Below are 245,904 nucleotides of genomic sequence, written 5' to 3'. Positions count from 1 at the left end.
GCGGGTCTCTAGTGTCTGGGGCCGTGTCAGGTTCTGGGGCAGGATCAGGTCTGGGGTAGGAACTCTACTCTCTGGGGCCATGTCAGTTCTGGGGCAGGATCAGGCTCTGGAGTAGGCTCTCTAGTCTCTGGGGCTGGTGTCCGGGTAGTATCCAAGCCAATCTCAACTTATCCTTGAGTGCTAAATAGAGTAGGCCTATCAGCACAGATGGTTAGTATTCAGAGGGAATTTAAACCCTTCGAAAATTGATGGGGTGGGCCCAAAGAACTGGTTGAGGGGTTGGGGAAAACTTCCCCTGGTGTCATTTCCTCACAGAAGGTACCATTGTTAACATAACCCCAAAAAATGTGCTCAGTGTGTGATAGCCGTTTATCCATGTGCCCACATTCCGGAGGAAGTTAAAAACCCATGAATTCCTCACCTTCTCGACCCATAACGCAAGCTGGATAACAGCAATGGTAGCCTTAGTCAGAGGACCCATATTCAAGTAAGGAGCTGCAAAGGGGAAGAATATAGCCACGGCCACATGCCACCCGAACCAGGGTAAACTAGACCACATAGTGCTGCCTAACAAGGTTCCAATATCCAGCACACAAAATAAAGTTACCCAGGAACTGTTATTCCTTTTTCACCTCTCTCTCTTAATGCCCTCAGGCCCCACGTTGGGCACCAAGATCTGTCTCGGTTTTGAAAGACAGGTGTCTGCTAAGGAAGGCAGAAGCCCCCCTTGATGTGGCAGATATAACCCCTTTTCCCTCTTTGTTATTATATTTTGAAATCAAGGGCCTTTAGGCAAAGATGTGGGAAATAGGAATAACAGTTCTTTACTATATATATATATATATGTATATAACCAGTCAAACAAAACAACAACAACTATGGCAGTAACAGCAATCACAAACCCAGTCCCAGCCTTCTCGGCTGTCAGGCCCTTTCCCCTCGGGTGCAGTTCCGCTCGCAGCCGGCAGGGGCGCTGGCGGCTCCCGGTGAGCAGGGCAGGTGCGATGGTTCCCCCGCGGCTGCAGGGGGCGCTCCGGAGCGAGCTCGGGAAGCACACGGCACCAGTGCCCTGGGATCCCGGTAAGGGATGGAACAAAGGCTTCACAAACCCCTGGGCAGCCGATCCCGGACTCTCGGGAACAGCAGGCTGGAACGGCAGGCTGGAGCGGCAGGCTGGAGCGGCAGGCTGGAGCGGCAGGCACAAACACAAATCCCGGGTGGCAGACGAGATGTATCCAAAAGGGGAATCCCCCGGAGGTCCACCCAGGCAGGGAGAGCACGGCTACAGCGTAGCGAAAGCTCGAAGCAGCAGCGGGGCAGGGCAGCCACAGCCCAGCCTCCAGCAGGGCAGGGAAAGTGGCTTTTGGGGTCCTGGCGTTGTTTCCAGCAGAAAGAAAGAACGGCCGAAAGAAAGAAGCAGCAGCTCCTTTCTCTGCAGCTTCTCTCGCCGGACAACTGACCCCACACCCAGGTGTAGACAAAGGAGTAGCCAGGCCCGCCCCACCCCCCTTTTTGTCTTTCTTAAGTACAGCTATTTGTCCCCTAGCAACATGCATATGGGAGAAAATTCCTTTAACAGGAAAAAAAACTAAAACTAAACTAAAACCCCAACACAGTGTAAGATGGGAACAATTCACATGCAAATGCTCACCATGTGGAAACTGATTTTACCCTGACCACTCACTTCACACTATGCCACCAGAAGGGACCCCTTCCCCCCACCCTCTGCATATGACCTGAAGTGGTGCAGAATAACCTCTGGGTCCTGGCCATGCCCCTCCTGGCTAATGCAAAAATTAACCCTGTCCTGGTAAGAACCAGGGCAGCAGGCTTGGAGGAGGCTTGGAGGCAGCTCTCCTCAGCTTTGCTGATAGGAAAGCTATCAGGATCATTCAGGACTTGTCTATCTGGTCTCATCCCACACAGCAGGCACCGCCATTTTAGGTTGTGCATGACAAGGACTCTTGAGACTGCAAATCGCAAATACTTTTGGGTGCTGCTAAGAGGGATTTCAAGGTACTTGCCCAAGTAGATCAAGACACCCTGGGGCCTGAAGATCAGAAAGACTTTCTGGGCAGAGAAGATTGCCATGGCTTTTGGGTAAGGCAGCAACAGGGCAAGAGGCTGTGTGTTCCCCACAACCCTGTGAGGTGGCTGAAAGGCAGCACCCCAAAGCCCAGCCGGTCTCTGTGCTGGGCTGCAGAAGCACTTCAGAATAAAAAGGAAAAAAAGAAAAAAGAAGAAAAAAAAAAAATAAATAAAAGAAATGTTGATCCTGTTGCCATAAAACCAAACCCCAGATCCAATGCTGGTGACATGGAATTTCACGCCTCCACTTAAGGAACAATGTGGAAACATTTATTCTAATTATAGCAGGTCTTTGATGTCTATGCAACAAACTAATTCATGTGGTTTATTCCTTCCTGAATCAGGTTGTCTCAGTTCAAAACACAAGCTGAATGGGAAAAAAAAAGGAAGTTTATCAGAGTTTTAAATTCTTTGAAACCTAGGAAGAAACTCTTACTGAAACATCTTGAAGTGAGACACTGGCATGGGAAAGACATGGGTAAAACTGTACAACATTATTGCATTTGCTGCAATGACTACAATAGCTCAGTGCTGGCACATTTCAGAAGAATACAGGGAGAAAGGGAAAGAGGTCATAGACATTCTATACTTTAATTTATAGCTCTTTATACAGTGCCATTCTGTTGTCAGACTCAAATTTTCATCTATCCCATTTCCAAAGAAAAGGCAATTCTGGCAGTCTTATTTTATTATTGTATTATGTCATGAAACACAAGGGTTGCTTGAAAGCACCCCATTAAATGAACTGGTGTAGATGAACATGTAGGAAACATGACCAGAACACAAGTTTCCTCTTGCCTTCAGTGGAGCTCAAAAAAACAGCACAGAATTTACCATTGATCACTTGTGACTATAATAGCATACACCCTGTATACCATTATCTCATGAAAAAAAGCACAAACAAAGTACACCAAATTCACCATACTGACATGCTGTAGAAGACAGGATCTTGCAGACAGCATCACTACTTTCATTTGTGTGCATGACAAGTAATTTTCTTTTCTCACTTGTTTTTAATAGTAAGAGATATCTTGCCATTAATCATGAATTATAACCAAAATCTGTCATCTCTTTTGTATGACAGACATTTACAATTTTTTCTTCTATCCTCTGCTGGTGTTTGACAGGACATGGATGATATGGAAGAAAGCGGAAGAAGAAGATTTAAGGTACACACAGATGTAATTTTAAACCAACCTTGATTTTAAAAGCAACCAACCTGTCCAGTATTCTTAATGCGAAAGAGACATTTATCTGGTGCAGATTTCTTTTGCAAGCAAGTAAGAGAGAATATGAGAAAGCTGTCTAAGAAAATTTATTTTCTAGAGAGACAGATTGAATTAATTTTCCCAGTTCCTGTAAAAGTAAGCTGCTCTTAACAGTTCTTGGTACTTTTACATTTGCTATTTTAAAAGTTATGTAAGCCTGCTTTAGTTTATCCTAAGGAACAACTTAAATATTAAAATTCATATTAGAGCATATGTATGCACTCCAGACAGCCAACACAGCCACACACCTCCAAGAATTCTAAACTTATATGAAAAATAAGTTTCTTTTTTTGCTCCTTGACTATGACCACATTAAAAAGAGCCTGACAATGTATTTTTAAAAATTGCATCATAATAGAGGCTCTTCAGCCTTATACAAATATCACTGCTAATAATTTAGCTTGAACTCTATTTAATCAATTAATTCCCAAAACCACCCCCCCTCCAACCAAACACACAAAACTAGGAGAAGTATGACTCTCACCTAAAAACTGACCACATTTCAACAGGCAAGCAGCATTCAAGTAGAGCGTTATTTACTGTTGTCAGGAGTTTCCACAGAGATCAACAATACTCACGTAATTAGCTGCCAGAGGTGTCCTGAGAAGTATGATGAAAGGAAGGGCCAACAAAAATAACTTATCTGAGTGTACCAACAGAGGAACTATTCTACAAAGAAGAGAGAGTTTATTTTGTTTGTTGTTTGATTTTAGTAAAGAGGACAACATAAAAGTTTGGTACTCTTTCACTTGCACATGGGAAAGCACAAAGGACGTAAGTGAAAAACAAAACTTAGATAAGCAAAAGTTGTTTCAAATGTATGCAGTAAGCAATGACTTAGATTTTGAAGCAAGGTTTGCACATGCTTCAAATTAACATAGACAGTAAAGCATAAAATGACACAGAGAAATACCAGATTACTGACAGTTAGGAAGTCTTTAAATTTTTTAGTCTGCACATCAATTGTTTTCACAAACACTTCTCTGAACACATTGAAATAGTTCACTAGTTTCCAGCCAGGGCAGATTGACAAATACAGGTTATAAAATACACAATGTAGAAACAATTATATGAAGCTTTCCAGCAAAACTCCAATCTTCACTGCACACAGCAACTTCTTTCAGGGCAGCCAGTTCCCAGAATTAAACCAGAACACCTCTGAAGAGACAAATAATAAACCCTATCAGAAACCTCCTTCAAGCCTACACAACTCCCCCCACAAACCTAACAGAACATTCCTTTCCTTTGGACGCCTGACCCATCCATGTCCTTCCCTTGCCCTTCCTACCATTCCAGCTCCTTGCATTGCCTTGCTCACCCATCCTCCACCTTGACTCCCCTACTGCTATTATCCTGGTCTTGTCGTGCATGGAATGTTTTTCACCCATTGCCTTGTCTACCCCACCCTCACTTTTCTTTGCCTTGCCTTTCCTACAGCCTTTCATTTCCTTGCCTTTCCCGACAATTCCTTTACTTTGTCTTGCTTCTCCACACCTTGCATTGCCTTGCTGTAGCCTCTGTAGCGTTCCCTGGGCCATCATTCCCTCCACTGCCTTGCACTGACTTGCTCACCCATCCCCACCTTGATGTCTCTCCCCATTTGTCAGGTCCAGCCTTGCCTTTCCTTCTCTTTCAAGGACTCTTACTGGCTTGCTTAACTCTGCCTTTTCTTGCCTTGCAAAACCTCCACTTTTCTTGCCTTTCCCTTGAAGTCATTCCTTGCCTTGCTCACCCCTTCCCCACCTGGAATTCAAGACCCCTCTTTTTGTGGAATTTCTTCAACTTGCCTTGCCCTGCCTGCTCCTCCTAGGATTTTCAAGGCCTTCATGTACCTCCAGTGTTTCAGGAGCATGTGAGAGCAAGTTTAGGGAGGTCATGTGCAAGCACACCCATCTGTTGTGGCAGCTTTTTCTGGCACAGATCCTTGCATGTCTTGAATTTTGGACAGACAATCTACATTTTGCCCTTGGGCTTCAGGGCTAGAATGACAGTTCTTGTACATATGAAGGAAAGCAGGTAGCCCAGGTGTTGGGGAAGATGAAACGGGAAAGCCTTATAAATATGATTGCCTGACAAAAGATTTTGGGAATATGAAAACTACAGGCAACATCGAAATGAAAGCCACTTTCGAAATACCAAGTCTTAGTTACTGAACAACTGGAAAACAATGGTATGGCTGACCGAAGGTAATCCCCTCTTGATGGAACAATACCCTCTGCTTGCAAGCGGGTCCAAGGGTCAGAGCAGACCCTACTAGCTCAGCAGAAGGGGTCCAAAGAGTAGTTTTTAGAAGTTAAGATGTAACACTCTATGGTAATATAAGAACTCTTATAGGCTGTATGTAAATGCTATAGGATTTGTATCTTGTATTAGATTGGTTAGTGACAATTAGAATATTCAGTACAGAAGATGATTTATTGTATTGTAACCAGGACTTCAGACACTTCCATTCCATTCCTTTCCTCACTTCTACTTCCACTTCTACTCTTGCTCTTACACTCTCTCTCTCTCTCTCACCCGTTTATTCTCTTGCTCTCTTGGGCCTGCTCAGAGCTGAGTCTGGCAGCTCTGAGCAGTGCCCCTATACCCACGCCTTTTACAATAAACCGACTGTGTCCCAAGACCTGCCTATAGAGATCTCTCCGTCACCGTCTCCGTCCCAACCGAACCCGCCCGTAACCTACACCACTACCTCTCGGCTGGGGCAGAGGTGGTCCGGAATTATAAAAGATGCTATCCTGGAGGGAGACTGGCAAGCGGCAGGGCAAATTGCATGCCCCATAATATTCCAGAATGGTGAACGACGATATGAGCAGCATTGCTGGAAAATTTTACAGCAGGCCAAGAAGTCTGTAACAGATCATGGAATAAAATCAGAGGCCGCCCACATGGCCTTGGATTGGATTTTTACAGCAGACACTAACTGTCCTACAGACAGCACTATCTGGCAAGGCTTCTGTTGACACCCTCCCAGTTCCTTCACTGGGAACAAGAATGGAAAAGATTAGCCCAGATGGAGGCCAATCGTCCGCGACAGCAGAATGAACCTCTATACGGTATTAAGCCAGACATGTTGACCGGGTCCAGAGTATATGGACATTTACAAGTGCAGCTTCAGTACCCACTTCCCGTACATCATCTGTCAGAACAGCTTGCCTGCCAAGCTTTCAACACGGTACCGGATTCCTGGCCCCAACCCAGCTTCTCCACCATTCGGCAGGGCCATTCCGAAGGATACTTACATTTCATTGACAGGCTTTGGCAAGCTCTGGCCAAACCAATCAGACATGACAGAAGACGTGAAGCAGAGTATGTTTAAGTTGTTGGTGTTTGAAGGAGCCAATCCAAACACAAAACGTGTTCTTGCCACCCTTCCAAGGGGCGCGGAAGTAAGTGATATGCTCAAGCTAGACAATCGAGCAGTACAACAACAACAAGGACAAGTTATGGCCAGTATGGTAGCAGAGGCTGTAAAACCTGCTACGAAGCTTCTGGCTGCCGCAGTTACAAAGATGGGTGCTAAATCACAAGGAGACAAGCCAGGAACTTGCTTTCACTGTGGCCAAAAATAACATTTTCATCGCATTTGCAAAGTGGCTGTATGGTGTGCCAAAATGCCAAAACGATACCCCTTCTACAACTGTATGCAAGAGGTCAAAAAAAGAGAAATCCAGCATGAGGCCTTACCGCGCCAGGACACAAGTAGTCGCCAGGCATCAGCGTTCCCCTCCCCTCCACCAGGGGAAGCCTGGGAGTCGATTTGGCAGCAGCAGTGAATGCCACCTTGAAAGACAGCACTGTCCACAAAATTCCCACGGGTGTTTTCGGCCCCGTGGTAGAAGTGGACAGTTCATTTGGTGCATTGCTATTAGGGAGATCATCAACAGGACTTGCTGGACTGATAGTCTTACCAGGGGTCATTGATGCTGATTACACCAGAGAAATTACGATTTGTGCTTATACTTTGTTTCCCCCTCTTACCATTAAAGCGGGACAATGGATTGCTCAGCTCATGTTTATAGACAAGCCCACAGGAGAGGAAATTCATACCTGTCCTTATCGAAAAGACTGTGGCTTTGGGTCCACCGGGGAAACAGTGGTCAATCTTGCACAGCAAATGAAAGTTCGGCCCATAGTCACTATGACCATGTTAAATGACACTGAGGCGCATCAAATTACTGCAATGATGGATACAGGCGCTGATGTTACGATCATCAGCAGAGACAATTGGCCTCAACGGTGGCCTCTGTGCCCTGCAATTGATGTGGTACAGGGCGTAGGGGGAGGAACCACCCCCACACGCAGTTTGCAAGCAATAAAGATGCCAGAAGGGCAAGAAGTTACTCTTTGCCCATATGTCATGACTCTTCCAGGAGGCTTAGGAGGTCTCATTGGACGAGACATCCTCAGCCAGATTGGGGACACATTAAATGTGCCAACACCTTGTTAGGTGCGGCCACTGCAGATCAGCCGCCTACCCTGAGAATTCCATGGAAAGCTGATGAGCCTGTGTGGGTAGAGCAGTGGCCTCTAAATGAGGAGTGGCTCAAAATTGTTAAGCACCTGATACATGAGCAATTGCCAGCAGGCCACATAAAGCTCTCTATTAGTCCATGGAATACACCCATCTTTGTAATTCCTAAAAAATCTGGAAAGTGGCGCCTTTTGCATGATCTACGTGCAGTAAATGAACAAATGTGGCCTATGGGCGCCCTCCAGCCTGGCATGCCATCTCCTACTATGTTGCTTCGAGACTGGGAAATTTTGGTTATTGGTCTTAAGGACTGTTTTTTCACTATTCCCTTGTAATCCGAAGATACTGTGCGCTTTGCTTTCACAGTGCCCTCTGTCAAGAAAAGCGCCCCAACAGAAAGATATGAGTGGATCGTCCTGCCTCAAGGCATGAAAAACTCTCTCACTATGTGCCAGTTATACCTGCATTGGGCATTGGAACCAGTTCGAGAGCACTTTTCTGCCACCATCATCTACCATTACATGGACAATATTCTGTTTTGTCGGCAGCAACCCTTTACTGATGAAGATGTTTCTTACATCACTCAATTGCTACACAACAGAGACCTTGTGGTGGCACCAGAAAAAGTGCAACGATCAAGCTCCTGGAAGTATTTGGGATGGGTGCTTACCTCTAGCTCCGTACACCCTCAAAAGGTGCCTCTTGCCACTGATGTCACCAGCCTACACGATGATCAGACTTTAATAGGTGACTTACAATGGGTACGCAACATAACGGGGCTCCGGAATGATGAAATAGCTCCATTAATGCCACTATTACACGGTACCTTTCCTCAATGCCCTGTCCAGCTTAGCGACGATCAGCATCGCTTTTTGCAGCATCTGGGAACAAGATAACAGATGCCTTTGCAGATTGCTGCTTCCCAGATGAACCCATGGGGTGCTTGTATTTAACTAAGAAATTTCCCCTTTTGCAATGCTCTGTCAATGGCCAGCCTGGCAAAAAGAAAAAGGGGGAAATGACCCTGTTGATAACACAATCTAGTGCCAGGCTGCAGCGACAACAAGAAGAAGCATGGGCATTTGACAAAGCGACAACAAAGCGACCGAAAATTCCAGATGACAAATTTGCCCTATTGGAATGGGTGTTTACATCACACACACCTCCGATGAGCATTTGGGCCCACTTGATTCACAAAGCCAGGACTAGGACTCTTGAAATTGGTGCTATGGAACCTGCATTCATAGCTTTACCTCTGAAAGCAGAGTCGAAAGAATGGATGTTGCAACACTCTGAACCACTGGCATTAATGGCCTACCCCGGAGATAACCCAAAGGATGCGTGACTCCAAATGTTAGGAAAAAAACTGTGGCTTGAGACTGCAAAGGTGTCCAAGCGTCCTGTAGAGGGATGTACGGTATTTACTAATGCAAGCAAACGAAGTAGAAAAGCTGCCTGCACGTGGCTAGAGGGGACCACATGGAAGCATCACCTGCTGTATGGAACTGATCAGGACTCATTACAGACACTCGAATTAGCCGCAGTAGTGTGGGAACTAATACAGTGGAGAACCATTGAATGTGGTATCCGATTCACTATACGTGGTGGGTGTAGTGATGAGAATCGAGGACGCTTTGATTAAACCACCCAGCAACCCACGTCTTGGACAGTTGTTCTTTAAAGTGTGGCAAGTGATCCATGATTGGACTGAGCCATGCAGCATACTACACATCAGAAGCCACCTCTCCGACCGAGGATTAGGCGAAGGCAATGCCTGAGCTGATGCCTTGGTTAGCCCACTATTGAAGGCACCTCAGGACTCTTTTGCAGCAGCCCGTAACAGTCATGCTATGTTCCACCAATCCACAAAGGCCTTTCAAAGACAGTTCTGCATTACTAACACTGATGTACATGGGATTGTGAGGGCCTGCCCACAGTGTAGCCAGCACGGCTCAAGTTTAGGCCTCGAAGTAAACCCAAGAGGGCTGCAGGCATGCGAACTGTGGCAAATGGATGTCACATGTGCCTGCATTTGGGCGTTTAAAATATGTGCATGTCACTGTAGACACCTTTTCTAAAATGATATGGGCTACTGCACAGTCAGGAGAGAAGGCAATCCATGTGATTCGCCACCTGACTGCGTGTTTTGCTATTATGGGTATACCAGACTCCTTAAAGACTGATAATGGGCCAGCTTATGTGGGGAGTCGAGTGCAGAAGTTCTTACAACTGTGGGGTGTTAAACATAGTACTGGCACTCCTCATGTGCCTACAGGACAGGCTATCATAGAACGGGCCCATCCGACAATCAAAGAGTATTTAGCTAAACAGAAGGGTACTGAGCAAACAGATCCTGTGGTTAGGCTGCAACAGGTACCGTTCACTCTAAATTTTTTGAGTTTGGCTGGAGATGCTGAACAGCTCCCTTTAATCACACATAGCAGCCGTATTAAGTTACAAGCCATCCCAGGGGTACAAATTTGTACAATGGGAGGGGCCAGCTCCATTGTTATTTAATGGTCGAGGTTATAGTTGTGTTTCTACAGATACCGGACCGATATGGGTTCCTAGCAGATGGACCAAGCCTGCTCCCAGTCCTGCTGTCGTCACGAAAGGCTTCAGCGAGTGCATTACTGACTGAGCCAGGACGTGGCACCTACACCAGATGTTCCCAACCTTTGGGAAGCGAACTTTCATTTGGTGGCTGATGACCTCACATTTGGACAACCACTCAGAGTCTGGGAACAGTCACCAAGTGTTCATGCTAATCACCGCAGAAATTGTTTACGCTGTTATAATAGCTTGTGCTTGCGCTTGTGCTGTGGGGGCTGTGGGGAAGAGCTTATTAGGGTGTTGAGAGTCTTTCTGAAGAATGGCTAAAAAGCAAAGGTCATGATGACATAGCGGGCTTAGTAAAGATGCAGACTTGGCAAGGACACTAAATCTTTAAGCAAGGAGTTGTACAAATGACAGGATGTGAGTCCAGATAAGTAAGCTGAAAGAAACCATATGGAAGAGAAAAGATAAGACCACAGTGATCTCATGGAATAGCTCCCACCAATAAGGAGCTCAGCTTTTGCAATATGTATGAGCTAATTAGTAGTACTATAAGTATGTGTAGATTATTACAATAAACGAGACTTGCTGACCACAATGCCGTGAGGCTTGTCTCCCGCGACTCCACCCGACATTAGGGGAAGTTGGAATGTAGACGAGCGAGGTAGTTTATGCCAAGAATGTTATCAAGTGCCTAAGATAAGAAGTTTTAGGCAGTGTGCGTCTACCGTGCTTGGAATTCCACCACAACAGATTAGAGTTAGTTCATTTAGGGATCCACACGAATTTTTACTAAGCTTGGAAGTGTGGGCAGGGAAAGAAGCCATCAGATATCTGCAAGTAAGTAAAAAGACCACTGTAACCCAGGCATGGTGCCCTACATGTGGCTCCTCCTCTCAGGTACTTTCACCATGAATAAGGCTGTGAGAACTTCAGTGTCAGAAAGAGAAAACGTGTGGGTAACATGGGCTCACCAGGCGAACCAGACAGATTTCTGTCTGGCCATGGGGTCGGCAGCAGATCCATTTCGCACATGTCTAATTGGCGTGCCATGGATCTCACTCAAGGATACGTTTCAAAAATGGGTGATAGATATAAAGAAAATCAATGAGGAGGTGGAGCAACATATGCAAAACAAAAGAAACCGGGGCGAGTGCTTAGGTTGTTGGTTTAGTTATCGGCACTCCTTACAGCAAACCCGTATTATTGCTAATTTAACAAGAATTGCAACCTTGCCTCTTCAAGAGCTACAGCTTTATGGGTCCCTTTTTCCCAGTACGCTTGTTAACATAACCCAATGGACCAACTGTTCCAATGTGGTGCCTCCAATGCAATATGCCAACGGGTCTGGGGTTTTCTTTTTTGGAGATCCTTGGGAGGACTATCAGGCACAACAGGGCATGGCCTCCTTTCCATGGAAACAGAACGTATCAGGACACTCCATCGGAGGTTGGAACATGTTGGCCATGCTTGGAGGAGCCGAGTCTATTGACACAACCGGAGAAAAGATTTTACCTCCTGGAGTGTTTTTGGTATGTGGAGATAGAGCATGGAAAGGGATTCCACATAATCCGATTGGGGGTCCTTGCTACCTGGGAAAGCTAACTATGTTTGCCCCTTCTATACGAGCATGGAAAAACATTACAGCATCAAAAGGTTGGGAAAATAGGATGCGAAATAGATACCAGCATAGTGTTTCCACATTTGATAAAGACTGTAAAGATCAAGTAAATATTATGAGTTTGAGTGCATTTATACCACCTATTTTTAGCCCAGGGGGTGCTGCAGCTCATAACTATAATAACCTGAAAAAATTGGCTTGTTGGTCGGAAAAGGAATTTAATAAGACTTCCCATATATTAGAGGAGCTTTTAACCCATGTAGATAGCATTAGGCATGCTGTATTACAAAATCGCGCCGTGATTGATTTTTTACTGCTAGCTCACGTGCATGGTTGCGAAGAGTTTGAAGGTATGTGTTGTATGAACCTATCAGACCATTCCCAGAGTATCCATCAACAGCTCTCAGAGCTGCAAGATGCTTTCCAGAAGATATGGATCCATACAGACAGCTTTTCTGAGTGGCTGGCTTCACTCGGTCTGACAGGGTGGTTGGGAAATCTAGTACAAGAAGGATTACGCCTGCTAGCTATACTAGTAATTGTGGCAATAATATTTTGTTGTGGTTTTGGGTGCATACTGAAAGCTTTAGAGAACGTTGTTCATCGAGCTTGGCTTGCACAAGAAGAAAAAGGGGTAATTGTAGAGAAATGGCTGGGTGAACAGGGACATGTATACATGCACAATCCAAGCTATATTAGTGAACTGTCCTTGACTAAGGAAAAAGGAGAAGAGCAATGCTGATGTGGCAAGTCAACAGGATGTTGGGGAGGAGGATGCTGACCACAGAAAGAGGAAGACTTATGTTAGTCGCGTGCATATTAATCTGTAACCAATCGCTTGTTATTAAGGGCCGTGTGAACAGCAGCTGTGATCCAATAGTATGGAGCTTGCTTATGCGTGCTTGGGGAATTAGGGTATAACTATGGGACTGACAATAGAATAAACGGAGTTCCATCATATCTCTGTGAGAAGCGTGGTTCAACCCGGCAGATCTCTGGCTATTCCATTCCAAGTTTTGCTGACGAGTTTTACTGCGGTCAAGGTTGCTGGCAAGGGACCGTGGATTCATTACTCCAGGGCGAAGAAAGCTTCTGCTCCTGAAATCACCAAGAAGACAGAGACTGATACAAATCAAAAAGATGCAATTTAAACTGTTTTTCATATGTTTGCTCTTTGCCTAACTGGTAACCATAGTTCAGGGTTCAGCCCATGATTTGCATAAGACTGTGATCTAAAATGTGTCCAAGGTTCTTATGTGGACCAAAGTGGGAGAATTAAGAAAGATTTGGATGAAATTTGGAAGGGAACTCAAATTCTACATGAAGTAGCTTCTAGAAATAACATCTAAAATTTTGATCATATTTTTGATACCCTCACCTCATGGTTACCAAACTGGGCCTCGGTAAAAGAAATATTCATAATAGTGGTAATTGTAGTTATAACCTGTGTAATTGCCTGTGGAGCAGCCGGTTGTGTAAACCAGTTCTGCGGGTAAATAATAGAGTGGAGACTAGACAAGATAGAGTTTTGTTAGTCTCTAAAAGGGGGGAAATGATGCCATGAAGATTTTTTGCCTTTTCTTTTATACCCCTGTTATACCTTTTTAACAACTTCTGTAGTCTTAGTGCTTTTTGCCTACATTATTGGACTTGTTTGCCAAGCTGAGAGACTAAACATTTTAGAAGCTTCGTAGTTAGGGATCAGTGTGCCCCAGACCCCAAGGTCCTCTCCAGAACACATTCTATAAACTAAGATAGAACCATCCAGGGGAAGGTTCCTTGGGGAGGGGGGCTCACTTGAGCCTCTCATTGGGGAATCTTTGAGAGATATGCTAATTTGTAAGACCTATAATGTTATACCAAATCTTTTGGGGGGGGGGGGAGCATTTGGTGGTCTGCATTTTGATGCATATGACCTGGACGTGTATACCTAAGGATCCTTAAAATAAATACCAAGGTAAAATCCCTTTTCCCCTTCTAACCGTGTTTGACTCTTGATTTTAAGACCATAAAAAGGCATCATGGGAGGAGGAAAGCACGACGTGTTACAAAAGGCGAAGAAGGAAGCCGCAGAACACCGGGCATGTGTGTGCAGCATACGGAATTGCAAAAGTCCAGCAAAAGCTCGTTCACAACCAGAGGCAGCTGAGAATGTTGTTGCTGCTTCCAAAACTACCGTGCAGCAGTTGGACTCCTTCACAGTACATGGAGAAAAGCCCTTTCCTACACCTTCAGTGTGGCAGAGTCCAAGGAGGTAGAGCTCACACAAAAGCACTCGTCCAAAGAGAAGGGGTTCTTAGAGTACCCTCTTCTCTTCGCAGCCTTGAAGCTGAGCACAACAGACTGCAGCAGTGTACCTTCTTTCTCAGGCAGACGTGTTATCACGCCTTTCAGTCCCGCAGCTCCGTCGCCAATGTCCAGCAGCTGCTCTCATCGAAACATAGTCTAGAAGTAAAAGCTAGTGTTGGACTGCACCTTCCCTTATGTTGCTGTACATAAGACGCATGGAACTCACCTGTGCATTCTGTCCTTCCTTCCTCCGCTGCATCTAGCATCCTGTTTTCTGAGGCTCAGGTCCTAATGATAAAGACAATTGTTTTCCACAGAGGGCTGGAAGAGGAATAGGTGGCAGCACAAGAAGCTGCCGTTGAAAATTCCTCTTGCAGCTTCAACCGTGAATTCGGCAGGCAAGCCAGTGGCAAGCACGCTCTTCTTGCCACCTGTATGCTGCACGCACACGAGCCCGGTGCTCTGCAGCTTCTTTCTTCACCTTGTGTAACACGTTGTGCCTTCCTCCTCCTGGAGGGGAATTGTCATCTACTTCTTGCACTGAACGCTGTGACCACAGATGGGAGCCCCAGCACACTGCTTCTGCCAAAACACACCTGGAGCCATGCACTTCTACGCTGCGCTACCTACCACCACATTTTGCCTTTCTTGCATTCTGAATCAAAACGGAAACCTTCTCGGCTACATCTCGCACAGAGAACTGTACCAGGACTACCAACTGGCCTGGAGCTTGCCTCCGAAACTTGTTGGATGTTGTGGAAATTTGTATTTGCACCACAGTCATGGGACAGTCCTCGTTCCTTTACAACCTGCAAAGTGCCGTCACATAGCGCTGCTCTCTGCATGGTCCGGCTCAGCTGGAAGTAGCACCTCGCATATTACAGCCTTGCAAAGACTAAAGGTGACTTTAGAGGTCTATCACAGAAAAATGTGCCAGGACAAAGACGTGTTCCTCATGACTCCTTCTCGTCACTCAGATTGTGATGCTGTGCTGAAAGTCTTGGATACAGAAAAACTTCCCCAGCAAGCGCTTCTCTCCTGACACATTTGGCTGAGCGAGAGCTAGATGGACAGTTTGGACTCTGTGAAACGGAAAGAGTGTCATTGTACCCCGAGCTGAGGAAGAAGCGTGCACGGCACACAGCGGCAAATTTTAACGCCATCACTGGGCTTCAGTTCTCTCCAGATCACATAAGGGGAAGAACGAAGCTTGCAGGGCACCGGGCTTGTGTGCGCAGCGTACCGAATTGCAAAAGTCCAGCAAAAGCTCATTCACAATAAGAGTCAGCTGAGAATGCTCTTACAGCTTGAAACAGTACCGCGCAGCTGTTGGACTTCATTCACAAAACATGGAGATAAGCACTTTCTTACAACTTCAGCGTTGCATGAATGTTTCTTGCACCAAGCAGCTATAGATCACCCAGAAGCACGCGTCAGAACAGAAGGCGTTCTTGAAGTACCACTTCTCCAGGCAGCCTTGAGATTGTGCACAACACACTGCGGCTCTGTACCTTCCTTTTCTCAGGTAGACATGCCATCACATTTTTCACTCTCGCAACTCCCTTGCAAACGTCCAGCAGCTGCCCCCGTAGCAAAAGGCTCTAGGAGACAAAGCCACTGCTAGGCTGCACCTTCCTCTTGCTGCTCGTAAGCCACATTCAACTCACCAGTGCACTCTGTCCTTCCCTCCTCCGCTGCATTCTACCATTGTGTTCTCTACATCTCAGAGCCTAAAGGTTAGCGCAATCGTTTCCTCGGTTTCCCCTAGGTTCCGTGGTGTCACAGTGGTCCCCAGGGTTCCGTCAGATTCTGTAGCGTCACCACCATCTCCAGGGTTCCCTGAGGTTGTGTCACAGAGGAGTCTGGGTTCCGTCCGCTTCCATAGCGTCCCCATGGTCTCCAGGGTTCCCTCTGCTTCTGCGGTGTCACGGTGGATCCGGTGGATCCATTAAGATCCACAGCGTCACAAGAGGTCTCCTGGGTGCCACGGGGGCACAGCCCACTGTGGGTTCCGTGCTGCCCTGCTGTCTCACAAAGGCCTTTGACTTCCATGAGCCCCCGCAGTGTGCTGGTGGGCCCCTGGCTGCAGCAGCAGGTAGCTGGGAGCTCCTGCCCACCCCCACCGGTGGCTGGAGGAGAAGCAGCAGGGACAGCATGCAGACAGTGCCGTGGGCACTTCCGTGGGCACGCATACCTCTGTCTCTGCCAGCACTGTTGGCACCTAACACCCTATCTGAGTCCTTAGGTATGCAGGTGACAGTCACGGCCTGGAGCACGGCTGCTCCCGGAGGGACGCCCTCGGGCAGGAGGACAGAAGGGATTCGTTCCCCACATGCTGCAGCTCCCTGTGCTAGGAAAGACTGAGCCCCTTTGCGAAGCCAGCCCTCTCTGGGAAACAGCCAGGGCTGTGCCACCCCTCAGCTCCCTGAGGGGCCTGCCTTTGGCAGCTTCCAGGCCCAAAGCCCAGTGCCAGTCAGTTTGCCCCTCACATTTTTGTCTAGAGCTGAGCCAGAAATGTCCCACTGGGAAGTGTCCCTTTCCTACACTCACTGCCACCTCAAAAGCAGACCCTGAGTAGGTGGGGAAGAAAGTAGTGGGAAGCAAGCTCTGCAGAAAATCCCTGCCCCCAGAAAAGACAGCAGAATCTGAAAGTCTCTTTTCAAGGCTATCTCTGCTCTTACACTGTTTAAAATCCCAATAGCCCAATGGTGCGCTTCATCTCAGCCGGGAACCCGAGCCCTGGCAAACGCGTGCCATAAAGCCCAGCCCCACTCTATCACCTGACAGCGACCCCTGCGCCGTCCTCGTGCCCTACCTGACGCCTTCGCGCGCTGCGTCCGCTGACCTTCCCGCAATCCCCTGTACTGAGCAGTTCCAGCAGGTTGCTTGTCTCAACAGTTGAAAGGGACTTTGCATGGCCACTCCCCACTTTGCCTCCCAACCCTACCCTGTTCTGGCACCTTGGTATGGGATCAGTCCCTCGATGTTTTGTATTTTGGAGGAGGGGACGCCATTTCTTAGGAGACAGACTTATAGTTCCTCTCTTTGGCAAAGAAAGCAAGTTTGGATGTGCACATTGGGTGCTCTCAGGGAATTTAAAGGCTTTTCCAAATGGGTAGTTCTCGGAATTGGAGTTGTTGAACTGTCAGTGGGAATGCAAATGCCAAGCTGTTGAGCTTTTTGTCCTGCTACCTTTAGTGTGTCAGCAGTCCCTGGGGCCGTTCCCTTTGGATCCTGACTATGTGAGGCTGAAGGCTTAGCATGGTACATAGAGCTGAGAAGGAAAGTGCTGATAGCAAGGCGTGTGCTGGTAGTTTAATGGGTGCAGTTGAAGTTGTAGGCAGCAAGAGCTTGCTCAGCTGGCACTTTTGTGAGCTCTGTTTCTGCCGGATATTTCTAAGTTTGTGGCCAGCCTCTGCGAGAGTGAAAAGATTTGTTAGGGCAAAGGAGAGTTTGCACTTGGAAGATCAGCGAAATCTTTTTGTCCTGATGCAGTAGATTAGAGAGCAGGGACGTTTCCAAATTTGTTCTGCCCTCGGGGTGGTTTGGAACCGGGCGAGGTGGGTTTCCCTCTTCTGCAGGTCCACAGCGCCATCATGTGGTTGTTTTGATGAGCGCTGTCAGTGCCCAGGAAAAAAGGCAAGTGCTTTTCTGGCCCGGCCCCATTCATGCGGGAGAAGTCAGTGGAAGAGCTCTGCTGTGCATCCTGACTCTTGGAGACTTGAAAGACGGTAGTGCTGCATGTAGCGGGGAAGGAAGAGGAATCGTTTCGTTGTTGGCTGTGCAGTTTATAGGCTGCAAAAGAAAAGGCAATTCCAGCTCCACCTCCTTCTTTGAGAACCTTTTCTGTGCAATCGGCTGTGCAACATGTAACTCGCAGCCTCTGAAATGCATCAAACTCTCTGGAGAGATGCCTTTTCTCTCCAACTCTATGTACCACCTTACCCTCTCAATTTCGCAGCTCCCAAACCCCCTCCAAACCATCCAGCAACTGCTCCCAATGAAAAAGTTCTAGAACAAAAAGCTGGTGCTGGCTCTCACAGCCCCCTTGCCGTCTCTAAGGTAGAGAAACACAGTAGTGATTTGCACTTTCCTTCTCAACTATATATATAGCATCATCATATTCCACTGCTACAGTGCAGTGTTACAGCTATAAGTCCAGACTGAGAGATGTGCCAGGACCGGAATCATTTGCTGACCTTTCCTCTGCCCTGTGAAACCTGATATTCACAGCGCAATCACTTTCACACACCTTCCGTGTTGCTGAGTCTAGGCAGCTATATCCCACAGGAAGGACAAAAGATGTTTCTGAAGAACATCCTTCTCCTAGCAGAGTTTAAATTGCCCACAGCATACTGGGACTAAACACCTTCCTTGTCACATACATGGGCCTTACCATTTTTCACTCTTGCAGCTCCCTTGCAAACGTCCAACAGCTGCTCCCCTAAAAAGGCTCTAGAAGTAAAAGCCAGTGCTGAGCTGCACCTTCCTCTTGCTGCTCGTAAGCCACATCCCACTCACAAGTGCACTCTGTCCTTCCCTCCTCCGCTGCATCTACCATTGTGTTCTCTACATCTCGGTGTTGAAACCTAAGTGCAATTGTTTCCACATAGGGCTGGAAGAGGAATAGGTAGCAGCACAAGTAGCTGTTTTTGAACTTCCTCATTATGACTGCTAACTTGAATTCAGCAGGCAAGCGAGTGGCAGCCATGCTCCTCTTTCAGCCTGTATGCTGCGCACACAAGCCTGGCGTACTAGTTTGAAAACAAACTAGTGGGAGACACAAAGTCAGAATAACAATAGGGAAATAAAAGGAGGGGGAAAGAAAAAACAATAAAAGCGGATAACACTGGGTTAAACTGACAGAGTCAAGATACAACTTGGCACCCTGTTAGTCAGGGTGGTGGTAGCAGTCTGGTAGAATGGTGGCTGCAGTCCTCCTGAAGTGGCGATCCTGTAGAAAAAGGGTCTGCTCCTCCTCAGAAGGTCCAGTGGTGGCTATGTAGCTCCTGTCCCCTGGAAATCCAGTGGGAAGGATTGTCTCTGGTGTTCAGTCTCAGATTATATCCACGATGGGATGCTTGGTTCCTCCCTCTGGGTGGAGCATCTCACAATGGGGTAATGAGTCATGAGGCCAAGTGTTGATTAGGCTCATTAACAGAAGATAGTTCGGAGGGAGTTATCTGTGAGTCATGCAGCAGGACAATGATGGGCCATTAACAGCAAGATAGTCTGGGGAGAGGAGGCAAGGAAACACTGCCCCACCTGATTTCAACAGCTCATGAGGATGGTAATAGAATACACTGCAAACCAGGACACCTGGTGCTCTGTGGCTTCCTTCTTCGCCTTTTGTAATATGTCACATATTTATCCTCCTGGAGGCAAATAGTTTTCTGCTTCTTGCAGAGAACACTGTGCCGGCAGTGAAGCACTCTAGTGAACTGTTCTGCTGACACATGCCTGGGCCATGCACTTTCCTTCTCAGTGCTACACTTCGAATCCCCACATTCTGCCTCTCTTTTATTCTGAATCTAAACAGAAAGATTTTCCGCTATGTCTCGCACAGAGAACTGTACCAGGACAACAAGCTTGGCTGGAGCTTGCCTCCAAAACTAGTGGAAACTTGTATTTGCACCACATTCAAGGGGCAGTCCTCTTTACAACCTGCAAAGCTGTGCTGTCTGTACATTCCTTCTCAGCGAACTGTGCATACTAAGACATCACAAGGACCAAAGATCCAGATAGACCTCTCACACAGTATAGTGTGCCAGGACAAAACCACGTTTTTCATTACTCCTTCTCATCTCCCAGATGGTGGTGCAGTGTTGAAACACTTGGAGATAGAAAGACTAATGCAGCAAGTGCTTCTCTCCTGGCACATTTGGCTGAGCAAGAGCTAGATGGACAGTTTGGACTCTGCAAAACTGAAAAAATATGATTGTACCTATAGATTAGGAAAAACCATGCACAGCATACTGTGGATACTTGCAGTAAACAGGCTAAAAAGCGGCAAAGGTGAATGCAATCAGTGGGCTTCAATTCTGTCCAGTGCACATAAGGTGAAGAAGGTAGCCACAGAGCACTTGTGTGCTTGTGTGCTCACCATATAAGCTGCAAGAGGAGTGTGGCCGAATTCATGCTAGCAGTCGCAACAGGGAAGTTCAATGACAGCTACTTGTGCCGCTACCTAGTCCTCTTCCAGCTGTATGTGTAAACAATCACGCTTATCTTTCCACTCCGAGATGCAGAGAACACCATGGTAGGATGCAATGGAGAAGGGAAGGACAGAGTGCACTGATGAGTTCGATGTGGCTTTCGTGCCGCAAGAGGAAAGTGCAGCCCAGCACTGGCTTTTACTTATAGAGCCTTTTTCTATTGGAGCAGGTGCTGGATGTCCACAACTGAGGAGCAAGAGTGAAAAATCTGATGGCACATCTATCTGAGAAGGAAGGTGCAGAGCCACAGTGTGTTGTGCACAGTTTCAAGGCTGCTTAGAGAGGAGAGTACTTTAAGAACCCCTTCTGTACTGACACTTCCTTCTGTGTGAGCTCTAGGTGCTTGTCCTGGCGTAATAATATGATACTGTATTCCCTATCGTCTGCCCTATACCAGACATGAATCCTGTGCCTTTCTGTGCCTTTAAGCTGGGTCCAACAGTAAGGGAGAAAATAAAGCTGAGCAGTTTGTATCTCAAGGACATATAGACTTCCCTGCATTCTCTCACTGCTGTGGCAGGGAGAAGAACTTTTCCTGCTTTTCCAAGCTCTCGGTGCCTTTTCTCAGGAGAGAGAAAGAGAGTTAAACTCCTTAGCTTTTTAGCTAGTCTGCTAGCTGAGGCAAGAAAGTTTTTTCCCTGGGACTTTGGTTTCTTCTTCTTCTCTTTTGGACTGTTCAGCAACACCAGAACATCACCGGGAGGCCCTATACCGTGGCCAGGAGGGGCCCACACCGAACCTCAGCTCCGGAGAGAGAGAGAGCAGAGCCATGCCTACAAAGGACTTTGAATTTTACTAGGTTCTCTCCACATCGAGAGGTTTTATTATTTAGCATTATTCTTTTTCCATGCCTGTGTGCACTCTGCTTGTTAAATAAATAACTTCGTTTTCACTTTCCTCCGAGGAATTTCTTCCCGAACCTGTGGGGGAGGGGCAGCTGAAACCTGTCTTCTTTGGAGGAGATGTTCCTTCCAGAGCATTTCCCTTAATTTGTCTCAAACTGGGACAAAGCCACAGCACAGAAGATGTAGGAAAGTGCTTATCTACTCATAGTGTGATGGAGTGTAATGGTTGAGTGTTACTTTTTCAAGCTTCCAGAGCATTCTAAGCTGACTCGAATTGTGAACAAGCCTTTAGCTAGACTTTAGCAATTTAGTACACAAGCTCCGTACTCTGTGGCTTCATTCTTCACCTGATGTGCACTGTACAGAACTGAAGCCCACTGATGGCATTCAGTTTTGCCCCTTTTCAGCATGTTATACTGCACCCATCCACAGTGTGCTGTGCAAGCTTTTCCTCAGCCATAGGTATAATCATGCTCTTCCTGCTTCACCAAGTCTAACTTGCTCAGCCAAATGTGCGAGGAGAGAAGCACTTGCTGCATTAGTCTTTCTATCTCCAAGACTTTCAGCACAGCACCACAATCTGGGTGACAAGAAGGGGTAATGAAGAGCATGGCTTTGTCCTGGCATATTTTTCTGTCCGAGACGTCTATCCAGATCTTTGGTCCTTGCAAGGCTGTAATGGGCATGGTGATACTTGGAGCTGAGAAGGAAGGTGCAGAGAGCAGCACAGGTGCATTGCAGCTTGTAAAAGCATGAGGCCTGCCCCTTGATTGTGATGCAAATACAAGTTTCCACAAGCAAGCTCCAGTCGAGCTTGTTTTCCTGGCATAGTTCTCTGTGCGAGACATAGCCGAGAAGTTTTCCCTTTAGATTCAGAATACAAGAGAGGCAGAATGTCAGGGTATGAAGCGTAGCACTTAGAAGGAAAGTACATGGCCCTACGCATGTTTTGGCAGAAGCAGTACGCTGGGGTGTTTGGCTGCTGTGGGGAGAGATAAGATAGAGTTGAGCTGCGGGCTGTGGGATGCGCCTCCAGGAGCACTTGGCAGCACAAAGAAGCACACGGCAGCACAAAGGAGCACATGGCGGCACAGAGAGGCTTGTCTCCACTGGACCCTGGAAGGAGGAGGTGTCACACGGCAGACTCCTATGGAGAGGAGCCTGCCGGCAGCTGACAGATGGGTGAACACCATGTGATCACCCCATAGAAGGACATTTAGAAAGTGTGTTGCTGACGTGGCAACATGGGATAGGTCACATAGCGAGAATTACCATGTAAGGAAATACTGCGCCTTAAAAAAGTGTATAAAACCAGATCATTTCTTTTGAATAAACTATTTATATTTCCTGCCAGTCTAGGTCTGTGTCTCAGTCACTCACAGGCTGCCGGCACAGTGTTCTGTGTGAGAAGTAGACAACGATTTGCCTCAGGGAGAAGGAAAGCACAACGTTACAAAAGGCAAAGAATGAAGCCGCAGATCACCAGGCTTGTGCGCGCAGCGTACGGGCGGCACGAAGAGGACCATGGCTGCCACTCGCTTGCCTGCCAAAGTCACAGTAGAAGCCACAAGAGAAAAGTTCAACACTAGTTACTTGTGCTGCTACCTATTCCTCTTCGAGCCCTCTGTGGAAAACAATTGTCCTTAACATTAGGACCTGAGACTCAGACAAGAGGATGCTAGGTGCAGTGGAGGAGGGTAGGACAGAATGCACAGGTGAATTCCATGCGTCTGATGTACAGCAACATAAGGGAAGGTGCAGCCCAGCACTAGCTTTTACTTCTAGAGTATGTTTCAATGAGAGCAGCTGCTGGACATTGGCGATGGAGTTGCGAGACTGAAAAAAGTGACATGACGTCTGTCTGACAAAGAAGGTGCTCTGCTGCAGTCTGTTGTGCTCAGCTTCAAGGCTGCTAGGAGAAGAGGGTACTCTAAGAACCCCTTCTCTTTGGACATGTGCTTTTGTGTGAGCTTTACCTCCTTGGAATCTGTAACACTGAAGGTGTAGGAAAGGGCTTTTCTCCATGTAGTCTGAAGGAGTCCAGCCTCTGCACATTACTTTTTGAAGCAGCAACAGCATTCTCAGCTTCCTCTGATCGTGAATGAGCTTTTGCCAGCCTTCTGCAATTCGGTACACTGCGCACAGAAGCCCGGTGCTCTGCGGCTTCCTTCTTCGCCTTTTGTAACACGTCGCGCTTTCCTTCTCCCGGAGGCAAATTGTTGTCTACTTCTTGCACAGAACACTGTGCCGGCAGCGAGTCACCCCAGTGCATTGCTTCTGCCGAAACACGCCGGTGTCATGCACTTTCATTCTTAGCACTACGTACCACCACGTTCTGCTTCTCTTGTATTCTGAATCTAAACGGAAAGCTATTAGGCTACGTCTCGCACAGAGAACTGTAAAAGGACAAAAAGCATTCCAGGAGCTTGCTTGTGGAAACTTGTGGAAACTAGTATTTGCACGACATTCAAGCGGCAATCCTCGTTCCATTACAACCTGCAAAGCACCGTCAGATTGTGCTGCTCTCTGCACCTTCCTTCTCGGGTCCAAGTACCACTGCACCCATTACAGCCTTGCAAGGATGAAACATCTGGATAGATGTCTTGCACAGAAAAATATGCCAGGACAAAGCCATGTTCTTCATTACCCCCTCTCGTCAACCAGATTGTGGTGCTTTTTTGAAAGTCTGGGACTGTGAAAGACTAATGAGTCTAGACAAAGAGGAGGAGGAAGGAATACCTGGGAAATGCAGATTGTATGTGGAAAGATTAGGATTTTCTTTTGAGGATTTTTTTTTGTCACTGCAGAAACAAATGATTTTGAGCTGTGGGAGAATGAGTACCCACAGGCAGTAGCAGGGGTGGGAGCTAGAGGAAGGGCTGAATAAGCCCCTGGATGAATTGGTTAGAAATATACAGCAAGTGTACGTAAGAAGAGATGAGGAAAAGGTGAAGGCAAAGGTGATGGCAGAGTTCTTACAGCCCCGGAGGGATAAAGCCATAGGGCCCAAGAGGTCCCCCGTGACAGAAGGGACAGGATTGGCCTCAAGGACGTGGCAGAGGCATTCCGTCCTCGGCAGGGCAGAGCTGACCCAAACAGCTTTGGGAATGAATCAGTGTTTTACCTGCAGGGCAGAGGGACACTGGAATCTGGAATGTTGGCAGAAATGGCTGGATCCTCAAGAGAAGGAAGCCCAGCAATTAATGGAGATGGATTGCTAGGGGTGTCAGGGGTTCCCATTATACCAGAGACCCAGCACACTGGACCCCTTGATAACATTTAGGTTGGGTCCAGACCAAGAGGAGGTGTGTTTCCTGATAGACACAGGGGCCTCTCAATCCACTTTGAATTTTCTCCCTAAAGGGAAGAATTGTCAAGAAGTTCTTTAATTATTTAGGGGATAAGTGGAAAAGAGGAATGAATGTGTTTTATTTAGCCATGATTAGTAGATGTGGGGGAGGGGGTTGAAATGCCTGAATTCCTGTTTGTTCCTAATTGTAATTACAATTTATGGGGAAGGGATTTGCTCACTACATTGGATACAGAAGCTAACACTATTGTAACTTTGTGTCAAATGTCTGAGAAAGCCCAGCAGTGTGGGCAGTCCCAGGACAGTATGAAAAATTAGCTATGGAGCCTCTCCAAACTACTTTGAAGCAATCAGGAAAAGTGGTGTCTAAAAAGCAATACCCTGTTTTCAAGGGAGGGGAAGAAGGAGATACAGGCTGTTACTGAGTCCCTGCTAAAGGCAGGTCTTTTGGAGCCATGGATGTCTCCCTGTATTACTCCTGTCCTCACAGTTAAGAAACTGGATGAATGGACACCAGAAGGAAAACAGAATTTTGAAGTGTTCGAAAAAAAACGCAGATTAACTGAGGGTCCTGTCCTAGCCCTTCCAGACAGGGAAAAAAATTTGAATTATATGTGGATGTTAAACAGGACCCTACGAAAGGAATTTCAGTATGGGAACATGGGAGAACACGGCAGCCACTGCTTATTTTTCTAAGATATTAGACCCAGTGGCCAGAGGCTGGCATCTTTGCCTACAGAATTGTGTAACCATAGCTTTAATGGTAACTGAAGCCCGAAAACTGGTGACAGGAGAATTTCTTATCATTAAAGTCTATCTTGGTTTGAAAGACAGGTGTCTGCCAAGGAAGGCAGGAGCCTCCCTTGAAATGGAAAATGTAACCCCCTTCCCTCTGAATTATTAATTTGAAATTAAGGGGCTTTCAGGCAAAGATATGAGGAATAGCAATAACAGTTCTTTACTTATATATATATATGTATAACAAGTCAAACAAACAACAATAACTATGGCAGTAACAGCAAACAATCACAAACCCAGTCCCAGCCTTCTCGGCTGTTGGGCCCTTTCCCCTTGGGTGCAGTTCCGCTCGCAGCCGGCAGGGGCGCTGGCGGCTCCAAGTGGGCAGGGCAGGTGCGATGGTTCCCCCGCGGCTGCAGGGGGCACTCTGGAGCGAGCTTGGGGACCACGCAGCAATGGCGGCCTGGGATCCCGGGGAGGGATGGAACAAAGGCTTCACAAACTCCCTGGGCAGCTGATCCTGGTGCCCCAGCTGGACCCTCGGGAACAGCAGGCTGGAACAGCAGAGATGAGCACAAATCCCAGGTGGCAGATGAGATGTATCAGACTGCAGTGGGCACCCTGGGACTTCCTGGCAGGAAGGAAATGAGGAGCTACAGTGTAGCACAGGCTCGAAGCAACAGCAAAGGAACAGCGGGTGCAGGGCAGCCACAGCCCGGCTCCCAGCAAGGCAGGGAAAGGCAGGCTTGGGATCCCAGGGTTTTCCCTGAGGCACCTGAGCAGATGGTGGAAAGGTCCCTCTTTTAGTGAGGTAGGGTGTTAGGGTCCCAGTGTAACAGCTGATCCAGCGAGCAAGCTTCACTCACAGTAGAAGGAAGGCAGCAGAAAGCAGAAACCTGCAGCGGTAATGAATTGTCTCCACAACGACGGCTGCCTTTTTCCCCTCAGAATGCTGGAAGAACAAGAGCCCTAGGGGCTGTACCCAATCCCTTTTTCCCAGTTCAAATCTCATGGCATCCCTGCCCTACCCGAGAAAACCTCAGGTGAAAGAGAGTAGCCAGTTGGACCCCCTCCTCCTGTGCCAGGTCTTTTTGTTTCTCTTAAGTACTCAGTAATTTGTCTCCTGGCAACAGTATGGGAAAAGTCTTTAAGAGAAAAAGAAAAACAAAAGGAGAATTCCTAAAACCCCAACAAAGTCTCACATCAAATTAAAGTTTTATTAAGTGAAAAAGCCTCTAAGTGGATGTCTAGTGCTTGGTTATTACAGTCTAAAACTTATTTAATGGAAGGGAAAGATTTAGGATTGAGAAGTGGGGAAGGGTCTAACCCAGTCTCCTGTTTGCACAGTCCTGGAGAGGGGGGCCAGGAAGAAACCCATGACTGCATTCAAGTGATAGATCTTCAGACCCAGGCTAGGGAAAATTCATGAGACACTGATGTGCTGAGGCCTGAGAAGGAGGCCTCAGCCAGAGTTGTCTTACAGGATGAATCCTGGGCACTATGTGACTAACATCAGCAGTATTATTTAGCTAAAAATAGATGACAAAGATGCTTATGCTAGCTCTGTATAATCTTGTGCAGTTATCTGCAAGAAATGTATCATTTTAAGAAACTTTCTCAACTGATGTGAATAGAGACTTGTTTGTATGGTATTTTAGGAGAAAACCCTCCCAGCTGAGACCTGGGCTCTGGCCAAGCCCTGTCTCTGGCTGGTTGGGGCGTGTGCCATCACATCCAGGAGTTTCTCTGCTAAAAATATAATCAAGTCACTTCAACTTGCTGATTTGGGCCTATAAAAGCTGGACCCACTTTTGGGGTGAATTTGGAGACGTCACCTCTGGGTGGCCGTACAGCATAGGAATTTCCCAATTGCCGGGAAGGGTTCTCCAGGTCCTCGCTGTGAAACGCAGCTCCCCAGTGCCTGCGGACTCTGGATGATGGTAAAGTATTTAGGCAATTGGTGACGTATCTTTCTCAATCACTATCCTTTGTCTTGATTAATGAGTAATGATTGGTGCATTACCTTGCTTACTTTTGCTTGTTACTAAAGCCAAGCACATCGTTTTATCGGATGGATCATTTTGCTTTTGTGTTGTCTTTATATTCATAGTAAAATAAGACCATTCTTTCCATTGTGTCAGTGTTCTTTAAATTGCCCCCAACTGTCAATTGGCAGAAGAGACACTCCCTGCCCTGAGGAAGAAAATTTATTTATTAATGAGCCTTCAAGGGTAGTAGAAGGGAAGCGAGCTACAGGAGATGCTACTATTGAGGGAAAGGAATTAGAGGAAGTGGGGAGGTTGCCACCCACACTGTCAGCTCAAACAGCGGAGCTGTATGTGCTTGTAAGAGCCTGTGAATTAACATTCTTACTGATTCTAAGTATGCATGTGTTTAGAAAACTGTGGGAGGAAAGGGGTTTATTAACCTGCAGAGAAAAAACAGCTCATGAGAGCTTAATTACTCGTTTTTTGGAGGTGATGAATTTACCAAAACAGCTGGCAATAATGTACATTAGGACACGTCAGGCAGGGTACTTGGGAGGCAACAGGTAATTGATTGGTGGATGAAGAAACTCAGAAAACAACACTTTTGCCAGAACTCTAAGATCTTCCCTTTGCTCCCAGTGACTCAATTGATGCCTTAGGCATCAAATCAGTGCCAGAGAAACTGCTCGGGTTCGGGTGCAAGTGCGGGTGCGAGTGCGGATAAGGTTGGGTTAGGGTCAGGGTCAGGGTTAGGGTCATGGTTGTGGTCACAGTTGGGGTGAGGGTCAGGGTTGGGGTCAGGGACAGGGTTATGGTCATGGTTGGGGTCAGGGTCGGGGTTAGGGTGAGGGTCAGAGTTAGGGTCTAGGGTTAGGGTTAGGGTCTAGAGTAAGGGTTATGGTTAAGGTTAGGGAGTGGGGTGCTGCCTCCTAAAACTGGGAATGGCACAGAATTTCACCCAGACCAAAGATGCCAGCAACTAGGACTCTGGCTGCCCTTGGAGTGCCAGATGCCACCTCCGAACTGACATCCAGAAACTGGGGGACTGCGTTTTGTTTCCCATGGAAAAGGGCCAGCGTTCGCCTCCATGTGCCTGTGGCCGGTCCAGGCACCTGTGTGCAGGAGTGTTGTGCTGCTTCCTAAAATTGCCAGTGGTGCAGGATTTCTCCTAGACCAAAGCTGTCAGCAACTAGGACTCTGGCTGCCCTATGAGTGACGGACGCCACCTCTGATCAAGAAGCTGGGGGGCTGAGTGTTGTTTCCCATGGAAAAGAACCAGTGTTTGCCTCCAGCCACCTGAGGACTAGGGTCAGGGTCAGGGTTAGGGAGTGGGGTGCTGCCTCCTAAAATTGCGAATGGTGCAGGATTTCTCCCAGGCCAAAGTTGTCAGCAACTAGGACTCTGTCTGCTCTTGGAGTGCCAGATGCCACCTCCGAACTGACATCAAGAAACTGGGGGGGGGCTGAATTTTTTTTCCCATGGGAAAAGGCCAGTGTTTACCTCCATGAGCCTGTGGCTGGGAGTGGAGTGCTGCCTCCTAAAATCGAGAATGGCTCAGGATTTCTCCCAGACCAAAGATTCCAGCAACTAGGGCTCTGGCTGCCCTAAGGAGTGATGGATGCCACCTCTGAACTGACATCAAGAAACTGGGGGCTGAGTTTTTTTCCCATGGAGAAGAGCCAGCATTCGCCTCCAGGTACCTGAGGACTAGGGTCAGGGTTAGGGTTAGTGTTAGGGTCAGGGTTAGGGAGTGGGGTGCTGCCTCCTAAAGTTGCAAACGGTGCAGGATTTCTCCCAGACCAAAGATTCCAGCAACTAGGACTCTGGCTGCCCTTGGAATGCTGGATGCCACCTCTGAACTGAAATCAAGAAAGCTGGGGGCTGAGTTTTGTTTCCCATGGTGAGGGTCCAGCATTCACCTTCAGGTGCCTGTGTGCAGGAGTGGGGTGCCTCCTCCTAAAATTGCGAACAGCACAGGATTTCCCAATCCCCAGCAACAGGCGCCTGGAAACAAATCCTGGCACTTTTCCGTGGGAAATAAAACTCAGGCCCCCAGTTTCTTGATGTCAGTTCAGAGGTGGTGTCCGGCACTCCTAAGGCAGCCAGAGTCCTAGTTGCTGGAATCTTTGGTCTGGGAGAAATCCTGCACCATTCACAATTTTAGGAGGCAGCACTCCACTTCTGCACACAGGCGCTTGGTCTGTTCACAGGTGCCTGGAGGTGAACGCTGGCTCTCTTCCATGGGAAAAAAACCTCACCTCACCAGTTTCTTGATGTCAGTCCTGAAGTGGCATCCAGCACTCCAAGGACAGCCAGAGTTGTTGGCAGCTTTGGTTTGGGAGAAATCCTGTGCATTCGCAATTTTAGGCAGTGGCACCCCATTCCTGCACACAGGCTCCTGAACACAAACGCTGGCCTTTTCCCATGGGAAACAAAACTCAGTCCTCTAGTTTCTTGATTTCAGTTCAGAGGTGGCATCTGGCACTCCAAGGGCACACAGAGTCCTAGTTGCTGAGAGCAGCTAGTTGCTGGCATCTTTGGTCTGGAAGAATCCTGCACTGTTCACACTTTTAGGAGGTGGCACCCCGCTCCCAGACAGAGGATCATGGAGGTGAACACTGGCCCTTTTCCATGGGAAACAAAAATCAGTCCCCCACCTCATGTCAGAGAAGGGCTCCCCATGGGCACCCCAAAAACTGGGGATGGGCATCTCCCAGGGTGGCAATTTGAGTAGCAGCACCCCTGTGTTGTCCCTGCGGGAGGGCTGGTGACATCAGTGTCTTGGTTTGAAAGACAGGTGACTGCTAAGGAAGGCAGAAGCCTCCCTTGGAATGGCAGATGCAACCCTCTTCCCTCTGAGTTATTATAATTTTGAAATCAAGGGCTTTTAGGCAAAGATTTGGGAAATAGGAATAATAGTTCTTTACTATTATATATATAACCAGTCAAACAAACAACAATAACTATGGCAGTAACAGCAAACAATCACAAACCCAGTCCCAGCCTTCTCGGCTGTTGGGCCCTTTCCCCTTGGGTGCAGTTCCGCTCGCAGCCGGCAGGGGCGCTGGCGGCTCCCGGTGAGCAGGGCAGGTGCGATGGTTCCCCCGCAGCTGCAGGGGGCGCTCCGGAGCGAGCTCGGGAAGCACACGGCACCAGTGCCCCGGGATCCCGGGGAGGGATGGAACAAAGGCTTCACAAACCCCGGATAGCTGGCCCCAGTGTCCGGCTGGAACTTTGGGAACAGCAGGCTGGAATGGCAGGCTGGAGCAGCAGGCTGGAGCAGCAGGGATGAGCACAAATCCCAGGTGGCAGAAGCGTTGTATCCAAGCAGGGACCACCACCCCCCCCCCCCGCCCCCCCCGGAGGTCTAGGAAGGCAGGGCGAGCATGGCTACAATGCAGTGAAGGCTTGAATCAGCGGTGGGGCAGGGCGGCCACAGCCCGGCCTCCAGAGGGGCAGGGAAGGTGGGCCGGAGGTCCTGGGATCTTCCTCCGCAGAAAGAAAAACGGCCGAAAAAGAACCAGCAGCTTCTCTCCCCGAAAAGAACCAGCAGCTTCTCTCTCCGAGAACGCCGAGAGCGAACTGACCCCACACCCAGGTGAAACAAATGAGTAGCCAGGCCCACCCCACCCCCAATGGGTAGCATTAAGTACAGAGCGATTTGTTGTCTTAGTAACAGTATGGGGGAAAATTCCTCTAACAGAAAAAAACCTAGAATTCTTAAAACCCCAACAATCAGTGTTTCCCTTCCAGCAACTGGTGCTCCTACACGGTGACACAGAGGGTGTCATGCCACGTCCAGAACGGGACCTTCCTCCAGAGGGTCTCCCAGAGCTGCTGCTTGCCCCTGGCCTGCAGTGGATGCAGGTGAGCGGGGCCACTGGAATCCCCTGGCAGCAGGTGTGGCAGGGCATATCACCCCTCTCCCCACCACAGGTGGCCTGTGCAGACAGGAGAAATAACCCAGGTGGGCAAGACCCAGCAGGTATCATCTCCTGGCACCAAAAGGTCTGCCAGCTTAACCAAGAATCAACACCTTGGTATGGAAAACAGATGTGAGAAGAGATAAAAGAAAAAACATAGGTGACCAAAAGGCCTGCTTTACACTATAAAAGTACTACAGATTATCACAGAGGCAGAAGCCGTCTACACACACACCCTGAAAGAGTGCAAGACTTCTTCCTGGAGTCTGGACACAGATTCCGTGGTTACTTTCCTGGGAATTGAGGGAAAGGATTTTGATGTGTGCTCCATCAGGAATTGGATGGTAAGAAACATTGGATCGTAAGTTATATTATTCCTTCACTAGCTGTAAAATTAATGGTACCTTTAACCATGCATGTATAATACTAGTTGTTCTCTTTTTGTCTTACTCCTGTGTAGTAATAGTATGTTTTAAGTCTTATGTCTGTTAGTTTTGTGTCTATTAAATTAATAGTTCATTCTATAATGGACTGAATCAGCCATTATTAAACAACTTACAAATGAGGGTGGGTCTTGGGGTGCTGGCCACCTCAGTAAAGCTACTGCCTGCTGCCAGAGGCCTGGGCAAAAGGCAGGGACTTATTTAAACCCACATCATCCATTCATAACAGCAAGGAGACCCAGGATGCCCCCAGGATGGGTCTGAGCGCTGCCCCTCTGTGCCGCAGCTACCATCCGTGATCCAGCTCCTCTACAGGGTGGCCTACAGGACACTGACGGTGCTGGAATGGTGGTGCTGCCCTGGACACGCCAGAGTCAACTGCAAGGAGGTCAGAGCCGGAGTGGATGGGGGTCCTCTGCACAGCCAGGGTGGGGTGGTGGCACTCAGGAGCTGTCAGACATGGTCATCAGTGTCACTGGTGGGGGTGGTGTAAGAGACGGTCCGAAGATCCCTCATCTGCCTCACGATCATCGCCGAGGACAGAGACTGAACACAGGAGTCCTGGCCTGGCTGAGGTGGGATGTCTGCCAAGTGTTGCCTACACGTGTGCCCACTGGGAACTGGTACGCATTCCTGAGGAAAATTAGTGCAGGTCGCAATGGACTGCGCCGTTCTTGCTGCCCAGGCGGGAAGGACTGCGCTGAAGCGGAAAGGAATGACCTGTCCTGTACACCTCTCCTGTACACCTGTCTTGTACGTCTGTCCTGTACCTGTTTCCCAAAGCAATGGACACCATAACAATGGCTGTAGATTTCCCAACCTCTTGGCCAGTTGCCCCTCGCTTCTGAAAAGGACTATAAAGGGACCTTCTGAAATAACCGAGTCTGAGATCTCCCCACGGAAAGAAGACGAACCTATTGGCGGAAGGCCATGAGGACTTCGTCTCATCTGTTGGTAGCTATTGCCCCTCTTTTTCCCCCTCTCTACTTTGTTTTTCTCTCTCTCTCTCTCTCTCTCTTACTCTCTTCTATTGCATTACTGTGTTGTGGGCACTTAATAAAGATGCACTGTTTTGATTAAAACCGAAATCTCTTGTGTCCTTTTACACTCTGAGATAGATAAACGAACCATCACGACCCCCACTTGCATTAGCGAATCGTGACAGGTGGTGAGGAGAAGGACCTATGGGTGGGATGGATGGATGGATGGATGGATGGATGGATGGAAGGAGGGATGGATGGAAGGAGGGATGGATGGATGGATGGATGGATGGATGGATGGATGGATGGATGGATGGATGGATGGATGGATGGATGGATGGAAGGAGGGATGGAAGGAGGGATGGATTGATGGATAGATGGATGGATGGACGGATGGATGGATGGAAGGAGGGATGGAAGGAGGGATGGATGATGGATGGATGGATGGATGGATGGATGGATGGATGGAGGGATGGAAGGAGGGATGGAAGGAGGGATGGATGGATGGATGGATGGATGGATGGATGGAAGGATGGATGGAAGGAGGGATGGAAGGAGGGATGGATTGATGGATAGATGGATGGATGGATGGATGGATGGATGGATGGATAGAGGGATGGATGGATGGATGGATGGATGGATGGATGGATGGATGGATGGATGGAAGGAAGGAGGGATGGCTGGATAGATGGATGGATGGATGGCTGGATGGCTGGATGGATGAATGGAAGGCGGGATGGATGGATGGATGGATGGATGGATGGATGGATGGATGGAAGGAGGGATGGAAGGAGGGATGGATGGATGGATGGACGGATGGAAGGAGGGATGGAAGGAGGGATGGATGGATGGATGGATGGATGGATGGATGGAAGGCGGAATGGATGGATGGATGGATGGATGGATGGATGGATGGATGGAAGGAGGGATGGAAGGAGGGATGGATGGATGGATGGATGGATGGATGGATGGATGGATGGAAGGAGGGATGGAAGGAGGGATGGATTGATGGATAGATGGATGGATGGATGGATGGATGGATGGACATTCCTGTGGGTGGATGGATGGATGGACGGATGGATGTGTGGTGGCCGGTGAACATACATTACAAGGGACAGAGAGTTCTCAGTAAGATGGGTACCTAGTACCACAGGAGCCACTTTGTGTTGGGGTGGCCAAGGGGCCTTCTCCCGAGATGCTTGTTCTGTAGGTACAAAAATGCTGTTAGCGAGGATCTTCTTGCTATTTTCTAAGTCCGTGAGAGACTTTTCTCTCTCACAGAAGAGGTAGCAGGGAATGTAAACAACCAAGCCACCTGCAACCTTGAAAAGTCTTGTTTATGGTATAATAGAAAAATATTTTGACAATGGATGTTTTAGGATTTTAGCCAATCACCCCCAAGGGGTGGCTGATCCTTTGTCCAATTAGACTATGAAGAAAAAAGTCTATAAAAGAGTTTGTAAAATAATTAAATAAATCAATCTTGCTGCACAATTCCTGCCTGCTGGATCTTCTCTCCTCCTCCTCCCTATGGCTGCGGGACACGGTGATATACCGTAGGAACCAGGCCCGCAGTAATACTTGTTCTGTTAAATTAATCTATCCCGGTTTGAATTCCCTGGTTGGCTGTTAGCCTCTACCCCTCGTCACTCCCCCAGAGTTTCTCCATTGGTCCCTGTTCCCTAGTCCTGCCTTTTTCCCTGCCCCTGGACAAAACTATGAACCTCAGGATCATGTTCGTATTTGCCTCTGCTACCTTCGACAGTGTAGAAGCCATAAATGCTCCTGCCGGAACGCACACAAATGCCCTTCTTGACTCTTTGCTACCAACTATAATACTGAGGCCACCCGTGCTTCTGTGGGTGCATGCGGGACCCCATGGAGTCGGGCAGGGACAGTATTATGGATGTTCCCTTGTGGATGGATGGATGGATGGATGGATGGATGGATGGATGGATGGATGGATGGATGTACCTGTGGATGGATGGATGGATGGATGGATGGATGGATGGATGGATGGATGGATGGACGGATGGACGGACGTTCCTGTGGATGGATAGATGGAGGGATGGATGGATGGATGGATGGATGGATGGATGGATGGATGGATGGATGGATGGATGGATGCTCCCCTTGGTGGGCGAGTGTGTGAATGTTCCTATGTATAAATGGCTGGCTCTGCCCATGGATGGATGGATGAGTGGACAGGTGGCTGGATAGATCTTCCTGGGTGGGTGTCCCTGTGCGTGGATGGACAGATCCTGGCAGGCAGGGAGTGGATGGACATTTGGGTGGACAGGGGTGGGTGGGCAACGGGATGTGCTCAGGGTGGGGAAATGAAACAGCTGATGGAGGGGGTGTGGGTGGATAGACAGATGGACATTCCTCAGTGTGGCAGTGCCCAAAAGGGGGGTGTGGGCCCCCCACCAAGAGTGGCTGGGTCTGGGTGGGCAGTGGCTGAATGGGTGCGAGGCTGTGCCATGATGGGGGAATGGGCACTGCAGCTCCTGACAGGGGGGTCTTTGTCCCAGTTGTCACCACATCCTCCTCCTCCTCCCTGTCCTCCTCCTCCTCCCTCTCCCCCAGGACCCTGCTGTGGGTCCCAGCCCGGCCCCAGCTCCCTGGGATCCAGGGCTGTGAAGGCAGCGAGTGGCAGCCAGGGATGAGGACACCTTGGGGTGGCACTGCGGGCCTGCAGGACAGACGGTGACATGGGGGGGTCTGGAAGCAGGTGGATGGGAGCAGCACTGGGGGAGGGGGGGATTTCTTCCTCCTCCTCTTTCTCCCCTTTTTTCTCCTCCTCCTCCTCCCTCTCCCTGTGTTCTTGGCCACCTGCCCCAGATCTGGCCCCACTTAGGGCTGTCCCCTGCAGCACGGTGGTGGCCGTGCCTGGGAGGACTGACAGCGTGGGGGGGGCCCAGGGGCCACCTCTGCTCCAGACACCCCTTCCCTGCGGTGCTGGGGGGCCCAAGCTGCTGTCCCCAGGGTCCCTCTGTGGGGACAGGGTACTGGGACCCCACCATGGCATGTGGATGCAGGCAGTGTCCCCAGGATTGTGCCCTCCACTCCAAAGCCACCTCTGGAATGGGTTGGGGGGCCATGAGGGTGTTTGGGTGGATGGGGTTCAGGACTGTGGGTGGGGAGAAATTAGGGGGCCTGGGACTGGGTTTGGGGGGATGATCATGGGGAGATTTGGGGGTTGTGGACCATGGGTGGGTTTGGAGGGTTGTGTGTTGGGGGGATCTGGTGTGTGGTCATGGAGGATTTTGGGGGTCTGGTTTGAGAAAAATGAATTCACAAGCTGAATTTTCAGCAGCATAATATTGAACATTTATTAGTAGAACAAAGGCATATCATAGCGCTGGGGCGCTTAGCAATATTGCCAGAGGCGCGCCTCCATTCATTTTACTGTGAACTTAAGTACTCTCGTAAACAGTTACATATTCATTAAGCCCAGAAAGTAATTTGCACTTCACTCAACTTTCCCCCCTCTCCGGTCCCTGCCCCCTTCCACTAGCATGATGCTGACTTCATCCTCTGGATTGGTACAGAGTTGAGGCATCCCCCCTCCAGTGCCTCCTCACTCTCCAACCTAATTTATAGCTGACAGTTTCCTTGGGAGGTGTGAGTTTTGATGAGATAACAGTCTTCCTGGGATGCATGAGGTTTATCTTCTTTGTTTCTTTAAGATGTCCTGGTTTCTGGCTCTGTAGTTTCTCAACTTAAAAGACATTTTTTTCCATGTGTTTATTACTACGTTTCCCAACATATTACAACTATTTCAAAGTTACAATTTACCTTAATCTTGTTCCTACTTAACTATATTTTATTTTAACACTATTTCTACATAGTACTTCATTACTTATAAATGTTAAAATCATATATGCGAAAGACAACATTTATCATTCACTCATTTATCACAGGTTCAAGACCATGGATGGGTTTGTGGGATCGTACCTCAGGGTTATGGGCAGGACTGGGGGTCTGAGGCTCACCCAGAGTGATGATGGGGCCCTGCATCCCTCACTGTTTTGGAGGGAGGTACGACAGCAAGGTCTCCCACAGGAGGCGATACCCCACAGTGGGGTATCCTCAGGCTGACCCCCCTTTCCTCGGCAGAGGCTCACACCTTCCTCATCCTGTGGGACACCAGGCACCTCAGCTCAGCCCTGTGCCGGCCCCTCCTGCACGCCACGGCCTTCTCAGGTGGGTCTCTCTCCAAACCTGCTGAGGTGGGCACAGAGGTCTGGGTGCCCCCCACCCCACGGCCTGTGCCCCCCAATTTTCCCCGCAGGGTGCCTGAACTGCAGCCGTGTCAGAGAGCTGACAGTCCGGCTCGCCACCCTCAAGGTGCAGGCAAGTTCCAATCTGGGGTTTGGCCACCTCCCCCTGCACCCCCTGAGGGGCACCAGAGCCCTGGGGGAGGGTCACCCTGTGCCCCCTGCTGTCACCCCACCCTCCCGTGTCTTTGCCAGGTGGCCCGGCTGGCGGTGGCTGAGCCCCTCACCCCAGCAGCACCCAAAGGCAGCACCCTGGGCAGGAGGCCTGAGGGGCAGCTCTGGGGGTCCCCGGCCACCCCAGGGATGACAGTAAGGCAGGGTTACAGTGGCCACCCAGGACCACCTGCCCGGGATGGAGGCAGGGGGCTCCCCAGAGAGAAGGGGTTACCCGGGTCCCCCGGCCCCCCGGGCCCCCCTGCCCCTGTGGGTCCAGTGATTCCCCGACTGGCTGAGCCTCGTAAGGGGGGCTGTGGTGGGGGATCCCCACCCAGTGTGACCCCAAGAACGGGGCTGGGTTGGGGGCTGGACTGGGGCAGAGCCAGGTTGGGGGGCCTGAGCATCACCTGGGCTGGGGGTGGTGTGGAGACCTCCTGGTTGTCATTGGGGTCCCAAGGATGAAGTGTGGGGTGCTGGTTAGCACTGGGGACCTGCCTGCCATCACTTGGGTCCCAGGGTTGAGGTGTGGGGTGCTAGGCAGCACTGGGGACCCCCCTGCCATATTGGGGTTCAGGGATGAAGTGTGGGGCACTGGGCACAGCCGGGCGCCCCTGACACCACCAGGAGTTCAGGGATGAGGTGGGGGGCACTGGGCACTGCAGGGGGCCCCCTGCCAACATTGGGGTCCCAGCAATGTGGGGTGCTGGGAAGAGCTGGGGACCTCCTGCCATCACTGGGGACAAGACACGGGGGAGAGCAGAAGATGGGAATGGGGTCCCCCTGTGTCCCCAGGTGATGCTGGGAGCTGCAGGGGGCCTGGCCCCAAACGCCTCCCTCCATTCTCCCCCCAGGGGACCCCCTCCTCTCCAATATCTTCACCGAAGCCACCAGGAGCATTGTGGGTCCCATGGGACTTCCCGGACCCGTGGGGCTGATGGGTGAGAGTGTCCCCCCTTCCTTTGTCACCCCCCAACACTTTGGGGGTGCCCCAATGCAGGGCTGAGCTGTGTCCTCCTTGCAGAGAGGGGACCTCAGCCTCCTGTCAGTTTGGAGGGGGGATTGCTGTATCCATGAGCTATTCAGGTTTTATCATTTGTCACTGATCCAGATACCTTTGTTTTGCTTCAGCAACACTGAAAAAAACCAACAGCTGCTTCTCAATATCTTAAGTTGGGCTGAACTCTTGTAGTTCTGGAAGATATTGGCACGTGAGGAAGGACATAAGGAAGGGAAGAGAGCACGTTTGCAGCGTTTACCTCTGTGCAGGTACCTCTGACCAAAATGGCAATGATGCCACCTCATTGTTGGTGTTCTCATCACAGTTGTTCCTCTGACTGTGGGATGAAAAGGAATCTCTCACAGGCTGCAGCTTATTCTGCATTTTACATATATCTAGTGTTATCATGCCTTACAAAGGCAAAGGTTTAGTACCCAGCATGTCCAGATCAGCCTCTCTGTATTGTCTTGATGTTTTATAACATTCCTCTAACAATACCTACAGTATAAGAAGCATCTACTCAGTACAGATATGCTGATTTCCGTACCTATAGAGCATTGTTTTGATCTTCTCTTCATTTTAGATCTCCTTTATAATAAATAGCCCAAACACAGGGTAGTTGTAAGATTTAAGCCTTTTTTTTTTCTTTTTTTTTAATTAATTATTTTAGTTTTGGGAATTCAGATGGGGGTTTTCTTGGCATTGAGTTTATTCTGTAGTTATTTCCTGATTATGGATCAATTATTGCCTTATTAATGTCAGTATTGAAAAGTCAAACATCATTAGATGCATTTCCCAGGTTTCCAGCTGAAGGTAAATTTTGTATTTTTCCCTGATTACCTCAGCATATGCTTGCCATCACTTTGCAGGGAAAGACAGTAGAATGACACCCCTGAACTTGTAGACAGTGATAAATATGTGATATTTGTGAACCTGTCTGGGCTCAAATGTGTATTTCCTGGTGGGTCACAATTGCTGGATGATGGAATTGGTGACCCAGTGACTTTCTTAGCTGATGATTTTAATGAGCTGCTTCCTTGCCTGTCAAAGCTTCCAGAGGGCCCACTGGGGACAAATGCTATTGATCCTTCAGCCACAATAAGGGGAAATAAGGCCAGGTGAGCACAGAGACCACTGATGTATAATATGTTACTGATTAATGGCCTTATTTTGTCCCCCCTCATTATCAAGAGGTAATTGTTTCTCAGGGAAAAGAACCAAGAACACAGATTCTTTGACTTACAGACATTAAAGAAAAGTAAGTTCTTAAAGTTCTGTTGTGCTTCTGCTTTTCTCATTCTATATGTGGCAGCGATAAATTAGCCTATGTACAGGTAAAGAATCATATTTTCCCCTGTCCATGCTTTTCTTTTCCTCCGTCTCAAAATCCAGTCAAAGAACCTCCCTCCACAAAGTCTGTAGGCCTGATCAGGTGCTCAGAGAAATCAGTTGCAGTGCTTCTGCAATGATTGATGCCAGATGAACATGATCGGGTCTCCTTCTGATCTTTTAACTTCCTTGCAGCCCTCAATGGGTTTTGAGGACCCCAGTTCTGCTGTTCTTCTGGGATCATTTCACCATGATCTGGGTCAAGTTTCATTGTCAGGGCTGTTGTGTTACCCTGTGGCCAACAAAAAGAAATCTTAATTTAGCAGCTTGGGAGCTCCTGGGTTAACTGTGGTTACAGAGGGTGGAACCTTCATCTTGGTCCTTCCTCACTGTATGGAACTGCAGGGAGAGTTTGTGAAATTTCATTACATATAAAAAATTGAAACAAAGGGGCTTGTCCTCAGCTGGAGGGCATGAGCCATGCTGCCAAAATCCAAACTTTATGCTAGCTAAGGAGGAGACCTAATGTGTCTGCCTGCATGTAAGATGAGATGATTGTGCCAAATGTAATTAGCTAATGTCTGAGCAGCTCTCTGAGCTCCCAGAGCAGGATGCCAATGTGAATGTTAGGAGTCTCTAATGGTTTTATGTCTTATCTGTGCTTTTATCTGATGATGGCTCTTCTTTCTCCTATTGCCACCAGCTAATAAGGGGTTTCTCCTCTAAAAAGAAAACAGATTGTATTTTTTCTTCTCCAGCATCAGCATAATGAAAAATTTCTGCTTCTTTTACTTTGAGGTTGCAAAGAGCTCCTCTGAAGCAAAATAGCAGCTTTCCTTTTCCTGCTTCCTGAAAAACTTCGTTTCTTCAGGCAAGATCCTCAGCTCTACTCAAGTCTTTATCTGCCAATTTAAAGGACTGAAAAAAACCACTAAGAGGTCCAATACACAGATAAAAGAGGATTTGGGCTTTTCAAACTTCTGAGGGTTTTCTCCTGCAGGTATCTTGGATTCTCCCAAATACTTCCATGAACAATCTCACAATCTTAGACTCTCCATTTCAGTAGACCCTTGCAAGGGAGGTTCAAAGTAACCCATTAATACCTGGAGATGCACCAAGAGTCCAAGCAGCTCACTAAAGGTCTCCAGAGCATGCGATGGAGCTGCTCAGATCAGTGCTCTCTCCACTCCTCCTTTGTCCCATTCTGTTCTGACCCTCTACAATTTCAGCTAATGGACCAGTTATTAACAAATTCCATTAGCCAAAACAAGCCATGAAAACTTGGGTTGGTCACTTGCTTGATGCTCTGGAGGGCATTCAGACAATGAACTGTTTCCTGTTGTCCATTCCCAGTGTTACCCAAACCCCTCCCTCCTCAGGTTTCACCTGTGACACTGAAATAAGAACATTTGTCTGGGTATCACTGGGCAGAAAGTTATGGTTGCATGAGAATTTCCTGGATATTGGGCTGGCAAGTGCTACAGGAAAACTCATCAATTAAAAGGGTAAGTAATGCCTCTTTCAGCACTCACCCTTCCCTTCTGCTTTGCAACAGTTCTGAAATTGTCATCTCTATTATCTTTTCCTAGGAAAGATTTCACCATTGTGGAAAAAAGCCAACCATCCTATTATATCAACAATAGTCCTTCTGTGTTTTATACTGAACATAAAAAGCAGTATCTTATAATTAGGAATTATAAAATAAACATCTCCATCTTTCTTGGAGATAGGCTGTTTTCTTGGAAAGAAAAGTCATTGTAGGGGTATTCAGAAACTGGGGTGCATCTTCCTAATCAGAATTTCAGATTTATCACCACTCTGTTCTGCTGCCTTTTAAATTAATGGTACCACACCAGCACGTTAAAGAGATGAAATTATATTTAGCCTGGCACACTAATAACAACGATTCTTTCTGTTAAGTTTCAATAAATATCACTGTTGTAGCATTGCAGGAGATAAAAACTCAGGCTAACAAACTCCAGGATATTTGGGATCAGCTCCAGCTCCTGTTAAGGTCAGTGGAAAGATTCTTATTGACCCTGATGAGTATTGATGACTGCAAAATCAGAATACATTATTATTACAAGTGCCGTGACTGATCTTGTAACCAGCAGTTTGATCTGGTAACTGAGTGTGTGTAGCCACAAACCTACACACAGAATACATTTCCCAATAGGAAAACTGACCCACCATAACAAGAAAGTGATCACAGACAGAAAGATGGGACCAAATGCAGCTGGGAAGAATTCTCAGGTGCCCCAACCTGAATTTTGTTGATTTTAAAACATGAACAGCTGATCACAAGGAGCTGGGAGCAGGTACCAGGGCTTGAAACACTTTGAAATTACCCTGTTTCTTGTACTCTTCTTAATCATCTGTCACTGAACACCAAAAAGGGGATGTTAATGCATTTTGACCTACCTGATAGAGCAGAAGTCAGATCCTTGATTATTCTGCAGTTGAGAAGGGAAATAAAGGGTGTGTTCCACCGGAAGGGAAAAATTCGCTCTTCCACAAAGCACAGCAACCTTGAAACTCTTTCCCCTTAGGACGTGCCTCCCCAAGGAGCTGGAATGCTCCAGCTACACAAACCTCCTGCAGGCTTTGGGCTGATGGCTGCATCAGCCCCAGACAATAGCATTATTTTTAGTGGCATCAGTCCTGATTAACAATGTCTGTTTTCAAGATTCTGATTTTCCATTGTTGATCCAGACTCCTGCAGTGCACTTCACAGGGGCAAGGTTAGACCCTGAAGTAGGTGAAGGCTGAAAAGAAATCCTTTTCTCTTTGTTGACATCTTTCTTTTTTTCCCTGGCAAATGGTTGTTTCTTTCCCATGTGATTTATATGGTTTGTTATTAGGGTGGCTGTATTTTAGTACATTACATTGTAAATTACACCCAACTATTACATGACAGATTTGGTCATTGTGCCATAAATTGTAGTGGATTTTTAAAAGAACATGGTTGACAGCTCCAGCATCTAATTTATTTCTAGGACCAGGTTACTGTAACAGTCATCAAAACATTGTCTTGCACAGAGAGTTAGTTCATTAGAACATTTCTCAGAATATTCCAGCAAATCCTTGCCTTTCAAAGGCTGCTGTTCCTTACCTATGGCTCTTCAAACCATGCTTACAGAGAGGGCAGGTTGAAGCTAAGGGAAATACACATATTCTGTAATGAAAACTTTGCATTAAAAGTGTGGCGGGAAGATCACAATGTCCAGCTGTTCCCATTTCTTGTAGGAAAAGAGGAGGAACTGTGACACACATAATCTAAGTGGCTGAGAGAAAAATGACAGAAAACCAAGCTTTTGCTCCTGTAAAAAAACACACTTGATTACTGCAGGCTTCTAAAAAGAATCCAGGGCATGAGCAAAGGCTGAAAGTTGTTGAACCTTTTTGGAAGCCCTCTACAAATTCCATGAGAGTTACCAGATTTTCTCACACATGAAGTGTAAAAGGAAAATACTGAAATTTTTAAACAAGACAACCATTTAGAAGGGAAGCACTGTGGGGTTGAGCAGTGGGCAATCAGACTCCTCAGTCATGGGCAAGGAGCTGTTAATCTTTCTCTACAATTGCAGCTTCTATAGCTAAAGGGGACCAAAAGCCCCTCATCCTCACGGAAATCCACAAGTTCCTACACCCTCTATAGCCCTCCAAGGAGCTTTTGCCCTGTGACAACAGTGCACCTGGATTTTTGACAGCCATGGAGCATAGCATAGCAATTCTGTCCCAAACCAGAATATTTTGGGATATTATTTACCAATCTGTACTGCAGCTTGTCTTGGTATCACAGGACAAAAGTGAACTTTGAATTCGTGCATTTAAACTTTTTTTTTTTTTTTTAAATTGTGATAAATGTAATGTATAAATTAGGAAAAAGAACAAGGTCCTGTTATGGTTACAAGCAGGTTATTTCCTGGTGGGTTCCTATCCCAGAAAGTTTCTCACTTGCTTTTTCCTCATTCAATGGTCTCTGATATAATAATTACCTGAACCCTGGGCCATGTTCACCAGTGCACCTGAGGCCACTGCAATTACATTGAAATAAAGCTGGAATGGTGTTGATCAGTCAGATGCAAATTTGATGACTGTTCTAATTACTGTATTTGGGAACCCTTAATGAAAGAAGAGTACGGGTGTGTATGTGTGAGAGAAGGAAAGATGGTTCCTTTGGGATGCTACACAAGGGAAAGTGCCAGGTATATTAAATATTTATAGAACAATTAGTATTCAGCTCATCCCACAAGTTCAGATCTGAGTCCAGATGCAAACTTTCCCTAATGGGTGTACTTAACCTTTCAAGACTTATCCTGCTTGTAACATAACTGGCCTCGTCCAGCCACAGAACCACGTGCACAGCCCTGCCTGTGTCTGCCTGTTGCTTGTGTTGTGTGAAGCTGGAGCTGATCAAGAGAAGTCCATGAAAAGATTCCAGGCTGATGGTGGAGTGGGAACTAATGAAATTCATTGTCTGTGTCAAATACCGTTATTAATGGAATATGAAATAATATTAAATAACCCCAAAATATTTCCATAAACACTTGAATTTATGAAAAACCTTCAAATGAGGAATCTTCCAATATTTGCCACTACAAATCAGTTTGTAAGTTCCTTGATAATAAAAATCCCACTCAGGTTGGCAAAATTGTTCAAATTCTTAAACTAACGTTTGTTATAAATGTTTTCATGAACTCATAGACAATAAATGTTCAGTAATGTTTCCAAAAGGCTGAATTCACAGCACTGCATTGAACAGCCACATCTGAAATGAATCCTCATAGCAGGAAATCTGAAAAATTAGGTGTCCAGTTTAAAAGAAGCATAAAAATGAGACGGTATCTGCTATTAAACTCCCTTGTAGTTTAATCCACGTGGATTCTGAAGGAAATTTGACTGAGCTGGGATTTGATGCTCTGTTTTCAGAGCATTAAAGTGAGGTAAGACAAAATCCTGCCCTTTCAGTGCTACAACAGACTGTCTTGCCATTCACAAGGAGAAAAACTTCCAAGAACATGAACTGGTTTGCAGGAAAATGGAGCACTGAGATGAAACCAGGGCTCCTCCCAGCACAGCACAGGTCACCCACAGCACTGAGCAGATGCCCAGCGCTGTCTGAGTTGCTGGAACAGATCCTCTAATGTTGATATCTGACTTAATCAGATAGGTCAGAAGCCAGGAGACAGAATGGAAAAGGACAGATCATGGAAAACACCCAAAGACATCTTTACATGTGTTTGAGCTCTTGCAGGCTTGCACAGTCAACTTCTTTATTGACTTCAAATGGTGATAGCACTTCAGAAGGTTATCAGTGAATGAAAAAGCAATCTCAGACTGTGAAGGAAACTTCCATTTTTATCTGAACATTTCACTGGTCACATATTTATTTACCATGAATAATTTACCAAAGTTAACAGCTCATCACAAATCTTTGGTGTTTCCAAAGCCTCAGCCCTCAGCTGTGGCCCACAACGAAAAATGGGAATCTGCAGCTGCAAGGGTAAAATTGCGAAGTTTGGTTTAAACTAAGAAAGGCATCTCTCTCACAGTACCTGTGACAGCATCAGTGTACAGAGTAAAGCCCCACAGCCATTGCTGACTCAGTAACACTTACAGAAATAGAACAGCAAAACCTGTCCTGATCCATAATTTTTAAGGAAGGGAATGTGCATCCTTGGAGTCATTACACTTTCCACTGTTTAATATGCCACATATAAAACTCAGTCCACTTCAAAAGCAGAATAATTAGCTGTTTCCTTTGCATAGTGTTGACAAATAATTTGATTCATATATTTATTTGGAATTACCAAATGAGAAGTAGTTTAAGCAGCCTCCCAAATCTCTCCTCTTCCTTTTCTTTTCTTCTCATGCTTCTCACTAAGTTTAGTAATCTCAACGTCTGTACAAAATGCTTCTATCTACAAGCTTCACTTTACAAACAATACAATCACCTGAAGAGCAGGTGATACCAAAACATCTAAGACCAAAAGAATAATGGCTATTTTCCAAAGCCTGCCAGTAAACAAAACTTAAAAAAACCAAGTTGTGGAGGTATATGTGTTTAATACCTCAGGAAAAAAAAAGGGGGGAGGGGGGTGGAATAGAATGTTTTCTGCAGCTGAAGTTCAGGCAGAAGTTAAAAAGACAGTTCACCTCAGTTCACTATAAATAGAGGCATCTAAGCAAAAACCTATCAGTGCAAAGCAAATTTGGACACCAAAATGTACAAAATGTACCAAGGAAAGGACTGATTTAGCAGTAGACGTGAAAAGAGGAAAAGCTGGAGACACTGGTTCACTTGGTGGCACTGATTTGGAACAGACAGGGAGCCATTTTTTCTCCAGTGGCTGCTGAAGTGACACAGATTTCCTTATAACTTCATAGGACCAAGAACTAATAATGCAGCTCTGGGTTTGTTCCTTCATAGCCACAGTCCCTGAGTTTGGGAAGTGTTGCTAAGTGGCCTGGCAATCCTGAGGATGGACAGCCAGCAGAGAAGGGAGGCTCCCACAAGCTTGGCAAGACCAGAATTACCAGATACAGAATTGGCTTTGAAAAGAGAAGGGTAGATCAGTTTTCCCCTGTTCCCCTGCAGAATATTTCTGTACAAGGACTTATTAAACCAAGCCAAAATATTATTTTTTGGAATATGGGAGGCCTCCATCCAACCTCTTGTGTCCCAGGTGATCCCCCTTTTGGGTAAAGGGAAGTGTTACACTGAGCTATGTGACAGAAGCAGCAGCCCTGCTGCGTATGCATAATTCGAACCCCATAGTCTTTCCTCTAAAACAGGGATGGATTTTCCTATCATGAAATATTGTGCTGAAGTACATAAGAACTTCAAATTACTGTGCAATGGATGCAGTATGAGAATTTTAGGCACTGAGTTACCTAATTTCCAATTTATATTTTTTTCTTCCCTCAGAACATAGGGAGAGGTTTGCTGTTCTCTCAGGAAGGACAAAAGCATGGCTAAACATTGGAAGATGGTGAGAGTACTTTTTTTTCAGATAAGTAGAACTCAGCTTGGACCCTGATGTGCCCTTTGTTACTGTTTCATGTCTGGACATACGTGTTAGTCCCAAAGAACCTCTGGGCATTAAACTACCATTTTTGGTCTTTATGTGGACTTGTGTACAGACACTGGAACGTCTTTCCAGGACCCCTGTGAGCTGTGAACATGCCTTTGAGGAGAGTCCTACCAGCCAGAAATACAGAAAAATATGGTGGAGAGACCTTATTCTGCCTTACAAGGAATCCTGGTGGCAAGCCATAGCATCTGAAATCATCTGAAAAGCATTTTGAAAAAGTCATGTCTCTGGCCCATCTGCTTTGCCCATCATGATAAGCAATTTTTCCATGATCTTACTCATATCCTCATATTCCTGCTCTGTGCAGAGTGATCAGTTCCTCTTTCAAATTTCAGCATGAAGTGCAAGGCTGTAAGCAGCAATATTGGGTACTCTGGCTCATTACCTTGGAGGGCTATTTTTATGGTTGTTCATGGAACTATATCTTAAAACTCTCAGTTCACATTCATAAATCACTTTCACAGCTTTCTGCTGAGCTGTCTCAGCGCAATGGTTCTTCCCTCTGAGGTTACAACCTCTCCGAGGCTCTTGGGACTGTAACTACCCTCCCTCACTGCAGCTTATGAAACCAAACTATTGGCTGAGGACATCCTTCCTTTTCCTCACCTCAGTAAGCGCTGCAAGTCAGCGCTGTTTAAAATTTAATCAGGTTTGTCCCAACAGGATATAGTTCATGGATTTTAACCCATTTTCTACACAAACCACTAAATTTAGCCACACTAACTGCCTCTGGACAGAACCTTTATCTCAAGAACCTCTTAATGAGCTCTCATTAGCACAAATTGGCCCTGAATATCTCACCACTTCCTATCTCCTGCTTTCTCTGCAATCCATTAGTATCTGTTAGCAGCCTCATTTGAACAATTAAACTTTATAGTTTCTAGAAACACACAATAAACACCAGGTTCTACTCTTAACGTCTGTGTCTTTGAGAGACCTGGGAAGGGATTCACATGGTCCAGCTTAACAGAGCCTAAATTCTACCTGTACTTCATTGTCCTCAGAGAAAGATTTAGGTTGTTTATGTGACTGGTAACTGCCAGTCTCCAAATCGCTCTCTATTTGAGGTCCCCTAGAAAGGCACTAAACCTCAATGTCTGATGTTAAACAATAAGAATCTACATCCTTTCCTCACAGCCCAGGGTCACGTTTCCCCGGCTGATCTCCGCACACAACTTTGCCTTCTCCGCAGAGTTTATTTGCACAGCTTTTTGTTGTCCTTGTTTATGTCCACCTTGGATGGCTCAAACTGCCTTAAGCAGCTGGATTTTCTCAGCCATGACCCTGGTAACAGGTTCTTATTTAACTGTGTTTTAACCACCAGCAGGCAAACCCAAACTCTAAGCCATTACAATGGTTCCTGAATGTGGACTTGTGGATTAAAGGCTTGAGTGGCCCTGGAAGGTGCTGATCCCTTGATATGCAGAGGATATGGACTCCATCCCTACTGAAATCAACTCCAACGGTAATTGTGTGCTGTGATGTGAACTGTTTTTTCTGCGCTTGTCTGGTGACTGTATTTAAAGTCCCCTGAGAACAAACAGATCAGAGATTTTACAGCTGCACAGAGCTTGTGCCTGAAAGTTAATGGCTACGTTGGCAAGGATAAGGAACCTGGTCTTTCTTACTCTTTCCTAAAGATGTACAACCTTTTCTTTTGACATTTTGATAGATCAGCAGATTCCCACTCCATGTTATATTCCAGAAGTGCAGCTGAGAGATTATTAATGTCTGTGAAAGTGAAAATACTGCACATTTACTCCTTATAAAAGTATTTACTGCGTTACATCTTGTAGGATAACATCCAGAACACGGAAACTTTGGCTCCATTCAAGTCCATTGCAAAACTCCCAGGGATAAAAATGTCTCATTCATAAAGTTGTAAGCACACCCTACTATTTTTTGTAACTTTAATTAATGAAATGCTCTCAGGAAGAGCCAGAGAGAGCAAAATCTCAACTTCAGCCTTCATCTGACCAGAAGTCTTCATTTTGCTGATACAGGTGTGAAGGTTTTTCTAATACCAAATAGCAGAATCAGCCTGTTCCTTTCTGAGTGTAGGTTGCCGTATTTTTCCTCACCACCTTGAAAATCATGATGGAAGCAGCTCTTTATTTACTTGTTTTGTGGTTGTTTGGGCGGTTTTGCCCATATGTTAGGTTTTAGACATAATATTCCATTCCTTGCTCCCTTTCGTGCATCCTCCAAAGTAGATTTCACCTTGCAGATGTCATGTTCAGTAAGGACTGAATCATTTGCTAAAAAATTGACCATAATGCTTTAAGTTCGTTACTTTCTGCTGCTCTTCAATGCTTTCGCTAAGTTTAGCAAGAGGCTGGGGTTAGGAGATGGCAAATTCAGTCCAGATGAGAGGAAATGTCTTTGCGGGCTTTACCCCCCTTGCTGAAGCAGCTCAGACACTTGGAAATGCGAGTTTAAGAACGCAGCGCAGTTCTCCCGGGGGTTACGCAAACTCGGCTTAAGTCCTTTAACTGGAAGCGCTGAAAAAGTTCCGAAAAGGCCGGACCAGTCCCAGTTTTTGTGAAAATACTGCCGCGGCGCTCCCAGGGCCGGGCAGGGGCAGCGCGGGGACTCCACGCTGGAAACATTGGCGGGCGTCGTCGGGCTTGGTGTTCTTCCCATCGCTTCCCGTGAAGCCAGCCCCGCGCTGAAACCCCGCGGCAGCCTCCCCCGCCCCGCCCGGCCCCGTCCCGGGGCGGCTCCCTTGGCTCGGCACCGCTCGGTCCCGCCTGCCCGGAGCGCTGGGCTTTCCGCGCCGCCCGCCCGCCGCACCGCAGCCCCATGTCCGCGCTCCCCGCCGACGCCGACATCAAGCGGGCTCTGGAGAACAGCCCCGAGACCAACATTGAGGATGAGCTGCCCGACGGGCCACCGCAGCCGCGGCCCAAGAACTACCTGCTCCTCAGCATCCTCTCCTGCTTCTGTCCCGCCTATCCCATCAACATCGTCGCCTTCGTGTTCGCCGTCATGGTGAGTAGCACCTCCAGCTTGGGCTCCGAGGGGCGACCGCCGGCCCCCCGCGCCCCCAGCCCCGGCAGGGAAAGGGGCATCCAGCTGCCTCTGGGCCGCTTGTCCCGGGAGCCTGCGGACACTGGGTGAGGCATCGAGCCCGGGAACACCAGCAGGCGCGGGCAGGGGGTCCACCGAGCTATCCCAGAAGCAATGGAAAACGTGGAGTGGAAGGCAGTTTCCAACAAGTTTTCACTATCTGGCTATCAGGTGGCAGGTTTATTCCATTTAATGGGGTTTGTTATATCAACTAAGTCTCACACTGAACTGGACACAGACAGTATCTGTGGGAAAGTGTCAGCTGGAGAACAGAAATCAGATTTGGTGTCTGCTTTAGCTAATCAAATATAATAGGAGTGCTTTTTTTCCAGTAAACAGGTTCTTTGATACTATTTACTAGAATAATACAGGCAATTATAATGATTGTGGGTTGTTGGCAATTGCCCATGTAAATTGAGTATCAAAACACTAAGAGAACAGCCTTACTCCTACAATTTGTAATTGATACACATTGTCCTTAATAACCCAGAAATCCCGGTAACTTCCAAAGGATTGTTGGAACAGAAACTCCTTCTCTGAGTTAAAAGTTGCAGAGTCAGATCCAGAGTTTTCCAGTCATATACATGATCAGTGTTATCAGTAATACTGCAATGTATTTCTGTTGTTTAGGAGCTGAAAAAGGTTTAAAACATGTTCTGTATTTTCATCCTTTTCTCTGACAGCCAAGCTGAGAAGGTAAGTAAAAATGTAGTTATTTCTTTTTGCAATTAAGTATAAGAATAGCTAACTATGTCTAAAATATCCCCAAACACACTCTTGTAAAACTAGTAAACTAGTAAGATTGCTGAAGTTTGAAAACTACAACTCCAAAACCATTGTTCAAGTCTTTTTCTTGCAGTTAAGTATTAGCTGTATTTTTTTTTTTTTCCTTCTGTGTTTATTTTCTTTGTTGTTACCTTAACTATACAATCTTTTTTCATTATTTTGGGAAGATTTGGCTCTGCTAGTACTCAGCATGCTTTCTGTCCATGGACACTGAGGGTGCTATATAAAGTACTGAGAGCTGATGATCTGGGGCTGCGAGCGTCTGTTCGCTCTGACAGTGCTTTCATCAAGGTACTGGGGCTGTACAGAAGTTAACTGTCAAGGACAGAATTTGGCCTCTAAAGATTTTTGCACCCCATATGGAGAAATCTCCACCCACAGCCTCATTGAAGTTCATGAAGGCTTTTGGACTCAGGCATCAGTAACTGTTACCAGGGGATATGTAGGAACCAGGGTGGGAAGAGCACTTCCTGAATGCTGAACAGCCTGTGCAGGTCTCAGCTGCCCTCTCCCTTACAGGGGGAAACAAAAACCAGACCAATAACTTCCCCTGTGAACAGCTTCTGTTTCAACAGCATCCTACCTAAAACGTCTCCTTTTCCATAAAAATAACACATCCAACTTCTTTTCCACAGCTTGACCCCCCTGCCTTTCCAAGCTGCAACCTGTAACCGCTGCATTATCCTCAGCTGCAAGTTCTGCATTTTAGCCTGTGCTGGTTTTATTTCCACTTCCGCTGGGATCGGCATCCTCCCTCCCTTTCTCAGCTGGAGCTGCTAAGGGTTAACACTGAGATACAAGAGTGGGTTATTTGCTTTTCTTACAGAAGATACCTTTACAGTCTGCAGAGCTTGCTGGAGATCTTGGGTCAGATTTAAAGACCCCTACAAGTGGATTCTCTACAAATTTCCACTTCTTAAAATGGGCCTAAAAGTCCTATTGGCTTCTAGAGGGGGCATGGTTCAGCACCCTGTGTACCTGTGTCATGTCCTCCTTAACTGTTCTAAATTCAGACAATGTTTTCACTCTAAAAGTAGAGTCTGGGCTCTAACACACCCGCAAAATAAATGACAGATTTGTCTTCAGTCTCTTCTGTCTCTTCTGCTGCCCCATTTACAACTCCAGCACTGGTTTCCTCACTTCTTTCTCACCTTTGAAGGCTCAAACCTCACCATTACAGATCTTAGCTCCTTTATTTTTAGAATAAACCTTTTGCAAGTTCTCCTTATTGCAATAATAACCTTTCCTTGTTCCTTACCTGTCTGTTTCTCATGGCAGGGGTCAGAGGAAAGCTGGTAGAATGGACATTAATGGCATCAGTGTGTTGCTATATTGGCATTACAGGAGCCCTCCTCCAATGAGCCATTTGGCCACTTGCAGGGGTGACCATTGCTCGGCATTTTTGGCAAATGGAGTTCTGTTTTCCCCAGGACTCCTGGCTGTAGGATCACTGTTCCCAACACCCTTCTGCAGTCCCAGCCAGATGCCATCAGTTCTGCTCCTTGTTACTTCCAGCAGCTGGATCATTGCTGAGCAGCTGTGTCATGTTGCTGAGCCATCAGTTGGCTCACTCAGCCCCAGGGATGCCTTGCTCAGATTTACCCTATTCTTTCTCATACAGGTGTAACCACAGGCATCAGGGTGTGGAGGCAGGTACCAAGTCAGGAGACTTAATGTGGCACAGGAGATTTCTCTGGTGTGAGGCTGGGGGTAGGCACTGTGCCATTGAGCTCTTTGGCTCCTTATCTGCAGTGGTGAACCCAAAGAGCTCCCAGTGAGCTTCCAGTTGTGTCTGAGACCTGGCTTGGGTGGACTGGCTATGTCTGGCTCATGGGATCAGAGCCAGAGGGAGGCTGTGGAATAACTCTGGGAAATGAATTGGATATTTTCAATGCCAGCACTGAGGTTTGACAGTTGAACACATTTTGTTGGCCTTTCTCAATACCCCCCCTTCAGCTGTCTTTATTTCAAAGATCTCTATGTCAGACTAGTCCTGTAATTCCATAGGGCCTTACATTTGTAGTGACCTCCAAACAGTCTCTCCAAAGCTATTTCTCCCTGATTTTTGCTCCAAACTCCCTCTTTCTGTTGACACATTTCTGTTTAATCATTTCCATGCTTCAAACAACATATGTGGTCAAGCTGTGACAATGTTGGCTCATCTGCCTCTGATAGTAACAAGTTCTTTCTCTGCATTTGTTGCTGTTGGATTCAGTCTGTATATGGGTTTCCCTAAGCAGAGACAACAAAATAGAGGGTGGTGGAAGTTGTGGGGACAGGAAAGGATGGACCTTGCTTTCTAAGGGAGTCACCTCTTCTAACTGGTATTCTAACGAGCCATGGGCATCGTGTTGGCTGCGACCAGGTCAGTGACCAGCAGAGTAACCAGTGTTTCTGTAGTTAGAAAGTTTACTTGCAGAGTTTATTATTTATACATCCCTCATTAGGTAACTTGTAGGTACCTGGATATCTAACACCATATGGGTCAGCCTGTGCCCACTTTAGGAATATTAAACAACAGGGCTCAGCAGCTGCTGTTAAGGCATTTTTGCATTTTGCCCTTGCCTTTGCAAACTGCTAAGTTTTTGTTTTTCCTCTACAACACTCTGTAGAACAAACTCCCCTTTCATGTGTCCTGCTCAGCACTTGCCTGTTCTGAATTTCTCCCCAAGTTCCCCCTCTTCTTTGTGTTTCCCTGTGCACTGCTCCTACAAGTGAGGAGTCACCCTGAATCAGCAGGTCTCATTCTTCCTTAGGTCTGAACTAGAGAGTGTCTCCTTTCCAGGCACAGCCAAATAAGGTTCACCCAGCCTGGCTTATAGAGCCTAGAAAAGGCTGATCAGAGAACCTCAGTCTGGTCTGCCCAGATCTGTAAGAGATGTAGAGGAAGATTTCTGAAGTAACTCAGTGTTCTTTCTGTTTTCACCATGATCAGTGCTCTGAGAGGGTGGAACAGAAAATACACATTAAAAGGGATAGATATTTTATAGCTAACTCAGCACACTTCTGTTCACATGAGGTCAAGTCACTTTATTGTTGAAATGAGAATGTTTTATAAATAGATGTATGTGAACCTGGTGAAGTCACTGAGATTACTCAATTAAATAAACAGCTGCAGAACTGTGGCTTTAATTTATGTTATGTTATGACTTCATAGCAAGCAAGGTAGCAGAAACCTGAGCAATCATATGGTGTTAGGTTGGAAAGGGCTGAAATTTGTTTTAAAAGTCAGACAGACCAAATGTCTCATACAGATGCTGTGTTCTCAATATATTGCCCAGCTCTTGGAAATAAATAGACATAACATTTAAGGCTTTAACAGTTGATGTTATGTCTGTCTAATGTTGAAAACTGGAAGCTTGACCAGGCGCCCTTTGAAGCAGATAGAAGTAATGGATTTCAAAAAGCTTTGCATCAGACCCCAACCACTCCCTCAAACCTCTTACTTTTTATTGAATCCTATTTAAGTTATTTTGTTTAATTTAAACCTTTTCATACAGAAACTTTGGTCTCCTTCCTGTATCTCCCAAATCCTATTCTTTATCATTAATGCTGTTTTCGTCCTCTTCATCGTGGATTTGTATTAAAATGACATTATTTATTAAAGTCTGCATGGTGAATTATTTATGCAGTACCTGCAGAAATCACATGGACATTTTCCAAACATCCTAAATACGTCAGTAAAATGGCCCAGACCTGCAAGCTGGTGCTGTGAGGTCTTGCTTACAACTCTGTCTCAGTTTTGAGACCACAGGCCTGGAGAATTGAGTTGATCTGTAGATGCCATGCAAGGGGAGTCCTTTGATAAGAGGGGAGCACAAAGTCCAGGGCTGAGGTGTCTGTCGTGCTTCTCTGTGTGGTTGTTGGCAGAGACAGAAGGAGGTCAGTCTGCTCAAGGCCAAGCCAAGCCATGTCTGTTCTCATAATCCTTTTAATGACTTCCCAAACATACTTTGAAAAAACTCTTCTGCAGCCAGGACTGCTGGGGACAGTGGAGTAGCTTAGGTGAGAGGACTGTGCCAGCCCCCCCTTTGTATCAGGATCAGGGGTGACACTGTCCTGTTTGACCATGTGCTCGTGTCCATCTCTCATTTCCATCTCTTCCCTCTTTCCCCATTATGTGCTCTCCACCACCAGCCAACCTCAAAGAAATCTGACAGCAGAGCAGAGGTATTAGTGATATTCTTTGGGGACATAAACTAGGGAAATGTTTAGGCATGTGGGCTTCCAGGAACGGAAGAAATGTATCAGTGCTCTCTTTAAGGACATGAGTGCATCAGCATCTCAGCCTTTTGTAGACACCAGAGAATAAGTACCTGCACTTATCCTTGAGATGCAATTCTAGGAATACAGGCTGTGTTGCTTTGGGACTGTCTGGACTGATGCTCCTGCAGTGCTGACACCACGAGTGCACCCAGCCCATTAGCTATGTGTGCTCGCTAATCAACACAACACAGGCATCATGTCCCTCATTGCTTTTCTGCTTGGGAGAAATGGCTCTACAGCAATGCTTGGTATGCTCTGAACTTCATCCCTTTCCTGCTCCCCACAGTTCCAGCTCTTCACTCTGTTGTTCTGTGTTTGCTGCAAAAAGTGATTTATACCTGAAGAACTTCCATAATAGCACTTGGTGATGCCTCATGCAGTCGTTTTCTAGAGACAGTCTGAATTCTTTAGTCCAGAGAACAGTTCATTTGATCAGGTCCCCATATTTCTCCCCCTACTCTTCCCATTTCTCTGATACTTCCTGAAATATATACAAGATACTAAAAACCATGTTATGACTAATCTGATTCCCTGAGGACGTATACTAAGTTCAATAGTGCAATCTGATCAAGAAATCTGGACTCAGTGTTATGGTTTATGAACTCAAACCCTCATGATTTTACAAAACAATTCTTAGGAATAATGCCCATTAAAAAATGCTTTGATAGCATCTCATTCTTGGGAAAAAAATTACTACAAACTGTGTTTAGACTTGTGCACTACAGTACTTCAGTGTCATTCACTGAACCTTTTTCTTTAAAAATGGTTTGGTTAAACCGAAAATTAATTCAGAAAATCCTACAGTCTGTCTCACAAAAGCCTAGAAGGTTAGAGTGGTCCTATCACAAACTGCAATCTGAGCATGTAATGAATGTAAAGGATCTGCTAAGTCACGGGTGGGTATAGAGAAACTCGAGTCTCTGAGGTAATATGAGTATATCTGATGCACACCTCGGGATGGATATAATAATAAGTGTCTTCCAGAAATTAAAAGGAACACAATTTCTAGCCTATAAGGATGGCACTCCGATGTTTTGTTCAGATGACCTGTATTTCTTCAGTTTGTATTTTTCCCACCACTAGCAAACTTACCTATTAATTCTTCAAACTTTGTTTGGAAAAGTAGAAGATTGGAAAAATAGGAAATTAGTATGCTTTTTTAAGTTTTGCTGAGACTTTCTCTAAAAATACAGCCTATTTATGCTCTTTTTTATGTTTATAGTCCTATAAAGCATAAGAATTTATCTCACTACTGGTGAAGTGGCCAACTAACAATTCATATATACTACAAAACTATTTCCAAAGATTAAAGCCACTGGTTTATGCAAGTGGCTGGAGGTTGGTTTGACAGGTTTTATGCTGGTATGCATCATATGAACAAAGCCTCACCACTGGAAAAAAAAAAAAGAGGTGTCGCTTCAAGGAAAGGTACTGAAAATGAGCGGAACAGAACACTCGACTCCCTGCTTACCTTGGCAGCAGACATTGATTTGTTCTGTTAGTTCAGAGCTGTCATGCTGCTTTGCCAACAGGTTTCTGTTTTAAAGGAAGAACTGTGAATTCCCTGTTTCCCCTCTGCAGGCTCTGAACAGTTACAACCAAGGGGACGTAGAAGGCTCCAAGAGGCTGGGTCGCAATGCGCTCTGGGTGGCGGTGGCCTCCATCATCATCGGCCTCGTCATCATTGGCATCTACTGCGTGGTTCAATTCACAACGGTGAGCAAATGCTCTCACAGCCCTATGTGCAGGGACTCCAGAACAAGACACTATGGGATTGACACAACTACCTCTTTTTATCTGTTTAGGGATGCGTGTATGCTTTCCAAAAGGATTTTTTCATATTTTATGGTTTTGAAAAATCTGTTGTCTGTGGTTAAACACAAGCGACCCTCTCAGCAGCAGGGGGTTTTCTAGAAACTCTTGCAGCTCCAATACGTTTTTCCAATTTTGGCCAGTTGCTTTTTTGGTTTTTCTCCTCCTCAGCTTTACCATCTTTCAGACCAAGTGACCTGAGATCTTTAAATTTCAGGTAACAGAGTCCCCAGGTGCTAATTTTCGGTCTCACAATCTGGCCAACCGATCCTTTAACTCTGCAAGGAGGAGACAACAGTCAATTACTCTTCTACGGTTTGACAGTAAAACAGGTGACCAGAACTATATCAAAAGTGACCACAAATGTCATTCTGACTTGGGTCTCTGTGGGGTAAGGACCTTCACTCTCTGTGCTGTGTTATTGTTCTGCCTTCATACACCTGCAATAATAGAAATTAAACTCAACAAATGAATCTCCGTAACACAGGGGTTACCCAGATGGATTACTGGAAAAGAGGATGAAAGTAATTGAGGGTATTGATAATCTTTCTTAAGGTTGTGGAACATTATGTTCTTTTCTGCACAGTATTGTGTGCTTCCCATTACAATATCCAATTTATATGAATCAATTATTGGCTGGTTCGGTTGGAGGGCATTTCAGTGCACTGTACCAACTTTTGCATAAACTATAAACAGAGAACACCTCATTTACCACTGAAATGAAGACATCTCCAGGGAGTGGAATGGAGTAGCTGGTTAAACGTGTACAGCATTCTCATACAAAATTTGAAGTGCAACATACTGAGCTGCAGGGAAGTTACTGGACATGGGGTCCCACTCTGCGGGATAATATTGGATGGTGCCACAGACTCTGAGGCTTCCTGTGTATTCATTAGTTTTCTCTGCATTTTGCAAGCATGAGTCTCTCTCTGGTTTAGCTTGTGTTCAGCTCATTCAGCCCTCACAGATTTAAACCCAAGTCCCTTCAGGCTAGGGGTGCCAAGTTTTGTAATTGACAGCAGCAGTAAATTCCTCTGTTTGCCTCCACCACCTTACTCGTAATTTCTCGGGCAAGGAGACCAAAGTCAGTAATTTTTTCAAAGTAAGGGAGAGAAGGGCAGTGTAAGGAGTGGCAGACAGCACTGGCCTGAAGCATTCACAGTGACCAAGCAGTAGTAAATCAGTATAATACAACTTTATTTTTGTTTTGAGGATTTTTTAAATTGGTTTTGGTTCTGGGGGTTGTTTTTGAAGAGAAAATTCTCTGTTGGGTGGAAGCAGCCAGGTGCCTGAGAACCCTCAGCTGGGGTATTAATTTCTGTAAATAGGTTCCACAGACCTTTCTTGGCCAAATGGTACCATGAGTTTTGTGAGGATTCAGGGTTTACTGGATTCACTCTGTTCTCTGCTTTTTCAGCCTCTTTACTGCTCCTCTTCTCCCTCTCACTTGTCACCCTCTAAAAAGTCTTAGCTTCTAAGAAAGGATTTGATGGCAACAACAATCTTTTGATATGAAAATGAGTCAACAGAAGCACCCAACTGGTCTTTCCACTCTCCATGCTTACCTGAGGCCCCTTTGTTGCCTTACTCCTGGACATTTTTACTTTATACTAAATTGTCTTGGTCTGACGTGCCACTGGTGTGAATAGCTTTGCACACTCTATTCAGTTATCTCACACCCATTTGGGCCTTGCTCATGATTATTTACTAACAGCCACTTTGTGTCTGCTGAAGTGAGGTGATTGTAAATTAATTTTATGCTAACTTTAATATATGTTTCAGTATTAGTAAGGTAGCACAAAATAGTCTTAATACAATAATATGGCAGATTTATTTGATTACCATTTAGCACAGATTTAATGTTTCCATGACCTACACATGCATTTTTCCTGGCAGTTAGACTTCAGCAATATGTATAAAAAGCTTGACCATTCCAAGATTGATTCCTGTGTGCTTTAACCACTTGTAATTAATCAGATGCCACAGTACCCAGTTCTTCCTGCTGACATTCCTTGTGGCTTCTGTCGGTCTTCAAAGGGTAACAAGTCTCACTGCAAATTACCACTGGGAGATACTGCTGCCAGTGTCAAAGATGTACTGAGAACTTGAGTTCTCTTCCACAACATCCAGCCTCTGGAAAGGAACAAAAGTGAGACATCCAAGTCAGGCTGGCAGGAGGGAATCTCTATCAATTGTTACACAACTTCTCTTCTTGGTACAGGAACTTGAGTCGGGCTCAGCTGGCTCTGAAGCCTCCTTCAAAACAACTCCACATGCCTCAGCCAGGAGAAAAATATCGAGTCAGGTGTGCTGAGGGTAGAAATGGTAGAAGTTGCATAGAGAGGAAGAGCAGGAAATTCATGCTTTGAGCAAACAATGATTTTATACCACCAATAACAATCTCAAATGTACCCCCAATAACAGTGGCAGACTTGGGAAGAGGAAAACCCTTTCACTTCTCAGAAAACCCCTATTTCCAAGTGTCCTCATGTGCCTTCCTTGGTTTGTTCAGTCACAGAACAACAGTAGCACAGGAGTAACAGCAGCCAACACCTAAGTCGGCAGGGAAGAAACAGCCTTGACTTCTCATTTTGAAGATTTACTCAGAGCTAAGTCAGCTCAGGGCTTCTCCTGCTGCCTTGGAGAGCCTCATTTGTCTTGAACACTGGCATGTTATCTTTAGCAAACAAAATATAAAGTGATACATATATATATATCCTGGAACAGGGCCCACCAACACTTGGGAACCATCTACGTTCTGCAGTCATGCCCCTAAATGTAGGCAAGGGGAAGCCATCACTTGCATCGCTGGAGTTGACAGCCCAACAATAAAACTTGTATGTCTTGATCAGTGTAAAGTGGTGTGTTTCTCATTGTGCTGAGGACTCTGAGTGCAGAGCTATGGTGTGTGTGTAAAATCAGGGCTGTGCCTCATTCCACACTGGACCAAATTTATTCTAACTCTTTCCCATTCATTTTTATCCTCTCCTGTCAGCTTCCCCTGCGCCTCTGGCTTGCCAGTCCTGAGCTGAGTTACATTTCCAGGGTTTGCTCACGTGTAACTTTAGCTGGTATTTGTGTCACCACAGTCCGGTCCTGCATATATGCCTCAGGCATGTTGTCCATCAAGAACTGCAGTGAGAAATGGGACATATTTGCCTTCCCTGGGGAGACACCCCTGTGAACTGGAGCAGTGCAGGGCTGTGTGCCACAGCCTGTGTGTGCCATACCCTGTTTTCTCCCACCCAGTGCCACTGTTCTCATGCTCCTTCATGGAGCCTCTTAGCAACCTTTCCACACACTTGCACAGACCTGGAGTCAGCCTTCCCACCTATAAGCATTTTGTTCAGCAAAAGATTGTAATTTTGTCAGTCTGTGAGGGCTCTCAAGTAATTTCCAATCTGTGTTTTCAGAGCAGCCTCAACATTTTTGAAGCAGATCCCAAATTCTGTTTTGTTTTGGGTTTTGCTGACATGAGACACCCTCGGATTACATTTGAGTTCTGCTGGCAGGGTTTAGGGAAACATAAGCCTGGGCTGGATCCTCCTTACTGAAGTGAAGGAGATCCTAAGTATCCCAAACCCTTTTCTGAACTGGATCTAAACATGTCATCTTCTACTTCATGCTGCCATGTGAGTAGTTCAGAACAATATTCAGCTCCTCACAGCACATACTTTCAGACCATCTCTAGTGTCTGAGTGACACTTTACAATGCTGTTCAGGGCTAAGCTAGAGCTCACATGAGTTTTGCCACCCAGCTGAGCCACAAGGCATTTTACATACAGCCCACGTCTTCTGTGTTCCTCTCTTGTGGATCTCTGCAGTCTGGACAAGTAGGAGTGAGCCAAGTAGAAATGTGGAGGATGAGTGAGGTGTTAGAGAGAAGTAAAAATTTCAGAGGACTGAGACAGCAACAGTTTTGGTCTGAGGAAGGGTAGCCAAAATGCTGTGGTTTTGGAATTTTATGCAAATCATTATGATATTTTAATGCCTTCGTAGAGGAGCCTGAACTTCTGACCCCTTCTTTATTCTCACTTGATTTAGAGCTTTGCTCCAGGGAAGCCACAGAAATGCTACATGTCAGCATGACTTCCAAGGAACACAAAGCCAGCCAGGCTGTGTGGAAAGCACCAGCTTGCACTGCTCAGAACCAGAAGGGTCTTAAATCAAGCACAGGTGTGGTAATGCAGCATTGATAATTCTGGGTAGAAGGAAAAGGAGTAAGTGTTTAGAGACTGTGCACCAGGGACAAATGTACACATATAGTTTCCTCACCGACTTAGAAATAATTCTTCAGGAGGAAAAGGCATGCAAGATTATTTTTAATATCTCTTCTGTCCTGAGGTTCTCAGAAGCCTTTGCAGGCATTTCACTTAGTGACTGCCTCTCTTTCAGAGACAGAATAAGCTGAAGACCAGCACGAGGACAGGGATTACTCAGCCAGCCTCCAGATCTTTACGTTGGCCATCCTGTCCTCTGCACCTTACCATAAAAATGAACAAGTCAGGGTCTTGTGCTGCAGGGATTGACCTGCCAGTAAGGGATGGAGCTCCAAGCCTGAAGTCAGGGCATTCCTGGTTTTTTACCCACATTAATTGTTGGTGTCCACCCAGCCAGGGAGCTCAAACTGCTGCTTTTCTATTGGTAAGGGCACATACTGATTATTTCCTTGATCCTTACCTCGTTTTACTGGACTTGTGAAAACATAGGAGCCTGAAGTCCTCTACCTGTCTCTCAAAGAGTTCCCTCAGCTGGGAGGCTGAGCAGTGGCACACGTGCAGGTGCACAGACAATGTGGCTACATCTGCCTCACTTCCTTAGCAAATCACATGAAAAATCCTGGTCCAGCTGTTTCATCTGTGCACAGAGGAGATGTTCCTACAATGGATTCTGCCCAGTCCAAGAGACAATCAGAAAAGGCATTAATGCTGTCTGCAGGATATATTTACTGTGTAGTGCCTCAGGTCCTACGCCCCTCCTTGAGGAGCTGCTAGAACATAGCTGCTTGATGGAGGAGATACCTCAGACTCCAGCAGAACCCAGAATTCAAGGATAGGTCAGGGCATCCATAGGTGTTGTCTGAGACCTTTCCCCTACACAAGAATTTGAGGGAACTTCTCGGATCCTTCCTCTCCTAATGCAGATGCACAAGACAGGTTTTCCAGTCCTTTTAAAGTATGTTGTGAATTACTGTTGAATTTACCAAGTTCTCTACTGCTGGAGTGTTGTTCTTCTCTGACTGCTTTATGTACCACTCCAAGAAAGTAGAGATGCTGTTGACCTCATGAAGCTTTGTCAAATAAGAGCCCATTTCCTGGCAATGAAAGGCCCTAGCTTGCATTGATTCAGGTAACCCAGTTTAAAAATTAAGTTCAGATTGACAGATGACCAATGCCATTAGAAACTCAGCTCTTTGATTCGAAACTGTATTGAGCTGCTAATCTAGAGGGATGTTTGTTAAGAGAACAAGTGCCACTAATGTGGCATAACATATCCATTAGATCTGTAGAATTAATAATTTAACTCACAGGGCAAACTCTCTGTCTTCTCCTCCTTTAAATGCACATATTTCTGTGTCCTTGCAGAATGCTATCTGAAGACCAGGACTGAACTTGGAGGATATCAACATGTAAACCTCTGGAGGAGGAAAAAGAAGAGATGGAAACCATTCCAGACTGTTAGCTCTGACCCTACAAGTCTGCAGAGGCATGTTGGTGGCAAATGAACTGATAGCCCAGTTAGTTAATCAGCATGGCGTGACCAGGTTTCCAAAATTATTTATTTATAAGACATCTCAGTACAAAGCCGCGTTTTCTCTTTCACCCTAATGTATAATGAGATCTTGCCCTTAAAAAAATCCCTTTTCTTTCTCATTTCCATGGAATGTATGCTGGATCCATGATGTTCCCTGGCTGACCCCAGCCAAACAAAGCCAATGTATCCAGACTGTTTATAGTGCACAGTGTAAGATCTGATGCACAGCCCACTGAAGCTAGTAGGAGAACACCTGTTACTTCTGGTAGATTTTGGATCAGGCCATTAAGGATTTTTTCATTACTTTAAAATAGTCTGAACATGACACAACTGTAACCATGGGTTTGTGATTTTATCCTGCTCTGTGATTTTATAATGCTGTGGGTGCACTCTGACTCAGCAGCTGCTTTCTTTTGTCATCCTCAGCTTTTCGAACTTTACCTTGGATTTTTAACCACCTGGGACCGATTTCAGTCACTTTATTATTAAGAGAGACTCTTCTTCCATAGCATCCATGTTTTTCTTAATGCTTTCTTTTTGCTTTGTTGTCTTTCATTGTTGCACTCCCTTGACTTAGCTCCAGTCCTGCTTTAAATTTGTACTGATCATATTCTCCTCTTTAAACTTCACATATGTAAAAAGTTCCTATTTTTTTTATCTGACAAAATATCTTTTTAAACAGATGTCCTTCATCCCTTTGTTGTGCTTCTAGCAAGGCACATAGTTTCACTGTGTTCTGCATTGCTCATATGGGTTTTGTTTAGTTCATCCTCTCATCTCTATGACTGGTCTGTGTATCCCTGCAGTTAGCGATGGGCAGACTTTTGCACCTTTTCCTAGTTACAGACACACTTCCTGATCCTAAGACACTACTCAGTGAGCAGCCTCAGGTTCCAGAATTGATGGCCTCTAAACTACTTCAGTTTCTTGATACCTTATGAAAATTTAGCACGGGACAGCTGTTTTTATTAGCTGGAAACTGTTTCATAGAATACAATTGTTTTGTCACACAAATATTTCATGTTAAAAGGAGTAAGCTCTGGTGAGCATTAAGATGTGGCTGCATCCTCAGCAGTTGTTGCTCTGATTGCTTTATTACCACACCTTCAAGAGAGCTGTGCCAACTTCCACTCCCTCTCCCTGCACTAACATCAACCTGGAGCAACTGCCCAGAAATCCAGGGAATTCTGCAGGTGCAGGTGAGAGAAGAATCATCTGCCAGGAGTTCAACTACCTATTAAAAAAAAAATTCTCCCAGAAACCTTTACCTGTTAAAGCATATGCCTGGAAGTAGCATGTATTTTCTGTGCCTTGATATTATATTTTCAATGTGCTTTTTCGCTTTCCTTCCTGCCAAATTTTGTTTTTCATTGAAGTCAGTGAAGCATCGCTTCTCCTTAATTACTGCAGTATTAAACTTCACAAACACTAGTGAAGTCAGTTGATTTATTAAACATTTACACTGATCAGATTTGTTCACATGGGAATCTTGCCACTGATTTTGATGATCCCAAGAACTGGCTGTTTTGTGAACTCCTCTTTGGTTTTTGAATACTATTTTAATGGTCTGATATGTCTTGTGGGACTTTAGTAGCTTGCCTTATTATCAGATATGTTAGAAATGTCACTGACAAGTGGAATAAAATTACTTTTAATTCATGTCCATTCTGGTATGTGGGAAGTGTCTTTCCTTAGTTTTGTTGGCTCTTCTACTTGAAAGAGTAATATCCCTTTTTCTAATCCCTTGGACAGTTTCAGAATAAAGTGAATCACAGCAAAAGGAGGTTTCCAGAGTTATGTGAACACCAGAGGACAGGGATAGGCAACTCAAAGTATTTTTTTAAACTGCCCAACAAGGGCTGACATCAATAGGAGTTAGACACCTGACTTGTTCAGAGGCTTTTGAAAACCATAGTGGAAATCTAACTAGCATTTTGTTCCTCATAAATATCTTTTAAGTCTCGCTCTTAATATAATTGAGAATTGAGCCATTGTACCTTCAGTGCTTCTGAAGATAAATGTTGCTACCTTACAGTGCTATTGATTGGTATAAAAATAAAGGCTTTATATTAAACCACTTAATGTGACAGAGAGGGGAGAATGCAGTGATTCCTCTAATGTCCTTACTGCTTCTGTGTCATAGGTAACCTTATTTTTGCTTTACTAATGTATTGGTATTGGTTCTCTTCATTTATTTATGTTTACATAAATTTTCAATCATGTTTGGGAAGTGCAGCTTGTGCTGGAAAGGGGTATGGTCCTTGTACAACCACATCATTTTGCTGTAGGTGTGACAGACACATCCAAAGCAGGCAGCAAACACAGGGAGCCTAAATGACATTTTAGTGCCCAAATCAGCAAGGCCCTGGTGACAGCAGTGGGTATGGAAGGCAGAATGCAGGTGTCTGACTGAGGAATTTGTACCTGCTCCATATTTTGAGGGGCATGTATAAAAATTTTATTATCTTTGAAAGGCTCTGGAAATTACCTGTTCTTCATTGTCATGCATCTAAATTTGGATTTGGTCCATTATTCTGCAGTGGACCTACCTTTTTTTGGTAGGAAAAAACCCCTGTTATAGATACATGTACTGAATGATGTTATTTGATGAAACAGAGGGAGGTGGGAAGCGGTAAAATGTGTTTCAACTCAGCATCTGTGTCCTGGGTGCATGAACAGAGTCTTCCCTCTGCAAAGCTGCTTCAGGCTTCCATTTTTTAGACTCAGTGTCCCTGCATGCTGAAGGCACCAACTAATGCCTCAAGTCCAGTTCTCTTTTCTTTCCGGCACATATTATAGGCAGAGACAGATGGCAACTTGAAATTGCTGGCCTCAGCTCCTGGATCATGCTGGCACCTTTGACTTCTTACAAGGCAGCCGCATTCTGCAAAACAGCCCAGTGCGTGTATCTTGATATGTAACCCTAGAAGAGGCTTCTAAATATAAGTGGGAGTTCTTTGCTGCTGTGTGAAGGGGGTCAGCCAGACACTCAACACATGGTGGAAGTTTCATCAGATTGCACAGCAAAAAAAAAAGAATCTAGAGGACAATATGAAATTAAATTCTTGGTGTGCCTCCCTGCAGGGGCACCCAGGGGTTTACAGCTTTCACCTGAAGACCAGCACTGGCTCTTCAATTTATGTGGTTGCAACCACGATCCATGAGTGGTGAGGCTCCACACGCTGTTGCTTTTGTACCTCTATCTTTGGAAATGTGCTCACAGTGTATTCTGCCTCTCAGCCTGGAAATAGGTTGTATCTGGTTGCTACCACAATGTCCATCACTTTCAGCATCTGTTCAAGTGTTTCTGCTGAAACAGTGTGCAAACATTTCTCTCTAGGCTCATTTCCTCCCCTGGGCCCTAACTTGATCTGCCAGTTATTTAACATGGATTTGTCGGTGATTGAATCACAGACCCAGACTGGCAGGGGATCTGAATTGTTTATTTAAAGGCGTGAGTCGGTTTTATACATTTTTCTAAGGCACAGTATTTCCTTATATGGCGTGACCTACCCCGTGTTGCCACATCAGCAACACACTTTCTCAATGTCCTTTTATGGGGTGGTCACTTACTGTTCACCCGTCCGTCAGCTCCCGGCAGGCTCCTCTCCATAGGGGTCTGCTGTGTGACACCACCTCCCCCCAGGGTCCAGTGGAGACAAGCCTCTCTGTGCCGCCATGTGCTCCTTCGTTCTGCCATGTGCCTCTGCAGGCAGGTTTTACAGCTCACAACTCAATTCTACCTTACAATTCCCCATAGGATTTTATTACTGATTTACCTCAGAAGGGGGAAGATGGAGTTATCTCCCCCATTGTTTTTACTTTGTGTGATTGTGTGTGCACACACACAAGAGGATTTGAAGGATTGAATTCCCAAATATAAAGGAAGTCACTGGATTGATGGGGGCCAAGCTGGTTAGAAGCATCCTGGTTACCTGACAGCTGTTCAGGAGCCTTTGTGGATGGGGTTGTTTCCTGGAAGGAAGAGTCCATATCACCAAACCTTGAATCCTACCGTGGCTTTGTAGGAGACACCTCCAGGCAAGGCTGGAGCCCTCAGGGCTGTGCAGGGCTGCTGCCTGACCCCCAGCTTTCTGAGACTGAGCCCTCAGTCTCCACAGGCAGCACCTTCAGGCTCAAAAACTATCTAAATGTTGGTTTCCTCTTACTGTCCTCCTACCTCCAACCTCATTTTTAATTAGCAGGTCTTGGTAGGTGTGCAGTGTTAGAGCAGAGAAGGGATGCAGTGGTGTTTGAAGGATTTCTTATGTGCACTCCCAGCTTTCCATTTCCCAAGCACAACGGTATTACTGAGCTCCTACCGGCTCTGTGGCTCACATGCATGAATGTAGAGACACAGGGATGCCTTCAGTAATAATAAGCTGATGGCAATGAGTTAAGAAGGGTCCTTGCGTAGAGTTCCACAGAAAGCAGTTTATTGCTACAACTTGTGAAGGTTTCTAGAGGCAAATGACTCCAAGCACGTGACAGCTCAGGCTTAAGTATAGGGGTGTGGCTAACACCAGGAGCCAACTGGGGAAGCAGAACTGGGTTACATTACCATAACCGAACATGGCATTCTGGGGAGAGGCTTCTTTCCCTCACCATAACCGCTAAGTCTTGGGCACCACAGACTGTCTTATAGGAGAAAGGTTCACAAAAGATGTCTGGACTTCAGGCGGCTCTCTTGAAAGCTGTTTATTGCATAGGCAAAGTTACAGCATTTCTGGGAGTGGGTATCCAGAGCCAGCCCTACTTGTAGGGCCCAGCTTGTAGGCATACCTGAAGCCACCTTCTGTTCAAGTTACAAAGCATTATCTACTTTTCTTTGCTGAGTATCTTAATACATAACAACCAATAAGCACCATACACAATACCTTTACATTTGCCTATAGTCTATCATAGCTACTACCATTACCATATTATAGTCATTATTATCCAATCACAAGAGTAAGTAAGTTACAATTTAAGCTTACAATGGAAAATTCTCAGACCTCTCTTCCTCTTGCTACATCAACATTTCTTGTTTGCCTGTGATAGCTCTCTTTTTGGTAAAAACATGTTTTCTATTTACTTATGCTCTTCTTGAGACTTGTTTACTTGGTGAAAAACATCTTTGGTTTTAGTCACATACCTTTGTCCTAAACATAAAAATCTCCTTCCAACTCATCTCCAACCTTTGCCTTCTCAGTTATTCAGTGCTCAGTGTTTCAGCAAAACATCTTTTACTCTATACCAAAACTTGCTTTCATTTCTTTCTCATCCTCAGTTTCTACATTCATATCTGAATGAATATATCTGTGATAATACATATCTGTGAAACTTTCTTGCCAAACTTTCATCCTTTCCAACACTGTCTTACCAAGAGCTCTCTCTGTGCCCTGTGCCACAGGCTAATCAGCTACCACACAATGGCATGTTCTGCACGCGCAGCAGGACAAGTGTCCCTGAAATGGAAGTGAGCCTCTGAGGAGGCTGCCTGACTTCCTCTGCAGCACTCCCTGGCAGCGTGGCAAAGTGGCCTAAATTCAGAAGTGACCTAAAAGGAGGAGGGGGCCTGGAAATAGATCACCCAGCCAGCGTAAAGATGGAAAAACAAATTTGGGACCCTCTCCTAGTTTTTTCTGTTAAAGGAATTTCCCCCCATACTGTTGCTAGGGGAACAAATGGCCAGATATTTAAGAAGAACAAAAGACCTGGCTGCTCTTTTTTGTTTCACCTGGGTGTGTGGTCAGTCGGTGTCGACATCCAGAGAGAGAGGAAGCTGCTTTTCCTTCGGCCGCTTTTCTTTCTGCTGGAGAAACACCGGGATCCCAAGCCACCTTCACTGCCCCTCTCAGAGCTGGGCCGTGGCCGCCCTGCCCCGCCGCTGCTTCGAGCTTTCATTATGTTGTAGCCCTGCTCGCCCTGCCTGCCTAGACCTCCGGGGGGTTCTCCATTTGGATACACCTTGTCTGCCATCTGGGATTTGTGCTTGTCCCTGCCGTTCCAGCCTGCCGTTTCAGTTTGCTGTTCTTGAGGGTCCAGCCGGGGCACCGGAATCGGCTGCCCAGGGGTTTGTGAAGCCTTTGTTCCATCCCTCCCCGGGATCCCGGGGCACCAGTGCCGCGTTTGTCCCGAGCTCGCTCCGGAGCGCCCCCTGCAGCCGCGGGGAAACCATCGCACCTCCCCTGCCGGGAGCCGCCAGCGCCCCTGCCGGCTGCGAGCGGAACTGCACCCGAGGGGAAAGGGCCTGACAGCCGAGAAGGCTGGGACTGGGTTTGTGATTGTTTGCTGTTACTGCCATAGTTATTGTTGTTTGTTTGACTGGTTATACACATATAGATATATAATAGTAAAGAACTGTTATTCCTATTTTTCCACATCTGTCCTGGGTTGCAGTGTATTCTATTACCATCCCCATCAGCCGTTGAAATCAGGTGGGGCAGTGTTTCCTTGCCTCCTCCCCCCAGACTATCTTTCTGTTAATTGCCCATCATTGTCCTGCCGCCTGACTCAGAGATAACTCCCTCCGGACTATCTTCTGTTAATGAGCCTAATCAACACTTTGCCTCATGACTCATTACCCCATTGTGAGATGCTCCACCCAGAGGGAGGAACCAAGCATCCCATCGTGGATATAATCTGAGGCTGAACACCAGAGACACCGGCTTCCCACTGGATTTCCAGAGGACAGGAGCTACACAGCCACCATTGGACTTCCTGAGGAAGAGCAGACTGTTTTACTACAGGATCACTGCTTCAGAGGACTGCAGCCACCATTCTACCAGACTGCTACCACCACCCTGCCTAACAGGGTGTCAGGTTGTACCTTGACTCTGTCAGTTTGACAGTGTTTTCTTTTACCTTTTTTTTTCCCCTTTTCTTTAATTTCCATTAAATTGTTATTCTGACTTAGTGCCTCCCACTGGTTTGTTTTCAAACTAGTACATAATTTGGCGCCCAACGTGGGGCTTGCTCTGAGAAAAAGTCAGAATTACAATTTTGTATAAACAGAAATCTATTCACCATGGTGCTCAGCTGGTCTGCATGGGTACTGTATCTTGCTCTCTATGTTTTTCCTCACATGGGGAACTACCTGCCTGTTGTATTACTCCTGTTAAAACCAGGGAATGGTATGAGAATTGCTTTATTGGTTTATTATGTCTATAGCATAATAACCTGCGAGGCGATGAATACCATTCGGAATATATACTCAATTTTGTTTGGCTGTCCTAGTCTGGGCTCCTATGTCTGGGACCTCTTCAACAATCACAGCCAGCCCCTGGTGGGAGGAGTAGAGAGTGGTTTCTTCCAGCCTTTCAGGCCAGGCACAGCAGTTTTTGAAAAAATTGAGTTCCCTCTGGATGTTAAGGATGGTATAATCTTCTTGTCAGTTCTCTTCTCTTTTTTCTCTATGGCCTGCATTGTGTACACCATGCTTAGAAACAAAACACTACTTAGTGTGGTGCAACGTCTGCTTGAGGAGGAGGTAAAAAGGAGCAAAGCAGCAAATACCATGTCTACACAGACTGTCACACAGAAAGGAGCCAAAAGCAAAGCAACCGCATCCATTTCTACGCAGACCGTCACAGAGGAGAAAGGAGCCAAAAGCAAAGCAACCGCATCCATTTCTACGCAGACCGTCACAGAGGAGAAAGGAACCAAGAGCAAAGCAACCGCATCCATTTCTACGCAGACCGTCACAGAGGAGAAAGGAACCAAGAGCAAAGCAACCGCATCCATCTCTACGCAGACCGTCACAGAGGAGAAAGGAACCAAGAGCAAAAAGCAACAGTGTCCATCTCTACGCAGACTGTCACAGAGGAGAAAGGAACCAAAAGCACTGTCAGCGTCCCCATGCAAACCATCACTGAACCAGAACAGCCTAAACCGATTGCAGTTGCCCCCGTGCAGAAGAAGAAATCAAAAAGCAAATCAGTCCGCATAGTGACTGACGAGGATGCAGCAGGACCTTCGCACCCAGCAGAAGAGGCAGAGCCAGAGATCATCACTCGGTCGCTATCCCTGGGTGAGCTGCGAGACCTGCGGAGGGAATTCACCCGCCAGACGAACGAGTCTATCCTGACCTGGCTGCTCCGCATCTGGGACGCTGCAGCCAATGACACCATTCTGGACGGAAGTGAGGCCAGGCAACTGGGATCTCTGTCCCGGGATGTGGTCATTGACCAGGGGATCGGGAGAACCCAAGAAACCCTCAGCCTCTGGCGGCGACTGCTTACAAGTGTAAGGGACAGGTACCTTTGTAAAGAAGACCTCCAGGTGCACCAAGGAAAATGGAGCACAATGGAACAAGGTATCCGGTGCCTGAGGGAATTGGCTGTGCTGGAGATCATTTTCTCAGAAGATGAGAGATTTCCTAAGAGCCCAGATGGTGTCCAGTGCACGTCACAGATGTGGTTGAGGTTCGCACGCCTTGGACCAGAGATATACTCCCGTTACCTGGCAACGCTGCAATGGAGGGAAGGCGAGGACAGGGTGGGCGTCTTGGTGAACAAACTGAGGATTTACGAGGACACCGTCACAGCCCCGTTTCGCACCCATGTCTCATCCGTGGAAACAAGTCTTTTGGCTGAGCAAGTCCGGAGCTTGATTGAAGAAGGCCATCAGAAATTGAAAAAGGAACTTAAGGAAGAGATTTACCAGATCTCACCAGAACCAACAAGAGTCTCTGCCATTAGGAGCCGGCGACCCCCAACCAGGGAGAGAGGATACACCCCACGAGGTAACCTCTGGTTTTTCCTTCAGGAACATGGAGAAGACATGAGTAAGTGGGATGGAAAACCCACCTCCTCCTTAGCAGCTCGGGTACGTGAACTAAAAAGAGGGACAACTACCACAAGAAGCGCATCTAGAGTCAACATTGCTCCGGTCTCCCGCACACAGAACTCCAGACGGTACCGGAATGATAATATGACCGATCCTCTTGAAGGGACCTCAGGAACGTATTCACCGGAAGGGAGCAACATGCAACATGACCAGGAATAGAGGGGCCCTGCCTCTAGCCAGGTAGAGGAAAGGGAGAATCGGGTCTTTTGGACTGTGTGGGTCCGATGGCCTGGCACATCTGACCCACAAAGATACACGGCTTTGGTTGACACCGGTGCTCAATGTACTCTGATGCCATCAAGGTATGTGGGAGCAGAACCCATTTCTATTTCTGGGGTGACAGGAGGATCCCAGCAGCTGACTGTACTGGAAGCTGAAGTGAGTTTAACTGGGAACGAGTGGCAGAAACACCCCATCGTGACTGGCCCGGAGGCCCCGTGCATTCTCGGCATAGACTATCTCAGAAATGGATATTTCAAGGACCCAAAAGGACATCGTTGGGCTTTTGGGATAGCTGCTGTGGAGACAGAAGATATCAGACAACTGAGTACATTGCCTGGCCTCTCAGATGACCCCTCTGCCGTGGGACTGCTAAGAGTTGCAGAACAACAGGTGCCAATCGCCACAGCAACAGTGCACCGCCGGCAATACCGCACCGACAGAGACTCTGTGGTTCCCATCCATGAGATGATTCGCAAACTGGAGAGCCAAGGGGTGGTCAGCAAGGCCCATTCACCTTTCAACAGCCCTATATGGCCAGTGCGTAAGTCCAGTGGAGAATGGAGGCTGACGGTGGACTACCGTGGCCTGAATGAGGTCACGCCACCATTGAGCGCCGCTGTGCCGGACATGTTGGAACTTCAGTACGAGCTGGAGTCCAAAGCAGCGAAGTGGTACGCCACTATTGACATTGCCAATGCCTTCTTCTCCATTCCTTTGGCAGCAGAATGCAGGCCCCAGTTTGCTTTTACCTGGAAGGGTGTGCAATACACCTGGAACCGACTGCCCCAGGGGTGGAAGCACAGTCCCACCATTTGCCACGGACTGATCCAGACTGCATTGGAAAAGGGTGAGGCTCCAGAACATCTGCAATACATCGATGACATCATCGTGTGGGGAAACACAGCAAAGGAAGTGTTTGAGAAAGGAGAGAAAATCATCCAGATTCTCCTGGAAGCTGGCTTTGCCATCAAAAGGAGCAAAGTCAAGGGACCTGCCCGAGAGATCCAGTTCCTGGGAGTAAAGTGGCAAGATGGACGACGTCAGATTCCCACCGAGGTCATCAATAAGATCACTGCGATGTCTCCACCGACCAGCAAGAAGGAAACACAAGCTTTCCTAGGCGCCATAGGTTTCTGGAGGATGCACATTCCCGAGTACAGCCAGATCGTGAGCCCTCTCTACCTGGTTACCCGCAAGAAGAATGATTTCCACTGGGGCCCCGAACAGCAGCAAGCCTTTGCCCAGATCAAGCAGGAAATCGCTCATGCGGTAGCCCTTGGCCCAGTCAGGACAGGACCAGAGGTGAAGAATGTGCTCTACTCTGCAGCCGGGAACAATGGTCTGTCCTGGAGCCTCTGGCAGAAGGTGCCTGGTGAGACTCGTGGCCGACCACTGGGATTCTGGAGCCGAAGCTACAGAGGGTCTGAAGCCAACTACACTCCCACAGAGAAGGAAATCTTGGCAGCCTATGAAGGAGTCCAAGCTGCCTCAGAGGTAATTGGCACTGAAGCACAGTTGCTTCTGGCACCCCGACTACCGGTGCTGGGTTGGATGTTCAAGGGAAAGGTTCCTTCCACGCATCATGCCACCGACACCACATGGAGCAAGTGGATCGCCCTCATCACACAGCGTGCCCGTATTGGAAACCCGAATCGCCCTGGGATTCTAGAAATTATAACAAACTGGCCTGAAGGTGAGACTTTTGGATTATCCTCTGAAGAAGAGGAAGAGCAAGTGACTCGTGCTGAGGAAGCCCCACCATATAATGAGCTACCGGAGACTGAAAGACGTTATGCCCTCTTCACTGATGGTTCCTGCCGAATTGTAGGCGCTAATCGAAAGTGGAAAGCTGCAGTATGGAGCCCCACACGACGAGTTGCACAAGCTACCGAGGGACAAGGTGGATCGAGTCAGGTTGCAGAGCTTAAAGCCGTCCAGCTGGCTTTGGATATCGCTGAACGAGAGAAGTGGCCGAGGCTCTATCTCTACACCGACTCATGGATGGTAGCTAATGCTCTGTGGGGATGGCTGGATCGCTGGAGAAAGGCCAACTGGCAGCGCAGAGGGAAACCCATCTGGGCCGCTGAGATTTGGCAGGACATCGCCGCCCGAGTAGAGAAGCTGACCGTGAAGGTTCGACACGTGGATGCGCACGTACCCAAGAGTCGGGCTAATGAAGAGCATCGCAACAACGAGCAGGTGGACCGAGCTGCCAAGGTGAAAGTATCACAGGTGGATCTGGACTGGCAGCACAAGGGAGAATTATTCCTAGCTCGTTGGGCCCATGATGCCTCTGGTCATCAGGGGAGAGATGCAACATACCGATGGGCCCGTGACCGAGGGGTGGACCTTTCCATGGACAGCATCTCACAGGTCATCCACAGTTGTGAGACCTGTGCTGCAATCAAACAGGCCAAGCGGGTGAAGCCTCTGTGGTATGGTGGACGATGGTCAAAGTACAGGTATGGTGAAGCCTGGCAAGTTGACTACATCACCCTTCCCCAAACCCGCCAAGGCAAGCACTACGTGTTGACCATGGTTGAAGCAACCACTGGATGGCTGGAGACCTACCCTGTGCCTCATGCTACAGCCCGGAACACCATCCTGGGCCTGGAAAAGCAAGTCCTGTGGAGACATGGCACCCCTGATAGGATCGAGTCAGACAACGGGACTCATTTTAAGAACAGCCTCATCAACACCTGGGCCAGAGAACACGGTATTGAATGGATATATCATATTCCTTATCATGCACCAGCTGCTGGAAAAGTTGAACGCTGCAATGGACTACTTAAAACTACCCTAAAGGCACTTGGTGGGGGGACCTTCAAAAATTGGGAAGTGAACTTAGCAAAGGCCACCTGGATAGTCAATACCCGAGGGTCCATCAATCGAGCTGGTCCTGCCGAGTCTGAACCCTTGCACACAGTGGATGGAGATAGAGTCCCTGTGGTACACCTGAGAGGTATTTTAGGAAAGACTGTTTGGATTAATCCCACCTCAGGCAAAGGCAAACCCATCCGTGGGATTGTCTTTGCTCAAGGACCTGGTTGCACTTGGTGGGTAATGCAGAAAGATGGGGAAACCCGTTGTGTACCACAAGGAGACCTAATCTTAGGTGAGAACGGTGTGTAGGTTTCACTGTGTATATATATATATATATGTATGTGTGTTTTAGAGTTTAAGAAGGTATTGATTTGGGATAATGTAGATGGTAATAGAATAAGGGGTGGATAATGTCCTGGGTTGCAGTGTATTCTATTACCATCCCCATCAGCCGTTGAAATCAGGTGGGGCAGTGTTTCCTTGCCTCCTCCCCCCAGACTATCTTTCTGTTAATTGCCCATCATTGTCCTGCCGCCTGACTCAGAGATAACTCCCTCCGGACTATCTTCTGTTAATGAGCCTAATCAACACTTTGCCTCATGACTCATTACCCCATTGTGAGATGCTCCACCCAGAGGGAGGAACCAAGCATCCCATCGTGGATATAATCTGAGGCTGAACACCAGAGACACCGGCTTCCCACTGGATTTCCAGAGGACAGGAGCTACACAGCCACCATTGGACTTCCTGAGGAAGAGCAGACTGTTTTACTACAGGATCACTGCTTCAGAGGACTGCAGCCACCATTCTACCAGACTGCTACCACCACCCTGCCTAACAGGGTGTCAGGTTGTACCTTGACTCTGTCAGTTTGACAGTGTTTTCTTTTACCTTTTTTTTTCCCCTTTTCTTTAATTTCCATTAAATTGTTATTCTGACTTAGTGCCTCCCACTGGTTTGTTTTCAAACTAGTACAACATCTTTGCCTGAAAGCCCCGTGATTTCAAAATTATAATAACTTGGAGGGAAGAAGGTTGCATCTGCCATTCCAAGGGAGGCTTCTGCCTTCCTTAGCAGACACCTGTCTTTCAAACCAAGACAGACCCCAAGGTAGAATGGAAGACTATAGTAAGAAATTTACCCAGAGGGTTTCTGCAGTTAAATTTATCCTGTCTTGACCTCCAGGGTAAGTTCTGTTCTGCTCCCACCCAGCTCACAAGCTGCAAGAAGTACTTGCTCATGTGATTTATGGTATGTCTGAATCTGATCTACCAGCTCATGTCTGAGGATGGCTCTTCTGGGTTTGTCATCTCTCACTGCAGGGCTCAGGCTGCTTCCACTTCACTTACAATGACTTCTCTTTGGCTAAATAAGCTTGTATCATGTCAAGGGAAAAAACTTTGCCAAACATCAATGGATTCTTCAGGACTTTGAACTGCACAGCCTGAGGCTTAAGGGCACCGCATTTCTTTTTTGACACCCACTCTGAGGTAAGAAGAAGGGAAACTCCACTGAAAGTAAACTATACAGACCAAAGCAGGCTGTGTGGTCATGGTGAGCCGTGGCAGCCTCATGTTCACATTTCAACCAGTAGTCAATGGGGGCTTAATTGCCTTTTGATTTTAATCAAACAAAAAGAGAGAGAATGCATATAGTGAAAATGAGAGATTCTGGCCTAGAGCAGTGTTTGGTTAGTGTCATCCCTGACTTCTGTGCCTGAAAAGCTTTTAAGGTCACTCCTTACCCCTGTTGTAACGCTAGATTTAGTTTAGCAAGCTGCAGCTTTCATGAGAGCTCAGTGGAGCTGCTTAGGGCAGTGCGACCATTGTTGCACTCCCATAGTCCATTTCAGATGGCTCCGTGGTTTTGCTCTGGCCAGCTATCAGCCTTACAACCAGTGATGGCAAAGGAGGTGAGAAGGCTCTCCCCATGAGGGTTTCAGAGGACTTTTAATCACATCTTGTCCACTGGCCCCCAGAAGCAGAGAGACCTTGTGATCTGGGCACAGGGGGTTTTGTCAGGGGCTCAGGGGCAGTACATGGGCGGAGTTGGGGCACAGGAACCAATAGGGAGAGCCCAGGGGAGTGGCCAGGGCTAGGGGCAAGGGAACGTGGGGTGGGAACAATGTGAAAGGCATTTAATGAATGAATCAGTGGGAAACACACCACCACATACCTCATCTAATCCAAGACATGTATTCCCCTAATACAGGTCTCTCCTGACCTCAGAGCTATCCTGTTTGGTCCTTACCCTTGTTATAAATAAAATATGTAATTCGTGCTATTATATATAAAACTGAAATGTAATTAGACCCTACAGAGACCGAGTTTCTAAATCCCTGCACCAGCCTGGCTGAGAGAAAAATTTCACAAAACTAAAAGTATTTCTTTCACAATAAGTGAGGATTCCACCTAGGTGGGGTTGGATCTTATCACTGGGACATTTGCACCATGACGACTTGATCACCACACACTGATATCTGCATCGCATCTGATAAGGAATCGGACATTCCGGGAACTAAAAATATTCCAGGAACCAGAGATGGCCCATCCATCAGCAGAAATGACCCACTCATCACCCAATTCATCAGACCCAGGAAAGGCTTTGTGCAGCCCAACTCCAGGACAAGAAAACTTCATGAATATGAGAAGAATAGAATTAATTCAGACTCTGCCCAAAAACTGTATAAGAAGGGACCAGCCAAAGCAGCATTCGTGAACTTGGGAGGTCTGATGTAGAGATCAGATCTATGCGTGTTCACCCAGCTCCGACCCCGGGCTCAGTGCTGTTTTTCTCGATCGTGGCGTTTGAAACCGATATTTCGGTCGCATAATAAATGTCATTTCTTTATTAATTTTGATTGGGAAATTTTGTTTATAATACTCTCTTTTGAAGTGAGTCACCTGATGGAGAGGGACGGTAAGTGATATCTCCAAGGGGGTAGAGTCACTCAGTAGCAAAGATGTCACTTCACTTGACCCCTCAGCCTGTACAGCACCAAAAGTGCTCTGTAATGGTTCTCAGAACTTTGACCAGCCCTGCTGAGTCTCATCGTTTTAAGAGCCAAGAACCAAACTGCCTTATAGTTAACTTCTGCCTAAGAAGATTTAATAGTCATGCCAGGTCTAGTTCATGTTTACTAAAGAAGGTAGCTGTGAGTGAGGGAAAAAGGAGCTGAGCTTTGCTTGTGGCTACTGACATGGCAACTAACAGAGACCACATGGCTCTTCATATCCTGCAGGTGTTTTACAAGCCTCTGCTTTTAAAACCTCACATTGTCCTAGGAGGTGGTGTGGCATAGTCATGACACCAGGTAAAGCATTTAATTGATTACTTTTTATCCTGTTTTATGGGCTGTGAACAGTCTCAAAGTGGACTGTGTCTTTTTTTTCTTTTTTTTTTAAGAGAATTTCTTATTCAGAATTACTCAGTTGTGTTTTCCCTGATCCTTTTACCCCAATGGGGCAGAAGTAGAAAAGGTATTTTGTAGACTTCCTTTGGAATGTGGACGCTGGTTCAGATGGGGTGGAAGAGGGGGAGTTTTTATGCCCTTCAGGCTGCAGAGCATAGAAGGAGGCAAAAAGTCACAGATGCTGTTAAAGGGAGGAGCAAAACTCCAGGGTTCCAGAGAATCAGTGGGTGGCTGAGCTCTGCCAGGCTCCTGTGGCTTGTCTTTAGCTAATCTTTCACTTCCCACATCTCCTGCATTAACAGCTGTGAGGGAATTGGGCTCCCACTCAGGCTGAGGGGAGAAAACAACACTCCAGTGAATGCAAGGACCATGCACAGAGATGTGTGTGAGGAGGTGGGGGAATGATTTAGTTTTTCATGGTGTAATGTCATCCAGCCCTCAATATTCTCAGGGACCAGCACCTGACAAAGTGAGTTACAAGGCTGATTGCTCCAGGACTGTGCTACACCCACCTGTCATGGCGAGAGGAAACAAGAATCAGGCTTGAAAAGGGAGAAGACACAGGGAAAATAGGGAGGAGAAGGCAGCAACAGTGAGGCTGAGATGCTTTGTCCATGGCCTCTGTCCCTTCCACAGGCCAGCAGCTTCCAAAGGTTTTGGCATGGAGCACACAGAGGCTGGTTCCTCACCGTGGAAAGAGAAACCATCACATTTTAACACCAGACTTTAAAATGAATGCTTGTACCTACCACAAACTGGTTACCACAGCCTCGTGACCTGTTAGCAGTCCTTACCCTGCAGTTTGTTACCACTCTATGGTTCGTAGAAGAATAAAAAACATTGCAAAGGCCAGGCCCCAGGTGAAGGTACCATGGCCTGTAATGGGTCTATATGGCTGTTTTGCAGATCATCACAGTGGTCCTGATGGGCAAGTGATGGGCAAGACATGGTACCCTGTACTGCAAACAGTGCTGGCCAAGAAAACTGGGGAGAAGAAAACAACTGGGGTTGGAGACAAGGAATTTAGGATCACTAAGCTGTGTGAAATGCCAAAATAACAGCAGCTGCATTTTATAGCAGGGGCTGTTTTGCAGGGCTGGGGAAGAGTTGCCTGCACACATTGCCCTGGCAGCCCCTGCCAGCCTGTCCCATGCAAAAAGGGAGCAGCTGTTCCCCAAAACACAGTGGGAGCCAGCACTGCACTGGGCACAGCCAGTCTGTCCATCCCGGCAGAATTCTTCCCACAATGTTACAGCATGTGGATACACTTCCATTTGGCAGGAATCCTGTCTGCGTGCATTCTATTTGTAATGGGGCAAAAAAGGCAATTTCCCTGTAAAGAGAACTGTGACACACCTGCAGACCTCAGTTCTGTGGCTGTGAGGAAAGTGGAAGAAACAGCAACAGCTGGGGGAGAGCCAAGGGTAAAACCAGATAGTGTAAGTGGGAATGCTTTGAGAAATGTATCAGTGTAATTTCATTTGGGAAACATTTATCAGTTAAGGACTTAGACTGCCATCTGTGCTCCCTCAGACACAAGAGCTCATGGTTCCAGTGCACTCTGGCCTTGGGGCTCAGGCCCATCCGCCGCTCCCGATCCACGGCGCAGGGCACACACCGTTCTCGCGTGACTCCAACACCGCCTCCAGGCGCTGCCTTGGACACGGCGGCTCCCGGGGCGGGCACGGAGCCTTGCCCTGGCACCAGTTCGGTGTTGAAGAGGCGCGGGGGGGAGCCCGGGATGGAGCCCGGGGTGGAGCGCGGGGAGCGGGGCAGCCCCGGAACGCCCGCGCCGGGCTGGGTTTCCCCCGGCGGCCGCGGGCCCGGCCGGGCGGAAGCGGAAGCGCTGCAGCGGCGGCGGGAGCGCGGCGGGCGGTGGGTGCCGGGGCCGGGCCCGGCCGGGGGCAGGGGCGGCTCCTGGGGTCGGGCATCCCGGTGCTGCCAGGCCGGGTTGTGCCCCCCATGCCCCGCGGAGGTTCCGGTGCGTGGGGCTGGGCGCCCGCGGGCCCCCTTCCGGCGGAAACTTCCGTGCGCATCCACGCAGGGCTGTGGAGCGGCAGAAGGGCTGGGTCTCGGGCGCGGCAGGCGCTGCCTCTCCCAGAGGAAAGCGGGGACAGAGGGAGCGTCCGTGGAGCGGCAGCGGGACTGAGCTCTCCCCAGGGGATGGTCACAGCCCCGAGGCTGCCAGAGCTTCAGGAGCGTTTGGACAGCGCTCTCAGGCACTGGGTGGGAGTGTTGGGGTGTCTGTGCAGGGCCAGGGGCTGGACTGGATGATCCCTGTGGGTCCCTCTAGCTCAGGACATTCTGTGGTTCTGTGTTTAGAGCCCCTTTCAGCTGCTCTCAGCATCCTCAGCAGGGTGAGATAACGTTATTCTAGCGAAGTCACATTTCATGTAGGCTGGTTTTGGAGCGTTCTGGCAGAAACTTCCCCTGGTGTTCCAGCTGGCGAAGTGCACGGGGAGGCAGAAGGCAAAGAGCAAGCCCTTAGCTTGGGAAGACACAACAGCTGTGTGGCAGGGACCTGCTTGGTCAACTTCTTGAGTGGCTGAATCTGATAGAAGTGCTCGTGTATTGAACTGTAGCACATTACCAGAAGAAGCTAAAACCTGTCATTTAGTGTCTTTATTCAGAGTGTGGTATTGCTTTACAATGGGTTAATCAAGTTTCTGAGGCTCTTCAACTCAGAAACACAGACCAAGTCTACTGATGAGTTTTCTTTCCTGCCTGCTGGTGTTCCAGCTTCGGGAGTACCTGTGCTAATTGGCTTTCCCTGCTCTTTTAGATCCATAAAAATGGGGAACACAAGCAGCGAGCGAGCGGGGCTGGAGCGCCATGGGCACAAGGCCTCCCGAGGGGACAGCTCAGGAGGAGCCATCAGTACCAAAGAGGATGACAGACCAAAAATCTTAATGGATAGTCCTGAAGATGCAGACTTGTTCCATTCAGAGGAAATGAAGGTACTGCTGGTTTGTTCTCCCAGCATTGCTTGCTTGGAATGCTGTGGGGCTGTTTGCAACCTGCAGGGATTCTGTTACTGTGTTTACACAAAGCTGACCATCCCCCTTCCTTCCCATGCCAAGGAGAGAGTGAATTGATGTTTAAGCAGGTATAACTGGGAGGGAGGGGCATTATTTTGCCTTCCACTCTTCCTGCAAATTTGGTAGGCTTTAACACCTTGTGGAATTTGTGCAAATTGAACTTGTGAACGGCATCTAGAAATGCAGCTTATATTCTGCATCTGATGAAAGCTAGAGAATCATGCCTGAGGGCAAAAAAAGCGTTCAGTGTGACACAGGTTGTCTAAGTCTGCCAGGAAAGAAACTTTTTTGATTGAGACATTGTGCTTGTAGGCTCCATTGGAGAAAGAAGAATTTCTAGCTTGGCAGCAAGATCTGGAAGTGAATGACAAAACCCCAACCCAAGCTCGGCCCACAGTCTTTCGCTGGACTGGAGGAGGGAAAGAAGTTTATTTATCAGGGTCCTTCAACAACTGGAGTAAAATTCCTCTGACAAGAAGGTAACGAAGTGCTGCCGCAGTGGTGTTCCCCATGGACTGGGAGTGCTCAATGTCATGAGGACGGTGGTCACTTGAGAGATGGGACTGTGCTTAGTTTACCACTGTCCTGCTTCTCTCCTCAAACCCTTGATGACAATCTGACTTTTCCATTCTTGGGTGGCACAGGGTGGAAGTGGAGCCAATGTGTCAGTTCACTGGGCACAACACACAGATAACCCAAAACAGTCCCTGTTGTGCCATCTGTGCCTAGAGTGGGACTGGGGTGTGGATAGGGGAGCTGGTTCTAAGCACAGTGTCTCGACACATCCTTGCCATGTCAGTGGCTTTTGACCATCTCAAAGGGTCCGGAGACTGTGGCCGTTTGGAGCAGCATCATTTTTGAGATGCTGGTAAAGCCTTCTGAAGAATCAGGGAGTTCACAGCCCAGGAGTATGGAAATTGCCAAGCAGCAGCTATTCAGACCCAAAGTAACCCAGAAGTATCTAGCTGCTGCTTTTATCTGCTCATTGTTCATTTATTTCAAGGGCATTTGGGAAATGCAATTTCTGATGGCAAATACTGAAAGGCAAGGAAATATGAGAAAGCTGATCTTGTTCCATCAGCAGATAAATGAGGTCTCGTGTGCTAACGAGTAACATGAAGATGTGAGGGTGACTTTCCAAAAGCTCAGTGCCAGTTATGGGATGTGAGGAATGTGCAGGGACTCACTGTCACTGAGCATTAATCATAATTTGATTCTTTACCTTTAGATTGCATCAGAGATTCTCTGAATGTGCCTTTTTAGGTTTTGCACATTGAGGAGGCTTGTGCTTTGTGTCACAGTGTGTGTCACAGTTTATAGATCAGTGTGTACTTTTCAGAACATTGCAGGGCTGATTGATTGTCTTAAATTCCAGTCACAATAACTTTGTGGCAATCCTGGACCTGCCAGAAGGAGAGCACCAGTACAAGTTCTTTGTGGATGGGCAGTGGACACATGATCCTACAGAGGTAACATTTGCTTTGAGTCACTGTTATTGATTGAGACATCTGAAGAGGAGAAAGTGGCTTTTCAAGCTGGTGAGAGAGGTTTCTGATCCCTGCTGGCCTGGGTAGTAGCATCAAACTGAGCTCAGAGGGCAGGAAATGCAAGGAGGGACAGGATCTCTGGGCCACTGGTTTGTAAGTGATGCCAGGCTTTTCTTGTGTAGTGCCAAACTGTCTTTTAGAGCACTGCAGCATTGCTGGCAGCCCAGAGCTTGTGTGCTGTCCTGGCCCTCTGTGCCAGGATGTTGCTATTGCTGCTCTAGATCTTTTCATAGTCCAGTAAATGTGCCAAAATCTACCAGGCCTGTTCTTCCTCCTCTGCTATAAAATGAGCTTTAACCCCAGCCTGCCCAGAAGTTCCCCACATGCTTATGAACTCAGTGTCCAGACCTGGTGTCACAGGTAACTAGCCCAGACCTGACCCTCGCCTTGTCTGCAACCCTGTGGGCTTGGCAGGTTCAACTGGCATTTTCCCCTCCCAGTCCTTAAAATCCTGCACTTCCCCTTAACCTAACACTCATTGAGCTGTTTTCAGATCTGGTTCTGTCATATTTCAAAAGCAATATACGTCATTCTTGGTAATGCTGATTGTGTAGTTCTGAGAATCTATTAGTCCCACAGGCTTGCTTTATTCTGATTTTTGTATCTTGCCTCTTGCCAGCCAGTAGTAACCAGCCAACTGGGTACTGTCAACAACATCATCCAAGTGAAGAAAACTGACTTTGAAGTGTTTGATGCTTTGATGGTGGACTCCCAAAAGTGTTCAGACATGTCTGGTATGAGCTTACTGGTAACTTTATATCACACTTTTTAGAGCTGATAAAAATTTCATTTTCCTTTTTGTCTGGAGTTAAAACTCCAGTAGAGATTAATCTCCACTTGTGTCAGGCCCTGTGGATGTGTGCAGGAATCACAAATGCCCAAAGGAAGAATGTGGAATGCACAGAAGAGGAAACCTCTGACAAGGCAACACAGATGTGATGAGGAGGAAGTCATGGGTGCTTAATAACTGTTTGCCCCTGCTGTGTGCAATCGCTGGGTTTAGGGCAGTCATTGGTGGATCAGTCTCTGCTTTACCACATCAAACCAGTGTTGACAGCCTACATTGCTCCGAATTCAGTGTTCCTCTGCTAAGGAGATGGCTGAGGGGGTCAGAAGTTGCACTTTAAGAGGGAGAAATTAGGTGCATCTCAGTGCTAACACAGGCTCAGGAGTGTATCATATCCTCACAGTGTAGTATAAATTATCTATGTCTTAGAATATTTGCCTTAAGTTCCAAGTTGTAGTGTAACAGAAGAGGTGGGGTTTAGTTTGAGCTGTGTCTGAGGTCAGCCTTGCCCTGTTTGTTACTGAGCTTTGTAGGGATGGAGTCCATGACTGAAATAGTACTTTACATCCTCCTTCAGAAGACCTTTGGACCTGAGGCAGGAGGTGTGTTTGGGTGGGTTTTGCTCTGTACAACTTTGCCCTGGACAAAGCCTTTTTGGAGAAAGTGTTATCTGTGGGACAGGCCAAGAGGAGATTCTAGCTGATGCCTTGCCCCACATGCTGTAGTCCTGATTGGACTCTGAAGGGCTCTTGCCACAGCCCAGTCTCTGTACAGGAGGAGTAGTTGCCCTTCATGGGTGCATCCCATGTTTTTGTACCTCCCTTGCAGGAACAGCCTGCACTGTGGAGTGTTTGCAGGAGAAATGCTGGGCAGAGATGGCAGAGAAGTTCTGAAGTGCAGTTGGGCCCTCAAAACTGCTGCCCAAAACCTCACAGCTCGTTTCAAGTCAGGCTTTGGGCATCTTAAATCCCCTCTTGGGCAGTGACTGATCCTCTGGCACTGCACCAGCTGCTGCAGTTGTTATACTTAAGTGCCATTGATTCCCTTAGGTTGCATGTACCTATAAAGAGCAGATGTTCTTAAAAAGTATTTAGGATAAAATATCTACTATTGCTTTGGCAGAGCTGTCAAGTTCACCCCCAGGACCGTACCACCAGGAGCCCTATGTTTGTAAGGCAGAGGAACGCTTTAAATCTCCACCCATTCTCCCTCCACACCTGTTGCAGGTCATCCTGAACAAGGACACAGGCATTTCTGTGAGTACATTACTTTGGTTTGCTAAATAATGCCCTTGAGGGTGGGAGCAGATGGGGAAAAAATCTGAGTACAGGCAGGGGACAGCTTAGGAAAAACCTTAGGATAAGTTATTGTATTGGTCAGTTCCATATTATGCGTGTCCAGATGGATTCATCTGAAGTAAATCTATTTTTCTAGTTGACTGTCATTAAAATGGAAAATTATATTGCTGTTTTCCTCCCAAAACCTTAATCTTGTCAACTGTTAAGACACCAGAAGCAGATAAGGTGTAATCAGAGTCTGATTCATGGTCCTGATGACGACGCAGAGGTTTTACCCAGAGGGATCTGTGGTGGTTCTGAAATGGTTACTGTGTTTGTGATGGACTCAGCATGAGCAGCAGTGATGTACTGGGGGTATGGCTGGTCACAGATACTGTTTGTCACCCATCAGCTGTGATGGGTGTGAACTGTGACTTCTGTTATTGTCACACTCTCCCTCTTCTCTGCAGTGCGATCCCGCTCTGCTCCCTGAACCCAACCACGTCATGTTGAACCACCTGTATGCACTTTCCATCAAGGTGAGAGGCCAGGGCATGTCCTGCACATGGGAAGCCTGGGTGTCTGACCATGGTACATGCTTGTTTTCCCTCCCCTGTAGGATGGAGTGATGGTGCTTAGTGCTACACACCGTTACAAGAAGAAATACGTGACAACTTTGCTGTACAAGCCGATATGAGCATCACAGTCATTTGTGACCAATTGTTCTGGGCCAGTGCAGTCTCAGAAAAAAAATGCTTCACTTAACCAAATGTACTTCTGCTCTGTGCTGTAGCAAACGAACTCTGATTTCATACTGTTCCTGAGACTTCCAGGTTCTCCTGTATTTCCCTTATTTTGTTAGCCCCACCTTGGAAGTTCTTGGAAATGGCAGCTTCACAGCAACTAGACAGGTGGCAAAGGTGTCAGTGCCGCTTGTCAGCTCAGTTAAAAAATGACCAATTTAATTAGGCTGAATGATGTGAAGGCAGCAACAGACCAAAGAGCTTTAGCAGCGAGGCAGACTGGGAAGCTGCCAGCCCAAAGTCTAGAAAGTTCAGGATTCTTGGGGAATCTGATTTGAGCATAATACTTGGCAAAAGCAAGCTCATTACTGCTTCTGTTGCTTATCAAACATTATTTCAGTAATGAGTTCCAAACTTGCCTGGCTGAAGTAAGTGTGAGTATTGATCTTTTTGTAGCAGCCTTTTCTGGGCAAAATCAGCAACATAATCACTACAAGCTCATTATTATTTTACAGTAGAGTGGGGTGCACTGTTTCTACTGTGAATAGCTCTGTAGTTTTTCTCTTCATGAGAACTGAAATACATCTTTTCCCCTGTGGAATTTCTGGTAAAGACAATTGTTTTTAATGGCTGGATTTTTCTGTAAATTGTAAATGTGTCTTGCAGTAATCTGCTTTTAGAAACCAGTTTCTCTTGTTGTCACTGATGAAGACTTCCTTAAGCTGGGAGGGGTGGCTGTAAGGAAATGAATGGGTTCAGTTTAGGAGTTAGTTCCTCAGTAACAGCCTGAAGGGGACTGTAAGTTTCCTGTGTCCCAGTGGCCAAACTTGCCCCTCAGTGTCAGCAGTTGCAGTGTGCTGGATGCAGCAGCACTACAGCCTGCTGTGCCCAGGGCTGGAGCTGGGCAACTTCTTATTCTGTTTCTGTTTTCTAAGTGATTATAGTAATGCCAGGCTGCCTGTCCTCGGTGTTGACAGCCTGTTTTATCCCAAAACAAATGCAACATTAATGCAAACCTGCTGCCAGTGTACCCTGGGCCTGCCTGGGAGGAACCAGTGCTGGAGGGGCCCTGCTGGGCCCTTCCTTGGCTCGTTTTGGTGCCTGGGTCACTGTGACTGTGCCAATGACAACCAGCCCCGTCCCACTGTGGGGGAAAGCACTTCGCACAAGTCTGTGAGGAGTCTGAGTGGGGACAGAGTGCAGCAGCCAGCATGGAGTGGAGCGAGCCACAGCAGGAGGGTGCTTTGCCATCCTGGGGTCTGTTCACCAGCCTTGTTGCAGTATCTTCAGTAGCTAAGTAGATCTGGGTCTGGTGCAATGGTTTTCTCTGAAAACTTTCTTCATTCTGTGTTGTGGATAGTATTTGGTATTCTGAACTACAGAATTTCTTGTTTTCATCCTCTTTAGAAACAAATAAAACATTTTCAAGAGAAGTGGGTGACTTGTCTTATTATTTTTCCATCTTTGGTAACCTTGCATTCAGTGAATTGTTATTTTGTTAGTGATTTCCTGATAGCAGTTTTATGCCTTGGTGGTTTGTGCAAGCTTTTCATTTAGCGGTGCAGCTTGAAGCACTTTATCCTCTTGCACTTAGTGAAGAAGACCAAGGTGTTCATGTTTATTTGTGATGTAAAGTTTAGAGGAAGGACAAGAGGCCAATTACTTCAAAGCTCCAGCAACAGTCCCTTAGGGCTGGAAAGCTTGGGATGGGGCCTTCGGCCTCCTGTCAGCTTCTCTTTGTTCCAGCAGCCACTTCAAGCAGACCTTTTTCCCCAAGTCTTTGTCCTCAACAGGGTGACTCTCTGGGGTCAGAGGCTCATGCAGGGTCAGGTCCAGCTGTGTGAGGGGACAGCCTGTGCCTCTGCAGTGTCCAGTAGCGCCAGGGAATGCTAAGGCTGTGGGAAGTGTGGTCAGTGCTGGTACCTGCAGAGTACTCCATGTTCTTCATCAGTGCATGAGGTATGGTGGAACCACAGGACAGGAACAATTATTGTGTAGAAAGCTTGAGGGTTTTTAATTTTGATTTTTGGTTTGTAGTCCCTGGCCCTGTCTCAGCTAGCAGAGGGCTCAGCACAGGAACTGCAGCTGCCACTGCACCATCAGCTTTTGCAGCCCCGAAAGAGTTGGGAGGCCCAGGGGGGAGACCAGGGTGGGGGCCCAGGCTGTGTGACAGCCTGCAGGCATGACCCTCCCTCAGCTCCACCTTTCCCTGCCCACGGCTGACCAAGCACAGCTGCCCCCAGGGCTCTCCAGCCACAAGCAGCATTTGATGGAGAGGAGATGGTCCCTGGCACCTGTGGCCTCAACGAACAGTCTCAAGAGCCACAGATTTCCTCAGGTAAGCCACTACCACTCTCAGCCCCCCAACTTCCTTTCTCTCCAGCAGGAGGGTGGATGAAGGAAGAGGTAAGCTGGTTGTTTTGGTTTTTGTTGGGGGCTGGGGTTTGGGGTCTTCTTATTGGTTTTTTTTTTGCTAGGTCCTTTTCTGCTTGACAGATGAATGAATTAGATTAATCACTCTTGTGTTCCCTTATTGCAATGGGATGAATCAAATCCCTCCAAAGGCAAAAGCCGGATCAAGAGTTGGGTTTATTAGCTCACTTACATTCCCCACCCACAGCTCACAGTCTATGCTGTTGTGTTTATTCTTGGCTGTTGCTAGGAGAGCACATTTTTTAAAGGTAGGTGCAGACACTTTTGTTACAGTCACTTTTGGGGACCCTGGAGTAAACCAATACAGGCATAACAAGAGCTCCCTACCCTCCCCTGACCCCCTGAAGTTCAGCACAGCATGTGGGGGTCAAGCTGACCTGGATTTGTGCAGGGTTCTTGGGAATCAAAAAGCTCACTAAATAATTAATTTTCTTTTACTCCACCAGTTTCTGGATTAATTTAGTTTTGTTACAACTCAGATCATGCATCATAGGACTGCAACAATGAGCTTTAAATAAGTATTGTTTGTGCACAGTAAAAGAAATAAAGGAACATTGAACAAGTCAGCATTTCATCATATACATCATAGTAGGCACAATAGATAAATCAAGCAGCTCGGGGTTGATGTGTAGAGCATTTTCATGGAGAATGTCATGTAGACCAAAACGTAAGAGGAGCCATTAGTAACCCACCCCCACAGCCTCCAACAAGCCCTTTCTCGGGGCTGAGGGGGTGGGTATGTGCACAGAACCAAAAACACTGAACAAATTAAGTTACTGTAGGCAGCAGTGTGCATATTAAAAACCTCTTCCTGTGAAAGAATACTTCAGACCCTGTAAAAACTAGTTCAGTTAAAAATAGATGTATTTACATTTAAGTCTGATCTAGCAAGTTTTCCCAGCAGGTGTAAGTTGAGCTGTACAGTAACTCTGCAGGTTGTACTCAATCTGACTGGATTTGTGAATGGTCTTTTTTTAAAGTTGCAGCTATTAGGCCTTAAAGCACCAGCATGTTACAGCAGTGGGATGAGGAACTATCTCCCTCTGCTTTGCTCCCAGTATACTGCTGGGATAAGTCCCAAACCTGGCATTAGATCACACTGTTGTTAATTAAGATGCCTTTTTTCCAGCTCAAGATGTGTGGGGTCATTTACTAGGGCAAGACTGTTTTCCCAGATACTCACAGGTGCTTCACCTCTGCCTGTCTCACTGGTGAGGCAGGACTTAGCTGTAGGTGCTTGCAGCTGACTGCTGCTCTAGTGAAGTACTCAGATAAATCCACCTGGTTTAAAGCATGTCAACATACTTGGGGTTTGTGAAGCCACTTACGCTACTTGTTCAGGGAATGACGAGTATTAAATGGTAAATATTGCCAGGGTTTGCTCTTGGGTCAGGTGTGACACCCAGGATTCCCCAGCCCCAGAGCCAGGGGCAGGGCAGGAGGGGCAGGGGCACTCTAGAGAGAAGGAAGCCGTCATTTCACCATGCCAGTCAAGATAGTTATTTGTTTTATTTGGTTATTGTTCAACAACAAAGTTCAATACTTTCCAGGTGGAGCTTTGAACTGTCCCTCTGAACTGTCCCTCTGGTTCCCTCCCTTGTCAATAATAAAAAGGTAATGAAGAAAAATCCTGTACTTCTAGAGACCTAAAATCTCATTTATGCTAATAAGCTTCAATTGCAATTTAATGTTACAATATTTCTTCATGGGAGTGAGGAGGACTGAGGGGAGGCTCCTCCAGTGTCTGAAGATGGCTGTCCACAACCACCAGTAAAACAAAAAGCTAGTGTTGAAAAACGCACAGTTTACAATAAAAAAGTAGAAACCAATTCAATTCCCTTTTGTTACGAATATAAAGTTTCTTGTAAATATGTACAGTCCTTTGAGCTATTTCTATAGCAGGAAGCATTTCACGAACAAGACACGAGATACACACTTTCAGGACTCAACAAGCCCATTTCTGAGGTCTTGAAGATCTTCCATGAGATGCAAAGATTTAAAGACTGATCTCAGTGACCTTTCAAAATATTCAGACCAGGAGAGAAAAACTTTCAGCAAATTTCCTGCCAAATCATCTGACTGAAAATAACCCAACAGACGAGAACAGAATACAATATTCATGAAACTCGCCAAAGGACACCGACAAGGCATTGGAATTTTGATGGGTTTCTAGAACAGGTTAGCACAGGCTTGCAAGGGACTAGCAGAAATTTTAGTGTGGCGCCAAGGGAAGATTGGCTGCAGTTTTGCTCTTTCCAGTTGTAAAGAACATGATTGTTCACTTAGAATGTTGCTATTGCAGAGTGAATGGTCAAAACCTGCTTTGAAAATCATTTGCTCTCTGCTTCATGTTCACAGCAGAAGAGAATAGGAAGCAATAAAAGGCTCGAGGTCAGACACAGGGAAGCAAAAGTGTGTCAGCAACTGCCAAAGCTGCTCCCCGTGAGTGTCCTGTGCCAAGACACCGGATCTGATTGCACGACAAGCTCCAGCTCACAGGAGGAGCCAGCCTGGGCTGCTCCCCCTGGGGAGCTGAGGCTGGCAGGACTCTGCTGAAGAGACCATGTCCAGTGCTGAGAGGAGTGACTGTAATTCTTGTCATAGAATAAGGCTTATTAACTCTTCGGTGCCAAATTTCTAGAGTAATTAACGGCTATTTTGCAGCGTAATCTAAAGGTTTCAGTTAATTTACAAGTGAGGTACAATACACTACTCAGCAAAGCAACCTAAAAGGAGAGAGCAGCCAGTGATGGTGCAGCAGCATGCACTGAACTGTCATGCAGAAGACCTGGATAAAGTCTTACAACCCAGTAGCTTGTAGGTAATGCACTTTGTCTCAGGGCTCGGCAGAGGGGTCAGGTAAAGCAGCATTCTTCCCTCCCCATCAGAGCTGCTCTAAAGCAATTTTAGTGAGAACAAAATAATTTTCAGAAGTGGCAGGTGAACAGGCTAATCCAAAGAAATTTTTCCTGTGTTCTGTGGAGAACATCCAACCACAGTTCCTATTGAAAGACTCACTCACCTTGGCCCTTCTGTTTCCAGGCCATCAGGGGCTCCCAGCACATCTCAGAACTATGACCAACTCTCTGTTAAGGGGTGCTAACCACAGTGATGACCTGGGGCAGGACACTAGTCCCATTTCCGGGATGAACTGCTAGGGACTAAAGTGGATACAAAAAGTTAATGAACTGCTTGAAAGAGTAACAGTAGTACAAAGTGCAAAAACAGGAGTGCAGAAAAGCACAGAGAAATTAACTGAGCTGTGAACGGTCTTCAAAAGCATCACGGCTCCCACTGCAGAGCGAGCTTGGGCCCAGGAATGCTGTTTGGGAACTGGGCTGCAGACAGATGGAGTGCATATACTCAGTCCATTTTCTTTTTTTCCTGCAGGTAAAGATGAGTAACTTCGTCTCGCTGAGACTTACACTGAAGACTGGTCCCAGACCTGGCAGGGAAATAAAAGGGCAAGTTACAAGTCACAGATACTTCTCTCCCAGGCACAAGGTGCTGGCAGCAGTGCATCCCCTGCTGCTCCCACAGAGCCAGGGCTCCTGTCATCCATAAACACTGACAAAGGCAGGCACTGTCAGCATCACTCTGAGCACAGCAGGCTCCCACATTCCCGGTGCTCCAGACATTATTCCCCTTCAAATCCTCTATCACTTGCTAGTAAATGCACCTTTGCTTTCAGCCCATTCTAGTGTCCATCAGCTTTGCAGTCCCAGAACCAGCCCAGGGCAGGTGGACACAAGGCCAGTGCATGAAACCCTGTGGGCTCTGTTCCAACAGAATTTGAGGAGCAGGCAGGTGAGATTTGATCTGCTCTTGTGCTTTCCAGTGCCACCAGCCCTTCTGCAGTACATACAAGCCTTTTCCTGAGAACAGACATGTTCTGCAGGCTCCTGACTTACCTTATTGACTTGAGCAAGAGGAGTTCTGGCCCCACTCACAGGCACCCTCCCTCGGCTGCTATCCTCGAACAGTCGTCCCGGGGACCGCTCCCTGCGGGTGCTCAGCAGTCGGCCCGGAGACTTCTCCCTCTCCAGAGGTCGCCCCGGGGACTTGTCCCTGCGCAGCTCTGTCCGTCCCTCACGGTACCGGTGGGGTGTGCTGGGCTCCCGGGGGTGGCTTGGCCCTTCCAGAGGCCCTGGGCTGGAGGCCACCCGCTTGGTGATGTGCTCATTGTACGTGGGAGGGCCTCTCTTGTTCGGGCTGCTGTCATTCAAAAAGAATTGATATGAACTGCTGAGTGACAAAAACCTCCCATTACATTTTCTTTTAGCAAAAATGTAACTTTTCCCCCAACACCCCCAGCCTTCGGGTGAGAAGCATCAGCCCCTCCCTGAGCCAAGATGGAAAATGCAGAGATATTTTGGTAGCTGGAGTATCCATCACATGAGCCACGCTGGCAAAGTGCCTTAATGAGTTGCCAATGTAAGTCGTGTACGGAACAGGCCAGAGAACACCACCTTTTCATACACTCCAGCCATACATTTTTCCATATAAAAATACACTAAAATTTGATATATGTGTTTTCACACAATTTTCAGTAGCTCAGGGATATTCAGGTCAGGCTGGGATGAACTACAAGCCTCAATTTCTCAGTGTCATGTGCACACTGTGGCACCATCAGCCCCTGTATCTAATTACCTGTGTATCACATCACAACTTTCCAGCACTGTCTCCCTAAGGCACACTCATTATTTGATAGAAGGGGGCTCTTGCTTTACAGCTTGTTACAGCCAAGCCGTGTTTAGTGTAATAATCAACAGCATCTGAGCTCAAAAAGCTTTGAAGCCAGAGTTCTATCACAACAACAAAGCAAACCAGCACAAGGTCACAAAGCTTTTATGGAGATTATCCACATCTTCCTAGAGCTGCTGTTTGTTTCCTTCTGGATGTTAAGCCATTAGTGACTCTATTCCAGCATTACAGTAACTGGCTGTCATCAGCCTCTAGGAACAGAACAAGGGCATCCCACCATGCCAGGGGAAAAGGCATCAGGAGGGAAGTTTGCTCCTGAGGCACCCAGGGACTGTAACACCCCGATGTCACCATGACACCCTGATGTCACCATACCTGCGCGTTGCAGAGGAGCCTCTGTGGTGCTGCTGCTGCTGCTCATTGTTGGTCTCCTTCACCAGATTGCCTTTACAGCAGATCACCCTTAGCTTGTCTTGGTAGGAGGAGGCCAAGTAGATCGCTCCCGAGGAGATTGCAGGCCCAAGGTACCGTGGGTTTGGTATCTCCAAGTGGGCTCGTGCTGGAGTTCTGGGGAAAATTGCAGGAAAAAGTCCATTACAGTAGCAGCACAGTACCTTTTCCTGGCAAGTTCGTATATTTATGCAAAACAGGCTGTTCAAAGGAATGAAAAGAGAACAACTTACCCTAGAGAAGCTCGTGCCTGAATCTCGATCACTTCAAGGGAATTGAAGTGGGTCACGAACAGATAGGGCTCCCTGTAGGCTGAAGGAGCAGTGCAAAAGCAGGAAAAAACACAGAATACATTCTCTATTAAAAACTTCTAAAACACAACAGCAAGCACAAGAGAGACTGACAGCCCTGTGGGAAAACTAAAGAATACATTTTATGTAATGACACAGACACTAAGTGGGGAGATGCAAGCTTAAAGAATTGTTGCTTTGAAACCGTGTCTCAAGGACTTTACTAACCAAAGTATCATAAAAAAGGCATTAAAGCCAGACTATTAACTGAAAAAAATCTCATTAGGCAGTGCCAAAAGGCTTGAGGGAGAATATGTAGCCCTCATATTCTTCACTATTTCAGAAACTTAGAGCATGGTTAAAAATTCCACTAGCCAGTTCAATCAGTGTCAGACTAGGAACATTAAGGAAATGGAACTTTGGTTTAGTTTTCCTTAAATGGCTTATATTTCAGAAGGTTTGCCATCTGGATTTATAGTGAGCTTAAATCGTGGGAAAAAGATCCATAGCTTCTGGAAGAACTGGGAGAGGGAAAAGGAGACAGAAGGGCTCAGCGCAGACTACCCATTCCACAAGGATGCTTCCTGGTTTCAGTAATTTCCATAATCCAAGGGAATGTCCCTCAACACCTACCAAAAGCTAAGGGCAAGCGGTTCCATTTCAGGTCATCTGTCCTACTGCGTCTTCCATAGGAATCCACAAAGACACCAAACTCTGCCAAGAGAGGTCACATCATGTCATGAGCATTGGCCTGAATTTTATTCATTTATTTTGAAGGGACAAAGGCAATTGTTCCTGGGCTTTTTATCAGGGACATCCTGCAAATCCCAGAGTGCCATGAATTACTCTAAATGCCATGGAATTGGTTAGATGTAGGAATACTGCCAGGCCAAAAGGTGCTGCAATTCTAGGTCTCTTTGTTCCAGCTAAGGTAAGGTTATTATTTAATCTACAGTTGGGAAGGTGATGAGACTCCTACCATTACTCACCCAAAATTACTGCTAGTGGGCTTTTGAAGATGTGTGCATTCTCATGACAGTATCTAAGAGGGCAACAAAAGCAGCTATAGAAAAAAGTAACACCCTCTCTTACTTAATCACAAGAAGGTTAAAAACTCTCACCTGTCTGCATGGAAACCAGACAAAGCCCAATCTGAGAGCCCCTGAACACCTTATCAGGGTAATCAAACACCTGTTTGCACTTAACACACTGCTTGTGGTCCTTCCCTCAGGCACAGAAGTCTACACTCAGCAACTGATCCACAGGCATGGAGAAAGCCAAAGCAGGTTGTGCAAAATTCAACAGCACTGCAGCTCAGAGAACAGGAGTGGTACAACACTAGCACCACTTACCATGGAAACACAGCAGATACTCCTCCCTCTGCCCTGCTGGGTTCACTTGGATGATACTGACTGGAAAACTGTTGGTGGAAGCAGCAAACACAGCAGAGGCCAAAGTGTGGTCATTTTTATCCAAAAACTCTGCAAAGAGAATGGAGAAAAACACCTTGATTTGCACCAACCTTTTTTCCTAAACTGCTTTCGAAAAGCCCTATAAAAGAACCTGTGGAGCCACTTGGAACATTCCTCAGGAATTGTCTCCTACCCTCCAGTGTGTACTGCTTCATCTCAATTTCATAGAACTTGTTGGTGCCAATGATGATGCTGTAAGTGGTCAAATGGATACAGCTGCAAGGCTCAGAGGTTTCAATCTCCTGGAAAAAAGGACAGTATGGACAGATATTAGTTCCCTGTACCAGCTTACAGATAGTGCTCAGTCTGGAAGGTTGTATATTGCTACATTTATCTTTCAAAAGGGAGAGAGATGGCAACCTCAAAGGCCCTAAGAGCCTCTAAAAAGCATCTGGACAGAAACTCTTGCTAGAAGAAAGTTTTGTTTTGTTGGAAGTGATGCTTGAATGTAGACTTGCATATCAACTCGCCTTGAGGTGCTAACCCTAATAAGATCCCCTTCCTTTTGGAAGAATATACTGTTCTGGAAGACGTTCTTCTGCTCTGCAGCTCAGTTTTCTGGAGCAGTATTGAGCAGCTCCCTGTTTACAGTAGGTCACAGCCAATCTTCCTTCCTTCCTTCTTTGTACAATGACAGAGAGATGCCCACCAAGACCTGCCTTGTGACTGAACAGCTGGGATAGCTCTGCAGGCTAGCCTGACACAACACACAGATCCTGAGATCTTCTGAGGACAAGATTCCTTGCATAAATCCTACTTTATCTGGAAATTTAGTTGGCAGGAAAGAAAAGCATATTCTGGGCTTGCTGCCATCTTGTTAGGATCTAAATTCAGTTGTCTGGATTAGTGGAGATAGGGAAAACCTGCCCGCTAAAACACACTTTTGCATGTTCTGCATGTAACCCCTGTCAGAGGAAGGGCTATACACCCTCAGCGTTCCCTGCTGTGAGCAGGAGTTGGTATCAGCTACAATGCTTGTACACATTCCAGGTTAGCTGGCATCCACATTGTTTGTGCCGAGATCTCCATTATTTATGGCTTTCCTCCTGAGGAGCCCAGATCTGCATGACTGTGCCCATTGCTTCCCTCCAGCAGTGCCCACATAGCACTCAGGGATAACAGCCTCAGCCACACTGTAAAATTAACTGGTGCCTTCAAAGTCACCTGCAGAATCTCCCAGGGAGTTGTAGTTCGACTGGAGCATCCTTTAATTTGTGAATAGGAGAGGACATGAGTTTCTGGGCACCAGCCTGTTTTAAGGCAGGTAGTATTTAAACATTTTGTCCTGAGGAGAGATCTCTGAGGATATGATGACAGCTCAGTCCAATATCTCAAAAAAAATCACAGTTCTGTTCTGCATCTCTCCAAAAATGTCAGCTCTTATTAAAGGAAATTTCTGCCTACTCCACTTTGAGTCAGTGCACGGTTCAATTTGTTATTATTTTAGCTGGCAAACAAATGTTCTCATGCACACAGAAAGGTTTTAGATGTTTGCTCCAAAGCAAAGGCTTAGAACACTATGTGAATTACCTCAGCTATTGCAGGGAGCTACTAAACTCACCTTTCTGATACAGAACTTGCTTAAGCTCTCATTGTATCGCAGAACCACCACTTTATTGGGCATGGCTGCACAGATACAAAGACTGTTCTCAACCTGTAAGGAAGATAACAAGCATAGCTCAGGATGGCAATAAAGTAAATTCTATTGCTGAGCATGTGAAATGGATCTGAGAACCACCTCTTGCCACAAAAAGAACTTTGAAGAGATAAGCAAGTACGTCTTTTAATAGGGTAATTACTGTGAATTCATGAAATAATGAAAAGCCTCTTCACATTCTCAAAAAAGAACGTGAATTTAAATGGCTTCTATGATTTCTTTTATGCTTGAAAGACATTAAGAAAAAATTAGAAAGTTTCCCACAGAAAAGGGATTGACAAATTGAAATATGTTAGATCTATATTTTAACCCCTGAAACTTGCCTTAAGCATCACTTTGAAATGAGTGGTGTTCAGTTTGTTACCAAGGTAGGCCATAGAAGTAATTGTTAATGAGAATTTTGGCTGTGGTTTAATGCTCCACACTAAAACCAATAACCTGTGTAAATGTCTAGAATTAAAGTGACACAAACACCTAAGGAAATTTGCTAGCCTGGAAGCATGACATTCAAGAACAAAGACTGGATAGAATTCACTAACTAAAAATCTCAAAATTACAGTCAATAGTGAGGAGACAGTAGTACCATGCTATGCTGGATTTCTTACTACCTAGCAGTTTAGGCTATACCATCATGGCATCCTGACTGAATTGCTCCACATTAGCACCAGATCCCCCATTCTGTCTCCAGCTCAGCCTCCCTTCAGCCCATACATTCTCCTTATTTGAAGAAAAATATTCAAAACAAGAATATAGACCTTGGATGTGTTGCCAGTGGAATGAAGATGCTGATTTGGTTAATATTAAACTCAGAGCAGTATAACAGGTGGTCAGGGGGCACGAGGGAGCTGTAACTTACTTTGCCAGCAGCAAAAAGGTGACATCCTTTGACAGCCTCAAAGACATTTGGTGAGACATCGGGCTGGGCTGGGAGGTGAGACTGGGCTAATGACTGCTTCACTTTCTTTACATCAACAAGACACAGAGCCCTTTCTTCTCCTGGAAACAAAAAAAGGTTGCATTTCATCAAGGGAGAACTCCCTATTCTCTACCGAAGTCTTACCTAAACAAGCAGCTCATTGTTACAGGCTGTTACTGTGCAAACAGTCACAAGGTACCATGTAGAATTCATTCCATATTATTCCTATTCAAACTGAAACAGAAAACTTACAAAAACCCAACCCCACAACAGGCAGTAAATCCACCAGAAGAACAGCAATTCTCTGCATAGATTATTAGTGTTGCTGAAGTTAGCAGAACAGAGTAATTGTGGCCTCATTAAGACACTATTCAAAATTAGCCAGGAAGTTTTATTTTGCCCTTCAGAACTTCTTCAAGTAAAAGATGTTTTAATCACTCTGTGCCAACAGAACTGGTAAGGGACTTCCAAGAACTGCCCTAATGAATTGCATTATAGCCCAAGGCCAATTCCTCTCAGAAGTCCAGTGACAGACTAACACAGCCTTCTCATTATGTTGAGATTTGCTTTGTTCTCTACCACCCTGACACAAATAAACCATGGACATCTTAAATCCTTACCAGGAAAAAAAAACACAAAACAAGCAGAACAAGAGAGAGAATTTATTTTTCATTCCCTACAAACGTCATATAGACACTTTGATAATTTGGGCTTTCAGATGAAGATACATGATAATGTTCAGCATGCCTACATCTGTGTGGGAAGGATTATCTCTGGAAAACCACAGATGGAGAGATTAAAGCTGGTGTTCCTTTCATAAAGTAATCTTAAATCGTGACAGGAGTCCCAGCTTTGTTACAGGGCAAGAGAGGATAAGAGTTGGCCCTATGCCCCTATGTCAGTGATCACCTAGCAGTCCTCAAAGAGTTAATTACATTAAAAAAGTTATGCAATAATTACGAAGAGATGTTCACTCATTAGCTCAACACTTTTTAAATTGAACTTAAAATGACAACTGACCTCTAACCTGGAAATGTTTTGTCTCTGGTTCTTCCCTCCCTCAGCTCTGAAATCACCTTCTCATGAAGGTTTAACTGAGCCTTCATTCACACACATAATCCCTTGCCAGCCAGCCTCAGACAAGACTCTGTTAACCACAGCAAGTAATTCCTGACAATTTGCTGATAAAAAACCAGACAAAAGCCTGGAATGAATCCAAAGGCAAGCAGGACCTGGCAGCACAAAGCCACTGCAGAGCCAATGGGAACACACAGCCCTGTACCTGCTATCATGAGTAGCTTCTCCAGATCTTTGATGAGGTGAATTTGGAAGACAGCACCCATTCCTGGGATGTGTGTTAAGGAATTCTTCAGTACATTCAGGGCATAGAGACCTTCTTCTGCACCCACCAGTACTACCTACAACAGGGGAAAAAATAGCACTACATGAGGAGAACAAAGAATGCTCCAAGAGCAACTTGCATGACACTCTTTAGCAGTGAAGAGAAAAATCAAACCCACAAATAAGTGCATAATTACACATATTGCCATCAAGATACCGTTTCCCTGAATCAATTATCCACTACTGAGAAAGACCCAAGTGAACAAGACCATTACCTGGTCACTGAAGGGCATTGTGCAATTTATATCTAAACGGTCTTCACCCTCCAGCTTCAGCAGGGAGTTCCCCAGCAGTTTCTGCAAATGACAAAAATTTTGTTTTTCTTGTTGAGTTAATCTTCATCTCTTTATCTGTGAGTATTTTAACAATGTGAGGTCATAATTTCAGACAAGCAAAAAGCTTGGCACAGATTTCTTTTTCTCAGAAAGCTAAAAGTTGCAGGGATGCCTCCTACAAAAGAATTAGTAAACTTTTATCTACCTTAAACGCAGTAAGGGGAACTGATCAGAATTATCCAAAATTCAGACAGAACCCACTGTTGCCTCTATCCTTTCCATTTTCCCCAATGTCCTACAACAGAGCAGTGGAATTTTCCAAGGGGAAGGATTTAAAGAAAAGTATAAATGTTGGTGGGAGCATGTATTTTTCTCAGAGACAAAAGGAATGTGAGCCTGAGAAAAAAAGAGGATTTCCTGCAGTCACATATTTCGTACCTCCAGAGCTAACATTCTCTTATGCAATGCCATAGAATCCAATCTCCCTTTACCAGAAAATAGAGAGTCATCAGTGTAACAATATGAGAAAGGCTATCCAAAACCTAAGCAAATCTGTTTAACCTCTTATTAGGAATAAAACTTAAACTAAAAAGCGCACACCTCCCCACACAACAAGAAACATAAAACTTCTGACTCTCTAAGAATGGGAGGGGAGGGAGTTTTTGCTTCTTTTAAGGTTTGATCATTCCATGTGGTACCTTATGAGACTGGACTAAAACCATGTCCTAACTGCTCTTCCTTCCCCTGCTGGAATTACAGAGGTATTTTGGGATCCTCTTACTACACTCCCCAAGTCTAAAGAAGGGTATTGTAATACATAGCATCAGTCTCACAGTGAACTGGCTCCTGGTGCTCATATTATGAGGCAGAAGCAATAACTTACCTTCAGTTAAACCTCAGTATGTCAAATACTGAAAAAATATTTTTCAAAACTCTGCTCCCTCCCAGAATATTTTATTATTAAATGAAACTTTTATACTCACAGCATCAGCCTCAGCTTTTTCTCTGGAAACTCTCCCACCTGCCACTATTGATTCCAGTGCTGTGACCCAGCGCTGTTTGTCAGGGAAGCTGGGTGCTAACAGGTAGAGTGTTCTACCAGGCCAGCAAGTGGTGTGTGGATGAGACTCCAATTTTAGGATATATGGCACATCTGAGATGTTATATAGATAGAATAAGACTTAGATTAGTTTTTGGAATATTGTCAGTGGACTTAAAATCAACACCTTTCAGCCTCATTGGAGAGAAGTTGTATTTATCATGACGTACCATGGCAATTTACACATTGGTTTCTCCTTTACAGGTCCTGCACAGGCTAGCTACTTACACCTAAATATTAGCTGGATGTATGCAATCCATACATACAAGGCTGTCTTTAAACAAAAATAATTTCTTGCCTTTTATTCAAAAAAGAAAGAAATTTCATTGTGGGGAAAAAAAACCCAAACCAAAACCAGCCACTTGACTAAAGTTTTCCCTGTACTGATTAAGAAAAATCTGTAAAAATTGGTTATGGAAACCTTTGTTTTTAACAGTCTGTATCCTTTAATGTAACAGTCAAGACATACAGAATCTTATCCATCAGTTCTATTCAGTACATACAAATCAACACATCAACATTTTTTCATAATATTAGCCTGTATATACCCCACAGCATTCCTAAGTTAATGGCTTTCTGGTCAGAGCACAATGGTGGCAGGAGTTATACATCACAGTTAATAGAGAAGAAATTTAAATAAACCAAGTGTTTATGCTACAAATCTCTTAAAATTTACTTCCATTTGAGTTGATGACTATATTAACCACAGTTTTACCACAACAGAAGCAACAGCCTGGGTGTAACTAGATCTGGAGTGCTGAGCTATTCCCCTAATTCAGATGGAGGTAAATCACAGCATTACAGAATGAAAGCTTGAGGGAGAAAATTCTGTTCAGCCAAACAAGGCTAACTGATGGCAAGGCAGATGAAATCCATTTGACCTCATCTATGTAAGATTCTCACCTGTCTTTGCTGTATTGGTAAGCTCAGTAGCTCCTACAGCTCCATGAACAGTTACATCACCATCAGGAAGGCAGAGCTCAAATTCCTCCAGAGGCCTCTGTCCAGCTGCAGGAGGATGGGGAGACAGATTAGGAATGGACAAACAGGTAGCAAGAAAATAACTGTGATAGCAAAATGAAGTGGATGCACACTGTATGTTTTCACAGCTGGATTATTATGACATGCCAGCTAATAAAATGGCTAAGGGTCTAGAAAAAAATAATGTTGCCTCATCACTGAAGATTTAGCTAAATTTGGTACAGCCATAGCAAACAGTAATAATCTTTAAGCCTCTCAACTCACCAAACAATATCTGAAGATTTAAAAAATATGTCCTTGCTAGAAATTCTAAGTTACCTTCTCTTGCTTCTGCATCATAAATGAGCACTTTGGTTCCTTCCAGGACAATATACTTCCTGTCCCAGCCCTGTTGCCCACGTTTATTATTCCTGAGGAAAATAAGCACAAAGCCATGTTGGACTTCCTGCTTGTATTCTACATAAAGCAAGCATGCAACTCCTATAAAAGAGAAGTTTCAGTGTATTGTAATTATGGTGGTGGCAATTGTAATGCCCACGTAATGGGCCTATACCAATTAACTCATTTTAAGAGCCAGGATAATATAAGGCCAAGTATTTCAGCACCTGACATGGCACCAAGATTCCTGTTTATACCTTGGCACTTTCATCCATCCTTCAAGATGCAGACTGGTGCTTGGCTCCTTCATCTGCAGGCCAGGGGAATTCATCTTATCCCGGCAGAACGCTTCCGAGAAGTGCGTGGCATATTCTGCTGGCAGCCCACAAGTAGCTGGTAAGCAAGTTGAGCATTTTGGGTGACACATCACCTGGCATTCTGACAAGAGGACAGGAAAAATCTTCTGTTAAATGACCAAAAAAAAAAAATCATGACACAGCTGCCTCAGCTTCTAACACACAAATCCCAGCTTCTCCAAGGTTCCCCTTCCACTCCGAACCATCAGATGTTGTCTGGTGTAGAATGTTTGCACCAAGTAGTTTCAGAGTCTTCATACTTAGTCGTTTCTTTCCCTGTTCTAGATGGCTGATGCCTTCTCCTGCCCCTAAGTTGTGCTGTGTTTTGCTCTTACCCAGACACTTGGAGGCCTGTCTGCCGAAGTGCACCGTGTCCAGGCACACGGCGCACTTGGTCGCCCTCATGTTCAGCCCCACATTGAAGCGATGGGGGATGTTGTGGTGCATTCGCTCTTTCAGACGCCGGCTGTACTCTGCCAAGGGACAAAACTCATCAGCAGGGTAAAAAAAAAAAATAAATAAAGAGATGGCATTGACATGGATAGAAAAACACTACCAAGAGCTGAGCAGGAGCCTACCTTCTGGCGTGGAGGATTCCTTCCTGCGGCTAGAGGGTGGAGCCAGCAGACTGATGGGTGTGGGCTGGTGCTCTGGGGAGCGGACCATGGCAGACATGATGATCTGCTGCCTGGCTGTGGCTGGGGTGGAGGGGTGAGGGTGGTCGGATATTTTCCGATGAGCAGCTAACAGACAAGACAAATGCCACTGGTTAACATAACCAACATGGCACCCTGGTTCCTAGCAGGGCTCTGTGTGACCAGTCAGCAGTTACAGCCCACAGAATGAAGTGTAGCCTTATTGTAACTTCACAGAAGTAGTAATAATTAAACAACATATATGTTACTGATAGAGTGGCACACAATTGAAGGCACATTTTTCAGACCAAAATTATGTGCCTCCTTCCAGATTCACCTTTTCTGTAAACCCCTACCTTCTTCACGAGCAGATCTGAGTTCAATGCGTGTTTTCTGTAGAGCCTCCTCCAGCTCAGCAGAACGAGCCTTCTCCTTCTCCAGTGCCACTTTCAGCTCATTGTATTGCAGGGGAACCTGTGTGGGTAAAGAAGGGTCCTCTTTCCGCCGACTAAACAGGCCCTAGCAACAGAAACACACAGACAACTCCTAACTCCTAGCAAGAGATGGCTTAAACTAGGCAAAGTGACACTAGCTAGTGGCAGTCTGGCCAGAGGGCCTAATGGCAATTCTGTTATGAGTAAGGATGGATTTTTAGTTCATATTGGCACTGGAGAGAAAAATGCCAAGATACGGATTAATTTAAAGAGGGACATACATTACCTGTTAGTACTCACATCTGGAGTTTCCGAAAGCATCTAAACAAAGGATCTCAAAATATGTGGTTAAAATTAAATTACTTCATTCAAAATGACAGAAGAGCTTATGACAAAGATGTGACACAAGTCACATCGCCTGACTAATCAGTCCTATGCTGTGACTACAGGACAACCACTCTAGATACACGATAGGTTCATACATATATACATACTTACCATTTAAAAAAACATGCTTAAAATTCTGTATTCCTACAGCCTCACTGAAGTGTAGCTACTGGGTTGTAACCTAAGTGTTGTAGGAATAACAAAATACCAGAAAAGCCACAAAGAACACATTCTGCCTAGCAAAGTTTGTGTTCAACAACTCAGAATGGTCTTAAATGAGGACAACATTTTGTTACACAAAGAAAGATAAAACAGAATATTAAGAATACACAGCACATAACTAATTACAAAACCATTTAATTCCATTCCTCTCAAACCTTCTTCACCCACCTTTTTCTTTTTTGCTGGTTGGTCCATCTTTGCCTGCAGGAAATCAATGAGTTTAGTTTGCTGAGAAATAGTGCCCTCCATTTTCACTTTTTCATGGGAATAGAGAACCTGTGAATCACACACAGATGTAAGAAATTTCATTGTAACAGAAGAAACAAACTAATAACTTGATAGCAAAACAGAGCTAAAAAATACTGTAAGGAAAGTGTCACACAGAAACTGTCAATCACATCCTAAAGCCTCACAGGGAATGAGGCAGAGTGCTGCCCTGCTTCCTCACCCTCACCTGAATGTTTTCCAGCTGATACTCCAGGTCACTTCTTTCAGTCTTCAGAAGATCTGCTCGGTCCAGAGCCTCCTGCAGACCTTGAGTCAGGCGGAAGATGTGATTTTTCTGCAGATCCATTTGCTGCTGCAGCTTTGCCTGCTGTTAAAAGCAAAACAAAAGCCAGTGTTTTAGGTTTGTTGTCTTCTTGTTTGTAAGTAAAAGCTATTAAATGTTATCACTCCTTGTAAAATAATCATCATTGCAGAACTTATAAATAAACACACAACTCTTCAAAAGATGGGAAATTACAATATTGTAGAAGATTCCTTTCAGAATGCATTATGACTAGACAAGCATTTCTGTGTATTTATGTTAATCTGCAGCAACACCATTTTCTCAAGCTCTCTCTGTACAACCACCAGAAGCCATCTCAGTGCTTTGTAAAAATAAATTAAAACGGTAATCTTTACTATAGACCAGGACAGTCATAGTCACATAAGATAAGGAAAATAATGGCCAGCTGTTTACATCTTCGTCTCCAATTAACACCAGAAGAGGGCACATGACAAAATATTCCTAATTCTTTTAGGATTTGCACTTTCTTGACAAGAAAGTCCCTGACTAGGAAAACCATGAACGCTCCTATGTTACACAGCAAGAGCCAGAAATCTTTCCTGGTGATGCATAAAGGAGTGGGTGAGCTGTTAGTAGTACCCCAAGAATAAAGGCTTTAATTGCCCTAATTGTCCATAATTACCCCCAAAATCCACCTCTGGAGCCTCTTGCCCCACCACCCAGAACTGGTGGCCTGCATTCAATTACTTCCTGATATGGTGCAGGTGTGTGACCTTGGATCCAACTCCTGTGACCCAAATTAATGATGAAAAGAGCTGTGAGAAGTCTCACCTGTGGCCTCCAGGTATGCATCCTCAGCATGTTGGCTCCAGAGCTGGTTTTAAGCTATGGCCCTTACACTTGGCCTGGTCAGAGCTGTGCCTGGGCACAGACCTGGCCTTGCAGACCTGACCTAAGATGTGCCTCATTGTTAGAGGCTTCTATAATGATCACTGGTACCTTCACCAAATCTTCAGGTACTGTGGTCTGAGCCTGCAGGCTGCAAGGTCCTGTCCTTGCCTGGCATGCTTTCCCCTTTGGCTCCCAGCTCACCTGCCCCTGAGGAGCAGTTCACTTTTACTGCTCCCTGACATGGCCATACACTTCGCAAAGTTTTAAGTAAAAACAACTCCCTCAACTTGATTAATTTCCCCAGTTATATAGAAGAGAATGATGGATGTGTAACTCTTATTCACACAACCTCCCCTCCTCAAGATGTGGAACCTTCTGGAGTTCTAACATGAATCTCCAAGGTTACCTCCTCCAGAAGCCTCTGCTTGAGCTCCCTTTCTGTCTCAAGCTTCTGCTGTAAACTGCGGGCGTTCATCTCCAGCATGGCATGCTTCTTCTCCAGGTCATTGAGCTGGGAAAGAGGGTCAGAATAACACGGAACACTAACAAATATAGTTCCACAGTCTTAAAATCCAACTTCACCAAGAACATGCTAAAGACAAATGAGCCTTTGGTTGCTGGGGAAAAACCAGCCAAAAGACATTTTGGCTTGTTGAAATGCAGATACCAAGAAGGACTTCATACCAGGCATCATAGGCTGCTGTCTGCTTTAGTCTTTTTCAAAGAAAATCTGAGGTCTTTGGCTTGAAGATAGAATTCTGTTCTATGCCCTCCAGTCTTTTTAATTTGTCTCTATATCTTGAAAAAAGCTGCTCAATGCCACATTTCTAAAAGTAGTATCACTGGAAAAGTATTTCATCTAATTATGAAAGTCTAGGATTGAAAGTTACTTACCTTATCAGAAAGGCTCTCTGCTTTGAGTTTTTGTTCCTTGAGTGCTTGCTGCAGGGCCAGAATCTCTGCCTTGTGTTCCTTGACAGCCAGTTCTACCACCTGGCGAGACTCAGTAATACGCTGATCTGCTCTCACTCTGCATTAAAATGGAAAATAATGTTACCTAACTCCTTTCAGGCTTGACCTCTCCCTAGCAGGCAGTAGCATCAATAACTCTTCCATAGGTTGCCTCAAATTCAAGATGTTTCTTTAGAAAGCCAGACTGTTTGCTGCAACACTTTTATATTATATAACCCTGTTCCTGCCCCTGCTAGAACTACAACCTTAAAAATTTCAAGACCCCACAGGAACAGTCAGGAGCAAAGACTATTTTTCCATAAAATAAAATAGAAGATAATAAATCAAGACATTTTATAAATTACAAATACCACTCCCGTTGAATTGTTCACTTGCACAGAAACAAAAGGAACAATATCAGAGATGACTATTAACTAATAAACCATTTTTAGAACTACCTCACAAGATTTTATATTTAGCTCCAACTCCCATATCCTATGCTAAATATAATTTTTGTACTAGCTTCTATAGAGCATTTTCATAAAAGTTAATAAAAGGGAAGGAAGGGAGAGAGACCTGCTCTGTTTCTCAGTATCCAGCATCCTCTGCAACTCTCTAACTCGACATTCAAACTGGGACTTCTCATCCCCTAGAACATTTCTCCATGCTTCCCACTGGCGCTCTTTCTCCAGGAGTTCATCATTCAGGGCCTCCAAGTCCATTACTTGTTCTTCCAGCATCGTGCATGTTGTCTTCAAGGCCTCCATAGTCTAAAAATAAATCCTCCTATCAATTCTCACATCCCACATCAAGCGTGCACTTTCAGCTTCAGCCTTACTATTTCAATTACAGTACATGCATATCGGCGGCAAACAGGAGCTGGGAAATCACAGCCTGTTTACTTCAAGGCTCCCGTACATTCACTTGTGATCGCCGATAATGTCAGGTCAATCTCATTATGAACATTTTGAGATTTCCAGAGCCACAAAATTAAAATGAGTAATTCTAAATTACAATGCCTTCAGAGTGCAAGATTTCTAAATAAAATTGTGTAAAAACATGATGGGAAATACCAAATGTTTCCATTCACTCAACTGCCCTGGGAAGGAAGGCTTAAGTGCAACTGCCCCCAGCAGCATCATCATATGTTATGAGTTTCCAGATGTAAAAGGAATTTTTGCCAGCTCCCCCAAAAAGCTCCTGACTTAGGCTTAGAGAGCCTTACTTGTTTCTGGCTGGTCAGCTGCATCTCCCTCTCAGTTATCTCTCGGCGGAGATGATCAACTTCACTCCGCAACTGGACAACCTCGTCACTGGCCCCTGAGGCCTCGTCGAGTTGTTTGGACAGGAAGAAATTCTGGTTGTTCAGCTCTGCATTGTCTTCAGTGAGCTGGTTCAGCTGCTCTTCCAAATCTGAAATCACCTAGAAATAAAAATAAATTACTTGTGAGTGAGCACAGGTTTTTGAAAAAGTGTTCTCACACAGAATTACTTATTGCCAAGCTTTTACATTCTTTCTAATTTAAACAAAAGCAGTATTATAGTGGTAGATATTTGTGCATAGGAATGTGCTTGGATTAGGAGTAGAGTTTTGTGTCTTAGAGAAAACAGCTTTTTTAAAATCTGGTTCAGAGCATAAATATGCTGCAATGTAATTTATTATTTGAGAGACCTATCATAGCTAAAGCACTGGATTGGGAGCCAGGAGTTCTGACTGGATTCTCAGCTCTGCTGCTGACTTACAGAGACCTTTTGCCAAAGCACTTTACCTTTTTTTGCCTCAATCTCCCCTAAGCACAATGGGGCTAATTAGTCTCAGAAAGGCTTTCAAAGTGTGGTATTGAAGAAAACAGACCAAGAGGTGCAATGGAGGCAGTGCAACCTGATGGATATCCCTGGGAATTGCTTATATTATTACATGTAACACTGGGTGTAACCAGGAAAGGCAGAAAAATATTAAGAAATGCATTCTATGAAAGTAACAGTGTTATGGATGGCAGCTGGGGACACATGAGGGAAGAAACCAGTGTGGGAACACAACACGGAAAATCAGTGAAAAGCAAAAACTCAACAAGGTCTTTGCCAAAATGGGAGCATATATTTGTTTAATCAGAAGAGCATTACACTAAATGCTTTAAACCACAGTCCCCTCCAATTTAAAGACAAATATAAACAACAGTGGGCCATTTTCATAGTTGGTTTTTATGAATGAAAGGCCTGAACACGGGGTGGATGAATATGTACCTCCTCCTAACTCAAAACCAATATCACCACAACAGAAGAGAAAGAAACCTCAGTATAATCTTGAAATCAGCTTAATATAAAGAATTTCAGAAACTGGTAAACTCTATACAATTCACATTCAACCCTTAAAAATATGTTCTAGAGGCTCTTTTACCTGGATGTCAAAGAAAAGTGAATAGGATACTTCATTAAATGGGGGAAAAAAAAAAATCTCAGAGCACAGTTGGCCACACATTCAAATTTAAATGTTCCAATTTCCTACACTAGCCAAGGACTTAAATATCTAAAGCAGTAGAGGATAGAGCACATGGCTCTTCTCAGCTCTCTGGAAAGATGACAACCGTTTCTTTTTGAAGAATCCGTAACGCATATTTTGGCAGCCTTTTACCATGCCTCTCCTAGAGCTAAATTAACAGTATTTGGTTTTTAAACTGTGAGCAGAAAAAGCCATTACTCCCTGCTGGGTGAAGGGGAGTTCCTGCCACCCATATGTTCAGGGTCAAATCAAGACGATTCACACTTCAGAACACAGCATTTCTAAAGAAATCTGAAAATGTGTTTGTTTCTGAGCACTCTCACTGCCTTGTTCAAAACACACATTTTGTTCTGCATTGTTTGCATCAAGCTTTCAGAGAGGGCAGCCTGTGTCATAAGGACATGTTAGTGCCTATATTGCTACAGAAATAAGAACTTAGATATGTTTATACAAACAAGAAGGAGCAAAAGAACATTTGTTTTTACAGTGTTTTACCTACTGCTCTCACAACAGCTGAGATCTCTACTAACTGCCAGATAAGAAACTCACTTTTTCTTCCACTTGTTTTAATTTTATGTTTAACCACACCATGTATCTAGGCAGTTTCAAGATATACTTTACACATTTATGGTTTCTTCCACATCTATTTTATATACTAGTACAAGTAATGTCAATTAAAAAAATATTAAGCTAGTTTTGAAATACAAGAAAGCAGAGATGGGGGAAACACAAAATGGATAAAGTAATATGCAGAGTTAATATGTCCAACTACTTAATTAATTATTAAAACTGGCTGTATTTCAAATTGACTTTATTCCTTAAGGGCTGGAACTTACGCTCCCATTTCCTTTTATTCTATGTTCTGAGATTTTGACTTCTTTCCCTGAATACAAGTAAAATTAAACCAGATCATATTATATTTCACTGCTACATTTTACCTAGTAGGATATTTCTGGAAAACTTCAGACAAACAACAAAGCAGTTAAGAAAGAAGGGTTCCAGAAGATGTGACATGATCTTTTTCCTTCTTCTAACACTGTATTTACTGACAATTCCAAAACGCCTTGTCTTAAATTCCAAATATATTATAATCTATATAATGTAATCTAGATTGATAGATTTAATTTACTTTTTAGTAAGAGAAAATTTGTTCCTCTTGGTACAATCTTCCGTTTTTCATGGGGAAAGGGGATACTTGTTAACACATCCAATAGCTATCTACAGCTATGTATAACCCAACAGGATTAGAGAGTTTATTAACACTATAAAGCCTAAAGAGTAATGGGTAATACTGACACAGGAAAATGGGATGTGGTGCGATATAAATACCTGTCCTGGGGATCAACAAAAAAGAAAACACAGATCAAAAAAAGCCCACACTTATTTGGAAATGTTGTCTTAGGCATACATACATACAACCTCTACCAGAATCCTGTACCTGGAAAGAGTTAATAGCTTTAGATATTTTTCTTTTCAGTTAAGGAAATCCCCAGGCAAAAAAAAGCCCCAAAAAACCCAAAACAAACCAACCAACCCTGAGCTATTCTGAGGTAAATGTGAAGTATATTAAATGAAAGTCAGTAAGAAAATACTATTATATCCTTTAGAAACCCATAATATAATTAGAAAAATCTTCACATTTTAAGTTTATAAAATTAACCAAACACTTGAAACCTTGGAAAAGCAATTCTAGACAATCTAGACAGCCACTGTATCACCATTCACAGAGCAACTGGAATTTTCTATTCATGTACATCTTCATCACAAGTAATCCATAAAACAGAGATATCATCTAACTACACAAATTGTTCACTGCACACCACATGTAAGCACACAGCTTATTTTATACTGATGCAGAGGATTGTATCTCATTTTTAAATGCTGCAGAGCAATCCAAGCATAGCGGCTCCTCAGTAGAAGGGACCATATCCAGCATAATTCACTCCCCACTGAATAGTCTGAGGAAAGCAAAGTATTCCTCTAGTGAGACTGAGCAGATTCACAGCTGTTACCCCAATCCTACAAACCTGTCCAGCCATGGACCAAATAAAATATCAGAGCAACAAACAATCAGGGCCATGATGATTTGGTTTGCATACCAGACAAAATGCACTGAATTTAATCCACATATGCTCCACATATCAAAACCACAGGCACAATAACGAAGAAAAGGAGAAAATAAAGGAGTTTTACTTATATACTAGTAACTGCAGATTGCAAACTTCTCCATACCCTATTCCTTCACAAAGGTGTCTCAGTTCTCAGATGCCACCAACAAACATACAGAAAGATGCTAGGACACAGCAAGGGCAACTGTTTTGGGATGCTATCAGCAGTGTGTTATTTGGAGTTTAATGTAATTCCAGACTAATAGTTTTGCTCTATCCATTTCCACTCCTCCCCATCCCCACTAATCCTTACCAGAAAGCTACCTGTCAGAAGTAAACAGGAAACAAGACAAAGCTGTCTCTGAGCCCCAAATTATTGTGAGGGGGAAGTGAGAGCAGACATAAGACTCCTTTTGTCTTTACCTACTCTCTGAGACAAAGCTTTTCAGGCAGAGAAATCCCAACACTGAGAGGCCCAGGCTCTCAAATAGGGCTGCAGATAGATTGTATCTCTACCTGTTCCAACAATACAGAACACTTTCCTCCCCTTTCCATAGTCAGACAACATCTGTGCCTTGAAACACACCTTAAACACAAAAACTCATCACGGTTTATCTTGAGGGACATTAGGAGCTGCAGAGTAGTAGGACACTGCCCAGACTGCATTCCTCTCCTTCCCACACCAACCCAGGATTAAAACACCCAGCCCCTGTGTTACTGTCCTAGGTCGCAGAAGATTCAGATGGTGGTTCTCTAGTATTTTACTAAGCTGAGTGCAAAGATTTTATAAGACTATTTCCTGCTAAATATTTAAAGACTTTACTGCCTGCTTACTGGAAGTTTTCTTTTGGAAGCAATTCTATTATTATTTAGATAACTTAGTTGTATTTTTAACTTTAAACATGTTGGTGATCTGAGAACAAGCCATAGTTCAGAGGCATCTGGAAACAACTGACAAATGTGTAAATTTTCCTGTTTAAGAACACCTTTTATTTCTAGATCTTTCTTTGATTGCCTGGAAAATACTTGTAACACTCAAATGGACTATATATTTCATAGAATAAATGTAGGGAACTAGTTCTTCTCCCTCACAGATCTGCTGGATGAGCTATCATTGTGTGAAGATTGTGATAAAATACGACTCTGTGTGTGCCCAGGAGCATGTGTGTGTATAGCAGGTACCACAAATTACAATTGTTGTTGTAATTATGTATCCTATTATTTCTTGCACAACTGAGTGACAGAGAAAGCACAAAACAGGAGAACCTAAAAAAATGCCTCCTTAGGCAGAGGCCTCGGCAAAAGGAAGAACAAGTGTGCAATGAGGATACAGGGAAAGCAGACACAGCCTTCTCTACAATCAGAAGCTGTGACCTTTGTGAAGCTAGAGAAACAGGAACAATACCAAAGAAAGTAGATTAAGTATTTTTATTTATCTTTTGAAGACCACAAAAGTACAGAAGTAATTCAATTTTTCAATATTTTTTTCCTGTCTAATCTTATTTTCATAATTCTTACGCTGTTTGAGGCTTCTCAATAAAATCAAATAAAAAGTAATTCCCTACCAAAGTTTGCCAGGCTAGTTCAAGGAGTTTGTGTCAGCTTAAGAAGGATCTCTCTTGAGAGCTTCCTGAAAGAATAAATCCGTTCTTTATCATGCTGTGTAAGTAGCAGCACATTACAATTATTCCCTTGAAGCGTTGTTGGATTTTAAAAGGAGTGTAAATTCTAATCACCTTCAAGTGGAATCACACGGTCACCAAAAAGCACAGCCTGCATCCTACTGGTACCATCAGATAAAAATTAGTTTGAAACATCTGGTGAAAGCACTGTAATTAGCATTTCTTGACCCTCACTGGAAATAGAAGATTGCCCTGATTTCCTCATTCCTCAGGCAGGATGGACAGCCAGGAGCAGTCATAACACACAACATGAAAGTATCTGTCCATGGTCAATTAAATTATACATGCATTCTCCAGGGCTGGAAAGAGAGTATATAATGAGCATGTATTATTCATTTAGGAACTATTTAATTAATTTCTTATTGATGAGGATGTCTGATCCCACTTATCCCACTGAAGGGCTTACAATGCACAACACTTTTACAAGTCCTTTGAAGCTCTTGACATTCTGGAAATGTTATGGGTCATTCTTCACTGCTGGAGCTTGTTCCCCACACTCGAAGCTGAAGTGTCACTGGATAATGAGTGAACAGAAGCCACAGAGTTTCCACACCTGTTTTTGCCTGCATGGAGATCACAAAAGTGTTTTCACAGAGAGCTATCATTCTGAATGAAGGGCAAGATACAGACCAAAAGAAGGTAGCTCTGGATGTAAGATATATGATGATACATAGGGAGCTAAACGTTCAATCTAAGAAAATGAGGAAGGGAACAGAAAGTGAGGTTTCTTGTGTAGGATTTCTTTTAGACAGAGGTTAAAACAGTTTGGAAAGCTCTACTTCCTTACTTCTTCATATGGAGATATTCTATGACCAGAAGAAGTCCCTTGCTTAGTGCTAAAGAGCAAGAGAGGAAAACAGAATGACTCCCATGCTGAGAAGGTATTTTAAAAGATGAAAATTTATACATTAGAGACTTACTTCTACAGTATGAAAAGTTACATTTGAGGAAATCACTGGAAGCAGAGAAACAATAAAGATAAAAAGTCCTAGCAATTAAGCCCTGCTTACAGTGTGGGCTAGAGAGAAAAAGCCCAGAATAATTTATAATCTCTGCTGACCTAGAGGACTGTGGTCCTTATCCAACACTTGTATAATTCATGTCACTGGAAGGCAGATACTCTCCACTAGCCACCAAAAGCAAGTGTGAAGATAGTGTTAAACTGCAAGAATCCCTCTGGATAGACAAAGCCCTTGGACATCTGTCCTGGACTGATGAAATAAATCTGAAAACCTGTCAAAGATCTCAAACAACAGAAGGTAAAAATTCAGATCCTGGAGTTCTCTCTGCTGTGTGTCAATGCATTATTTGGAACCTTAACATGAACACTGTTTGAAGAGACCAGAAAAGTCCTACTTAAAACCCACTCTGGCCTAGATCTACAATGCAGCTCAGGATTTGGACAGGTAGATCTTTTCTTCTTGTGAGCAGAAAAGATCTTCACCTATAGTCATTTTTTGCAGCTGCTACACCATTCTTATTAGCTGCACTGCAATGAGATATTTTAATTTACTTTCTTCTCCAAAAAGAAGAATAATGACAATTTCATGATCAGACTAAAACCTCAAAATTGAGGTTTACCTGAAACCTAAAAGAAATCCAATCCATCCAGCTCCTACTAGCACCTTGAAGCCAAAAGTCCACATTAGGAACCAGTGTCATCAAGGATTAAATGAGGAAATTGTTTGTTTCATTATCCTTAATTTCAAAATAATTCAATGATCTGTATTTAATACTCACTGTGCAGCTATTACGAAGGGCTTCAAATTTACGCTGGATTTCATCTCTATGTGCCTAAAGGAGGTAAGAAGTTAATCATCAATTTTTCATACATTAGAATTCGAATCCAACAGCTGTTGCTAAACAAACTGCAGAACAACCTACTGGCAAGCAAAGTTTCAAGGCAGATGCTGCAGGCTATGAAAGCACCTTGCAGTGGCAAAGAACTGGTTAGCAAAAGTCCCATCCTACTTAATCAAAATGCGCTTATGCTCCCAACTCTGGAACTGCTTTAGGAAAATGTACAAGCTCAAGAATGGAATTATGTAACAGGTTCCATCTGAAATGGTCACCAGAAGACTTGTTGATCTCATGTTAAGTTTTTACATTCTTGACATTTTAATTTGAGTTTGTTTTACTTCCATATCCAGATTGGTGTTTCATAGAAAATAAATACTGCATACAATTTAATGCTTGCAAAGAAAAACTATAATGATGTATAATGCAAGCTACCCCAAACAGCTCTGCCAATCTACCTGAATCCTACCATTAAGCCCCATTTAAGCCCGAGCCTCTCTAAAAAGCAGTGATAAAACATAATAATCAATTCTTTGGAGGACAGCATCCAAAGTACAGCAAAGTTCAAACACTCATTTTAAAGAATGCAGTATTGCATGTACCATTTTATCTCCCAATTTACAAGCAAAGCATGACAAAGCAAAACGTTCTTGTTTCAGCCTCATGGCCTCTCTCAAAATTCAAAGTGATTTAACAAGTGTCTAATGTCATGTGCTATCTGAAAATTAAACAAACGAAAGGTTAGTGCTCAAGCACATCCAGCCACCTTTCTTCATTCAGAACATTTTCCTTAGAGCCAAGAGACTAAACAGGAAAAAAAATGTTCAGCAGAAGTCAAATATGGGAGCTTTAAAGCTATCTTACCACAACAGGCAATGTGAGAAATAAAAGCTTGTGAAAAACTCCATGACAGGAATAGTCCCAAGCCCACTAAGCTGGACTGTCTTACAGCAGCTGGTCCAGCACTACCAGTTTGCCCCATTAACTGGAGCAATAACTGAGTGAACACAGGTCACAAATATTCATCTATTTCACTGCTGGGTAAAGATCTCAAGCGCATTGCCAGTCCCTGGCAGTGATATTGGTTGTTATGCAAAGCTTTCAGCTGGGAAGGGACTGCCTCAGTTCTGAGCAAAAGGAACCCAGTGCCATTTCTATTCAGTTATTCTTAGGCCTTGATGCTGTTGCTGCACTTGCCCAGCCTGTGCCCACTTCAGAACTGAGGGAATGGTTCTGCCATTCATCTACCCAAAGCATCAGCACCCATGTCAGCTGAGCCCACCTCCCCTTCCAAAAACCAGCAATGGCAGCAATATTCGGAACAGTTCTTTGATTAAATGTCACTGGAGCACGAATGCACAGTTTTCAACACTTCCAAATCACAGGATTTGAAGGCCATTAAAGGCTGCTGCTCAAGGGGGGGTTAGCTGGTAGCGGGTCAAACTCTACCCCATAACCTTGGGAATCTTTTGTGACGGAAATATTTCTTAGAATCAAACAGTTTGAAAGCATCTTCTTGTGCTCAAGAGACAGCAACCAGCAGCATATAATCTAGAACTCCATTTACAGGAGGTTGGGGTGGAAGAGGGTGGCAGGACTTGAACTTTTTTTTCCCTTTCTATCACTTATACACCTCACCAGACTGCAAAGCACACATGACAATTTTTAATAAAACAAGCATTGGAATAAAATTATGTGTTAGAACACTCTCCCTAGCAATTTGGTGGGGTTTTTTTTCCCCTGAATAAGTATCCTCAAAGCAGGGTAACTGATAGGAAAAAAAAAAAAAATCATCAAAACATTTATGACCATCAAGTACTTTCAAACTCATGAGCTACTATTTAAATAAGTAAATCACAGAGTTAAACTCCTATAAACAATACCAATTTCGGATGCAACTTTCACCTCAAAACAAAAGTAATAATGCTCCTACAAGCCATCAGTCAGTTTTGGCAGCAATGAACCATTACCAGGAAGTATCCATATGGTTAAAGGTAAAATTTGACCTTTTAGCTATTCACGCCTCTATCAACAAAAGGCACAATTCATATCCATTTCTGAAAATTAAAAATTAAATCATATAACTTCCTTTTAACCTCTTTATGAAACATGCGCCTACATAATTCTATGTGTATCTGCAGCTCACAGGACAAGTTTCAGGGCTCACCGTGAGGGCTTGAATCTCCTCCTCTGCCTCAGCTGTTGTCTCCTCCAGCTCAGTCTTGGCCTCACGGAGCTGGTTCTCCAGGGCTGTCCGTGCAGCCTGCAGCCCAGTGATCTGGGATTCCCGCTCCTGCAGGGTCAGCTGCAGCTCTGTCAGCTGCCTTTTGAGCTCCAGCTTTTGTTCTTCATGCTCTAGACTGACCTGAAGAAAGACAAAATAGTATCCAAATGTAAATTACAAAGATGTGACAGGCAATGTAGTCTCATTTCAGAGCCCACTTTAGGATGCCATTGCCATATCTATTCCCAAAATCACACCCTGACAGATTGCTTAAGGCACTGAGAAACGAAGGACACAGCTTTGTCTACTCCGTAAAATCTACTGGGTTTCTTGGGAAAAGCAACCTGGCATTTTGAAACAAGAAGGGCACAAGAATAGTTCCAGCTGTAACTCAAACATATCAAACACTGATATAAAATGTTGAAGTAATTTGTGATGAACTTTCTTCAGTGAAACTAAGAGTTTCTAAAGATCTTTATTTGGCATACATTACATACATTTTGCAATTGACTTTCATACTTTGTCTTCCCTCCAGATTCCTTTTAAAGAAACCCACCAGCTTATCTGCCTCGGGGTTTACCTGAATGACTTCTGATGAAGGTTTTCTTGCAGCACACACAGGATAAACATGTCACTCTATGGATAAGAAATTAACAACTAGAACAGATCTCAGTGCTCAGAATCAACTCCAAACCTTAGCACCTTCTTCAGGCTCCCTGCTATCCCAAGGGAATCTGTCAGTTGTGCTGGAGATGTGTGACAAGGCTGACAGAAACCTTACAGTCAGCTCTGGCCAAAGAAGGACAAGTTGGTTGTCCAACAACTTTAGCTAAAGGCAAGATTTCAGCCTTAGCTGAAAATTAGTGGACTGACACTGGAGAAGAATTTGTAGATCCAAACTAGTTAATACAAAATTAAAAATGAAGGACAGCTCACAAATCTTTAAAAGTGTATATTTCCATCTTACTGTTAGGCTTTCTTTCCAGAAAACTCTGAAAGTGGTGCACGAAGCAGCAGGTTCTTGTTTTCTTACAGCAATTCTGTTGTGTCCTTTGCTTTCTAAGCTGTAGTCTCTAAGGCTACAGGTTATCTGTTTGGTCATTGTACATGGCTGACCTATTATTCTCTACCCAGACAATTTTATAAGGGTATTGTACCAACAAACATATAAATAGAATTCTGAGAAAGCAAGATAATCTAAAAGCTCAGATTCAGGATGACAAGTCCTTAACTCTTACCTTTATCTCCTTTTAATGAGCAATTTAAAATTTTTTTTTAATTATTTGGGGAAAAAAGTAGTTAGACCAAACTAAATTAATACACTTTCAAATACCACTACAACAGGTTACTTCTAGTTCTCACTATAATACACAAAATGGAATACATTTAAGAAAGTTTGTTGAGAGGGATTAGAGCCATGTTTTCACCTCTCTCAGCCGTGTCTCCAACTCCAGCAGGCGGTTCTTGTCAGTATGATCTTGGTGACTCATCTTTTCCAATTGTTCTTCTAATTTTCGATTCTGGGCCTCCAACTTTCCAGCTTGTGTTTCCAAGTAGAACTTCTGTTGCCTGAGTTCTGAAATCATCTCCTCTTGGGCTTTCCTGATAGGAGAAATGCACAAGTGACAAACCTGAAATGCCCTTAAGATATGTACTTCCACTGGGGTGAAGTAAGGAAGAACACAAGTTTCCTGTGAAGTAGAACATTTAAGCTCATGGCTTAAATTCTACATCCCAGCTAAAAATAAAAATACTAGCATATTCATCAACATATGCCCAGAGCACTAAAATTCTGTATTTGCAAGTTGCACAGACAAATGACCCTTGCACAAGGTAATCTATAATGGTATTTAAGATACAGTTCATTCTTCTGATTTCATCAGTTCCTTGTTACATGTTTTTCTATAGGGGAAAAATAAATTCTAGGAGTTACTTTCTCTCAGTGTATTTCCATGAGATAAGAGGAACCCCATGCTTTAGGATTGGGGGTAGTGTGTTGGGGGTTGTTTTGTTGGGAGCTTTGTAAAGTTGTAATGGACATAGAACTTGGCCTACACTGAAGTGAAGCTTTGCTGTCTCTGATCAAAGTCTTAATCCACAAACTGAACAAAAATAATTACTTGTTCTCATAAGAATTTTGAGAGTTGGCAATGATTAATTATTACCATTTGAAATGGACAGCCTCAAAAGAAAAAAATAGGGTCTTTCTGCATTATTTATAGTTCCTGGAATCATGTTATTATGCATTGGAAAATTCTGCCTCATAAAGTGCTTTCTACTAGAAGACTCACAAAGCTCTACATATATTAATGAATTAATATTTTAAGAAGTTCACTGTGAGGGAAGCTGTTATTAATCCTATCCCAGAGAAATTAAGTGGGTTGCCCAAGATCAAATAGGAAGACTTAACAAAACTAAAAATAGAACTTAAGTCTTCTGACTCACATTTCTGTGCATTGCAAGCAAAACCACCCTTTCACCCTCTCTGATTTTTTAATTTACCTCTACAAATTACTGTCAGCCAGAACTGTCAAATGGTGTTATTTCATTTCCTACTGTTTACTGGGCTATCTTCTCAGGAACCTGACAATCACTGGTTTCCTCAGATACTGCTGGAACAAAAGCTTGCAGAGCTCCCCTCTCCTCTGAAGGGTTTAATCACTAGGTCTCCTCTTGATGCACGCTCAGATTAGCTGCAGCTTTTGTGGGTTCAAAATGCAGTCCAACAACAATTTATACATTTTCAACAGCCCAATTCACAAAATAAGCACAAATTCATTAACTATCTGCATGCATAATTAAGCAATTTTCTTTCAAAATGTTGCTAATTCTGTACTATCCCCTACCAACCCTGCAAAGTTCATCATTTGACAATGTCTCTCCATAATCTATTTTAAATTGCATGTTAAAACATTATTGTATGTTTTTCTTGTTTTCTGTGGCTCTCCAGTTAAGGATACTGCTCCCAGAAGATGCTCCCAGCTCAGCTAAGTCCTTACACTCAGTTCAGCACCCATGACTGAGACACTCAACCTTCCATACACTTCTCAGCTCCACCTTGAGACATTTCTGTTTTATTTTAGACTGAAGGTAAGTTATGGCTTTTGCTGCCTCAATAAACTCCCTGGGTGATTAACAGGAGGTCATTTGGAGCATTAAGCAACACAGTTACATTCCTCAGTTATTTCTGTGAATATTTTTGGCTGCTCAGGCTAAAATAACTTGCACGATATTTGAAACGCAATGAAAATTGGAGCCATTACATATCTGGAGGCATAATGACCACAGAAAAGGAACAAAACCAAAGCAAGTCTTTGGCAAAACTCGTCCTTATCTGATTCTATTTAATATTATAGGCGAATCTATCCAAGTGCTTCCCACAAAGGCACTACCTGATGTTGGATCCAGTAGCTGATGGACACTGAAACCTTTGTGCAGCTAAAACTGGTGAATCCCTGAACTCAGTAAGGGCAAACACTGTTTTAGCCCCGCCCTGCAGGATGTATCAAACAATCCATGCTTTTTCCTACACTTGAAGTAGAATACCCCCAAGTCATTTTTGACGGAAAAACATTGTAAGGATAAGGAATCTCAGCTAAAATCCAAAGAAAAATAAAGTTTGGGCAGACAAAAGGATCTGAATTCAAAAACATGCATAGAAATTCTTGGCTTAAAAATCTAGTGTTCTTCCTTGTCTTCTCATCCATCAAGGCATGATGAAAAGTTTATGAGTGAAGGGTGTTTAAATGTTTTCAATTTCAAAATCATGTGTCAGGGGAACTGAGTAAAATACAAATCTATTAGCAATATTTATGTTTAAAAAAAGGAATGTATGCTTCTCCAGGGGTATTTTAGACATAAAATTATTAGTATTCATTTAACGTATTTGACAAACCTGCACAAATCACCTGCCTTAGGAAATGCTCCAAAGTAAACACTGTAATACAAACCAATTTTCCCAGTTGTGTTTGAGAAAACACAAAATACACAGCAAGCCACAACTGTTTGAAGAACAAAGCGTATTTTTGAAAAGCTATCACTGAAAAACAAGCAGGGAGCACAGCAGGCCTGCAAAAAAAGAACCAATTTTATACAGTGAATCAGAGAATCATTTCAATTGGAAAAGGCTCTAAGGTCATGTTCCTGAGACCTGTTCAGCATTGACAGCAGCTCTCACACTTACATGTTCCTCTGGGTAAAGAGGCTGCTATTTGCTGCCAGTTTGTTGGCCTCAGACAATTCCACAATTCTCTGCTCCAGTGACCTGATCTTTGAATCCATTGCATTGATCATCTGAAACACAGCAATGAGCCTTTGAGACTGCAAACACAAGTGGTTACAAAAATAAAGTTTATAAAAAAGGCTGAACTTTTTCCAGAAACAAAAAGAGCTAAAAGAAAACTGATCAAATGGCCAAAATGAGCAACACAGATGCAATTACTGGAGCTATTTGCAACTGCTTTCTATGGCTTTAACGTCAGGAAAAAGCAACCATTATATTATCGAGGCACAAAATGAGGGGCACGCAGCAAGCTGCATGGCTTTTTTTAAGGAAATATTCTTGAAGATACTCTGAATTAAAAAAAACATGTCTTTTAAAATTCACATTAATCAGTGAATTTCCTTCAAAGCAGCTCAGCAGCACTACAGAACCTCAAACAAGATTATCAGCCTCAGAAAGCTACTCTTCAAACAGCTTTGATTTCCAGCTCTACACCACATACCGCCTTCTGTTCAGCCAGGACTTTGCACTTCTCACGTGCTTCTTCTTCATGTCTTCTGAGCATATTCTCAAGTGCTTCCTTATCTGCAAGATCCTTCTTCATCTGATTTTCCAACACCTAAATGAAGACATTTCTTTTGTCTAAATTTTATCTGTTTCACTGGGCAAAGGGCAAGCACAAAGAAAATCATCAAGATAGACAGATTTTTTTTTTGTAAGTAATTGATCATATCTCAAGCAAAATTAAATCCATGATGCAATTGCATGAAATCCATGAAAGTGCTCCAAAAAGAGCACTCTCTCAGTTATCACTGAAGACTGAATTTAGCAACAGGATTTTGTAGAGACACGGAGATACTGTAGATTTTTTCATTATTAAGTCATATAAACTGTATTCAATAACTGTTCCAGCCTAGTGCAACAGAAAACACTCTCTACCCCAAAATGTACAACAGAAGAAATAGGAAAGTCCCCATCCTTTGGCTCCCCTACCAACATGGCTTACAAGTAATTTGTGAGTTCCATAGGTAGGGATGAGAAGGCAACTGACACCCCATGAATTCTTCCAGTCAGAGACAAAAATTTAAAGCAAAGTAAAATACTTCTTTTTGTGGCACAAATAGCTGTCATTAACAGGACTAAAGTAATAAATTGCTACATTTTTCTAGAAATGCATGTTATGTATGTATGACCAGAGTTCTAAATCAGTTGTTAAACTGAAGGTCTCTTCCTTCAAAGACAAGTTTTTCAAAGGCACAACTTCTGGACACCACAGGATACTTTTTACTTTTCCAGTTACAAAAACCCATGTCCTGTTTTATCCCTTTGAACCTCTTTCACCTGGCTTCCTGATTTCTCCTATTAAACCCTACATTCAAAGGCCCCCATAATATACCAGTTCTCTTTCTTTTTATTCTTTTTCCAATGCCTATCCTCTTTTCCAGTTTTTATATCAACACTTCTTTCTCAACATCTACATCTGATCTTCCTGCTTTCTATCACTCTCATTACTGATAACCACATGCTCTGATCTGTCAGCACACCTTACTTTTCTTTTTTCCTTCACATTTCTCCCACAGAAATTTCTTCTCTCCTCCTAAATACTACATCCTCTCACATTTAAGCTAAAATGTAGAATTAAAGTACTAGATAAATGTACGAGATAAAGACTGTTTCTACTAAGAATAATTTGTTCTTAGCAAAGATTCTTACAAAATGCATTTACTGGGTGTCATACTGCAAGTTCTTTAGAAAAATCCTTAGCCAGTGCACATACTCCTATTTGCCAGCTTGTTTTTCCTAATTTTAGATGGTGTCTATTTCTAACTGTTTGTTAATGCTACCTTGGAAAAGACAAAAACAAAGTGGGTGGTTTCTGTGGCTTCTTGGCAGATGTTCCAGCTCCAAGAAGATAGAATTTCAGAAATGGTCTACTATTTTCTGCATTTAAAACTTGCAGGTAGGCTGAGTGAAAACTCAGGGAAAATCAGTGGGAACTGAAAGCTTCTTCAGGGGATGAGATCCAACAGTGTTAACTAAATATTATTTAGTCAGCAGAAGTCAAATTACAACCAACAAATGCCTTCCTATAGTTCTGGCTTCAAATGCCACCTCTCCTAATCCAGTGCCACAGACAGATAAGGTACAATGGCAGAAAAAATAGGAGAAAACTGATTTAGATTCCACTAAGCTCCCTCAACATTACAGCACTGGTAACAAGAAGGCAACTCACAAGACAAAGCAATCAGAGCCTAAAGGCAACTGTTTTTCCCTGAACTCATTCTACCCACAAAAGCTTGTAGGAACGTAAGATATTTTTACTTTGAGTTTCTCCTCATAGAATTGTTCCTTCTGCTTCAGCTGCAACTCCAGATGTTGTGCTGCAATCTGAGCCTCACGGTGCTTTTCCTCCAGCTCCTAAAAGCAGTAAAAATTCATATTCAGACACAAGGAAATGGTAGGTGCTGTGAGTATGTGTTACACAGGTACCAAACATTCATTCTCCTTTTTAAGGCTTCACACTATAAAAATCCCAAGTCCAGGATTTTCATGGTAAAAAAAAAAAAGAAAAGATAAAAAAAAAAGCATTATGAGACCTAAACATTATCAGCTTGAAGTTTGCATATTGCTGCTGACCCATCTACTGCAGAGCAAGAACACTGCTAAGGACAAAGATTTGTACTTCCATAGTAAGAATCTCCATCTCCCAGTAAAATATACCCAAAGATAGGCCAAGGACATTTGGTGAAAATACGTAGTTATAAACATTTTTACAGCTGTAGTGGCATCACAGGAAGTTCAGATCTATTTTTAACAAGGTCTCTCACTTGTTTTCTCACTGCAGACCTCAAAAACAGGGTACTGGTGTCTGTGCTTTTCATTCTGCATTCAGAGGGGGAACAGCACTTACTTTGCTGTATTCCTTGGACAAATGTTGTCAGAAATACTATTTATAAATTGCTGCAAAAATGAAAAGTGGAGGATGCAATATATGTGGTAGAACATACCAGAATGTTTCTGGCCTCTTTATTCACATCAGATAGTTTCAGCCATGCACAGTAAGGACTTAAATAATTTGTAGTTCAGCATTTAGCTATTTCTGTTGTCTGACTATATTATTTGGGGTATATCTATAATCACCTTTCAACAGGACACCTCTAAAGAGCCGAGTTTACAACTTTATGCTATTTATTGTCATATTTGCCATTCCAAAAATTTCCTTAGAACAGGAGCAGGTCCAGGTCTGTCATTCACTACCAATGGGCTGACTCTTGCATAGACAAGTTCAGGTGCTGAGGTGCATCTGGATCTCCTATCTGCCCTCATTACTGCATAGCACAGGAAAATTTCTGATATTTGTGTGTGCTTTTCATAGTGTTTTCATATGCTCTTTCCTGATCTTAATCTTGAAGACATTTCCTGATCTTCCTCATCTTGAAGGCGCTTTTTTGCTACAGTAATTGTAATAGACCTCCTTTTCCAGAAGTGAGAATCAAAGAGGAGGCTCACCAAAAGTAGGTCATCAACAGTGCCTAGTCTCTGACACTCCTGCATGGAATGGAGATTGCTGCTATTTGCAATTGAAATATGTCTCCCAGCAACAAGAGGGACAACTCACCTCCCCCAGAAACCCACACGTTTCAGGTCCTGGCAGAGAATCAGGCAACCAGATCAGCAGCAGCTTCAAAGCTCCCAGCATCAGACTGTTCATACTGTAGCAGAAGCTTCACCAGTTCCTGCAGTGGCACTTAACAGCCAGTGTGGGCTTAAAAAGGTAATTTCTTACCATTCCTGCTCTCACTTAGTATTCTCTATGTAGCACTGACTTTGTTATTGGCAGCACAGCAATGATCTGCACTTTCAGGCAGGGAGAAGTATTTTCTCTAACTTGTTTCTTACTTCTTCGTTGGTTCCTTACAGACAGATGAGCAGGTGCGTCTCAGGTACTGCTACATGAGTGTACATGAAAACCATGCCTTTATTCAACAATTTCCACCTTATTCTATGCAATTCTGTATCTTCAACTTCCTTCTTACCTTTCTATACCACAAAAAGTCAAAAATGTTTGAAGAGACAACCTGAGGGAAGGTACAGGGTAGGAATGGAGAAAAAAAGAATACCAGTACCTTGTGCTCCCAGATCAGCAGCAAGGGACTAGGAAAGACTCTACAGGATTATTTCTTCAATGCCTCTGACTTTTTTTATAAAATACTTTTGTGCCTCTCCAACATTCTGTCAGGACTCCATGGAAACTATCTATAAGAAGAGCTAAACATATCCCTTGGTGTAAAACAATTAGTTGATATTTCTGCCTTCCCTTCCACTTTCTTCTCCACAGAGAACATAATCAAAACCAAGAAACAATCCCCAAATATACACAAGAGGCTTATGAAACAATTCAAAGTTTTACACTATTTCTAAACAAAAAGTTGGCTCTGTGCTCAGCACAACTATAGTCTCCCACTTACCATGCACTCCTGCTATCAAAACAACTTGAAAGGAACAGCACTACTAAAGAACTGATTCTACCTTTTCTTGACAGTGCTCAGGCATTCTGATGCTAAAGTCTGTACACCCCGAACAAGCCTGGGTCATCTGTTGACTCCAAATATGTTTATTTTTACATTTCCATTTGACATTCTCAGGTGTGTCTTGGCTTGGGATTACTGCCAGTAAGATGTAATCCTTTTTTTCCTTGTCATATTGGCAACAAACAGAGAAAATTCATGAGGAAGGCAAAATAAATTTAATTATTCCACTATTAAATTATGCTTTCTGTCCCAGGGAAGCAAAGGTATTAGAAACACCCTCTGCTTGATTCACTAGAGACTGACATACTAACTTGCCTTAATAGGTTTAACCAGGAAAGAGAGAAGAAATTGCCAACAGAGAAGTTATGGGGGTGCAAATGGTTTCCTAACAAACACCTTTGAAGATGAACAGTTCGGATTACTAATTTCTCTCTGCTTCAAAATGTAAGCATTTCTAATAGATCTGACCCCTAAATTCCTCTGTAATTTACTTTAAAAGATAGATGTTTTTGTTACAGTAACCTGCCCTCACAATGTTTTACCTCTGAAACAATCATTAGGTAAATAATTTAAATATTACTGTGTTAACTGAAAAGTTTTCCCACTGAGATGACTACGATTTTGAAGCACTATTGAGACTAAAGGTACAGGAGTGAGTTTCTAACTAGAGGTCCAAATAATATTTGAATGCTTGAGCTTTCTCCAGTATGACTGGTACAGGAAACAAATCCCTTTATTCAATAATTTCCACCTTATTCAATTCAATTCTATGTCTTCTGATCCTTCCCTACCCCTTTCTTACAAACTCTTACCCTCTAACTTTCATTTTCACCTCTGCTCACCAGAATTTTTTCTGCCATCTGTTGAATCTGTTGAGATTTAGTTTGAATATCTTCTTTTAGGCGGTTTTCTCTTCGTTCCACAGTCTCTAATCTCTTCACTTGATTCTCCAGAGAATGGCGCCGTTCCTGCAGAGTAATTATGAGCTGCTGTTTAGGCCACCCAACTCTGCACTAGCACAAAGCAAAGAGTAGTTTCTAGAGAAAATAGGCTGAAGGAGTCAATATATACGGCTGGCTTTCATATTTTGAATCTTCATCATGCCCCAAATCCCCCAGGCTAACCACATGTCCTTATCGACTCCTCACTGAAAATAAAACCCCTCCGTTTTCCTCAAAGAAATATGGTTTTTAATTAAAAATGGGTTTATGTCTAATAACACTTTCCCCTGAAGAATTACTACAGGAATAGATGCTGTTCACAGCCACCCAGATGGGGGTTCCTAAACTAAGACACATCCCAGTAACTAATTTACTCTAGACAGACACTCTGCACTCACCTCTGCTTCAAGCAATTTTTTCTTCATGCTTTCATTAGAATCTTCCCGGTTCTGCAGTTTCTCCAACTCCTTCTCAGCTCTCTCCTTTGCCTGACGGATATTCTGCAGGAGCTCAGTTGCCTCTGAGCTGGCTTTCACAGCCTGAAGATTAAAAGAGAAGAAAAAAGGTATTATATGAAAAGCACATACAAAAATTTGGTGTGTGAAAGGTTCAGAACTTCAAGATGAACCACTATAGAACTTTGGCCAAACAGTCTTAAATTAACATGCGCAGGAGTCCAAATTCTAACTTCTGCTACATAATTTTTACTTGTATGTCACAAAAAAATTAAAACTTAGGATACACGTTTGTCTTGCTATACTGCAAGTTACTTGACTCTACATCCTCAAAGTTATGTCTACCCCCAAATTCAGCCCAAGTTCTTTGAAAGAACTCACAAAATACTCTTACTAAAGGACGAGGAGAATAACCAACCTGTTGGCTTACAGACAATTCCTTGGCATTAATGCAGGTAGAAAAGGAGATGGGATTAAAACATGATTGTTTTGAAATATTAGAAGTACTATTTCTATGTCGTTTTGGCCTCCTATTCACATTCATGATTATTAACCCTTGAAAAAGCCCCCTCTCAGCAGGTGCCAAGTTTGAAAAGCTCAATCAAGGGATTATTATAACAACCCCTTTCTTTTCTGCTGAAGGATTCCAATAAGAGAAGTTCCCTGACTATTCTTACAGTGACACCTTAAGTGCCAGACTGACCACGACAGCAAATATTAGATATTCTGCACTTCTTTCAGCAAATATTGATAAGGTGTTTTAATTCTGTTGTGAATCCTCAGCATTCAACATTTTTACTGTGAACAATCTGTGAAGAACTGAACTGTTAAGTGATTAAAGCAGAGTATACTAGGAGACTAAACCAAATCCACCATGTGTTTTACTAGAGAGCTAAAACCAGCTCTCTAGTACCCTGTCCTTCAGAAGCAAGGGACCAGTGCACTGTCCAGAGCATATCCAAACAGGCCTTTAAATGAGAATTTCTCTACACTACTCCAGTTCTGACTCAGCTTCATTTGTAAAAAGAAACACTGTTGACATGTCTCAAGAGCCAAAAGCATATTGAGAGCACCAGTGACTTCAGATACCAGTTCCCACCCCCTTTTCCTTATCATCCCCCATGCTATGACTAATTCTATTATTGAGGGTAAAACAAAATGCATCCCTCCTCTTCATTAAGGTCTCACTTGGAAATCCTGTGAAAAACTCACTTTCACCATCCAGTCATTACCTTTGTCAGCTTTTCCTGCAGCTCCTGGATTTTGGCCTGCTGCTCTGTATTGATCTATAGTTAGATAAAAAGATGGAGAGAAAGAGTCAAAACCAAAGAGGAGAAAATACTCTTTGCTTATGATACCATATTTCTTTTAATTCACTTCCCAAAAATCTTCGTTTCCCCCTATAATTCCAACACACCAAAACACTCCTTGGCAAATCCATTCCCATTTTGCTCACCCCCAGCCAATTTCATATTTTGGTTACCAGGTAGATTGTTCAGTGTGAGAACACTCAGAATTCTTGTTGATTTTCATTTGCTGTTCTTTCTGAATAAATAAAACCCTGATGTATCCCAAACCTGACTCCAAACTCAGATGACACATAACAGCCTGTCTTTGCCTGGCTTCTCAAAACAATCAATTAAGAACAGGTTATCCAGAAACAGCTTTATATCAAATCAGAAAGGACAGTAAATCACACCAAGATGTCTTAAACTGAAATGAAAGGGGGTGGGGGCTGTGAGGCTATGCATGTCACTGACTAGCCAAAGACATTCTTGGTTTCTGTGCATAAAATGAAAGACCCAGGAAACAAATTCTAGGACACTGAAGTAACATACCTTTTCCAGTTTGGAATACAATTCTCCTGCTTCATTTTTTCCTTGATCTTTAACCTGTAACTTAAATAGAAAATACATGAAAATCTCAGGAAAAGTTGGGCTTCTATCCAGTCATCATCTCATGCAATTTAAACAGCAGCAGTTACACAAAGTATAAATCATATCATTTTGAGTGTACAACTGAAAAACTTGTCGTACTAGTTGTACAAACCACACTAATCTTTGAAGGGCACACCCACAACTCGTGTGCCCATGTGTCAAACAGCACAAGATATTCCAGCAAGCCTCAGCCCCCTCTCCCATGAAGCCTAAACTACCTTTTGCAGTTTGTTGTGGCACTCGGCAGCTTTTCGTTTGAATTCCTCAGCTGCCAGGCGGGACTCCCTCAACTCCGACTCGTAGAGATCACTGCGCCTGCGAGCTGAGATCAGATCCTCTTCCAGCTGATTCATCATCAGCCTCATTTCTTCTACTTGAGCTTGGTATTCCTGTAGTTGGGGTGGAAGGGAAGGAGAAGGGATGACAGTTTAGAGACAACAAGGAAAATGCTTAGAGCAGCAGATTCCAGAATACTGACTGCAGGCAAGAGATGCATTTAAGAGCAAGTAGAAGAAAGGTAAAGTACAAAATAAAACAGTAAAAACTAACTAAAATAACATCCATGGTGTTCTGGTTTGAGTCTTGCCATTTTCAACTCAAAACCTCAAAGTCAAAACATTGAGTTTTTGAGAGTGCAGGAGCACATACATACATCTACATACAAATGATAAAAATTACTTACATTTCTAATTCCTGAAACAGAAATGTGCTTTTGAGTTGATGTCTCTACAAAATGCCCAGATACTCCCTCAAGATCTATTTTCTCAGGCTGATAGCATGACAGTTACCACAGATCTGCACAGCTTGGGTAAAAGGAAAGGAGAAGCAGAGGGGTAGCACACTGTGGCTTCCAGCCATCAGCTATTTTCTCTTGACAGAGTTAAAAAGGATCACATTGCTCTGTATGGGAGACAATCTAAAACCAAATATTATCTTAGAAAAACTATCTAAAACTCACATTGCTCATAAAAGATATTTGTCTATACAGGCAGAAATAAAGATTCCCCATGCACTACAACACAGGGCATTTGGATGGGGAAGGTGGGAGAAGAAAAGAACATTCGAATTGACTATCTCAATGAGACTGGGAACTCAAACTGAGACTAGCTTGAGAGATTGCTTCACATATCTTCACTGGAAGAAAATAATTTAATTACGTTTAGCATTTACTCTCTCCAAAATCAAAGTATTTTTTACGAAGCTGAGAACAAGTAGAAAAGTGCACATCAAGAGTTAGGAACAAAGATTATGAAGGACTGACAGTGGGGGAGTCTTTCTTTCCAATTTAATATCTTCCAATATGCCTGACTACTCCCTTATTCAGAAGAGTAACTGTCTCATGACAGAACCAGGTTTGTCATCGCTCCCTCCAGACAGGCAGCTGCCTTCAGTTTGACAAGTGACTGCATGAGCACTGACCCTGACATCAGCCCCTCATTCTCCAGCATGCAGAGCTTATGCAGATATTGAAAGAAGCTGAGCCTTTAGCAGATTGCTTTACTGTCCCTTACAGGGAGCAAAGAATGGCTCTTTGGCTTGTAATCCCAAAATTGGTTCTCCAGTTTGTAAACCAGACAGGGACCTACTCTTTCCAGTTCATCTCCTATGGAAGGATGATCTTATTTTCTTGCTGGAAAGAATTAGAGCTTTTTTATAATGACTAAGCATGTATTAACTCAAATATTCTTTTCATACAAATACATTCGTGAATAAAAAAGGCAGAACTGTTTGAAGGAATAAATGTTCTGCTCAGAAATTATCATTTTTTCAGACTTCCTAAAATACTGGGCTTTTACATCAGCGAACACTTGACCAAAGAATTACAGGTATGATAATAATTGCCACTGTGACAATGACTGTTTGGGAAGGGAGGAGAATGGGGAGGGAGAAAAGAAGAAAGGAGATAATTAGTAATATTTCAGGTTTTCTTGTTTCATCACATTTGCAAGACTGTCTTTGAGTAAGTCTCAAGATCAGGTCAGAGAAACAGGCCACACCACTCAAGGCAACACAGAACAAACCTGTGGGAGTTTTAAAATAACAAGAGGTATTTAAGTGCAGATTACTAGACAAGCAAAGTTCAGGGCATGTACCTGAAGAAAATCACATCAGGGACCTACATAGAAATGAGTGGGGCTTTCAAAAAATACAGATTCTGATTTGTTGCAAGTTTGTCTGTTAGTACAGTTCTTCATCAAGTAACGACCAGAGCACAGGTTTTCTTAAAACAAAAAAACAAAACGAAACGAAACAAAAACCAAACACACACCCCAAGCAAACAAAAAACCCAACAAACCCACCAGGCTCTTCTGTTCAAATACCTGAGGTTAAGTTGACCCTACAGCTTTGCTCTGAAAATATCAAATGCCTAATTATTGGGTTTTGAAGATTCTGATTTGCTGTTGATTTGACTCATTCTCCCTCAAGCCTCACATTTCCAACAGCAAAACTCTAAGGGACTCTTCCAACTCTCAGTTCCCTCTGACTTAAAAATCATGGTCCAAGTCTTTAATGGCCAAGATCCACCTGCTTATATGAGTCAGCACAAATCTCTCAGCATTTCTGGTTGCAATGTTCTTGCACACGTGTTTCAGATAGCTCAGAAGGTCATCACAGACATGAAAGTCTGCAGGATTAATTTGTTGAACTAAGCAGCCTCTTTATGCCACTGTGAATCTTCACAAGCCAAATTAAGAGATTCTGGGACAAAGCATTTGATTAAAAATTACTTGCATTATGTTTCCTCTGTCTTTACTGCCTAAGAATCTATGGATATTTAAAACCATCAAAAATGTTCCACATTTCAGTATTTAAAGCAACTTTGCTAGCAAAACACCAGAAGAGAGAGCAGGGAGTTTTAAATCCCTTGTATTACATAAAACAATCACCCAGAAGAATGCTGGGGAAGTCTATGGAGGCCAGCTACATCCAGAGGGTTGGGTTTGCATTTCATTACTTTCTACATAAGAGGTACTCATGTCTGGAGAATTACAACCAAGGTTTCTGGGCTTCCTTGTCTCAGAGACTTTGAAATGAGTCAGTTAATGTTTGTAAAGTGCTTTGAAGATGAAAACCAACAGAAAATTACGAAGATTTGTTTGAATGCTATAGCAAATTTCTTTTTCTCAAAGCAGTATGTTGCTGTTAATTCATAAAACTGAATGGGTTCTCTCTTGCAATGACCACATTTGTCACGAAGTTTTCATTTAATGTTGACTTTTTTTTCCATATGAACAACTATGTGAATTAATGAATTTTCAACATTCTTTGGGTGGAAAAGAAAATGGTGAATTTCTATTTCGCAAACAGATCAAATCAGGAAAAGAACAGTTAGGCAACACATATTCTATTTTGAAATACTATTTAGCATTTTAAATGGTAAGATAAAGAAGGAAAAAAAACCCAACACAAAATTCAGGTTAGCTCAGTTCTCTCCCGGGTGAAGATTCATTAACTTGTGAAATTTCCATACCTTACCATTTAAAATGGATAGGTCATTTCTAGTGCAGCATGTTACTAAAGCATTGCAACTTTCTCCTAAGCTGATTTTATAGACAAAGTACTTTCAGGACTAGGAAAAGAAAAGCATGAAGTTTGGAGTTTGTGCTTACTTGCAAAATACACAAGTGGAATTTTGTTTCTTCCTATATCATTAAGGAACCCCTGTGAAATCACACAGCTTGGGAGTTATTATAGCCTATCAACACCAAACATAATCCTGGCACCAGAGCCAGAATATGCCAAGAATGCCTATTTGTGGGCAGCCACTCTGCTCCCCAAAGAAGCAGGAATACCTGTTCTTTGATCTCTTGCAGTTTTCGGCTTTGCTCTCTGATATCATGAAGTAGCTGTAGTGCCTTATCATCTTCCTGAGACACCTCCATCCGTGCCTGCTCCAGGCTTCGCTTTAAGCTCTGCAGAAAGCAAAATGTTCAATACATAGGCTTTGGTTTCTCAAATGGTTGTATTATGAAGATCTTCAGTTACACAAATGCCTCCTTGGCTGTAGTGAGGCATCAAAAAAATGGAGGCACCAGTGATGGAACCCTAATGAAATTCATGGCCAGTGCTGCTCCTCTCTGAACAGAAGCAGCCCATTTTACAAACACTTTACTCAACTTAAATCTTAGTTCAAATCTCCACTTCCTCACATCAGGTTTAGAGACAAAAACCAAACACAGATCACAAAAAGCATCCATTATTGACAGCATTTATCTATATTTTATCCAGCACTATTAATTCACAACCTAGATACAATCCTTCAACTTAATGTTACTTACATTTTTCTTGTTGCTGTTAAGTGAGTCAAATGCTTTAATCATTGTTAAACTTCTACAAGGAAGACAAGAGTTGAGTCTGTATCTCACCACATGCCTTACCTCCAAATTTGGAGTCACCAGTGGAGTGGTGCTCCTATTAACTGAGTTTTATTCATCAACAGAAAGACACAAACTGAATTTTATTTCTTTACCTACTAGCATTCAGTATAGGAAAATCACTTGGCCCCATTCTAAGATGTGCTTCCCAACAAACCAAGACATCAGAAATGGTTTTCAATTCGCTGGAACAGAGTAGCTGCATTTTTGTTCTTGGTACAAGAGAGGAAACATAATTGTATATCCAACCGAAAAAACAGAGTCTATCAATGACTGCATGAATGAAAATATCCTCACTGGAATCTTGCCAGGACAACCGGGCAGACATTTCAGCTCTCATGAAAAACGATCTTTTAAGACATGGTTTTACAGCACCATTTTTATATTCTACCTGAAAAATAGCACCTGTTCTCGATCCTCCCTGACTGACACTGTGCTGGGGAACTGGATCAGTCTGAACTCAGAACACCACAGATGGAGGCAACACCACTGCTTCCTAATCCTATTTGTTCTTGAAGATTTCTGTCTAGGCACTGATTAGGCCCCATCTTCTTCTGGCTAAAAAAACCTTCAAGAAGCACAACCCAGGCATGTTCTAGCACAGCCAGTATGACAAACATCACAGAGAGTTTCAGCAAGACCAGGACAGTAGTCACTCCTGCATGATCTAAGCACATGACCATGAAACAACATTTGAATAAAACTACCAAGCAAGCTTTTGCAAACACTTCAGGGCTCCATATTCAACAGATAGCCTCTCACATAGTATTTTCTCTCCATCAAGTACCCTACTGAAAGCATGATGGAAGAGAAAGACAAAGACCACCAGATTTCAGGCCTTCAGAGCTGAAAGGACTGGTGTAAGGGCTCACACTGCATTCTGTGATATAGGTGGCCAGGTCCTGCTCCAGAAGGGATCGCTGGGTCTCAGAGGCTTTCAGTTCCACCTCCTTTTGGCTAAGTACAGCCTCCACCTCTGACACTCTCCGGTGCAACCGCGTCATTTCCTGCTCCATCTGCAATAAATATCAAGAGGTTATAAAGGGGGGCTTCAAAAGCTTTGTTAACTGCTACTTTCAGAGCTCTCTTTGTAAGGAATTTGTCTCCAAGAGACTTCTAGCTATGTTTCTCCAAATGTTGTTTAAATTCCAATACCATTGTCTCTGCTCCAGGAATGCACAGTTCTTCTTAAGGACAAAGTAGTAAGTCTAAGTCACCCCATTCATTCAAGCTGCTTGTTCATATTCAGTCATTCTTCGAACCCCAGTTAGCAAAGAAGACACAATCATTTTTCACCTGACTTGCAGAGATGGGTCACTTTAACCTTATCCCAAATCCATGCTGGACCAGAAGATGGCTTCCCCCCATCTCCTTGTCAGGAGCAAATGGTCAAATCCAGAACAGAGCGGGGAGAAAAGTAATGGAACTCTCATAAAAGTCTCAAACAAGCAGTAAGTGTTAAAAGACTCCACCAGGTTCCCTTTATTGAAGCACAGCAACTGTTACAAGACGTTCACCATAAGCAGTGACGTGACAACAGTTACATAAGCAGGAGCTGATGAGTGAGGAAGAACCCTCAGAACAGTACTGCTGTAATGGGTGTCTGATGAAGAGGCAGGGCCTGCAGGAAAAAGCAGTCGTCTGTGGCACGCTGAGAAAAGCACTGTTTAAAATCCAGAGCCGCTTCTTGTTAAGTTAAAAGTATCTACAGCAACAGCATGGCCTACATTCATCTCCCTTTGTACTGGACAGGAAGCCACCTCTCTGAAGGAAAAGCACTTTGCCCACCACGAGTCTGGATGATCAGCAGCATCTGACAGATCCCTGGACATACAGTGGCTGCAGATTCCTGGAGCAATGGGTGCGGCCAATCGCATAAATAAATACCTTGTGACACTTGTCCTGGGCGTCTTGGAGTTCTTTGCTCTTGAGAAGAAGTGTCTTTTCCATGGAGCTGACCTTGGCTGGGGAATCCACGCTTGAAAAAGCAGATCTAAAAGAGCAAAGCCAAACAGCACATGAATATGGGCAAAATGTACAGAAATCTGATTTATGCAGCCTCTGTAAAGTCATTGGGTACTTACTTATTCCAGGATAAAAGAAATGTGATTGTGCAGCAATCACAGCCTAACAGCCATCATTGCAGATCAAATGTACCATAAAAGCTAATGACAGTACATCAATATTAAATAATCCACGTGTACTTCCAGTTACGGTATTAATATTTTCCATCAGTGGCTATGTCACAGTGCAAAACAATAAATCACAGCAGTAGTTTTGCAGGATTTGTATGGATTTATAGATGCAACAAAAACAAAGCATAAAGTCAACATAACCATTCAGAAAAATAACAAATTTTCAGAGAAATGCTCTTTATTTGGTACTTCATTTTTAAACAGGTTGTTGAATTATCATCAAAGTAAAAAAGCCCTAAAAACTTCAACATGTCATAATCTGCACCACAGGAAGAATTTAATATCCTTAGCTACATTCTGTGAATCAAAATTGAGAATTCCCTAACCCAATTCATATGATCCCTACAAACCCAATCAATATCAATATGATCAGTCACACTGCAGAACTTCAGAGTTCCACTTAGAAGTAATTTTTTTTCCTGAACACAACTGTACTGTTCAAAACAATTTGACTCCAGAAACCTGGGGAAAATATTTACTTAAGCTTTCTGTGTAATTGGGGCTCAGCATTTAAGAAATTTATCAATCCTGTTAGTTTAAATTTATTTTAGAAAAGGATAGGAAGCCACCTGATGTTTAGAATCATATTTTCAGTGCTTTGCAGTCTTAAATATGCAACCTGCAACCAAAAAATTAAGTACACACATCAAAACACAATTTAAAAAGTCACATTCTCCTCACATAAAATGATTCAGACTAGAGACTCAAGCAGTTAATGATGGAAGCAGTGTTAACTGATAGATGAAAATGCAGCATTACAATGAAGGCACTAATAAAAGATGACACAGGCTGCCCACACATTGCTTTCTGCTTCTCCTGGCCACAGTTTGGTGTGCAGCCAGTTATCTCCACAGAGGGAAAGGAGCTTTGAGCAGCTCTCTGCATAGAGCCAGACACCCACACACAGCAGCACAGGCTCCTCTCAACACCAAGGAAAGTTTCATTCTGTCACCACCATTTTCTGAGAAGAATCTACTCCTTAATCCAACTGGATATGCAGCAAAGGCACAGAAGGATATACATGGATTTTTACAAATATGCAGCAACAATTCTGCATCAAACAGATCTTCAGCACCACCACCTTGAGCAGTGGTTAGGAAACACGGTTTTAATACTGGCAAACAAACACAGCAAAATCCACCAATGCTGCCTTGAAAGGTCATATATTAATACATCTCTTCAGAAATCTGATACGGAAAAACTTAGAAGAAAGAGTCCTGCATGGCAATGATACAGATATGATCAGGCCTTAATTAGAAAAAAATGTTTAAAATTAATGCTTTTATACAGCATTCTTTTAGCCCTGGTCCAGTCAATCCGATCCGTCGAATTACCATATTTAAAAATCAATTTATAAAGTGTGTCTATACTCCTACAGAGAAAAAGCAACCATCTGAGAAAGATGCATATTAAATCCCATAACAGCTGGGTGTACAAACAAGGCTAAAAATGAATAGTTGAGAAAAGCAGTCTAAAAATACAAATTAAAGCTCACATTAACTAAAAAAGACACTAAAGAATCTGCTTTCAAATGTTAATCAAATATATGTAAATAGCTGCAAATATGTACTGAGACAAGTCTGAAAATCTTCTTAAAATAAAAATTTAGTTTTACAGGTCTGAACTGTATTGGCTTAAGCAATCTTCATTTAAATTATAGTTTCAACCTTAACCTTAACCATTTACTTCCACTACTTAACCTTTTTACTTCCATTCTTTTCAGATCTGAGGCATTACCTAAGAAAACTCTAGCCAGTTCTCACAGACCTGGTTTTATTTCTGTCTTCTATTCCACCTCCCCAGAGGAGCTAATTCTATTCATTATTTTTGCTTATTGGTTTTATTTCCTATTAAAAGAATCAGAGCCTAATATTACAGGCACCATTTTGCATTTCAAAAATTTCTCCTGGTAAGTCAGCTGAAAGCATCCCCAGGCACTTCAAGCCTGACAGGAACAGGAGGGATTGAGGGAAGGAGATGAAGAGCTATGCAAAAGACAGGTGGTTCAGCCAGGTGGGGTGGGGTGGGGTGGGACAGGGCACAGGAGACTGAGCAAGTTTGGATTTCATGAGGTGACTGCAGAGAGAGCTGCTACTCAGGGTTGGTGTTGGCTTTATAAGGGGAGAGAAGGCTACAGATAGAACTACAGTCTGTCCAAAGTGAGGAAGAAATTCCTTAAAAATACATGTCCTGGTGACGTGATGATTTTCCTGCCATGGAAACAGTGTATCTTATCCCCAAGGGAAGCTGATCTCAGTTAGCACTGGACACACAGTTTTTAGGAGACAGGCTTTCCCAGTAATTCTTTCCTGTGTACAAATTGTATTAGAACAACTTCCTGGACATCCATACAACCTTCAAAGTATCAGAAAGGGGCAGACAGAGGAAATCAAGAAAAATGGAATACTGGCTAATCTAATAAGCCTTGTAATGGTGATAGAAGCTCTCAACACAGCATGACAAGGTGGAAAATACCCACATTTCTGGGGCACTTACATTCTTCCTCAGTCAGCATCATTGCAGAAATTAAACACATACAAGCCAACATCAAAAGCCATGATGCAAAGCTATCATTCAGGCTGGGACCATCTCAGAGTATTTCATTCAATTAACTGCTATACCTGAATCAGTTCTCTTAGCACAACAGAGCAGTTTCTGCTGTTTCCTCTCAAGTGTGAAAAAAAAGATTAACAAAAGGTAACCAGCTCCATCAACAAGAACATTGCAATGAAAGATTAAAAAAACCCCAAAGTCAAGTCTAGAGTACCAAGATGTGATAGCACTGGCTGTGGCGATTTACTTTGCAAAGAAGCAGCACCTGCATGACTAAAAGCCAAGCTAACTTAGAGCTGACTAGTGATTTCACAGCTAGATCAGCAGCAGCATCAACCAGCAGAATGAACAGAAATGGTGCTGATTGTGTAAAAGCTCCTCCAGTCCTAACATGGCTGAGATGAAGAAGAAAGCACTGGCACAGGAAAAGCTCCAAGATGATTCTTGGTATCAAACTTGTACCTTGTGCATCACATCCCACCTTGTAACTTCCTGTGTCCTTTTCTGACACTGTCCTAAACCCCCAACTCACCTGCGCTTCTTCCTTCTCACAACGATTGGCACCATCTGTCCTAATCCTGGCTCCCACACCACATGCTGATAATATCATCCCCCATCCCTCATGCTCTATTCTTTTTAGCATTATACTCATCTGTACCTTCCGCCCCCTCGTAAATGCTTGCTCAGGCCTAAAAAAACCCAACCAAAACCAAACAGTGATACCATCAATCTGTGAATAGAGCTCGCTGAAGCAAAGCATATTTTTGGTATGCTCATCCTGTGCTTCCTCTTTCATCTACCTTTGGTGAAAGAGCTTACCAGAACCCAAAAAACTGTTGGAAGAAATCAGTAGTCCTTTTTGGAGGAATGGCCCATTTTAACTCTCAGTATTTTATAATGACAGTCACGAATCCATATCAATTTTTTAAATTTTAATTTAATTTTTAAAAAATTTTAATTTAAATTTAATTTAATTTTAATTTAATTTTTTAAGAAAACCCCAGTAACCCAAAAAAACCCCCAGAAAACAAAACCCCAGAAATCCTGAGGAATACCACCTCTTAGGACCTTACAGGGAGGACACAGGCAGGCAAAAATTTATGGAATAAACTATTTTTTAATTAGGCATTTATTTTTTATTAGGTATTTTGATATGTTTTATTTGGTATTTATTTTTATTAGGCAGTTTGGTATACTTGGTTAGCCCTGGATTTATAGCATATTTATCTTATGCCTTCAGGCTTCTGCTAATCACCTGCAAAGGACAAGAACGATTTTCTTCCACCACTTGATGCACATTTTTGGCAGCTAAGGGTTTCTGTCACTTGTTCTAAGCACTGGAGATCAGCCATGGTTAGGGATAGGAAGTAAGGTGGGGCTGGCTTTTAATGGAATTAAACTCTTGGTTGCCTCTTATCTTGTCACAGTCACACGCTTGCAGCCAAACCAGCAGCCAGATATGCAATCAGACGGGCTTTTTTCCCCCACATCCAGAATTCAGGGGTCATGATGGGAGAAGGAGTTAGCTGGTCCTTCTCTGCAGCCTCAGCCTAGCTCTCCAAAGAGCAGATTTACTTAAACGCTTTGCTAGTACAGGAACCCATGACTTAAGCAATGCCCTTGATTTCTCCTGATTGCTTCCTATGACACATTATTGTTGTGCCTTTTGCATTTTTGTTAACTCTCACATTTGTTAGAGGGTCACAAATTCTTCCCACATCTCATGGTAGGGGGTCGCAGAGCATTGTAATTCAATGGACCCTTCTAAACTCCACACCAACTATATAATTTCTGGCAACAGGTCTAAGTGACTTAGGCAAACCCTTCTAGCCCTAAGTCACTGGGAGAGTGGAAAAGAGAAATTCTCTTATCCTTCTTCTGTCTTTTTTTTTTAGCTGCCTTTTCTCTGAAGTATTTGAAACTCCCAGCTCAGCCATAGCTTCTTACTGTCCAGTGGACAAGGGCAAGAGCATAACCCTCACCTTCATAGTTTGACAGCCCCCAGATTAAAAGTGCTGAAAGTTTCAAGGACCTTGTCACTGGCACTCTGCAGTTGCCTGGCCTTACTGTGAGCAGCACTAGAGGGTTCATGCTGCAGACAGGAAAACAGATCTGCATCACTTAGCAACCATAAGGTTAGACTTTCACAGGAAAGATTTTTTTTTAAAAATTCTGGACTGATAAACTTCATGACTTAGGACCTTCCAGAGAAGGCATCCCAAGATTCATAACAGTTAAGTCCCCTCCACGCTTTACTGTTCTTCATCTAAGAATTTGATTTTCAAGGTAGCATGGACAGAAACAGTACTATATTTCCCCAAGTAAAACATACGCCAGACAATATTTTGTAAATAAGAAGTTATCTTTGTGACCCATTTGCAGTGGTATTGAAAATAAACTAATCACTGCATTATTTAAATACAGGTGTTTTAAAACCTGCATAAGCACTTTGCCATATTTAAATCACCTTCTTAGAACAAAATGCAAGTATTTACTGCTAAAATTAGCGAAGTGCATTTATCAAGATCTCATTCAGGAAACCATTAAGATCTACTCACATTAAAATTATTTGGGAGAAAATTAAACATATGATGCCTTTCTGTTCCAGTTTAAGAAAACACAGGCCACACCAAACAGAAATTTTACTTCAGTCAAAATTTCTGCAGAGGACATTAATATCTATATTCATTTGCTATACCTCTTCTCACCTATTCCCAAAATTCAAATATAACTTCCATACGCATTTTCAGTACCAGCTCCACAGAGAAAGCACCTCAGTCCATCTGCTACAGCTCTCTCAGCCTCCAGCACAGTTACACCACTATTCTGAGACTTTATTCCATTCTCCTCTTCAGTTCTAGTCCTGGGCCCAATTACATATATGTTTTTACCACACATATATGGTCATTGTTGAGGCTTTTCTGACTGTTACCTGAACGGCCACATAGCCCTTGTACACAGATTGCAGTTCCCCAGGCAGAAAAGATAATAGCCTAAGTTATCTCACTCCTAAATTAAGACAGATTTTAACCCCAGGTATCTACAGATCTAATATTCCATCCTGCTGACAATATTAGATCATTTCACCAAAAAAAACACTTTCTGGGGTTTTACATCCTCTCCCTTCCTTCCTCTTTTGCCATAAAAGCAACTCTACTGAGGAGGGACAGCCAAAGATTCCCTTTTTATTTCTGGCATAACCATCATATAACCTTGATTCATCGTGTGAGCAAGATCAAAGATGTCAACAGTATTACCAAATTCAGTGACAAGCTTACTGCAGAGCAACTATCACAACCAATATGACACAAAATGAAACACAATTAAGACAGATTGGCAACGAAGTCCCTGAAAGGAGCAAACCAGCAGCAGGGAATGAGGGTTGACATGAAAACACAGTGCATTGAGTCACTAACCCAGCCAAAGCCACTGCGTTCCTGAGAGGCCTCCTGATCCTGAGCTAAGGACTTCCCAACTTAACACTCTGCACTAATACTTTTTCAATAGCTCTGTCATCAGAAACCAGCCACCCACCACATCAAATGGTTTCTATCACACTACTTATAGTCTTCTTTTTCTCTGACTCCATCCTCTCAGAAATTGGTTTTCAATGGGAAGAAAACATGTTTCTCTGAGGTCTTTACATCCCTCCACGCACACAGCCTCTGCGTATTTCATCTGAATCTCCAGTCTCCTAACACACAACACAGCAATGTCCAGTCCTCCTATTTAACTTGACCCAGCAGCACAGAGCCAGCTGCCATGCAGCTCCTTCCCTTACTCACTGACCCATCACTGCACATTCCCAGGTTAGTGGAGCTCCTTTTCTATGGATCACTGATTCAGTCTTACACATTCCCAGCACTTGGTGCCCACTCTCTGATCCAATAAAATAACACCATCCCCTTTTTCCATCTCTGAACTCCTCAGTATTCTCCTCCTTGCAGGGATCTGCAGTACCAGAAATGCAATCACCTACTGCTCCCTGCTTAACAGCAACAACTAATTCAAACTATTTGAACTACAATTTTAATAATAACTGGTTTAGAATTAATCTTTCCATCCCATTTCCCCCCCCCATCCCAGAAACAATCAGAGAACAGTAGGACATGCACAAGACACACCAGCAACAGATAAAGCCTGAATCTGGCAGCTTCCCTACAGCAGAGTACAGGTCAGTTAAAACAGCTTTTCCTCACACACTCCATCCTCTCTGTAACAAACCTTCCCATTTTTCCAGGGGTCCTATCCACCTAAGCAATAATTCCTACTTACTCTGATCTGAGTATCCCCAAATCCTTGATGAATGAAAACCCCACAAACGGCAAATCTTCCCCCGAGAATCCTGCTGGGTTCAACTGGCGCATAGAGGATAAACCCCACGAATTCTTCTCTGGTTCATCAAAATTTGAGGTGTCATCATCAGACTTGAGAGTAGGAATGAATGGGGGAGGAGCTGGTGGAAAAAAAGCAAGAAAAAAGGACAAAATTCAGCTACAGTTCACTCTGCAACAGTCCCACTCATTCAGTGCTTGCAATGGCACTGCAGCTTCTGCTTTTAATCTTGCTAACACAAGCAGACTGAGCTGCTGCTCTCAAAGCGTATTACAGCAACAAGAGATTAACCCCTAAGCTGCCAACATGGCTACCACTCTGCAGGCACAGCATCTCCCACACTGATCAAACTGGGATTTAGCTTGGACATTGGAGATTCTAGGATTTGGGGTTTGTTTTTCTTTCAGGTTAAGATGTTGGGGTTTTAACACAAAAATAATAAAATCAAAGCACCAGGCTAAGAAAATCATTACTGTAATATAGCCAGAAGTCTGTCGATTCTGATTAATCTTGAAAAGGAAAATGTCTCCAACCTGTCCAATCAGTGACACTACCTGAGAAAGAAGCCTGATCCTGTGCTAGTCAGCTAAGGGATATGTCTTACCCTTTAACACTAACAAGAATCTTCCCAGCATGGGTTTCTAATCAACAGCAAACTGGTCTTTCTCCTAGAAGGTTCTAGTAAACTATAGACACTAAAAGCTCACTTCAGTGAGCTTTTCTTTAGGAAAAGAAGATTGATTTTATTTCTCTAAAAGAGCTTGCTTAAGATCTGGAACTCTTGCCGGGACACCACTGCAGTCTGGCTCTGATACAATCAGCTCTGAAGACAGGTGTAAATGGAAGGAATTACAATGAATTTCTTACTATAATTTCTAAATTGGTACCACTTAACTTGCTAAGCGTTTTTTTAATTTCAGGTGATTTTCTCGTGCTTGCTTCAGTTTAATTAACCAAAGGAACAAAAGGACAAGTTCTTCTTGGTGATGTGCAGCACCCGAACTACCTGCTGGCTTGGCTACGTGTGGGAAAGGAATGAATGCAGAAGCCCTACTGTGCAATTCCTACCTCATTAAATCTCGTTTCCTAACATTTATTAATTTATTTCATCACTGGGTCCCCACTCACTGCAACTCTCAGATTAGCAAAGGAGATAGCCTCCTCAGCCAGTAGCTGGAACAGCCCATTGTTACCAGCTGATGGAAGTGGAGTGTGCTAAAACCGTTACCATGGATCCAGTATGGATCCCCTGCAGCCGAAGGGCTGATGAGGATTGAAGGACCAGGAACAAACATTCCAACCCCTGCAGTGCAGGCTCCCTGCTCCCGAGTCCCCGCATGCCGGGTTTAACCCTACCTGCCTGTGGCGTGACAGACGCTGCTGCCTGTGAGTGGCAGGGGCACAGCGAGTCACGGCTGGAGGCGCTGGCTCCCTCTAGGCTGCCAAAGCCTTCCACTGCCCGCCTTTAACTCTCCATTCCCTCGCTGGAGCTACCCACCAGACCAGGATTAACAGCCAAAAACATAAAGAATCTGTCTGGATAAACTGCCAAATCCCAACTACGTGCACAGGCTTTGGTAGCAGCTCCCTGAAGAGCCATCCTGATGCTGCTCCCAAGCAGGGAAGTGAGAAGAAATTCCACGAAGCAGATGCTGCTCACGTACAGTAGTTTCAAGTACATTAGAATGAGATAAATGGGGAATATATACAAATTAAATAGATTCTGTAGTAAGCAGTTTCAGCCTGCTGCAACTTACCAGCTCCAGAACATTTTAAATTTGTCAGTAGCACGAATTTATTATTTTCTTCTATTTTATTGCTTATAATAAAAATATATAATATAATGCTGATATTTATGTACCATAAACATAATTTTGAAATATAGATTGTTGATTGGGATATGTACTTCTTTTTAAAAATCACTTAGTGTCAGGATAACATCCAGCTACTCTTGCATATACTCTTAATGATTAAAAACAGAGAAGTAACAGAAAACAATTTGTAAGCATATCATCTTTCATGCAAATATAAGCCCAAAGTTGAAGTTAATTCACAGCAGAGGAGGATTAGTTCAGGATTAGTATTTTTTAGTTTCAGAACCTTTGCTGAAAAAACTCTGCACTTCCTCTTACAGGAAGGGGTTGCTGTGGGATTTTTAACACTGTTTTTGAAGGCAGATACTGTCTATGAGGTAAAGTAATAGAGAAAACAGCAAACTCTTCACTTCATCTGCAAAAGTCTAGAATGATTTTAAAGAGGTAGCAAAAACCACCCTACTGCCTTTTTATAACTGTGTAAGTACCCTGTTCTGTACTCCCCAGAGCCTGACAGATAACTTCATCTCTGAAAGAGAGATCTAAAGCCTTACTTCCCCCCAGAAATTAGCAAATAAGATCTTAAGAGTCATCTTCAAGCCCTTGCAATTAAAAAGAAAGTTGTTCCTCTTACCAACAATAAGAATTCCTACACAAACCACATGCATAAAAGAAAATATAATTTAACTATGCATGCACATAAAAAGATGAAAAAGCACTCAGTGGGGGAACAATGGATGCACAAAGATAAAACTGAATGTGAGGCAGAGCAAACCTTTGGGGCTGGTGGGAAACTAGTTTAAAGAGCCCAATGTTTTACACTACAGCTTCCTCTGTATGTTTAATAAAATATGAGAACAGAAATTGTAAATACTAGATTAAAAATAATGAAAAATCCTTTGCCCTCTATTTTGCATTCACTGAAATCCATGACTAACAGTCCAAAATCTCTGCAACTCTACAGTATAACTTTGTTACAATATTTCTATCAAGAAATAGTAGCAACTGAAGAGAAAACTTAGAACAGTCATTCAACAAAAACACCTCTAGATGTTAAGTAGTTCTGAACTTGTCAACAGTGGCTGAAAATGAGAAGCAGAAGTTCTGAAGGCATTTCAGCACCTTGGAGAAAAAAAAAATCACTTAGGATTAAGAGGGAATAATAATTAAAAAAAAAAAAAAAGCTAGATCCACTCTGTCTGATGTTCTTAATTATTTGGTAGCTTCTTCATAGACTTATATTCCTCAGACTAAGGAGTCCTTTCTCTGATGTCAAAAATACCTACAGAATAAACAGAGTAGTCTTGTAAAATCAAGCTAAAACAGACAAGCCATTTTGTTTTCAACTGTAGGTCACATGATGGCATAATCTCAAGTTATTATTTCTTGCTTAAAATCAGAAAGCTGTCACACAACTATAGTATTTTCAAAACAAGATGAAGACTGGTGAATGCAAATACACTGATGTGCTTATCAGTTGCTTCTTTAAAGGGAAGGATCCTTTAGCAGAGGTCAAGATAAGCCTCTGAGAAATAAATGTGAACACCATGCCATCACATCTGACAAGGTGACAAATTTGCACTTTTCTCAGGCTTACCCAGAAGGGAGGCAAAAGTATTACTCAGAAAGACAGTAAACCCAATGCTTCTTCTCACAGAAACTGGTTGGGTACAAAGACCTCCTTTTGTCTCCAATATGTTACAATGAATGTACATGTTCTGTTTACCATTTAAAGTATCCTGTAGAGAACTGCATGTTTTAAAAAAGCCGATTCCTTGCCTAGATACCTCCCCACTTGTGGAAAGATATAACCCTCTTCCATCTGTTCCAAATTATGACTTTCAGAGGAAAAGGAGGTGTTGTAGGTTGCTAAGTTTAAGGGGGGAAAAAAAAAAAAGAAAAAGAAAAAAGGAAAAAGAAAAAAAATCCAAAACCACCACACACACTCTAGTACTTTAATCAGCTTATCATTAAGATTAGATAAAATGTGTCTTATGGAAAAAAGCCCTTTTTTAAAACTCTACATTAGTGTGTGTATTTATGACTGGAACATTGCCTTAACCAGGTCTTTCCATCCTTTCAAAATATTTTCATGCAAATTCAGAAGAGAGAGATTGCATTTCCCCTAGGACACTGAAAGACTCAACTGAAATAGGAAGCTTAAAGGCAATACAGAACATTTCTTAAGGATAAAAATTTGTCTGTTCTTGATCTACAAGGTGATCTATAAATGCTTTCTGAGGAAAAGCAGCCTTTTAAAATAGGTTAGGCATTACTCTTCCTCAGGCTCTAACAGACCTATTTGAGAAAGTGTGAAAAACAGACAATCCCAGTGATGAAATTTGTTATATATGAAATCCACCAAATTGGCCTTTGCATGTTAAGTGCCCTGATGTTGCATGATAAGATGTTATATGCCCCAGTTTTGCATTTTGCATATTAAGTGTTTTAATTGCCAGATTAGCCTTTACATATTTAAAATGCCCATCAAACTAGTTAAAGAGATAAAGTTAATTCTCAGAACCACTTAATCACACAGTTTCTAGTTAAAAATCCCTGTTGATAAAATATTCCCAAATTTAATCCCTTCCTTAAGCCTTAAACTTCCAAATGTCGTTTCCTGCACATACCCAAGTTATCCAAGTTAATTAGTATGTTTGAAAAAGATTCTTAAAGTGTTTATGGTTCAGTTTTAAAAGTTCCTTAAAATGACTGTTGATTGTTCTGTTTTAAAAGTTCTTTGAAGTGTTTGTAGTGCAGTTCAATGCTTTTATTAGTTTTCCTTAAATTCTACAAGCTCCTAAGCCCAACTCCAAGAGCAGACTTTCTAACTGTCAAGGGCTATTTTTAGTCTCCTATCCTTAACCTGCAGCTCAGCTCCTTGGCAATATGAATGTCAATGAGGACATTTTCCCGCCTTTCAAGCACCCTGGACAAGAAGCTATCCCATTGGCTAGATCAAATGACCTCACTTCAAGACTCCACCACTCGTACTAGACCATGGGGGCTGGATTGTGGGCGGACCTGGGTGGAGCATGGACATTATAAAATCCAGAGCACAGGCCGGGAGCTCGTATTTGCCTTGGGTTAGGTGCGGGGGAAGCTCAACGCTGGTGACTCAGGCCTCTATCTCCCGGAGAGACCATTTTAACTATCTAACTTTGGACTAGCCAAAGTTAGCCCAGCATAGCAGGCTTCCTGTACTGGGGCCTTGTGCCGGTTAGGCCTAAAGGTCTCTAATCGCTGCGGACCCGGGTTTTAGGATTTTTATTTGTGGATTTTTCCCAGACTGGATTATTTTAACTTTAATTAATTTTTTTAAATTATTCTTTTAATAAAACAGATGTTAATTTTTAATTAACATCAAGAGTGGTCTCATTCTTGACAAATTTAAGGATATTTTCGTTAAGACCACTTATAAAAAAGGCACTGTGCTAGTTCTAAGCTACCTCCACAATATTATCTTAACACCTTTACTGTTTTGTCAAGACAATCATCCAACACATACATTTCTATTAATAAAAGTGATTTCCAACCTGTAATACAAGTGATCTCCACTTCAAAAAACAAGTCAACACATTCTTCTGAAGACAAGAATTTAAATGAAACACCACAATGTGTAACTGTTAACATACTGAATGACAACGTGGTGTTCATAAGGACAAGTGTCTTGCACTTACGAATAATGAGATTTGGGTCCTGCCTGTTTAATAGCAGAAAACAGTTTAAAAATCAGTCTTTAGTATCTTCTCAAGTTCTTCTGCTTGCACAAGACATTAATTCATATGTTTTTTCATACGTATAATTTCCATGTACAAGTTCAAATATGCCATTCCATTTTCAAGACCTCTTGGACTATAGTTACAAAGCAATTCTTAAAATGAAAGGCTCTTTATGCTAGACACATATTCCTTAGGTAACAATGAAAGTCGTCTGACCATCTCCCAGCTAGACTTCAGCAAGCAGATTTTTGGTTCCAAATTAAAAATCTGATGCAGTTTATGGATTTCAAATAACAAAAGACAACTAACAATATCCCCAAATTGTATCAGCCTTGTTGCTGATAACTCAAGTATGTCATTCCCTCATTCTCTACCTCTGATTTTAGATACTTTTTAGGTACACAAATGATTCTGTTATCAACTTTCCAGTGAAATACCTGATCATTCAGCTGAAACACAGACAGAAATATGTTTATTTCAGGTAAATAAACTCCAAAATATTTTCAGAAAATTCTTCAGTAAGTGAACACAAACTTTTGAAAGTTTAGGTTTATTTTATTTTTGGGGAGGAAGTGTGGTGGTATCTGTTGGGGGGGGGCGTTTAACAAGCTTTAGAAGTCATTAAATAGCAAAGTTAACAGAGAGCAGAATCTATACATGTGTTTTAGCACAATACTCGACAAAGGGGAAAATCACGTGTTGAGACAAATTCAGATAAAGCTGACCTTAGGTTTAATGGTTTAATTATGTTTCTGTAACTTAGGAGCTGCTTCTACAGACACACATTACTTGGACCCAGGGAAGTTGGGAGCTTTTTTTAGAGGCAACGATCTTTGGGAAAGGGGTTTGCTAAAAAGTCAAGTGTTTCATAGGTTACCATAACAACACAAGGTAACACAGAAAAGCCCCTTAATGACACATTCTTAAGCAAAATCGGTGCATTAAGAATGGCTATTCTGGAGCTCTCAGCATGATAATTAAATACCTGCAAGGCAAAGGTACCAATTTTTTCCTTACCTTTCTCAGCCTGAAATAGAAATTACATCACTGCCCTTATAGACTATAGGAAAGTCTGACTACACTGACACAGAATTTGTTTAACAATTGGGGAATCAGAGTCATGTCAGTTGGCAAAGGTTTTAGGATCACCAAGTCCAACACTCCATAACCTTAAAGTCTTTGACCAGATCAACCTGGGGGAGTGAGATTCTTTAATGTAAATCTAAATCTTATGACTTCTGCCAGCACTCATTTTCTCAGGCTGCCATTGCTCCAGTTAAACACCACTATCAGCAGAGGTCAGGATTAGAAAGAGACCTTTAGCTTTTAGATAGCCCAGGTCAAACCTGACACAGGTTTTGGACAGAATGACAGCAACACTGCTCTGAAAAACCAGCACAGGGAGAACCACTGCCGAGAGCAAAGCAATAGGTGATAACATTGAATCTGCTGCTTAAAGCACGGAGACTGCTGTGTTTTGCCCTTGTTACAGTGGGGGTTTATCAAGTATGAGGCATAACAACAAAGTGAGGGGTCAAAACTGCATGAATCCTCATGTAGGTACATGGGGATATTACAGGGAATGATGCAATCCGCTGGCCAGCTGCAGACAGAAGCGGGATTTTTAAAATCCCAAATGATTGTTCCAACATCATAACCACACCAGGGCTGCCTACTGGCTTGTTCATCAGCATCACCACTGTCACACGAAACGGCAAAATGCTCCATTAACTCATGCAGCTGTGTGAATACTAGACAGACAATTGCCAAGGAAACACCAGAACATATGCTCACATGTCATTCTTCTTTCTATATCTGAGATAATGTGATAGAAACACAACACAAAATTCAAGAACAGAAACTGGTGGTTTAGGCAGGGCTCTGGGGAGAGAAGGCAGAGAGCACTGGGAAATGTATGCTAAAGTGATGAAAAGGGCTCGAGGCTCAATGGCTCTCGAAGAGCAAAAACAATGGAATTTAACAGAACAGCAGCTCCACAAGTTCAAAATTAATGAATCAACAGAAAAGTGAGCAAACAGTCTGTGGAGCTGACAGCTGAAGTGCTGAGATGATCATCAAAAGTAGAAGCACCGGCTTTGCAATATATCATGGAAAATGGTGCACAATCATTCCCTTACAGCACATTTGATAAAAAACATAAGGCAGACATGTTGTTTGCCCAGATAATATTACAGTTCAAATAATTTAAAATGCTCTCCAACACAATCAGATCCCCATACAGAGATCACTGATGAACTGTGAAATATTTGCTTTTGCCATGGAGCTGGTGCCTCAGTACTTCCAAATACTAAAATCCATTGCTTACATAGTATTATAAACAGTTTTCTGCATAGAGAATTATCTGGTTCACTGGTTTTATTCTATTCCTAGTTGAATGAACAGATTTTTGACCAAAAAAAGTAGTAATACACTATCCCCATTGACTTTGACAAAAAACTCCAATGGCCCTATGGCCACAGACCTACTGGAACTACAAAAAGTAAACCAACCTTAAGTGAAGTTGGTTCACAAGTAACAAAAGAGAAAGGTGAAGACACAACAACAACAACAAAAGATGAAGCCAAAATTAAGCAAATTGAGGTGGGAAAGGCCTGAACAAACATACTGATGCATTTTAATCTGAGGAAGGACATGGAAAGGACCATTTGATTTTCCAGTCTAGCATCTGCAGTAATACAGCAATTACATCAGAAATTCATATGGAGTTTTACTAAACTACTAAACTTCCTCTTACCTTACAGTTTTCACCTGGGATGTTAACATAGCCTTTGCAAAAACCAAAATGAGCTGTTTTGTTAGAAACACCTGCTCCAGGAACCAATCTTGCTTCATTATGAATAATTCAGATCAAACACACTTAAATACTCATTGTACAAATTTTCCCTTTACCAAAAAGCCCAGGAATTGCTTATAAATACAATTTTATTCTACTTACAATTACGGATATTGTTCCAGTCAATTTTAGAAAAAAATGGATGGCAGCAGAGACCCTCATAACCCAGCCTTTCCTTCTGCCCACACAGCAGACTCTGGATCAGGTCAAGAAAGTCACTGCTAACTTTCACATCCTCTGGGAACTTCAGAAATTTCTGCATTAGAAAGAAATAGATTTCTGCTCAATAGGAAAACAGGCTCAGAACAATAAAATTAAGTTTCATTATGCTGAGATATGTCAGGTACAAAGGATGAATATTTATAGCACACAAATAAAAGCATGGTGCATTTTATCAAAACAGGCTTTTATATGCATTTACTGCAGTAAAGATAAGAACACAGGAACAACCATTCCCACCCAGGCAAATGGTATCCCAGGTCACCATCTTATGCTGAACAATGGCCAATGGCACACATAAATGGAATAGTAAAACAAGACACTTCCCCAGAAAATTCTCACAAACTTCCAAAGGTTTGTGTTTTAGGATTTTTTGAATCAGGGATGATGACTCCTATTACAAAAAATAACTTGATATCTATAATACAAAGACATATAAATAAAATACAATGGATATATTACAAATCTTTTATGAACATGATGAAGTAAGAGACATCCATAAACTTTAAAAAAAGTTGAGAAAAGCAGTCTTTAGTTATAACCTTTTTACTTAAGAGGGAAAGGATTCTCTACCTGGAAGTTCATGATGTTATTTAAAGTTTTTGCTGAAGTGCCTTCAGTGAAGGGAGACCTTCCATAAATCATTTCATAAGCGATGACTCCAAGGGACCACCAGTCGCATTCGAGGCCGTAGGAGGCTTTGCCATCCCCACCCAACCCTGTCAGCACCTCTGGTGCCATGTAGTCAGGTGTGCCCACAGGAAGCCTGGCATTTACCTAAGAGCAAAGATAAACCAAGTGGAATTACAGCACCTTCTGTTCAATGTCATCTTGGTAATAAAACAAAGGTTTTAGATTTTTTTTCCCCCCCCTTTTTTTTTTTTAATGAGACATAATTTTCAGCTCTCCAAGTGAAGTAAGTAATTTTAAGCAAAGCTGTTTAGCAAATAAGTACCAGGTTAAGGAAACTGCTGATAAACCAACAAAGCAAGCTATTTGGTATATAAAGACTCAAATTATCAGAGCTAATTGTTACTATAAAGTACAAACTGCTAAAGTAGAAAAGCAGCATTCTAAAAAGCACAGAAATACTAAACTGATGTTTTAAACAGCAAAAATACTCTGCTTCAACTAGTATTAACAGGGACATCATAGCTGAAACTTCAAAAATTGTCAGATTTAGACATAAATATTCTCTGCCCTCATTACATAGGTAAGGTCACCCTTAGCTTTTTACCTAGTGTTCATGATCAGCAGAGTACTAATATTTGAATTTCTGGACTGCTTAGAAAAGGTAATTCAGGAGCCAATGCTGCAATCATTTTTGTACTGAGTGGCATAAAGAATGAAACAAAAGGGAAGGCAGGCTAACATAAAAACCTGTGAGTGATTGAAGATACAGTGTGAAGAAAAAACTTAAAAGGAAAATGCAATGCAGAGAAGCACTGAAAATGTAAGAACAGGGAAAACAGGATATTAAGAATGACATTACAAAGAAAATGTTATGGAAAAATAAAAATTGTAAAACAAGACAGAAATATGGTACAGAACTTCATGTTCTCACTTAGATACATTTACATTTTAAAAATCTTCACTGGAAGATGTATGCAGTTACCAAAACTTACAATCAACTTATAAAAATCTCCACTGATTCAGATTTGATGCAGTACTTTCTAGTGAGTGAAGCCCAGAATATTTAAATGTGATTCATTTTGATCAAGAGCTCCCCAGCCTTCAAAGTTATGCCACCTTAATTAAAACAGGCACAATTCTCATTCCAACTATAAATCTATGTCCTCTTTAAACACAGCATTGAACAGCTGTAAGAACCTCTAAAAGTATGATTTTGTATCACACTGCAGCATCATGAGAAAGCACTTACCTTTGCGTTTCTGGTGTATTAGTATTTTAGTAAGCAAATATGTATCTACTGAGGGCTGCAAAAGATACTTGAGCTCATGCTTGAAAAGCCATTCACAAATGGAAAAAGACGATTGTGAATAGACTCCATAGTGGACAAGAAAGGCAAAAGAGAGAAGAGCAAGGTGTAATCAAAATCAGATACCAAGTTAGTTTTCCCTTTTCGACTGGACTATCTGAACAAGCCACAGACAAATTTTTAATCCATATTATTACCGTTTTGTTTACTGTCATTTTGGCAGCTGACCCAAAGTCCACCAGTTTAATGTGTCCTGTTTGGTCAATAAGAACGTTCTCTGGTTTGATATCTCTGTAAACCAGAAGAAAGCAATCAGAACCTTTTCAGACCATTCCCTACTGTCACGTCCAGGTAACAGGATATCCCTCTTCAGCTATACTCAACCATATGCATAAAGCCTTTCAAGTGTGAGTCTTATTTCCAACAGTTGTCCTGTTGATAAGCAAATATGGAAGTATTGAAGTCCCCCTTATTGCATGGAAGGTTAGTAATTATTGATATCAGATGAAAAGGGAAGGTGATTTTGCATTGCTCACATTGTAACTGAGTTACAGTACAGTATTTTGTGGTTTTCTTCCCAAATTCCCTCACAATTTTTTCTGCACATCTTCCAAATCCAGGCAGTGACCTTGCACTAGAAAGCCACAGCTCATGCTCTAAGTGCAGCCACTACAAACTCTTGGAACATAAAATACTTCCTAACATTTCCACATCCTCAGAATGGAATAATTTTTTAAATACAAATATTATTTGAAAATGCACACAGTAACAGTCTCCAAGCCTTGAGAGAAAACTCTGATATTTAACTCCTCCAACATCCTATACTGCCATGTTCACCAATCAGCACACAACAATTTTTAACAATCACATTAATTTCCCGTAGTATTTGGTGCCAAAAGCAGCAATCCATGGAAAAGATTTAAATTTTTTAACAGTGCAACATTGAGACTTCTTTTTACTGAGCCTCCAGAAAAATATATGTAACAATCCTTTCTTGATATTAGTCTGAACTTTACATCAAAGTTAATGCCCTGAGGTACAATTATAGTTGGGAGTCTGATTAATTTTCTAATTTCATCTTCTGACGAAGCATGTGAAATACTGTCCTGAAAGAGGACAGAATAGAGAAGCACCCAAAGCAACCTTTACATACCGGTGGACATAACCCATCTGATGGACACTGTGAATGGCCAAAACCAACTCTGCAAGGTAAAACTGCACCATATTCTCATCCAGCTGGTCCTCATATCTGTTTAAGAGTGACAGCAAGTCCCCGCCAGGCTGATACTCCATAACCTACATAAAATTTTAAAGGAACAGATATGCAAGATATTCCACTATACTCCCCAATATTCCACTGGGCACATATCAAACAATGGTATGTAGTGAAGGAAAATTTACAGAAACAAGCACATTTCAACCATCATATTGTTCTTTAATAAACCAACAGCAATGGCGTTCGACAGAAGAGAAAATCAAAGACTAGGCATTTACCAAGTAGAGATTTTTCTTGTCTTGAAACGCATATTGTAGCTGTGGAATCCATGGACTGGTGCTCTGAGCTAATATGCTGCGTTCTTCCTCAAAAAACGACACCTACCAAAAAAGTGTTCAGTTACATCATGATAAGAGGGAGTGAGAATACATTAGAATCCCTTAGTTTTAGAAAAACTTGGCACACACCACAGAAAAATTACACAGAAATTATTAAGTGCTGTTTCCTGAGCAAGTGCCATGTGAGGGTAGTACCATACCTTGCTTTCTTGTCAATCTATGCCACATAAAGGGTCATTTTAGTTGAGCTTCATTTCTGTTAGCCACAAACAATGCTGAGGGATATCAGGAGCAACCTTACTGCACCACGTATTGGGAAAAACTGATGCAGATATTGTATAAGTTCATGAGGTCTCTCATGGAGTATCTCTGTCCTACTTGTCATCTCATGTCAGCAAAGATTAACTTCTGTTTCTCACCAAACTATGACAACAACCTCCATTATCCCTTTTTAAAGTTTCCAAGTAACACATTTCTCAAGCTAGCAAGAGGTCTCCATAAAAATCCAGTCACCACAGTTTGCCTTCACACCCACTCTTGACATTCTACTTCGCTCTTTAAAATAAAAAAACCCTTAATGAATAGATTGTCTGAAAATTCAAGCCATCATCATCAAGATCAATACTGATTCGGTGTTTTCATCACCTGTTTTTCTTTTCTTATAATTAGATGGGAAGCTCTTTACATGTTTTGGCACCTGAGGATGGCACCTCACTCAACAGACCCATAGACTGTGACAACGGCTTTTAAACACAGCAAAACTACACACAAATTTATTGCCTCACTGAAATGTAGGATGAACTTTCTCAAGATATATTTTTAACTCAATTCTAATAATAGTGTCAGAAGGAAGTGTTCAGCAAATTGCAATTTATCCTCCTACTCTCATAACAGAAAAATTTACATACATGTTCCTGTGCCATCAAGGACTCCTTGCTCATCACCTTCATAGCATAGACATCACCAGTGACTTTCTCTCTCACTACTTTGACATCTGCAAAGTGACCACAGCCAACCACACCCTTTACTTCAAAATCCTTCACACTGGGTTGCAGTTCCTTTAGTTCAGCAATAGCCTCTGCATCTATAAAAATAAAATACTTATTTTTACATTAGGCAACTGGCATTTTATAAAAAAGAGACAACATCGAAACTGGGGAATAAAATTTTAAAAAAAACAACAGGAAATCAAAGCCAAAAAAAACCCAAAATTAATTCCAGATTCTCAAGAAATGTTAAATCTTTCCAGAATATGCTTCTTATAAATAACAGCATGCATCAGAACTAGAAAAAGACTGTATCAATGCAGAGTTAAGTCTGAAATATGGTACATACAAAAGGATCAGGAAATGCTAAGACAGTTCCCATAGCAATGATAATTCTGTCCCATTCATAACATCGGAGGCTGAGAACCTCTCTGGTTTCTAATTTCTTTCCAGCCATCCATTATCAATACAAAGGATATTCTCTAAACATGAGGGCTTTACCCAGCGAATTCTAGTCCAGGGGCAAGGTTTGCTCCTCTGCCTGAGGGAGGCATCAGTCTATTGTCTAACAACCAACCACAGGCATTTATTGCAGATATTCAGCTCAAGTTTGCCACTGCCTAGTTCCAACCAGCATGAACTATGATAATCAATCACTCATGGGAGATTGTTCTAAAAATTATTCAAACTAGCAGAAAATTACTGTCTGCTAATAATACCTACAAACCATTGGGTGGAACTATGATGGAGGGCACGACATGTTACTTGAAACCAAATGTCTTTCTGCTATATCTTAATGGAAAAATTGATGGAAATTTTCTTTTCTCTTCCCCAAAAAGAATCTGAGCACATTATCAGCAAAATATTTACTCCTTTAGAACCTTTCTGAAGCACAGAAATGATCTTTACCAGTTACACATGCAAAACTGAGGTAACACATGTAATCTAAGAGGTGAAAGAGCCAAGGATTACCAAGTCTTTTTTTCTCATAGTCACTATCCTGCTCTCAACTTCTGACATCCTGCTGTGGTGCACACTTGAAGCTTTGCTGTAGCCAGTACTCACTTTCCAAGAAAGTACCTCCTCAAATATACAGTACAGACTAAGAAGGATGCACATTTGAGTCACAGCACTTCAAAGCCACTTGCATTTGATCTTCTCAGACCTGAACAAAGCTTTACTAACATTTCCAAGATCCCCTTTGCAGAGTTGATTCTGCCAACAAAAAAATCAGATGCTCAAAGTCCTGGGTTACAGTCAAAAGCAACTAAAGCATTACTCTAACATCCATATCCTTAAGAATTGTTCTATAAAGTGACACATGAAAATTAGTCTAAACAAACTTACACTTCTTGACAAAGTTGCCAACATGTTTAATTTTCATTAAAGCAGGGTTTCTGCATTCTTCAAAAAGAACAAATAATGAATCAAGGATGCCTTCCCGGGAGAGAGGAGACATCTGCTGTTGAGTTACAAAGAGTGGCTTCCCCTAGAAAAAAAAAAGCAGCAACAGCAGATGGAGTCTCAGACAACAATGAAAAGCCTCAAACCAATAACAGATGTATAGAGCAGATTATATATTATCCATTCTCAAATCACATCTTCAGAAATTAGGCAAATGATACAGAAGTGTGACGTAAATACACCAACTCAGTGTCTATATGTAATAGCTGTTACAGGTGTTCTTTCTTTTAGACAATGCAATCCTTTAAAGACAGTTTCAAGAAAGCCGTGATCAAATTTTAACAATCTACATCCTCCTGATGACTCTGATCTGCTGGCTTTTTCCTTGACATTGTATCATGAAGGATTTTTCATGGTACAAATAGTTTAAACAATCAGTATCAATAACACCTCTAGAAGAAAAAGCTGTTGAATCTCAGATGATCAAATAGCAGCCCCTTAGGTAAATTAATCTCAGGACAAACCCACAGCTCCTTCACCCATGAAAAAACTGAAGATTACAGGGCACAGAAAGCAATATTACATCTTTACATGGAAAAATCCATCAGGCTAAAACACTGACAGACGCACAAAACATAAGACCAGTTAGTATCCACTGAACTTTGTGCAAACCAGATACACTTTGAACTTCACTTAGTTATCCCTTTCTTTTACCGCTTCCTCCAAATAATGACACAGGCATGATTTCAGCATCCAAACAAGCAAAGCTGTATTTTGAGATACTGGGAATGGACAAGGACAAAACCGAGATCAGCTGCTCCCAGGCCAGAGGTTCTTCACCTGAAAGAGCAGATTTAGCCGAGAAACTCGGCTAGTGATAGGCTCCACTGGTCCTGCCTCGACTGGATTTCGGGCTCCACATTTAAACTTCAACATCTCTACAGCTTATCTCATACAAACGATCACCTGAAAAAGGGAACAGGGACAATCAGGAAGCACTTGACTGGCTCACTTTAAGTAAAAAAATATGGACATGGGGGGATGTAATTTAAGCAACATCTGCATTTCCTTGGGGACAAAATTCATAAGCTTAAACGCGCCTGGAGCGTCCCGGCAGTTAAACTGGGGAGAAGCATAGAAGCAATTACGTTGAAGAAGACCTCCGAGACCATCGAGTCCAACCTGTGAGCGAACCGTACCGTGTCAACTTCCCCGCGGCACTCAGCGCCTCGGCCAGTCTTTCTTTAAACACCTCCAGGGGCGGCGACCCCACAACCTCGCTGGGAAGGCGCGGAGCCCCCCAAATTCCGGAGCTTGCAGCGGGAGGACACGAGCCCCCCTCAGAGCCGCTCCGTCCCAAGCCCCCTTCCCGTGGCCCCGAGCCTCCCTCAGAGCCGCCCCACTCCAGGTTCCGTTCCCACGGCCTCCTCAGATCCCCGCGCGCCCCGCTCTTACCGCCGCCTGCGTTTGAACGGCGCGGTGGGCGTGGGAGTCCTGGCGTCGCTTCCAGTACCGCGGCGCGGACCAATCGCAGGCCTGCGGGGCCGGAAGCCCTGTCCGGGAGTGGCGGCGGCCCCGTGAGGGTGGGAGTGGCGGCGGGTTCTGAGGGGACCGTGAGGGGACCCCTGGGCTGTGGGGCTTCCCCAGCTCCGCATCCGGAGGGAGCAGAGGAGGGCCTTCGGACACTGCTGCACACCAAGCAGCTAGTGCTGCTCTGCCCTCACGGGTTTGCTCCCCCTTGTCCTGTATTTCACCTCCTTTTTTTTTTGTTTGCTTGTTTGTTTTCCTTGCCAAATCTTAAAAGGCAAAAATGACTCATTCTCAGTAGTTTTGAGTGGAGCTGGCTCAACCCTACCCTAGACGTCATAGCTGGCAGCAGCTCCTGGCAGGTAAAGCAGCCAGAGGGGAAATGGAAAGGTTTTCAGAAGCATTAAATTTCCTTCTGTAAAATGTTTGCCTGACCTTTATGACCTTTTTTGTATGGCCGTTTTATTCAGATACAGGTTATTAACTTTCAAGTGAAGCACTAGTGAAAAGCTCCCAGCTCGGCCCCCCCTCTGTCCGTGATGCATCGATCAGAAGGCTCCGTGGGATACAGGATGATCTTGTGTAAGGATGGATCCGATGGATTCATGAGGAGATGTCCGGGGAGAACATCGGCACGGAGCACTGATGTGACCTGCAGACATCACAGGTGCACAAAACATAGCCCCTTTTTACACAGTGTCTGGGCAAGATTTAATCTGGTAACAGAAACCTCGGTGATGTGGTTCTTAAAAATAATCATGTTGCTGATTGACAAAAAATAAGATATTTTGCTCTCCAACATTCATTTTAATGATGCTAATACTGGCTTGGCATCTAGCTGATCACATAATGGACTGATGGATTTATTACATTTGACTTTATAGAAATGATTTTAGAGATTTGTGCTTCCACCTCCCTGAGTCCACCCCTGGAACACTGACATAGTTGTGGTGTATTTCTTGTCTCAAACTTACATAGCTGGGTTCATTTCAAGTTACAAAGCCAGAAAGTGTTTTTAAAATCTAATTGTCCACTACCTGCACTGCCAGTTTGGTTTTTGGACTCCACTCAGGACACTGTCATTGCTCGTGTCTCATCCACATCCGCATTGCCCAGGAGAGATCAGCTCTTAAACAGAAAAGCAGTAAAGAGCTTCCTGTACATGAGCTGGTTAATTGTCATGGTAGTGTGGTAGCATTTTAGTAAAATACCACATCCTTCCCTGATATTCGAACCCTACCATGTCTAAAGGTATTCTACCCTAGATTTTAAACAAGTCTCATTGTCTGCCATCCAACTAAGAGAACTTCAGGCTCCTCTGCCTTTCCCTTTCTCCAGCCTATCTCCTCAGCAAATGTCATTAACCCCCTCTGTTTTAACTGCCAGAATTACTGTTAAATATCCACACTCTTTCTAATTCCATTGGGATATCACCATATCTGTACATCAGTTTGGATTTAGAAAATGGGGGAAGCAGAAGAGCTGGGTTTTCCTTCTGACAGCTCAGTTCTATATTGTGTTCAAATCACAAAGGTGTGACTGATTCTCCTTCCATCTTCTCTGCAGGATGGTGTGGAACAGCTGATCCACACATTGGGAGAGGAAATGGGTCATTAAGGGTTTTATCTGATGTACATTAAGGCTCCCCTTTCCTTTCAGAATGTGAACACTGGCTCTGGGTCTCCCATACAATATCCCAAATTTAACCAGCCAAATTAGCTGCTTGGCTGGATCATGAGCCTCTCTCAGCTGCCCAACAGGTTCAACAATAGCATCAGTTTACTGATTTACAGGTTTATAATTTAATTTTTCCAAATAAATATATTTTTTGAGTGTTTGCAAGCAAAGAAGCTGGCTCTTAAAAGCCTTTGGGACAGATACAGTTTTCCTCATAATTTAGATGAAGGCTCAAATTAGATTAGTTCCCTTTAAGAAGGCCCTTAAATACATATTTTGCTAGAAGCAGCCATGTGATACAAGGTCACTTACTGTTTTTTTTTTCTTCTTTGATCCTCTGTAACAGACTCATGTAAATAAGAATGTCTACCAGCAAAATGAAATAGTAGCATAAAAATGCAGCTGCACCAGAATTGTTATCAAATGGTAAGAAAAAAACTGAAGTGACAGATGAGGGGAGAAGAAGAGAGAGAAAAACTAGTTTCAGTGATAACACCTCAGTACCCATTTCTGATGTCTCAGGTAAAAAGAGAAATACATACCTGTTCAGAAGAACACATATTTTGTTTTTCTTTAAATTGGTGAAGTCTTCAGAGTGAAAGTGATGATTCCTTCCTACCTTTGATATTTTTATCAAGAGAAATCATAGTGCACCAGTCCTTTGTAACAGCCAAGTTATGTATCACTCCTTGAACTTGACAGCTGCTCCTGGTTATAACCTCACTTAAGTAGAATGAGCAGCAGCAGACCTGCAACCATACAAAGTAAAGGCTTATTCCTACTATTAAATTAATAGGTTGTCCAAAAGTGTAACAGCATAAATAGCTCTGTTATTTTCCCTAAGCAGGTCCCAATATGGTGCTCAACATGTTTTGACATCTCAGCATGCATTGAATTGGTTACTATCTGTTTGACATTATTTTATTACAAGAGTAGGGGTTTCCCTTTATTTCCTCAGCCCAAATTCTCTCCCCTCTTGCTGTTGCATTGTGCTCCAAGGTGACTATGTTCCCATTGCTTGTCACTGTAGCATCCTTCAGGCTTGCCTGAGGTCTAAGATACCACATAAATGTAAAAGTAAACAAGCAGGCAGGCAGGTACACCGGCTTTTTGCCAAGAACCTGGTGTTCAGATCCTCATCCTAACTAACTTCACCATATTTTAATGGGCAGAGAGCTCCCAAGTCCCCCCCAACACCATCAGGCTGTGAACTTCTGTATTTACAGCAGCATTACTTGGAAATATCTTCATCTGTGGAGCAGTGAGACACTTGTGGCTGCTCCCAAGGTGCTAATGAATTTATATATGGTTAGAAAGCAATAAACCAGGCTTGTGCTATCACAGTGCTAAGAGCTAAGTATGACCAAAAGCCTATTTTTTTTGTCCTACCTTGCAAATCTCTCCAGCTCTGTTCTTTCCAAATTGTAATGCTGCTCATGCAGATGGGTCTGCAGGCAAGGCTTCCAGGGGATGTTGGCCCCAGAGATAAATCATGCTCTTCAGCAAGGCCTTTACCATAGCTAATCTATATGCTAATCTATAATCTATAATTCTATATGAAAACAAAAAATTAGCTTTATCAGCTCTATCCCTTCCTCTAACTCACCAATATTTAAAAGATCTTGTAATAAACCAAGTTCTTTCTTCAGCCCTAACCCTGATCACACCGGGGTTACCACTTTGTGTTTCAAAATAAAGGATTTAACTTGGCTGATACTGTCATAAACCATTGTAGCTCTCACCTTTGCTTAATGGGACCTAAATAATCCCTAGATCCCTGACACATTTTGTTTTACTTTCTTTCCCCAAACTATCACAAAGTATCCAACCTGACATAATAGTCATACATACTACAGGGGACAGGAATATTTGCACAATACCTATTTGGGAAGAAGAGTTATGGAAGAGGGAAGTAAATTCCTTATCGAAGAGATGAAGGCAAAGACAAATAATCGCCAGGAAAACAATTACATTGTCTTTCCTTCTGCAGTATTTTTAATTTCCTCCTGAGAATTTTTGGAAAAAGACTACTATGCTGTCATCCTCCTGGGATAAGCAAAAAGGAAATGAAACTTTAAAAGACCTGAAAGGCTGTTTGGTGTTTCTTCCACAGACTTTCACTAGAAGGTAGGCGCAAAGATAATATTCTTCAAGGTTATTTTGATTGAAATATTAAAGGCCTTTTTTGTTTGTATTAGCAATATGCTAATAATTGTATTATACAAGTTCACTGGGGGTTTTTTATGCATTGCTTCTATTTTCTTTATATTTACAGAAGTAAAATCCATTAAAATACTTTTAAAAACACATGGCCCTCTTATTAGGTACGTAGTTGTCATCTATCTTTTGATTTATTCATAAAAATGCAAACAGACATATGTGATGCTGCTCTTCAGACCAAATCCCAGTTCTGAGGATTCCTCATTCCAGCACACACTGCTCAGTTCTGACCACACTCTCCTAACAAACTGTTGAATTCAAATGTTGAATTTCCCTGTAAGCCAAAACATAATCATGATAAACTTCTGGTGACCAAAATGAAATAGTAAGAGAATTGGGTCACTAAGAATCCTTCTTTATGAGCAAACTGAGCATTTAACCACATGAAAGTGAAGCGCCTTTTTTAATCCTAATTGTCTTCTTCATTTTTTTTATATTTGCCTAAAACAAATCCCTCATTACTTTCCAGAGAAATAATTTATTAACTTGTAGATGCAGTGAAAAGCAAATGATGTTTCATATATCTCAGCTTCAGGCTTCCTTTGTGCTATCACAGGAACACTCCTGATTCCACAAAAATTATTTTATAGAAAGCAATTTATTAAACCTCACGATCTGTCAAGACACGTGAATATTGATGTGCTCACATTAACATCTCCTGGAGCAGCTGAAAACTAAATTTTGCATGACTTAATGGGAATTACATGTTGCAGAGCAACAGGTGACAAGAGCTTAATTAAAGCAAAACTGATAAAGTAGCTGAGCCATTATAAAAAATGTTTTGTTTTAAATGTCCTAAAGAACCACTTGCATGTTTTCATTGATGGGGAAGGGAAAGCAACTCTGGTTTACAAGATAAAACCTAGAACAGGACACGTGCCACTTATCAGATGGAAACTGCATCTACTGTAACACTCAATTACTTTGGAATTTAGATAGAATAATCATGTAAAAAATGGCCATATCCAATTATATTTTACTTAGATTCCAAAAGAAAAAAAGAACAGAAACACCTTTATGGTGAAGATACAGAATTCCTTTGAGAGCACAATTAAAACTTATTATTAAAATTTAATCATACATTGGTCCTAGGGTGAATGAATTCTAGATGTTCACAGCAGGACTCTTTGCCTTAAATTAACAAATCCACAGAAAATACACCCTTTCCTTAAATACAGCAATAATTTGCTTGTTTGTGGGATTGGGCATCAGTGCCCAGATATTTTATTAGAAAAACAAATCCCACCGGACTGAAGTATCAAAATTTAGTATGAAAATAGATTAAACAAAGTATGTCTGTTAAAATTATGTCAGCATTTAAAAGACAAACAAACCCACTCCTTATTAACTCTGATGATTTAAGACACAGAGGTAGACTTGGATTCTTTGTGTAATTGAACTTGAAAGAAAGTCTGTCTTTTTCCTTTGAAGATTTATTCCAAAAATGCCAGTATCCAATAATCTGTGCTCTGCAGCTCTATAGCATAGTGGGCAGTGGGAATAGGGTAAAAAAGAACAATAGTAGCACTTTGTGCAGAGTATAAATAAAAGCATCAGATGAGGCAATGACAGTTTTAATGTCAAAGGACTCTTCCAGGTAAGACTAAAAGAAATTTAGATTTGATTGCCTGCCTATTTTTCAATCTGGAATCACGATTTTTGTACTTTACGGATTTTGGATGTTCTTGCTCTGAGTGGGTGTGTTCATTCCTGTCCTGAAGAACTCAGCAATGACAGCCTACATGTTACTTTATTTAATTCTTCTAGAATTAGTTCTATACTGTTTGCTTGGAGGCCAAGAAATATTTTACAGTGACTATTGTGGGATTCTCATTTTTAAACAGCTTTTCCATGTTAAGAATTGTGATGAATAAGTGATTAAAAACACCGACAAACACTGAAGTAATTTAAGGTTCATAAAGGAAGTGAATGACAATTTCTGGCTGCTTTGGAGGTCACTGCATGGTCAAATTGCTCTTTTTGGAGTGCTCGTCACCATTTCTCATGGTGATTGGCCTGGCTCACATTGTTTTCTCACACTTATAAATTTCCTTTACTACCTGGAAAGGAAAGGCTCCAAACCCAGTATATTCTTCCTCAAAAATAAGTTATGAAGGTGGAAAATTGTTGCAATGGTGCAATGTTCATGGTCTGCCAAGGAATTGCATTTAACCATTTTTAGCCAAAGGCTGGATACAAAAATACAAGTCTTGAAAGAGGAATGGAAACTCCATGTGAAAGAGTTTCTGTGGAATAAACATTACCTGAATAAAAAATAGCTCTAGGCTACCTTTTTTCTCCCCCCATGTTTTTAAAGTATTGCAGGTCAACTTTTGTTTAAAAATAACTTTTAAATAAAAGGTGGGTTTATGCTACTATTTCGAATTCCTCTATAATTGAATTAATTACCTCAGTACTAAGGTAGAATATTTTCTACTTTCTGCTCTTCCCACCACTTAGCTCTCCAGTTTTCCTCAGAGCAATGGATCTTGTGTATTGCTTCTCTGAAATGTGAAATGGATCAGATGCAGCATTAATTAATTGTGCCAGTGGATGAGAACAATTAATAGATCCTTGGAAATGAGGGGAGAGGTGCAGACTTGTTGGCGCACCCCACACATTACATCTTAAACCTTTTAAGCTTGAAGCAGAAAGTAGTCAGCTTTTCATATCAAAGAGTTATCCAAAAAAGCTTAATAGCCAACCTCAAATGACAAAAAACAACAATAACTAAAACCAAAAATATATCTCAAGTAATTTTATTTGTTAACAACCTTTCTAAAGCAGAACACCAGCTACCACTTAAAATCCTCCAGAAGACAATGTTTAAAGCAATGGAGGAGGCTGGGTTCTGCATCAACCTATTCCACCATGAACAGATACTACGAAATAAAGATTATTTAGAATACTGGATGCTAAAAGATGCTGGAATAAAAGAGATTTGTACACAGGCTGCATAGTTAGTTGCATCTTTGTCCTCTCTATGTTCCTGTGACTTTCATTCTGATGCCTTTCAATATCCCAGGCTCAAAAGATGATGTATCATCTAGTTCCCGTGAATAAGAACTGCTACTTCTCTCTTGAAAAGGGTTCTTTAAATCCTACTGGTTTTCTGGAATTCAGTTACAATCTGAGCCAGAGGCACAGCCAGGCAGTGCTGGCAGTCATGTTCAACAGCAGCGTAGAGTCTGCAAAAGTCTTTCCCCCTTATATGTAGCCTCTTGGGGCAAAAACTGCTATTCCACATTCAGAAATATCCAATGAACAGGCTGATACAAGGTATTTATAAACAATGAAGGTGCAGGAACAAGGCTGTCTCCCCCTGTCACTGTCTGCCCAGCTGTGGTATGACAGAAGAATACACAGCCCCCACTGCATCATTCAGCTATACCAACACATCAGAAAATGGCCATGGCTAAGAGCATTTTTCTTTTCATTCATACCAACTCATTTGTAAAGGGCCATTTCTGCCCAAGCTGCATATAAATCGTAGGTTGTTAGTGGATTGCTGCTCTCTGGCTTCATCTGCACAGTGCTCCGTGCCAAAACCACGGCTCTGCAGAACCTCAGTCGTAAAGAAGAAAATTATCAATAAGCTTGGGCAGCTTGTGATGCTCAGTGACAGATTTTCACTGCCTCTATGGCTGTATTTTAATTTAGACAAAAATAGTTATCAGCGCAGTTGCAAGGGAAAAGAAGTCATCTGCTTCTTATCTAATGTGTAATTCAAAAATTCCTATAATTGATCTTCATAGACAATTTTTGCAAGCTCACTCACCCACACTTCACATATTGTGCTTCCTGACATAATTCCCGACATAGACGATGATATTTCAACAGAGGAAGCTTGTTAAATCAGGTCAAACAAAATAAAGAATCAGAATGTGCTGCAAGTCCTTGCAGCTGTCTGTCTTTTCACCCTTCCCCCTTATCCTCACCAAAAAACCGCAAAACAAAAAAAAACAAAAACCAAAACAACAACAGAACACACACAAAGCAATACAAAACCAATTTCCAAATACCGGTATTTTTGTAATGGGCTAAAAACACAAAATTCAGCTTTGTTAAATGTTGATAGGCTTCTGAATTAAAATACATTATTTTCTCCAAAGATGTTGGACTATTACTGTTGATCAGACGTAACTGCCAGTCTTTTGTTGCTTCCACATGGTTTAATTTTCCCTGGAAGTGCCATATATATTCTAATGATCTGCCAAATTAAAAGAATTCTAAATGGGTTCCCAATTGATGAGATGGTGTTTCTGAGATAGGACAATAAAGGACATTTTCTCTCACAGACAAACACAAAAATTCAGGAGGTGATAATCGGTCCTCAGGTGTCTGAAAGAGCAATACATAATTTCAGAGCAACACAAACAATAGATGCATTTTCCATTCATAATGACTGTAAGTAAAGAGGAATATGTTTCTGTTTTATAAACACAATCACTGGCCTAGGCAGCATTCTCCAACTACTCAAACTGCTCTTATTCTTCAAAGAACTGAGATAAATGAAGGGTTCAACAGACTAACAACTAATAGATATAATTAAGGTAGCAGAAAGCCAGACAAAGTTCAACAGAAGCATGTTAGAATACTAGACACAAAAGGCTGGCACAGGGGAACCCCATTTTAATTTCTATGAATGCAACTCCAGCTTTTAAAACAAAACATTTGAAGTGCAGAGTGAGGTAGAGTCCTTTATTCCAGATTCTTTTTCCAACTCTAGGTGCTAATTCTATAGCAGTTGAGAGATGATTCCCATAAATCACCTCCCTCACCCACAGGCCTTTCCCCCATCAGCTGGGGATGGCTCTTAGGCTGTGCTGCTGAATGATTTTCCAATACCTGGTGGCTATAGCGCTTCGGGTTATTTATCCTACACCTTATTGAGCTGGTAAGTCAGCAGGAGAGAAAGGGAAGCAACCAAGGGGGATGCATGTGCAGACACACTAAAAATCACAGTAAGCTCTTACCTTTCATGCCCACAGCAAGTTCCCAGGAGGCTTCTGCACTCAACAGGGATGTTGGTGTGCTCTGAAAATTGAAACAATATTTCCTGAGCTCTGCAGACATACCATGTTATGTGCAAGCATCTCCTCTTTCCCACTGAGTAAGTTCTGAAACACTCAACAAACTCAACAACTTGAAGGGCAGACCCATAAATATTTCAGCTAGTTGTAGATAGGTTACTTCTTTGGAGTTAAATAACTGGAGTAAAACTGACCCAGCATGTATTTTATATATATATTTATATATATAGCACAAAACTGACCCAGGGAGTAGTAAGGATTATGAGCCAGACTGTGGAATGGGAAGCCATACAGGCTCTTTCGCGAGGATATTCAATAATGGAATGTTTGGAAGGTAGTTGCTTCCCTAGTTTTTGGCCTTCACTGAAATTTCTTCATTTAAATGTAAATTTGGGGAAGCAATATTCATCTGTCTATATGATGCCTTTATATGAAAACAGTGAGGGAAAATAAAAATTAATTAAATTCTTTACATAAGGCTACATCTGACACTGACCTAAAAGAGCATAACTAAAATAGGCAAAAACATGTTTATTTAAGCTAAGATATACTTTTAATAGCAAAGTGTTGCTGAAAGAAACCAGATACCCAAATAAGTGGCAAGCTAACCCACAGCACTGAAATCAGGTACAAAATATGGTTTCTGATGACTTTTCCCTTCCTGCTCAACAAGGCTGATTTCGTGTCATTCTAGGCAGGCAAAGGTGTGGAAGCTTTATGAAATAACCTGTTTTCTAAGAGAGAGAAGAATCACACACCAAAGGGCATTCAGCCAAACCCAGAGCCTAGATTGCTATGGAGTTTTATCAGTCTCTACATCCAGAATGAAAAGCCATTGAGTAAGCAAAATATGCATCCCATCTTTATATTCTTTCTACATGTACTAGTTTGTAAACAAACCAGTGGGAGGCACCAAGTCAGAATAACAACTTAATGGAAATTAAAGAAAATGAAAAAAAAAAAACTAAAAGAAAACACTGGTTCAAACTGACATAGTCAAGATACAACCTGAGTCCCTGTTAGGCAGGGTGGTGGTAGCAGTCTAGTAGAATGGTGGCTGCAGTCTTCTGAAGCGGTGAGCCTGTAGAAAAAGAGTCTGCTCTTCCTCAGAAGGTCCAGTGGTAGCTATGCAGCTCCTGTCTTCTGGGAATCCAGTAGAAAGGGTTGCCTCTGGTGTTCAGAGTCTCAGATTATATTCATAATGGGATGCTTGGTTCCTCCCTCTGGGTGGAGCATCTCACAATGGGGTAATGAGTCATGAGGCCAAGTGTGATTAGGCTCATTAACAGAAGATAGTTCGGAGGGAGTTATCTGTGAGTCATGCGGCAGGACAATGATGGGCCATTAACAGCAAGATAGTCTGGGGAGAGGAGGCAAGGAAACACTGCCCCACCTGATTTCAACAGCTCATGAGGATGGTAATAGAATACACTGCAACCCAGGACACTACAACAGCATGTCAACATATTCACTGATCCCAGTGAACCGTATTTGGCTCCCTTTTTGTCACGTCGCTGCCTTCACTCACCCCATGGGAGAAGTTGGCTGTGAACTCACACCAAGGCTGCACTAAATGTTCATAAATGTCATTCCCGATGCAACTGAGCTCACCCAGTCCCTGCAGGCATGGAATGCTGTACAGCAAAATGCAAAAATGGGAAGCAAGAATAGAAGGCACTTTATTAAGGTAATGTTCGTATCTAAATTTCACCCCCATATAGATCATGTGTGGGTGAATATTAGATTTAAGCAGTCAGCTTAATGCTGAATATTTTATTGACAAATATGGTCTATGCATTTCCTAAAATGTCTAGAAGTATGCAAAGCAATAATATGGGAAAGGCAGGATAGAAAGAGAAAGGAAACTTTTAATCTTAAGGTTTATTTTTAGGTGATCTATTGAATGAAGGTTTGGCTTTTCCTTAGAACACCCACATCCATGCAGCAGAGCAAAGATTCTGATGAATGTGATACCCAGAGTATCACAGCTTTCTCCATGGTTGTTTTTTTCATATAATGTAGTCAGTTAATTAGATCTCCTCTGATCAATCATTGAATTTCCGCTTCAAAAGGCATTATGATATGATGAGAGTGCCTTGCAGCAGTTAAACACTTTGATTTTTCTGTCCTAACACATTTATAACTGATGTCAACTAGGTCCTCCAAGCAGGAATAAATAAATACTTTTTAAAATTACAAGCACAATTTATCTGACAATTTAAAATCTGACCAGTAAAATTAGTGTAATATGGATTCATTCTCTCCATTGGTCCTTTCCAGTATCTAAGACCAATCTCTTTCATGTTTTCCATGTGCCTTATGTTTTGATCTCAAGCCCTCTGGAGCTTCAACCTTCTCTCTTGCAATTGTTCTCTTCAGCTCTTTTGTAGCATCACTATTATACATCTGTGACTTCAGCTGTGTTACAGCAGCTCCTTCCTTGATCCTCAGGAGTCTGACTCAAAAACCAAAGCAGTGTAGTTGTTGTAAAGATATATTGACAGGAACTCTTTTGTTTTCCTTTTGTGACTTGACTCTTGAAGAGAAACTGTGATCTAAGGGTTAAGACTGTAGGTCACAACTTCATTATGAGATTTGCATGCTTTGGCATTGGGGACTGTTGGCAAGTTACTTCCTTGGCTTCTCCTCATCCCTCTGTGAAAGGGGAGCAGAGATTAGAGGACAATGTCACCCCAAGGGTTGCTTCATTATAGTTTCTGTGAAGAGGTTTGGACTCCTTGGAAAGCAGACAGTACAAGGAGGGGTGGTGTGTAGTTTAGGGAAAGGTTGGGTTTTGCTTCCTCTCCAAAAGCAGATGGTATGTGCAACATCCAGGGATCTTTGCACAGTGCTGTTCAGAGAAGTTCTTATGCTTGCAGTAAAACAAGAAAATAAAAAAGCTTTCAATGTCCTGCTTTTGTTTGTGATTCAAGTCCCAAAATGAGGGAAAAAAGATACATTGGTTTTCTGAGCAGTATAAATGGTAGAAAATAATTTACTTTTCAATCCTATGGAAATACTTTTGCCAGATGAAAACTGTTCTGCTTTTGCCTTTCCAGCAGGAGAGTGCAGTCTGCAGGTAATTAAACAACAGAAAGCAATACCCATAATTCAACAGTATGTCTTAGCTATTACTTGGCAATTCTTTTTCTCTTGAAAACCCCTATACATAATATGAGCTTAAAACAGAAATCACTCATAGCAAGTTTCATTTCATTGTGAATTGTTCTCATACAGTAATATGTAACCACATTTGTAAGAAACCCAAATCTTTTCCTGCCAGCTGAAGCTGTCCTGCACTCTTACAAAGTCTGCTATTTTGCATTTGAATACCTGCTATGTGGGCAGCAGACCCCAGGGAGATGATACACCAGTCTGGAAACTTGACATTCTGTGAAACGAAAGGGTGCTGACAAACTGAAGGGGATTTAGGAACCAGCAACTAGAATGAGAAGACACAGGATTTTCATTTTTCTGGAGCGATTAAGATTTGGCTATTTTTATAGCAAGGTTGATTACTGCCTCCCAAATTAAACCCACTACTCGGGGAAACCCATTCCCTAGTACTTGCAGGTCTCCCCATGGCCAGGCTGACACAGCAAAGACAGGTTTCCAGGTGCCTCCAGAGCCAAGAGGAGGAGAGGTTATTGCTCCTGACAGTGTAGAGCACTCCTGGGGCCCAGGGAGACAGTGTGCCCCTGTCCTGTGAGCTGAACATGTAAAAGGTGACAATGTTCTTTTTTACTAACTCAACTGTTAAAAAGAAATAGAAGAAATCACAGTTTGAAAGCATGAAAAAGGAGAAAGATGCTGGGGAATAGCACTGACTACTGAATTGCGCTGAAACCGGGCCAGGAGACACCTCAGAGACAGAGTCAGAGAAGTGGGTATTTGCTTTATTCGGCGTGCTGGGTGTGTGGGGATCGCTCCTCCAAACACACATACCGGTGCTCTCTACAACACAGTATTAAGGGTTAAATTATGAATATTCATCACATTCCTCGGGATAAGTGTGGTATTACAAATTATTTCTCGGAAGTCATTAATATCATTAACATATGGGTCATGTATGCGCACGCTCCTCTTCTTCCTCGGGGGTCTTTTTGATGAAGACCAGAAGTCTTCCTCACAGTGCCCTTTTCACCTTTCTCCCTGGGCATGTGTAGTCCTTTGAGGAATGATTCAGCAGTCTCTGAGATAATCCTTGTCCCCTCTATCTTGACAAGATTAGGGTGAATTTGGCTTCTTAGGTTTTGAAATTAACATCTGTCTGAACTAACATTTGCTGTCTCCCAATAGTTAACTTGTGCTTACATGAGTTAGTTATTGACTGCCCTTTCCTCACTACCTCAAGCTGATGCAGGGTCCCTCATCCATGTAGAATGAGCTTTAGCTCACCAGGAGCAACTTAATTACTTCTGTTCAGTGGTTTTCCACCCACGTGTTTATCGTAGTTTGTGGTCTTGGAAAGTGCTGAGGAAACAGCTCAGGGCATGGAAGGGGATTACTCTCATAGGTAATGAGTGCTGCAGAAACTCCTTCTGAAAGCTTCTCTGCTGCATATACCCAGGATGTCTCCCCCTGGACAGGATTGTCTGGCTCCTAATGATGTGACAAGGGAGCAGATCCTGTATGGACACAAAGGTGCTGGTATTTGCATCAAGGAGTTAACAGCCCTAAGGATTAGTAATTACACAAATAAATATACAGCTAATAAAAAACCCTGTTATCCTGTACTTTTTACTTTAAAATTCCTTGTTCCCAAAAAGTGAATCAGGTCTCTCTTCAGGTAATTTATAGAATACCAGTTTCCATAACAACATAATTGCTCAGTGAAGTAAAAATACCTGGCAGAGTTGCCATTATCATGAAATAATTGACCACAACAGTTAGTGAAAGAGGCTGCATTAAACCCCACATTGCTTTTTGTCAACATGGCCAATTACAATCCAATAGTACCAGATCAAAGACCAGCATTCCTAAAATGAGTCATTACAAATCACTGCATAACCCTAAGAAGCAGAGCAAGATAATAGTGAACAAATATTTTTCCCTACAACAAAGCACAAAGTAATGTCCAGTCATTAATGGTTGCAGAACTCCATGGCCCACACCATGACTGATAATTTTAGGACTTAAGGGTTTGCTGTAAAGAAATACTAGCAAAAACAGCTCTCTGTTTGTGCCTCCATATGAGTGAAGGCACGAGCTACTTTTCAATTCTTAATAGGAGTTTTTGTTCCACAAAGGCTTGGCAAACATTGTCATATGGTAAGATTCAAGAGGGAGAAACTCACACCCACTGCTGAAAATACCTACTTCATTAAAAAACACAGCACTAGTCCAGATGTAGATGTACATCTTCCCATGGAACCATTACATCTTTACTCCTCCTATGGGCTGCAGAAGCAGCCAGCCCACGGCTGGGTTTGTGTAGGAGCGCTCAGACTCAACACCTCTCACGAGTGTGCAGTTCCCACCCTGCACAGCCCCAGCCCAGCTCTGCTCTGCACTCTGTCATGCTCACCGTGTCCGTGAGACATTTTTTGTTTCTCTGCAGCTTCTCCAGCAGCTCCAGCAGTCTGCTACTTGCTGGTGAAGGCACACAGTGCAATCCCTGCAGCTGGTGCAAGGGTATGTGAGGATGAGTGCCCTCTTGGCTTAAGTGTTGGAAGATCATCCTACTAAGAAAGACCCAGCTTGAATCCTGTGTCCAGAGTCTCCCTGGAGCATGGTAAGTCAAGAAGGAGCCTCAAGTGCAAAGCAGCTTATGTGTCAGGTCAGGGCCAGGCGTGAACTGAAGTCAAATTGCTGGTGTGGTACCCCAAACAGATCAAGCTGGCCTGAAGTATTGGCCATGCAACTCCTCCAGATCCAGAGTAGTTCTGCTTGTTCCTGGCACTGTCAGCTTTGTTTTGGAGAGTCTGTTAGAGAATGCTTCCAAACTTCACAACTCACAGAGATGAAAACCTATAGTACAAAATTGTTAAATCTCTAACTCCTATGTGCCAAATTACAAAACTCTTCCCCTATTCTTTTCCCTTTGCACCCCTTGTTCCTTACACACAGGCAGGGTGAGCACAGCATGGTGTTGGCTCTGTCCTTGGGAACTCTTGAGTCATCCAGGCCATGCTTCACCCCCTTAGCAGTCCACGGATGTTTCCCCTGACTTCAATGTCATGAGTCACCTTGGTGGATGAGTGATCTTTCTGCTCTACCTGACATGATATTGATAACCCTGGGAAACAACAAACTTGTCAGAAACTCTGTGGAGATATTGAGCCTTGATAAAAATCAGGATGGTCTTTTATTTTACTACATCTCGCTTGGCTAACACTCATAACAGCTTTCTTTTCCTTCTGTTTAACGAGAAATCTCTGGTTTTTTCACCCTTACCAAGTGTCCTGGGTTGCAGTGTATTCTATTACCATCCTCATGAGCTGTTGAAATCAGGTGGGGCAGTGTTTCCTTGCCTCCTCTCCCCAGACTATCTTGCTGTTAATGGCCCATCATTGTCCTGCCGCATGACTCACAGATAACTCCCTCCGAACTATCTTCTGTTAATGAGCCTAATCACACTTGGCCTCATGACTCATTACCCCATTGTGAGATGCTCCACCCAGAGGGAGGAACCAAGCATCCCATCATGAATATAATCTGAGACTCTGAATATCAGAGACAACCTTTCTACTGGATTCCTAGAGGACAAGAGCTGCATAGCTACCACTGGACTTTCTGAGGAATATCAGGCCCTTTCTACAGGATCACTGCTTCGACAGAACCACATCTATCACTTCAGGAGGACTGCAGCCACCATTTTATTGGACTGTCACCACCACCCTGACTAACAGGGTGTCAGGTTGTATCCTGACTCTGTCAGTTTAACCCAGTATTTTCTGCCTTTATTTTTTTTCCCCTTTATGTCCCTATTAAGTTGTTACTCTGACTTGGTGCCTTCCACTAGTTTGTTTTCGAACTAGTACACCAAGCTCTGCAAATACACCTTCCCATCCTGTATTTCCTCTACCCAGCACCAGGGAAAAGCTAGGCACATACTAGATAGCTTTGGACATTACAGAAGCAGAAAAAAAAAGGTCACACATGAGTTTTATCTCTGGCTTTGCAGTTCTGGCCTGTTTTGCAAGCAAGACGCATATGGCTTTTAATTATTCATTAGGGTAACTGCAAACTCTCTGAGGCTGCCTGCACCTCTTGTAGCAGGGGAGGCTGTGGCTGAAACACCTCGGCACAGAGGTACACAAACAACCAGAAAAAGCAAAACATTTGTCAGAAATAAAGTGCAGGAAAACAGTGAGAAAAATAAAGCAATTAATCATTCACAAAGTGGGGAGTGGGGCAGGGAGAGAGAGAGAAAGAGAGAGAATGGCCAAAGAAACCTGATATCTTGTGCTGCCTCCTCTGGAAGTCTGTCAGCCCACTGGCAGGAAGATTAAGGATGTTGATGGGAATTCCTTTCTCACCACAGTCGGCTCTAAAAGCACAGGACAATAACCTACTTTTACAGGTCTGGCTGTGGCTTTGCCACAATACATCTTTTTCTCCCCTAACTCTAAACAAAAAAGGATGATCTCTTGCACTGCCTGTTATCTGAGTGCTGCCCTCACAGCTGAGGTAAAGGTATTGATTGAAGCACTTGGACATTTATTGGATTTACAGCTTTTTTGATGTGTGAAAAATGCTTTGTCCTGCTAACTCATACAGTCTTACATGCTCCAGCATTTGTTGGTGTAACCACCAAAGGTCCAGACCCTCTGCCACACTTCCTTTGTGAACAGACCAACCAGTGAAATCCCTGCAAGGCAGAATACAGATTTCAAAGCATCAGATTTAACCATATACTTGACGTTGGGCTTGAAGAGCCTGCACATCTTAGAGTTCAGCTCTCCTTGACCCTCTGGGAAGGACAATACTCATTGCTGTATCCACAGCTTAAGCTGGGTTGCCTGTTTCAGTATCTTGATCTTTGAGGAACCTGTTTAGCAGAGTGAATTTGCACTGGCTGGTTGCCCTGGATGGCTTCTTGAGTCAAGCTCTCCAACCCTCCCCATGGCTTATTTACTGGATTCAGTACTTGTGGGAGGGGGAAAAGAAAGAATGGAAAATTACTTAGAGGTAAGGTCAGTGCCATCCTTTTGCCCCATAAGGATAGACCTTTTGCTACTTTCTTTTTTATACAGACCTGCAAGATTTTGATCTGAGCAAGGAAAAAATGATTCACCCTCTTGCAGAGACTCTTAACACCACTCTGTTATAGCTATGCTTTATTTTAACCCTTGTTTGCTAATATCACAAAGAAGGCCTTCATATGTCCTGGGCAAGGTGACATTTCTGTGTTCTGTAATGACATCACTGGCATCAGTCACTTGCTCTCAGTTCTCTGTGTGCTTGAGTCAGTCTGGCCTTTTTGCATTTTCAGAAAGGGCCATCCCTGGAGTGATTTCCAGGCTGAAAGATCATTTGTTCTGTACACACAGGAACCTTCTGTGTTGCAAGAGCATGAGCTCTTGAAACGCCTGATCTAAATCTCCACAAGAACTACTCACTGTTGCAGTCCTCAGTACATGAGGAGTGAAGTCTCACATCAGGCTTCAGTAGTGCAGTTAAAACAAACCAAAATAATCTCATATTTGACTTGTTTCCAATAACTAGCTCTTCTATTTTCTGGGTTGAAGTTCTCCAAAGGACATAACCAAGCTTAAGCAGGGGAAGAAGAGCAGAAATGGGAGTTGGGTGTCTGTCCACTTACGGGCAGCAACTGTCCCAGCTCTCAGCAGAAATACATTTTAGGATCCTAATAGATAATGCCACCATATCATTGTAAAGAAACTGCATTATTATATTCTTAACAGTTTTTCATAGGTATTTGGCTGTGATGACATATACAAAATAAAATATTAATAAAGTAGCATACAAAGTAGTTTTAAAAGTAGTAACATATTTCTAAAATGCCAAATCAATAACTAAATTCACAGGATAATGAATTTCTTTGTAAGTCAATAACATGTTGTGCTATAAAGAAAGCTTTAATCCAGGGTTACTCCAGGTAACGCAGTTATGTTTTGCAGTCAATAGTCCCCAAAAGAGCATTAAGCTTGTATATATGCCTGACTAAGATGGTGGCATATTTACAATGTATTTCACTGATTTATATGTCCTTTTTCCTCTCCATCCAAGCAATAGCTTTTCTTCATCCCTGTCCTAACAGCTGCAGAAATAGGGTTTGTCTCAGGCTTTGTTTGGGAGATTAAAACCATCTCTTTTTGTAGTATACAAAAAGTATAATCTCTTTTTGTTTTATACACTGAAGGAAGCATTAGAGATGAAAATTAATGCCACAATGGATTTTGTTAATCACACCAGGAAGCTTGGTTTGCTGTAGCAGGCACTTCCAGCAGAAGGTACTCACAATCAGTTTAAATATTAAACGCCCTCCTGTGTTTAAATAGTGATGATCAAATCTGGGCAATCACAGCTCCTGTTGGGACAGGGGTTCTTTTAAAAGGGCCAGTACTGTCCAAACCATCTCACCTTATGGTCAATCCCTCTTTCCAGCAATATAAGTGTCTGTGGAACTGCAAGGACAAAAGGACTAGAAAAATCAGTGCCTGGGGGAATTGCTGTGAGATAAAGGAAGTGTCACCTCTGGGTCACCAGCGCAAAAGAAATCATAATGGTCATAAGGGCCAATAGTTACTGTGGTGGGACAGGTGCTGGCAACATGAGGGACCAGTCTCTGCTCGGTCCTTGGAGAGTAGGTGCTCACATTACAAAAAGCATCACTGCTGTTAACTGATGCTGCCAGGAAAAAGGCCAAGGATCAACAGGTCCCCCAAGCTGGGCTGTTGGGGTGTATCCCCACCAAAGGCCAAGTCCCAGTGGCAGATGGCCAAAGGGAAGTTTGCATTCCCACAATTCATGTTCTAACTGTTACGAGTAATCAGCAGCTCTCCAGGGCGCTGGGTTTGACGTGAGGCAGGAGCCAGCCCTGCTTGAAAACTGCATCAGTCACCAACTGTCCCAGCCAAAAACATCCTTGGACTGATGCATTGGGGCTGTTGCATACAGATGAACATGGTCTAAGTGAACCTTCCATAGAAGGAAGGAAAGCAAGCCCCAGGAAAGCAGCATACAAAGAGAAAAGCTGTAAAAAACCTCGTAATTCCTTTCTGCAGAATCTAGGAATCAAAAGTACAAGTTTCCTTTAAAATGTTTTTGTTCAATCACTATTAAGGCCTTGATTGATTTAAAAGTATAATCAGAAATTGAGGGAAATGGGTCTTAGCAAATGTGACAATATACAGGTTTATTCTGCTGTATTCTGCCTCAGCCTCCCTCCTGTGCCAGGATCTAAGGGGATAGAAAATCAACAAAACCAAAACTGAAACCCCAACCAGTCCTGCCCCTAAGAGAAGGAATAGTGCTGGGAGCTGAACTGACTACAACTCCCAACGTTCACTGAGGGTACCTTTAGGACAAATGTTCCCCGAGAACATCCCAAACAATCTGAAATTGAAAGCAAGCCCCGGTGGCCGTTGGAAGCTGTAGTCAGCTCTCCGGGGTAAACTACTGAGCACAAAGATCCCGAGAGCTGCTCTGGCAACCAAAAGAGCCCCGCTAGAGCTCTGGGGGAGCGGGCGGCGAGCGGGGAGAACGCGCTGTTCCCCTCGGGGGGTGCAAAGCTCCCTCCTTGGGCTTCCCCGATGTTTTGGGGGGATTTTCGGCCTGGGCCTGCGGCACAAGGGGCGAGACCTGCCCGCGGCAGCTGGATCCAGCAGGACCCAGTTTTCCCCGCGCCACCCGGGCCCGATGCCGATGGCTGCGCCGGTGGCAGTGGCGGTGGCCGCGGCGATGCGCTGCCGGGGCCCGGCGCCGGGGGGCGGGGGCCGGGGGCGGTGGCGCTCCCCGCCCAGCCGCCGCAGCCGCGGGCCGGGCGCGGGGGGGCGCAGCGGAGCGGTGGCGGCGCATAGGGCCATGTCGGCGCCGTGCCTGCGCCTGCCCGCCGCCGGGTCAGCACCGGCGGAGGCGGACAGCGCCGGCGGCATGGAGCCGCCCGGGGCCGCCGCCCTGGAGCTGGCCCTGGAGGAGGAGCTGGCGCTGCTGGCCGCCGCTGGGGAGCCGCCGGAGCCGCCGCCCGCCGCCGCCGCCCGCGACCCCGAGCTGCTCTCGCTGATCCGGCAGAAGGAGAAGGACCTGGTGCTGGCGGCGCGGCTGGGCAAGGCGCTGCTGGAGCGCAACCAGGACATGAGCCGGCAGTACGAGAGGATGCACAAGGAGCTCACCGACAAGCTGGAGGTGAGGCCCCGCCGCGCTCCGCCCGGTCCCGGCCCCGGTCCTGGCCTGCGGGGTCTCCCCGCGCAACGCGGCCCCTTCCCCGGCGAGTGCCGGGGGCGGGCGGCGGGCGCAGGCCCTGCCGGGCAGCCCACGGGATTCGCTGTGGCCGTGACGGGGAAGAAGGATTCTGAGCAATGCCTGCGAAGCCTGGGGGAGGCAAAGCTGCCGTTCTCCCCCGCTCCTCCCGGCCGAGAGCCGGCATGTGGGGCCGGGGCCGGGCTGCAGTACCGCGCTCCGGAGGCTCCTGGGGGACTGCTCTGCCCCAGGACCACCTGGGAGAGATGTGTGCGACTGATCTCGTCACAGAAATACCTCGGAAGGTAGATTTGACAGCAGGTACTGAGCTACAGAGCATATGTGACCCTTATGCTAAGCTGTTGCAGCTAAGGCTTTCGGCATGGCAGGAGATAAGCCCTAGTGATACATCGCTGTTAGTTGTTTGCTCTGAAAAATGCCTACAGGTATCTGGAGAGAGCTGTTTGCCAGGAACTCGGTGGGTTGAGCTATTTATTGATTTTTAAAGATAAAATAGAGCTATTACAAAGAAAAAGACTTGTGGAGGCAGCTTTTTTTGGAACAACTGTCTTGCACAGTTGTGAGAGAGCCACTGTTACTCACTCTTCCTCAGAGGTACTCTTGAAATTGTATTTCTTCCAGTAAGTAATACTGCTTAGAAGGCTGAGACAAGCCTCTCTCACCTTTCTGGAGAGAGTTTGAACAGTGCTGGATTAACATTCACATTTCAAGTCACAGCCCTAGACCAGTCCTTTCTGTACAGTCCTGCATATTCCTGTATTCCTTCCTCACGGACTTAACATTTCTCAAGTTCAAGAGGATTTGTGAGATTACTGTACGCCTTTTGTTCTCCTGACAAAAATTCCTCTCTCTTATTAAACTTGTCACTTTACCCTAGCTGATCCCTTCCTCTTTGCATGGGAGTCTCTCTGCCTTTGCTATTCTAATAGAAAAGTAGTGAAGGTGACATTTGCTCAGTGTTGCTTAGTGGCTCTGTTTATCAGATTAGAATTTCCCAGAGTATTAAAATTTGCCAGAGTGAATGTTTCCAGGGTGATCTTTAAGCAAGAACAGACATATGTGGTGTTGTGCTGACATGGATTTCCTTAGGAGTTGGAGTAAAACCTTTCCTACCATTAGAGGAAAAATGCACAAGTTTAGGTATCCACTGAGTTGCCTCTTAGGGAGTTCAGGAGCCTCAAATACCACTCACTGTTTGCAAAAGGTAGAGGTGAAAGGGAGAAACTATGACTTGATAGTACTTTAAATAACATCCCATGAATGGTTTACCTCTGGTCTCACAGGCCCATTCAGAAGGTAAATGAAGAGATTGTAAACACAACCAACTGTTAACATATTTTCATCCCATTACTATCACCCTAACTTCCCAGTGGAATAACAGATTGCTATTTTCCAGGCTACCTGTCTGATAGGAGTTAGTGTTATCTGCTTTAGGGTCAATTTTTTTCCACTGGGTTTGGCAAATTTAACCCAGTGCTGCTTCACATGAAAAATCAAATTTCAACATTAATCTTCTAAAAAACACAAGCTTGATAATCCCAGCCTCTGCAGATTAAATCTTGGCCTCCTCCTGTTGCCACTGAATTGAATAAAATTTCACAATAAGCTTTTTGATTTCAGAGGAGCAGAGAGGAAGGACACAGAGCTGTTCCCTCCTTCCCTATGCTGAGAACTTTCTGATGGTGACAAGAAGCAAAGTCTCAGATGAGATCCTTGGTGACAACCTGATATAATGATGTTTAAGTAGCACTTAGAAGGAGATATTTTTCTCCCAGTTCACAGTTCAGAATTGGTTACAAGAGCTCAGTGAAGCCTCTCCATTTCAGAACAGCCAAGGTACTGGTCTTCTCTTTGGGTGCTTTGCCTCAAGATTAAATATGTTCTAGTTTTGTGGGTTCATTGTTGAGGTACAGCATTCCTGCCATACACCTACTCTGGCAAACCTTTCACTTCACAGCCTGAATTTAAATCCATTTCTAATCATGAAATATAAGTTCTGTAATAAATTCTGCTAGGTGATCCTAGAGAGTTTTATCTTCTGTAAGGGATTAAAACAGTTAATACTGCTGTTCCTCTGACACAAAGGAGCCTGCTGTGTCCAAGCATTTTACAGTATGAATGCTCTATATCAGCTGGGAAACTCTCCCCTTGGTTTCATCTCTTTAGATGAGGACCAGCCCAGCTCAGTTAAGTTGAAGAGAAGCTGTTTTCAGAAGAAAACATCTTCTAGAAAGAAGTTCTGTGTAAAAATCAATGAACAGCTCATGAATGGAGAGACACTCAGGAAACAAGAAACCTCCCCTACTGAGGACAGCAGTTTGCCCTATCAGCACTACGTGCAGAAATCCCCTCTCCAGATCTGCAGCCCTGCAGGTGGTGGGGTGAGGGCAGGCTAGAGGAGACAGCTGCTGGCAGAGGCAGGAGGGACTAGTCAACACAGCTCATCTGGGTTATTCAGCGTCTCTGTGCCCCACTGCACTCTTCTGGTTTCTCTGTCACAACAGAATAAACTTGATGCTCTTCACCTCCCTGTAACTCCAGCCTTTGTGATGGCCATTTATGTGGGCTGTGTCTAGTGGAGATTTTCTTTTGCAGTGAAGGATTAAAGTGCTTTTTAAATGATTGACAAGCCTTAGCAGTGGCTTCTGAATCACATTTGGGTGTCTGGGGCACTTCAGCTGCGGTACTGCTCCTCTGCAGGCTGAAGTTCCATCTTCCATTTAGAGAAGGCCCTGGATCTTTCTAAACGTTGCCTAGCAGTGAAAGAGGCAGAGCTATAAAAGACAGAATTTTCAGCATGCCACTAAAAGTGAAATTGTGGCTGCTCCAGCCACACTTGGACTACAAACAAGATTTCTTTGCAATGGTTGTCATGGGCCAGCTGCTGGGATCTCATTCCTACCTATTGCATTAAAATACTTATATTACTGCTTAGCTCTCATTTGCAAGGATGCTTACTCTTTTAGTGTCTGAAATATGGGGAAATCCCCTGCTATGGGGCACTGTTTTTAATCAACCTTCCCTCATATTTAAGGGTTTTTCATGTAAGTTGGGAATTTGCAGAACAATTTAGAAGGGCACAAGCAAAATGCTGCTACACTGAGCTGGAAGGAGCATAGGAAAGAATTTGGGGTTCAGGTGAAGAAAGAGAAAACATGGCATCCGCATGGCAGAGCTAAAAAGGTGGAAGATTAGCAATACACAGACCAGAGGGCCGGAGAGGAACTGGAGGGTTTTGACATTCAGACCTGCTCGGAAAGGTGACAGGGACCCTGCCAGGGAGGCTCTGTGTCATCAGTGATAGGCACCCAGGGGAAACAGCCCCCTCACAGCCTGTGTTTCCAACAAGCAATAAAAAGCCACTTCACATAAATGCAGTGCAATTTTCTTTTCTGCCTAGCAGGCTTATTTTTCCCTCCTATCAGAAGTGCCATGGGAATTGTTCATCAGGGAGCAATTCACCTGGGAGAAATAGGCAAGTGCTACCATTGTTTGACCCATTGCGTTTCTGTTCTTTTCTAAGACACATTCCTAAAAGACTGGGGAATCTGAGAGAGAGTAGCAGGAGATTATTTTGGGCATCAGAGGACAACCAACAAGGAGAGGACTCCCGCTTTTCAGGTTTCCCTGCTAATCCTGGGATGTGCCCATGTCCCCAATCTGTGACTGTTCTGAAAGTAAATGTGTGGCTTCAGTCACCAGGGGAAATTCAGACTCAGAGTTTTGGAGCAGGAATTCTTTCAAATGGGCACAACATAAATTTACTTTGACCTGATTTGCAGCTCTGTTTCAGTCAAGTCCTCATTTAACTGAGCCTGTAAAACATGCAGAAGTTTCACCAGATTTGTACTGTCCCTCATTTTCCAGCCAATCCAAAGCAGAGCAGAGTCTCTAGAACTGAGAGTGGTTTCTAAGAAACCTGAACCCAGAACATGCACGTACATAATGTCTATAGCAACCAGTTCATTGCATCCATTGCCATTCCAGAGCGGACTGCATCAAACAGTGGAGTTACTGTGCACTATCAAACTCTCAGACAACTAATTAGGTCAGAAATAGAAAGAGCAAATGGATAGATGATTCAGCTGTTGTTCATGAGACCCATATGACAACAAGGATGCCTCATCTACATTCCTCACCAACAGTAAGGGTACAGTTTGTGTATTTTGACTATAAAGGCAATTTAAAAAGAATTATGACACTGACCACTGAAATATTGCTTTGGAGTTAAGACGGGCTCTGCTAAATCAATTGCTCTGTCTGACCTATATATTCTGCCTATTGACATGCAGCCTACTTTACTCTTTTGGCAGTTATTTCAGTGAAAATTCAATGTGCTGAACTCCAGAGGCAAAGGACAGGCCAATTGCTGGAAATGGAAAATGGCTTTAGTGCCAGTGACCTGCCCTGATGTGGAATTGCCATCTTCATGGCATTGTCACACTCTAGCACCATTCTCTTTCCTGCACAAGGTTTTAGCCCTAGCATAGATGAGGAAAAGGAGACATTCACCTTTTTTCCCTCCCTTCCTAACCTCTTCTCCCCCATCATTTAGCACCTGGAACAAGAGAAACATGAATTGCGGCGGCGATTTGAGAACAAGGAAGGAGAGTGGGAAGGAAGGGTGTCTGAACTGGAGAGTGACGTGAAGCAGCTGCAGGACGAGCTGGAGAAGCAGCAGGTCCACCTGCGCGAAGCCGACCGGGAGAAAACGCGTGCTGTCCAGGAACTCTCTGAGCAGAACCAAAGACTCCTGGACCAGCTCAGCAGGGTGAGTCAGCTGGGTGGCACAGCTGGGCACGGGACAGGGTCACAGCTCTGCTATCATCCACCTCTGGGGCAAAAGAGTGAGAAAGCTCCCGCTTCCAGGAAAACAAAGGTTTCTGCCTCTGGTCATGTTACACAGGTGTCCCAATAAGACATGCTGCCTTTAAATTGATTTGACACCTCTAAGGAGTGATGCATTTCTTTGGCAAAACAGTTGTGTTTCTGGGTTGAGTGGTCATTTACTGCATAGTTGTTTCAACTGTTTTTGTATCTAGAACTGATTTAGAAAATCTCTTTCTAATTTACTATTAGGCTGAACAAATGCAGCATGCAAGAAAAAGGCTAATCTGCAACAGTGGGGTGAAAGGCTTTTTGCAGGTCTCCCTTTTTTGAGATACGTTGGCTGTAATGTTGTAGAATTGAACATAGCATATCATTCTCGGATGGTGTGTCACTACAGATAACTTTGCCATGGTTAGATGTGTGAGAACCTACTGAAATTCCTTGGAATGGCATGTTTCATCAAAGAGCTTAACTTGCCTCTGAATGAAAGAGGATTTATAGTGAGGCTGCTACAAATCAGCCTAATTGACTGAATACTTGCAGCATGAGTTTCTTTCTGACAGCAAAAGACTTAACAGTTCCTGCCTCCTTCCCCCAGAAGTTAACCTGTCTTCTGGAATTAAGAACCTTGGTTTTTTTTCTCCCCACTGGACAGTTACTACAAACCATAATTTTAATTTTTGAGAACACAGTTACTCTAGCAGACAAAAGCATTTGCTTGTTATCAGTTATTCCCAAAACAGCACAGAACAAAAACACACACGCAGATTCATGCTGAAGAGGCCCATCTCATGCTGTAAGAACATCTCTCAGACTAGATTCTGTCAGAGCTAAGTCTCTGGGGCTGACATGTGGATTTTACCTATGGGAGGGTGGACACCTCAACCACAACACTAGGACCAGAAGACTCTGAAGTGGGCCAAATGTACAGGTCTTCACTCAAGCTGTGTATGTGGTTGTCCTGTGCCTCTGGAGGTGAGAAGAGCAAGTCTTGGGTATGACACTCTGTACTGACACTTGAGGAAATCATTCCTCATTCCACTGTAGATTTTCTTGTCACGGATCAATGAAGTCATTTAGTCCAATTTGTTTAACTGGCTTTAAAAAAAAATACAAAAAGACCTAATCTTCCTTACTCAGGAATGTTGCTAAGTTTATCCATGTTTTTAAAGCAATGTGTCCCAAGTGAGCTACAGATCTGGACAGAGTATATTCCATATACACCATGAATGAGAAATTCCACCCAAGATTGCACAAGCCCTGTGTTGTGTCAGGTTTCTTATCCAGGGCTAAGAGCTTGGCTCCCATCAGATCTGGTGAATCTCAGTAATTTTCTGTGTATGTATGATTTCTGTCATTGACTGGGGAATGTAAGATTTGTTATGGTCCCAGCATAAGCACAAACTGGAAGAATGGACTAGAAGATGGGAGAGGCAAACCAGACAGCTTGTTTTGGGCTTTCAACCACATGGGATTATCCTCACATGACGCTTGTGCTACAGGAGCCTCTCACAGTCAGATGCTCAGAGAGGCACTCCACAAAGCCTTGTCAGAAGAACCACCAAGTTAAGTCTACCAGCATGTGGTGTCCGAGTGTGGGTTTTGTTCCCTTAACTCCCTATTAGTGCCAGAAATAGTCTTCATTGACCCACTTCAGAACTGCCACATTCAAAAAAGATGAGTATTGGTGCTGCCCTTCCCATTCCAGCTCAGCCCTGCTCCCAGCTTGGAGGACAGTTTTTCTCCAATGCAGATAAGCTCTGATAGAGACAGAGCTCATGTTTGCCGAGGCGCGATTCAGTGCTCATTGAGTTTGTCACCTGGCCAAAACTTGCCAGTAATTCAAATATAGCAACGGGTATAGCAAGCTTGTAAACAGTCTTCCCACAGTCAGGAAAACCTGGACAAATTGAAAGAGAGTGGGGAACGGTCTGTTGTCATTCTCAGGGCTTTAGCTGAGGCTTTTTAAAATCCCAGCATTATATTAGCACTTGATTCCTGGCTACTTAATATTCCATATTTGCTGCTCCATAGTGCATTTGCAGTCTCATGTGTCTGGTCTCTTATTCTGAAGAGGTTACACATGTAATCCCTGAGGCAGTGGTACTGCCTAAACCCTGCACCCATGTAGTTCTGGCTCCTGTTACCACTTAGGCTTCCAATTAATAAAAAGGACAAATAGAGCTGCATGGATGTGCTTGCCCACAGCCATATTGCCATAGGCTGGAGTCTTGCCTGGGGTCATGAACTGAGCACTGGGAGAGGAAAAGTCCTACAAAGAGGTGCTGTTACAGCTTCTGTGACCTTTAAGGTGTTGGTGGTACCCTCCTTGTGTTCCTGGTTCTGCATTTTGCACCTGCCTTTTGTGTCACTGTGGGTTGTTTGGGAGCAGAGGGTTATGAGAAGTCTGGGATAAGGTGATGAAAGCCTTATTCAGAGCCTCAAGTCTGCCCCATCCAACACTCTATCCTGCTTCACTCACAGGACAGAAAGACGGGCTTCTCTCTGGTAGAGTCATTCTACAGTAGTAGGTACTGGCTCTTTAAATTTGAATTTCTACAGTTTTTAACAATTAACACCTCGTGGCCCCATTTAACAACACTTGATCATCTCTCTCTTGGAGAAGGCACTAGGCTCTGTGTGTTGAATGACAGTCAGCCTCAGGAGCTGCCACCCCACATGTTCCTGCTTGTTTCTTCTGGATTCCCTGGGTTTCAGCCTCTTTTCCCTCAAAGCAGGGCAGCAGCCACCATCTCCTTCATCCTGCCCCTCCTTCTTCCTGCTGCTGCTGCCATTCTTTCACCAACTAATTAGGCTTTAGGACATTTTTTTAACCCTGCCTTCCCCAGAGATGAAAAGGCAACGCAAGCACATACTCAGTTTGTCTAAACCTGGCACAAATGCCAACCAACCAAGCACACACACCCACACAAGGACAGCAAAGGAATCTGGAAAGTTCTGTCTTGCAATTAATGCATGGGACTGAAAAAAATCCATTGTCAGTTCTAGCAAAGACTGATAAGGAAAACTTAAGGATAGGAATTTTAAGTCTGTTCCAGCATCTAAAAATTAGCCTTTTTCCTCTGTCACCAAGAGGCTGAAATAAGGTCCTTAAAATGGTTTGAGGTCTTCCAATGAGGTGATGATATAGGAGAACTTTAAATATCTAATAATAGTAAGTAGGCTATAAGGAACTTTGCCTCATCTTGAAATACAGCCTTTGGTTCTCTGCTTTTAGCCTGAGGTTAGAACAGCATTAAACCATGGGGAAAATTTGGTTGGCTGGACTGGGAGCATACAGTGAAAGACATGATCAAAATGCCAAAGAGCAAGTTTAAGACCTCCACAGTATTTTTTAATTTTCTATGTGATGATTAAAATCCCTTCTGCACATTGCTTTGATTTCCTTCCCCCTGCCTCAGCACAGCAAAGGGTTCAGGAGCTCTCAGCAGTGTGTCCACACCAAGCTAAATGCTGAGTTTACCAAGAACTGTAGAGCTCCTGATGAGCAGTGTACCAGAGTACAAACCACTCACCAGGACCAGGTGATATCAGAGATAAAGTATAGGAGTCTCTTGTCTGTTCTTGACCATAGGAGTCAAAGAACAGTTCTGCTGAGAAAGTCAAGGCTTGGGAATTATTACAAGTTCTGTTTCCAGCTCCTTCAGTCTCTCCCATCTGTCTCAGTTCCCCACTAGGATAAAAAAAAGAAAGAGAAAAAACACAAAAACCATAATCGTATGCTTTCTGTCCTTTTATGGGGGAGTGTGTATAGGGAAAGGTCTCCTCTTACATGTGCCCACAGCAGGTAACACAGCAAGAGTCCTGTCCCCACCTTTGGGCTTCTAGGAGTTACTAATGCAAATAATAATAACAAGCAGTTGTCTTCTATAATGAGGCAACATATTACTGCTTTGTCAGGAAGTGAATGAAAAAAGACTTTCACGCTGTTTCTGAGTGCCTTCAGCAGATGGCTTTCCCACACATTTCCTGCTCCCCAGCTCTGTCTCCTGGAGCTGTTTGCTGCATGTAGCTTGGGTGAGGCTCATCCTTCCCAGTTCAGCTGGGCTTCTTTTATGGTACATGGAACACAGGGGAACGATTTCACAATGTCAGGCTCAGGTAGTTTTTGCAATGCAAATCTCTTTCCAGGGGCAGGGGAAGAGTGTCATCTTGCACTGCTGAAACAGCTCCTTGTGTTTAGAGAGGAGTGCTGGGCTGCTGTGGCATCCCTCAGAGGGGCCCTCAATCACCAACTCATTATATTCACTCAGCATCTAGAGCCAGCATGCTGCTACAAAGAATGAGGTGTTTCAGTCAGTTCCTCTGGTACAGAAAGAACAGGAGCAGCCAGCACACAATTGTCCAAAGAAGGTATTATTTACTAACCACAAAACCCTCCTTTCAGTAATATTTCAATTGAAGTTTCATACTTCATGCTCTAACATGCAGCATGTTAGAGAACTGGCAGGCACTCCCTGGCTTTGATTTGAAAGAAACAGATTTTTATTTAAGAACAAGCTGACCATACTGTATTCTCCTTTCCAAATTACTTGTATTTTAAATACATCCTTTTATGGTCAAGAGCAGACAAGAGAGGCACGTCTGTTGTCAGTTATTAATTTGAAGAGATTTTTCCGAATGGTTGGTTGCTGGGTCTGTCAGCATAGGAACAATGTTGGTTTTAAGAAATTCAGATTACTCACTGAAAAAGTTACTAGAAGAAGTATGCTGGGCAAGATGCACTGTTTTTGCCATGCCAGAGATTTGTAGCAATTACACTATGAATTATGTCTTTAATTCCTTATTTTATCTATTCAGGTGCTTAATGCAAGTCTCACTATGTTTCTTGTTTATTAAGCTGTCTCCAATAGCCCAGCAGGGTCTCATGGGAGCTCCATCCTTAGCACAGAGGCAAGTGAGGCTGAATTTGAGTCCTGCTTCAGGGGGTTTAACTAGACAAAGATCCTGAGTGGACCTAGGCTAAAGAAGAGTTGCTTTGACTATCCCTACATTTCAAGGTGCAGATTAGCCACTACACTGAATTATTTTTCATAAAAACTCTCCAGTTTTTGCTCTTCAAAGTGTTTACTGGACCTATTCAGCAAGTAGCTTATTATGAGGAACTCCACACTGAACTCCTCAAGCACATAGCAAATCTTCACCTGCATCACCACCACTGAGCAGTCTAAATTCAATGGAAACAGGAGATTGCAGGAGAAAAGGCAGCACTGCCTCCTGTTGAAGGGGCTGAAGTACCTGCTTGTCATGGCAGCCTAGGTGGGGCTGCTCATTCCTTGGGGGAAGGCAGACAGCCCTTGAGCAATGTTTTGTGCCTGGCTTAAAGCTCACTCGTGTCACACATGCTGAGGTGAGAGGAAACAGACACCAGCACCAGACAGAGCCAAACATTGATTCCAGCAAACCTCCCAGTAAACTCATTCCTCAGCTCCCCACCCCTCTGGAGCATCAGCAGATCCTCATGCCACATAGCCAGATCCCTGATCACCTGGGGAATACTGATGAGAAAGGCTCCTTCTGTCCAGTTGCTTCTACTCTAGCAGAGAGCACTTTTTAATAATTCAGCTTCATGACACATCAGGCCTGGAGTACTGAGGCTTTCCATGATAAAGCTGTAAATATAGGATGTGACTGCAGCTGTGTGTTCTCGCCTGCAAAGTCCTTTAGTGAAATGATTCAGTCCCCTAGAAGGTAATGAAGAAACACCTTGAGGTCACTGCTGAGTGGCACTTACCCACCATCCCTCTAGAAGAACAAGGAGAAAGGCTCAACCCTCTGCTGAGAGTCAGTCCAAGTCTGCAGCACCCATTAACCCCATTTTACGACACACAGAGCTTTGGGACCCAACAGGAACAGGGCCATCCAGACACCAAGGAATAAATACAGGAAGTGCCAAAGAAGTAATTTCAGCAAACATAAGGAGGAGGCACCCATACAGAATTTGCCCAAGGATTTTGCACACACTCATTTCATGAAAGATTTTTACTCTTGAGTCCTTTGGTTTAAGTGCTGATGAGCGCTGAGAAGGAATGTGCGGAAAGAGAATGGGTTGTAGTGATAGGACAAGGGGGAATGGGGACAAATTAAAGGAAGGGAAATATAGGTTACATATTAGAAAGAAGTTCTCTCCTATGAGGGTGCTTAGACATTGGAGCAGGTTGCCCGGGAAGGTTGCGGCTGTCCCAAACTTGCAATGTTGAAAACCACGTTGGACAGGGCTTGGAACAGCCTGGTGTAGTGGGAGGATTCCCTGCCTGTGGCAGGGGGGGTTGCGACTAGATGATCTGTAAGGTCTATTCCAATCCCTTAACGTTTCGTGCTTCTATGAAAGCCGTGCCTGGAATAAAACAGGAGGCAAAGCCCTCCCTAGGAGAAGGATTAAACTACTATTAAGGTTAAAAAAATAAATGTTACTGTTAAGGCAGTGGAAGTACACAAATCGCTGCACCTGGGCAAAAGGATGGCATCCCTGGGTCCCAGGGGCTGGGTGGGACCCTTACTCTCCTCTGGGGCAGGGAAGCATCCCCTCCATTCCCGGGGTCCCCTCGCTGCTTGCTGGATGGCAGCACGGCACGCCCCAGCTGGTGATGTTGCTGTGGCAACGGGGTGTGATTTCTCTGCTTGTAATGCCACGACACGCAGGGAGACGCACTTGTGACGTCCGAGGCGGGCGGGCGGTGGCCGCGGCCCGTCTGCCACCCCCGTGGGCTCGGCTCGCTGCCAGGACGTGTTCCCGCGTCGACTCTGAGTCCCCCGCGGGCCCCTCCCTGCCTTTCTTCCTCTGCTCACGGCAATTTCCCTCCCCCAAATCGTGCTGGAGCTGTCCCAGCCCAAGGCAGCCTGTTGGCTGTACCATCCACAATGAGCTCCCGAGCTCCTGCTGGGGGACAGGTAAACATTTTATATCCTGAGTGAAAAGAGCCCCTTGCGAGCAGGTCAGTGAGCAGCAGGATGACCCTCCCCCCACCCCGGGCTTGGCACACAGCATCGCCCGGGACATGGCACCGGAGAAAAGATTGTCTGCCCGAGCTACTGAACCTCCAGGCTGTGCACGGCTCATCTCACACCCTCAGAGGCTCGTAATGCTTGGATGGGGCAGCAGAGGCTGCCCCGGGAGACATCACAGAGCTACACCTCCTGTCCCACTGCCACCCCCTTTCCCTGGGCAGCACATCTGCAGGAATGAGTGTCCACAGCACTCTCTAGGACAAATACACGTAGGTATAAAGCCCTTGGTAGTCAGCCATACACTGCACTTCAGCTGAGCCCAGCTCACAGCCCAGCTTTCTCCTCCAGCAAGTAGTCCTAGAAGCGATTTCGAAAGTTCATGCAAGGCTTCTGTCTTGAGACGTCAGCAGCACCACTAAGCTGTGAACATCTGAAGGCCAGAATCCAACATAAAACTGAAGCCAAACTTGTCCTGGAGTAAGGAGGTAAAATTCTGAATGAGTCCTTTCCTCCCCTGTGCACTGCGCTAAAAATTCCAAGTGGCTATTTTGTTTAGGTCCAGGTTGTTTCTTGGAATTGTTTTATTACGCAGTAGCTCAGAGGTAGGAACACATGGGCAGAAGAAGTCTTTTCAAAATATTTCTGCTTATTCACACTTGCTGTAAACACTTCCTTCTGGAGATTCTGGAAAGTAGGACACAGAAGGTGTTTGTATCCAGCCACTGCATTACTAGCTAGAACCAAACATGATTGAAGGCTTTGCAAATATCTACATGAGAAAAAACCAGTTAAAAGCATTTGATCTTTAAAGACCCATTCTGGGTTATAAAGTTTGCACACTTTATAATGAAAGTCCTTAAATTTCTTCTTTTTTCAAGCAGACTTGTTTTTTCTAAACATAATTTAGTAGACAACAGCTGAAGAGGGAAGTCTCTTCTACACTGTGAGGGGCTTTTGGGTGCTCTGATTACCCATGAGAACAGAGGCTTCTTGCAAAACAGCCTAGAGCTTAACCAACATTTTGTTTAGAATGGCATTTAGCAAAACCCAGTTTATTTTGAGCACAGATACAGGATCAGCAAGACACTCTTGTTGACTTCTGGTGGCCACAATGCAATACAGAGCTGGCTCATGCTTGGCAGCACCACCACAGGGATGGGAAATGCCACCTCAGATAGGGACACAACAGCATCCAGAGGCAAAGGTACAACAGGGAACAACTGACAGATGAGGACATAAGCCAAAGGACCTGCATGTCAGAGCAACTGGAAGAGCATTTAATTTTGAGGAGATAGAGGCTAGCCTAAGAATCTCAGTAGGTATCCTTCTGTAGAGGCTCAGTTCTGTAGATGCCAAGATCTGCAACAGATTTCCATCATAGATGGGATCCCTGTCACTGTCTGAGGGGAGACTGCTGAGGTCAGAAGTGTTGGGAACAATTCCATTAACTGTTCTTGCCCTCTCCTAACTATTCTTCCCTGGAAGGTTCTAATGTTGAAGCATGGAAAGAACATTTTTGAAAGGAAGAACTGCTTGGTTAGTTTCAGCTGGTTACCAAGATTAGCACAGTAATGCAGATCATAGATGTAGAGCTTTCACAGAACACTTGAAAGATCTGCAGATGTTTGGGTAACTAAAGCTCATTGGATTTGCCCTTTAAATGGAATCCCTCAGTTCCTTTGCACTTCAGTGCACCAAGATAATGAAATTTAACCTTGTGATTGCTTTGTTCTCTACATCCTTGAAAGTCGATTCCTGAATCCACTTCTAGATTTGGCACAGTTTTGTAGTGACAAGGGTCCTCTTAGAAAGCTGTTCCACTTGGTGTCTATTTAGCCTGAGCTGTTCCTGGTTACTTGTTGAACAAAGCACCATTGTATTTGGCTGTCTACAAGCTCAGATCCAGGAAAATGGAAGTCCTCTACAATTCAGGTATAGACCAGCAGATTTTTCACTCACACCAAGACCATTAGACAGGTACAAACCTTAAGACTTGCTGGAGGGAAGGGTCTATACTTACAGAAGAGATCCATAGTCCCAATTGCTTTTGCAGGTGAAGTGTTTCAGGACAAAAACACCCACAAATTTCAGGAGAAGGATGCCTTTTGGAGAAGTACCTAAAGAGTTCTCCATTGTTTCTTTACTTGGTTAGCAAGTGATGTGGCATAGATTCTATTGGAACACCAGGAAACTGAGGCACTGACAGACTAGGCAGTAATTATCAGTGTAAACCAATAAACAAGACCCTAGTGAACAAAAAATCTCCTCTCCACTCAAGCAGAGTATGCAAGAGTTTGAACTTTTCTCTTGATCTTACAGAATGGGGATGCACTGGGGTGGGGCTTTTTGTTTATTTTTAAGGTGTGGAATAGGAATTTAGTCATCTGTGTCCCACACTGACAGCGTGACAGGGTAAAGCTAGTGGTCAGACATTACTCCTTGACCGAGTATAAGCTTTATTCTCCATGTCCTTTACAATAACGGGCAGTGTGTATAAATTGCAGGATAAGAATTAGACTGATACTAAAAAAAAACAGCTGTAAGTTTGGCTGAGTAGAGGAGATAGCCCAGAGATTCTATAAGGTCTCCATCAAAGGAAACTTTTGGGAAGTGGCCAAGTAGCCACCGGTCAGGCAGGTCTGGCCAATTTTTGCACTGATACAAAAAGAACTAGGCAAAGTTAAGTCTGAAAGAGACCTTCTGGGGTTTCCATTTTATGCAGGCAAGAGTTTGATTAACATCAGGTCAAGTCTTCTTGCTATTTATGAATACTAAAGAATGAGGCAGAGAAGCCTGAGGGAATACTCACAAGGAATAAGTGATCTCAAAGGCCTAGGAACTGGCTTGCATTTTCACTCTACATGGACATAAAGTAATGAAAAGGTGAAAAATGTAAACAGGGCATTATTCAAAATGCTTGAATAGACTCAGATTTTCTGGGAGTCATACTTTTCAACAGATTTTTGTTTAGAGAAGCCAAATGAGAAAGCCTGGAATTACCATGTTTGTTCAAGAGATCATTTGTAGAATGTAACTGTGATACTTGTCTAAATAATATCTATTGATCAGCTATGAAGTTGCACAGGGATTTGCCAACTCATATTATTCCTGTCGGTTTGCCTCTGTTCCAGAGAGATTTCCCTAGGCTTTACTGGATGTTGTACTTCACTTTGTGCACAAATTCTTCCTAAATGTTGTGCTACTCAGCCTTTATTTCCCTCTCCACCTTGGGACAAGGGACCAGACTCTAGTGAAGTCTAACTAATAAATATTTAAAGCTTTAAGAGCTCCAGGCAAATGCTTATGAAATTGATGATTTCATTAATGTCACCTCTTCCTGGGGCCTTCCTGTGCCTGAGGCACTGGTGCCATGGGCACAGGCCCTCACCCTGCAGAGCTGCAGAAAGCAGGGGTCTCCTGGTCTTGGGCTGCTTTATCAGCAGAAGCTGCAATAAACCAGTCCAGGCATTATCCAATCCAGCAGCTCAGTTAATCTCTGCTTACCCAGATTAACTCTGGCATCACGAGACACAGCCCATCAGCTGCAGGCTGGCTCTCAGCATCTCCTTCCTTTCAAAGGAGTTATTTGCATCAGGCATTCAAAACTTGGGAAACTCCTTCTGTCTTCCCATCCTTCTTAATCATCCATCAAGGCACAGTATCAGAGACTAAGAAGGGCAAACTGGGGGAGAGGGAAGAACACAAGCAGCTTTCTCCCTCGTTGCGGGTCACTGCCCCACCTCAGCACAGGAGGGGAAGATTTGCCCAATGTGGGACAGATCCAGACCACACAGCTTTAGTGCTCCTGATCCCAGACATGAGATCCTCCGACAGTCTCTGACCCTTTTCATGGCCAGGGAGCACCCCACCAAGAAAATACTTTGTTGTATGAAGCTGACAGTGCAGAAACCTTTCCAAGCATGAACTTGCTCAAATGAAGATACTAGCTCTCCAGCTTCTTTTAATCTCCCTAAGCAGAGCTATAAGCCACCCCAGGTCAGGGAAAGTGCATAATTGACCAACATGCCTGTCCAGATCCATATACCAAGTAGGCCATGGTGCTAACCCTGCCCACAGCTCAGTGAATCTGACACAAGCACCCAGAGGCAGGTGTCTGTGGTGCAGCTGGGCTCACCCTGGGGACAGGGATGGAGGAATGAGCAGGCTGGCTGTAAAGCCATGGACAAAGCACACACACCTCCACGCCTGTAAGTACACGTACACCACCACCTCTGCTCTTCCTTCCCCTCACACCATTGCCAGCCAAGACCTTTGCATGAGGCACCTGCAAGTATTTCAAACACATGGACAGTTTTCATTAAGCCTCTGTCAGCACCACAGACTGAAATGGCTTCTTTACACTGTTTATCCTTGTGTATGCTGTGCTAATGCCACAGAGTGCAGGTGTCTGGACAGGGAACTCACAGCACTGCAAAAGCCTTGTCTGCCCCTCCCCACAGCACTGGATGCAGGATAAAGAGGAAAAACTCAAGGCCAAGCTGCTGCTGCTTTAAGTTCACAGGGACATTTTTTGCATGTGTATCAGTCCTCCATATTCATCACAGAAGAGGTAGTACTTCAAAGGCACTCAAATAATCACTTCTTGGTGCATTCCACCAGTATCATTAGGCAAATGTTCATAAATACCTTTCTCACATATCTTGTTTCACTCAGATTATCCTTGTCTCCTTGGCAACTGTCAGATGATGTATAATGCTAGCAGGGGATTAGCCCCAATGAGCCTCATAACCCTTGTGTAAAATCTGACTCTGTGAAGGGACCTGGCCAAAATACTCTCCTTTCCTGTTTAAGTGTTGCCATAAACAATATTAAATCCTAGACCCTTTCAGCAAACCTGAGTAAGGATGAAAAGCAAGAGAGAGCTTTTTAAGTGGTAATATTTGTCTTGTCCTCCAGATAAATAAGTTTGACACATGGATATACTTGGTGTTTCACAGTTTGACATGTAAAGCTGTATTTTGAATCACTACTTGAGAGCAGGTTTGTGCTGAAAACTTGGCTCTAATATCTTTATCTTCTTCGTTCCTTGTTGTCAGTGGGGATCACACTGGGAAATTCCAAATCCCTACAAGAGCTTAACAAACTTATGCTACACTTCAACCTATTAATTTCTGAAAACTCCCTGGGGTTCAAGTCATCACTTGGTGTGCACACACTGTCTGACATGGATTGCACTGAGACTTTCTGCCTCTGAGCAAGCAGCGGTGGGTTGCACCCTCACGCCCCACTGCTCAAGCAGACATGACCAAAGCATCAAGTCAAGGAGTTTCGATACATGCTCCACTTGCATGAAGCTTGTCTCTACTCCATATCTGGGTCTGTGTACTAGTTTGAAAACAAACAAGTGGGAGATTGCAAGTCAGAATTATAATTTAATAGGAAAATGAAAATAAATGCAATAGTACAAGAACACTGACAGAGTCAGCATACAACCTGACACTGTGTTAGTCGGGGTGGTGGTAGCAGTCAAGATGAAGTGGTTCTGTTGAAGAGGTGATCCTGTAGAAGGGTCTGGTCTTCACCTGAAGGTCCAGTGGTAGCTCTTGTCCTCTGGGAATCCAGTCGGTAGAGCTGCTTGTGCTGTTCCAAACCCCAGATTATATCTAGGTGGGAATGCTTGGCTCCTCCCCCTGGGTGGAGCATCTCACAATGGGATGATGTAATTCTGTGAGTCATGCAGTGGGTCCTTGATGACCCATTAACAGAGATAGACCCCCGAGGGAGTTATCAGGGATGAGTCATGGTAGGAGATAACAAACACTGCCCCACCTGCTTTAACAGCTTGTGAAGATGATAATAGAATACATACTTTTGGTTACATCTTACACTGTAACCTAGGACAATCTGCTGAGAAAGAAGTTGGTTGTCTCGTGGCATCCTGGGCACCCAAAGCCAGCTTTTGTCATGTGTGGCACTGACATGAGACTTGTCCCCACATAGGAGATGCAGAGTGCCAGTACATGGAGCTGAGCAGCCCTGCATTACATACAAGTGTTAAGAGTTGAAGATCTAAGTGATAAAAGCCTACCTGTGCTGCACGAGTGACGTGGTTAAACTACTTGTTCCTTCTTCAGTCCATTCAGTTCTTTATAATGTTCCAGATTAGGCATATCTGCTCTAATTTGACAGAACAACAAAAAATATCTTTAAGCAGAGCCAAAGAAAGGAGGCTGAAATCAGCACCAGCCTCAGGAACAAAACCAAATCCAGACATACTACAGCAGAAATAATAGTATTTCTGTAATTAAGCAAACAAATCTCTGGCACAGCATTGTGTCTAAAAATGAATTCAGCAATGTGCTATGGCTGATATCTCTTAGACTAATCACCTAGAGAGAGCTGAGAGAGGAAGGGAAAAAACATTGTTCCAGGAGGTAGGTCACAAAACAGCCAAGCCAAGGGGTGATGGGGAAGCCAGTGTAGGCAGGGCAGCGAAAGGCAGAAGAAAACCCAAGTCGTGGCACAAACTGGTTAGTAGTGATGCAACCTGATTTTTTTTGCTTGCCTGCATGGACGTGTTTTCTCCCCAGCCATCTGCCAGCTCCAGCACACACCTCTCACCCTTGTAAGGAGGGAGAAAAGAGATCAGTGGCTTAAGGCAGGTGATTTTTAGCACAGATAGAATAAAAGTGCTCCTAACTCACTCACATGTCTATGTACTGGCAGAAGCTCTAAGCAGCACCATTTTAGACACTCCAGCGTGTCTAAAGGCGCTCAGGAGATTTAGTACTGCTACCACTGGCTTATGCACATAGAGAAATTCAGCTACGGCAGCAGGAGTAATAAAAACTGCTGAGAGCTGAATACCACAGTCTCATCTGTCTCTGGTCACATTACTCTTGATTTCAGGCAGCAAGAGAAAGTTAATCATTTATGTGCAGCAAAGCTAGGGAAGATCCCAGGTTAAAATCCTACTGTAATAGCAGAAGAAATGGAGTAGATCAGCCCACGATCAAGTGCAGGAGGATCCACACACAGGCAAGGCAGCCCTCTCTGCTGAAGATAAAGTGATAAAAGAACATATCTGAAAAGCAACAAAGGTTGCCACAGGTAGAATATGAGCACACTCAAACAAGGCTTTGAAAATTAAGCACATTCCCAACAGTAGCTTGTCAGGGAGTCTTTGAAGCTAGGAAACAACCACTGCCACACCACTTTCATTGTTTTTTTTCTTGTTGCACTTTACAGCTAGTCTCCTGTTCCCTAGGTAGGGCCAAAAGGCACATGCTCAGGGTACACGTCATTGGTACTGACTTCTGCTTAAAAGCACCGGAGCCAAAAGCAACAATATTATCCCTAAAGGGCAGCTGTAGGTCTTTACAAACTCTGCCCCTCCAAGACAAATCACTGAGGGTAAGATAGGGAACTTTGGTGAAGGAGGGAAGCCTGCTTCTTACAAGCCAAAGCCTCAGCCATGAAACCTTCAACCACCAGAGAAAAGAGATCTTTTCTCAGCATCAGACACAGGACAGGCTGCTAATTCTGTCTCTGCAGTGTTTCCCAGTCTTAAGACCTTGTGCAGTGCTTACAGGTGCTGGTTTGCAGGCAGCCCCAAGCCAGGGCTGTGGGCCAGTCCCAAACCTGCCTGGCACCTGCTCCAGTTCAGCCCAGGCTTGCCGAGAGCTGGCTGTGTCTGCATGGAGTCAGCTGTTAGAAAGCAATAGCCTCTGTGCCAAAAAACCACAGCTTGAGTGACTCTTATCCCTTTAAGCAGCATCTTAGACAGTGGGGGAAAGGACTTTCAGTTCAATGACATCTGACCTGGGTTTGCAAAACCTTGGCTACAGGTGCAAGTCTAAGTCTAACATGTTTGTGCCAAACTGGCTGCCCACAGCCAAGCACAGTTTTTGTAACTCTTTCAGTGGACTCTCTCCCGGGCCGTTACTCTAACACAGCTGCTGGGATGTTGCTACAGCAGGTTTTTCTTCCTCTGATAACACTGTGCCTCTTTTCCATCAGAAAAATAGCTGAATACATGAAGGGGTTGTGACTGAGGTGTCTTCCCCCCATACAGGACCATCCATACTTTACCTTTTGCGATATTCAGATGCACTAAAGCCTGAAGCTCATACAGAGAGGGGCTCTTTCCAGTCCCTGATAATGATTCCCTGCATGTGTATGATTTGGCAGAGTATAGTATATTTTATATGCCATCCCACAGCATGTGCTGCACCCACCTCGTTTTTCAGCTACATTTCCTCTCCACATCTACTTGCTTTATTTTGTATTTCCAAGCACGGCTTTTTGTAGGACCTAAAGTACCAAAATGCCAGTGAGTTTGCCAAAAGCTGTTATTTAAATAAAATTAATGCAAGAGCTTTTTAAAAGCAAGATTGTAGGAGGACAAAGCTGCAAGGAGAGATCCATATTTCCAGACCCTCCCCTCATCCAGACACTGGCCACAGCTACAGCCATGCAGTCTCTTCAGAGGAGCACCTCACCTGCCAGGCTGGCGCATGCATAAGATCTGGCCACTTGCAGAAGTACTCAAGCTTCCCAAAAGCTGGGTTACAGGTGTTGTTTGGAAAATTTATCTTCAGCTTTGAATAGACCTGCTGTGAATTTAGGCTCTGGCTCACACTAGAAATTACTATTGCATATTTGCCCCTACTTACAGCTGTGGAGGTGCAGACTGCTCTGAAGGGCAAACCCTGCCCTGAGGATCTGGGAATTAAAGACCTAAGCCCCTCAATGTTTACATCTGGGCACTGCACAGAAGGTAAACATACTGTGTTCCAGCATCTGCTGCACCTGCATCCATAGGTTCAACCTGGGTGGAAACAGAGCAAAGCTGGGCTGAAAGGAGACTGTTCCTGTACTTATTACCCATCTTAATGCACAAAGTATAGATTCAACTGCAGCAGAGCAAAGTGCTCAGATGTTATTACTAACACATTGTAATTATCTTTTGTCAGCAATCACCAGGAGCAAGGTCTACCTTGTGCTCAAAGTCTGCTCCAAGGACTTTATGCTCTACAGATCTTTTCATACTGCCAAGAGGGAGAACAATTCAGATTTAGCTGGAGGCTGCCAAAGTACAGGAAGAAACACTACTAGGTTAAATGGTATCTCTCTAGAAGCTTTTTTTCTGCAGGTGTTCAGCATGGTTCTTTTGTGTTTAGAAGGACAGATCAAATGCTAGCTGACCAAGAAACATTTTCAAGTAAAACGTTACTTAACAGCTCCAGAACAATCCTTTAAGAATGTAGATTTGTACCTTTTTATTTAAGCATTGGAATGTGACATGCTGCCATATGAGTTTCATGGTCTGGGTTTTTTCCAAAACTCTGTGATGCGCTTGCTCATTTTTTATGGCATTCACCTTCCATTTATGACCCTATTGCACCTATCAGTGGTTAAAACATTTAGTGAAGAGGAAGCTGTTATGGAATAGTTTGAAGCTGTAGCTTTCATCCTGGCCAATATTCACTATAGGGTTTGGGTTTCCTTATTTTTCCATAGAAAGCAGCCACAAGTTCTACTATATTGGCTTTGAGAAATCAGCCTTCCGCACAAAACATTTCCACATCTTGCTGTAGTCAAGCCAAGCTCCAAAAAAACACTTCTTAGGTCTTCTTCCTCTGACTTTTGAAATAAATTTATCAAGTTATAAAGGAAATGAGCAAACACACATGAGCACCGTTTTTAAGAAACGGACTGATAGAAGTTATTTGGAATCAAACTTTGCAGGGATTTAAAAGCTAATAAAACATCTCCAGGTCAACCTACTATAAAATTTAAATATACATTTGAGAAAATGTTTTCTTTCTTCCTGTCTGAGGGCTTCTTGGGAGAGTTTAATATATTTTAAACCAACTCCTTGAATTTTGTCCCATTTTTTTGGCACTCACTCATTTCACGTATATGGTAACGGACACCACTATTTTCATGCACTCAGATGTGTTTATAACTGCAGGTTTGAGCATCAGGTCTACACATACTAGAAAACTTTTGGCTTGTATCTTATGACCAATGAATCCTAAAACAGTATACTGTGAGCTTAACAGGGTGTAGACATGAAGATTTCAAGAGCAGACAGAGCTGCTAGTCTGCCATCATATATTAGATATCCCCAGTAGAACTCAGTTAATTTGCCTTCAAATAAGGGGAGAGAGTGCTTAAAGCCAGAGCAAGAGACTGCAAGAAGCTTAATTATTGTCTGTTTCTTCCAGGCACAACCATTTGAGTTTGAACCACCTCCAGGTTTAAAGTCTTAGACTAAAACAATTTCATAAAAAAATTAATTCAAGAATGGAGATTGACTGTCCTGACTCCGGGCTACCATGGAAAGACCTCTCAGAGCAGGAAGGAATGTTACATTTCTTTGTCTCCACCATTGTAACCTTCTTCTTAAGTTTTCAAAAGGCTTTAATGACCCGGTTAATGTTTCCAGTTCAGTTATTTCCAAACTAGTCAGGCATTTTGTATTTTATTATCCTCTTATCTGACCCACACTTTAGGCTCATTAGAAACTTACTGGAAGAAATATTTTTCAGCCTTTAGCTCATGTAGAAAAGTCAGACTGAGCTCAGTCAAATCTGGATTAAAAACCTGCATCGAAGGTAATGGCCAAAATGGTCTATCAGGATAAAATATGCATTTTTTCAGGGGGAAAAAAAACTTAGTGGAAATTAAGAATTAGAAGTTATCTACGAGAACAGACCACAGAACTTACTGATGCAAAACATAAACCATCCAGCTTTCAAACTGTACCATTCCCTCTACCATTCCTAGTCCAGTACAAAACTTCAGGCACTGCTATCTCACACAGGCATGAGGGGAATGACAGACTTTTTAACCTGAAGGTTGCAGACCCCCTTGGAACAAGGCCCAGGCTGTGCTGCAGTGAATTATTGTGGTGGTTCCTCTCAGCTCCACCAGACTTGATTATTGCAGCCTTTCTGCTTCATGTGCAAATAGGTAACAAATGCTTCACTCCAGGTGATGTGCAGCATCCCCACAGAACTGGAAGAGCCTGCTGGTGTTACATGTTATTACCCCATTCCTTCTCACCATCCAGGAGCCAAACTACTACCAGCAAGCGCATGTTCAGCTCACTTTGCAGAGCCCCACAACAGACACTGTGCAGAGTTATCTCCCACACTTCTTCTGCAAAGCAGGATTTGCACACTGAAAGCAAGAGCCATTTCGTGCATTACTTAGCATGGTGTGTCCTCCAGGCACACTTTGTCCTCTGAATTATCTCCAGTGCTAATTTATTGCAGCATTCAAAGTATCATGCCTCCGGCAGTCCCTCCCACAGGAAGCTGGCTGACTCATTTTTCCACGCACTCTGTTTTCCTCTCCACAAGAGCCAAATGCTTAGGTCAAGAATAAACCACAAAAAAAAAAGGGAGGCTCATGTTTAAGCACCTCCTAAAACACAGCCCACAGCCACTTGTGAAGCTCTTTCTTTCATTCAAGCAACAGACCCAGAGATGTTACACCCAGGTAGAGTTGCCCCCATATGGCACCCAACTACCCTTGCTTCTGTTCTAAACAGCAGTTCCTAATCCTGTAAATTGATTTAGCCCAAGATAATGGGTTTTGGCCTCAATCAAACAGTTATCTGAGCACTTACTAAAACACAAGATGAAGACCCCATTAGGGGCATTCATGCCCCTAAGCTCTTTCCCAAAGCATTCAGATGTTTGCCTTACAAACTGGTTCTGATATATCCCCTAACCTTACAGGAAGGGAAAAAAAGAACAACTACGCTGCCAGGAAAACCCTGTCTAATTTTTCACTCCTTGCTTAGTGATGCAATGAAAGTCCACTGTCTTTGTTGAAAGGACTTTTCAAGCACACTTAAAAATAAAAAAACAGGAACTTTTGTCCATCTCCAGCCACACTTACAGTCCTCCAGTCACAAGAAATATAGGAAGGCACCAAAGACAGACGATTCGAACACTTCACCTCCCAAAAAGAGGCAATTCAACTTCAGCCTGAGAAGAGCCAAGCTTCATAGATGTGTCTATCGAGGAACTAAACATCTCCACTCTTAACTCCACCTCAAGAAGCAGGTGCCAGCCCACCCCACCCCAAAATACAAAGCCCCAGGTGCTCCCTGCTGGGCCTCTGCCTCTCAGGTGTGAGGCATCAGAGCTGATGGGCATTAACCCATTGCCACCCGCAACAGCCACTGCCCAGCTAGGGCTTGTTGAGAGGAAAGACATTCTTGGGGTTTTTTATTGTAAAACTCAGGTAAATAGGAGTGAGGTCAAAGGACACACTATGCATTTCCCACTTGTCCTACAGAAGGGAAAGGGAACAAATCTGCACAAAAGATTCTCACTTTCATGCAAGCAATAAAGGCTCATATTTCCAAAATGTCAAAACTCTGAAAGTAGTGCAGAGCTTAGCATAAGCTGCCACCTCTGCCCTTTGTCTCACAGGATCCTCTCAGAATAGGTTTAATCCTGTAGCCATGAGGCTTTCCCCATCAGTAATATGTCCCCAGCCTGGTGCTTATAAAGGAGTCATAACAGTGCCCTTCCTCCATTACTTAGTCTCCTTGCTTTGGCAATCCTTTGGATCAAGATTTCTGATTTCCTTTTTCTTGACAGATCCAATTTGTGGAAAAATGAGGCTCTTTTGTTTCCTGTTTTGTCCCCCTGCCCTGTTGTCAGTGTAGGGCCCCCCACCCAATGGAGCTGGGCTCTGCCAGCCTGTTTCCTGGTGAAGGGAAGGCTCATCAGCCTTAAATCCCCCACGCCTGGGCAGTAGCAGAGTGAAGGATGAGGCAAGGAGGAGGATTTAGCCCAACTCCATCATTTGGTAGGGATGGGGGCAGTGCTGACTCTCACCAGCACTTCCTAGCTCCAGTGTCCTGTGCTGCACTGGGGAGAAGCGGGAAGAGGTCTCTGGAGAAGGCCTAGCCAAATCTCATCCTACTCCTCCTTCAACCACGGTGCTCATGGGGCTGTTTCTTACACTTTTTACCTCAGCTGTCACTGCCAGAAGGTGTTTTGTCCTTTCCTGAGTGCGTTTTTCCAGAGGCACTGAATGACAGGCTCAGCCCTGCCCTGCAGAGGGGCTGGGGTAGAACTCACCATGTCCATCCTGCTGGGAGCAGCCCCAGTCTCGCCCTAGAGGGTCTCTTAGCTCCCCTGGCAGTGCCTGGGCACCTGCAGCAAATAAATTCCACCACTTGCCTCAGCAAAATGGTAATTTAATAATGGTCATTAAAATATTCACTTGCCACCCACACTTCACAACTCCACTGATGACATCAGCCTCAAAAAAACCTCCTCACACCACAAGGGAAGGGGCACCATCACAACCCCACCAGGGTGGGCAGTATCCACCCTCAGTACAGTTCCATCCTCTCCCTCACCACAAAAATCCCCATTGCTACTGTAGTCCCCAGCAATGGCCAGTCTGAGCTTTACCTTTTACTTTACCAGTCACTGTTTTAACTTCAAATTCCCCTAATAGTATATAATCTCACTGTCTTTGTCTCAACCAATGAGCTTTTTTAAATCTTATTTTCTCCCCCATTGTTGAGGAGGGGGGGTGAGAGCAGCTGGGTGGGCATCTGGCCAGCCCACCAGGGTGCCGCAGCTCTTCTCTGGAGAGAATTTCACAGGGAATCTCTCTGGGCACATAAATCAGCAAATACAAGCTGCAGGCCTCAAAAGGTGGTGAATGCAAGCACCTCTATTATATAAGAACTTTCCTGGGTAGGTTAATAATAACAATTTGAAGTTGATCTGCATTAAAAGCTTTGCTATAAATCTTTCAAAGATTCCCAAACTGAGCAACCTCCAGGTGTTCAAAATATTGATGGTGGTTTATGGTGCCAGTGTGCCAAGGGCTGGGAAACAGCTGATTTATTGACATGGATCAAGCATCCCATAAAACCAGGCTTCTCCCCAGCACCAGAGTGCTGGCTGCAGTGGAAGGGCAGCAATTCCAGTCCTCTGGGGCTTCCCTCAGAAGCCAGATTAACAATTTTTTTTTAAATTATTAATCTTAAGCAATTTGTTGTTGTTGTTGTTTCCTCCTCTGGTTATGTTTTAGTAGCCAAATATATTTTCCTTCCAGAGAAGACTTGGGAATCCAGGAACCTGCAGCCAGGGGAGGCAGCAACTAGTGGTATGAGGTGTTAATGGGACCACAGTGGGAATGGGAAGTCCCTTGAACTCAGCTATTAGCAAATTAATAAAAGGGGTAACATGCTCTCCTGAGTGTTACAAATTCAACACTAATTAGGACTTCTCTTCCTTAGCTATTTTAGGCAAGAAAATTTTCAATATCCTTTGTTAAATCTGAATCATCTTGTTTTGTAAAAGTAAATCAACTGGAAACATTGGTTTCTTCACCCAGCTACAGTCTATTAAACTTTTTCCGTTCTCCTTTTCTTCCTGACATGACTGATAGCTAGATATTTTGTATACAGTTAGCTTTATTTATCAAATCTTACCCCAAAGGAAGGTTTTCTTTGAGTAAGACTAACCTACAAGCCATTAATTTGTCACAGTCCATCCCAAACTTCTTAAAGATCCCCACTTCACAGGAACATCAGTGCTCCAATTTATTTGTATTTGTTTTATTTATTTATTGCTCATATATTCCAGATGTTAAAACTCATGGAGTTCTTGTAACTGGCAAGCATCTCTTTCTGCCAAAGATCTACACAGTTTTGTGTATTTTAGCACTTGGGAATTAATCACGGGCAAAACTTAAAAGTTTGCAGTGATGAAAAGCCCTTAACTAGAGCAGAAGCCAAAATGTCCTCCTGCTCTTTCTTTCTTCTTGCACTGCCCAAATCTCGTCGCAACCTTGCCTGAAGAACAGAAAACAAATCTCACAGTTGATTGGCTATATCTAATTGTGAATTGATGTCTATGCTTCTGCAGATAGGTTCCAAACCTTGCCTGGTGGCTGTGTTGGCCAATTTGCCATACCCAGGAAATTAATTCATTTTTAACTACAGAGCAAAGCTGTGATGTTGAGCAATATGTGTCTGCCTTTCTGCAAAGAATATTACTTGTCTCTAGCAAAATCAGTGCATTGCTAAATGATTGACATAACCACAAAAGATTTAGCTTTTAATGTTTAGGAAACACTGATGGAGAAGAGAAAGCCACACAGGCTGGCTGAGGCAGAAGAAACTCACTTCCATTCAGCAAAAGCCATATTGAGCAATAAAGAGAAAATGTAGATGGAAGGTTACATCTTCACTGATGCCACTAAGTAAAAAGACCATTAGAAGTAATCAGTGGTAAGCTCATGGTTTAAAACACACATGTACAGGTGCACATCAACAGCAGTGCTGAGAACTGAAGCAGACACTTTATGAAAATACACCATAAAGCCTGAGAAATATTGGGCACTGTCAAGGTGGCTTTCATAAATTACTGCAAGTTGATGTTAAAATCTCTGTTTTATAATCAATTAGAAAGGGTAGTTTGGCAGCAGGATTAATAACCTCTGAAACAAGTGTAGCATGAAAAGGAAGATTCCATGACCAGAGCTCCACTCAGAAAACTTTGTTTCTTGTCTAAAAAAAGGGGATGAAGACTTTTCTTGTTAGCCTGTGTTAGCCTGTGTGTAACACAAATTACAGACATTTCTGTTTACTTCTGCTAAACAGCTGGTCAGAGAATATTTTCTGCACTGTGTGAGGCTAAAGCTAGTGTTATTTTTACTTTTCTCTACTGCATGAGGCAGGATGTAAATGGTGTTCACTGAGGTGACACTGTGACATCCTGTCTGCTTTAGGGCTCTAAATACTAACAATAACTGAGTCCTTTTTTCCCCTCCATGTGGGTTATAATTGTGGGAATAAGATATGTGAGCCTGTGAGCTGGGCAGCACATAGATAAATTCCAGATGATGATTTAATGCTGGTGAATACAAGTCTTACAGTCCTGCAAGCAGCCTGGTACTGGAGAGGACCTTTGAGGTCAATTCATTTCCCTTCTGTCATAGGCAGCCCTCTGAAAGAAGCTGCATGATAAAGTGATCCAGCTCCATTACAAAGTTATTTTTTTGCCACCATTTCTACTACTGTAATGGTGCAGGAAGAGGAATCCTACATCAGGTCCTTGGAAATGTAGAAATCTTCCTGTTGCCAGCCTTAATATACTCTTATCCGGTTTGTTCACATCTTTCTTTTCTGCCAAAATTGTGCTTCTGCTTAAATAGCGCTTCTCCCTTCTGTGTGCTCATCCGTGATGTATTTATAGGGAGTTCTCTCTCAGCATTCACTCCATGAGATAAAACAAGCCATTCTTTTTTTAGACTCCTTTCATATAATAGACTTTCCACAATCTGAATCATCCTTGCAGCTCATTCCTTCACCTGCTCCAGTCTGGCCATGAGGAGCAGAACAAGCAAGAGCAGCTATATATTCTCTTACCAGGAATTTTTACAATGCCATTAAGTACTCCCTTGTTTCCTTACTGCTATATTGTACATTTATACTCTCTGTAGGTAGAATTCTTCAAGCATATAAATTATGTTACACAGTGAACCATCAAATACTGGTGTGTCATCTACTCTGGTGCCACTTGTGCTCCTTGGGAGTGTGGTCAGCACCTTGCAGACAAAATCCTTCAGTGCTTTTCATCTGGTGCTTTTTCATCTTTGATAGCTCCTGCAGAGTGTTTCAGCATGAAGATGTTTCAGCAGTCATTACAAAACCAAGTGAATAATTCAAAAAAAGCACAATCCGTCCATCTTCTTTAGTGTCACCAATTAATAGCTGCTCAGGATGCTTTGCAACCTATAGTTGCTTAAGGGAAGAAAAATAACCAACACCTTCCTATAGTGCTGTGCTGTCATTATATTTTGTATATTCTGCCCATGCAAGGAAGCTTTATTAAATAAATGAGGCAATATGCAAAGGGTTCTGATATGGGGCTTTAAAGAAGAGGAGAAAAACAGTATAAGAAGGGAACTAAAAAGCAATTGGTAGACAAGATTATTTCTTATTATTGGGACTCTTTTCTCTTTTCAGAGGCCAGTGGTCAGAGCCTGATTTGGTGGCCACACTTCTGTCTGCTGCTGCCTCTCCAAGCAAACAGTTTTGGGGCCACCACAGTTTCCTCCACGTGATGGAGCTGTAACAGCCTTTTACTTCATGCTTCTGATTTGGAATATTTTGCTGCAGATTCTGCAAAATAAGGGACCATTTTTTAAAGGGAGCAGTGTTGCCTTTGTGGGCAGCTCAGGCTGGATCTGTGTGCTCATTGCTCCAGTCACAAGCTGCTAGAGCAGGGTCACTGCACCCTTTGGTGAAGCTCTGCCTTGGGCACTATCAGAGCACCCAGAGAAAATCCTGACCCACATTTGCCAGGCCTAAGGATGCTCTTCCCAACCTGCCCACAGCTGCTGACTCCAATCCCTCCCTCCCATCTTGCCTTCCTGTCTAAGGCATTGTGGCTTTTGCCATTGGACACACCCCAAGCAGGACAGCAATGCCACCTCTTGAGGGGAATCAACTCAATTCCAGCCCATGTGGCATAGTTGGAGGTCTGTGCCTAAGTGTAATGGAACATGATGGAAGCTAATTAAAAAGAAAATCATCCATTTGTGCTGTCTCATTAGGGTTTCATCATAAAAACCTTATGTTGTCTTACAAGCCTAAACAAGTGTGTTCACATGTAAAAATCAGCCATAAAGCTGTCTGGAGAGTAGTTGACATGTCTAAGCTGTCATTGTAAGGGCTACCTCAAGCCTGGATCCTGCAGGTAGGAATGGCCTTTCTGCAGTCCTCAAACGACCCTGCATAAGACGGGCATCCCTCCTTCAAGACGGGAAAGAGGGACAAGTCCAGGGATCCCGCACAGACAGTCATGTGGAGTGGATGTTCTCCATCTGGCCCTAACAGGAGCTGGGAATCAGAGGCAAAGAGTACTTGTTATCTGAGAGCTGTGCCAAAGATGTTCAGAGGTTAAGAGAGTGTAAATCTAGTAGGAGTGTTTCCTGGTCTTCTCTTCAACCCCAGCTAGGCTACAATTTTTTAAGTGAATTTCCTGTAGGACACAGGAGTCATCATGGATTTTTACAGTGGAAAAAACACACAGGCTGTGTCCCCTTGGCTGCCCCAAGGGAAAAATCAACATGGTTTAAATGGCAGCTCTCCCCAGTGTCTGTCCAGGATGACATTTTCACTCACCCAAACTGTGCAGAATTGAATTTCTGCTGAAACTGGGTTTGTGCAGAAGTTATATCCGGGCAGGTCTCCCTGGGCAGGAGGAGATGGCTGCTTTGGATCTATGGGTGACTCCAGATGGTGTCTCCTTGCAGGCGTCGGAGGTGGAGCGGCAGCTCTCCCTGCAGGTCCACACCCTCCGGGAGGACTTTCGGGAGAAGAATTCCTCCAGCAGCCAACACATCGTGCGGCTGGAGAGCCTCCAGGCTGAGGTGAGTCATCAGCCTCCCTCCTTCAGAAAGCAGCCAGGGCTGTTTGAGCTTGTATAATGACTCTTTCTGAGCTGAGCAAACAGTCAGCTGGTGGGGCCAACAGAGGGATGGCAGCACTGGGGCAAAGGACTCCCCCAGCAAGGACTGCTCCATGGTGTTCTGGCTGGGCTGGCCCAGGGCACCTTCCAGTGCTGCCTCAGCCACAGCATTCCTGCAAAATGAACGGATGAGAAGGATCTTCCATACACATGGCTGTGCTCCTGCAGGGCTGCTGCCCAGTACAGATTAACGCTGGTGGGCATGGTGGAAAGGTCTGCAAGGGTTTTTTCTCCTGTTCATCATGCTTCCAAAGAAAGCAGCAATCCTCTCCTGCCTCTGAGACATTTACTTGGGAAAGCAAGAAGCCCCTGCCTGTTTTAACTCAGGTACATTTGCAGGAATGATACAACTTCCTTCCTTTTCCCTTGCCTGACAGGGTCACTGGGGATCATGTAGGCAGGAACTAGATGGGTAGAAGATGTCCAGTTCTACTACCCAACCACTTCTTTTATTTAAAAGCTGTCTGGAAAAGCTTCTAAAATCTCTCAATTTCTTTTCTCCTGCTCCCACCTGCTCCTTGCTGGTCCCTCGCCTTTTCTTCCCCTCCCCTTGGTGTGGAGCAGCAGGTCCTTGAAGTAAGTATGGAGGCTTGGAAAGGGTTTGCCTGCACGTACATCGCTGTTACCATGCATGCCTGCTACCGTGCATGCCACACCTTGCCTCCTCCTCTCTTTCCTGTCTCTTGCTTTCCAAACCCTTTCCCCTGTGCCCTTCCCGTGGTCCAGGGCTCATGGCAGAGTGACGTTTTTTCTGTCGTATGGTTATTTACAGCATGTTCATTCTTGGTGTGCCCACCAAGTATGAACTCTTGATACAATCTCTCCATTAAACCTCTTATTTTTCTTTCTCCAACCCACACAAATCATGATGGTGGTGGGCAGAGACATCTCAGAAACCATTAGTCACCTCAGAGCAGCTTTCCAATACCTCCACGAGCCTTTACTCTGCAGAAATAGCAAGTCCACACACTTGGCTGATATTCCTTTGTGCAGCCAAATCTTTCCAGCAACCTGGAAAGCGGCAAAGAGACAAGGTCCCAAAGAGGCCAAGAGGGAATTTGCTGAATTTGTCTATGCTCCGTGAACTGCAAGGAGGCCATAGGGAATATTTAAGGTTATACTGGACTGGTGAATGGCTGGCATACCAGACCCCAGATATCCTGTGTATACTAATGTGGGAAAAGTCTCCTTCTTTGTGGTGAAACAAGAAGTGACCTTGGCTAGTGCTGATTCATCCTTTGCACTGTTCCCAGCTAACTGAGTCACGGAGGGTTTGTTTGGCACACTGTCCCTCGCCTGAAATCACTGCCCTTGACAGTTAAAAGAAATGAACCAATTTTGAAGGCAACCAATCACTGGGAGGCTAAAAATAAGCGACACAGAAAGGAGTCTTCACAAGTGAAAAGACAGAAAAATCCCTGGTGAGGACCTGATGAACACACACCAATTAAGAACAGCTATGGGCGGTACTGTGGCACAGTCCTGTGGGGAGGAGGATCCCACAGGCTTACCCTGGATCCCACTGACTCACCCTGGATCCTTCTGGCTCGCCTTGAGGTCTCCAGCACCCATACAGGAGAAAATGCCACCATCAGGGACCAGCCAGGAAAAGTAACTAGTTTTGCCCAGTCTTTCAAATGTTAAGGTGCAAGGGATGGGCAGGGCTGGTCTCCACTTAATGCCTTTGAATATTCCTGCCCACTCCCTGACCTTCCAATGCATACCCAACCCCTGCAGCCTGGGGAAGGAGGAGTTTCCTTTCAGAGCTTTCCTAAGCTTTAAACCACACACGGAGGTAGTTTCTCTCATACAGGTACAGAACACCTGTGTACATCCTTCTGCTTTTTGCTGTTTCATTTCTCTCTTCGGAATGTGGTGTCTCTCCTCTCTGGTTCCTGCAAAGTCTGACAGGGCCCTCTCTTTGCCCCGCAGATCAAAATGCTGACAGACAGGAAGCGGGAGCTGGAGCATCGCCTCAGTGCCATGATGGAGGAGAACGACCTGCTCCAGGGAACCGTGGAAGAACTGCAGGACCGAGTCCTCATCCTGGAGAGACAAAGCCATGACAAGGATCTGCAGGTGAAGAGGCAGCAGTGAGATGGGGAAGGGATGGGGAGATGCAGTAAAAGTCATTATTTGGGGCAAAATTGGCCACAAACTGGAAGACAGAACAACTGGAAGAATAAAATGGTTCATGCAAGAGTGGCAGCAAGCAAGGTCATGGGTGTTCTCCATGGAGACAGGTAACAGGAGTACCAATGAGGCATCCTGACAGCAAAGAGCAGCTTAGGAGGGAGATCTGAGCAAGGGAGTGGGGCAGGGTGCTGGGGAAATGAGGTAAGTGCAAAAAGAATCAGAGGACTCCAGTTGCAGTTCATTTTATAATTTTTTTAATAGTAGAATTGGCTTCAAAAGGGGCTTCTCTAGACCCCGCTGTTCCAGAGGGTAGTCACTGGCCTCTTAGATCCCAGTGCTCAGGTGGTTTCCTAATAATCTCCATGGTGTTCACAGCCACGAATCACCAAATGTCACTCCCCAGAAAAAAGCCTGGCACCTCTGGGCCGTAGGGCAGAGCAGGATTTTTCCATTTCACTTTTGTGGGTTGCCAAGCACTGAATCCTCAGCTCTGCAAAACAGCCCTGAATATTTTTCCTTTTTTTTAATATATGTTTGTATATTTTTTTTAAAAACATGCAGGTATCACTTTCTTTTTGGGTTCACTTCCTGCTGTGTTGTTTTCAGCAAATTTCTTTACCTGAGTCCCAACTTCTTCACAATGTTTCTCGTTTTAGTGCTAATTAACCTGCTATTTTTATCTTTCTGGATATTCTGGATTCTAAACAGTGTCTAATGACACTTGGAGATTATTAAGCTCAAATAAATAGCAATACCAGCCAAGAGTACTTTCCTCCTGGCTGGAAACCCTGTTTTGTGTCACTCATTCCTCCCTCCCAGCTCCCTCACAAACCAAGACATTGATCCAGTCCTTATCACCTCCATTAATATTTTTCTGATTCCTTGGTTTTCTTCACAAGCTGCACCAAAGCCAGCTGGAGCTTCAGGAGGTGAGGCTGTCCTACCGGCAGCTGCAGGGCAAGGTGGAGGAGCTCAGCGAGGAGAAAAGTCTCCAGAACCTCAGCACAACCAGCACATCCCTGCTCTCTGAGATAGAGCAGAGCATGGAGGCAGAGGAGCTGGAGCAAGAACGAGAACAGGTATTTGCCCTCCAGCCCCTGGGAAAGCCCATGGGCCTCTGTGACCAGTCCCAGAGCAAAAGGGAGTTTAATGCATTTGATCTGGATTTGTAGCTGAACCAAAGGCCGGAAAATTGGGATTGGGGTCTGGCATCAACACACCCTTTTGACCATGTGAAAGTAAACCTCTGCATCCATGTCAAAACCAACATGGCAAATATTTGTGAGGACTGGCAATCACACACTTCACTTTACCATGGAAGGAGGGTCTCCATGGCTCTGATGCCCCAGGCTAATGCCAGGCTCTGTTCCAGCTGAGGCTGCAGCTCTGGGAAGCATATTGCCAAGTGCGGTACCTCTGCTCCCACCTGCGAGGGAATGACAGCGCCGACTCGGCCGTGTCCACAGACTCCTCCATGGACGAGTCCTCAGAAACCTCATCAGCCAAAGACGTCCCAGCCGGGAGCCTGCGGGCAGCTCTTAGTGAGCTCAAGAGACTGATACAAAATGTGCTGGACGGGGCAGACTCCACGGTAAGTTGGTGGCACAGAGAGGGCCTTGGCTTGTGCACGTTCCCTGGCCCAGAGCTTGCTGCACGTTCCGCTGGATCTTGAAGGCCCTGGTTTCCTAGAAAACCTCTGTGGCTCACAGAGATGGGCAGTCACAGAGCATAGTCCACTCCTTGTGTCTCAATGGTCAGCCAAGAGCCAAGCACATGGGGTTTCAGCCTGCAGTGCTCAGACCACCTAAAGTTTCAAGCGCAACCGTCATTGGCCTGGGAGTTGTTCTGGAAAATTAATAAAAGTAGGCTTACTTTGAGATTTTCAGTAAGTTAGAGTTTCAATGTGGAAATATTGCAGATTGCCTTACACATCAGTTATTTCCTTTGGGACTTTCCTAACCTTGCTTTACTAGTAATAGTATCACAAAAACATCATAACCCCTATGTCGGGAGGTTCTGTCGCTGTGAATTGTCTTTGGGTACAAATGTCTTGGCAGGAGCTGCCAAACTCAAATCTGTGGCAGGTGAAGGCTTTTGCTGGCACAAGATGATGTCAAGGATGTGGCTCCAGGCTGCTGGGCAGGAGAGGGTGGAATGGAGGGACTACTCAGCATCCACAGGAGTGCAGAATTAAAACAGAACACCTCACTTTTTGTTGTGGCTCAAATCAGGCCTGTTGCCATTCCCTACAAGCTGGTTGCATTGCCATTATGACTTACTTGGGGTGCTGTGGTGAGGGAAACAGTGCAATCCCTGCAGGGGGCTGTGAGGGAATACTCACCCTCCTCGTTTAAGCACCTGTAGGCTGAGTGTAGAGATGAAGTTGTATTTGTTAAACAAAATGTAGGGAGTCCTGTAAAAGGTCCACAAACAGAGACTGTAGCCACATTGGCTACCAAATGGGCAGCAGGTCTCTAAATTTGGTTTATGCCAAGGGCTGCATGCTCTTTGCATCGTGTAGAAACACTACCCTTGGTTGAGCACATTTCCACTGTGGAGGTATATGGGAACAAAAAACTCTACCGAAGTCACATTTTCACATTTTCTTCTTCCTTGTTTAGCACCCTGTTCCCAAACTGGTGTCAAATAAATGCAATTGCCTTTTTTAAAGTGAAATCTGAGCAAGAGATTTCTCTCCCGCTCTCAGAGCTCTCGGCGAAGCGACGATGATACCTTAGAGGAGCAGATCAGGAGAACAAGTGAGGATTCGCGAGCCCTGAGGGAATTAATGGAGGGAGAACGGGGGAAACTGAGGCAGAGTTTGGAGGAGCTGCAGCGACTGCACAGCCAGGTTAGCAACTCCCACACTTTACATATGGTCTTTTAACACCAGTGTTCATCCTTCGTCAAAGAGACCAACATGATAAATAACCCAGGAGGATTTAGGCCAGAATGGTTGGATGAGGGAGACTTTGTTAAACCAAATGCAGAGGATTTAAGCATTTAGAATGAGAGTTTCTGACAAATTGTCTGGGGCCCATCCGAGGCATCATCTCACGCAGCCAAACTTCCTTTAAGCCTTTCTCTGAATCTGCATTTTAGCCAATCTCTGTTGCTTAAGTTCTTCTCAGCAGAAGACCTCAAAGTACGAGGCTGCTTGGTATGGGGTACTGGAAACCCAAAGGTATCCAGGCTAACCTGAATTGCTGCACTGAGCCCTTGTGAGGGGTATGTGCACCCATTCCATGGATATAACAGTGCTGCTCTGCTGTGCATGGAGCAGGGCTTGACCCCATCCACAGCAGCATCACAAAACCCTCAGAAATGCACTCCCAGAGAATCCTAATCATGGCTGGGCACCAGGCAGCACCCCAGGGACCAGCTGAGGCAACCTCAACAGCAAGGAATGATCCAGTCCCAACACCAAGTCCACACCCAAAGCCCAGAATCCCATTGCATCCACACCCAGTGCAGCTTCGTCTGTCTGAGGCCCTATGCCAAGAGCAGCAAATGGAGACAGGCATCCAAAGAGATGCTTGGCAGTCCTTGTCTCTGTGGGACAAGACTCCAAATGCTGGAGGGGATCTGGAGGCTTCAGCAGAAACAGTAGCAACTGCACTGGAGCAGGGAATGGGATTAATGTCCTTGGCTGGTCTTCCCAGCAGTGCTGTATCACCCTTTGAAGCGTAAATAGGGTAACACATCCCTGTTCAGAAAGTCAGCACAACCTGGGGTCTGACAGCCTTTTATAGGGCTGTGGGAGCCCCCACCATGGGACCAAAGAGAAAAGTGTGAGAGCATCATTAAATACCCTGGCAGTGATGGCTTGCATGTGTGTGAGGGTGGGAAATGTCCTGCTGCCACAGCAGCTGATGAGGGGCAGAGTACGGGAGGGGAGCAGCTCTGGAGCCCATCTTTCCCCCAGGACTGTTCCTCTCAGCAATGTGACCATCACAAGAGACACTTTTGAGGGTCCAGACTTCTGCCCCCAGTGAGACATGAGTCCAGACACTGCCCTGGCCATGCTGCCACAGTCCTGTGCGCCACACACAAGCCCTCCTTGCCCTTAAACTTGAGATGGAGGAGACAAGGGCTCGATCTCTGCAACCTAGCAGTACTGACAGAGACCTTTAGAGGCTTATTCACGGATTTTAGGCTTGTCTGATCTCCCCAAACTCTCCAGCCAGGAGGGACCAGAATACTAGCCCTGGATTGCAAGTCTGGAACCCTGTGTCTGCTTTTAAGGGTCCCCGATTACCAAAGCTCCTAATATTTAGTAAGCAAAGGGAGGACTGCAGTTCTATTTTCTTCTCACACCTCTGTGTGATGTGGAGAAAGATGGGGCATAGCTACAAATGGAGCAGCCATTACTCTCAGAGAGGCACTCTGGCCTCCCGCAGCAAGTACGCATCTCCCACAGCTTTTGCCTGTTATCCAGCCTCACACTTGCTCCAGGTTAATAATTATTCTCACCTCCTGTTGAAGAGGCGACATCATCTTCTGTTCAGTGCTACAGAAAATTGATGCATGTGGAAATCTTGTCCACCCAGGGGAAGCAGTGCTCTGCTGCCTCCTCATCCCTCTGTTGTGGCACTGGTATTGATACAATCAAAGGGGATCTTCTAAATGGCTTTTAGGACCTTGTAGCATCACACACATTCATTGCTCCTTCCCAAGAGCATGGTGAGCAGGTGGAGACAGGAGTCACCCCCCTCTCTGTCTACACTATTTCACACCTTCTGCCTGTTTGTTTTCTCCCAATCTTACCTGAAGCACAGACAGAACCAATTAAAATCCCAAACCTATCCCCAGACACCATGTTTTGGGTGTCCAGATCCTCTGTCCCCTGGGATTTCTGTAGAAGTGCTCAGCACCTTTCACGTCACCCCACTACCACTGCTCTCTGTCACATCATTGCTCCGAGGTGCCCCCCATGTAGGGCTGAGGGAGGGCACAGTTCCCCAATTCCCTGGCAGCCCTGGCACAGCTCCCTGGTTCCCTGGCAGCCCTGGCACAGCTCCCCAGTCGTGTGGGGAGTCTCTGCACAGACAGGGTGCACCCTCCTCCCCCCAGCCCAGCCATGCCATGCTAATGGCAGATTGTCCCACGCTGTGGATGTGATGAGCCCTTTTTGACTGTCTGCCCTCTATTTAAAGATTTCTTTGAAGATTCAAGCACTACTGAGCTGCATTTAGAGGCAGGAGGTGGGTCAAATGCTGGAAGGGTTTCCAGGTGGTGGAGTAGCGTAACAGAGCATGTGTGTGCGCTAGACAAAGAAATTAAATGAGTATGAAATATTGTGAAGCTGTGCTAATGCAATCCTTGCATGATTTCACACCCTGTTAACTCACTCTGCACAGGACCAAAATGATAGATCATTTCTCAGACTATTTAAGACTCCACACATATTTTAAAGTCTAATTAAAATTGTAACACCTTCCATGGCATAAAAGGGAATTTTCCCATCCTTTGTCTACAGCTTCATACTACTTCAGGAGACATAATGGTCTCTTCAAAAAATCTTATTTGCTGGTAAATTATGTTAGCAATAATTTAACCCTGGAAAGATCAGAATTACAACAGGCAGACTCAGAGGATGTGTGCACAAGACCAACTGCTTGGAGAGGGGCAGTATTTTAGCACTGATGCCATAGTGACAGCAAAGTCACAGGTGGGTCCTGCCCTGCACAGCTTTCAGTGCTATTTCTGCATGTTACTGAGGCCATCCTGGTGACACATCTTGCTCAGGCCAGCATCCCAGGGCAAGCCAGCACATTTCATGGAGGGTGGCACCAGCACTAACAGCCCCCCACACAGCAGACACAGCTTCTCCTATGACCAGGGGATCTCTCAACCTGCAGGTTGGCATATGTGGCGTTTTCCCACACACACACTTGTGGTGCGTTTTCCTGAGCAGCCCTGGGTTTCACGGCCTCCGTCTGCCCACAGGTGACGCTGCTGAGTGTGGAGATGACGACGCTGAAGGAGGAGCGAGACCGGCTGCGCGGCGCTGCCGAGGACAAGGAGGCGAACGAACGGCTCTTGCAGGCCATCAGGGACCGCGACGAGGCCATCGCCAAGTGAGTGGCACCAACAGCCAGAGCCAGGCTAGTGCCTTGGCAGGAGATGCCTCGGGAGAGGCTTTCTCCTGCTCTCCACAGCAGCTGTGACAAAATGATATCTAGGCTTTGCTGGCATTGGGAAATGCTGCCAGGAGCTTGGGAGCAGGGCAGGAGGTGCTAAAGGCAGAGCTGCCTCATGGCTCGATTTGGGGCATTTAGGAGGATTCTGTTAACCATGTTTGTGCCATCCCTAGTGCTGGTGTGAGTCACAGCAAGGAGGAGAGGACTTCAGGGAGCCAAATGGCAACACTAGGTCTGGCCTATTTGGCATATTTTTCTTCACACACAGCCCTGCTTTCCTGACCATCCCCATTACAGCCTGCTTGGGCTTCTTCCCTAACCCATTCCTCTGGTCGCTCCTTCTCCTTTCCTGTTCCAAGGTCTTTTTTGCATCTCCAGTCCTGTAATTCTCTGGTTCTCCTTTTGGGATTCTCCCACTGGTTTGGCTCTTTATTTTGACCATCCTCCTTACAAGTCTGTGCAGTTCTGCTCCCCCATACCCCAAATCCCCCTTCCCCAGCTCTGTCCTTGGGCTTGCCAGAATGCCCTGAGCACTCCTTGCCCAGAGGAGAGGGACAGACACCTTTACCTCTCTGTGCTCTGCTAGAAAGGGTTCATCTGATAATCCCTTCAACAAGCAGGTGGGCCAGGACACCACCAGTCCAGCTTCTTAGGGAAAAGTCTAATACTCAAGCCCTGGGCAAGAGGAGGAGCAGGAGATGGTTGCACCTCTGAGAGCACAGGACCTAAATCAACCTGCATCATCCTTTTTTATAAGTGGCTCGATCGTCAGTGCTGCCCTTGCCAGGAGAGCTGGCTACCAAATTCCCATTGCTGTCCTCTGTAACACCTCCATCTGTTGGCAAGGATCAGGAGCATCCCAGCTGTCTGCCGGGCACAGGGAGGTAGTTCTGACATTCCCGGTGCATGTGGGTTGCTGGCTCTGCCGTGGCTATGGCAACACTACCGCTGCGATCAATCCCCTGGAAACATTCAACCAGAAGTAGGGAAGCGTCGCGACAAAAGGCTGCTTCCAGTGCCCAAACCACAGCCGGGAGTGGAAGGGCACAGCTTTTCCAGTTCACTGTGACCCTGCTGGACAAAGCACCAATATTGGGGGCTGGCTGTCCTGCAGCACAGGAGCCCCGGGAATGGGGCACGGGCGAGGGGGATTAAGGAGCAGAAAGTGGCATCAAGTGAAAGCAGACGAGCATCCTGTCACTGGAAGTGAAAACACTCTTCCCAGACCACGTGGGCTGGTAATTGCCTGGAGAGGCTTGTGATTTTCTTCCCACCTCACACCCGATGGGTTAAGTCGCTTTTGTTGAACCCATCCCCCCAAAAATCCCTAATTCTGAACAGAAAAAAAAAAAATTGCTGCCCCAGGTAGACATCTGGTGTGCAAAATTTTTGCTTGAAGCTGAAGTTTGGCAACAGGGGAAGCAATAGGAAAATAGGATCCTTTCAGAGGAAGTGTTAAGCAACCAGTACCTGGAATATAAACACAAATTCCCAAATTGCTCTTCTGCAGGGGAACACAAGGGAGCTATCAAGAGACAAGGAATTAGCTACAGTTAATAAGATGCAATTATTTCTCTCGAAAGTGTGTGCAAGGAAAGATGGTTCCCAGCAAGTCATGTTACAGTTTCCTATCACACAGCAGTTAATTGAAAACCTAAGCTATGTACTCACCTGGTGTGGTCCCAGCATGGTGAGCAGCATTTCCCAGCTTCAGCAGCTTAGGAAATTGCTCCATCCTGAAGGACAATTCCTCTCCACAAGCAAGGAACAGCTGGAACATCTCAGCCACTGAGCACTTGGGGCTCCTTGGGTAACCTTGTCCATGGCATCACATGCCCAATGGCCACCAAATGTCTGGGAAGAAATGCAGCAGAGGTGTTACCAAGGGCTGGGTCAACTACACTGAAATTGGGAGCTTTTCTTAAAGCCTGACATTTAATTCAAACAATTTTAATAGTTTGTCATTCTTAAAAAGTATATGCTGTGCTAAGCTCTCTTCTTTAATTTCTTCCTTCAATCCAAGTCCCAAGTGAAAGCACTCTTAAAGAGGTTTTTTTATTTGTTTGTTTTATATTGCAATTTATTGATCAAGTGATCAGACACAGGTCATTTGATTTTTAGTGCGTACCATTTGTATTCTCTGTGCCTGTAAACAGAAAAAAAAAAATATTTTTATTGGCAAATCTTGCACGTTATCTAGGCACACTATTATCTTTTACAGCTGTGTATGTGATTTTCTTTCAGTATTCTTCACAGTGTGCTTATGAGAAATCTGCTGGTTTTAAAGTAATGATGTCAAAAGTTCTATCCTACTCTTCAGATTAATAGCTTGTCCAGAATACAACAGAAATGAACACCTTAGGATGTGGCAACTTAACAGTGAAAGACATAAATTTTAGACTTGTTTAGATATGCTTAACTCTTTGTTTAAAAAGAAAAGAGTGCCATGCCCCGATTTCTGTCCCCGCAGGAAGAACGCGGTGGAGGTGGAGCTGACCAAGTGCAAGATTGATATGATGTCCCTCAACAGCCAGCTCCTGGACGCCATCCAGCAGAAGGTGAACCTCTCGCAGCAGCTGGAGGCCTGGCAGGTGAGCACCTCGGCAGGGCAGGGGCTGTGGGGGAGTGTGCCCCCCTTCCTGTGGGTTTGTCATGTTCTCTGCCTGAGCATCCATGGATCGGGTGTTTGGAGGTGCTTGGTTTTGGCTCTGCAGGAGCCAATGATGCCGTGGGGCCCAGGGGGTGAGCTGCCCTCCCTGCTCCAAGCCTTTTGGCTGTGAGCTGTTAATTCTACAGCTCTACAGCTCTTAATACTCATTTAAAATGGAGAAGCAGACTGTGCCTCCTGGCAGAATGGGAAATGTGCACATTGCTCTGCCCTGGGGTGGGGAGGGGTCCATGCAGGAGGTGTCCCTAGGCAGGCACACCTTGGGTATGTGTGGGCACAGCATGTCCATGCATTTCCGTGACAGAGCAGAAAGGCAGGAGAATGAGGTTGTGCTGATTGTTGCTGCACTGTTTTCATCAACTCCAAAGATCCATCAAGAAGGAGAAGCTAAAATCCCAGTTCTTCACCAAGGTAAAGGAAACAAAGCCATGGCAGTTCCACAGCTGCCCTGGAGATGCTCTGCATGGGGTCAGTGGGGAAAACCATGTGAAGGTAGAGAGCCCTTGAGGGTAGACCCCTCCCAGCTGCCTCCTCCCAGAACCAGCACCAAGGGAGGGCTACTTCAACAGCAAATAAAGCAAACTCAAGAGAAAAGGTCTGTGCCATTTATAGTGATTTGTTGCAGACCATGCAAGACCCCAGCTCTACTAACAACCAGCCTGACCAGTAGAAACCTTTCCCATACAACCTCGCTCCTGTTTCAACTCCACTGTGTTTTCGTTTCTCTCTCTCTTTTTTTCCCCCTTTCCTTTTCTTCTTTTCTTTTTCCTGCTTACAGTTTGCTTCCTCAGGGCTTTTTACTATCTGGCTCCTTTGGTTTCTGATCTAGTGGCCTTTCTCAGTTCCTGTACCAACAGCTTTAGTCGTACACCCCTCCTGCCTTTGAGGTGAGCTCCCCATTACCCACCATTCCCTCTCCATCTGCTGCCACCATCACCCACATCCTTCTCTGCCCTCATCATCATCTGGCAAGAGGGGCCAGTGGGGGTCTCCATCACCCACCAATATTCCACACACAGCCCCCATCCCAGCACCAGGGGCAGCATCCTGCACCCCATGGTGAGGCTTTACCAGGGCACCACGGGGAAAGCCAGGCTGATGTGCATGTATTATTAACCCTCTATATCCACATATTTAGTATCTGGAAAGCTTCTTGAAAGACAAACTGGGATTTTACTTCTCAGCCTCATTGTCTAGTAAGTGACACTCAATGCTCTTCATAGGAGCTGTCTGGAGCCAAGTTCAGTCTGAATAGGTGGCATAAAGTGAGACCTACTAGTGCTAGAATAAACCCAGCTTAGGGGTTAAGAACAGGTCCTATCGCAGTAACACAGCAACCCCAGACCTGCTCCCATCAGCTCTCTGAGCTGAGGCTCAGGCTCACTTCATGGCAGTAAGTTGTCTCCAACATACTGACCTGAGGTGTTAGTACACAGCAGCAAAATAGTTTCCAACCACCTCATGTCCCCTCAACAGCAGCTCAGCCACAGAAGCACAAAACAAGTTGGGTGATTTATGTATTTTGGGGACTGTTTTGCAGAGGGGTTTGCAGAAAGTGTCTGATAAAATAGGATAAGAGTCTCTGCTTTAGCTGGGCATAATTGGAGGCTTTAATCTGGTAGCATTTTGCTCTTGCACGCTTCTAGTCTGCATTTCATCAAGGGCCATCAACAAGATTATAGTGTTCTCTAAGGACATAATCATACAGGCTATAGAATAGGACTCAAGCAAAAAACCCTCTACATCCAAGTGCTTTGCTCTCTGACTCTCACATCTGACAGACAGGGACCAAATGCAGCACACTCTCAATAGTGCATACTGTATTTATATATATATAATATTTTTGTGTGTGTATATATAAAAATATAAATCATTCTTGTCCCTTATTGTATGGTTGATCAAGGACACAGATCTGCCATGTAGGAGCCTGGGTACCTACTTCATTTAGCAGAAGAGGTACCTTCAAAATCCAAGTGCTGTACAGTTTCATGTGGCAGCTTCAGCTCTGGAAACTTGTGTCACTGATATTTCATACTGATGTTCACCTCAACCTCTTCAACTCTCCCTCAGCCTTTCCTCTCTCCAGCCCTGCTCTAAAAAGACCCAAAGCTTCCCTAGTCCGTGTAGCTCTGCACCCTCCAGTTCCCCCAGGGGAAGTCCCCATACTAAATTGAGGTCCAGGTCATGGCTATGAATCCTTTTCCTTCCATAAAATGCTGCAACAAGAGATTAGCCATTATTAAGTTTCCAGTCCCAGCTGGCTGATTTGATTGCAATACAGAGCATCTGGGGCACCTGCTGGGCGATGGCAGCACCTTCCCTTCAGTCCTGGGGCTGCCTTGACAGGCTGCCCCTCACCAGGTGCTGAATGGACAGCACTTCCACCACTCCAGCCCATCCAGAGTATCCTTGTTCTCACCTGACAGTGTCCTCAGCCTTAATGAGAGACCAAACAGCTGGAGAGCAGTTGATTCCTCCTGTGAGGCTAGTTTGTGTACATACGTTTTCACTAAGCTGTAGTTTAAATATGCAATTGTAGGAGAAGCAATGGATCTGTAAAATCTGTAAAATTGATAGCCAGGTTTTCAAGGAACATGTTAGCACGTCATTAGTGACAACAGAACTGGGTAATTATTTTGTATAAAGCAGCTTCACTGTGGTGCAAACATGGACAAAATCAGAGCGTTTCTGGTACATCTGAAAAGCCACAGTTCATGTTGAGCTGTCAGTCAGAGCTCCCCCCACTGGTATGGTGGCTCTAGGGAAAGGAGGGGTCTAAGGGACGAGCTCAGTTCTGTTTGGTGAGTCTGGTGCAAAGCCCAGGAGGGATCTGGTGGGCCCACACCTTCCCCAGCCCCTCGGCGTCTTCCCCAAAGAAGCCCCAGTGATAGTGGCTATGCAGCAGCTCTGCCACCCCTACCTGTCCACTTGGTGTGTACACAGACCTGCTCAGCACAGACGTCCATCCTTCTTCTGGCCTTTGCTTTCAGCTGCATTTGTTCTTCTTAATTATTTCTCCCCCAAAGGGGCCATCTGCAAGCTGCAGACAGCAGAGAAACAAAGCTTAGGGGTGGCACAGAGTCCCAAGCAGGGACAGTGTTCCTGTGCGAGACCACCTGAGCAATTTATCCCTCAGAATTGTGTGATTGATCTTCCTCGCTCCCTGAAAAGCCTCATGGCAGCAAGCACAGCTGAGCCTGCTGTCAAGTGGGGACACAGACCCATCCCCACTCCTGTCATGCCTGCTCCATCTCATCACTGCACGTTTCATACCCATTTCAGCCACCCCTGGTGCAAGATCCCGTTAAGCATCAGCTGCCACTAATGCCCCTGTCCTCTCCCTCTGCTGCAGGATGACATGCACAGGGTCATTGACCAGCAGCTGATGGACAAACACCCGAAGGAATGGAGCCAGCTTGCTTATTCCTTCTCCAGTGGCTCCAGCGCCAAGCGGAGTGCCAGGCCCTCCCCTGCGTTCAGGCCGGAGCAGCAGGGGGATGAGCCCATTGGGGCCGAAGGAAACCGTCTCTTCTCCTTTTTCAAGAAAAATTAATTTGAAAAAGAGAAAACTCTCCAACAATTCCTGCTTCAAGATGGGGAGTGGGGCACCTGCCCAGCTTGCTGATGGACCCAAGTCTGATCCACTGAGTAAAAAAGAAGGGGGCAAAGGAGTTAACCCTTGAGACTCTGCACTATTTACATGGCACCTGGTCTGAACCAAATGTTTACATGAATTGGAGATTTGCAAATTGACAATGTGATTCTAATAGAAAGAAACTTTTCTTATTCTATAAGTGAAGTGATAAACTTCAGGGTATAATTTAGGCGCTTTTACACAGTCCAGTTTCTGCTGTGAAGAATACTCTGATTGTCTTTAAAGCATTCTTATGCTGGAGAAGGAAATAAGCAGCCCCAAGACAGAGTGGTGCAGGGGATTGAGAACTGCTGTCACAGCGAGCACAGGGGGAAGAAGAGGGCTGAATGCAAGAGGACAGAGGGGAGTCATTTGTACCACCCTGGCAGCTGTGACATCCTTCATCCATCCCACTGAGACTGGAGTCACTCTGGCCCCAGCATTACCATGTTTTGACAAATGTAGCTTTCTCCGTGGTGGAAGTTGAGCCCTTGCTGGAAATCCTGCCTGGGCACCATCTCCCCTGGAGCTCTGTGTGGCTGTTCACCCTCACTGGGATCCAGGCTCCTCGCAGCTCAGGGCAGGGGACAGATAGCTGGTGTCACTGTCTTCTCCAGCTCCCTCCTGTTACAGAGGTAAGAGTTGCAGGCTGTAGCTACACAGATTTCTCCCCAGGAGACTGACCATCTACAGACAGGGTAAAAGTTGTGCATGTTCAGTCCTGGGGCACCTGCTGTTCTTCCAATGGCCAAAAGTAGTTTGGGAGCTTCAGCAAGTCACACACCTCTCCCCAAAGCCATACACATCTCCCAAACGGAGTAAGAAAACTGTCATTTTAACTGGCTAGGCCCCCAAAAGCCTAACTAATAATTCACTGAAAGCCTCACAAGGATGTCAGTCAGTCTTTGACACTGGGTTGGCAGACTCGATCCTCAGAAAGCACACTGCATCTGCCTTCACTGGAGCCAAAGGCCATCAGGGTCTCTACAAAGCTCTGGAAAGCCTGCAGGTTACCCTGCCCTATGCAGTAACATTGGCTATAGCCTGACAGAAAGGAGTATTTGTCCCTGCCTGTCAATCAGTTACTACTCAGCCCTTTGGTGAGCAGGTAGCCAAAGCTCCTTTTGATCAAAGATGATCAGAGCCTGCTTTGCATGACTTGATCATCAAAAAGGAACGTGGCTTTTTTGGTTTATGCACACAGCAGTGCTGGAAATCCTGCAATACTCAAGTAGAGACCTTCCCTCTGCACTGGATGGGCTCTTTATAGCTCTTCATCAGTCTACTATCATAAGCCAGTGAGGAGCACCAGGCTCAGTTCAGAGATGTCCTGCTGTTGTCATGCAATTTTCACACATTCTCCCAGCTCATAATACCCACAGGCCCCAGTTTGTTTCCTGCTGCTTTAAAGAGGCCACCACCTGCACTGTCCCACAGCAGACAGAGCTGGGTGCACCTTCAGCTCTGCCCTGCTCAGCAACTTTGGTGCTAACACACCATCCCACAGGGAGCTGCTTATCTCTGCTTACTACTTACAGGAACAAGCTTTCTGCTAGAATAGGTACCAAACACCTTCTAAGCAGCAGGTAGGAGGCTGGTGGCTTGGGTTTTACCTGTGGGATAGAACATCCATAATACCTCAGTACAAATATCCTTTCTGCCTACAAAGATTTGAGCATTCCCATATTTCCTTGTTAGCATGAAACAACCGCACTGGTATGAAATCATACTGCACTAAGGCAGCTCTGTGTTGCAAGGAGCAGAGTGCTCTGGGATTGGCAATGATGGTAAAGAGCTGAGTGGTAAAACCCATTACATGAAAGCAATGAACCCTGGATTGCAGAGCCTGCTTCAGGAAATAATTGGGCAAAGCCCCACCAATACAGCTTGATGCTTATGGGGAAAGATGCTCACAGGCAGGGAAGGAAACTGAACCTTGGCCTCTCCTTTCTAGGCAATGTTTAGCTGTTGAGTATCTGCTTGTACCCACTTGTGCAGGCAAGGGGGAGGGCTGCAGTGCAGTGCCATGTGCTCTCAGGATGACAAGTCCTCATCCTCCTGTCCTGCCTGTATTGTGACTCTGGACAGGGCAGGGACATGAGGCACATGCTCAGCATCTCCTGCTGCCAGGACTCAGTCACACCCAGATGCATTACCCTTTGATACCTGCAAAATGAGGCATGGCTTTGTGATGCCAGTGACACCTGTGAACACTGAGAACGATGCTCCATCGCAGGAGAGCTGTGAACATCTTGGTCCTCAGGGACCCTTCTGCTGTCAGTTGTCATTTCTCAGACCCCACCAACTCTTATTCAAGCCACATGCCCAGCAGTTGTGTGGGACTCTACCCCAGTGAGGACGAATGGATGGATGGATGGAGGGATGGATGGATGGATGGATGCAATCCTAAGGCAAGGGCCTTAAGTTATCCCATGAAGATACAGTAATGAGATGAAGAAAGGTACCTTCTGCTACATGTTTGCTGAGGAAAGTGACTCATTCAATTGCAGGGGTAGGCACAGCACATGTCTTCATTTAAGGAGAATCCTTAATCCCATTGCAATTTTATTTATTGAACAAGAGTGACGGAAGAGATTGCAAGAGGAAAGTCAGCGTGTTCTAAGGTGCCAGTTGGGCATGGTTTCTTTAAACAATCCCCTTAATCCTAAAGACTTAGTTGCACTACTAAACCCAGAGATACAAGAGAACTGGGTGTAATGAACTGGAAAACACACCAAAGGAGACCTCCTTGTGCTGAGCTGCTACTCCAGAGGAACAGAAACTGCCTTAACACAGCAGCTAGGTTTTGTCTTTCTGTCTTTGGAAACCTCACCTGTGCAATCCTTCACACTCATTTGTCATGTTGTGTTTTAACAAGGTCCCCACTACTTCACCCTGTGCTGTCATTAATACACTCACCTCCATCCTGTCATGTCCAGGAGCCTGGAATCAGCCTTGCAGTGCTGGTTAGAAGACACTTAACTTGTGGTACTTGACTCTTCCAGGACACACACTGTGTAAAGGAAACATCAGCTCCCAGGGATGAGATGGAGGAAGCACATAAATCTAGCAGGTACTCGGGATCCCAAAGGAGATTTAAAGAGTGGGATCAGCAGCTCTAAACACAACCCTCAGCCTTGCTTTTGAGATAATGGTAAATAAAACAGTAGTGCTGCACAGTCACTGTTCAAATATTACACAGAGAAGAGATGCCTGCTGAGATTAATGTTATAAAGGACTTTCCACAGCTGAGTAACAGGTGACTGTTTGGGCAAATGTTTGTTATTCCAGCCTGAGGGAAAAGGGATCAGTCTCCCCTTCCTAAACTCTGGAAGGGAAGCAGCTGTAAACAAGGAACAAATGTAAATGAAAGGCAAGTCACTAGCACTTTATCTTCATACAAACTTAGATCAGCAACTTGCCATGGAGATGATGAACAGTAAATCAAGAAGTTAATGACAAGAATCATTTTGCAGAGAGAGCAGGAAGTAAGGCTGCAGGCAGGGCCACATGCACTTGTCCTACTTAGAATGGTAAATTCCAGATATGCCTCTCCATCAGGCAAATTCTCTACTCCCCACTCAGCTATAAAAAGCAAAATTGTTTGAACCGAAAAGCCAGGAAAGGAAGTGTCTGGGTGCTGCAGCAATGATTCCCTTGGATTGAGAGGGAAAAAGCACACAGCAGGGAGAAGCAGAAAGAATGTACCTATAGATATGTACATATACCACAGTGCTGTAATTTTTGTATGTAGCAGTCATGTAAATAAATGTATGGTTTTTATAAGATACATATAAAAATCTATAAAGGCATATTTTTAGTAAAAACAATGCTCTACTTCTTTTGTAAATAGTTCTCTTCAGAATAAAACAGATCATTTATACTATACTGCCTCAGCTCTCACCACTTTACTGTGCCCAGCTGCAACACAAGCTCATTTTTTGAACTGTAATTTAACACCCAAACAGCATCTTTGATGCTGCATTGTCTCATGAAATTCAGCCCCTGTGTGTGTTTAAGAGAGAGGGGGCCAGGGCAAAAACATAAGAAATGCTTGTATCTGTTGGTGCACAGGAGAACGTAAAGGTGGGTAAATTATCTCACCTTCCAGCCATTTGTGTCCTTTACTGGCTGTTGTATGGAGGCAGATTCAAACTGGAGCAAGTTTAGACACAAAACACAGACAGTGACACACCCACAGCTGGCAGCAGCTGCAGCTCAGACCATCCACAGGTCCCCAGGATTCCCCTCTACCTACTCCTACCTGAAGGGTGCAGATGGAGCAAAGGCACCTTCCCAGAGCAGGTTTCCATCACACTCCCCAGGAGCAGCCTGGGCAGCAGGGCAAGGGGATGCTGAGGGCACAGCCACAGCTGCAGTTCCTGCACACATTAATTAAACACACATTCATTTCCTGGGAAAGTGAGGAGAGACTCCAGATGCTTTTTAGTCACCTTGGAAGGAGGAGCTTTCAAAGCTCACTCAATACTTTCTGTTGAGAAGACAAAAGATCACAGCACAATCACAGGCACCTCACTTCACACAGAAATAAGTTACCTGTTCCACCTTGCTCTTTCATTCAAACTAAAACAGCGACTAAACATTTGACAGCATTAATTATGGTTTTCTTAATATCCCCTCTCAGGAAATAACCCTTTTACAAATGGCAGCAGAGCTCACATCTTGGCTTGCCACCCTCCACCTCCAGGTGCTGGACAGCAGAGGAAACAGAGCCTCAAAAAAAGATTTGGCAGCTTGTAAGCTTTATTTTTAGTTTTTAAAAATTATTTTAAAAGCATAATTAGAAACTTTCATTACAGAAATAATCCTGAAAAACCAGTTAGACATTCCATTGCTCAACATTTAGGAAGCTTCACATCAGCACCACTAGAGACACAGTCCCCACCCCTTCCAATTGAACAGTGATGGCAAGAGCAGAGGTAACTGCTCTTCTACGGCCAGCTCTGGGGAAAAAAAAAAAAGAAATTCCCACTTTAAGCCAGGAAGCAGGACCTGGATTGATAGAATTCCAACCACAGCCACAAAAACCTAGACTCAAAGAGGACCAATTTTTCCATATAAGAGAACACTCCAGGCTTGGGTGCACCATTTCCTCATTTTATTGCATCATTTCCAGTAAATTCAGACATGTTCTTTGCTTCTGCCTACATGAAGTTACTCCCTCCTAAATCTGCACACATGCTACCAACAAGAGTCCTAAAGTAACACAGCTGGGCCCCTTAATCTGCAGGGGGTAGCTCCCTACAGGAGCATTCCAGGGACTGACCCAGCCCCTCTCCAGTGTGGACCACATTCCACACTGAGAGCAGACAGGATGGACTGGTGTGATCTAAGCCACCACTTTCCACAGCCACTCAAGTCTTACAATTACCAGAGCTCACTCCAGCAGCATCATCCCAGCTCACTCAAATTCTTGGGTTACCAATGCAAGCAAGATATGTGAAGAAAAGAAATGGGTGAAGGCAGCTGGATATATATCCCCAGCACCTGAACCAATTAAAAAACCCATGTGTTACACATTCATTGTTTGCACTTCGGAAACAGTCTTTGAAGTGATTTGATTGTGATGTGATTGTATGATCAAGGCTCTTACCACAACCCGAAAAATCTAAAAAAATGCAGGCAAAGTAAGTGACTAAAATTTAGCCTCTCTGGGGGAAGGGTGAGGAAGGGAGAGAAGTGGGCTGATTCCAAGCTCGTGGACATGGGTGAATCACATCCTACCAAACTAAGGCCAGCAATTCCATAGGGCCACTTACTGGCACATGGAGTACGTCCACCTTCAAGGCTTTAAAAGAAGTCATACCCTCCATGCCTTTTAAGGAAAAATTATTTTTTAATATTATTTAGGCAGTAATTCAGGTGCTGAGCATGTCCTTTCAGCCCAGACGTTTGATATTTTAGTTATACACACATACACTCTTTACCTTTAACTACATCTATTCAGGCTGAGGAAGTGAGCCCTTGTTTTCCCAGAAAGGCTGACAAGGGCCAAGAAAATGTTGCTGAGCACAGCAAGCCTGGTTTGTTTCCAAGTGTGATCCTCCACCACCACAAAATCCAAGCAAGCAAGCTTCCCATTTCTTTGCATTGAACAGCAGTCCTCTTTCCTAACAGAAGAATCCTGGGAATGATCCTGCAGTTTTCATATTCAGACATCAAGAAGAAGAGCTGGATTTTTTTTTCATGCCTTTTCTCTCTCAAAAACAAAAGCTTTGCCACCAAAACTCACATTCAAGTTCAGATTGCCTATCTGTGGACAGGGCAACAAGAAGATTGGGGTTTTTGGCAGAATCACATGATTTTTGTTCTCAAAACAAATGGACCCTCACTTAGGACACTGGCAGAACCAGAAGCAGAGGTCAAAGTAGTTAAACTTTGCTTTAAAAAAACAAAAAAGGTTTTATCCAAACAAATCCCACTTCTGCAGGTCAGTTTGTTTTCCAGTATCTTGACACAAACTACAGGAGAGCACAGGTATAGGTGGGCTGCAGGACAAGGAGGTGAAACCCAAGGATCCAGCCACAAATCTGGATGACAGCAAGCTGAAATTCCAGGCCCCAGCAGCAGCACCAGCTACCAGCCCAGGGGCTGGTGAAGTGAAACCCCAGGCTCCAGCAGCGACACCTGCAATCCTGGTACCTAGAAAAACACAGCCTGAGCCCCAGTAAAAGCCTGGGACTTCAGGAGAAGCCAGGGACCCCAGGGGCACCAGGTGCCAGCCTGGAGCCCAACAGAAATGCAGCTGTAGACCCCAAGAAGCAGTCGCTGCCAGCCTGGGGCCAACTCAAATTAAGAACTTTTTACCTTTTTCTTTAAAAAGATGAACTCTGCAGTTCATGATTGGTTGACATTAAGAAGGCAGAAGCCAAAGCGACAACAGGGAGGCAAGGCTGGTTAAAGCAATATACATTATATACAAACTCTTGGGTTAATTAGTCCACTTGGTAGGCAGCGTCCTTCTTGTCTACAAGGCGCACTGGAATGAGCAGGGGAGGAGGGGGGGGCAAGATTCCATCCAATACCTTCTTGGCACGGCAGTGGTAAGGTGCCAGCGCCTCTTGATAGAAAACATGGAGAAAAAATAATCTTTAAATAACGGCACAAAACTGAGAAAGTCCTCCCAAAGCCTGCCCCAGTGGAATTGCCAGAGTCTAGCTGGAGGGGCTGATCTGTTTGAGAGCAGAGTCTCTGCAGCAGGGAAGGAGCATTAGCAGCACCGCTTCTTCCTTTTACTGTTCTTCGTTAGCTTCACCACATCGTTCTGTTGCTGCTGTTGCTGCTTTGCTAAGTTTTCTTTCTTTGCTCGCAGGACAAGCTCTGTAATGCAATTAAACATCTGCAAGAGAAACAAGCACATTCAGACCACCCCAGAACTCAGGCTGGCTCCTGTGGGGTGCTGCTCCTTGGAAGCCACTCCCCTTTTCTACATGTTTCAATAATGCTTCAGAGACCTTCCCCAGCCCACTATGGCCCGAGTGGAAATCCAATACCTTTTCCCAACCTACTCCCAAACTAAATAGTACCTCTGTCCCTTTTTCCAAACCAGTAAATAAAACCAGGGTAGTTTGGCAACTGAGGCCAGGAGTGCAGCATGAGCAGTCATACCTCCTACAAGCATTCTCAAGTCTTTCCTAATACGTGAGCACTGTAAAGCTACTGAAAGTGCAGCATGGGCTCCTTCATTTCGCTTCTCCAACTCTTCCAAAAACAGTGGAATGTCTCTTTTTGACATTTTACCTACTACTTGCAACTCGTACAAGCACTTTATCTTTCTTCGTCAATGGGAAGAATGGAATTTTTATTTCCTCCCTCACAATTATCCCCAAATTACTGTATCTCTACTCTTCTGAATATTCTATTACCTCTTCCACATTAATATTTTCTTTGGCGCTGGTCTCAAACAACTGGATCTCCATCTGCCCAGCAAATTTATAGGCATCTTCTGTTTCTACCACTTTTCGGTCTGGGTCATCATTCTTATTCCCCACTAAAAAAGGAAAGAGAAGAAAGGTCAGTTTGGTATTTCATCAGGACAGCCCACTAAATAAGATGCTGAAATCCCTAATTACCTACCTAGTATCCTGCAGACATCATCACAATTTTGATTAATTTCATGCAACCACCGTTTTACATTCACAAAAGATTCTGCACTCGTTACGTCATAGACAACAATGACCCCATGTGTTCCTCTGTAATACCTGTGGGGCACAAAAGTACAGCAAATGTTAACTCAAGGTATCTCCTTCCCAGCTCTTGCTCTTCCACTTAGCTTCTACAGGAGTCACAAAAAATCCTCAGGTGATGGTAATCAAGTGCCCCTATTTTCTTTCTCTTGAGACTCATGTAGCTCTTTTATAACAGCTTGATCCCAGGCTACTCCTCTAAAGCTACAGAGCTCCCTGCTCATTCAGTCTATACAAATAGGTTTCCAAGTCCGAAGACTTCTAAAATCTTCCTTGTTCAGGCTGTCAAGACCTTCAAGATGAATACTGTCTTCCAGCTACAGGACCAAAGGCAGTGGTACCCCTAGCACGTCCTCAGAACTGGCTGTGATGTGGACCTTGGGGCTGCATAAGCCACATCAGGTTTTTAGAGTAATTCTGTTATCTGTGAATGATCACATACAGACTAAAATTTCAGCAGATCTCCAAATATACCCAACCCTCAGTCACAGTTCTCTTGAGCTCTCAAAAATTTCTGTCTTTTTGAGCGACTGTGTTCTGATCACACCTTCCTACTCAACAGATCTACTCCATATGTGCATTCAATACACTCTGCTACCTTTAGCCATTAATAATAAGTTTTATTTCAGTTTATTGCCATTAGTCTTGGGCAACTGGCACCTTTAAAAGATGCACAAGTCTGATATGCAAGAAAAATATCTGAATTCAGGTTCCAACATTATCACCTGCACAAAGCTACCAAAGACAGACAGTATGTGCACCATGAGAATGCTATATAAAAAACCAGCAAGTTCTACCTTCTCAGTCTTCAGCCCCAATCACAAGGCTACCAGGTATGTTCCCTATTGCAAATTAGGCAGCTGTGACCCAAAAAAACCCCAAACATAATTGAAACAGAAAACAGTTAACAGCGAGGATCCATTTTTTATAGTAGGTATAGCTTTATTCTTTTCCTTTCATCCTCTTCTCTTTCTTCTGATCAATATTAAAATTTTTAGTAAAACAAATTCAAGAAGCCAGCATACAAAGTTGATGGTTTTTCCTTAAATTGTGACAGCATTCCTAGACCTTGCTCTCTTACCACAAGCACTTCTTGCAGTACATCCACTGCACTTCAGAGATGTCCACTGTAACCATTCTGCTCCTTTTTGGTTATTCCAACTCAGCAAACACACCTTTGAACTTCAAAGCCTTTGAATGTAACCCAAACACATTTTTGAGAAGATCTCAAAGCTTCAGCTCACTTTGCTACTGAAGTGCTCGAGCAAGTTACTGTCTCTTCGCACCTCCAGCCTCATCGACCTTCTACAGAAGAAGCCACCTGCCTTTATACACCATCAGACAGACTTCCAGAGAGGCACAGATCACTTCCAGAGTCACACATATTCCTCTCCTGATCCCCCTGCAGCCACAGTCCTGGGGTATCAGTGCTCCTCCATGATGCTCTGTAGAACAGTCCGCTGCTCCTACTGCTTGTCTGGGCATTTGCAGAAGACACTCAAATATTTCTCCCATGCCATGTTTTACCAGTGATTTATGCTGTACATTCACTTCCCTTGGCAGGAACTAACTCAGGTAAGAATTACTTATTCCCAGCCCGTAAGAGATCATGCACTTCGAAATGTTCTAGTCCATTCACAGTCAGTTCTAACAGCTTCAAAACTTCCTACAGCACTGCATTTGTGCTTTACTTCATTACAACTCAATTTTAATTTGTAACTTGGATCCTTTAGAGGGAGAAGTACTCCATGGCCTGAATCCACGTCGCAAAAATAACCCATCCTCTCCTGACACCAACATGTCCTGCACACTGGTTTTGATGAACCCTGTTTTGTGTGATAACATCAGAAAGGGAAAGATTCCCAATCCTACCAATACACTGGATTTCTCCACAGCTAAACAATAAACCAATTATCTTCAAGCTCTCCCCTCCCCCCATCATCACCTAATAGTCTTTTAATTCAGCAGCCCTCAGGCTGACCTACCACTTCCTCCCTAACACTAAGGATTGCATTTGCCAAGACAACCCTCAGCCCTTAGAGAAGTGCAGTGGTTCAGCTGCACCTATGCTGAGCTGCTTCATTCTGTTGTGCACACCATTGAGTCCAGCCTGGCATCCCTGTCATCCCAAGCAGGGGGCCCAGCAGAGTATCCTGCTGCTCCTACCTTGTCCATACACCTAGATTTTCTTCTAAGCAAAGCATATGATGTCAGGGAAAACAGGCAGCCTGCACGTACCGATCCCACTCCTGACACAACGTCAGCACAGTCAGACTGTGCTCCTGGAATGAGGACTGTGGGCTGGACCCTGCAGCAGAGACCACCACAGCAATGGGAACCCAGCAGGAGCTTGGAGCTCCTGCCACTGATATTGCCAACCACCTCATCAGAAATATCTTCCTTTGTGCAAGACAGCAACCCCTGATTCCTGCTGAGTTCCTACCAGCATACACAGCTTCTATTTTTGGAAGGGAAAATTGTCTGGCACGTCATTCTAGAAAGGTTGCTGACCTCTCATCTACACTGAAATGTCATTTTCTCCATTGGCTGTCATTACCAAGAGAGATAAGCCTGAGAGATAAGACCATGACTACCTGTTATTCTCTAACTCTTATGTCCCACAGCACACATTTTTTCTCAAAAAGCTGGTCATGCTATTTTCTATCAGTTGTTAGATACGGCTCTTCATCCTAGAAAACATTTTAGTCTTAACAAGTACAGCAAAGTTTCTCCAATCCCAAATGCAGGACAGTACTAGAAAACAAAATCTGATTTATCCTATCCCATACTTCAACTTCCAGAATGATGCAGTGCAGAATTGCTTTTATAACAAGTTGTGGGCTTTGGCAAGTAGGGAACAGATGGGGCTTTTGGCATTCAGGGAGGAGTAGGTGTAAATTTTGTGCTTTTGGCAACCAGGAGGTAGTTGAGACTTTGACACAAGGGAAAGAATGTCTTATCTCCTTCCCATCCACATTTTTGGGAAGATGGAGACCACAGAAATGAGAGCAGAAGAGACCTGATGTCCTCAGTCTGAGGCTCCCAGTTACAGACTGACTGATGCTGGCTGTCATCTGTGTGGTGGGTATGCTCTGCCATGTACTCTGCAAACCCCCAAAGCCAGCATCTGCTGGTAGAAGTACCTCAGTGAAATAACAGAAAAAAATGTTCTAGACCAGTTAGTCATGTTAAGGGTATCCATGAAAGTATCCTCCTGAGGTCAAAGACAACCAAACCTGACCTGTGTATGCCCTTGGCTGCTTGGTAATAGCCAACAATCTCCCATATAGTTTGAAGAGTTCCCTAGATATAGAGGCTTTACATTTAGCTTTGGTGTGGAAAAGGCTTAAGAAAGCCAACATTTACATTGAAATAAACACCTTATTGCTTGTTCTACTATTAGAATTAAATTGGGGGTTACCCAAACTCAACATGTCCTTCAGCCACCTGCATCCTCCCCCATGTCCCTGAACACGGCCTTGGTAAACACAAGGGAACATTTGCCATTCATTGGGGCATTCCCTACTGCAAGATATCAGTGGGAAAGTTTTCATATTCCCTCTAGCAATTGCTTCCCAATATTAACATCTGGAGTTAAAACAACCAGTTTCTTGGAGCACAGCAGTAGCTAAGTCAGATTTCAGAGAGACACTATGTCAGTCCAGTAGGACCCATATGTTGCTGTTTTCAGGAAAACATGTTAATTGCCAAATGTGAAAGACAGGTCACTGGTTTACTCCAGCTTCTTTGTTCATATTTCACTACTTTGTAGCACACATTTCCTTCATTTTTTCATTCATCTAGAATTCTAACAATTTCCAGAGACTTCTAATAATCTGGTTTCATACTCATCTTTCAGGTTGTTGGAAGCACATCTATTGTCAGACAGACTAGTCTTTTAACCACTAGTCTTTTAGTCATATCTGCTTTACAAGACACAGCAATTCTATCATCTCAAAAATTTTATCCCTCTCTTGAACATGCCATTCCACAGGAAACCATGGCAGAAGATCCCTCTGCTATCACTCCTGAGCTGGCATCTGACAACTATTATATAACGCTTGAATCCTAAACCCACAGTCCTGAATTAGGACAAAGTAGTCCTGTCTACAGGGGACTGGCTGTTCATGCATTTTAAGTATTCCTGCTAATACAGCTGCATCCTGGCATGCTAAATCCCTGGTGAATTTAAATAAAATTTAATCTGGATGACATTCCATGGCAACCAAATTCACACAGATCAGCCTCTCCTCCCAGAAGGCACCAGCTATCCCAGTATTTCCACATTTAAAAGACAATAAAACTAGTTGCCTTTATACTTCCTAGTCCACAATTCTGATCTAGTTTCATTTTCTTGAGCTTCTGTAGAGTACTCCAGATCAACTTGATTTCTGTTCCTTAACAGTTTTATTCTGCTCTTCAGCTTTTGACTGTAGCTACAGTCAAGTGAAATCAAACTAGTACAACCTTTTAATGTTTCCCAATTTTCCACTATTAACTTCCTACCACCTCTACCATTTTGCAGTTCTAAGTCCACACAGCAGCAGTTCCAACCTATTACTGTAATTACCAGATAGGCTCTAATTTCAAGTTTTCTTGCCAGCCTTGGCTCAACATCAATCTGAACTCTGCCTTTCACTGTAAAGGGACTCCCTGACCTACTGTAATACTGAAGGAACACCTTTTATGTTCTTAACTTCAGTCTAAACCTCAATCTAGTCAAAGACTAGGCAGACTACTACAATCTGTTGACAGGGCACTCACACTCCACCCATGATTTGACAGCCAAGCTCTTTTGTAAGAAAAAACAAGGTTACTTGATTTGTCACTCAGTTTACGATAAATAAATTGGTTACAGTACTTTGTCAATAAATGAAAAAAAACCAACCCAGCCAGAACCATTTCTAAAATCCAACTCTTGTTATCTCCTGGTTTTATAGGTGATATGATTAGGAACAGTAGAGAGGCACAGCCAGCCAACTTAGCAAGAGGAGCCCTCGTCTCAACGTAAACAGCATTCCCAAACCGTTTTCCTCAACAATTCAAATGCACTTAGATACATGAACTTCTTTTCTTAGAATTGCACAAAATGCAAATCTTTTTCCCTGACCATGGAGGATTGTGTAACTACCAGAGCTAAGGCAGAAACCTCGAAACTTTAGCTCCCCCCAAAGTAAAATACACCTCACTTGAGTAAAAAAGCTATGCAAAAGGAAGTGGCAACAGAGTTCCAACAGGTCATGGCACAAATGCCTCAAACTGTTTCAGCTTATCTATTTTAAATGTTAATCAAGAAAAGAATTTACATTCTTGCAAAGTCCAATCTGTAGCTATTCCCACTGACAGAAGGAATCCTCCTTTGCTGGTATTCCCTGCTCAATGCTGGATACACCATGGCTTTCTAAGCTAGCTGGCATCAGCCTCACGTCCCAATGCTCATTACCAAGCTCCAAGTCGCCTCAGGGAATATGCGAACAGGAAGGCCATTTGCTGACTCAGCAGTAATCAGGGCACTCTGACTAGCCTGTCACAGCTGACAGGGGCTGCAGCACTGCACGGCTGCCTCCCCCTCACCACTTCCTTCCCATAGCTGCCTGCAGCACTGAAATAAGAAGTGATGTCCCACGAAGGAACCCTACAAGAGGCAACTGAGTTTTTTTTCCAAGCTAAACACTTAAGAAACAATGGAAGTAATCCAGTAATATCCGCATAGGAGCGCAGAGGAAAGGGGCAGTGCACACATCACATTAAACTTGGCCATTTCTAGTGCTTCAGCTGTAACACAGATGTAACCAATCTCATTATTTTCAGGTCTCAGTAACTTAATTCATCAGCTGAAAATTATCCTCCTCTCAAACAAGAACTAAAGGAGAAGTGAGTCATGAAAGACCAAGTAAAACACATGGGTCTTTCAAGAATTACTATTTTGGTTAATACCCAAGGAAACAAAAGTTCCATTTCCAAGTGTACTTTTCCCTCTTCCCCAGTAAGCGGTCCACCTTTACTGCAGTCAGTTTACAAACACATTTTATTCTTAGTTCCCATCACTGCAGCTCTGGGTGTGGTTTCTTCAGGAACAGGAAAAGCTCTGCACATGCTGTTCAAAAGGACAATGAGCTTGAATCTGATTCCAACCAAGGAAAAGGTTAATATCATGTAGGCATCTACTTCAGCATAACTCCACACAAAGATAGCTACTAAAGCATTTGTCCTAAAGAAAAACCAAGGATCAGAAATCCTACTCTTTGATCTCCAAGCTGTTCATTAGTTATACGACACTGACAGAGGGTTTGCACTCCGTGCTTCTGCAGTGCATTCAATCAGAGGATGAACTTGGACAGGCACAGAGACAAGTTTTCTACTACATTCAGTCTAATAATTCCAGTTCTACCATTTGGAAACCAGCAGCAGGGAAATAAGACAAAGCCACCAGGGTTTTGGTGGAGGGTGGAGGAACTTTGAAATCCCAGTTCCAAACCTTGCCAGAGTATCACCACCATGGTCGGTTCTGAAACAGCTGAGAGAAGTTTCACTGTACAGACCACACAGCTATCATTAGTTATCTACTGCAACACTTAAATATCTAAACCCCAACTCTGGACTACGAGATCCAGACCCAAAGCTGCACAGCACAAAGCCCAGTGTTACTCACGTTGACGTAATAGTCCGGAAGCGTTCTTGGCCAGCTGTGTCCCAGATCTGGAGTTTCACCTTCTCTCCATTGATCTCAACTGTTCGGATTTTAAAATCCACTCCAATGGTGGTAATGTAGCTGCCTGGAGGGAAAGTGTGGGTAAGTGAGAACCTAAGTGTTGTTTATTTTGGATGTCCCAAAGCACACTGCTTGAACACTAGTTGGCAGCAGCTCTCAGACTGGACAGAACAAGGTTCCCCATATCTGCTTACTGTTTAAAATGCCTTATATCATGCTGATCTGCATATTTTTATCTGCAGCTAACAGCTTTTTTTCCTAGCCATAAAACCACTTCTCCCATGCCACCCCTAAAATTAAAAGCTCAGTGTTACAACATAAAATTATTATTTTTCAACCACAATGATAAAGAGTATGCACCCAAATAGCTCAAGAAATAGACAGCAACTATGAGAGCATTTCATTTGTGAAAATTTTGAGATAACACTTTGCTTTAAATGCTTGTACAAACACTTACTTTGAATACAGTCTGTTCTAAGACTTTCCTCCCAATAAACTGGTTATATCACAAATTTAAGTGGTTTACCACAATAATCAATCTAAATCCCAAATGGCCAATAGGAAGTCTGCAGAGAGTACAGCATAACCTAAACCACCTAAGCTGTTTCTGGAACCACCTCAGTATTTCAATACTCAGGGACTTCCAACTGCAAGTGAAGATCAGACAGGATGGCCCGTACAGGCTTACACCAAGAGATGCAAAGTTTAAAGCACAATGTATTCCCAGCTATCAGTGGGCAAACACAGATTCCTCACCAACCAGCAGCACTGGAGCAAACCTGGAGCATTTCACTTATTTAAGGAAACAAACCACTCACCTGAGAAGGTATTATCTGCAAAACGCAACAGCAAACTGCTCTTGCCCACACCTACGACAAACAAACACAGCAAATCTTTGAATACAGTCATCTTGGGGGTCAGGGAACATAACAGTGTTTTACCCATCCACTGCATAAAGATCAGCAGATCATATGGTACCATCCACCTTGACTGTTCATCTCAGCATTCTCCTTGGAGATTTGACCAAGCACAGTCACCCCAAGACTTAGGATGCTTCTAGTAGCAGCGCAGGGAGGTGGGAGTTGTTCCCCCTCTCCTCTAGCCCTCAGCACACCCTCAAACTGCAGCTTCTGAACTGTGGTCAAGAGGTCAGAGAAGAATAATACCTAAAAGCAAATTTACAATCAGGAGGCTAGGGGAAGAGCCAAAGCTGAGCGTGTCCTGTGAATTAACAAGTGCTCAGAACATAGCTCTGAATTCAGCACTCTATTGAATTCCACTTGCACATCATGTGTAACATCAATAACACCACTGCCTGCCTCCCATTCTGTGAGGAATTTTGACTGCTCTGACAATCGGACCAGGGCTCGGTACTACAAAGCTCACATTAGCATGGCCACAGACTAATGGAAGCCTAAACCAAACAGGAACTGGGAATCACTGCCATCCAAAACAGCCTTGTTCCACATCTAACAGGAAGGACACATACCTTTCTGAAGCTGTACCTATTGCCAAAATGTTCAATGAAACATTTTTCTAAGTGTTTTGAGTAGCACTTCATCCAGGTTTTCCATAATTGATTGTTTGCACCCTGATCACACCCTGTTGCAGGGAAGCATTTATCCGAACACCCCCACATTGTTATCTCTGCACAACATCTCTGCTGTTAGTAACCCTTCCTCCCCAAAATAAACCTGCTATGGCATGAATAGGAAATTCAACTTCACCAGGGTAATTATCTATTAAATCTTTTCAGGTAGAAGTTATTCAAAGTTATTCGTTTGATGATGTATAACTTGCAAGTTTTTCTTAATAGAAGACCTATGCCAAGGCTGTGCAGAACTCCAGCTGCTGGCATGTGACAACAGCTACCAACAAAAAGTAAAAACCAAGCTAAAAATCTGCATGATTGCAGTGAACCAGGTATCATTTGCAAAGAGTTCAAATCACCAGCCATCTGGAGAAGCCATGCTCATTTCTCATTACTGACAAGCTAAGGAGGAAAAGAGGAAAGAAACTGAAAAACACAAAGTTACAGCATACATATAATCAATACCTCTGAGCTCAAAAAAGGTAGTAGAGCAATTCCTGTACTTAAACAGAGGACTGGTTATTTAGCAAGAGTTAAAGCTCTGCAAATACCGGTCAACTAAGAAAAAATAAGAACGTTTCAGCAGCAAGTGCTATACTTCTTGACCAAGCAGCCTTGGCCTTCAGCTTAGTGAAAGGCAAGAAGGTGCCGGAACCTGCAGACTTGTCAGACCACACCACCATCTCCAAGCGTCAGCCATCCCTGGGCAGTGCTGCAGAACTGCACATCACACTGCTCTCTGTCACACTGCCCTCCACTGCACAAGCTGCACAGCTCCCAGCACGCTGGCAGCTTCCAGAGAGAAGAAACCTCCCAAACTCAGGAAGTTCTACATGCTCCCTGTGACAACGATCTCACTAAACAAACACTGCCTCTGACCCACACTGTTCACACATAGAGAAACCACACTCTTGGTGACCCCACACTTCCCACACAGAGATATTTGAAGATCTGAAGAGAAGGCTCACAGGGCCCTCAGCTTGTTGAAGACAGCAAAATGAAACAAAACAAAGAAAAGGCCTATTGACTTTGCACAATTAAAAATGAAAGCAAATGTTAGTGTCAGACAAGTTTCTAAGACCCATATCTTACTGAACAGTAGAATGAATTAAAGAAGCAGATGCAAAGCACAGATCTTCTGTATTATTTTTAAATACCTGGCACAGCTGAAATCACCAGCAGCTTTTCAAGATAACCTGCTCTAAAAACACACAAACCTACTACCCTCTTGACAGATTTGCATACAGGGGAAAGCAGATGAGACAGAACTATCCTATCCAGTAACAGTCTACTTCCTATTGCAGAGAATAAATGTTAATAAACAAGGCAAGCAAACTGTTTTGTGAAAGCACAGACAAAGCCTTCCTGTTGGGGTTAGCAAAAACAAAACCAAAGAAAAATCTATACTCAAACTTCATCATGAGATTTAATTACAGCAGAGAACCACAGGCATCCTGACAATTCTCACAACACTCCTTTACTGGATATATCTATATATAGGGATTTTGCTCAAGAAGACCTAAGAAAATTTATTTAATTGTTTAAAATGAGGAGAAGTCTTCCTCAGAGTTTTCATCACCCTCTTTCTCTTCCCTGAACAGTTTTGGAACTCATCAGCAAGCAACAGAGTTTCTGCTCTACTCAGAATGCAGCATTTAGTTGTAATAATCCACAGGCTCCCAGAACTGGATGGGGTTTAAGCTGTTCTGAAGCTGTTGTCCTGTCTCCCTCCTTAGATCCCTTCATGCAGGCACAGTTTAGTATAGAATAAAACATTTTTTACATGAAGCTAAAGCTTCTGAAGGTGACAACTGCCAAGATCGTGCAACATTGCACTTTCATCCAAGAGCTGTGCCTCGCTGCATGCCGGGACCTGCCGCCCGAAGGACCACACCTCTGTTAAAAGAAGAAGGTGGATGCACCCTTCTCCAGTTTATGGAAATTCAACTGTAAGCTGCTGTAAGCACACTAAGCTGCGCCAAAGGCAGAAATCTTCCCAATCCCAATTCTTATGTATTCAGACCAAAGCACCAGACACTGGCACAGTTCACATGCTCAGCCCTCCAGAAGTTTCTGAGGCTGCTGCAGAAGTATTTAAAGGTCTATTTTCAAAAAATTCAAACTACACCTTTAGATAGTTACATCCTATAATATAAGGATATACTGTATCCTTATACTATAAAAGTACACAAGGCTACCAGCTCTTCCAGGATTTACTAAAAAAAATGATGAACTCTACAACTGAGACTTCAGGCTGAAGCATAGAAAAAGTCTTAAGGGATAATTAAGATAATAACGACTGTTAAAACGTACTAGTTGCCACACTGGTAGTCCTTAGGGCAGTCAGCCCTTCCCATCGATCCCTAAACTGCCTCTCAGAGGGGAAGGGAATCCCCTCCTCATCCCAGCAACAGATTAGTGGGCGCCGTCAAAACATGCGCTCGCCAAGGTTGATGCCGGCAGCACTGCCAGTGCTGTCTTGACTTCTACGTGTCTAATCTGCCTTTTCTCAAACCCAGCCAAGCTGTTTACCATAATATCCTGTGGCAGCCAGTTCCGCAGGTTTATCAGATAAAACCTCACGAAGCCCAAGCGAACGCGCCCCGCCATTCACACACAGCGCGAGGGTCCCGGCTCAGTCCCGCACCGCGGCACCGACAGCACAAGGCCGCGGGTGCCCCGGGCGGAGGAGGAGGCCGCCCCTCCCCGACACCCCCGCGCCGCCCGCCCCGGCCCCGCCACAGCACTCCAGCCCCTCACGGCCCAAGGGGCGGCCACCCCGCCAGCGGCCTACCCACGCCCCCGGGCCGCGCCGCCCGCGCTCACCGCTGTCGCCGATGATGAGCAGCTTGAAGAGGTGGTCGTAGTCCCGGGCCATGGCCGGGGCGCGGCCGCGGGCGGCAGAGCGGGCGGGGGAAGCAGGGGGCGGCGGCGGCTCCAGCCGGAGCCACTTCCCGGACAAATAGCCGGAACTGACAACGGCGCCGCCGCCGCGCATGCGCAGGGCCGCCACCAGGAGCCGCCAGCTGCTTCTCCGCGCCTGCGCCGGCTCCGCCCCACCCCACGCCGCGTCTGCGCGGGAAAACGGCCGCGCCCTCGCGCGCCCCGTGCGGCCGCGCCTGCGCGTGAAGGGGTGACGGTTGAGGCGTCTGGGGCACGCCGACGGCCGTGGCCGGAGTGTGAGGGACCCGCCGTCCTCCGCCGCCCGTGTCCCGCTTCCCTTCGACGGGGACCTTGTCTTGCCCCTGTGCCGAGCCGCCGAGAGACTTTCGTCAGGCGCCAGTGTGTCCCCCTCTCGTTCCCGTAGGTTCTCGTGTAAGGACACGGCAGAAACGACGCTGCCCCCAGGAAAGCATCAAAGGCGCGAAGGAGCCCTAGGACTCCCAGCTCTGCTCTAAAGGAACGATTTGTGTACGTACAGGAACAGTTCCCATCGGAGCCCCACCCGCAGGTGAGGAGCCCCACAGCAGCGATATGAAATGCCCAAGTGTGTTTCACAGGCCTGTCAAGTCAGGCCAGCCTGAAATTAAATTCCTCAGAGTTTTAATCCAGAGATATGCCTGTGTATGGCTCAGGAAGGGCCTTGACCTCACGCCCATCAGCAGCTGTGCTTGCATCATCCCCAACCCACATCTGCAGTTCAGAAGCACTTTCACAGTCGTCCCAACAGCTTGTGTGATTTTGTTACCAGTTGCACAGACACTGACTCCACAAATTCTGCAAGACTGTGGTCACTTTTTAGGCGATAGCCACTTCTAGTGGGGACACAGCACAAGAAAAGTGCTGGGTTTTTGCTTTGATTAATTGTTCTACAAAACACTATTCTTACTGGTACTTGAACTCCTGAGATCAAATTGAATTATTTAATTAAACCTATCACACTAACAAGTATTGTCATTGAGATGGGAAGAGGTATATTAGCACTAAAGAACTTGGATTGTCATAGACTATAACTGAGTCTGTGTTAGGAAGAAATTGTCCCCTGTGAGGGTGGTGAGGCCCTGGCACAGATTGCCCAGAAAAGCTGTGGCTGCCCCATCCCTGGATGTGTCCAAGGCCAGGTTGGATGGGGGTTGGGGCAACCTGGTCGAGTGGGAGTTGCCCACTTAATTATAAACCTTTCTTAATCTTAACCTTCAAAAACGTATTATAGTTTTCAAAGTCCACCCCTGTCAAGGTCCTCACATCCTGGAATCCACTTACATGACCTGCAGCTCACATTCACTCTGCAACTCATGCATTTTAAACACTACACGTATAGCTCATTCTGTTATGCTCAAATGGATGATGTGGGTATATATATGTATATATTCCACCCCAGAGAAGCACTGGGGCAGCCCATCATGCGACCCAGCACCACCAGAGTAACTGAGGACACTGTAGCTGCAGGGAAATCCCTTGAAACCAGCAACACAAACCACCAGTTCAAACCCAAAATTACAAAATGACAGTGACTCCTATTACTTCTGTTTTTAAGCTCATGAAACCTCATCATGTAAAAAGTGTGAGGTGTCATGATGTTACCAAATAAAATGGGCGGTAAGAACTGTGACTAATCAAAAAAAAAAATCAAAATATTTGAATACTTTATGCTTTCACATTTGTCTCCCATTGTAATTTTTAGCACCTTGTACGTGTAAACCCCTCTCATAAATGATTTTTTGATCTTCTTGAAATACACACAGTTCAGCTGTCACTCAGACAGTTGCTTGACAGTTCAAAGATATTACCATCAGTTGTAGGGAAAGATTTTACTGACAACTGGTATTTTTAAGGCATTTGAAATGAGAAAAAAAGTAATTCTTTAGTCTCCAAGTTGGTACAACCAATTTATCAGATCTCATGTTGTGGTAAAAATTATGGATATTTTATCTTTGATATATTATACTGCAGTGTATAAATAGTTTAGCAAAAAGCAGCTATCAAAATCCAAATAGAGTGTTTCACTCGATTCACTTCACTGAAATATCAGCATATTCTTCACAAGTGCAAGTGAACTCCTACCTTTTTTACCCCTCCCTCTCAGGAACAACTAAATTCAGTGCAAAAATTCAGATGCTATTTGGGAAGATGAATGAGTTTTTACACTTACTGCTACCTAAGCTGGAAATACAAATTATCAAAATACCCTAAAAGAACTTATTGGCTAAAATTAACGAGTTAATAAAAAAGGCTTCATTTACCTATAATTTTCTTTCCCATGTTTATGTGGAGCATCAGTTGGAATCAGAGATAAACAGGTAAGCCAAGGTGCCCATGATCAAGAGCTCCAACAGCCATTCTTCACCAAAACTTGCTGGTTTTTCATTCCTTCCTGTCTGCAATGATGGAGTGAGTGATTCCAGTACAACCACTGAGCTTTCTGACACCTACTTAGTAGGTTTTGAATGGCATCAAATTTTGGACATTTCAGTGTAGAGGTTTTTGCATTGCATGGTTCAACTGCTGTTCCTGTGATCCCAAAGCACAGTTAATTGATTACAGGTGAAACTCATTCCAGTGGCCCGAGCTGCCAGATCTTTAAGAGCACATAGCTGAGTTTTCACTCTTAAGTATTACCAATTCATTGCAAAATATGTAGTTTTAAGATGGTTTCAGATTCACAAGATTCGCAGATTTAAAAGGCAAAAATCAGAATTAAAACCCACCTTTGGAATGCAGCTAAATGTGATAAAATAGTAGAACACAATTTCCATTAGACCAACTGGGAAGGACTGCATTTTTGTAGAAATAAGTCAAATGCATAAATACAAGATTAGAAATAATTAGCTAAAGAGCCATTTTGTAGCTTGGCTTCATAGCTGATCACAAACTAAACATGTCAACGACATGGTGGTGTTGCAACAAAGGAACACCCAGACCTTGTGCTGGAGTGGACAACAGTGTGTTTGTTATGTGGAGCTTGCAAAATAACTCCCTGGGAGACCTGGGCCAGCAGTGGACACCTTGAGGCAAAGAGGAGTCAGAATGGAACAAACAAACACAAGGGGCAGCAGTCTAAGTTTAGAAAACATGAAAATCTCTAAGAAAATACATAGAAAAATCTAAATTTATTTCATCCAGGGGTGAGGACACTGAAGTGACATTGCTGCAAAAATGAACTGTTTTCAAAGTCTGTGGGAACAGGACAAGCAGCAATGAAGAGTCTTTTTTTTCAAACATGAGGGAAGTTCTGACAGTCTGGTAAGTTTATGTAACAAAATAGATGGCATAGAGAGGTTATGGAATCACCATCTTACAGTGCTGTATAAACAATTGTGTGGCAATCAGCTAGGAATGGTTTAGCGGCAGCTGCGCCTATCTTAGGTACAGGGTAAAGTAGCTGATTTCCCAAGTTCCTTCAAAGAGCATTTCCACTAAACTCCGACAGCAAATCTGTTGTCAGGAGCCTACACCAGAGCCTGGAAACTGACACAGCACCAAGAACCTTTTGACAGATTCTCATACTTCTGACCAGAACAAACCACAGCACTCCCAAATACCTGCTCACAATTGTATCTTGCTGTTTGAGGCATTATTATGATAAAAATGTTCTTGTGTTTGCTGCTACTGCCATAACAATCAGCAATTCGGTTCTAGCAGAACATGCATTCCCATGGGGTTCCACTTCATGATCTCAAATTTTATGTTGTGTAGTATTGTGTTCTCCTCCCATCATCATGGTTTGAGCTATCCAGAGTTACAAGCAAGGAAGATTACTTACACAGACACACCATGCACATGAAATAACAAATCTTACTGCTCTGGCTTCTCAGGTGCAACCAGCTTCTGTGAGTTTCATAAAATAGATAAGGCTCACTTATCTAATGTAAAGCTCATTTTACCTTCTAAAAATTTGTATTCTGCAACAAGATTTTCACTATTTCCATCAAGTGACATAAAATGTACTAGTAAATTTTTTTTTTTTTTCAAGAGAGATAC

At 44.1% G+C, this 245,904-nt stretch overlaps 5 protein-coding genes and 2 long non-coding RNA genes across 17 annotated transcripts; 4 read left to right on the top strand and 3 right to left on the bottom strand.

Annotated features, from left to right (window-relative positions):
• Positions 1-49,046: 49,046 nt before the first annotated feature.
• On the top strand, positions 49,047-63,999 carry TMEM233 (transmembrane protein 233). Of its 2 annotated transcripts, XM_010398048.3 has the most exons (4): positions 49,047-49,588; positions 56,300-56,434; positions 56,748-56,921; positions 62,116-63,999. In XM_010398048.3, exons 1-4 carry the CDS (start codon positions 49,400-49,402, stop codon positions 62,125-62,127), a joined length of 510 nt encoding a protein of 169 aa, XP_010396350.1. In that variant the 5' UTR covers positions 49,047-49,399; the 3' UTR covers positions 62,128-63,999. The 2 variants fall into 2 exon arrangements, with proteins under 2 accessions (XP_010396350.1, XP_010396351.1); XM_010398049.4 differs by lacking the exon at positions 56,748-56,921 and having other exon boundaries at positions 49,057-49,588.
• Positions 64,000-79,363: 15,364 nt separating this feature from the next.
• Positions 79,364-86,395, top strand: PRKAB1 (protein kinase AMP-activated non-catalytic subunit beta 1). 2 transcript variants are annotated; one of them, XM_039561310.1, is made up of 8 exons: positions 79,364-79,445; positions 80,353-80,527; positions 80,921-81,087; positions 81,984-82,077; positions 82,775-82,889; positions 84,065-84,198; positions 84,690-84,758; positions 84,839-86,395. In XM_039561310.1, the coding sequence occupies exons 2-8, from the start codon at positions 80,363-80,365 to the stop codon at positions 84,914-84,916; spliced, it is 822 nt and encodes a 273-aa protein (XP_039417244.1). In that variant the 5' UTR covers positions 79,364-79,445; positions 80,353-80,362; the 3' UTR covers positions 84,917-86,395. The 2 variants fall into 2 exon arrangements, with proteins under 2 accessions (XP_039417244.1, XP_039417245.1); XM_039561311.1 differs by lacking the exon at positions 79,364-79,445 and adding an exon at positions 79,452-79,551.
• Positions 86,396-87,814: 1,419 nt separating this feature from the next.
• On the bottom strand, positions 87,815-156,720 carry CIT (citron rho-interacting serine/threonine kinase). 8 transcript variants are annotated; one of them, XM_010398053.4, is made up of 47 exons: positions 156,595-156,720; positions 155,698-155,839; positions 154,273-154,448; positions 153,305-153,406; positions 152,964-153,106; positions 152,008-152,101; positions 150,445-150,648; positions 149,755-149,908; positions 141,203-141,383; positions 134,067-134,172; positions 133,052-133,195; positions 131,598-131,717; positions 128,022-128,192; positions 127,705-127,764; positions 127,099-127,152; positions 125,810-125,950; positions 125,313-125,438; positions 122,261-122,356; positions 120,441-120,557; positions 119,900-120,009; positions 117,144-117,318; positions 115,660-115,857; positions 113,436-113,489; positions 106,631-106,828; positions 105,982-106,175; positions 105,349-105,484; positions 104,861-104,965; positions 103,507-103,647; positions 103,221-103,328; positions 102,366-102,528; positions 101,953-102,117; positions 101,710-101,847; positions 101,276-101,456; positions 100,959-101,050; positions 100,563-100,667; positions 99,544-99,713; positions 98,501-98,581; positions 98,167-98,302; positions 96,825-96,964; positions 95,873-95,965; positions 94,445-94,553; positions 94,192-94,320; positions 93,473-93,553; positions 92,783-92,861; positions 92,475-92,666; positions 91,307-91,607; positions 87,815-90,840 (listed from the first exon to the last, which is right to left on the bottom strand). In XM_010398053.4, the coding sequence occupies exons 1-47, from the start codon at positions 156,688-156,690 to the stop codon at positions 90,817-90,819; spliced, it is 6,225 nt and encodes a 2,074-aa protein (XP_010396355.3). In that variant the 5' UTR covers positions 156,691-156,720; the 3' UTR covers positions 87,815-90,816. The 8 variants fall into 8 exon arrangements, with proteins under 8 accessions (XP_010396355.3, XP_010396356.3, XP_019140634.2 ...); XM_010398054.4 differs by having other exon boundaries at positions 127,705-127,758; XM_019285089.3 differs by having other exon boundaries at positions 91,307-91,610; positions 156,595-156,719.
• A 495-nt stretch (positions 156,721-157,215) lies between these two features.
• Positions 157,216-164,129, top strand: LOC109144429. 2 transcript variants are annotated; one of them, XR_002045200.3, is made up of 3 exons: positions 157,216-157,643; positions 157,752-157,948; positions 159,305-164,129. It is a non-coding gene; the product is annotated as an uncharacterized LOC109144429 (long non-coding RNA). The 2 variants fall into 2 exon arrangements; XR_002045199.3 differs by having other exon boundaries at positions 157,752-164,129.
• Positions 159,622-177,687, bottom strand: LOC120410840. Its single transcript, XR_005603180.1, has 3 exons — positions 177,512-177,687; positions 166,155-166,215; positions 159,622-159,707 (listed from the first exon to the last, which is right to left on the bottom strand). It is a non-coding gene; the product is annotated as an uncharacterized LOC120410840 (long non-coding RNA).
• BICDL1 (BICD family like cargo adaptor 1) lies at positions 177,204-226,361 on the top strand. The gene is made up of 11 exons (XM_039561074.1): positions 177,204-177,524; positions 182,155-182,370; positions 207,678-207,794; positions 208,457-208,468; positions 209,825-209,971; positions 210,928-211,107; positions 211,401-211,619; positions 212,736-212,879; positions 215,978-216,108; positions 218,642-218,762; positions 222,192-226,361. The coding sequence occupies exons 1-11, from the start codon at positions 177,204-177,206 to the stop codon at positions 222,390-222,392; spliced, it is 1,809 nt and encodes a 602-aa protein (XP_039417008.1). The 3' UTR covers positions 222,393-226,361.
• Positions 226,362-227,575: 1,214 nt separating this feature from the next.
• RAB35 (RAB35, member RAS oncogene family) lies at positions 227,576-241,982 on the bottom strand. Its single transcript, XM_039561075.1, has 6 exons — positions 241,810-241,982; positions 238,211-238,261; positions 237,333-237,456; positions 230,571-230,695; positions 230,360-230,484; positions 227,576-229,833 (listed from the first exon to the last, which is right to left on the bottom strand). The coding sequence occupies exons 1-6, from the start codon at positions 241,979-241,981 to the stop codon at positions 229,705-229,707; spliced, it is 726 nt and encodes a 241-aa protein (XP_039417009.1). The 5' UTR covers position 241,982; the 3' UTR covers positions 227,576-229,704.
• Between the last annotated feature and the right edge of the window lie 3,922 nt (positions 241,983-245,904).

This window comes from Corvus cornix, chromosome 15 (assembly GCF_000738735.6).
Source record: "Corvus cornix cornix isolate S_Up_H32 chromosome 15, ASM73873v5, whole genome shotgun sequence".
Taxonomy (NCBI): Eukaryota; Metazoa; Chordata; class Aves; order Passeriformes; family Corvidae; genus Corvus; species Corvus cornix.
Note: the sequence above shows the minus strand (reverse complement) of the source record. Positions and strands in the feature narration are given on the sequence as shown.

Bases quoted from the DNA above. Each gene is read 5' to 3' on its own strand.
- PRKAB1 (XM_039561310.1), top strand. From the start codon at position 80,363: ATGGGGAACACAAGCAGCGAGCGAGCGGGGCTGGAGCGCCATGGGCAC. The intron at 81,088-81,983 runs GTAACGAAGTGC...CTTAAATTCCAG, and splicing joins AAAATTCCTCTGACAAGAAG to TCACAATAACTTTGTGGCAA. The intron at 84,199-84,689 runs GTGAGTACATTA...TCTTCTCTGCAG, and splicing joins ACAAGGACACAGGCATTTCT to TGCGATCCCGCTCTGCTCCC.
- BICDL1 (XM_039561074.1), top strand. From the start codon at position 177,204: ATGTCGGCGCCGTGCCTGCGCCTGCCCGCCGCCGGGTCAGCACCGGCG. The intron at 182,371-207,677 runs GTGAGTCAGCTG...GTCTCCTTGCAG, and splicing joins TCCTGGACCAGCTCAGCAGG to GCGTCGGAGGTGGAGCGGCA. The intron at 209,972-210,927 runs GTGAAGAGGCAG...TTTCTTCACAAG, and splicing joins GCCATGACAAGGATCTGCAG to CTGCACCAAAGCCAGCTGGA.
- CIT (XM_019285089.3), bottom strand. From the start codon at position 156,690: ATGTTGAAGTTTAAATGTGGAGCCCGAAATCCAGTCGAGGCAGGACCA. The intron at 154,449-155,697 runs GTAAGTTTGTTT...TTATTTTTATAG, and splicing joins TGGCAACTTTGTCAAGAAGT to ATGCAGAGGCTATTGCTGAA. The intron at 141,384-149,754 runs GTAAGTAGAATA...TTTTTCCACCAG, and splicing joins CTGGAACAATATCCGTAATT to CTCCTCCCCCATTCATTCCT.
- TMEM233 (XM_010398048.3), top strand. From the start codon at position 49,400: ATGTCCGCGCTCCCCGCCGACGCCGACATCAAGCGGGCTCTGGAGAAC. The intron at 49,589-56,299 runs GTGAGTAGCACC...TCCCCTCTGCAG, and splicing joins CCTTCGTGTTCGCCGTCATG to GCTCTGAACAGTTACAACCA. The intron at 56,435-56,747 runs GTGAGCAAATGC...TTTAAATTTCAG, and splicing joins GCGTGGTTCAATTCACAACG to GTAACAGAGTCCCCAGGTGC.
- RAB35 (XM_039561075.1), bottom strand. From the start codon at position 241,981: ATGCGCGGCGGCGGCGCCGTTGTCAGTTCCGGCTATTTGTCCGGGAAG. The intron at 237,457-238,210 runs GTGAGTGGTTTG...CTTTCCCTCCAG, and splicing joins TGCAGATAATACCTTCTCAG to GCAGCTACATTACCACCATT. The intron at 230,485-230,570 runs GTAGGTAATTAG...TTCCTTTTTTAG, and splicing joins TGATGTCTGCAGGATACTAG to TGGGGAATAAGAATGATGAC.